A 274950-nucleotide genomic window follows, 5' to 3' on the forward strand; every position below is an offset into this window, starting at 1 on the left:
CACACACTCCCAAATAGGAGGAAATAATAAAGGGATTTAGGTAAAAGTGATATTTAAAGTGTGTAGCCGCCATTTTGGTACCCTATGAAGGCTTCAGTTCCCACAAGCAGCCACGGCAGGTTTCCTGTGAGATGGTACAAGATGAGGGACCAAGTGGGCATCAAGCATGTCCACTAGGTGTGGGCCCATCAGAGACCATTCCTGCCCCACAGAGGGCCAGAAAAGCCAGGGGCTGGGTCAGGGGGAGGGAGGAAGAAGTGCTAGGGTGAGTTTTCACCTTTTAGGAAGAATTTTAATATTTTAACAGAATGCAACAACTGCCGTGTAAAGTCAGCTGAAAGTCAGCCGTGATGTTAGTAAGGTTGGTGTTAAAATATTTCCCCTTTCATTCTGGATTCAGAGAAATTGTTTTCAAAATCAGAGATTGGGTTTTAGTTTTGCCCTTTTTGTTGTCTTGCAAATAATCAACTTGCTCTATTTCTAATCCTTGGATAAAATTAACCACCTACGCAACCAATCTATCAAATATGGGAATGTGATTTATAAGATATATTCATTTTAACATAATTTCAGCATAACAAAAGAATACATGGAGACAAACTCAAAGTTCAAATTCCTGCAAGTTCAATCTGAAAAAATGTTTGTATTACTATTGTTATCTAAGCTAGGTACTATCAGTAAGACCTTAATATTGCTTACTGTATATTATTTGGTATTAAAGCTTTCATTCTTTCACATTTGTAAATGGCATTATGATTGTGCTTTTTAAAAAAGAGTCAATATCTTAGATGTACATACTACAGTATTTCTGATGAGATATTTTATATCTGACAGTTAATTTCCAATAATCTAGTGTAGTGGAGTGTGGGGTTATAAATGAACATAACCATATGGCGATATGGCGATATGGCCATATGGCGATAAATGTTGAATCCAGGTAATCAGTACATAGTAGCAGTTCAGTCACTAAGTCGTGTCCAACTCTTGTGACCGCATGGACTATAGCCTGCCAGGCTCCTCTGTCCATGGGATTCTCCAGGCAAGAATACTGGAGTGGATTGCCATTTCCTTCTGCAGGGAATCTTCCCAACCCACGAACTGAACCCGGGTCTCCTGCACTGCAGGCCGATTCTTTTCCAACTGAGCTACGATGGAAGCCCAGTACATAGCTCTGAGGGAATCAGTACACAGGGGCTCATTATTCCATTCTTTCTACTTTGTCTATGTTTGGAAATTTCCAAAACAAAAAATTTAAGAAAAAAGTTCAATATTTATGCAATTTTTGGAGAGTGCTGCTGTTCAAAAAAAAGGACACAGGATACCAGACAGTAAATTATTTTCTGTATTTCACTTGCTTTAGGTTCTCTTCTTTTTTTTTCCTTGAAAGGGTTCTGTGAAATTGTACATTTCAAGATGAATATAAAAAGTAGTATGTATTTATCCATAATTTCCTTTTAGTAGTTTCTGGGCGTCGCCTATATACTTCCAACTATAGCAATGAGAGAAAATAATTCCCCCTAATTTGGTCTTAACGCTCAACTGCTGTCACATTAATTGCTACCTTTGTGTAGCTGCTGCCTAGCAATACTACTAGACAAGACAGATATTTTAGAATCTAAATTTGAATATTAACTTAGCAAATTTTTCATTTCTCATTAATTTACTTTTTAAGGTGAAAAAATGTTAATTCTGTTATTGGCTTAGTTCTTTATTATAATCTGGGCACATTTCATCTTAGAGGAATCTCCAGAACTTTTACCCAACAATGTTCGAAAGATGGTTCCACAATACTTTAACATTTCTAGCTATCAATTATTTTTTATATCCCTAAATAAGGCACTCTTGCCACCCTTACCACCAACACCCCTCACCACCATGTGAAGAGATAACTTGAAGATGGCTATCTGCACACCGGAAAGAGCATTCTTCCCAAACAACTAAGCTGGCCCTTTGCTTTTGGATTTCTCAGCCTTCAAAAGTGTGAGAAATAAATTTCTATGCTTAAACCTCCCAATCTATGATAATCTGTTACTTGCAGCCTTAACTAAGACATGGAGTTTGGTGTTTTATAAGCCTAGATAGCAATTTTGTAAAGTAATAAAAGTTAAGCAAATGATTAAATTTAAGGACAGAACAGTTAAATACAGAGAGTTGAAACTATATTATCTAGCTCAAACCTTGGAGAAATGGGAGTGTAAATTTTAAAATGGTTATTTCCTGCTCTTGGTTCTTCAGTACTAGACAGTGTTCTTTCCTACTCTTAGTTAATAACATGCATATCTAAAATTAAGCCTCTTGTGTTGCCTTGGATTCTGTTACTTTAAATAGGCACCCACCAGATTATAATTTTTACTTGTTTGAAGATTGTTGGAGTCTGATATTAATTTCTTTCCTGCCAAAAAGTCACAATGAGCAAGCTGGAAGTCAGAGACAATTATTCAGGATAGTACAATTAAATTGGCTTTTCTCCCAGCATCTTTCTTGTTACCTTTAATTATTGTCGGAGTCTGAAGTTCAAGGAAATAGTCATAGAAGAATTCTTTTACAACAAGAGGGGGAAAGGGAGAGAGATTGTGAGAGGAAGAGTCCATAGTTTTCCTTAAACAGAAGCGGTACTTTCCACAATGTATTCTAAAAACTGTTATGTAATTAAAATTGCTCCCTGGAAATGACCGAGAGAGTTCTAAGCTTCGAGGATAACAGTTGCTTAGAAGCAACTAAGGTTAATAAACATCCTACAATTTCTTTCTAAGATTTCAAGGCTAATTCAATGATGTGGTTATGTCTAAATTGCCAAGCTTAAAATAATTGCCTCATGAATAGTCTTATTGATTATGAGTGAAAAACACAGAGGATCTGTGTTCTATTTTTAGTTTAAACATATGCTCTTTGTCGAAGAAGCCGAGGGATGCATTTAGTCAACTTTCTGAAAGAGTAAACTGTGATGTGTGGATGTGAGGAGAGAGAAAACAGTTCCTAACCTCCATAAGCTCTCAGCTACACAAGTTGGAAGAAAAAGATTTATATATATGAATTAATTAATATTGCAAGAATAAATTATGTAGGACTAATTACAAATGCCTCTGAATTCAGAGTGGGAGAAAGTAGATGAGTGAGAGTTTTGTGATTTAGAGAAGGTATTCGAAATTGTATACGAAGTCTGAAACTGAGAACTCAGGTTTAAATTCCAGCATGTGGTAAGAGTCTAAAAATGGTGGATCCAAAATACACCCAAATCAACATTGGTAGTTTTATTTAGTTGGCTTTTCAATTTGGTGGTTTCAACCATGAAATTTGTAGTTGAAACTGAGGAAGATTACACATTTATAACATGAAATCGAGTTCATTACTGAATAGCCAAATTAAACAGTTTTGATTGAAAATTATGCATACATAAACATTGTACCCTGCTAGATTTCAACATTTATAGTTACTTGTATTCTTAAGACTATTTTGGATCTCCTTATGTGCAACACTGTAAATCTGTAGGACTCTTTGACATATCACTAGAACACTGCCTGGCATACAGTAGGCACACGGTAAGACTTCTTGAGGACTTCCCTGGTAGTCTAGGGATTGGGAATCTGCCTGCTAATGCAAGGGACATGGGTTTGCTCCCTGCTCCGGGAAGATTTCACATGCCTTGGGATAACTGAGCTCGTGTGCCACAGCTACTGAATCCACATGCCCTGGAGCCTGGGCTCTGAAACAAGAGAAGCTATCGCAGTGAGAAGCCTGTGCATTCAACTAGAGAAAACCCGCATGCAGCAATGCAGCAATGAAGACCCAGAGCAACCAAAAAGAAATAAAATTATTTTAAAAATTGTCAATTCATTCTCCATTATGCATGCATGTGTATATATGCATATATTCAATATTACTTTATCTATAGTCATTCGAATTACCCTTAAGGATAAGTCAGTAAAATAGCTACAAGTGTGAGTTATGTTTATGAGAATGACTATGATTCACAATGTTGATAATCTTCTCACAGAAAAATACACATACACACTTAAAAAGAAAGATTTTGAATTACAAAAAGCAATAGATGCCTGTTGTACAATTTTTAATGATAAATTTAATATTCAGAGATATGAAAAATAAAAAGTGGATGCTTTTCATATTTTTTAAGCACAAACATATGTATAGTTTATTTTTAACACAGAATCATACTACATATTTTCTTTCTTAATTTTCCATTCAACCATATAGTGAATTTTTTTTCCACCAATGCAACTTCTTTCTTTGCATTACACCACATAAATATACTATAATTTATATAACCATTTCCTCTTGGTAGAAATAAGATTGTCTCCATTTTTTTTATATCATAAACAATGTTTCAGGTAATATCATTGCACACAGTATCCTTTACTTGTGTGTTTTTGTAGGAGAGGTTCTGAGAAGCAGAACTGTTGAACCAAAAGGTAGGAGTGTTCTAAACTTTGATGGAAGATCTGTATTTTAATCACTACTCATATTCTCAATCTTGGCTTTGTGACAAGGAATCCATCCAACCAAAGAAACTATCAATTTCTTCCTCACGCTATGGACCCTGATTCTCAGTGGGGAGCCTGCCCTAGCTGCCTGAGATTCTAGTGGCTTACTGTTACCTCCTTGAAAAGAGATAAGCCTGGGCTGTTTTTTCCTCCAGAATATGGACTTACATATTCTTTCCTTTTAGGTTTAAAATATGTATTTTTTTTTTTAACTGGGAAGGATCTTACAGACCAATCCCCTTATTTGGGGGGCATACTTTTAGTTGCAAGTAAAAGAAAAATAATTCAAACTGGCTGAAACACCAAAAGGAATGTATTGGCTCACATTAACTGACAAATTTCAGATACTGAGCTGGCTTCTTGTGTGATTTGACCCAGAGTTCACGATACAATCTGCTTTTCAGAGTTTCTCTACTCTTTGCACTGACCTGTATGATGGCTTCATCCTTGGTCTGGCTTTCCCCCATAGGGCTACCAGCAATTCTGTATTCTTCCTTACTGACATCCAAGATGAGAAAATGGTGCTCCTTCCTCTGTCAAACAAAGGTTCCAAACCTCACACTAAATAGACCAGCTTAGACAATAGACAATTGTACATCTCCAAATCATTAACCCTTGAAAAGGTCATAGGTTCACAAAGCCTACCCCTAGAGTTAGTGGTAAGGCCAATCCCACCCAAACAACATCCAGGCTACACAATGAAGGGAGGGGAATGGCTTCTGATTAAACAAACACTCCTTAGGGAGGAACTTCCTTTCCTCTTGCCTCCTGTTTCCATAAGGAGGGACTTTTACTACTGTAACACTCATGGCCCCTCCTTTACCCGTTGCTTACTGTTCTCGTGGGTGATGGATAGCAAAGGCTGTTCATGGTCCTCATTTCTCTAATGGAAGAAGCTAATCTAATTAAATGTTGCAAGCACTGAAGATTCGGCTGTTTTCTTTCCTCCTGGAACTTACATGGGATGGCAATACTAGGTTAAATGTAGTTGCTCTGCAATCTCATATGTTCCCTTCTGTGTGCTGTGTCAGGGTATGGCCTGGAGGAAGATTTCTGAACACAAAATGCAATCTATCAACAATTGAGGAAATAAATGTATGATATTTCAAATATAGTTTGCTATTGATTCAAGAAACAATATGACAGATAAGGTACACTTTCAAGACAGATAAGGTACACTTAGTTTCTACAGGTTTGTGTCTTTATAATTATATAGAGATCTTGAGGGCTTTCTAGGTGGTGCTAGCAGTAAAGAATCTGCTTCCCAATGTGGGGAGATGTTAAGAGACTCGGGTTTGATCCTTGGGTTGGGAAGATCCCCTGGAGGACGGCATGGCAACCCATTCCAGTATTCTTGCCTAGAGAATCCCATGGACAGAGAAGCCTTGCAGCCTGCAGTCCCCAGGACTGTACACAGTTGGACACGACTGAAGTGACTTAGCATGCATGCACGCAGAGATCTTTAAAACATACAGAAATACAGGTTCTCTTCATATGTTTTGAATCAGGGGCTGAGTGGATGTATAGACAAGTCTTTATACTTTTTAGCCCGGGGTAGCCTGAAGGTTTGCCCAATTCTTCCTGTCAACATTCTCCAGGCCAAATTGCACTTAAATATGTGCTCTTTTGGCTGCAAGTGGCAGAAGCCCAACTTAAATTACCTTAGGCAAAAAAAAAGTCAAATTCACAATAACGATAGAGGATGTTTGCTCCATTTGTCTTCTCTGTCCTGGACGTCAGTCTCATTCTTCTCTCTCTCTGCAGACTATTTTTCTTCACACAACAGAAACATGCCCACTGGTATCTCCTGAGGATTTCCGCTTACAACACTGGCCATCTGCAGAGAGACCACCTCAACTCTCTGGGCCCAAAGTCCAAGACCAATGGGAATCGCTTATTGGCCCAGCTTGAGCCATAAGCCTTCTTCTAGACCAATCAATTCTTCTGAGAGGAGTGTGTGTGTGCGTGTGTGTGTGTGTGCGCACACACGTGTGCACATGTGTGTGATGTTGTATAATATCATTGTAGCTTCTGAGAGAGCAATTTGGTTGGAATGAAAGGAAGGAGGTTCTCAGAAGGAGGCAGTCCTGAGAAAACAATTACACATAAATCTACTAAAGTATTATTGGAAAAAAAGAGAAAGAACAGGACTAGATGATGAAAAGGAACTAATGTTGGGTATTTTATGTGAGGTAAAGGGAGAAAAGAAGGTCTAGATATTTCATTGAGAAAGTAAGGAAACGTTTATGCGAAACTTTAGATAGGACAGACATACTCAAAATGCTGACTAATCTTGTGCTTTATTTACTTTCAAATACTTCAGTAAAATGGAGGAGGAAATGGCAACCCTCTCCAGTTTTCTTGCCTGGAGAATCCCATGGACAGAGAAGCTTGGTGGGCTATTGTCCACAGGGTCACAAAGAGTTGGATACAACTGATCGACTAAGCACCCACGCACTTCAGTAAAGAAAAAACAATTAAATGGCAAAATGTTAATATTCAAACCAGGTGATGGGAGAATAGTCAAATTCATGGAATCACAAAGTACCCTGGTAGATGGTAGGGGAGGAGGTTGGGATAGGCGAGGGAGAATGGGTAGTTGGTGTTCAATGGGGACAGAGTTTCAATTTAGGAAGATGAAAAATTCAGGAGGATGATGGTACAACAATGTGAATGTATTTAGTGCCCCTGAACTATACTGTTAAATATGGTTAAAATAGTATATTTTATATAATGTGACTTTACCATAACAAAAAATTTTTAAAGACTAAGTGATGGGTATACTGCTGCTGCTGCTGCTGCTGCTGCTAAGTCACTCCAGTCGTGTCCGACAGGTGTCCATTATTCTAGTCTTTCTGTATGCTTGAAAAATGTTCATCACAAAAGAAAAAATAATCAACTTCTGAAGTGAACCTAAGATGAGAAGTCATAAGCAGCACAGAGGGGAAAGATTAGTCAACTCAGGTAGAGAGATTTCATAGACTTACAGACATCAGAGGGCTTTCCAGGTGGCTCAGTGGTAAAGAATTGGCCTGCCAATGCAAGAGACTCAGGAGACACAGGTTCAACCCCTGGGTCTGGAAGATCCCCTGGAGAAGGGAATGGCAACCCATTCCAGTTTTCTTGCTTGGACAGTTCCATGGACAGAGGAGCCTGGGGGACTACAGTCCATGGGGTTGCAAAGAGTCAGACATGACTGAGTGTGTGTGCACACATACACACAGACATCAGAGCTGGGAAGGCCTTAGATAGTCTACAATCCAGTCTTTGGTTTTGTTCCCAGTTCCACCACTGACAGTGTGTGTTTGGGTAAGTCACAAAAATCCAGTGGAACTTAAGACATTTCTATTTGTAAAATGAGGGAGCTAGCTTTGCTGATTTCAAATATTCTGTGTTAAACTCATTCAAAGCTAGCTAAGCCGAGCTCTCAGGTATCAGCAAAACCAAGAAAGTGAGTCACCCTTACTGCCTGGCATTCAAGGCTCTTCATGCTCTGGCTCCAACTGAATTTCTGTCCTCTATACACTTTTATACCCCAGTCATTTCTTCTGTGCCTGGATGTTCCCTCCCAGTTCTACCTCCTATTTCTTTTATGAGATCATCTCATATATGACCACGTTTGTGGTGTCATATTGGATTCCTTAATAAGATCTGACTTCTGTTCACTATATCACACATATTTATAGAACGTTTAATGTGGAATACACAATATTTTACATTTTACTATTTCTAATGGTATTTTAATTAGTTTTGAAAAATATTTTCCTCCTTGTTGTTGTTCCATTGCTCAGTTGTGTCTCTTTGCAACCCCATGGACTGCAGCATGCCAGGCTTCTCTGTCCTGCAACATCTCCTGGAGCTTGCTCAAAACTTATGTCCCTCGAGTCCGTGATGCCATCCAACCATCTCATCCTCTGTCATTCCCTTCTCCTCCTGCCTTCAACCTCTCTTAGCATCAAGGTCTTTTCTAATGAGTCAGCTCTTCGCATCAGGTGGCCAAATATTGGAGTTTCAACTTTAGCATCAGTCCTTCCAATGAATATCCAGGATTGATTTCCTTTAGGATTGACTGGTTTGATCTCCTTGCAGTCCAAGGGACTCTCAAGAATCTTCTCCAACACCACGTTCAAAAGCATCAATTCTTCAGCACTCAGCCCTCTTTATGGTCCAACTCTCAGATGCATACATGACTACTGGAAAAACCATAGCTTTGACTAGACGGACCTTTGGCAGCAAAGTAATGTCTCTGCTTTTCAATATGCTGTCTAGGTTGGTCATAGCTTTTCTTCCAAGGAGCAAGCATCTTTTAATTTCATGGCTGCAGTCACCATCTGCAGTGATTTTGGAGCCCAAGAAAATAAAGTCTGTCACTGTTTCCATTGTTTCCCTGTCTATTTGCCATGAAGTTTACCCATCTATTTTCTTTCCTGCTAGACTATAAACTCATGAGGAAAAGGGACTGTGTCTTATTTAGTTTCATATTCTCAGATCATTAGCATAATGACTTAGACAAAAGATTTTTTTATAATCTTAGACCCATCGTTTAAGGTGGAAACAGATTTATGTAAAACTGTGAGTTGGCTGTTTAGCTTCCAAACTCTTTTTTTTTTCTTTGGTTGCATTGGATCTTCGTTGCAGTATGAGGGCATTCTCTAGTTGTACCTTGCTTGGGACTTCTGGTTACAGTGGTTGGGCTTCTTGTGTTGTGGAACACAGGCTCCAGCTTGCATGGGCTCAATAATTGCAGAATACAGGCTAACTTACCCTGAGGCATGGGGTATCTTAGTTCCCAACCAGGGATCAAACCCGTGTCCCTTCATTGGAATGTGGATTCTCAACCTTTGGATCACCAGGGAAGTTCTACCACCAAACTCTTATTGGCATAAACTAATGCTTTTTCTGAAACTAATGATGAGGGAATATGATTATTGATTTTCCAAATAATTTTTAATAGTGGTAAGATTTTCCCAGAAACCTTTTTAATTAGCAGAAGAAAACATTGCTCAAAAAAATTCTGCCACAAAAGAGAATCTTTTGTTGGAATTGTGATTATTTGGCATGTTTTGTGCTATGGGATTGTTGCCTCCACTGTAGGTTTCCAGGTGGGCAGGATATGTACCAGGAACAGCAGCAGAATGGAAGGCAATGCTGTTAAGTATTTGAGCAATGATCTCTAAAGGACTCCCTGGTAAAACCTTTAATGGAGGGGATGACTTATGTGTGGAGAGGTTCAGCCATGCCAGGGTTTGCTGCCTGCAGGAGGCACAGGAATGAGGAATTAACTGATTACTGCTAACTTGGCATAACATATGGTGACTCTGACTACTAGTAAAACGTGGTCTAAGGAATGTGTAGGGCTCTGAGTAGTTTCTTTACCAATCCTGTCTCTCTTGGTTATGAATATGTGTAGATGACATGGTGGAAAGGAAGAATGGTACCAACAACAGTTATCTTAGCATGGGAATAGAGATATGATCTCTCCCCTTCTCAACACAGTTTAAATACCTTGTAAGATTTAAGTCATTTTACAAGCAACTTCTGCAGCTCAATTCCAGAAAAATAAATGACCCAATCAAAAAATGGGCCAATGAACTAAACAGACATTTCTCCAAAGAAGACATACAGATGGCTAACAAACACATGAAAAGATGCTCAACATCACTCATTATCAGAGAAATGCAAATCAAAACCACAATGAGGTATCATTTCATGCCAGTCAGAATGGCTGTGATCCAAAGTCTACAAGCAATAAATGCTGGCGAGGGTGTGGAAAAAACGGAACGCTTTTACACTGTTGGTGGGAAGGCAAAGTAGTACAGCCACTATGGAGAACAGTGTGGAGATTCCTTTAAAAACTGAAGATAGAACTGCCGTACAACCCAGCAATCCCACTGCTGGGCATACACACTGAGGAAACCAGAATTGAAAGAGACACGTGTACTCCAATGTTCATCGCAGCACTGTTTATAATAGCCAGGACACGGAAGCAACCTAGATGTCCATCAGCAGATGAATGGATAAGAAAGCTGTGATACATATACACAATGGAGTATTACTCAGCCATTAAAAAGAATACATTTGAATCAGTTCTAATGAGGTGGATGAAACTGGAGCCTATTATACAGAGAGAAGTAAGCCAGAAAGAAAAACACTAATACTAACGCTAGTATACTAATGTATACTAACGCATATATATGGAATTTAGAAAGATGGTAATGATAACCCTGTATGCGAGACAGCAAAAGAGACACAGATGTATAGAACAGTCTTTTGGACTCTGTGGGAGAGGGCGAGGGCAGGATGATATGGGAGAATGGCATTGAAACATGTATATTATCACATGTGAAATGAATCGCCAGTCCAGGTTTGATGCATGATACAGGGTGCTCGGGGCTGGTGTACTGGGATGACCCAGAGGGATGCGATGGGGAGGGAAGAGGGAGCGGGGTTCAGGATGGGGAACACATGTACCCTCATGGAGGATTCATGTCAATGTATGGCAAAACCAATACCATATTGTAAAGTAAAAAAATAATAATAATAAATTTAAATAAATAAATAAATATGTCCTTTAAAAAAAGATTTAAGTCATTTTATTCACTTAGCTAATTTATTTCTGTGTCATCATTTTAGAGGAAAACATATGTGCATTGATGTATAGTTAATTCTTTTTCTTTTTTTTGCTGAGATCTTCATCATGCAGGATCTTCTGTTGTCTTAGACTCTCTAGCTGTGGCACACAGGCTTAGGTGCTCCAAGGCATGCGGGATCTTACTTCCCTGACCAGGACTTGAACCCGCTTCCTCCGCATTGCACAGCGAACTCTTAAATACTGTACCACTAGGGAAGTCTCTCTTGGTTATTCTTTCAGCTTTGTTTTATTGCAGCTTAATGCAGAATATACCACAGTGTTGTTCTGAAGTGATAATTAGGAACATACCCAGGTATTTTCAAATTAGAGTTTTAACCTTGTAACGTGTGATAATTCTATTGAAAGCTTTAGGCAAGATTTTAGCCACAACTAAAAGATCCCACATAACACAGCTAAGATCCAGCACAGCCAAATAAAACATTTTTTTAAGTCAGTTACTTTTCAAATCAACAAAAGTACCATATTCCTTGGCTAGTTCAAACAGTGAATTAGTTTTCTATTGTCCTTTGTTAATCTAGAATCAAACAAACATTCTGTAAGGATCTACCAGCAAAGATAGGAGAAACACATGCACATCCTGTCATTCTCTCCCCTCATTAGTGAAATTGTTTTACATATTTCAGTTCTGTCTATATGAGAAAAAGCAATCATTTCATAATAGCAAATTAGCATATGTTCATAAATAAGTCACAGATAGAATTTCTGTATTTTCCTAGTAGCATCAACAACTTGTTACTACCGATATAACCACCCTTCTTTCATTCATTTAATAAACATGAATTGAGGGGCTAGGTGGACCAGGGTTCTGCTAGACACTAAAATAGAAACAGGCTGAACCTAGCAGGATCCTGACTCCTGCTCTGTGGAGCTTACAATCCAGTTGAGCAGACAGACATAGGAAAGGTCATTGTAAGTGTTTTGAAGGAAAAGTACAGGGTGCAGTAGGAGCTAAAGGTGCATTACCCAGGCTGTGGCTCATTCTGATTTTTTTATTCTTCTTACACTTCAAACCTGAGGAGAAAGTGAGGGTACAAGCTACAGTACCTGATGGTATGCGCGTATGTGCTCCATGGACTGCAGCACATCAGGCTCTTCCAATGAGATTTTCCAGGCAAGAATACTGGAGTGGGTTGCTATTTCCTTCTCTAAGGGATCTTCCCACCCCAGGGATGGAGCTTTTGTCTCTGGGGTCTCCTGCACTGGCAGGCAGGTTCTCTACCACTGAGCCACCTGAGTGAGTGAGTGTTCAGTCGCTCAGTCGACTCCAACTCTTTGCAACCTGATGAACTGTAGCCCGCCAGGCTCCTCTGTTCATGGGATTCTCCAGGCAAGACTACAGAGTGGGTTGCTGTGCCCCTCCCCAAGGGATCTTCCAGACTCAAGGATCAAACCCCTGTCCTTTAGTCTCCTACACTGGCTGGTGGGCTCTTTACCCCTAGCGGCACCTGGGAAGCCCACTGAAGTTCCATACATATCTTCCAGGGAGGACATTTTCCAGTCAAATAATTGAGGTTTGGTCTCTCAGTCCATCTCCCTGGAATATTTGCTAGAATGTCTACCGGAAATGTCACGATGCATACCCACACGCTCCCCCCACCCCACCCCGTACCTTATACCCAAATCCCTAAAAAAGAGTACCGAAGTGGTATGGAAGGAATGACCATGTGGAGATAGTATGGATTTAGTTTTTCACTTTTCAAGGGAGTAAGAGTAGATCTGTGATGTCGTTGTGAAGAGTGGAGAGTCAGAGGAAAGAGCAGGGTAAGAAAGCCTTAGCCTTGTGAAGAGAAGAGTTCAAGGTTTAATTTCTTTTGCCTTATCAGCCGCCGATTGTACCTGCTGGAAGAGCAGATATGTTCAAATGAGTTACAGAGCTGGGGAACTGCAGCGCCTTGACACTGGAAGCGTCATTACACTGACCTGGAAAATGTCAGGATAAATTACGGAATGGGTCGGCTAGGGGAAGTTGGTAATTGTGGTCATTTTAGAAGTCTTGGAAAAGGAAATGGCAACCCACTCCAGTGTTCTTGGTGGGCTGCCGTCTATGGGGTCGCACAGAGTCGGACACGACTGAAGTGACTTAGCAGTAGCAGTAGAAGTCTTAAAGCTTTGTGGATATTGAGTGGGTTTTTTGTTTTCTTTGTGCCATTGAGTAGGCACCAGTTCGGTGAGGAAGGATGGCTTGTGAGCAGGGTTGGGCGCTGGTGGAAGAATTCAAGGACTACGATCTTAAGATGGACATCCGCACTTGTCAGTTTAAAATATGTTGACGGTCCAGATCGTTGTGGGAAATGATTTCGGAGCAGCCGTTAACCTTTCCCCAAGCTGCATGTCTTTTTTAAAAATTCAGGATAGGAAGCATTTCCTCTGCGGCTTTGCCTCTTGTTGGCAGCCGGAGGCGCGTGTGTGGGGTCGCCCTTGTGCCGCAGCCCCGGCCGCCGGGCTGGCACGAATCCCGCCAGCATCCGGTGCTCCCTTCCGAGCCCGCTGGACGCGCGCGCACGTACCGCCGAAACGCGCGCTCCCGCCCCTCGCGAGCGCGCCCTCCCCTCCGCGCCCCCGCCCTCCCCGCGCTCCCACCGCCAGAGCGCCGCTCAGCTGACCGGCGGGCGCCAGACGGCGAGGCTCCCAGCTCGCGAGCGCAGCTGCGGCGACGCGGGCCTCTCACGGCGACACTCCCCCCGCTCGCCCCTCCCCCGCCGGGCACCGGGAGCGGGACCGACCGGGCACGAGCTCGAGGCCGCTTCCCCGGCGCCGAGCGAGGAGCGAGGCTGCGCTAACGAGCGGCGGCTGTGCGGCCATGGGCTCGCCCGGATCGCCCTAGGGCGGGCGCGCGGAGACCGAAGCCCGAGCGGCAGCCTCAGCAGCGAGTCCTCTCAGGCGACGGCGGCGACAGGAGCGGCGCGGCCGGGATGAGCGGGAGCGGCGCGGCGCCCGGCCCGGCCTCGGGTTCCTCCCCGGCCGCCTGCCGCTTCGCGCACTACTTCGTGCTGTGCGGGATCGACGCGGACAGCGGGCTGGAGCCGGACGAGCTGGCGGGTAAGGCCGGGCTGCGGCAGCGCGGGGTCCCCTCAGGGACGCGGGGGACGCTGCGGGGACGCGCGGGAGGCGGGGTGCCGGCTCCAGACAAAGTCAGCTCCCGGCGGCGCTCGCTCGCTGGCCGGCCAGGCTCTCGGGCAGCGGTTTAATGACATTGTTATTTATTCCGCGTGCAGGGTGCTCTGCTGAGCCCGCGGGCGCCCGCAAGCCGGCCCCCTCGCCCGCAGCTGCCGGCGGAGGCGGCCGGTGAGTCACCGGGCGCGTTAACTCCCGGCCTCGTTGTGCTCCCGCCCCCCACCCTCAGCCCGGACCTCGAAGTTTCAGCCTCTGCACGTGACGCGGCGCCCCGACCCTTCGGGGAGGGGGCGTCGGGGGCCGCGGGGCGGGAGTCCACCCAGGCGGCGGCGGCCCGCGGGGCGGGCGCGGGGCGGGAGGCTGATTGGACTTCATCCTTGAGTGTTCGCGGTCTGCGCCGCCTCCGGCCTCGGGTTCTGCGCTGACGGTGGAGTCACCTTTTGGAATCCTGTCGATTTGGCAGTATCGCGGGGGGTGGCGAAGATCTTTGAACCTCGGGACTTAGGACGATGCTTTGTTGATACCGCCTATAGGGTTCCGAGTTTAAGGAGTTAGACATTTCCGCTCAGTTGGGTGCACCGAGTGTTGTTGCCTGGGTTTTCCCGGAGGGGCATCGTGCGTCCTCTTGACTCATTATTTGATGGCGCAGTGCGGGGCTGAGCTGGGGAGCAGCCGCTGGAAAGGGGGCTGTTAAAGGCTGGTGGTGGAGGGGGCAGGGGTGTGTGCGCAGTGTCAGGAGGAGCCTGGGGAGAAACGACTGATTTCATTTTTCACGCCTGTTTCTTTCTGCTTGCCTTCTTGGGTTCTGAATCTCGATTTTTTTTTTTTTTTTTAACGTGTGAGACAAGTGACATCTACCGCTTGAACTTTATCTGTCAGTGTTAAACACTTAGGTCATAGCCTTTCAGAACAGCTTTTTTGGACATAGCATTCTTGATTGCACCAGTGTGTGTGTGTGTGTGTGTGTGTGTTTCTTTTCCTTTTTTGGCGGGGAGGGGGGTGACTGTGAAGAATGTATTAAATAATAAACAGTAGTAAACAGAACTATTCAGCCTTTAGAACAATACCCACCAGCTCACCTCTTGGCTAAATGAATATCTTAAGTCAGTTTCACAGCAAAACATTTTCAACAAAAGCTATGTCTAATTTTACTTAAAAATTTTATTTGAAAAGAGAGATGAGTACCAGGCTATGTAAAATTATATATTCCTGTCGTTTCTTCATGTAGGTATTAAGAATGACTTTGTTAAGGGTTACGGAGTTAGAAAAAAGAAATGTTTGGAGAGATTCCTCTTTCAGGATTGGTGAAGGGGTTATTTTAGATTTCTAGAATCCCTTTCCCCCTAAACATTTCCCTAAACATTTATGACACTGAGTCACTTGGAGACCTTCTGTCAGTGGTTACTGATGACTGGAAAAAGCCTGTATTTTTTTCTTCATCAAGTCTGTATGCCTAGCAAAGCTAAAACAGCACCTGTAAGTGTGACCTGAGTCTCTTTGGGCATAGTGCAGATGGCTTTAACAAAACAGTAAAAAAAAATTTTAATGCATTCATTCAGTAAGTAGTTTTGAAAGCCTTTAGGTGTAGATTGTGTTCTAGGCACTGGGCTCAGCTGTAATCAAAGCAGTCAAAAAAATCACTGCCATCATAGAGTTTACATTGTAGTGTAAAGAAATAATAAACATATGTAGTTTTGTCAGAGGTTATTAAGTGCTGTGAGGAAAAATACATCTGGGAGATGAGAGTAGAGCAGTGCCAACAGAATGATGGAATTTGTAGGGTTGTAATGATTTTAAATAAGATGGTAAGGGAAGGCCTCGCTGATAAGATAATGTTTGAAAAGAACCCTAAAGGAGGTGAAGAAGCTGGCCATGGGGATTGTCTCAGGGAACAGCATTGTAGGCAGAGGAAACAGCATGTGCAAAGACCTGAGGTGGAAGACTTACTAGTTTTGTGGTAACAGCAAGGAGGCCAATACTGAGTAAGAAGGAGAGTAGTAGCTGTCATCACTGAGAAGAAGTTAGGGCTTCATAGACTGTTAGACTTATAGATGGGAAACCATATCACTAGGCTTTGAGCAGTGTAATGAGATATGATCTACTTTCTAAAAAGATGGCTATGGCTGCCATGTTGACTGGACTATATCAAGGGCAAGATAGAGGCAGACCAGTTAGGAGGCTCTTTTTCACTCTTTGAGGCAAAAGTTGTTGGGGGTTGAATCAAGTTATGTGGTTAGAAGCTGAGTATATTTTTAAGGTAGAGCCAGCAGGACTTGGTGATGAATTGAGTATGGTATTCATAATAAAAGAAAATGATAAAAAAAAAAAGACTCCAAGATTTTCTCTCTAAACAATTACAAGCACCTGTTTACTGAAATTGGAAGTCTGATGGAGAAGCTGGCTGGAGAAGGTTAGTTTAGCTTTGGGCATACTAAGTTTGAGGTTCATATTAGATATTCAGGTAGAAATACCAAGTAGGCAAGACGTCTGTCAGGGCCCCTAACTTTATTTTTAGGTGTAAGTTGAAAGCCTTGAAGTTGAGTGTTGTCACCCAGGGAGTGGATGTAGATAGAAAAGAGAAGAGGCTTGAGGATTGAGTCCTGGGGACATTGCAACATTCTGAGGGAAGAAAGATGAGGTGGAAACGACCAAGGAGTTAAAGAAATGCGGCTTGTGTGACAAGAGGAAAACAAGAGAATGTAGTATCATGAACCCAACTACCAACTTCTTAACTTTTTCCACAGAGCTACATTTAGGGATCAGGAAACAAGGCTGGTGAGTTAAGCAAATTAGTCACAAGGTTGTTTCTGTTTTGCTGCATTAATTTCAGAGTTAATGATAGTTAGGTTTCTCTTTTACTTTTCTGGAACTAATCTATTTTTATCCTACTGTTTCATAGCAAGTTGTCACCCCACCTGTAGAAGATCTTAATTGACTTCTATTAAACATAAACCAGTTGCTTTATAGACTTTTTCTTAACATATACATATTCCTAAAACTTATACTTTGCAGGTGGTGGGTCATTATTATCAAATGAAGGACACGAACCATATGATGAAGTAACAGTTACATAGACTGAGATCTAATGAGAAATGAGATCTTGTAATAAAGTGATCTGGGCTTTACCTTGCTTTTTAGACACTCCTCCAGTAAAGCTTTGCTTTACCAACAATGGAAAAGACTTCTTTCATCTCATATAGGTCTTTTAACAACTGAAAGTAATTTAAATATATATAAATTTAAAATATGGAAGTCCTAGAGATTTTATGGAAGTGTCTCTCTCTATATGTATACTGATACAGCAGTGTTGGGCTTCCCAGGTGTTGCTAGTGGTAAGGAACCCACATGCCAATTGAGGAGACATAAGAGATGTGGGTTCAATCCCTGGGTCAGGAAGATCCTCTGGAGGAGGGCATGGCAACAGACTCTAGTATCCTTTCCCGGAGAATCCCATGGACAGAGGACCCTGGCGGGCTACAGTTCATAGGGTCGCAAAAAATCGGACACAACTAAGTGACTTAGCATGCATGCACGCACAGCAGTATTGCCTGTTGTTCTTCTCTGCCATGTCTTAGCTATTGTTTTTCTCCTACTCACGGTGTATTTTCAAGATCTATTTGATCCGTAAACAAAAATGTCCCTAAAATGTTAAAGCAGAAATATTTGAATTTCCTTTAATGTTAAAGATAAGATGTTTCAGACTGACTATTGCATAAAGAAGAAAGGTGTAAATAGAAGTCACTGGAATTAGTTGATGTGAAGGGAAGTAGGTATCATTTTGAAATTTTCCTTTATGTCTCTCATTTCCTCTAAGACCAAGCTGTAGGAATTTATGTGGCTTGATATACAGCAACAGATCTTTTAGGCAGTGGAAAAATGAAGGATATAATTAGACCTTTATTCAAGTAACGTAAATATGCAAGGCCCCAAATATTCTTTCCCCCAAGAGGGAAAGAAGCGTCTTTGCCGCTCTCTTTCATAGTACCTTGTACAGAGTGTTTAATAAGTGAATATAAAGTTTACAAATGAGTCTGCAGATTGTGTGGGACCAGAATATTCTTAAAGCTTTTCCATGGTAGCTTGGATTCAGGAATGCTGATAGATATGGAAGTCTGATGGGTGAGATCCTTGCCTTGTTTCGAGATCTTCCTTGGTGCCTCCAGCTGTTTATTTTTAGCCTTGGTATCTTGGCTGTGGTTTAGAGCTTAGAGGCAGTGCAGACCATGTTCTGAATTCAGATATAAAATTTTGTTAAAACTGACAGTATCATGCTGCAGTAGTACTGGAAGGGACCGTAGACATCATTTAGAGTGGAGAAACGAAGACTGAAGAGTTTCAGATCTCAGAGATCCCATTTGATCAGAGCAGGCACCAGACTAAAGCCTGGTGGTTCTGTTCTTTTTTTTTCACCCGTACCATTCAGCTTGTGGGATCTTACTTCCTCAACCAGGAACTAAAACCAGGGCTCCAGCAGTGAGAGCAGCAAGTCCTTAACCAGGGAATTCCAAGTTTGGTTGTTGTAATGCACAAAGCTGCGTAGTTATTTAAACTCAAAAAAAGATGAGCTTAACGTAAATTCTGCAAGCATTTCAGGATTACTCTCAATCCAGACTGAATGTCATAGTCAAGGCTGTGCTAAAGTCTTTTAAAAACCATGGCCAGGTGTACAGGGATGGATGGGATAGGAGCTTCCCTGATCTGACCACAATTGGTAGTGCCTCAATTGTTAACTTTACTGACATCCTTGGTCCACAGTTGATTATGTTTGGGAGTTTGCAAGGTCTGCCCTGGTAACTGGGGGGCTGGGGAAGGAATAATACAAGGATCAACTTCCGTTCGAATGGGGCCAAAGAAGATTGAAGGTCTAATTGCTGTGGTATAGTGATACTTGATTTTAAAAATCCACTTGGGATAAAATTCTTTGTAGTGAAATTGTCCCAACAGTGAGGGGAACTAAGTCCTAGGGCTCAGACATCTACTGCACTGGTTCATGCAGGGCATACCAGCATAGGGAGCTCAGAAGAGCAGAGAAGATGAGATGGTTAGGAAAGAGGGCAGGAGCGAGGAACGTAAGTGTCTTTGGAGGAGAAATAGTAACAGAAAGGGAAAGAAAGGGGATGAGAAGATAAAAAGGAGGCTGGAGGAGGGCAGGTACATAGTATCCAGTGCTGAGGAGTTGAGACAGACTGTCCTGACATTCCTGAGTATATTATTTGATTTGCATTTCCACTTCTGGTCACAGACACTCTGGGAGTAATAGAAGTAAATGTCTAGAATACAATGCATTGTTAGTCATAATTTTTGTTGAACTCCATATGGAAGAAAACATTTTCTTCTATAATTTGTTAGAGGGTAGAGGCAATTCCTACATAAGGTACTTCAGTCAACTGTACTTCAGTTTTAAAAAATAGGTACTTTAGGAAACAAGTGCGGTGTGTCCAAATCCTTAACAGTTTTGATTAGGCTTTGGATTAATTATTCAGTGTTAAATGCTTACAGTGTGCCAGGTTGAGGAGTATGTTTTGAAATATCATACTTTCAAAGTATGATCATACTTTGATCATACTTTGAAAGTATGATCATACTTTCAAAGATCATACTTTTTTTGAAAGATCTACAATAAAATAGCAATAATAAAATAACTTTCTGCGTGCCAAGCACTGGCTAAATGCTTCATAACTATTACCTCATTTCATCCTGACAACAACCTCAGGAAATTTCACTATTTTCTCTATTTTACAGATGAGGAAGCTGAGGCTAGAGAATTTAAGTACTTTGCCTAGGTTCATATAAGAAGTGAGAAGCCTGAATTAAAAGTCTGACATGATCCATCCATGCTTGTAACCTCTACATTCAATGCCTCCTTCATAATACATACTGTATCACACAGGTTATAAATTCTGCCAGTGCCCTACATGGATAACCTTATAATCAAGTATGATTGTTGTTTAACACCTCTGTAGAAAAAAGGTGTTAAGAGGGAGAAAACTAGTCTGTATTACCTTTAAGACCCGACCTGAAAAAAAAAAAAAAAAAGACCCGACCTGGCTTGTCTCCTTGCAGACAGCACTGCATGCATTCTTTTATTCATTTATCAAAACAAAAATAAAAAAAGAGTATATATTTGATACTACACCTGTTCTTATTAATGAATATAAGATATAATGGACGTATAAGGTATTTACTGCACAAATAAAAACACTACTTCCAAAAAATGTTAAGCCTTTTGTTCTTCTTATTGGGCTTTATACCTATCTTTTCTTGGCATAAATTACCTGTCCTTAGATAAGTTTATACTTTTTAAAAGGAATGTTGCTTGCTTGTGAAACCTTGGCTGGTGTGGCTGTCAGTACAATTGTTAAAGCTGTATGCACAGTCAGAAGCTCAGAATCCGGTCCTGGGTCTGTTATTTAGGACAGCTCTGGGTCTCAAGTGTTTTTATATGTGTTGAAGGGTTGAATGAGGTACTTGGTTTATGAATTTACCACTCCTCTCTTTATGGGTTGGAAATTGTTTTTGAATGAAAAACTAACTGTATCAGTTTTTTAAAAGTGTAATCCTAAATGACATAGAACATGAAGACTAAATATACCCCATATTTCACATGAGGATTGAGTAATTATAATCTCAGCCACAAGGAATGGAAAAAAATAAGTTAGTCTGTGCTGTGCAGTTTTTTAGTAAGCATTTTGAAATGTTAGCTCATGCGTACTCAGTTGTTATCTGCATGGACTCTTAGAAATCCAGAGATCTCTGTTTGAAATGACCATGTTAAGTAATCTCTAGAAGTCTGTACTCTAGCAGTGTGAATGATACTGCCAGTTCTCCACAAAATAGCCAGTGGGATCTTAGAATAATTTTTTCCTTTTAAAATTCTTCAGTAACTGTCTTTGTAAAGGCCCAAGCTCCAAATACCATCACATGAGGGATTAAATTTCGACATAGGAATTAGCGGGGTTCAGTTCAGTTCAGTTCAGTCGCTCAGTCATGTCCGACTCTTTGCGATCCCATGAATCGCAGCACACCAGGCCTCCCTGTCCATCACCAACTCCCGGAGTTCACTGCGACTCACGTCCATCAAGTCAGTGATGCTATCCAACCATCTCATCCTCTGTCGTCCTCTTCTCCTCCTGCCCCCAATCCCTCCCAGCATCAGAGTCTTTTCCAATGAGTCAACTCTTCGCAGGTGGCCAAAGTACTGGAGTTTCAGCTTTAGCATCATTCCTTCCAAAGAAATCCCAGGGCTGATCTCCTTCAGAATGGATTGGTTGGATCTCCTTGCATTCCAAGGAACTCTCAAGAGTCTTCTCCAACACCACAGCTCAAAAGCATCAATTCTTCAGCGCTCTGCCTTCTTCACAGTCCAACTCTCACATCCATACATGACCACTGGAAAAACCATAGCCTTGACTAGACAGACCTTAGTTGGCAAAGTAATGTCTCTGCTTTTGAATATGCTATCTAGGTTGGTCATAACTTTTCTTCCAAGGAGTAAGCGTCTTTTAATTTCATGGCTGCAATCACCATCTGCTGTGATTTTGGAGCCCCCCAAAATAAAGTCTGACACTGTTTCCACTGTTTCCCTATCTATTTCCCATGAAGTGATAGGACCGGATGCCATGATCTTCGTTTTCTGAATGTTGAGCTTTAGGCCAACTTTTTCACTCTCCACTTTCACTTTCATCAAGAGGCTTTTGAGTTCCTCTTCACTTTCTGCCATAAGGGTGGTGTCATCTGCATATCTGGGGTTATTGATATTTCTCCTGGCGATCTTGATTCCAGCTTGTGTTTCTGGAATTCCAGCCCAGTGTTTCTCATGATGTACTCTGCATAGAAGTTAAATAAGCAGGGTGACAATATACAGCCTTGACGTACTCCTTTTCCCATCTGGAACCAGTCTGTTGTTCCATGTCCAGTTCTAACTGTTGCTTCCTGACCTGCATACAGATTTCTCAAGAGGCAGGTCAGGTGGTCTGGTATTCCCATCTCTTTCAGGATTTTCCACAGTTTAATGTAATCCACACAGTCAAAGGCTTTGGCATAGTCAATAAAGCAGAAATAGATGTTTTTCTGGAATTCTCTTGCTTTTTCCACGATCCAGCGGATGTTGGCAATTTGATCTCTGGTTCTTCTGCCTTTTCTAAAACCAGCTTGAACATCAGGAAGTTCATGGTTCATGTATTGCTGAAGCCTAGCTTGGAGAATTTTGAGCATTACTTTACTAGCATGTGAGATGAGTGCAATTGTGCAGTAGTTTGAGCATTCTTTGGCATTGCCCTTCTTTGGAATTGGAATGAGAACTGACCTTTTCCAGTCCTATGGCCACTGCTGAGTTTTCCAAATTTGCTGGCATATTGAGTGCAGCACTTTCAGAGCATCATCTTTCAGAATTTGAAACAGCTCAACTGGAATTCCATTACCTCCACTAGCTTTGTTCGTAGTGATGCTTTCCAAGGCCCACTTGACTTCACATTCCTAGATGTCTGGCTCTAGATTAGTGATCACATCATCATGATTATCCGGGTCGTGAAGATCTCTTTTGTACAGTTCTTCTGTGTGGGACACAGATATTCAGTCTGTTCACCTGGTTGGCAGAGCCCTTCCTAATCTGCTCTCTGCCTGTCTTTCCAACCTTTTCTGATTGGAACAGTCTTCCCTGTTGAATTGGTTTTCTTAAAGGTTCTTAAACATGGCAAGCTTCTCATCTCATGACCTGTTTATCTTTTGTTCTCTCCCTAGAACCTCTTCCCCTAGACCACCATGGTCCGTTATAATTATTAATATAATGTAAGACATGTTTCTAGTTTTAAAATCTCAAGCCACATTTAGAAAAGTAAAAAGAAACAGGTGATATTAATTTTAGCAATATATTTTATTTATATATCTAGGAGTTTATTTCAACATATAATCAACATAAAAATTATTCGTGAGATATTTTGCATTCTTTTATTCTTACAAAATCTTCAAAATCCAGTGTGTATTTTATGCTTACAGCATATCTCAATTGGACTAGCCACATTTCAAGTGTTTGGTAGCCATGTTTCAAGTGTTCAGTAACCACGTGGGTCAGGTAGCCACCTTTGCACAGTGTAGCCCTGCATCTTTGCAAGATTGGCTTCTTCCTGTTCAGATTTTTGCACAAGTGTTGCCTTCTCAGAGTAGCCTTCCCAGACCATCCTATATAAAGTTGTGTCCTTCTTCTCTCTCCCTGCCCAACCCTTGAAGTCTCCCTGCTTTATTTCCACATTATTTATTTCCAGGTATATTGTACTTGACATGTCAATATTTCCCATTCAGTTGTCGGTTCCTGGAGGGCAGGACCATGTCTCTCTTGTTTAGTTTTGTATACCCAGTGACTAGATTGTTTCAATAAATGAATGAAATCCCTTGAGATGGGCTTTTCTGATAGCTTAGTTGGTAATGAATCCACCTGCAATGCAGGAGACCCTGGTTTGATTCCTGGGTCAGGAAGATCCCCTGCAGAAGGGATAGGCTACCCACTCCAGTGTTCTTGGGCTTCCCTTGTGGCTCAGCTGGTAAAGAATCCACCTGTAATACAGGAGACCTGGGTTCGGTCCCTGGGTTGAGAAGATCCCCTGGAGAAGGGAAAGGCTACCCACTCCAGTGTTGTGGCCTAGAGAATTCCTTGGACGGTTTAGTCCATGGGGTCCCAAAGAGTCAGACATGACTGAGCAACTTTTGCTTTCACTTACACCCAGTGGGTAGATTGTTTGAATAAATAAATGAAATCACTTGAGATGGATAAATATAGAACTTTTCTTTTTGTTACCAACAATAAAAGTTAGTATATTTGGTTTATTTGTGGGTTTTTTAACCTCTAAAGTGAACTAGCGTTTTTTGTTGTTGTGTTTTTTTTAAATAGGAAACTTGAAATTGATAAAAAAGCAGGAGAGTAGAAGAATGGTTAATTTTTTAAAAGGTCTATGTCAGTTTTGTGGAAGGCTATTAAAATTTCTTATGTTTATAATATTTTTAGTCTATTCCTTTCTCTTGAAATAAGCTATGATAGGTAAATAAAATTAATAAACTTTTTTTAAAACACCAATTTTAAGCAAGCATGCAGATACCAACAAATCTTTGATTTTTTCCTCTAAGCAGACAACGTCTTATTTATTTCTAAACTAGTGCCAAGTAATGAGCACATAAATGGTGAGTAGTGTTCCTGAAATTTCAGAAAGTGGCTGTATGAAAGGATACTGATAACTTCAGTTGTGTCTTTAGAGGGATACTTCAGGAAATTGCGTTCCATTTCCTTCTTTGTGGACATCCACATCGGTTTTGGGCCTGGTCAGCCAGGACAGTTCTCTTTTTCTATAAAGTTTAATCCTTTGTAATTTTCTCCCATTTATATTTTGTTTTTATTGTACCTTGTATAATGTTCTCTTCTGCCTGAGACTTGACTTTTTAAGATTTAATAACCTCTTAGACAAAGATTCCAGAAATTTTCAGTATGAGGCTAGTTTTCAAATAGCTACTTTTCTACACTACTTTTCAAACAGAATGCAACAATAGCTGTTTTATTGTGAGGAGATAAGAACTGAGAGTTCTAGGAATAAAAATGGAAATGTTTTATGTACTGCTGAGATAGCACATCATGAGGCTAGAAAAATATGAAACAGTTGCTTTCCCCTTCATTCCTGCACCAAGAATCCATGATTTTTACTAACTTTATTCTGAATAAAATATTGTAACTATTTTAATTAATGGATTTCTTAAGTTAGTGCCTTTTATTTTCCTTTCATAAATTTTTATACATCACTGGTGTAGAAAGTTAAGTTTGAAATAATGCTTTTTTAAAATAACTTTCAAAGGTACATGCTAGCAGTATTAAGTCAGAAGTATCTCCAGGAAATCCCCTTTATATAATGAAGCTGTGAAAATAGTTAATGTTTATTGGGCCATGAACTTTGATGATTTATAAATATTATCTTGAATCCCCACAATAACTTGAATGTATTACTGTCATCACTTCATAGGCGAGAAGGCTGAGGTTTGGTGAGTTGCTGCCCAGAGTCACAGAGACAATAAAGGCCAAAGCTGGAGTTGCATCCTGGTGGCCCTCTTCCGCTGTGCCCTGCTGCCCCTTGAAGTCCTCCAGACCAGCTGTCCTCAGCTGCTGGGTGGTGACATATTTCCAGGCCTAGTGGCTGTGGATTGGGTCACAATTAATTATTAATAATAGTTGAGGACTTTCTGGTGGTCCATTGATTAAGAATCTGCCTGCCAATGCAGGGAATACAGATTCGATCCCTAGTCCAGGAAGATTTCATGTGCCATGGATCAACTAAGCCCGTGAGCCGCCAACTACTGAGCACGTAGTCTAGAGCCAGAGCTTCACAACAAGAGAAGCCGCTGTAGGGAGATGCTCTCACACGCAACAGAGTCACCCCTGCTTGCTGCAACTAGAGAAAGCCTACGGACAGCAATGAAGACCCAGCGTAGCCAAAAATTAATTAATAAAAAGTAGGTGAAATGCTGAGGTTTTAAGTGGTATTTTTAAATAAGTGGAATTAATTCAATATCTGCCCTTTAATGATGTCATTCTCACTTCCATTCCTATGTGCTTTTATTAAGTGGTGGAAGAGAAAGTTGGCGTTACATGCACTATACCAGCAATTGTGAATAGCCCTACACAGGATGGGAAATCTATCTTGTTAATGCTACCACCAGGCTGGTTATTCATGAGCTGTGAATAGTTTCCACATATTTCTATTCTATTAGGAATACCGTTGCAAAAGTAGTCTGTTTGCTTCCCTTCCCCATAGATTTTTTTTTTTAATTATTCATAGTTCAAGGACACTTAAGGGAGTATGTTTTTGAATTCTTCATGCTGATCTAGGTTGTTTCTTGATACTTTTCTCAATTATGAAATGTGACAGTGTTTTGCCAAAGAGCTTTCTAAACTATAGGATAAAAATATGAGGTATAATTATAATTTTAGAGTTGTAGAAGTTTTTAAGTTCAACCCTGCTGTGGACTAGTAGGCTGAACCCTTAGATACAGCTTGTAGACCTCTAGGTTTTAAATATGAAACCCAGTTTAGAGATGTTTTAAGTTTTTTTTTTTTTTTTTCCTTTATCCCAGAGGCCTTGTGATGTAAATCCATCTGTCTTGCGTAATTTTCTGGTGCTCTGGCCGAAAGAATCCAGGTTTCTGCTATGAAGATCTTGTTTTCTTGTCCTCTTTGTCTCCCTCTTTTCTAGTACAAGATACTCCTACTGTCATTTATTTAACATAGGAAAGTATTCTATAGTTTGAAGAAATATCATGTAGAACTGGTGTCTAAATTAAGTTTCAGATAGTCATCATGGCACAAGTTTGCTCACAGGCTAGGTTTTTGTATTTTTTTCCCCCAGTCCCTTCTTCAGAGATCACCCTTATTTTCACTTTAGTTCTCATGAACCTGCTCTTTTGGTTCTTTTTTCTGTAATAATGGGGAGAAGATTTTTTTTTTGGCAAAATTTTTTATTGTCATTAAAATCTCATAGTGAAGAAATTCTAAGGTCTTACTGAATCCTCCAGTTACCTTTACCCTTAGCAGAACAAGGAGGAGTTTTTATTATTATTATTTTCTTTTTGGCTGCACTTTGTGGCTTGTGGGATCTTTATTCCCTGACCAGGGATGGAACTCCAGCCCAGCAGTGAGAGCACCAGGTCCTAACCACTGGACTGCCAGGGAATTCCCAGGAGGAATTCTTATTTCCCACAGCTATTCAGGTTTCATACTTTCTGTTTCTAGTATCCTTTCCATTTCCCTCCTTTTTCTTCCCTCATAGTCCTTTGGGAAAACAGGGACAGTCTGCTAGACCAACAATATTCTTTCTATATATTAAAATTTTATATATTTTTTCTCCCAGGACTAAAATAACAGAGATTGTTTCCCTATAGGCAGATGAAACATGATTGTTTCATAATCATCCCGTAATCTCATACAATTCCCAGACATGGAAGTCCTCCCTGTCATAAGACTCAACACCAGCATATCAACTGGAATTCCATGAGAATAAGGTATTGACTTTAATAAGAGTAGTTTGGGCAGTAGGAATTTAGGACTGTAGTTGAGTTTGATCCCTGGGTTGGGAAGATCCCCTGGAGAAGGAAATGGCAACCCACTCCAGGAGTCTTGCCTGGGAAACCCCGTGGACAGGGCAGCGGGTGATAGTCCGTGACGTTGCAAAAGAGTCGTGTCGACTGAGTGACTGAAAACAACAACACGTTTGAAGTTTCTGGGTGATGCACTTCTAGCACCACGTTTTGTTTTACTTTCTTGGTTAATTTTCTTCGCTTTAAGTTTAACCCTAACTTTTAAGGAAATTTAAATGGCTGGGGTAACAAGATAATAAATTGTTGAAAAATATTTCCCCATCTATGTCAAGTATGTTCTTTTTCTTAAGAAATAAACTTTTGTCCAGATTTTAAAATATTCTGGCTCAGCTCCACGGAAGTGAGCTTTGGTACTTGACTGTTCGCTTTGTGCCATTGTTCATTAGAACAATGACTGTGATTTCACAGTTTATTAAAACAAAAGCATTGGTACCACTGAGGTGATTTGATTATGCCAAAATTGGTTATTTTGTTTAGTTGTTCTCACTCCTGTCTGGCAGTGCTTATTTTTCCATTGGCAGCCCTGTTGTAATTCTATTTTAAATAAATACCTGAAAGCTGTGTGGGCTCGAATATGAAATCTTGCATATTCCTCACAGTGAAGGGTTGAGAGGCCTCATTTACTGTGAAGCACTAGTAAGCCGTCTTGTCCCTGGTGGAAGGAGCCACTGGGGAGAGAGGTAAAGTATGTGTGTATAGAGGGTGGAAGGTGATGGAAAACAAAAAGTTAAAATCGTACTTATTATTCCAAAATCTTCTTTTCCTGATCTTGCTGACCTGGTACTGTTACCCTGTCTTCTGTGTGGAACACAGTTTTGTGGTTAGAGTGTGATGAATGGTACAGAGATATCCAGACAGATGCCCTAGATCCTGGAGTCCCCACAGTGATTGTGTGAGAGAAGTCATTACAGAGTCTCCTGTACAAATGTCACACCTGCTGAAAGTCTGACAGAATCGTATTCACTCTTCCTGGAATGAAATCTCCTGTAACAGAAATAAAAATGTGGCCATAAGGTCAAGAAGTAGACATATTTTGTTGAACCATTAGGGAGTAGAAGCCTTGCTGTGAAATGTCTGTTGACATGTATGCATATTTAGTATTTATTTCTGTGCCCCTGTGAACCAACCTTGTTGAATAGATCAGGTGACAGCTTTTATCTGAAAGTCAGTCTTTGAGGGGCAGCTGAAGCGTGGGTGTGTGAGTGTGAGGGATTGGTGTGTTTTTCAATGTCGGGGAAAGAAGTAACTTCTTAAATTCCTTGCTCTTAGAAATAAGGAATACTTTCATAAAATTCAGATTTGCTCTGGGACTTACAGGAAATGGTTGTATTATTTTAGTGTGTGTGACTGAATAGTTTTTTAATGTCTTCTGGGATAATGAGATGTAGGCTCCTCTCAAGTGTGGGAACTGTTTTGCACCCTGTTCCCGTTTGCTGACCTCTGCCTTTTGACCCTGCTGCTTTGTGATGAGATTATGGGCCTTTGAGCTTTTCACCAGTCCACCCAGACTTATGTTTCGTTATACAGAAACATAAAAGCTTTAAAGCTTCCTTAAAAGGTGTTTTTAGAATTGAGGCGAACATTCAGATTTAATTGTGGGCATGAGCTTTTGTAAATATTTTTTCCTTGAAATGTTTGTTTTTTTCTGTCCGAAGTATTACATGTTTTCTAATAGGAACTTTAAAGTTTTGTGGATATGTATATGACTAAATATGGTTTTTTTTCCCCCTTAGGAGTAAAGTGTCACAAAGTAACAGTGTGTATTTAGGGAGAGACTTAAAATTCAAGTTTTCTAGCTTAAGGGAACCAAGGGAGACCCAACTGTTTGCTCTCCGTTGTTGTCTTTTTAGGCACGAGAAGTTAAAAATCTGTATTCAGAGAGTGTTATACAAGAGCAACAAATCAAATATTTCCAGAGAGAATCAATGCTTTTTCACCTGCTTATCTTACAGTAAATACTTTTTAGACACCTTGCCAGATGCCCAAAATAGAGAAGGAAGAAAATCAGGAACAGACAAAAAGAGATAAACTCATTTAGTTTTGCTACTTGTTTGTAGTTAATGTGATAGTTTTCCTTTTGTTTTTGGAAAGAGGGTAAATTTAGTATCAAAAATAAAGGTTTGTTAATTGTCTGTGTATTTTATTATTATTTTATATACTGTCTTCAAGATTATCCAGAAAACTGTGCATTTGCTCTGTTTCAAACATTGTTGTAAGGCTTTCTGAAGAATGTCTGTTTACACGCTGTCCGAAAGATTTATAATAATGAAGCTTTTGGATTTTTGTTTACATGGCACTTTCCTGCTACTGAATATCCTACCAGAAGTGAGGATAAGCAAAACAATTGACTTGAGATAATGAAAGAGAAAAGTGCTTTTAAAAAAAAAAATGTGGCTTTTAAATTATAAAAATAATGTATGTTCAATTTAAAAACTGAAGTAGGTAGAGGATTGTATTAAAGAGAGCAAGCATTTATTATCCCAGAGGGGTGGAATTTAAAATAAGAATAGTTCTGATTTCGGATCACTAGGTAGAAGCCACAGTGATCGTTTTACTAAGGTGTTGTGGTTAAATGAACTGAGAAACACAGTAGGATTTTCTTTTGTCCAAGTCATTGCCATTGATTTAGTAAAGACAGTTGTGATGACCTCTGTGAACTGTTAGTTGAAGGAGTGAATGAATAAACAATGTGGAGTTGTCTACCTCAGGTGTTTACTTTGAAGGATAAAAATTAAATGCTTAGTACTTACAACAGAATTTTTTAAAAACCAAAATCCTCTATAAGGTCAGTAATTACAATGAAATAGGAAAAGAAATAGTGGCTTTGAATCTTAAGAGTTTGACATTAATATATATGTTTTCATTATGGAAAAAGAGAAAAGCATTGGTGACAAAGTAGGAAGAGGAAGGAGAAACTGGTAAGCAAAAGAGGCAGCTCGGTGACAAATGAGATAAACTCTCGATCTCCATCTTACTGGGAATCCAGTTTGTTTATAGTCACACAGCGGAATGGAAATATGTTTAGATGGCATAAGAAACCTCTGGTGGAAAAGCTGCTTGTCTCCCCTCAGGTTGCTGAGCCAACACTTGCCCCTCACAGCTCCTGGCCTGCCTCCCACGTAGAGACTGTGTAAACGTTTCAGGAGCAGCGCTGACAGTGGCTGCAGAGGATGCAGAGAGGGCTTGCTGTTTCCTTTTTCATGTAGTAGAATAAGGAGAGCAGGGACAGTCTTTTGATTGTCTCGCAGTGTTTTGGCTGTTAGTTCTTTTAGATCCTTTCTGTTAATTACTTTCCTCCTAAAAGATACTTAGTCAAATGTTTAAAGTCATATGTTTAACTAACCAACTAGAGACCTTAACATACCAAAGAGGGGATGTTTGTCATCCTAACTGAAAAAAACTTTACAAGAACAGATGTGCTTCTCTCATTTTCTTTAAACCTGTGTGTTTCCTGCCATGAAGGTGAGTTTTGTCAGTAATGACTATGCATTCTAAAAATTGTATGAGTAAATGAGGTAAAACTCTTCCTCCAAAAGAAATTTTTTTCAGGGGAGAGAGAGACAGATAAGGAGGGCGGGAGGGGGAGAGGGAGAGAGGACTTTAGTTCTTACCTGGAGAGGTATTATTTACATTTTTGTTTTGGTTTAGTTATTTTAATTTTTTTAGGATGGGCTGAATTTAGGTAAATTTTAGTTGTTCTAAGATCTATGTCTAGCAGTGATTCTTGAAAATTTTTTCTGAGAATATTAACACATTCACAAAAGAAAGTAGAGAGGCAAACCATGGGGAAGAGAGGGTTTATTTATGCCCAGATCTCTGCCCCCACTTCTTTTTTCTATAACTGGATATGTACCTTACACACTTAGAGATAATATAGACTAGCTGCCTTTAAGCATTTCACGCGATGGAGATGAGTCTAGCTTTTAGAAGTTTTTTTCTGTCAGTTAGAATACTTGTGACTATAGGTCAAAGAGGACCTAAGGAATGAAGGGATTTGGCTGGTTCACACGGCAGTTTTCTTCGGGTGGAGGTGATCAGGTATAGTTCAAACAAAGCGCTTGCCCTAGTTCACTGCAGTTCTGTATGCCCCTTCTTTCCCCAGTGTTGACTTCCTCTTCAGTTTGGCTTCCTTCATGGTATTAAAATGGCTTTACATTTGCACTTTACGTCTTCCCTAGAGGAGATTTAACTTTTCCTCCTCCATTCCCCACTCATGTCTGAAATAAGAATCTGGGTCTTTGCTATGACTGGTCCACTTTAGGTCACACTGCCCAGAGGGCATCCTTGAACCATTAGTGTGGCCAAGGAAAATGGGGTTAAGCTTACTGTTTAGAGACCAGTTTGGGATGAAAGTACAGGACTTCTTCACAATGGAAGAGCGGAAGATTGGCTGCTGGAGTGCAGCCTCTTTGAATGCTAGACTTTGAAGGCAGAACGTGCTTCTGGGCTGAGTTCTAGGAATATCACTCTGGATGAGGGGTTAGAATAGAATTAAACTGGGGAGAAACTAGAAAAGGGGAACCAATTCGATTGTTTTACAAAACAAACTAGAGAGGAAGGGCCTGAATTAGGGTAGTGGCGATGGGAATAAAGAAGCAAGGATGGATGTAGGAAATAGAATAGATATAGGAAGAATTGAACTTGACTTATATACACTTAAAGAATTGAGCTTTAATGTATGTAAGGTTAAAGGGGAGGTGAGATGCACGTGACTAGACTTTGCACCCAGGCAACAGGGCTATAAGAGTGTCATTCATAGCAGGAACACAGGAGGAAATAAGTTTGAGAGGACGGAGGTGAGTTTAGTTTTGAATTTGTGGTAGTGATGGTGCTGGTATGATGTTATTTTTCTTTACATTGGGGTGGACCAAAACCACATTCTCCACATCTTATTATAATAGTAGTGATTAACTGTTAAAGGATGTGTGTGTGTGTGTGTGTGTGTGTGTGTGTGTGTGTGTGTGTGCGCGCGCGCGCGCGCGCAAGTATTGGAACTAGAACTTGAATTCAGGGCTTCAGACCCAGAATTCCACAGTCTTTATATTATGTCACACTTACACTGTTTATAGACATAGCTCATGCATTCTTTCTCCTCCTTTTCTCTCCCTCCTCCCTCCTTTCTTTTCTTCCTTGGAGCCAAGAATATATGTGTGTTCATTTAAATCTCTGTTTTTAAACATGAAGTATAAAAATACCATAGGGACTTCCCAGGTGCTCCAGTGGTTAAGACTCCGAGCTTTCATTGCAGGGGGTGGGGACTGGATCCTTGGTCAGGAAACTAAGATCCCACATGCTGTGCGGTGCAGCCAAAACAAAGTGAAACTATTATTAAGGACAATATGGAAACTGCCCAGGACACAAGTAGAGAGATGTATTTTTTGAGTTAGGATAATTCATTGGGCATTAATTAGTAAATAATTTACCTTTCTCCCCAGTGCTTCAGTTTGTAGTTAAATGCATAGTGTTTGTGGCAGGCTTTAGTAGAGCATTTAGAATGCATCTGTATTCTTCAGCTGTGAGGCAGTGAGCCATATGCTGCATAAACTCTCTGGAGTTTGTACAGCAAACAACTCCCTCACCAGTTTGTAAGTACTTGTACAGGGTTCTAGGCATTCCCACCTAGAACATTAAGGCCCTCTGTTACTGGTGTAGAACTCTGCCTACCAGTTGGCTGAAACTGCATATATAGTGCATACTGTAGACGCTGGTAAGATACAATTGCTCAATAAACATTAGCTGCTACCCTTGTTAACATATAGATTGGATTAAACCCCAGACACTGGTGAGGTTTAAGGTGTTTCTGGAACTCTCCTTTAGACATTAAAAGATAGTCCCTAGGGCTGTGTCCTTTTTTTTTTAAATGACAGCTAATTTTATCCGTTATTTTTGTTCTAAAATGTTTATTCATTGATTGATTTGGCTGCCTCGGGTTCCTGTCGCGTATGTAGGATCTTTCAGTGTGCTGTGCAGACTTTCTAGTTGCTGTGTGTGTGTTCAGTAGTAGTGGCGTGTGGGCTCCCTAGTTGTGGCACACAGGGCTTGGTTGCTCGATGGCCTGTGGGATCTTAGTCCCCTGATAAGGGATCAAACCCTTATCCTCTGCATTGCAAGGTGGATTCTTCACCACTGGACCGCCAGGGAAGTCCATATTCATTATTTTTGAAATAGATAATATACTCATTTGGTATCATTTTTAGAAGATACAAAAAGATTACGTTAAACAATGTGTCCCCTTTTCCCAGCTGTCTAGTTCCTTTCCTCAGATGCAACCTTAGTTATCACTTTCTTGTGTATCCTTCTAGAGACATACTATGTTCCATGGCATGTTTCTTATCAATTTCAGAGTGTACTCTTAACCTCTGAACTTTGATATATTTCTCTTACCCATGTTAATTGCTCTTTTACCCCACTTTAATTATTAACATTAATGATAAAGATATTGCCCAAGTTATATTTTTTATTGCTTATAGCAGGTCAGGTACTAACCCTAGCTTGCTGTTGGTAGTCATGTTCAGAGATTTTAAGTACTGTGCCTAAATTTGCATTGCTTCTGGTAGAAAAAGAACCAGAAAGGGTCTTCTGGGTCCAAATTCAGGCCCCTTTTCCTACAGAAGAACTTAACAGTTTTCATGACTAAAAGAGCCCACCCCTTTAATCTGATGGAAAGCAGGGCACTTACATTATACTTAAAGAGAATCATAATAAACTTATTAAACTTAAATCACATTTTAAATGAACACAGGACCAACCTTGGGCTGTTGTACACATGGAATTGCAGATTTTATTGGTTGACTGTCTGTTTTAGGGATAGATTATCTACACATACAGACATACATTTTGTGTGTGTGTGTGCTTTGCTTTATTACTTTTCAACTTATGGACTTTTTTTTTAATCCTGTGTCCAGCAAATCTGTTGATGCCATCTTTCCAATAGCAGCTGCTCACTTTCTGTCCCTTTGTCACATTTGGTAAGTGAAATATTTCAGACATTTTCATTATTACTGTAACATTTGTTATGGTAATCTGTGATAAGTGTCTTTGATATTACTATTGTAATTGCACTACTAACCAAGCCCATATAAGATAGAACTTAATCAGTATGTGTGTGTATTCTGACTGCTGTATAAATCCACTCTTCCCCTGTGTCTCTCCCTCTCCTCAGGCCTCCCTGTTTCCTGAGACACAGCAATATGGAAATTAGGCCAGTTAATAACCCTACAGTGGCCTCTAATGTTCAAGTGAGGCCACTTGAACATTAATGTTCAAGTGATGAGTTGTATGTCTCTTGCTTTAAATCAAACCTAGAAATGATTAAGCTTAGTGAGAAAGGCAAGAGCCGAGGCAAACAGAAAGCCAGGTCCTTGTGCCTAACAGTTAGCCAAGTTGTGAATGCAAAGGAAAACTTCCTGAAGGAAATCAAAGTTCTCCTCTAGTGAATGCATGAGAGCGAAACACCTTAATTGCTGATGTGTAGAAAGTTGTAGTGATCTGGATAGGAAAACAGGCTGCAACATTCCCTTAAGCCAAAGCCTAATTTGGAGCAAGGACTTAACTCTCTTAAATTCTCTGAAGGCTGAGAGAGGTGAGGAAGCTGCTGAAGAAAAGTTAGAAACTAGCAAAGGTTGGTTCATAAGGTTTAAGGAAAGAAGCCATCTCCCTAACATAAAAGTGCGAGGCGAGGAAGCAAGGGTAATGTAGAAACTGAAGCTATTTATCCAGAAGATATCGCTCAGATAATTAATGAAAGTGGTTACACTAAACAACAGATTTTCAGTGTAAATAAAGCAGCTTTCTATTTGAAGAAGATACCATGTAGGACTTTCATAGCTAGAGAGAAGTCAGTGCCTGGCTTCAAAGCTTCAAAGAATGGGCTGACTCTTTCGTTAGGGGCTGATGTAGCTGTTGACTTGAAGTTGAAGGCACTACTCATTTACCATTCTGAAAATCCTAGGACCCTTAAGAATTCTGCTAAATCTACTCTGCCTGTGCTCTGTAAATGGAACAACAAAGACAACATCTGTTTACAACATGGTTTACTGATTATCTTTAGTCCACTGTTGAGACCTGATGAGAAAAAAAGACTCCTTTCAAAATATTGCCCCTCACTTGACAATGCATCTGGTCACCCAAGAACTGTGATGAAGATGGACAATGAGATTCATGTTGTTTCCATATCTGCTAACACAACATTCATTCTACAACTTATGGATCGTACATTTCATAAGACTATAGCTGCCAAAAACAGTGTTTCTTCTGATGGAACTGGGTAAAGTCAATTAAAAACCTTCTGGAAGGGATTCACAATTCTAGATGCCATTAAGGCCTTTTTTGATTTATGGAAAGAAGTAAAAAATACCAACATTTATAGGAGTTTGAAAGAAGTAAATTCTAGCTCTCATGGATGATTTGATGTGGAAATAGCAAGAGAACTAGAATTAGAAGTGGAGCCTGAAGATATAATAGGGTTTCTGCAATTTCATGATAAAACTTGGACAGATGAGCAATTGTTTCTTATGAATAAACAAAGTGGTTTCTGGAAATGGAATCTACTCTTGGTGAAGATGCTGTGAAGATTGTTGAAATGACATATTACATAAACTGAGTTGATAAAGCAGCATTAGGGTTTGAGAGAATTAACTCCAATTTTAAAGTATTCTCACTGTGGGTTAAATGCTATCAAACAGCACTGCATACTACAGAGAAATCATTCATGAAAGGATGGGGCAAACTTTGCTGTTGTATTATTTTAAGGAGTTGCCGCAGAAAATCTATGGTGGTCCAGTAGTTAAGATTCTAAGCTTTCACCGCTGAAGGTGTGGGTTTGATCCCTGGTAGGGGAACTAAGATCCCACAAGTCACGCAGTGCAGCCAAAAACTGAAACAAATTGCCACAGCCACCCCAGCCTTTAACCATCCACCACCTGATCAGTCAGCAGCTATCAACCTTGGGACGAGAACCTCCACAGAGAAAAACATTGCAACTCACTGAAGACTCAGATGATGGATAGCACTTTCAGCAATAAAGAATTTTAAAATTATGGTATGTACATTTTTTTTTTTTTAGGCATAGTGCTGTTGCACACTTAGACTACAGGATAGTGTAGCTGTAACTTTTATATATGCTGGAGAACCAAAAAATTCATGTGACTCACTTTATTGCAATATTAGCTTCAGTGCTGATTGTCTGGAACCAAACCTACAGTATCTCTGAGGTATGCCTCTGACTGATCAAAGACACCCACATACATAAGACATATGTATGTAGGTCAAAAGGGCTCAAAACATAAATGTAAAAGGACTCAATAGATATAATCTTTTCTTTTTTTTTCCCTTCATATTAAGTATCTTCACGGCTTCCCCAGTAACTCAGCTGATAAAGAATCCGCCAGCGGTACAGGAAACCCCAGTTCAATTCCTGGTCAGGAAGATCCCCAGGAGAAGAGAACAGCTACCCACTCCAGTATTCTTGCCTGGAGAATTCCATGGACAGAGGAACCTAGCAGGCTACAGGCTTAGTCAAAAGGGCTATATGTCGGTCAAAAGGGATTAATGACATAAATGTAAAAGGACTCAATAGATAATCTTTCTTTTTTTCCTTTATTTTAAGCGTCTTCATATTTATTTATTTATTTATTGTTTATAGTGAAAGCTCAGTAGTTGCAGTAACATAGTTTTAGACAAGTATATTGTTTCAGATTCCATTTCAAATTACAGAGAAATGCCTGGAATCTCATTAACTGTGCTTTAACACATTTAACACAAATTTTCATGCTTAGGCTAACTGCAGTTGCATCCTTCCTTGCTGACACCAATCCCCTGAGTGGGCCTCAGAGTCTATGAGACTGGCTGGCCAAGTATGGCAAAAAAACAAAGGACTGGAAAATAAGATAATTCCTTCTTTTAATAGATACTTGAAAATAATTCAGAAGTAGAACTGCACATGCTGCATTAATGAAAATTTTACTTTAAAAAATCTTTATTAGGAATTTTGTGGCTGTCCAGTGGTTTCACTGCTGAGGGCCTGGGTTCAATCCCTGGTTGGGACCAAGATCCTAGGAGCCACACCTTGCAGCCAAAGCAAACAGACAATCTTTATTATCTAAAGAAGTACAATACACACGTTTGATTAACCTTTTTCTTTGGTAAGATGCATTTCTATAAATTATGTGACACTAGTCAAGGCTATGGTTTTTCCAGTAGTCATGTATGGATGTGAGAGTTGGACTGTGAAGAAGGCTGAGCGCCGAAGAATTGATGCTTTTGAACTGTGGTGTTGGAAAAGACTCTTGAGAGTCCCTTGGACTGCAAGGAGATCCAACCAGTCCATTCTGAAGGAGATCAACCCTGGGATTTCTTTGGAAGGAATGATGCTAAAGCTGAAACTCCAGTACTTTGGCCACCTCATGCAAAGAGTTGACTCATTGGAAAAGAGTCTGATGCTGGGAGGGATTGAGGGCAGGAGGAGAAGGTGACGACCGAGGATGAGACGGCTGGATGGCATCACTGACTCGATGGACGTGAGTGTGAGTGAACTCCGGGAGATGGTGATGAACAGGGAGGCCTGGAGTGCTGCGATTCATGGGGTCGCAAAGAGTCGGACACGACTGAGCAACTGAACTGAACTGAACTGACCTTGATTTCGTGGAGTGTTGGTATCCTGAGTGGAGGTTTTGGTGGATTTTGGTAGTTAAATAGGAAATTAGGCAGTGTAGAGTATATTTTGTTTTGTCTCCTTAGGAAAAAAAAAAAAAACACCAAAAACAAACAAAAAATAAATCCCTCATTAGTATAGAGAGTTTGAAACATACTTAAGAAAGAGGAGTTTAATGAACCCTCCTGTGCCTCCATGGACAGAGAGCTTGATGGGCTGTAGTCCATGGGGTCGCAAAGAGTTGGACATGACTGAGTGATTAAAAATGCACAAACATATGTGCCGATCAGCTTACTAGTATATTATTTTAGCTTCCCTCTCCTTCCTCCTACCTATCAGTATAGAATTACTTGAAATAAATGCCGTATATTGTCTTTTCAACCACAATGTTTTAGAATGTTACTCTAAAGATTAGTACTCTTTTTATGTACACTTTTAATAAAATGAATTTTGGTTTTGTGTTTAATCTTCAGATGCCAGTTGCAAACAGTTTATGTGATGGATAGGCAATATGAAATGTCTTGTTAACCAAATGCAGTAACTAAATCTAGAAGTAAATCTTTTAACATTTTGAAAGTTAAATTGACATAGATTCTAAAGATGTGACAAATTTTGGGGGGCCACACCATGTGGCGTGTGGGATCTTAGTGCCCAGACTAGGACGCAAACCTTTTCCCCCTGTGGTGAAAGTGTGGGGTCCTAACCACTGAACTGCCAGGGAATTCCCAAGATGTAACTGATTATTAAAAGCACCAGTGTTATTCTGGCTTAGAAATTTAGACCTTTTTTTGCTGGTCTTTTTCTCCTTCTCTTTTTAAAATTGAGATTTAGTTGATTTACAGTATCATGAATTTCAGGTAATTTTCAAGAAAATTAGAGACACCAAGGGAACATTTCATGCAAAGATGGGTACAGTAAAGGACAGAAATGGTATGGACCTAATGGACGCAGAAGAGATTAAGAAAAGGTTGCCAGAATACACAGAAAAACTATGCAAAAAAGATCTCCATGACCCAGATAATCACAATGCTGTGATCAGTCACCTAGAGTCAGACATCCTGCAGTGTGAAGTCAAGTGGGCCTTAGGAACTATGAACAAAGCTAAGGGAGGTGATGGAATTCCAGTTGAGCTATTTCAAGTCCTAAAAGGTGATGCTGTGAAAGTGCTGCACTCAACATGCCAGCACATTTGGAAAATTCATTAGTGGCCACAGGACTGGAAAAGGTCAGTTTTCATTAAAATCCCAAAGAAAGGCAGTGCCAGAGAATGTTCAAACTACCACACAATTGTACACATCTCACACACTAGCAAAGTAATGTTCAAAATTCTCCAAGCCAGGCTTCGACAGTACATGAACCGAGAACTTCCACATGTTCAAGCTGGTTTTAGAAAAAGCAGAGGAACCAGAGATCAAATTGCCAACATCCATTGGATCATCAAAAATGCAAGAAGAGTTCCAGAAAAACATCTACTTCTTCTTTATTGACTACACCAAAGCCTTTTACTCTGTAGATCACAACAAACTATGGAAAATTCTTCAAGAGATGGGAATACCAGACCGCCTTACCTGCCTCCTGAGATATCTGTATGCAGGTCAAGTAGCAACAGTTAGAATCAGACTTGGAACAACAGACTGGTTCCAAATCAGGAAAGGAGTATGTCAAGGCTATATATTGTCACCCTGCTTTTTTAACTTATATACAGAGTACATCATGCGCAATGCTGGGCTGGATGAAGCTCAAGCCGGAATCAAGATTGCCGGGAGAAATATCAATAACCTCAGATATGCAGATGACACCACCTTTATGGAAGAAAGAGAAGAGGAACTAAAGAGCCTCTTTATGAAAGTGAGAGAGAAGGCTGAAAAGCTGGCTTAAAACTCAGCATTCAAAAAACTAAGATCATGGCATCCACTGTCGTCATTTCATGGCAGGTAGATGGGGAAACAGTGGAAACAGTGACAGACTTTATTTTCTTGGGCTCCAAAATCACTGCAGATGGTGGCTGTAGCCATGAAATTAAAAGACGCTTGCTCCTTGGAAGAAAAGTTATGACCAACCTGGATAGCATTTTAAAAAACAGAGGTAATACTTTGTCAACATAGTCTGTCTAGTAAAAGCTGTGGTTTTTCCAGTAGTCATGTATGGATGTGAGAGTTGGAGCATAAAGAAAGCTGAGCACTGAAGAATTGATGCTTTAGAACTGTGGTGTTGGAGAAGACTCTTGAGATTCCCCTGGACTGCAAGGAGATCAAACCAGTCAATCCTAAAGGAAATCAGTCCTAAATATTCATTGAGATTGATGCTGAAGCTGAAATTCCGATACTTTGGCCACCTGATGCGAAGAACTGACTCATAGGAAAAGACCCTGATTCTGGGAAAGATTGAAGGCAGGAGAAGGGGGCAACAGAGGATGAGATGGTTGGATGGCATCACCGACTCGATGGACATGAGTTTGAGCAAGCTCCGGGAATTGGTGATGGACAGGGAAGCGGCGGTGTGCTACAGTCCACAGGGTCACAAAGAGCCAGACATGACTGAACGACTGAACTGACCTGAAAGAGTATGCTTCACTTATAGTTATTATGAAATATTGACTGTATTCTCTGTATTGTAAAATAAAAGGCTCTTTCTATTAACATCTTGTTATAAGTAAGCTATCAGTAGGGCTACTTGCTTGTATTGTTTAACTATCGCCATGGAACAAATTATCCTAAAATTTAGCACTGAACAGAAGTGTTTATTATCTTGCATACTTTCTGAGGGTCAGAAATCCAGGGGCAGCTTAACTGGATGGTTCTGGCTCAGAATCTGTCTATTACAAGATTGCAGTCAAGCTGCTGGCAGGGAGTGCAGTCACCCCAGGGCCCTGCCCAACTGTGGCTGAAGAGTCTGCTTCTAAACGCAGTTGTGTAACTGTTAGCAGCCTGTTTCTTACCACTTGGGCCTCTTTGTAGGCTGCCTGTTCGTCCTAATTACATGACTGCAGACTTCCCTCAGAGCAGGTTATGAGAGAGACAGACAGTCACAGATAGACAGATGGAGAGAGGGCTCATGATGGAATCTGTGGGGTTTTTTATACCTTATCTCAGAAGTGGCATACCATGGTTCCTGTCTTATGTGTAGGACCCACAGTCCTGCCCTAGTTCACTGTGAGAGGGTATCCTCAGGGCTATGAATGTCAGATGATGGGGATTGAGCTATCTTGCAGGTTGGCTACCACAATGATTTTGACAATATTAAAGCCTTTAAATTTCTGATTTAGGACTTGAAACTTTCAGCAGTAATTTTAAATAGAATGTATCAAAGCTGTGGTAGTAGTGTGCAGGATTTTGAGCAATCTGTATTTGAAAGAGATAATACTGATATGCTGTTTCAGAGAGGCAGAGCAAGCAGAATTTGAGTGCAGGCTCTGAAGCAGACTGCTTTGGGCAAGGTACTTAAATTTCCTTTACCTAATAATAATAGAACTCTAACTCCTCTTGGGATTTGCTGGTCAAATGCTTAGAATAGCGTGGCACATGAAAATGAAAGTGAAAGTCACTCATTTGTGTCCAACTCTTTGCGACTGCTTGGACTGTACAGTCCCTGGAGCTCTCCAGACCAGAATACTGGAATGGGTAGCCTTTCCCTTCTCCAGGGGATCTTCCCAACCCAGGGATCAAACCCAGGTCTCCCGCATTGCAGGTGGATTCTTTACCAAGTGAGCTATGCTGGGCACACAGTAGGCGCTTAAATCTTATTTGCAATTTTAATTTTTATTGTTAAAAGCTTGAGTGAACTTGGTTGTTTTTGTCTCTGGAACATATGTTAGAGTGTTGGAAGATGAGTCTGGAGAGGTAGGCAGGGACCTGTGTGCTCTGGGAAGGATGAAGCTTCACCTCTGCTAGCTAAGCAGAGCTGATTTGTATTTATGCCTGATAACGCTTGGCAGTTAGTGTTTATTTTAAACTACTTTGTTTAGAAAAGAGTGGTTAGGCTTTTGTAGCACTTCCTTTGTTTTGCCTCAGTAATAACACCTAGACTCATACTTTGGCCTCAGCAGTACAGAGGATACAGGTATTCTTTTCTTTAAAAAAAAAAAAAACCAAACCAAAAAACAGTCCCATTTGAAAGAGAAGCAGTGGTGGTATTCCTCTTTAAAAAAGGAAAATGAAAAAAGAAAGAACAAAAAGGGTGGTAGTAGAAGGGAACTGAAAAGTGCTTGATAAATTATGTAAGGAAGCATTTAGCTTTGGTCGGAAATTTAGTTGTTAGCCAGCTGCAAGCAAACCCATCTGGCACTTTTTCATTATTCTTCTGAAATATTCATGGGCTCCACCAGCCCTGCCTTGTTTCCATCAGTTCCTCAAACAGTCTCATGCTTGGGAGCCAGTCTGGAGTTGCAGTGAGTTGCCCTTTTTTGTTTCCTTGTTGCTGTGGATGTAATCAATAAAGAATAGACACTCAAGGAAAACTTTGTGTATACTCAAATTCTCTTCAAAAATAAACTGTGAGCCAAATTAAATAATGTAGGATTTGAACGAAGTAATCACTACAGTTCATTATGCTTAGAAGTATCTATGATACTTAAGGCATTTCTGAATTATGCCTCTCACTTGATCATCAGCAGTACCATTCATTTTCATTAAAGAAATTTTATTTTTTATTTAGAGAGCATAGGATTAGTAAACTTAAAAAAGTGAGTGAAGTCGCTCAGTCATGTCTGACTCTTTGCGACCCCATGGACTGTAGCCTATCAGGCTCCTCTGTCCATGGATTTGCCAGGCAAGAGTGCTAGAGTGGATTGCCATTTCCTTCTCCAGGGGATCTTCCCGACCCAGGAATCGAACCCAGGTCTCCCGCATTGCAGGCCGACACTTTACCATCTGAGCCACCAGCGAAGCCCCAACTTAAAAATGTTTGTACAAGGTATTTGCATGTTTCTTATTTCTCAGAGATCTCTTGAAGTCATTTAGAATGTAGATCATGGGAGCATAAGCAATCCTTTTATATTTTAAAATTAGCTTCTTTATTGAAGTATAGTTGGTTTATAATATTAATTTCAGGTATAATATTAGTGATTCAGTATTTTTACAGAGTATACTCCATTTAAATAATGGCTGTATTTCCTTGTGCTGTACACTGTATTCTGTTGCTTGTCTATTTTATACAAGTAGATGGTATCTCTTAGTCCCAGACTCCTAACTTGTCCCCCTCCTCTTTCCTCTCCCCATTGGTAACCACTAGTTAGTTCTCTGTGTCTGTAAGTCTTGTTTCTTTTTTGTTATATGTATTTGTTTGCTTTATTTTTAGATTCCAGGTATAAGAGATAAGAGCATTTGTCTTTCCCTGTCTAACTTGAACATTAGAGCGCATGTATCTTTTTGAACTACTGTTTTCATTTTTTGGATATATACTCAGGAGTAGAATTGCTTGATTATGTGGTAGTCCTATTTTTAATTTTTGAGAGATCTCCATACTGTTTTCCACAGTGTCTGTGCTAGTTTACATCCTTACCATCAGTGCACAAGTGTTCCTTTTTCTCTACATCCTTATTTCTTGTCTTTCTAATGATAGCCTTTCTGACAGGTGTGAGGTGATATTTCACTGTGGTTTTGATTTTCATTTCTGATGTTAAGCATCTTTTCATGTGCTTATTAGCCATCAATATGTTTTTGGAAAAAATGTCGATTTACAGTTTCTGCCCATTTTCAAAATTGGATTAGTTCAGGGTTGTTGTTTTTTTCTATATTGGGTTATATGAGCTGTTTATATATATTGGATATTAACCCCTTATCAGTCATATCATTTGCAGATATCTTCTCCCTTTCAGTAGGTTGTTTAATTCTTTTACCCAAGATCATTGATGTTGGAATTGTTTTTAATATTCAAAAAAAGGTTCTGAAACTGGTCTTATAAATTTCTCTCCAGGTTCATGAAAGTGCTCTTTCTACACATCTATTATAGTTATTCCTACTTCTCTCTCTCTCTCCCTCTTTTTTTGGGCTTGCTGTTACTGCTTTATCTCAAATTCCTTAATGTGGGCTTTAATAGAGGGATATCTGGAACTTTGGCGGGGATGTTGGTGTCTTAAAAGGGCTGTCTTATGAGAAGCTTAAAGAGCCCCCTTATTCCGTGCTGCTTTTTTTAAAAAATTTTTTTGGTTTTAATCTTATTTTTTCTTTTACCTTTTGACTCCTTTCAGCAATTTCTCTAACTTCCCCCCACCCTTGCCACCTCTGGCACCACCAGTTTGTTCTGTGAACTTGGGTTTATATATACGTGTGTGTGCGTGTGTATGTATACACATATGTATATAATATATATTATATATAATTTTTATATATACTATATGGGCTTCCGTGATAGCTCAGTTGGTAAAGAATCTGCCTGCAATGTGGAAGACCTGGGTTCAATCCCTGGGTTGGGAAGATCCCTGGAGAAGGCCAGTATTCTGGCCTGGAGAATGCCATGGACTGTGTAGTCCATGGGGTCACAAAGAGCCGGACACAACTGAGTGATTTTCACTGTGTAAGTTTTCTTGCCTGGGAAATCCCATGGACAAAGGAGCCTGGCAGGCTGTACAGTCTGTGGAATTGCAGAGAGTCAAACAGGACTGAGCACACACACATGTATATACACATATATGTATTTGAGTAGTTTTTAGATTCTGTGTGTAAAAGACATCATACAGTATTTGTCTTTCTCTGTCTGACTTTCTTCACTTACTATAGTGCCCTTGAGATCCATCCATGTTGTCACAATGGCAAGATTCTATTCTTTTTATGGCTGAATAATATTCCATTATATGTATATGTGTCTTTGTGTATATGTCTGTCTCACAGTTTCTTTATTCATTTATCCGATGGTGGACACTTGTTTTCAAATGTTGGCTCTTGCAAACAATGCTGCAATTAATATTGGGGTGCAAATATCTTTTCAAGTTAGTGTTTTCATTTTCTTCAGATAAATAACCAGAAGTGGAATTACTAGGTCATATTGTAGTTTTGTTTTTACTTTTTTGAGGAACCTCTATACTCTTTTCCGTAGTACCTGCACCAGTTTAACTTCCTTTCTTTTGGCTCTGCTGCATGGCTTAGAGGACCACCCAGGGAATTCCTGTCAGTTCAGTTCCGTCCCTCAGTAGTGTCCGACTCTTTGCAACACCCTGGGCTGCAGCACACCAGGCTTCCCTGTCCTTCACCAACTCCCGGAGCTCGCTCAAACTCATGTCCATCAAGTCAGTGATGCCATCCAACCATCTCTTCCTCTGTCGTCCCCTTCTCCTCCTGCCTTCGACCTTTACCAGTATCAGGGTCTTTTCCAATGAGTCAGTTCTTTGCATCAAGTGGCCAAAGTATTGGAGTTTCAGCTTTAGCATCAGTCCTTCCAATGAATATTCAGGACTGATTTCCTTTAGGATTAACTCATTTGATCTCCTTGCAGTCCAAGGGATTGTCAAGTCTTCTCCAACACCACAAATCTAAAGCATCAATTCTTTGGCGCTCAGCTTTCTTCATAGTCCAACTCTCACATCCATACATGACTATGTAGCCTTGACTAGATGGACCTATGTTGGCAAAGTAGTATCTCTGCTTTTTAAAATGCTGTCTAGGTTGGTCATAGCTTTTCTTCCAAGGATCAGGCGTCTTTTAATTTCATGGTTGCAGTCACCATCTGCAGTGATTTTGGAACCCAAGAAAATAAAGTCTGTCACTGTTTCCCCATTTATTTGCCATGAAGTGATGGGACCGGATGCCATGATCTTAGTTATTTGAATGTTGAGTTTTAAGCCAACTTTTTCACTCTCCTCTTTCACTTCCACCAAGAAGCTCTTCAGCTCCTCCTGACTTTCTGCCATAAGGGTGGTATCATCTGCGTATCTGAGGTTATTGATATTTCTCCCAACAGTCTTGATTCCAGTTTGTGCTTCATCCAGCCTGTCATTGCTCATGATATAAGTAAAATAAGCAGGGTAATAATATACAGCCTTGACATACTCCTTTCCCAATTTGGTACCAGTCTGTTGTTCGATGTCTAGTTCTAACTGTTGCTACTTGACCTGCGTACAGATATCTCAGGAGGCAGGTAAGGTGGTCTGGTATTCCCATCTCTTGAAGAAATTTTTCATAGTTTGTTGTGATCTACACAGTCAAAGGCTTTGATATAGTCAATAAAGCAGAAGTAGATGTTTTTCTGGAATTCTCTTGCTTTTTCTATGATCCAGCAGATGTTGGCAATTTGATCTCTGATTCCTCTGCCTTTTCTAAATCCAGCTTGAACATCTGGAAATTCTCGGTTCGCGTACTATTGAAGTCTGGCTTAGTGGAAGTTCTCAGTTCACATACTATTGAAGTCTGGCTTGGAGAATTTTGAGCATTACTTTGTCAGCATGTGAGATGAGTGCAATTGTGCGGTAGTTTGAGCATTCTTTGGCATTGCCTTTCTTTGGGATTTTAATGAAAACTGACCTTTTCCACTCCTGTGGCGACTGGTGAGTTTTCCATATTTGCTGGCATATTGAGTGCAACAGGTTCACAGCATCATCTTCCAGGATTTGAAATGGCTCAACTGGAATTCCATCACGTCCACTAGCTTTGTTCATAGAATTGCTTCCTAAGGCCCACTTGACTTCGCATTCCAGGATGTCTGACTCTAGGTGAGTGATCACACCATCGTGATTATCTGGGTTGTGAAGATCTCTTTTGTATAGTTCTTCTGTGTATTCTTGCCACCTCTTCTTAATATCTTCTGCTTCTGTTAGGTCCATACCATTTCTGTACTTTATTGAGCCCATCTTTGCATGAAATGTTCCCTTGGTATCTCTAATTTTCTTGGAGAGATCTCTAGTCTTTCCCATTCTATTGTTTTCCTCTATTTCTTTGCATTGATCACTGAGGAAGACTTTCTCTTCTCTCCTTGCTATTCTTTGGAACTCTACATTCAAAATGGTATATCTTTCCTTTTAACCTTTGCCTTTAGCAAAAGAGAACCTGAGGGTTCTCTTTTCTTTACATTCTTGCCAATGCTTGTTGTTGTTGTTCTTTTTGATGTTAGCCATTCTGACAGGTGTGAAGTAATATCTTATTTTGGTTTTGATTTGTATTTCCCTGATGATCAGTGATGTTGAGCATCTTCTCATGCACATGTTAGCTATCTGTATGTCTTTGGAAAAATGTCAGTTCAGATCTTCCCCCCATTTTTAAATTGGATTTTTTTTTTTTTTTGCTATTGTAAGAGTTCTTTGTATATTTTAGATATTTACCCGTTATCAGATACATGATTTGCAGATATTTTTTTTCCATTCAGTAACTTGGCTTTTCATTTTGTCGATGGTTTTCTTTCTTGTGCAGAAGCTTTTTGTATGATATAGTCCCACTAATTTATTTTTTGTTGCTATTGCTTTTGGTGTTAGATTTTAAAAAATCATTGCCAAGACCTATGTCAAGGAGCTTACTGGCTATGTTTTCTTTTGGGATTTTAGTGGTTTTAGATCTAATGCTCAGATCTTTAATCCACTTGATTAAATCCATGATTGGTGGATTTAATCCATGCATGGCATAAGATAGTGGTTGAATTTCACTTGTTTGCATGTGGCTGATCAGTTTTCCCAACATGGTTAGCTGAGGAGACTGTCCTTTCCCTATTGTATATTCTTGGGTCCTTTGTTGTAAATTAATTGACCATTTATATGTGAGTTTGTTTCTCCATGTTCTCTTCTATTCCATTGATCTGTGTGTCTGTTTTTATGCCAGTCACATGCTCTTTTAATTACTATAGCTTTGTAATATAGTTTGAAATCAGAGAGTATGATGCCTCCAGCTTTGTTGTTCTTTCTCAGGATTACTTTTGCTATTCAGATCTTTTATGTGTGTGGTTCCTTATAAATTTTGGGATTATTTGTTCTGTTTCCTTGGAAAATGTCATTTGAGTTTTGATAGAGATTGCAGTGAATTTGTAGATTGTGTTAGATGGTTATCATATTTTAACAGTCTTGATTCTTCCAATCCATGAGCATGGAATATCCTTCCATTTATTTGTGTCATTTTCAATTTTTTTAAAAAAACTTCAATACACAGATCTTTGATATACAGATGTTTTCAATATACAGATCCATTTATTTGTGTCATCATTTTTTTTATTACTGTCTTTGATATATACAGAAAATTTTGATATATAGGTCTTTTTCTTCCTTGGTTAAATTTATTCTAGGTATTTATTGTTTTTGATGCAATTGTAAAGGGGATTGAATTGCAAGTTTTTTGCATATTGATTTCATGTCCTACAACCTTACTGGATTTATTTATTAGTTCTAATAGAATTTTGATGGCTTCATCAGGGTGTTTTATACATACCTACTTCTTTTTCAAGAAGAAACCTTGCCACTATTTAGGGATATCGTCAGTGGTCATACATGACATTCTTCTATTAGCCCCCAGTTTTACATGGGAAGAAAACTCTTATATATATTTTAAAGGAGATTGGCAGTTTTTATGCATACCAACTGCTAAGATTTTACCTACCTGCACAATAGATTAAAATTTTAAAAACAGAGTGAGGTCTATCTTTTCATTTTTGTAGGTTAGCATTATGACAGTGGTGTTAATTAAAAAACGGGCTGTTTGTGTCACAAATTTGTGTGAGATGGATTTTAATGTGTGTATGATCTTCCTTTGGTTTCTCTTTTAGCTTTGGCTCCTTTGTCTGCTCTGGTCTTGCAAGATGAAGAAACATAATGACTTTTTTGGGGTCAGTGCTTCCCAGAAACCTGGCTGGCTTTATTGGTCAATAGGACCCATTTGCCACCTTTTAAACAAAGGATTTGAAGGCCTTGCAGGCTGCCCATCTGTCCTAGGAAGCTTTGTATAGCTAACGTCTAGAAAGAAGTTTTACTTAGAGGCAGAAGGAAGTCTTTTCTACATAAGTATTTAGAATTTATGAAAAAAGTTTATAGGTAAATACATAAAGTGACTTTCAGCTTTGTTCTATATTCTAAGTCACCTGATTTTGTTTTCATGTGTTATGAAGAGATAAGTTGAACAGAAGAAGTGAAGGTCTTGTCACTGAAGGAATTAAATTATTGCAGAGCAGCCTTTTTAGAGTAGAAAGGACTTAGTTGCTTTTATGTGTTATTTTTGTTCATTTTGTTACTCATGTGAAATCATTATATGCAAGCCATTTATTTATTTGTTTGTCCTTTAGGGAGTAATTCTGTACTGTAAGATGTGTGCATTCTTTACCTGTGTGTACTTAATTTGCCATTTTTATTTTCCAGGTAGACTTTTGGGCACTAATGAGGTGGAGCTGGCCACATGTATTAACATCATTTCTAAGCTCATTTTTCTGTCCTCCAGACTTGAATCTAGTTGAGGGAAACAGTTTACCATAGCAGTTGAGTATATGCATTCTGGAGTTTGAAGTGCCTGGGATTAAACCCTAACTCTGACACTTGCTAGTTTTGCTTCTTAAATTTTCTAAGCTCTCATCTCTAAAACGAAGAAGTTTAACTCATAAAGTTGTTACATTAATAAATGAGATAATATGCACTGTCTGGGATACATAGGAAACAGTAAATATAATCTATTATTTACTTTTGTAACCCCTCAGCATCTAGTACAGTGCCAGAATGCATAATCATTGTCAATATAATTGATAAGTGTACTTGAAAGATCAGTCCTGGGTGTTCATTGGAAGGACTGATGCTAAAGCTGAAACTCCAATACTTTGGCCACCTCATGCGAAGAGTTGACTCACTGGAAAAGACTCTGATGATGGGAGGGATTGTGGGCAGGAGGAGAAGGGGACGACAGAGGATGAGATGGCTGGATGGCATCACTGACTCGATGGACATGAGTCTGAGTGAACTCCGGGAGTTGGTGATGGACAGGGAGGCCTGGGATGCTTCGATTCATGGGGTTGCAAAGAGTCGGACACGACTGAGCGACTGAACTGAACTGATGTTTAAAAGAAAAGCAAATGCTTATGATTTGATATTTGTATCTTATTTTGACTGTAGTCACTACACTCAAGGTCATATCAGCTCCTATCACAGACCTAACAAATATTAGGTGCCCAAGATGTGTTTGAATAAATTGTTGATTTTTCACCTGTCCTTGAAATGGCAAGTTTTTGTTTGTCACTTTATGTTATGCTAAACAGATTAGAGCTTTTGGTGTCCTTTTTGAAGACTGAAACTATAAATTCAGAATGTTAGATGCTGTCTAAGATTCAGAATGGTGATGAGTTTTGGTTTTGTTTTTTGTTTCTAAAGCTGATCATCTCAGCTTTAGGTTTTCAGGTAAAACAAACTGTTTTAGATATATACCTCTAGCAGAAATTATTGTTTAATTTATTTCATTTATCTGGCATTGAGATTTATTTCCTTGCTGTTTCTCTTTTGCCATGTTTGGGTAAGGAAATGCTTTCTAAGCTTTAAGTTATATTTGATTTGCTTTTTTTTCCCCCATGAAACTCTTACATTAGTGTGTACCAGGTATATATATGTGACTCAGGGCATCTGAGTGTAGATCTTTGTTGGTAACAGAACTCCTCCTTTCTTTGTCCTTTGCACAGAGTTCTTCAAGTCTCTAAACATGACTGGAGTCTTGACAAAAGGTTTCAGATAATCTCTTATTCCATTTTCTCATGGGAATATACTCCTAGTTCTAGGACTGTCTTCCACAGTCTTTGCAAGGTGAAGTGAGTTCACTGAGGGTGAATTTCTTCCTCCCTTTCTCCTTTCTTTCCTTCCTTCCCACTATATTAAGCATACTGGCCAGGGTAGGCCTCACTGAGAAGTGATCTTTGAGCAGAGACCTTAAGGAAGTAAGGAAGTTAACCAAGTGGACTTTTGGGATAAGTGCCTTCCAGGTAAGAATTTTTATTCCATTTTACTTATGTTAAAGTTAGATTTATTGAGGTATATTTCCACAAGGTAAAATTAAACCATTTTAGCTCATAGTGTTGTGCATTTTAACAAGCTGATACAGTTGCATAAACACCGCTGTAATCAAGACACAGAACAGTTCCAACATTGCCCCCAACCCCTTAGCACTTGGCAATCACTGATCTGTTTTCTGTCACTATAGTTTTGACTCTTCTAGAATATCATGTAATGTATGGCTGCATGCATCAGTTTATTCCCTTTTATTGCAGAGTAGTATTCCATTGTGTGAATGCAACATAGGTTGTTTATCCATTCACCCATTTAAGAACATTTTGCTTATTTCTGGATTTTGGCAGTTACCAAAAAACTACTACGAACATTCTTGTACAACAAAACATAAGCTTTGTCAACCAAAATTTTGACAGGTAATTTCTGTATTTACAGAAAATAGAAAGAAAAGAAAATGGAGAAGGAAAAAAAAACAAACATTGAAGTCTGAGATGAACATTCCAAGGAGCGTCTCTTCACAGAGTGTTTCATAGTAGGAATCAAAAGAGTTTTTAAGGATGGATAGAAAATCTGATGATGTTTGAGGGCCTTTCCAAAGGAGGAGGATAATTCTTAACAAGACTGGAGATTGGGAGTAACAAAACTGGAAATTGGGAGTAAGAAAAATAAATTGGTTTCAAGATGAAAAGAAAGAGAGAACAAGAAAAGCACAGATTCTCGGTGTGATTCTGGTGGTGGTCTGTGACTCCAAGCAACCTTAACGAGCCTGGAGGAAAGAACAGGAAGAAGGATAACAGGAGAGGAGGGCAGAAGGGTCACTGTACAGCCCATGGAATTCTCCAGGCCAGAATACTGGAGTGGGTAACCTTTCCCTTCTCCAGGGAATCTTCCCAGCCCAGGCATCGAACCCAGGTCTCTCACATTGCAGGTGGATTCTTTACCAGCTGAGCCACAAGGGAAGCCCCAGAAGGGTCACATATGAGGTCAGATCCTGAAAGGCCTTGTATGATTGAAAGGGCTTTGGCTTTTAACTCTGAGAGATAAAGAGCCATGGCAGGGTTTGAACAGAGGGGAGACCTCTGACTTAGTTTTAAAAAGATCATTCTGGCAGCTGTTTCAAGACTGAACTGTAAGGGTATAAGAGTAGAAGCAAGAAGATCTGTTAGGAAGCCTGTAGTAATCTAGGTAAGAGATGGTGGTAGCTCAGAATACATGGTGAGATACAATTAATTTTGAGATATATTTGGAAGATTGAAGCAATAGGATTTCATTACCAAATTGTGGGATGTGATAGAAGGATAGGAATCAAGAACAACTTCAAAGGTTTGAACTTCAGCAACTTGAAAAATGGAATTGCTGTCAGCTTAAATGGGGGAAGACTGTGGGTTACAAAGGTTGGAGGAGTGGCAGTGCAGATCAGGACATGGACATGCTGAGTTTGAAATGCTTATTAGATATCTTGGTCAAGTATGTTAAGGGTATGAGTTTGAAGTTAGAAAAGACTGAGCTGAAATTAAAATATAATTATGCATGTATTTAAATCCTTGAGACTGGATAACACTACCTAGAGAGAATTATAGATAGAGAAGAGGATAAGAGCCAAAGATAGCTCATGGACACTCTAACATTAATACTGTATCAATAAGCACATATAAAACATTTTAGGGAAAAATTATGAATATTTTTTAAATAATAGGATAATAAAGGAGTGTGGCTGTACTCAGAGAACTGTAGGAGTTCTTTTTTCTTCCTACTCTTCCTTCATTTACAAAATTCTTAAAAAATTTTCCTTTGGTAGTAAGCTGAAGGTCAGAGTGAACCTACTCAGTTCAGTTCAGTTGCTCAGTCATGTCTGACTCTGTAGCCCCATGGACTGCAGTATGCCAGGCTTCCCTGTCCATCACCAACTCCTGGAGCTTGCTCAAACTCATGTGCATCGAGTCAGTGATGCCATCCAACCACTTCACCCTCTGTCTTCCCCTTCTCCTGCCTTCAATCTTTCCCAGCATCAGGGTCTTTTCCAGTGATTCAGTTCTTTGCGTCAGGTGGCCAAAGTATTGGAACTTCAGCTTCAGCATCAGTGCTTACAGTGAATATTCCGGCCTGATTTCCTTTAGGATTGACTGGTTTGATCTCCTTGCAGACCAAGGGATTCTCAAGAGTCTTCTCGAACACCACATTTCAAAAACATCAGTTCTTTGGCGCTCAGCTTTCTTTATGGTCCAACTCTCACATCCATACATGACTACTGAAAAAACCATAGCTTTTACTAGACGGACCTTTGTGGGCAAAGTAGTATCTCTGCTTTTGAATATGCTGTCTAGGTTTGTCATAGCTTTTCTTCCAAAGAGCAAGCTTCTTTTAATTTCATGGCTGCAGGCACCATCTACAGTGATTTTGGAGCCCAAGAAAATAAAGTCTGTCACTGTTTCCATTGTTTCCCCATCTATATGCCATAAAGTGATTGGACTGGATGCCATGATCTTAGTTTTTTGAATGTTGAGTTTTAAGCCAACTTTTTCACTGTCCTCTTTCACTTTCATCAAGAGGCTCTTTAGTTCCTCTTCTCTTTCTGCCATAAGGGTGGTGTCATCTGCATATCTAAGGTTGTTGGCAATCTTGATTTCAGCTTGTGCTTCCAGCCCAGCATTTCGCTTGATGTACTTTCCATATAAGTTAATTAAGCAGGGTGACAATATACAGCATTGACATACTCCTTTCCTAATTTTGAACCAGTCCTTTGTTCCATGTCCAGTTATCTAACATTTGCTTCTTGGCCTGCATGCAGATATCTCTGGAGGCAGGTAAGGTGGTCTGGTATTCTCATCTCGAAGAATTTTCCACAGTTTGTTGTGATCCACACAGTCAAAGGCTTTGGCATAGTCAATACAGCAGAAGTAGATGTTTTTCTGTAACTCCCTTGCTTTTTTGATGATCCAGTGGATGTTGGCAATTTGATCTCTGGTTCCTCTGCCTTTTCTAAATCCAGCTTGAACATCTGTAAGTTCTCGATTCATGTACTGTTGAAGCTTAGCTTGGAGGATTTTGAGCATTACCTTGATAGCATGTGAAATGAGTGCTAAAATACTTGTGTTTCAATAATTTTATGCACTTAAGCAGTATTCATAATGAATGATAGGAAGTAGCTGACCTAGCAGCTGGAAAATTCTTACTGATAATTTTAGTGAGTTGAGTGGAGCTGATTCTGAACTATAATGTGGCTTAGAAGACCATGTCCTTCTTTCTTCTCTCTTTTTCCATTCTGTGTCTAGTTCTTGAGCTTGTCTTTGAATTTGTTGAGTCAAGCTACTAAAATGATATAAAGTTTGCTTTTTGTTTTTCACCTGTTGTTAAAACTTCTGTTCTAAATGACATACTTAGCATTGAATGAAGGTATATTTGGTGATTGAACATGTGATATTTGGGAAGACTGTTTTTCCTCTCCTCACAGATAATGCTTCAACAATGCTGATTAAATTGGCAGTTAAGAGTCTTTAATCACTCCTAATGAGGAATGAAATTGTATTAGTTGCATTTGTTAATAAAAATCAGTAACAGACCATATTCATGAGGTTTCTAGTTTGAAGAATCACAGATTTTCGAATACTAAAACTTTCAATTGCTAAATGAATGTGTAGTCAATTCTTAGTCATGAGGCTGATTGGTTTTGGGGCTTTACTTCTATAATTAAGCCAGTCCTTTAGGAGGAGGGAAGCAGAGGGGCGGTGATTTAGAGTACTGTACAAAATCATTGGAAGTATTTTTCTTCTTTTATTCATGAAGTCATGAGTTCAAAGAAGTTTTAGTAAAATGCCCAGTTTTATTTCCAAAGTCAGAATAAACTTTGAAAATAAGTTTGTAATACTTGGGTACAAACTGAAAGTCCAGGGAAGGGAGTAATTTGGATCTTGCATCTAAAATTTAGAAGTTCTAAGGAAAACTTTCTGTCTGATTTTGGACATCTGTAAGTCTCCATAGATCAAAGTGCTGGGGTTCAGTTTTCTTCTTTTGCTATTCCTTCACTTTCACTGCAGTAATCTTTGTGAAATGGTATCATTGCAATTGTTTTTTGTTCCAAGCCCAAGAAAAAGAAAAAGAAGAGGGAGAGAGAAGCTCGCTTATGTGTGTCCAACTCTCTGTAACCCCATGGACTGTAGCCTGCCTGACTCCTCTGTCCATGGGATTTTCTCAGCAAAAATACTGGGGTGGGTTGCCATGTTCTCTTCCAGGGGACCTTCCCAACCCAGGGATTGAATCTGCATCTCCTGCACTGCAGGCAAATTCTTTGCCGCTGAGCCACTAGGGCAGACCCATTGATACATTGTATGTGAGGAAATTTAGAACTGTCCTTTATGAGGAATTACTGAAAATACATTTTCAGTAATTTTGCTATAAATATCACAGTAAAGCTTTGTGATATGTTTCCATATAACTTTAGAACAGGTTCAGTGTCTGAGGATAACCAAAGCTAGATTATCGTGATGGTGAGCTCCTGAGACTGGTCTCTGTGGTTGGTTTTGTTTTGGATGGGGTGGTGGGCTTAAAAGCAGCTTCCCTTGTGCTGCTTCTGTTGTGGTAAAAGTGGTGAGCATCTCTCTGGTGAAACAGGTTGCTCATTGTTCCCACTCTTTCAGTTGTTTTTCTCATTTCTCCTTTTCCCTACCCACCAAGAGACCTGAAATGTAGTAGAGAGGTGGGGAGGGCTTTGTGCTTTTATTATTTTTTTCCATTGTTAAGCTTCCTTATTCATTCTAAGCCTTGAATTTGCACTTCTACTTTTTGCCTTTAGAAATGAATATATTGGACTTTACTGGTGGTCCAGTGTTTAAGACTCTGTGTTTCCACTGCAGGGGGTCTGGGTTCAGTCTTGGTCTGGAAAGTTCTGCATGCCTTGTGGTGTGGCCAAAAAGAATAGTATTTTTAAACTGATTATAAATATATTACATATGATTTGTAGGAAATTCAAGCAGTACAGGGAAATATAAAGGAGATAAAAGTGAAAATCAGCCCAACAGTTAAGGAGATAACTACTGATACATTTTATTGGGCATCATATCTCTACTCTCTATACATGAAGATAAAACATATAATAAATTATTTATTTAATATTAATAGTAACTTTAATATATATGATTTAAATATGTCATTTAATATATTTCCATAATGTTTTTTTCATTATATAAAAAAAATGGGAGGGCTTCCCAGGTGGCACTAGTGGTAAAGAATATGCCTGTCAGTGCAGGAGATGCAAAAGATGCAAGTTCAATCCCTGGGTCAGAAAGATCGAGAAATAACAACCCACTCCAGTATTCTTGCCTGGGAAATTTCGTGGACAGAGGAACCTGATAGGCTACAGTCATGGGGTTGCACGAGTCAGACACAAGTGAGCAACTAACACTGTTTTTCTAACAGTAGAATACCATGTGTTTTATCTATCCACTGAGGTGGTTGGATGGCATCACTAGCTCAATGGAAGTGAGTTTGAGCAAACTCCAGGAGATGGTGAAGGACAGGGAAGCCTGGCGTGCTGCAGTCCATGGGGTCACAGAGTTGGACATGACTGAGTGACTGAAAAACAAAATATATTTTATGATGCACTTATTTATTTACATATTATCTTCCAATAGCTTCTTAAGTTGTTTTGAATTTTTTATTTATAAACAGTATTGTGGGGTGGAGTGGGGGAGAAACTCAAGAGGGAGGTGATACATGTATACTTATGGCTAATTCATGTTGTTGTACGGGAGAAGCCAGCACAATTGCTTACAGCTTTGTAAAGCAATTATCCTCCAGTTAAAAGAAAAACAGTATTGCATGAAACTGCCTAGTAGGAAAGTCTTTGCACAGTTTTAAATTATTTCTTTAGGTCATTTTCCAAAGGGGGAAGTTACTGGGTCCAGTGGTAAATATATTTTATTTTTTAATGTATTTTGCCAAACTGCCCTTTATAAAGGCTATACTTGTTTACCAGTATTATTTTTTACCTGTATTCTTGAAGGAATATTAATGGTTTTGACACTTTTTTAATCCTCCACTATTTATTTTCTTAAGAAAACACATTCCACCGAAGGTTTCAGAATCTCTTTATTCTGTAGAAGATGGATTTCTTAATAGTGTCCTGCAAAACCTCTGGAATTTCCAGGTGCTGTCAAGTTCTCTCTGAAAATTAAGAGCGGTCTCTTAAAGAAACTCATTTGGCCAAAAAAAATTTTTTAAAGAAATACGTAGATAACATTAATTAGTATTTGTCTTCTAGAATAATTTCAATAATCAGGTTTTGTGCACAACTGTCAAAATTATAATTCCTTTTCTTATAATGAAGAAGAAGTTGGTGCCTTTTTAGTGTAATGAGGAGACTTGGTTATCATTGCTGATGCGAGAGGATGATACATTTTAACTCATTTCTGAATTTTCTTACTGAAGCCACATTAGAAAATGAGTTTGGCTTTCAGTACTGTGCTTATTGATCCTACGATGAAAGGCTTAAGTTTTCAGTTGGACCCAATAATATATTCTCTGCATAAGGAAACTGTAGTACTGACCTTTCAAAAATACATAACTGTAAATTAGTTAAATTGGTTCCCTTGAGGGCACTCTTGCTGAAAAGGTCCATTCTTTTACACAAAGAAGGAGGAAGTTTGATTAATTTGCAGATTTTACTGTAGCATATTATATAGTATTTGGGGAAATGTCAGGCTTTCATGAATTTAAAAAACCTATAGTATGGGAAATTCACTTACTTGTTAATTGAATTAATTTCCAGAAGGATGTGAAAGCCTCAGAAGGTCTTGTGATGGGAATCAGGTTTGTTGAGAGGCAGTATGTCATGTAAGAAAAAAGAAACCTGATCTCAGAATCAGATATTCTGGGTATTACTCCTGTGGGGAGACTTACTTGGTCTCTCTCGGCCCCAGTTTTCTCAACTGAGCAGTGTTGGTTCAGTTTCTGGGACTTCAGTGAGCATTCCTGTCTTGGGGACAGAGTCAGTTCAGTAGTTCTGGGCTGGGTCTGAAGTTCTGCCTTTTGAACAAGCTCCTAGGTAATGCCACTGCTCCTGGCCCAAGTCTATTTCAGTAGCAAGGAATATATAATAAATATGTGTTTCTTCTAGCTCCAAAAGTCAAACTGAGGCTATAGTAGTGTGCATACTCAGTCGTGTCCAACTCTCTTGTGACCCCCGGACCATAGCCCTCCAGGCTCCTCAGACCATGGAATTTTCCAGGCAAGAATATTGGAGTGGGTTGCCATTTCCTATTCCTGGGGATTTTGCCAATCCAGGGGTGAAACACACATCTGTTTCATTGCCTGCATTGGTAGGTAGATTCTTTACCACCAGCACCACCTGGGAAGCTATAATAGAGATGGTTTAATATCTTAACATTTTAATATTTTTTTTGGCCATGCCACACAGCATGCAGAATTTTAGTTCCCTTACCAGGGATCAAACCCAAGCCCCCTGCAGTGAAAATGAAAGCAGGGATCTTAACCACAAGACCACCAGGAAGTCCCCAATGTAAGTGTTTTTAATATTGTTAGCTTTAAGTGAAAGAAGACATGTGTCTTTACAAATTTTAAGTTTGCTAATGAGAGACTTTCTTCTGATCATGTCCAAGATTTGTTTTCAAGCAGTCCAGTATTCACTCCCTCCCTTAAAAAGTTGCGAGGGTAGGGCATGGGGAATAGATAAAACCAGAATAACAGATGTTGGTAATTGTTGAAGCTGGATGACCGGTACATAGGGGTTAATTATACTTTTCCCTTACTCTCTGTCGTTATGTGAATGTATGAAAATTTATTTTTAAAAAAGAAAGAAAACACAAGCAATAATAAATTTGAATTTGCCAGGGTCGCAGGCTGATGATATAAATACGTACATATATGTATAGCTTTAGGCACCATTTCTCAGTACTAACTTGTCTAATATGAAACAACAGTGGCAGTGACCTGAGAGAAGCTCTTTGAAGGAAAAAAAGCACAGTAGCTAATGAAGCACATTTGCAGGAAAGAAAGGACTCAGAGCTGCCATTCTCCATGTGCAAGTCTTAGGCTGTTTGTTTCTTTTAAGCATTGCAAATATGCTGCTGCCAAATAAACTTCAGTGTGTTAAAATGATATTTTTGGAAATTGACTTTGCAAACTGTAAACTCAGAATAAATTTCGCTATAGTTGGATATATCAGTCAAATATTGTATTTTTTTAATAGAACAAAGATACTTAAATTAGTGTATAGGAAGTAGACATTCAACAAATGTTTCCCACAAATCCAGGGGCTTTTAGATATGGGGTTATAATGCTGCATTTAAAGCTAGAGTGATTTTTAAAAAACTTGATTCCCACTAAACATGTATTTTTCAGGGAGGAGTTGAAAACAAAATGAAGAAAGAACATGAGAGCTTTGCTTTGGTAGGATTTCAAGGAAATGATCAGAAAATAGTTATAAAATGGTACCCTATTTAGGAAATAACATTTTCATATGAGATAAAAAAACTATCTAGATTAGTTATTATATAGGTCATAATATAGTTTATACTTTGAAAATAAATACTTTAAAAACACAAATTTTGCTGTTAATAACAAAAACTAGAAAAAAAAATTTAGAAGTGTAAACCCCAGGTACAACCATTGTTAATATTTCTTTGTATGTCTGTTTTTAATGTGATTTTTTATTTTTAATATGATTTTATATAGTTTTTCTCCTTGATAAATCCTTTTATCCTGTTTTTTTTTTCCATTCAACATTGTAAAGTATGCACTTTTGTTATTATACAGTCTTTTGTAAATATAACCTGAGTAAAGTAATTCTCTGTCAGGTCAGGATAAACACCTTCATGGCTCTCAAATGGATAGTTTAGAAGGATCCACTTTGAATAGGTCTAGGTTATCTATTATGATGAGTGAAATGGAGATAGAAAGTAATTTTCTGTTGGAAAAATCAAGGCAGTTGCAAGGTCTATTCGATATTTTGAGTTTTGAACTGAAAAAAATTTTTATCTTCATCCGAGAAAGAATGTAATCCCGGGTTGAACGGAGTCCCACTGAACTTTTATGAAGTCCAGACAAGTGACAGCTCTGATGCCAGGATTCAGCACTTGGAAGGCTCTTCATAGGGAAGTCACACTTCTGAATCAAACCCCAAAGTGAACCTTTGGGGATAAATAGGATATGATACTGGTGATTCTTGTCAGTCCAGGGAGTTCAAGTCTCAGCAGAGGACAAAACAAAACAAAAAGTGTGTATATACAAACATGGATTAAGTGAACTGATATCAATAAAGTGCTTAGAATAATTCTTACCACATAGTAGGAATATAATGTTAGGTACTGTGTAAAGAACTGAAGAGAGTTTAAGGCAGCTTTATGTTTAATGTTAAAAGTAGTGTAAGTAAAAGTTCAATTTCTTTGAACACTGAATATGTTGAACCAAGTTGAAAGCAATGATTAAGCCCGTTTGCCTCTCCTTTTCTTTCATGTTTTACCCCTGTTACTGAGGACCTTTCTTGGTGTTACCTATTTCTCTATTTTAAGTCTTTTTTTAGATTCCTAGAGTAGAGTAGGAGGTGAATCCTATTATTAGAAGCAGGGGGAATTAGCTAATAACCTCACTGGTAGCTGAGAGCAGTAACTTAAATTTAAGGTCCTAGGCTTCTGTTCCTTTAAGGTTTAAAGTTTTCAGAAGTTAATGTACTTGCTCTGTTAAGGAAATTCTTTGGAGCATGTTTTCATTAGAACATTTTCCTGGCATCTAAACCTGACTTGAACTTGACAAATTTCCTTTATTATCAATGTAATTGCTTTTAAAGGTGTGAAAGTATATTCTTTTTCTAAAATTCAATAATTTTTTCAATCCTGACACATTCAGCTTGTGGTTTATTTTGATTTTCAGATCTCTAGTGATGTTAACTTTCAAACCTGAAAGTTTAAACTATGTTAAGATCATGGATCCCATTGAAAATATAATAAAATATGTGAACCTTCTTTCTGGAAAGATGTATGTACATTCAAAATGTTGTATATAGTGTAAGACTTTTCACAAATATCCTGAAACTTATCCATATATTGTTTTTAAAAACTGTTGCTCCTCCTAAGTTAAAAAAAAAAAGAAAATAAAGATTCCTTCTACCAGGATTTAAAAAAAAAAACAAAACTGTTGCTCTTCCTTAGATATATTACTAGTCTATTTCCATTTCATTAATGTCTTATTAAATTTTAAAATTGAACTACAAAAAATTGAACTACAATTTTAATTTGGATAACACAAAAGTTCTAGATTGTCTATTTGTAAGTAGTAATAAAATAGAGGAAGGCTAGTTGTGCTTAGTGGATTTGTTTTGGAGGGGGCAGAATTCAAAGCAGTGACTACTAAGGCAAATAAAGATATCCTTATTTTATATGATTTCCCTGGTAGTTCAGCTGGTAAAGAATCTGCCTGCAATGCGGGAGACCTGGGTTTGATCCGTGGGTTGGGAAGATCCCCTGGAGAAGGAAAAGGCTACCCACTCCAATTTTCTGGCCTGGAGAATTCCATGAACTGTATAGTCCATGGGGTCACAAAGAGTCAGACATGACTGAGTGACTTTCACTTGTTTTGTATACTTTATATATTTGTATATACTTTGGCTTACTTTTTAAAATGTAGTATTAGAGATTCTAAAAAAAAATTATTGACATAATTTTATGTAGGATATTTTTTTAAAGGTATTCTCTTGAATGATGGATATTTATTTCTGTAGCAATTAGAAGGCTATGTAGCAGTATGTATTGTAAAATTTGGGGATAAACCAGAAGATCTTCCAAGATATTAAGTAAGCTAGGCTTTTCTTCGTTGGATCCAGTTTCCTTAAAGAGATGCTAATAGCTCCATTTAATCTTAGGATGACTGAGGTTATCAAATTTTCTTTAGTTCTTTTCTGCCCTGATATATATGTACCACTTTGTGATTTTATAGGCATGCTGTAACTGTCTTCTCTCTTGGTGATTTAGTCCAATATCATGACTTTAATATGATCTAATATTAGCACTCTACTGATTAAATGTTAAATTTATATCTCTAACTCAAGAGTTTTCTCCTGAAATCCGAACTTGTATCTAATTGCCTTCCTAACATCTCCATTTTGAATTACCATCTCAAAATCAGTATTTCCAAAACTGAAATTCTGTTATTGTTCTCTAAAATTTGTCTTCCCCTTCTTAGCTGATGATATCAGTCTCAAAGCATTGGAGTCATTCCTGATTCCTCTCTTTCTCTCACACTTCACACTCTGTTTCGCCTATCAGTACTTATTGCCTCAACCTTCAAAATATACCCAGAATCCAACTGCCTCTCACTAACTCCGCTGCTACCACCCTGGTTAGAGTTACTACCATCTTTTGCCTAGATTACAGCTTCTGTAGCGTCTACAGCTTCTACTTTTTCGTTTGCCCTCTCTAATCTATACTTAAATTTTTTTTGCTGCAGATTCTTATTCTGAAAAATATCACATCTATAGAAGTGTTGAAAGAATAGTTTAATAAAAACCCATAAACCCTTCCTGCTAGATTCACCTATTGGTAACAATTTGCTATATTTGCATGTTATCTAGTGTGTGTTCTCTTTTTCTCTCTCTGTGTTTGTTTTTGCTGTACAATTTAAAAGCAAGTTACACGCTTCATTCTTTCAGCATTTAACCCCTAAGAACAGGGTATTACCCTGTAACTGCAGTCCTATTATCACACCTAAGAAAATTAATGTTAATTCAGTATCATCTGGTCTTCCCTAGTGGCTCAACTGGTAAAGAATCACCTGCACTGTGGGAGACCTGGGTTCGATCCCTGGGTTGGGAAGATAGATCCTCTGGAAAAGGGAACGGCTACCCACTCCAGTATTCTGGCCTGGAGAATTCCATGGACTATATTGTCCATGGGATCGCGAAGAGTTGGACACGACTGAATGACTTTCGCCTTCATTTTCAGTATCATCTAATGTCTAAGAAATGTCTTTCTATGCCTTTTCCTTCAGTAGTAGGCTGAATGATAGTCTTTTAAAACATCAGATCCTGGAACCTAAATGTTTCATTATTTAGAAAAAGCATTTTTGCAGTTGTGATTACATTTAGGATTTTGGGATAGAGATATTATCCTGGATTATCCCAGTGGACTCTAAATAAGAGGGAGGCAGAGAGCAACTTCACACACACAATAAGAGGGAGACAGAGAGCAACTTCACACACACACACACACACACACAATAAGAGGGAGACAAGAGAGCAACTTCACACACACACACACACACATATGAGGAAGTGATGTAAAGACAGAGGTAAATATTGCAGTAATACAGCCAACAAGCTAAGGTATGTGAGAGCCACCAGTAGTAAGGAACAGATTTGCCTGTGGAGGGATGACGGTCCTGTCAGGACCTTGCTTTCCGCCCAGTGATACTGACTTCTGCCTTTAGAACTGTGAGGTATTCAATTTCTGCTGTTTTATGCCACACAGTTTGTCGTAATTTGTTACAGCAGCCGTAGGAAACAAATACATGCCCCCTTGAGGATTTGAGTCAAGGTTGTTTGTTTTACTTCTTTGTTCTGGCTCCTTTAATCTAAAATAGTCCCCTCACCTTTTTTTGTTTGTTTGTTTGTTTTTCATGACGATGACTGTTTTAAAAAGTCTGGGCCTGTTGTTTTGTAGAATTTCCCATACCCTAGAATTACCTGATTGTTTTCTCATGGCCAGGTTCAGGCTAAACATTTTTTGACAACACTGTCACATAGGTCATGTGTAAAAACTATTCTTAGTACAACTGCCAGGGCCATCCTTGTTTTAAAACAGTGAGTTGGAGCATTGTACTCAGTGCGGTCTCCAGTGGCCCCCATCTTGTTCAGAGGAGAAGCCAAAGCCCTCCTGTGGTCTGGCTCCTGGGACCCTCTCCCCTCCCACCCCCGCCTCCCTCCCTGTTCTTCCTTCTCACTGACTGTTGTGCTGCTCTCTGAACAAGATGGGCTGCTCCAGTCTTGGAACCTTTGTTCGATCTGCTCCTTGGCCCGGAGAGCTCTTCCAGAGAATAGCCTTGCCCTGCCCGCCCCTCCCTCACCCTCGCCAACCTTGTTCTTATGTCATCTTCTCAGAGGGGCCTTTCCACACGACTATTTTGAAAATGCCAACTTTTCCTCCCCTTCTCTACTTCCGGTCTCCTGAAACTGCTTTACTGTTGTGTTTTGTCATAGCACTATTACCTTCTCACACATCATATAACTTACTTTTAAAATTTATTATTTATTGTTTACTTCTCCTACTTGGAAAGCAAGAGCCATAAGGCGGAAATCTTTATTTTTCGTTCACAGAGTCATCCCATGATCTTATGTTCGTAGCAAGTACACAGTAACATAAAAGAACTTTAGATGAATGTATCTAACTTTACCTTCTCCATAGGTATGGAGCCTGCTTTTTTAAAAAAGTAACCGAAACCCTTTATTTTGAAATAACTGTAGATTTGCAGAAGAGTTTCTAAGACAATACAGAGTTCCTATACGCTTCACCCATCTCTCCAGATGTTAACACTCCACATGACCATGGTACATTTATCAAAACTAAGAAATTAACATTGGTATAATACTGCTTACTAAACTACAGACTCTATTTGAATTTCACTAATTTTTCCGCCACCCTCCTCTTTCTGTTCCTCGGGCCAATCTAGGATACCACACATTGCATTTGGTTGTGTCTCTTTGGTGTGCTCTACTCTGTGGAGAGGCTGATTCAAAAAGATAAATCTTTCCTAAGAATATTACCTTGTGTAAATTATTGTAAAACACTGCAGCTTGTTCATTGTTTGAGCAAGTGGCTATGTCAAGAGAAAGAAAGATGGTAAAACCCAGGAGCACTAGACTGTGTAGCCACAGGCATTGTTAAACTTCAGATCACAGGATTTGACAGTACTTTCTGCTTTTGATGCAGAATATACCTGTCTGGTCCATTTTCTTCTGCCATCAGAACTTCCCACCCCATCCATATTATCACTATGAAGAGATGAATCCTAGATGAATCCAAACCATTTGTGAATTTTTAACAGGTAAATTTGACTCAATATGTTTAACTTGCTTCATATTATTTGCCTGTGTCTCTCTTTTAGGGTAATTAATTCTGTAGTGCACTAAAGTAGAGATGCGTTGAGTACCTACTCTGTAATGCGTTGTGTTAGGCCTTGGGAGAGTGGGTGCAGAAGATTCAAAGAAGAGTAACAAGGTTTTTACTGTTCAGAAGCTTTCATTCTAATATGAGTAATAAAGAACTAATGGAGTGTAATAACAACTGGTTTGACAGTGTAGAGGAAATTATTAATTTTTCCTAGGTAAGGTAGGAAATGGGGGAGGATCATATTTGAACTTGCCTTTAAAGTACACATCAGTTCAGTTCAGTCGCTCAGTCGTGTCCGACTCTTTGCAACCCCATGAATCGCAGCACGCCAGGCCTCCCTGTCTGTCACCATCTCCCGGAGTTCACTCAGACTCACGTCCATCGAGTCAGTGATGCCATCCGGCCATCTCATCCTCTGTCGTCCCCTTCTCCTCCTGCCCCCAATCCCTCCCAGCATCAGAGTCTTTTCCAGTGAGTCAACTCTTCACATGAGGTGGCCAGAGTACTGGTGTTTCAGCTTTAGCATCATTCCTTCCAAAGAAATCCCAGGGCTGATCTCCTTTAGGATGGACTGGTTGGATCTCCTTGCAGTCCAAGGGACTCTCAAGAGTCTTCTCCAACACCACAGTTCAGATGCATCAATTCTTCGGCACTCAGCTTTCTTCAAAGTACACATAGGGCTTTTTAAATTTTTTTATTTTTTAATGTCACATTTTTTAAAAAAATTTATCTTTTTGACACACAGCAGGGCAGTCAGGATCTTAGTTCCCTGACCAGGGATGAAACCTATTCCGCCTGCAATGTAAGCAGAGTCTTAACCACTGGACTGCCAGGGAAGTTCCTGCATAGAGCTTTTAACACAGTTTGAGATGTAATTCATATACCCTATGCACACCACACATACCATTTAAAGCAAACAATTCAGTGGCATTTAGTATATTCACAGGGTTATGAAACCATAAGCACAAATCAATTTTATAACATTTTCATTATGCTGAAGAGAAACCCCATAGCTGTGTTGGCTCCCTGTTCTCCCCTCCTCTCAACTCCTGGTGACTACAAAGCTATGATTTGCCTACTCTGGACAATCCATATAGGTGAAATCATACAGTATGTGTCTCACTTCTCTCACTTGGGCTTCCCTGGTAGCTCAGAGGGTAAAGTGTCTGTCTGCAATGCAGGAGACCTTGGTTCGATCCCCAGATTGGGAATATCCCCTGGAGAAGGAAATGGCCACCCTTTCCAGTACTCTTGCCTGGAAAATGCCATGGACAGAAGCATGACTATTAGGCTACAGTCAATGTAGCCTAATAGCTGTACATGACTGAGCAATGTCACTTCTCTCACTTAGCATAACATTTTCAAAGATCATCTGTTTTATGGTATAATTTAACATTTCTTTCCTTTGAATTGCCAAACATTATTCCATTGTATTAGAAATACTGTATTTTATTTTTCCATTCATTAGTGGATGGATGTTTGAGTGTTTCTACTTTTTGACTATTATGAATAATACTGCTGTGAATATTCATGTACAAGAATTTGGGGGGACATATATTTTCAGTAATTTGGGGTATTGAAACTGGGAGTGGAATTGCTGGGCTGAGGAACTGTCAGATTGTTTTCTAAGGTACCGTTTACATTCCTGCCAGCAGTGCACGAGGATTCCAGTTTCTCCACATCCTAGCCAACATGTGTTGCTTTTTATTTTAGCTGATCCATGCAGCTTGTAGGATTTTAGTGCCCTGACCAGGGATTGAACCCAGGCCTTGACAGTGAGAGTGCAGGGTCCTAGTATCTCCAGGAATTAATTCCCTTTTTGTTTTTGTTTTGTTTTAAATTTACTAATCCTAGTAAATGAGATCATAGAAAAAACAAGACAATTCCAGAAAAACATCTGCTTCATTGACTACACGAAAGCTTTTGACTGTGTAGATCACAACAAACTGGAAAATTCTTAAAGAGATGAGAATATCAGACCACCTTAAAAATAAGAATACCAGACCGCCTCCTGAGAAGCCTGTATACATGGTCAAGAAGCAATAGTTAGAACTGGACATGGAACATCAGACTGGTTCAAAATTGGGAAAGGAGTACATCAAGGCTGTATATTGTCATCCTGCTTATTTAACATATATGCGGAGTACATCATTTGAAATGGCAGCCTGAATGAAGCACAAGCTGGAATCAAGATTGCTGGGAGAAATATCAACAACCACAGATACGCAGATGATACCACTCTAATGGCAGAAAGTGAAGAAGAACTAAAGAGCCTCTTGATGAAGGTGAAAGAAGAGAGTGAAAAAACTGGCTTAAAACTTAACATTCAAAAACTAAGGTCATGGTTTCCAGTCCCATCACTTCATGTCAAATAGATGGCGAAGCAATGGAAATAGTGACAAAATTTATTTTCTTGGGCTCCAAAATCACTGTGATAGTAACTGCAGTGAAAGTGAAAGTTTCTCAGTCGTGTCCAACTCTTTGCAACCCCATGGACTATGCAGTCCGTGGAATTCTCTAGGCCTGAATACTGGAGTGCGTAGCCTTTCCCTTCTCCAGAGAAGATCTTCATGGTAACTGCAGCCATGAAAGTAAAAGATGCTTGCTCCTTGGAAGAAAAGCTATGATAAACCTAATGTGTGTGTCTTAGTCGCTCAGTTGTGTCCAGCTCTTTGTGACCTCTTGAATTGTAGCCCATCAGACTCCTCTGTCCAGGCAGTTCTCCAGGCAAGAATACTGGTGTGGGTTGCCATTCCCTTCTCCAGGGGGTCTTCCCCAGGAATCGAACCTGAGTCTCCTGCATTTAAGACATATTCTTTACCATCTGAGACAGCATATTAAGAAAGCAGAGACATCACTTTGTTGACAAAGGTGTGTATAGTCAAAGCGATGGTTTTTCCAGTAGTCATGTAGGGATGTGACAGTTGGACCATAAAGAAGGCTGAGAGCCAAAGAATTGATGCTTTCAAGCTGTGGTGCTGGAGAATGCTCTGGAGAGTCCCTTGGATGGCAAGTTCTAACCAGTCAATCCTAAAGGAAATCAACCCTGAATATTCCTTGGAAGGACTGATGCTGAAGCTGAAACTCCAATACTTTGGCCACTTGATGCAAAGAACTGACTGATTGGAAAAGACCCTGATACTGGCAGGGATTGAGAGCAAGAGGAGAAGGGGGTGACAGAGGATGAGATGGTCGGATGGTATCACCGACTCGGATGTGAGTTTGAACAAACTCCTTGAGATGGTGAAGGACGTGAAGACCTAAAGTTCATAGGGTTTCGAATGAAGAGTCAGACAGTACTTAGCAACTGAATAGTAACAGTGAATGTGAAGTGGTTTTGATTTGCATTTCCTTAATGACTAATGATGCTGAGCATCTTTTCATGTGCTTGTTGGTCATTTGTAGGTCTTCTTTTGAAGCATAGAATTTTAATAGATGAAGAAAGGAGAAAGGAAGGGAACACTTAAGCCTAAGATAACAGGGTCAAAGACCTGAGAAATGGTGCTGCTGCTGCTGCGAAGTCGCTTCAGTCGTGTCCGACTCTGCAACCCCATAGATGGCAGCCCACCAGGCTCCCCAGTCCCTGGGATTCTCCAGGCAGGTACACTGGAGTGGGTTGCCATTTCCTTCTCCAGTGCATGAAAGTGAAAAGTGAAAGTGAAGTCGCTCAGTCGTGTCCCACTCTTAACGACCTTAAGGACTGCAGCCTACCAGGCTCCTCTGTCCATGAGATTTTCCAAGCAGGAGTACTGGAGTGGGGTGCCATTGCCTTTTCCGGAGAAATGGTGAGAAGTCAGTAAAAGTAAATAGTAGGGTCTCCAGATGAAGGGAGTGAGAGAGAATACTGGAAATTTTAGATATGATTGAGTCTGTTTTCTTGGGCTTCTCAGATGGTAAAGAATCTGCCTGAACTGTGGGAGACAATCTGTTTGCCATGAAGTGATGGGACCGGATGCCATGATCTTAGTTTCTTGAATGTTGAGTTTTAAGCCAACTTTTTCACTCTCCACTTTCACTTTCATCAAGAGGCTTTTTAGTTCTTCTGCTTTCTGTGGTTAGGGTGATGTCATCTGCGTATCTGAGGTTATTGATATTTCTCCCAGCAATCTTGATTCCAGCTTGTGCTTCTTCCAGCTCAGTGTTTCTCATGATGTACTCTGCATATAAGTTAAATAAGCAGGGTGACAATATACAGCCTTGACGTACTCCTTTCCCAATTTTGAACCAGTGCTGTATTCCATGTCGAATTCTAATGATTGCTCCTTGGCCTGCATACAGATATCTCAGGAGGCAAGTAAGGTGGTCTGGTATTCCCACCTGTTGAGGAATTTCCCACAGTTTGTTGTGATCCACACAGTCAAAGGCTTTGGCATAGTCAATAAAGCAGAAGTAGATGTTTTTCTGGAACTCTCGCTTTTTCTGTGATCCAGCAGATATTGGCATTTAGATCCTCTGCCTTTTCTAAACCCAGCTTGAACATCTGAAAGTTCTCGGTTCAGGTACTATTGAAGCCTAGCTTGGAGAATTTTGAGCATTACTTTGCTAGCATGTGAGATGAGTGCAATTGTGTGGTAGTTTGAGCATTCTTTGGCATTGCCTTTCTTTGGGATTGGAATGAAAACTGACCTTTCCCAGTCATGCCATCACTGCTGAGTTTTCCAAATGTGCTGGCATATTGAGTGCAGCACTTTCACGCATTATCTTTTAGGATTTGAAATAGCTCAACTGGAATTCCATCATCTCTTCTAGCTTTGTTTGTAGTGATGCTTCCTAAGGCCCACTTGACTTCACACTCCAGGATGTCTGGCTCTAGGTGAGTGATCACAGCATCATGATTATCTGGGCCATTAAGAACTTTTTTGTATAGTTCTTCTGTGTATTCTTGCCACCTTTTCTTAATATCTTCTGTTTCTGTTAGGTCCATACTGTTTCTGTCCTTTTTCGTGCCCATCTTTGCATGAAATGTTCCCTTGGTATCTCTGATTTTCTTGAAGAGATCTCTAGCCTTTCGCATCGTATGGTTTTCTTCAATTTCTTTGCATTGATCACTTAGAAAGGCTTTCTTTTTTTAAAAATTTTTTATTTATTTATTTATTTTAATTGGAGGCTAATTACTTTATAATATTGTAGTGGTTTTTGCCATACATTGACATGAATTAGCCGTGGCTGTACATGTGTTCCCCATCCTGAACCCCCCTTCCACTACCCTCCTCATCTCATCCTTCAGGGTCATCCCAGTGCACCAGCCCTGAGCACCCTGTCTCATGCATCGAACCTGGACTGGCAATCTGTTTCACATATGATAATATACATGTTTCAATGCTGTTCTCTCAAATCATCCCACCCTCGCCTTCTCCCACAGAGTCCAAAAGACTACTTCACATCTATGTCTCTTGCTGTCTCGCATATAAGGTCATCGTTACCATCTTAGAAAGGCTTTCTTATCTCCCCTTGTATTCTTTGGAACTCTGCTTTCAGATGGATATACCTTTCCTTTTCTCCTTTGCGTTTTACTTCTCTTTTCTCAGCTATTTTTAAAGCCTCCTCAGATAACCATTTTGCCTTTTTGCATTTCTTTTTCTTATGGATGGTTTTGATCACAGATTCCCATATAGTATGTTACAAACTTCTATCCATAGCTCTTCATGCACTCTGTCTATCAGATCTAATCCCTTGATTCTATTTGTCATTTCCACTGTATAATTGTAAGGGATTTGATTTAGGTCATACCTGAATGGTCTAGTGGTTTTCCCTACTTTCTTCAATTTAAGTCTGAATTTGGCAATAAGGGGTTCGTGAGCTGAGCCACAGCCAACTCCCTGTCTGTTCTTGCTGACTATATAGAGCTTCTCCATCTTCAGCTGCAAAGAATATAATCAGTGTGATTCTGGTGATGTCCATGTGTAGAGTCTTCTCTTGTGTTGTTTCAAGAGGGTGTTTGCTATGACCAGCGTATTATCTTGGCAAAACCCTGTTAGCCTCTGCTGTGCTTCTTTTGTATTCCAAGGCCGAACTTGCCTGATACTCCAGATATATCTTGACTTTCTTGACTTACTACTTTTGCATTCCAGTCCCCTATGATGAAAAGGACATCTTTTTCTTGATGTTAGTTCTAGAAGGTCTTTTAGGTCTTCAGAGAACTGGTCAAGTAAACTTTGACACCAGTGGTTGGGGCATAGACTTGGATTATTGTGGTATTGAATGGTTTGCCCTGGAAACAAACAGAGATCATTCTGTCATTTTGAGATTGCACCCAAGAACTCCATTTCAGACTCTTATTGACTGTGAGGGTACTCCATCTCTTCTAAGGGATTCTTGCCCACAGGAGTAGATACAATGGTCATCTGAATTAAATTTGCCCATTCTAGTCCATTTTAGTTGCTGATTCATAAAATGATGTTCACTCTTGCCAACTCTTTTTGGACCACTTTCAATTTATCTTGCTGAGTGGACCTAACATTCCAGGTTCCTATGCAATATTGTTCTTTACAGCATGGGACTTTACTTCCATCACTAGTCACATCCACAGCTGCGTGCTGTTTTTGCTTTGGCTCAGCTTCTTCATTCTTTCTGGAGTTATTCTCCACTCTTCTCCAGTAGCATATTGGGCACCTACTGACCTGGGAAGTTCATCTTTCAGTGTCATATCTTTTTGCCTTTTCATACTGTTCATGGGGTTCTCAAGGCGAGAATGCTGAAGTGGTTTTCCATTCCCTTCTCCAGTGGACCACATTTTGTCAGAACTCTCCACCATGACCCCCCCATCTTGGACCCTACACGGTATCTCTCATAGTTTCATTGAGTGAGAAAGCTGTGATCCATGTGATCAGTTTAGTTTCCTGTTTTTGTGGTTTTCATTCTCTATGCCCTCTGATGGATAAGGATAAAAGGCTTATGGAAGCTTCCTGATGGGAGGGACTAGCTGTGGGGGAATCTGGATCTTGCCCCTGATGGGCGGGGCCGTGCACAGTAAATATTGAAACCAATTTTCTGTTAATGGGTGGGGCTGTGTTCCCTGTTTTCTGTTGATGGGTAGGGGTAGTGGTGGTAATTACTAGAGAAATGCAAATCAAAACCACAGTGAAGTATCATCTCACACCCATCAGAATAGCCATCATCAGAAAGTCTACAAATAATAAATGCTGGAGAGGGTGTGGAGAAAAGAGAACCCTCTTATACTGTTGGTGAGAATGCAAACTGGTATAACCACTATGGAGAACAGTATAGAGATTCATTGTGGTTTTAATTTGTATCTTGTGTGCGTTGTGTGTGTCTGCATGCTCAGTCTTGTCTGACTCTTTGCTACACCATGGACTGTAGCCCACCAGGCTCCTCTGTCCATGGGATTTTCCAGGCAAGAATACTGGAGTGGGTTGCCATTTCCTTCTCCTGGGAATCTTTTCAACCCAGGGATCGAACCCCTGTCTCCTGCTTGGCAGGCTAATTCTTTACCATTGAGCCAGCTGGGAAGCCCTAATGACTAATGATGCTGAGCTCCTTTTAATTTGCTTATTGGCTTTTTGTATATGTAAAATTTATTCTCTTTTCAGCTCTTTAGTCCATTTTTTTAAATGGGTTGTCTTTTTAAAATTATTATTATAAAAATTCTTTTAATATTCTGGTAAACAAGTCCTTTGTTAAATATAAGGACTTTGGTTTTAAAAATTAATAAAATATTCAGTTAGATGTTTCAAGATTCTTTGGGCATCAGAGTAAAAGTCAATTTATTATTGGCAGAAATTCCATTCCAGTTCTGAATCTAGGGTTCCAGAAAAAAATTGGTTGAGATATGTGGATTTTCTGGTTATCTATTGCTGTGTAACAAGCTATCCCATAGTGGCTTAAATCACCAGTGATTTGCTATTTCTCACAATTTTCTGGGTCAGTTAGGCAGGTTCTCTGTTTTACACAGTGCCTACAGGGGTTGCTTGTTTGGCTTGATGTCCCAGGGTGGCTTCTCTCACTTGATTTGGGTGGCTCTAATGGCTATAGACTAGGTCTGTTTCTGCTTCTCCATGTCATCTCCCATTATTATTTAGTAGGTTAGCCCAAGTCTCTGTATGTGGTAGCTTGATTCTAAGAGAGAACAAACAGGAGCTGTCAGGACTGTTAAGGGCTAGGTGTAGAACTGACATAGTGACACTTCTGTTGCATTTTGCTGGTTAAAGCAAACCACAGGGCCAGCCCAGATTCAAGGGGAGGAAAATACAGCCCTTGTTTTGATGGAAGAGGCAGCATGTACACATTTAGGAAAGGGGAGAATTTTTGGTGGTCATTTTTTGTGATATTTTATTACAGTGGAGGAGATGTTTATAATTCCCTAGTAAAAGATGATTTCATTAAAAATATAATCTGTAAGTTATCCCCGTATTTATTTCTAAGTATCTTTCTAATTTGTTTTTATTTCATGCATTTATTTATTCCTATTGCATATACTCTGCTACCAGTGTTTCTCAGACATGATTCAAAATTGGAGATGATTTTAAAAAACTCAGTAGCTTTCACTTAAAAAACAACAAGGAGGCTTACTGAGCTATTCCAGATGTTAATTAGGGTTCATTTCCTTTAATATGCTAGAGAGAAGTTATGACGCCACTTTACTGATGAACAAAATGAGCTTAATCACATCCTGGGTGCTAAATATTCTGACATTATAATCTTTTCTCTCAGGGCCCATCAGAGCAGTCTTAGGATTCAGGATAAGATGCTGGGTGACATTATAGGGCCAAGTGTGTCATGTACAAACGATGAAGGAAAGGGGGATGTCCTTGGGAGTCCTGCAGGGTTTGTCTCCTCATGTACTTGTTTTCACTTTCAAAAATTGGGATAAAATTCCCCTAACATAAAGGTAACCATTTACCATTTAAAAGTACATAATTTAGCTGCATTTAATATATTCACAGTATTGTATGTCTCCTCTCCTCTTACTTTATAAAGGAAGCCTTTATTTCAGGGAAATGAACAATAAAATTCAGGCCTCCCAGGTGATGCTAATCCGCCTACCAATGCAGATTTGGGTTTGATCCCTGGATTGGGAAGATCCCCTGGAGTAGAAAATGGCAACACACTCCAGTATTCTTGCCTGGGAAATCCCAAGGACAGAGGAGCCTGACAGGCTACAGCACATGGGGTCCCAAAGAGTCAGACACAATTGAGCACACTCTCATGAAAACTAGGGCAAAACAGACTGATAAGATGTCTAAACATTAACTCAAAAAGAACTCTTCTTTGGTGGAATGCTTTAAGAGATATGCTGGGACCACTGCCTTCCCACTGAAGTGCCAGTGTCTGGTCAGCAACAGCATGGCCTAAGCAATCTCCTCATCTCCTGCCGGCCTCCTAAATCCTCCGAAATTGCAAGATTAGTTCAACTTTATCTTACCTTCCTTATTCTAGGGACGGTAAGCAGTCTCAGGGAATTCACCACATTGGTCCTCTGTATCACAAGGCTTGGGAATTTCACAGATCTTTATTCCAGATCTGAGAGAAGTGGTTTTCTTGGGAGCAGGGATTGTGGGCATCGTTAGCCTCTCCTGATCCTTTTCTCTGCCGCAGAATGACTGACACACAGTTGTTCTGAGGGCCAAGGCCACCTGCAGTAAACTTAAAGTTTACTTGAAAAGGCCCTCCTACCTTTTCCCCTAAAAATGTAAAGATATTTAGATGTTTTTGTCATTGGTGCTTTACGGGGATCTGGTAAGACCTGAACAGATACAGTAAGTCATTCGAGATATAAAGATGTCTTAAAAATTTAGCTATACTTGCCCTTACACACTTAAAATAGTCTCAGGACTTAGCTACCACCTCCCTTGACCTAAAAAGGGGTGGAGAAATGGGGAGAACGAGGAGACATCTGTGAGGAAAAAGAGATACTTTGCCGAGAAGAATCAGTCATTCCAATATCCATCTTAATACTTAGAATAAGATGAACTAGAAGCAAGAAGATTAAAGAGAATATAACCTCCTTGCTGCTGCTGCTAAGTCACTTCAGTCATGCAGTCATGTCTGACTCTTTGTGACCCCATGGACTGTAGCCCTCCAGGCTCCTCTGTCCATGGGATCCTCCAGGGAGAAATACCAGAGTGGGTTGCCCTGCCCTCCTCCAGGGGATCTTCCCAATTTAGGAATTGAACCGTGCTTCTTAAGTCTCCTACATTGGCAAGTGGGTTTTTCTTACCACTAGTGCCACCTTGGATAGTAGTAATCCAATAATTTTTTTTTTTTCAATGAGATGTTGGAAAAGCGGTGCTGATGATTATGGGGCACACCAAGAATAATATTAGCAACCTTACTAATTAAAATGTAATACCAGTCATAACTTATTTGATATTTCCCTCATGTATGAAATGGAGATCTACCTTACTCCTAGAGAAAGTTGCATTTAGGACTGCAGAGTACAGCAAGTTTTAGTTCTCAATAAGGCCGTGGTATTCTGAGAAATTTCCAGAGGTATTTTAACCTTGATTTTAGCCTTCCGTGATCACATTATAGACAAAGCCTTGTAAAATTTGACTCCATTGCACACTGTGATAGGTGTGGAAAAAGGAGGTTGAGCGAAGTGCATCTAACATTCCCTGGCAGCATTTCCCTGAGATTGTATCACTGAACTAGGAGCAGATGTTTGCTAACTTGGCAGGGATTGAGGGGAGAATGTCTTCAACTGAGTGAAAATATTTGTAAAGGCAGAAAGAGGTAAGAATGTGACAGAAGCAATTCACTCTAGCTAATGTGGGAGGGAAGAAGATGAGTTGTTAGAACTGGAGAGGTAGTCAGGGACCAGATGTACAAGTTAAGGAATCTGGGGCTTCCCAGGTGGCGCTAGTGGTAAAGAACCCACCTGTAGGAGACACAAGAGACTAAGGTTCAATCCCTGGGTCCGGAAGATCCCTTGGAGGAGGACATGGCACCCCATTCCAGGATTCTTGTCTGGAGAATCCCATGGACAGAGGAGCCTGGCAGGCTACAGTCCATAGCATTGCAGAGTCCAACATGACTGAAGCAGCTTAGCACACACACAAGGCATTTGGGTTTTTATTCAGCATTAAAGGGCCACTGAAGGATTTCATGCCCAGGATTGTAACGATCAGACTAGAATAATAACAGCAGTATAGAGGCCAGATTAACAAGGAGGCCAGTTCGGAGTCTACTGGAATACTCTGGGCAAGAGATGACGAATACCTTAACTAAGGCACTCCTTCAGTTCAGTTCAGTCACTCAGTTGTGTCCGACTCTTTGCAACCCCATGAATTGCAGCACGCCAGGCCTCCCTGTCCAGCACTACTTAGGCTGAATTAAAAGAGAAGCTAACTTCAGGTATCTAATGCTGTGCTGCTGAGTATGGGGCACTTAGCCAAACATGGCTGTTGAGCACTTGAAACTTGACTATTGCAAAGTGAGATATGCTATAGATGCACTCACTCACCAGATTTCAGACTCTTGGTGTCTCAGCAGAATGTTCTTATGTATTGATGACAAGTTAAAGCAATATGTTGAATACATTGTGTTAAGTAAAATATATCAGTACAATCAATTTTTCTTGTTACTTTTTACTATTTCAAGAATGTGGCTACTAGAAAATTTTAAGCTACATATATGGCTCACATTCTATTTTTACCTTTTTCATTGCTGACTGAATTTATTTCAGTTTAGTTGCTTGCCTAATTTGTGCTAGCTGTTTGACTAGAAGGTGTTTCATTTTAATTTGTAATAGGTCTGAAAACTGCAGTAATGCAAAATGAGTTTCATATATTTGGGAAACAAGGTTGAAAAGCTCTGTGAGACCATATTTTTATTAATTTATTTATTTTATTAATATTAACCCCAGCACTTGAGTATCTGCAGGAACCTGGCTTTTGCAGATGAGGTCACAGTGTATTTTGAAATCCATTGTTAGATAATGTTTATTCACTCTTCTACAAATAAATAATTTTTACAACAAATGTTCTAAAGCTCATGCATGGATAAGACTAGACTAGAGAAAAAGTTTATCTGAAAAACATTTTTTGAGACTTCTTAGGTGTTGTCTAAACACTTTATAATTTTTCCTCCCATGTTCCAGTTGATAAGGCCAAGAAATGCCCTCACAGGTAACAAACTTTCATAGCTAACAGGGATGGCTATTATGTCAAAAACTCTGTCTACTCATAGGTACAGATGTGTTTTTTTGTTTTTTGTTTTTGAAATGATGAAACGTTCTAAAATTAGTTAGTGGTTATACAACTCTGTGAATATCCCCCAAACCTCTAAATTTTATACTTAAAAAGGATGAATGTTAGTGTGTATGAAACATATCTCAATAAAGCTGTTATTTAAAAAGCTCAATCTTTACATGCACATCTATTGCGGTTACTGATTTCCTAGTCATTTAATGAGAATTATGTGAGCAGACACACAAAAAGCAACCATATGTTCACAAATTACTGTGATCAGACAAAAACGGTCTATCCTGTTTTGGCTTCTCTACTAGCCTCACAGATCTGGTGGTATATAGGGAAGCCTAGTAGCCTCCTTTGGTGAGTACTTGTGAAGCTATTAAGCATTGTTTAGCTTAAGAGAGTGAAAGATTAAGTACACTTGGTTCTCATTCATGTTCTAGTACACAATGGATGTGAGTAGAAAAAATAATACTCTGATATTTGATCATTTGATGTTGAGGAATTTCTTAGTTTTTAGACAGAGTTCTAAGAGTTGGTTTATATGTACTCTGGATTTTGTTAGGCCGGTCTCCTGTTTCTTGTATCTTGGTTCATCCTGTAGAATACCATGCCATCTGACTCACTAGATACGCAGAGAACAGCCATGGAGTGTTTTCAACTCAGAAACTGGCAGAGGATGCCTTACTATTTCTTTTCCATTTGCTACCATATGAAGGAGGATTTTCTGGCTCATCACCACACACCTATCATCTCAGAAAGGAAGAAGCAGGGTGGATTTGGTGCATCTTTTTTTCTCTCTACAACCTCTTTCCGAGTCGTTTCCACAGAACTGCCATGGTACAGAAGAGAAGCTTGATGCCAGTTTTTCTGTCAAAAGCAGAACTCTTCAAATAGATCTTTACACAGCTGCTGCATTTGTTGTAATCCTTTTCCTTGCAGCCTTGTTACTGTGGCCTTGCTCTAGAGCTGCTTTCAGCAACCTCTCTGACACAGGTTTAATGCTGATTAGTTCGCAAATGATTCTAGGGCGGCGCTCCCTGCCAGGATAAAGAATGAACAAAATTGGTTTGCACACAGGCCAGCTGCAGTTGCTGCAACTTGAGCCTGTCAAATACGGACCACTTTCTTGTTTACCAAGATGAGGTTAACTTAGCACGGCATGAAGCAAAACAGATTTAAAAAAAATTAAAACTAGCTATGCTAGTTGAGTAGGATGCAGTGAGTGTGGAATTCAGGTGATTTTAAGTTAGTTTGAAAAGGTAAGGTAGTATACAGCACTAAAAGCTGATTAAAAGTCACTTTCAGGTCTAGCGCGGTATGAATTGCTCATTTATGAAGTTATTTTCTGAAATATTTGAATCAGGTTTTATGTGTTTATAGAGTGATCTCTGGCAGACAGACTTCCAGACTAGATGAGAAAGCAAGGTGAACTATGCAATAAGAGAACCCCAAACCCAAGAGGTCTCTGACTTCCAGAGCTTAAGTATTTGAGACTCCCTTCCTCTTTTGTGTGAAACCTGCACACAGATCATCTCTTGGGAACCCAAAACTTCCATCCCTTACATTCAGGGCAAGTTGAGGGGAAGAGGTGGAGTAATTAGCTGAGGATTGGAAGAAGTATAGGAGTGGACAAGGAAGAAAAGGCACATACAGAGAAGAGTGAGACAAAAGGTACAGTGTCTCATCTGACTCCCTAGCCGCTAAGCTTCACTCCCTCGTCCTTCATTATCTGTGGGTTTGAGAGCTCCAGATCTTCTCTTCACTCTGACCTTCCCAGGTTCTTGTCTTAGGTTGTTAGGTGTTTTACTCCTGCTAGTTTAGGGCTGGAGAGAGAGACACTTAACCGCCTGTAACATTGTTTCTAAGGGAAATGAATTCTCTTATAGACCAGTCCCTGAGTATAACCATTAATTAAATTAAGGCTATTAAACTGCAGGTTGTGTGGTAGAGAGAGATCTTTTTACCAACTGTGCACTTCTCACTAGCACCGTACTGTACATTTCACTATCCGTCACCTCCACTGAGATAATGTACCTAATGTCTCAAGACAAGGAAGCAACAGGAGTATTAAGACACAGCAGCATAATCAGCATGTTACCTACTCACAGGCCATTATCAGTTCAGGCTGGAGGGAACTCACAGAAAAAATAAGATCTGCCTGTATTGGAAATAAAGTGGGTTGGATTTAGAGAAAAGAGGAATCATTGTGGACTGTAGTAGGGTAGTTTATAATTTAGACTGTGTCCTGAAAGAGGAATGACTGAGTGAGGGCGGACTAGTGTTCTAAGTTCCAGACCTATAGGGGTCAGGGAGGGACATAAAGGGGACTTTTATCTCTAAGATTTTGTTTCTGTTTTTAAAACATTGTGAAGACGCTATAGCAACATGTTAACATTTGTTAAATTTAGGTGGAAGATACCCACACAAGTGTTGATTATTTTTCTTTTACTTTTCTCTGTGTTTGAAATGTTTTTTAATTACAAAAAGGAAAATAAATAGCCTTAGAGCTGGGCAGTACAAGAGAAAAATGGGCTTCCCAGATGACTCAGTGGTAAAGAATCTGCCTGCCGGTGCAGGATGCAGGTTCAGTCCCTGGGTCAGGAAAATGCCCTAGAGGAGGAAATGGCAGCCTACTACAGTATTCTTGTCTGGGAAATCCCATGGCCAGAGGAGCCTGGAGGGCTACAGTCGTGTGGTTGCAGAGTCGGATGTGACTTAGTGACTAAACAACAGCAACAAGAGACAAATGGAAGAACTTAAATAACATACAAGTCAGTAACCAACTCTTGAGTAGGGAGGTGGTAATGGTAGTCATTTTATCAAGGGTCTTGAAGAAACATACAAATAGTATATTTTTCTCCAAGCAAAGAACTGATAAATGATCAAAATCATCCATAATGAAAGATCAAATTAATGAAAAAGTAAATAACAAATCAAAGCATCTTCATGGCTTGGGCTTAACCACCTTTAGGTCTGGAGGTATGCTAACACAGAAATACGTTGTGTATCATTGGAGGAAGTGAACTGTTCAGTCGCTCAGTTGTGTCCGACTATTTGTGACCGTATTAACTACAGCATGCCAGTCTTCCCTGACCTTCACCATCTTCCAGCGCTTGTTCAAACTCATGTCCTTTGAATTGGTGATGCCATCCAACCATCTTGTCCTCTGTCGTCCCTTTCTCCAATAAATTATATATTTTAGTCACTGTAATCAAAAGGAGCAAGTTCAGGAGCAAAGGAAGAAAGCATAACCATTTGGTTTTCACATGAATGTTTATCGTGAAAAGTAACCATAAGCATAAGAATTATTTTTTTGAGAGGTTGGCTTTGATACATATATATAGGGATTCCCTGGTAGTCCATTGGTTAGGACTCTACTCTTTCATTGTAGAAGGCAAGGGTTCGATCCCTGGTTGGGGAACTAAGATCTGATATGATACAGCCCCACCTCAAAGACCATATATTTAAATCCTGTAAAAATATACTGTATTGCCTCTCTTTTTCTGATATAATTGTTTCTGTTTACCAGCTTGAACTATTGCCTTCCCAGGAATTTCTTCTATAAGCATTGAGGGGAAAACCATTACTGATAATCTTTCTGTATTCCTAATATGCTTGATTAATTTTATAGAAAGAGCTGGATATATTTGTTGGTTGGCAATATAGAATTGTGAGCAGTATATTAACTACCAGTTATGCTGTGTTCTGGGCTTCCCTGGTAGCTCAGATGGTAAAGCTTCTGCCTGCAGTGTGGGAGACCCAGGTTCAATCCCCAGGTCAGGAACATCCCCAGAGAAGGAAATGGCAACCCACTCCAATATTCTTGCCTGGAAAATTCCATGGACGGAGGAGCCTGGTAGGTTACACTCCATGGGGTCTCAAAGAGTTGGATGCGACTGAGTGACTTCACTTTCACTTTTCACTTTCATACTGTGTTCCTAGTGAATAAAACAGTTTAATCTTAGTGTGAAAACTATGTCCATGTAATGTAGTTTTCCAAATTGACACACTACTGATTATATGTAACTGAATGAAGTTTGAATTTAATGGATTTTTGTTCATTCATTCATGCAAAATGGAAAGGCCTTTAAAACCCATCCTAAAAGTACCTCCCTCCTATTAGGATGTCTTCTTTCAAAAAACCAGAAACAAGGAATGTTGGTGAGGATATGGAGAAACTGAATAATTGAGTTTATTAGAATGTAGACTGGTATACTTGCTGTGGAAAACAATGTGACAGTTCTTCAAAATATTAAAAATAGAATCACCATAGGATTTCACAGAGGGCATATACCTACCTGAACGGATCGAAAGCCAGAGTCTCAAAGAGATATTTGTGTCAGGTTCATAACAGCATTATTCACAATGGCTCTCACAAGGAGGCAGCCCAGGAGTCCATCAGTGGATGAAAGGGTAAACACATTGTGGTTTATGCTATACACGGGAATTATTCAGCTTTCAAAAGGAAGAAGATTCTTCAGTACACTGCAACATAAATAAACTTTGAGAACATTATGTTTAAGTGAAGTAAGCCAGGCATGAAAACACTCTGTGATTCCATTCATATGAGGTACTTAGGAGTAGCCCTCATAGTCAATGAAAGAATCTGAAATGCAGTAATTGTGTGCAGCCTCAAAAATGACAGGATGATCTTGGTTTGTTTCTAAGACAGACCATTCAACGTCATAATAATCCAAGCCTGTGCCCAAACCACTAATGCCAAAGAAGCTGAAGTTGAACATTTCTATGGAGACCTACAGTCTTCCCTGGTGGTTCAAATGGTAAAGAGTCTGCCTGCAATGCAGTAGAAGTGGGTTCGATTCCTGTATTGAGAAGATCCCCTGGAAAAGGAAATGGCAACCCACTCCGATATTCTTGCCTGGAAAAGCCCATGGACAGAGGAGCCTGGTGGGCTACAGTCTATGGGGTCACAGAGAGTCAGACATGACTGACAGACTTTCATTTCACCTCACTTCATTTCATGAAGACATACAAGACCTTCTGGAACTAACACCAAAAAAAAAAAAAAAATGTCCTTTTCGTCATAGGGGACTGGAATGCAAAAGCAGGAAGTCAAGAGATACCAAGAGTAACAGACAAGTTTGGCCTTAAGTACAAAATGAAGCAGGGCAAAGGCTAACAGAATTTTGTCAAGAGAACACATTGGTCATAACAAACACCCTCTTCCAACAACCCAAGAGATGACTATGGACATCACCAGATGGTCAATACCAAAATCAGATTGATTATATTCTTTGTAACTGAAGATGGAAAAGCCCTACACAGTCAGCCAAAACAAGACTGGGAGCTGACTGTGGCTCAGATCATGAACTCCTTATTGCAAAATTCAGGCCTAAATTGAAGAAAGTAGGGAAAACTACTAGGCCTTTCAGATATGACCTAAATAAAATCCATATGATTACACAGTGAAGGTAATGAATAGATTCAAGGGATTAGATCTGATAGAGTGCCTGAAGAACTATGGGTAGAGGTTCATAACATTGTACAAGAGGTGGTGACCAAAACCATCCTAGAAAAAAAGAAATGCAAGAAGGCAAAATGGTTGTCTGATGAGGAAGACTGAAGGCAGAAGAAGAGGGTGACAGAGGATGAGATGGTTGGATGGCATCACTGAAAGAGTGGTGAGTTTGAGCAAACTCTGGGAGATAGTTAAGGACAGGGAAGCCTGGCGTGCTACAGTCCATGGGGTCGCAAGTACTCAAAAGCTAATTAGTGACTGAACAGCAACAGCAATAGTAATCAAAACCATAGAGATAGTAGAATGATGATTGCCAGGGACTGAGGGATAGGAGCAAATGCGTAATTTTTTTTTTTTAAGGGGATAGGGTTTCAGTTTACTCAGTTCAGTTCAGTTCAGTCACTCAGTCATGTCCGACTCTTTGCGACCCCATGAATCGCAGCATGCCAGGCCTCCCTGTCCGTCACCATCTCCCAGAGTTCACTCAGACTCACGTCCATCGAGTCTGTGATGCCATCTCATCCTCAGTCGTCCCCTTCTCCTCCTGCCCCCAATCCCTCCCAGCATCAGACTCTTTTCCAATGAGTCGCTTTTCCAATCAGACTCGCTTCGCATGAGGTGGCCAAAGTACTGGAGTTTCAGCTTTAGCATCATTCCTTCCAAAGAAATCCCAGGGTTGATCTCCTTCAGAATAGACTGGTTGGATCTCCTTGCAGTCCAAGGGACTCTCAGGAGTCTTCTCCAACACCACACTTCAAAAGCAGCAATTCTTCGGCGTTCAGCCTTCTTCACAGTCCACCTCTCACATCCATGCATGACCACAGGAAAAACCATAGCCTTGACTAGACGGACCTTAGTCGGCAAGTAATATCTCTGCTTTTGAATATACTTTCTAGGTTGGTCATAACTTTTCTTCCAAGTAGTAAGCGTCTTTTAATTTCATGGCTGCAGTCACCATCTGCAGTGATTTTGGAGCCCAAAAAAATAAAGTCTGACACTGTTTCCACTGTTTCCCCATCTATTGCCCACGAAGTGATGGGACCAGATGCCATGATCTTCATTTTCTGAATGTTGAGCTTTAAGCCAACTTTTTCACTCTCCACTTTCACTTTCATCAAGAGGCTTTTTAATTCCTCTTCACTTTCTGCCATAAGGGTGGTGTCATCTGCATATCTGAGGTTATTGATATTTCTCCCAGGAATCTTGATTCCAGCTTGTGCTTCTTCCAGCTCAGCGTTTCTCATGATGTACTCTGCATGTAAGTTAAATAAGCAGGGTGACAATATACAGCCTTGACGTACTCCTTTTCCCAGTCTGTTGTTCCATGTCCAGTTCTAACTGTTGCTTCCTGACCTGCATACAGATATCTCAAGAGGCAGGTCAGATGGTCTGGTATTCCCAACTCTTTCAGAATTTTCCACAGTTTATTGTGATCCACACAGTCCAAGGCTTTGGCATAGTCAATAAAGCAGAAATAGATGTTTTTCTGGAACTCTCTTGCTTTTTTGATGATCCAGCGGATATTGGCAATTTGATCTCTGGTTCCTCTGCCTTTTCTAAAACCAGCTTGAACATCAGGAAGTTCACGGTTCACATATTGCTGAAGCCTGGCTTGGAGAATTTTGAGCATTACTTTACTAGCATGTGAGATGAGTGCAATTGTGCGGTAGTTTGAGCATTCTTTGGCATTGCCTTTCTTTGGGATTGGAATGAAAACTGACCTTTTCCAGTTCCGTGGCCACTGCTGAGTTTTCCAAATTTGCTGGCATATTGAGTGCAGCACTTTCACAGCATCATCTTTCAGGATTTGAAACAGCTTAACTGGAATTCTGTCACCTCCACTAGCTTTGTTCGTAGTGATGCTTTCTAAGGCCCACTTGACTTCACATTCCACGATGTCTGGCTCTAGATTAGTGATCACATCATCATGATTACCCGGGTCGTGAATATCTTTTTTGTACAGTTCTGTGTATTCTTGCCACCTCTTCTTAATATCTTCTGCTTCTGTTAGGTCCATACAATTTCTGTCCTTTATCAAGCCCATCTTTGCATGATATGTTCCCTTGGTATCTTTAATTTTCTTGAAGAGATCTCTAGTCTTTCCCATTCTATTGTTTTCCTCTGTTTCTTTGCATTGATTCCTGAAGAAGGCTTTCTTATCTCTTCTTGCTATTCTTTGGAACTCTGCATTCAGATGCTTATATCTTTCCTTTTCTCCTTTGCTTTTCGCTTCTCTTCTTGTCACAGCTATTTATAAGACCTCCCCAGACAGCCATTTTGCTTTTTTGCATTTCATTTCCATGGGGATGGTCTTGATCCCTGTCTCCTGTACAATGTCACGAACCTCATTCCATAGTTCATCAGGCACTCTATCTATCAGATCTAGGCCCTTAAATCTATTTCTCAGTTCCACTGTATAATCATAAGGGATTCAATTTAGGTCATACCTGAATGGTCTAGCAGTTTTCCCTACTTTCTTCAATTTGAGTCTGAATTTGGTAATAAGGAGTTCATGATCTGAGCCACAGTCAGCTCCTGGTCTTGTTTTTGTTGACTGTATAGAGCTTCTCCATCTTTGACTGCAAAGAATTGATCAGTCTGATTTCAGTGTTGACCATCTGGTGATGTCTTCCATTGTGTTACTGGAAGAGGGTGTTTGCTATGACCAGTGCATTTTCTTGGCAAAACTCTATTAGTCTTTGCCCTGCTTCATTCCGCATTCCAAGACCAATTTGCCTGTTACTCCAGATGTTTCTTGACTTCTTACTTTTGCATTCCAGTCCCCTATAATGAAAAGGACATCTTTTTTGGGTGTTAGTTCTAAAAGGTCTTGTAGGTCTTCATAAAACCATTCAACTTCAGCTTCTTCAGCATTACTGGTTGGGGCATAGACTTGGATAACTGTGATATTGAATGGTTGCCTTGGAGATGAACAGAGATCATTCTGTCGTTTTTGAGGTTGCATCCAAGTACTGCATTTCAGACTCTTTTTTTGACCATGATGCCTACTCCATTTCTTCTGAGGGATTCTTGCCCACAGTAGTAGATATAATGGTCATCTGAATTAAATTCACCCATTCCAGTCCATTTTAGTTCACTGATTCCTAGGATGTCGACGTTCACCCTTGCCATCTCTTGTTTGACCACTTCCAATTTGCCTTGATTCATGGACCTGACATTCCAGGTTCCTATGCAATATTGCTCTTTACAGCATCGTATCTTTCTTCTATCACCAGTCACATCCACAGCTGGGTATTGTTTTTGCTTTGGCTCCATCCCTTCATTCTTTCTGGAGTTATTTCTCCACTGATCTCCAGTAGCATATTGGGCACCTACTGACCTGGGGAGTTCCTCTGTCAGTATCGTATCATTTTGCCTTTTCATACTGTTCATGGGGTTCTCAAGGCAAGAATACTGAAGTGGTTTGCCATTCCCTTCTCCAGTGGACCACATTCTGTCAGACTTCTCCACCATGACCCGCCCATCTTGGGTTGCCCCGCAGGCATGGCTTGGTTTCATTAAGTTAGACAAGGCTGTGGTCCTAGTGGGATTAGATTGACTAGTTTTCTGTGAGTTTGGTTTCAGTGTGTCTGCCCCCTGATGCCCTCTTGCAACACCTACCATCTTACTTGGGTTTTTCTTACCTTGGGCATGGGGTATCTCTTCACGGCTGCTCCAGCAAAGCACAGCCGCTGCTCCTTACTTTGGATGAGGGGTATCTCCTTACCGCCGCCGTTCCTGACCTTCAATGTGGGATAGCTCCTCTAGGAATCATATAGATGGATTGGAGTGATGGTTGCACATTATAAATGTGTGTAATGCCACTGAATTGTATACTTAAGAATAGTTTAAATGATATTTTTTACATTATGTGTATTTTGCTATAATAAAAAAATTGAAGGAAAAAATTAATCCTAAAATGAATTTGACTTGTATTCTATCACAGAAATACAAACATTTATGGCAGTAAAATTTAACCACAATACAAGTATATCTGCAAAACTATATGTATCTGTAATGGTCATGGCAGGAGCACAAAATCCATAATGTGCTTCCCTGGTTATTTCTCACCGATTTCTGCATAATTAGTTCAGTTCAGTTGCTCAGTCATGTCTGACTCTTTGCGACCCCATGGACTGCAGCATGCCAGGCCTCCCTGTCCATCACCAACTCCCAGAGTTTACTCAAACTCATGTCCTTTGAGGCTGTGATGCCATCCAACCATCTCATCCTCGATCGTCCCCTTCTCCTCCCGCCTTCTATCCTTCCCAGCATCAGAGTCTTTTCAAATGAGTCAGTTCTTCGCATCAAGTGGCCAAAGTATTGGAGATTCAGCTTCAGCATCAGTCCTTTCAATGAGTATTCAGGAGTGATCTCCTTTAGGATGGACTGGCTGGATCTCCTTACAGTCCAAGGGACTCTCAAGAGTCTTCTCCAACACCACACTTCAAAAGCATCAATTCTTTGGCCCTTGGCTTTCTTTATAGTCCAACTCTCACATCCATACATGACTACTGGAAAAACCATAGCTTTGACTAGATGGATCTTTGTTGGCAAAGTAATGTCTCTGGTTTTTAATATGCTGTCTAGGTTGATCAGAACTTTTCTTCCAAGAAGTAAGCATCTTTTAATTTCATGGCTGCAGTCACCATCTGCAGTGATTTTGGAACCCAAGAAGATAAAGTCTCTCACTGTTTCCACTGCTTCCCCATCTATTTGCCATGAAGTGATGGGACCAGATGCCATGATCTTCGTTTTCGGAATGTTGAGCTTTAAGCCAACTTTTTCACTCTCCTCTTTCACTTTCATCAAGAGGCTGTTTAGTTCTTTGCTCTCTGCCATAAGAATGGTGTCATCTGCATATCTGAGGTTATTGACATTTTTCCCAGCAGTCTTGATTCCAGCTTATGCTTCATCCAGTCCAGCATTCCTCATGATGTACTCTGCATATAAGTTAAATAAGCAGGGTGACAGTGTACAACCTTGACGTCCTCCTTTCCTGATTTGGAACCAGTCTGTTGTTCCATGTTCAGTTCTAACTGTTGCTTCTTGACCTGCATACAGATTTCTCAGGAGGCAGGTCAGGTGGTCTGGTATTGCCATCTCTTGAAGAATTTTCCACAGTTTGTTTTGATCCACGCAGTGAAAGTCTTTGGCCTGGTCAATAAAGCAGAAATAGATGTTTTTCATGAACTCTTCCTGCTTTTTTGATGATCCAGCAGATGTTGGCAATTTGATCTCTGGTTCCTCTACTTTTTCTAAATTCAGCTTAAACATATGGAAGTTCACAGTTTAGGTACTGTTGAAGCCTGGCTTGGAGAATTTTGAGCATTATTTTGCTGGTGTGTGAGACGAGTGCAATCATGTGGTAGTTTGAACGTTCTTTGTCATTGCCTTTCTTTGGGATTTTAATGAAAACTGACCTTTTCCAGTCCTGTGGCCACTGCTGAGTTTTCCAAATTTGCTGGCATATTGAGTGCAACACTTTCACAGCATCATCTTTTAGGATTTGAAATAGCTCAACTGGAATTCCATTACCTCCACTAGCTTTGTTCGTGGTAATGCTTCCTAAGGCCCACTTGACTTCACATTCCAGGATGTCGACTCTAGGTGAGTGATCACACCATCGTGATTATCTGGGTCATGAAGATCTCTTTTGTATGGTCCTTCTTTGTATTCTTGCCACCTCTTCTTAATATCTTATGCTTCTATTAGATCCTTACCATTTCTGTTCTTTATTGTGCTCATCTTTGTATGAAACATTCCCTTGGTATCTCTGATTTTCTTGAAGCGATCTCCAGTCTTTCCCATTCTGTTGTTTTCCTCTATTTCTTTTTGTTGATCACTGAGAAAGGCATTCTTATCTCTCCTTAGTAATCTTTGAAACTCTGCATTCAAAATGATTTATCTTTCCTTTTCTCCTTTGCCTTTCACTTCTCTTCTTTTCATAGCTATTTGTAAGGCCTCTTGAGACAACCATTTTGCCTTTTGGCATTTTTTTTTTCCTGGGGATGGTCTTGATCACTGCCTCTTATACAATATCACGAACTTCGTCCATAGTTCTTCAGGCACTCTGTCTATCAGATCTGTACCTTTGTATCTATTTGTCACTTCTACTGTATAATTGTAAGGGATTTGATTTAGGTCATACCCAATGGTCTAGTGGTTTTCCCTACTTTCTTCAATTTAAGTCTTAATTTTGCAGTAAGGAGTTCATTATCTGAGCCACAGCTCCCAGTCTTGTTTTTGCTGACTGTATAGAGCTTCTCCATCTTTGGCTGCAAAACATATAATCAGTCTGATTTCATTATTGACCATCTGGTCATTTTGACAGACTGAAAACCACAGTTACAGAAAACTAACCAATCTGATCACATGGACCACAACCTTGTCTGGCTCAACGAAGCTATGAGCCATGCCAGGTAGGGCCACCCAAGATGGATGGGTCATGGTGGAAAGTTCTGACAAAACGTGATCCACTGGAGATGGGAATGGCAAACCACTTCAGTATTCTTGCCTTCAGAACCCCATGAACAGTATGAAAAAGCAAAAAGATAGGACACATGATAGATGAACTCCCCAGGTCGGTAGGTGCCCAATATACTACTGGAGAAGAGTGGAGAAATAACTCCAGAAAGAATCAAGAGGCTGAGCCAAAGCTAAAACTGTGCCCAGTTGTTGATTTGACTGGTGATGCAAGTTAAGTCTGATGCTGTAAAGAGCAATATTGCATAGGAACCTGGAAAGTTAGGTCCATGAATCAAGGTAAATTGGAAGTAGCCAAACAGGAGATGGCAAGAGTGAACATCAACATTTTAGGAACAGCGAACTAAAATGGACTGGAATCTGTGAATTTAACTCAGATGACCATTATATCTACCACTGTGGGCTGGAATCCCTTAGAAGAAATGGAGAAGCCATCGTAGTCAACAAGAGTCTGAAATGCAGTACTTGGATGCAAGGCTAACCATTCAGTATCACAGTAATCCAAGTCTATGCCCTGACCAGTAATGCTGAAGAAGCTAAAGTTGAAGACCTACAAGACCTTCTAGAACTAACACCCAAAAAAGATTTCTACATAATATTGTGAAAGAAACAAATACTTTTACAATAATAGTAGTGATAATTTTTAATACTACTACAAAACTGTTTTCCTAAAATTGGTACAAACATGATAAAAATCTTTACACAGTGTCAGTAGTGACTCCTGTTCTTTCTGCTAGCCTGTGTTCATACTTGTTTGCTTACTTAATGAGTGATCCTTGAGTTCACGTATCCTTGGCCCTGTGTAGGCCCTGGGGATTCAGTAACGAGCAACTTTTACTTTCACAGAGCTGCAGCCTTTTCCAGAAGAAATGACTATAAGCTTTGATCTGAAGTGTGGTCAAGAATTTACGGTGGGCTATGGAGTGGGGTCAATACTAAAAGCAGTGTTTGCAGCAGACAGGCAGCATGTGTAAAAGTCAGCTAATGTGAGAGTGCGTAGTAAATATGGTGAACAGCATGACTGGAGTACAGAATGCAAAGCATATGAAAAATTCTGCAGAAAGGGTTAAGACATAAGCAGTCAGGTTGTGAAAAATTTTGAAGTGATACTAGACAATTTGAGATTTAACATCAGGGTAATGAAGCAGTATTGAAGGAAAGTATTGGATTTGCATTTAGAAAGATTTCTTGGCTGCATTACAGAGTAGGGTTGGTAGGGAGTAAGCCTGGAGGCAGAACACATTTTTAATAATTCAGGTGAGAGATGGCATTGGATTGGATTAGAGCAGTGGCAGAGGGGATGGAGAGAGCTAGACAAAGTTAAGAAAATAGGAAGTAAAATCAATAGGATGAAGCAACTGATTAGATGTGGGCAATCAGAGGGAAAAAGGAGTCAAAGATGACTGCAGCTATCCATCTTGAGTCTCTGGTTAAAACGGTTGTACTAATTGGGATGGAGAAGTTACAGCTCAGGGCTTTGGAAGTGATTCCCTGTTTGATCTCTAAGAATTGTCCTGTTGTGAGGAACAGTTCTCACAAATCTAAGAATTTGTAATTCTTAACTCTTCTAAGGAAGTTCATTATATATCCTACAGATTAGATCATTTTTATTGCCATGTACACAAAAGTCATTCCTGAGATGTCCATATCCTTAATTACTCTTGGAATTCATTGTTAGAGCTCATTGGCTTTTTTTGTTAAAGAGAATATTGTTTTCTGTAGGCAGTGTATACTCCAGTGTTCTTGCCTGGAGAATCCCAGGAATGGGGGAGCCTGGTGGGCTGCTGTCTCTGGGGTCGCACAGAGCCGGACACGACTGAAGCGACTTAGCTGCAGCAGCAGACAGTGTATAATTTTGTCTAGTTGCGTATATAACTGTTATGTATAACCCTTTGTAGGCAACATAGCCATGTGCCAAATGACTCCAAAACTAAATGATAACAAAGCCACTGTTGACAAGGATGACAACGTAAATATATCTGAATAAGTTAATGTTGAAAGTAAACATTTGACAATTCTCATTCATTGCCAGTGGAAATGCAAAATGGTATAGCCATTTTAGACATCAATGTGACAGTTTCTTATAAAACTTAACATACTTTACCATGTTTCATTAGTCACACTCCCTGTTATCTATCCAAAGGAATTGAAGGCTTACATCTACACAGAAACCCTTACACATGAATGTTTCTAGCAGTTTTATTCTTAATTGCTCAAATTTGGAAGCATTCACGATATCCTTAAGTAGGTAAATGGATAAATAAGTTGTGGTATGTTCATACAATGGAATATTATTCAGTGCAAAATTGAAAGGCTACCAAGCCTTGCAAAGACATGGAGGAAACCTAAATGCATATTACTAAGTGAAAGAAGCCAGCCTCAGAAGATTTCAATTGTGTGACTTTTCTTGAAAAGACTAAACAATAAAGATGGTAAAAAGTTGGTTATCAGAGATTAAAGAGGAGATGGGAATGAATAGGCAGAGCACAGAGGACTTTTAGTGCAGTGGATTGTTCTGTACCATACTACAACAGTGGATACATGACATTACAAATTTATAAAGACCCCTAGAATGTACATAACCAAGAGTGAACTCTGTTGTAAACTATGGACTTTGGATGATATTGATGTGTGAATCATCTCTTATTCAGGGTTACCTTTTATTCAGACACATACACACACACACACACACACAATTTAGGCAAATGGTTGTCTGAGGAGGCCTTAAAAATATCTGAGAAAAGAAGAGAAGCAAAAGGCAAAGGAGAAAAGGAAAGATATACCCATCTGAATGCAGAGTTCCAAAGAATAGCAAGGACAGATAAAGCCTTCAGTGATCAGTGCAAAGAAATAGAGGAAAACAATAGAATGGGAAAGACTGGAGATCGCTTCATAAGGAATGCTGGACTGGATGAAGCACAGCTGGAATCAGGATTGCTGGGAGAAATATCAATCACCTCAGATATACAGATGACACCACCCTTATGGTAGAAAACAGAAAACTAAAGAACCTCTTGATGAAAGTGAAAGAGGAGAGTGAAGAAGTTGGCTTAAAACTCAACATTCAGAAAACTAAGATCGTGGTGTATGGTGCCATCACTTCATGGCAAATAGATGGGGAAACAGTGGAAATAGTGAGAGACTTTATCTTTTTGGGCTCCAAAATCAGTGCAGATGGTGACTGCAGCCATGAAATTGAAAGATGCTTGCTCCTTGGGAGAAAAGCTATGACCAACCTAGACAGCATATTAAAAAGCAGAGACAACTTTGCCAACAAAGGTCCATCTAGTCAAAGCTATGGTTTTTCCAGTAGTCATTTATGGATGTGAGAGTTGGACTATAAGGAAAGCTGAGCACAGTAAGAATTGACGCTTTTGCACTGTGGTGTTGGAGAAGACTCTTGAGAGTCCCTTGGACTGCAAGGAGATCCAACCAGTCCATCCTAAAGGAAATCAGTCCTGAATATTCATTGAAAGGACTGATGCTAAAGCTGAAACTCCAATACTTTGGCCACCTGCTTCAAAAAACAGTCTTCAGAAAAGACCCTGGGAGAGCTAGCTTTGAACGTCAAGAATGCTTTTTAGACATGCTTGCTATTGTGTTCTCTTTTCCTGGCAGTTGGAGGAGGATTTTGAAAATAACCTTTATAATATTTATAATTTTTATGATATAACTTTACTCATCATTGCATTGTCCTTTCTGGAAAATACAGAAAAACTTAAGTAGTGTACCCAAGGTCACATATGGCTTGTTCGTTGTATATATATTTATGTTCCAGAAACAGAAAGCTAAGATTCATTCCCTGCATTGTGGGAATGTTGAACTCTCTTCATTTCAGAAAATACTTTGTATGCTAGATGAATTCTATTTATAGTCATTCTATTTTTTCCACCTTTTTCAAGAGAATAGAGTCAGTCTCAGGTCTTGACTTGGATGATTCTTGGTATATCCAATATGATAGCTATTAGAAATGTATCTTATGCAGCTAAGGAACTGAATATTAAATTTTATTTAATTAAAATGTAGATATCCATGTGTTAATAGGGGCTACTTTATTGAACAGTGCAGCTCTAGATTACCAGTTAGAAGACAGGACCATGTTAAACTCTAGTAGGGGGAGGCAGTCAGCACAATTCAGACTGTGGGAAGCTTTGTCAGGTTCTTCAACAGAGAAACTCCAAGCGGGGAAAAAGATGTGGAGGGGAAATCCTAAGATTAAAAGAGACTTAAAGGGCATATCAGCAAATCACAATGTATGGACTTTATTTGAGTCCTGATCAGTTCAGTTCAGTTCAGTCGCTCAGTCGTGCCCGACTCTTTGCGACCCCATGAATCGCAGCACGCCAGGCCTCCCTGTCCATCACCAACTCCCGGAGTTCACTCAGACTCACGTCCATCGAGTCAGTGATGCCATCCAGCCATCTCATCCTCGGTCGTCCCCTTCTCCTCCTGCCCCCAATCCCTCCCAGCATCACAGTCTTTTCCAATGAGTCAACTCTTTGCATGAGGTGACCAAAGTACTGGAGTTTCAGGTTCAGCGTCATTCCCTCCAAAGAAATCCCAGGGCTGATCTCCTTCAGAATGGACTGGTTGGATCTCCTTGCAGTCCAAGGGACTCTCAAGAGTCTTCTCCAACACCACAGTTCAAAAGCATCAATTCTTCGGCGCTCAGCTTTCTTCATAGACCAACTCTCACATCCATACATGACCACTGGGAAAACCATAACCTTGACTAGACGGACCTTTGTTGGCAAAGTATCGTGTCTGCTTTACAATATGCTATCTAGGTTGGTCATAACTTTTCTTCCAAGGAGTAAGCGTCTTTTAATTTCATGGCTGCAGTCACCATCTGCAGTGATTCTGGAGCCCAAAAAATAAAGTCTGACCCTGTTTCCACTGTTTCCCATCTATTTCCCAAGAAGTGATGGGACCAGATGCCATGATCTTCGTTTTCTGAATGTTGAGCTTTAAGCCAACTTTTTCACTCTCTTTCACTTTCATCAAGAGGCTTTTTAGTTCCTCTTCACTTTCTGCCATAAGGGTGGTGTCATCTGCATATCTGAGGTGATTGATATCCACCTTGTGTTTCTTCCAGTCCAGCGTTTCTCATGGTGTACTCTGCATAGAAGTTAATTAAGCAGGGTGACAATATATAGCCTTGACGTATTCCTTTTCCTATTTGGAACCAGTCTGTTGTTCCATGTCCAGTTCTAACTGTTGCTTCCTGACCTGCATATAGGTTTCTCAAGAGGCAGGTCAGGTGGTCTGGTATTCCCATCTCTTTCAGAATTTTCCACAGTTTATTGTGATCCACACAGTCAAAGGCATTGGCACAGTCAATAACGCAGAAATAGACATTTTTCTGGAACTCTCTTGCTTTTTCGATGATCCAGCAGATGTTGGCAATTTGATCTCTGGTTCCTCTGCCTTTTGTAAAACTGTTAAAAATATTTATTACATTTATGAAATAATTGAATAACAGCTAGATTTTTGGTATTAGGGAATTATTGTATTTTTTTAAGCATCATGATATATTGTAGTTGTCTAACAAAAGGAGGAGAGTGAGTCATTATCTTTTAGAAAGATGTTGAAAGATTTACTTCCTGCCCTTTGAAGCTAGGTTTATATTTACTGCATTTTTCATCAATGACCTATTTTCTTTCAGCATTGATTAAAAAAAAACAACAACTTCTTACATGGAGAGTTTTGAACACATGCAGGTGGATAGATTACTACAGTGATTATCCATATTTAAGAATTATCAATTCATGACCAACATTGTTTCCTCTTCATATCCCCATATTATGTTTTATAAGCAAATCCTAGACGTTTTATGATTTTATTTATCAGGCGAAAGAAGTAAATTTGCTGTTGTTGGAAAGATATCAGTTGTAAACATTGCTAATTCCGTTAAAGTGGGATAAATTAGTCTGAAGTGCTCAACCACTAGATCAGCTCTAACTTAAAGGATAAATATGTTGAGCTTTTCTGACCTTCCTGACTTTAATCAGGAAGCTTGGATTCTGTAGACCTATCAAGTGCCCAAGCCTTTTCATGAATATGCATGTATCTTTTAGCTTAAAACTTCCGGAGACAGGAAGTTCAGGAGACACTGTGTTGGGAAAGCTCCTTGGTGTTCTCCTTGTGTGTATGTGTGCTAAGTCCTGTCAGCCATGTCCAACTCTTTGCAACCCCATGGACTGTAGCCCGCAAGGCTCCTCTATCCATGTTATTCTCCAGGCAAGACTACTGGAGTGGTTTGCTGTGAGCTTCCTCAGGGGATCTTCCCCACCCATGGATTGAACTGTCTCTTAGCCTGTTGCATTGGCAGACAGGTTCTTTACCATTAGTGCCACTTGCTGTAAATAGTGGGTCCTTTTCTCAATCTTGGCTTGACACCCACTGAGAGGCAAACCCAGTTTTCAGATAACAAGGCCTCTTTGGTTTTCCATTGCTTCAATACAATTACCAAACCTAAAATTTTTAAATAATATTATTTTTAAAATATGGAGTATGTTGGATCCGTATGTATGGATATATATATAGAGAGACAGCTATAGAGCAAAAATTATTTAAATAAATGGAGATACACATTGTTTCTGAAGGGGACAACTCATGAGTGTATTGATATAAAATCTCCCCACTTTAACCTGTAGATATAATGAAAGTCCAAAATAAAAAAGTATATCTAGGATCAAACCCAAGCAGGAACCAGAGGGCCTGAGTCGGTCAAATGGGAGCTAGGAGACCACACATCACGCCACAAAACACAGGTGCACCAGTGCCCCTGCCTCAATTCAGACGCCTGGCTGTGACGAGGAGGAAAAGCCTGACTCAGCCAGCACCACTCCCTGGGGATGGAAGGAAAGCCTGGTCTGCAGGCGTGGACTCTCACCTGCCATAGCATCCCACCAAGGGGCCCACTTCACCCAGACAGAGGCACAAAAAATATATATATATATCATTATTTTATATTCAAATTCCCACTTGCTTCAAAAATTTATAGTTTACATCTAAATGACCAAACATGACAATTCTGTAAATAAACCAAGTTACATGATCCATTTTATGTTAACAAAGTGGCAATGTAAAACAAATGTTGCATGAAGTTACTAATTATGAAAAGGATTGTGTAGACCTTTGTAACAGTTATGAATTAAGCCAAAAATAACGTAAGGTAGCATCGCATTTGTTAAGTTGATAAGTCTCATTGTAAAGATACTTGAAATGTAATGGGAAAGTTTTTTTAGAAATTTTTCTTTTAAATTTATTATTTAGTGCTGGGTCTTTGTTGCTCTGCGCAGGCTTTCTCTAGTTGCAACAAGTGGGAGATACTGTCTAGCTATGGCACATGGGCTTCTCATCACAGTGGCTTCTGTTGTTGTAGAGCATGGGCTCTAGGGCATGCAGTTTTCAGTACTTGTAGCCTCAGAGCATGTGGAGTCTTCCCAAAGCGGGGATTGAACCCATGTCCACTGCACTGGCAGGTGGATTCCTATCCACTGGATCACCAGGCAAGTCTGGGAAAGCTTTTTAGAAAATAAATAAGATATTAGAGTGGAAACTACTCGAAGGCCTCTATAAAACTCTTTGGTTTGGACAACTTGAATCATAGAGTTCATGAGAAGTTAAATAATGATTGTACAGTATAGACAAGGAAATGGGATAAGATGAATAAGTTTTAATAGTAATTTACCTTGAGTGTTGCTGAAAGAGCGTAGTGAAGAGATTGCTAGGAAATAGAAATTTTTTTTTCTTTAAAATGCCCTCCTATAGAAAATAATAGCAAATGAAGGAACTGACAGTCAACTAATCTCAAAAATATACAAGCAACTAAAGCAGCTCAATTCCAGAAAAGTAAATGACCCAATCAAAAAATGGGCCAAAGAACTAAATAGACATTTCTCCAAAGAAGACATACAGATGGCTAACAAACACATGAAAAGATGTTCACCATCACTCATTATCAGAGAAATGCAAATCAAGACCACAATGAGGTACCATTTCACACCAGTCAGAATGGCTGCGATCCAAAAGTCTACAAGCAATAAATGCTGGAGAGGTTGTGGAGAAAAGGGAACCCTCTTACACTGTTGGTGGGAATGCAAACTAGTACAGCCACTATGGAGAACAGTGTGGAGATTCCTTAAAACACTGGAAATAGAACTGCCTTATGACCCAGCAATCCCACTGCTGGGCATACACACCAAGAAAACCAGAATTGAAAGAGACACGTGTACCCCAATGTTCATTGCAGCACTGTTTATAATAGCCAGGACATGGAAGCAGCCTAGATGTCCATCAGCAGATGAATGGATAAGAAAGCTGTGGTACATATACACAATGGAGTACTACTCAGCCATCAAAAAGAATACATTTGAATCAGTTCTAATGAGGTGGATGAAACTGGAGCCTATTATACAGAGTGAAGTAAGCCAGAAAGAAAAACACCAATACAGTATACAAACACATATATATGGAATTTAGAAAGATAGTAATGATAACCCTGTATGCGAGACAGCAAAAAAGACGCAGATGTATAGAGCAGACTTTTTGACTCTGGGAGAGGGAGAGGGTGGGATGATTTGGGAGAATGGCATTGAAACATGTATAATATCATATAAGAAACGAATTGCCAGTCTAGGTTCGATGCAGGATACAGGATGCTTGGGGCTGGTGCACTGGGATAACCCAGAGGGATGGTATGGGGAGGGAGGTGAGAGGGGTTTCAGGAGTGGGAACTTATGTACACCCATGGCAGATTCATGTTGATGTATGGCAAAACCAATACAGTATTGTAAAGTAAAAACATAAAAAAATTAAAAAAAAAATAAAATGCCCTACTATATAATAATAAATACATTTTTTGTTATTTGAAAGATTTAAGACTATCTAAAATAAAAAATTCTGAGAAATACAAGAATTCCACAGAAATATGGATATACTCATTTCTTGTCTTGAATATGCTCAATTTTTGTCTCCATCTGGGATGGATGAGATTCATAAAATCTGTTCATATGTGGGCAGCATAGGGTATTACTTGCATTAAGAGTTTCACCTGTTTTGCAACTACATTTGTATAAAACTACTTGTAAATTTGTATAAAATCAGTTAATAAGTCTATAAAAATATTCTTGGCATCTTTTCTCTGAGGATCTCGACAGAGATGTTAAAAACTGTAAGTCCCATTGATCCTCTAGGTTAAGAATTGAGGAATATGTAGAGATAGGTTATTAGAGAAGAGGGGAATAGTGCAATCATAACATGAGGCAACTGCTGAAAGTATTATAAAGAACAAATCCTGCATTAGATATTGTTGTGAAGAAGTTTAAATTTTACCTATAAATTAACATTGCCAACCATCTCCTATTTCTGAATATTTAAGTGGTAGATAAAAACAAGTTAACTTCTAAAGGGCTTAGATGCAGTGGTACCCCAGTAGAAAAATGAGTGCCCAGTCTTGATTTCTAATATGATTCCCCAGATAATGGATTAAGAGAGATCCTTGAAGAAAGGGCTAACTCTTGAAGTGGAGCAAGAAACAAAGATGAGCTTAGAGCATCTCGTAGAGTTGAAAATTAAGGAAATGGCTAAAACCAAAATAAATAAAACACATAAATAGGAGTATGTCAAAAGGCCACAAGAGCCAAATGAAAGAGTTCCCATTGGCCATGTGAGCAACAAAATAGAAGTCCCGTTGGTTATGACCCCAAATATAAAATGTCCACAAGTTTTTACTGATATAAATAAACGAGCCAATAAGTTAATGAATAGAAGAGGAGAGACACATCTCCCTTGCAAAAGAATTCCAAATAATTTATGTAGATACTCTTCCTTGAAGGACATGGAGCACAACTCTCTTCTCCAGTGTGGGCTATTTACAGTGATTTCCTTCTGAAGATTATAGTTGGAAAGGAAGAAAATAGAGGACCTTTACAATGGAGAAATGTTGTTTCAGATAATCAAAGTGATCATCACCAGTGATGAGTCATGGTGATGTGTATTCCTAATATGATGTGGTGAAAATGGCACTTTACCTCCATGGTCTTCTTCCCCAAACCCATAACCTCAGTTTCATCATTAGAGAAACATCAGGCAAATCCCGTTTGAGAGACTTTCTGCAAAATACCTGACAACTGCTCTTCAAAACTGTCAGTTGATACCTAAAACAAGGAAAGAATGAGAAACTGTCGCAGCCAAGAAGAGCTTAGAGAGACATGATGCAATGTGGTATCCTGTATGGGATTCTGGAACAAAGAAAGGACCTTAGATAAAAAATCTGAAAACCTGAATAATCTGTGAAAGTGTTTAGTAACTCAGTCATGTCTGACTGTTTGCAGTCTCATGGACTGTAACCCACCGGGCTCCTCTGTCCATGGAATTTTCCAGGCAGGAATACTGGAGTGGGTAGCCATTCCCTTCTCCAGAGGGTCTTCCTGATCTAGGGATTTAACTGAGGCCTCCTGCATTACAGGTGGATTCTTTACTGTCTGTTTTCATTTTTCAGGGAATCCCTGAAAAATGAATCAGTTCAGTTCAGTTCGCTCAGTCTTGTCCAACTCTTTGCGACCCCGTGAATCGCAGCACTCCAGGCCTCCCTGTCCATCACCAACTCCCGGAGTTCACTCAGACTCAGTCCATTGAGTCAGTGATGCCATCCAGCCATCTCATCCTCTGTCGTCCCCTTCTCCCCTTGCCCCCAATCCCTCCCAGCATCAGAGTGTTTTCCAGTGAGTCAAGTATTCGCATGAGGTGGCCAAAGTACTGGAGTTTCAGCTTTAGCGTCATTCCCTCCAAAGAAATCCCAGGGCTGATCTCTTTCAGAATGGACTGGTTGGATCTCCTTGGGAGTCCAGGGGACTCCCAAGAGTCTTCTGCAACACCACAGTTCAAAAGCATTAATTCTTCAGCACTCAGCTTTCTTCACAGACCAACTCTCGCATCCATACATGACCACTGGAAAAACCATAGCCTTGACTAGATGGAAAAATGAATAGATTTAGTTAATAATAATGTGCCAGTATTGCTTCACTAATTATAACATAATGCTTACTGATAGGGGAAACTGGTTGGAGGGTATATTGGAACTCTGTACTTGTCTTCCCAGTTCTGTACATCTAAAACTATTCCAAAAACTAAAGTTTACTTTGAAAAAAAAAGTTAGCCATGAAGTACTGGGTTCAAAACAAAGAATAATAAAGTTCTGGTGGTGTGATACCACCATGGGCAAATGATATGATATGATATGATAATAATATCCTATGTCTTATGTTTGACATAAGGTAGGTATCAAATTTTAATGTATAAGCTGGTACAAATTAGAAAAGAAATAAAATGGACTAATTTTATTCCTTTACTCATATTACTTTTCAGTTTATATAGTCAAAGTTTGGAAGTGAATCATTTTCACAGCTATCAGTTATTTAAGTTTTGCAAATTCTGGAGTATATGATTCAGATCCAAGTACAATTTTCATTTTCATTTATCCATTTATGCAGCAAACATTAATGAACAAATGTACCAGGCACAGTATTAAGTAGCTGCTGAGGATGTAAGAATGAATGATATGTTGTATAGATTAAAGTCTAAAGAAGGAGATAGGATTGAACAGTTTTAACGCAGTATGTTAAGTGAATAGCAATATGCAGAGCAATTATGAGAACAGAGTTCCAAAACCTAAACAGTTCTATTTCTTAAAAAAAAATTATATTTACATATTATGTGTCAACCAAGAAGAAAAATGCAGTGTCCTGAACCTTAATATCAAGGAAAGTTTTTATTTTAACACATCAACTAATACATATTTAGTACAATGTTTGTACAATAGTGATTTACTCAAAAATTAAGCTCATGGAATTTAAAAGATGTTGGACCATAAAACTTATCTGTTCTAATTAAGGTTTATATTGAAAAAACTTTTTCTTTGCTTAAAGACCTTGTGAGACCTGGAGCAAAGGAACTGTTGGGCCACACTGTACCCAGACTTCTGACCCACAGAAACTGATAAGAAGTGTGGATATTGTTTTAAGTTGCCAAATTTGTCATAATTGATTAAGGGCGTAATAGAAAATCAAGATGGAAGAAGACATTCCAGACACAAGACCACAGTACTTAAAGGGAACTGCCAGTCATTGAACTTAAGTGCAGGTGTGTAGTGGGGAGATTCAGAACCTGGAGCTGAACATGTAGGCTAGGGCTAGATCACAATGGTCCTCAAGTGCCATCTCAGGAATCTGGGCTCTGGGTGACAGGGGTCTGAACTCAGGAGACTGTTGTCTTAGTTCACTTTGATTTTCCTGAGAGAGAAAATTAATTCACTTATCTCCACTTGAGTCTCTGCCCAGACATCATCATCTTAATGAGACCGCCTGACCTCCCTATTTAATACTGCAATTGGTGCTCTGTACTGCCCTTCTTACTCTATTCTTTTCTTTAACTTTCCGTTGCACTTTTTGTTCAACATACTGTATAATTTAAATTTATTATTTTTGTTTATCTCCTCCTAGAATATAAACTCTGTGAGGAAAGGGATTTTTTTTTTTTTTGCCTTTTTGTTCACTGTTTGTTTGAGTTATTTATTGTTGCATAACAGACCAGATAGAAAACTCTCTGCCTAAATGACAGTCATTTACTTTACTCACAGATCTGCAATTTGGGCAGCCCATGGTGATGCCACCTTGTCTGTGCTCCATGCTGCATCAGGTGAGTGGCCTGACAGGGCCAGAGGACACACTTGCAGGTGGCTCACTTCCAGGACTGGCAGGCTGTTGCTCACTGTTGGCTGGGCCCTCAGTTTCTCTCCTTCCCACAGCATGTGACTGTGCTGTAAGGGCATGTGTCCCAAGAGAATACGGTAGAAATGCCTGGCATTTTTTATGGCTTAGCCTTAGAAGCCATAACCTCATTTCTCTGGTATGCTTATGTTTGAGGCAGTCTTAAGGTCCTTCCAGCTTTAAGAGCAGGGAACGTGGACTCCACCTCCTGATGGAGTTTCAGAAGAGCATGTGGATAGGAGATATTGTTGTGGCCATCTTTGGAAAATACAGTCTGTGTGCTTTTGTATTGCCAAAGCTAGAACAGTGCCTTGGCTGGTAGAGCTCTATAAATGTTTGTTGAGTAAATGAGTAAGTGAGAGAAAGAGAGAGAGGAGGAGGAGGAGGAGGAATTACAAGGGAATTGTGTATAGTGTGTGCCAGGGAGACTAGAATTTTGGAAACTGTAAGTATTCTGAGCCTGGCTTGAGATTCAGAATTAACAAAGTGGCGGTGAAAATAGAAAGGAAAGGCTGATTGGGAGGGATAGTAAGGAAGCATAGATTATAAATTTTAATGACTGTTTGAATATGGAAGGAAAGGGGTGGGGTCCAGATGAGGGAAGGGGAGAAATCTAGAATCTAAATTAAGAATGACTCCTAGTCAGTCAGCTATCCAAGCTATGTGCCAGGTACTAGAATAAAAGTAGTGAATGTGATACCTTTTTGATAGAATTATTTTTAGTGTTAAATTCATCCCTCTTCAGAGATGAATAGTAGATAGTAATATTGGAAAACTACATGGATTTGGCACTGTTAACAGCAGAAAACCTTTAGGGGAGAAGAGTTTAGCTTTGAAAATGAAGTTCAGGCTGCCGGTACTGAGACAGATGAGTGGAAAGTCTTGATGAGAAGTAAGACTTGTGAATTGAAATGCAGGGCTAGAGATCATCTTGAGGGTTTTCTTCCTGTGTTTTTCTGGTGGAGAGAGGAAGGAAGAGACCGTTTTTCCTAAAGAGAAGAGGAAAATTCTACTCCTCTCTCCCATTTTTATCCTTCTTGGTGGATTTTGTTTCATGTTAATTTTGAAAACTTCAGAAAGTGATTGAAAGGACATTTTTCCCCACCAAAGTTGATTTTCTTCTTTTGTAATATACTAGATAGTAGCTTTAGGAATCACAATCCCTTGTAGAAATGGGAAAGTCTTAGTCATCATATAGGTCACATTCCCTCTGACCCCCAGCCCCACCCCACCCCTAGTGTATGTGGACCACTGGGTCTGTGCTCAACCTCAGTACCATTTTAAAACATGGAGTTTAGTTAGTTCATTTTAAAGCCTAAGTGTTCTAGCTCACACTCAGCATATTAGTGGAGGCCTGGAAGGCCTTTGGTGAGTGTGTACACCGATGCAGAGAGACTCAGAGGTGGTCACATCAGCGGAACATTCTAGCTACCAGCAGCTTCAGGTAACTGTTGGAATAATACTTCTTCTCTGATTCTTGTAGGAATATTCTCCTTCCTAGTGAATCCTGTTACTGATACTTATTTCGCCTGATTTTGCTGATTTTAGAACAATTTCACATACCATGGGGCAGTAGCGTTAGTAAAACAAATGTATCCTTCCCTGTCTTATAATTTATATATCTCCTTCAGAGAACATTGTTGATTTCTTATGCAGGAATTTTTTTATTTTTAAAAAGTGTAGGGGGAATAAAGTGGTATTCCTGTGACAGTTAATTGCTACTCCTGTGTAAACTAAATGTGTGTGTGTAGGTGAGTATAGTAATGAATGAAAATGGAGGGAAAGGTCTGCTTTAGCTCTGTGCAGATGGTGCTTCTTTGAGTCATGCAGTGGAAACGTTCAGTTTGAATGTCTCAGACCTCTAGCTCTGCAGTATTACTTGTCAGCTATAAATATTTTAACGTTGGGTGACTTTCTTTTGTTCTTAAAGGCAAAGGGTGGCTCTTGTAGCCTCTTTAGCAGAGAACAAGTTCTTTAGCAGTAGGGGAAGATTCATTTTATTTTGTATAATAAAAAGCAGCATGAATAGTAACATTAAAATGCTTTTTTTGGATAAATGATTCTTACAGCAGATAGATATCTAATAACACTATAATCTGTATTTTATGTATGAGGATATTTTTTGCTCAAAGAAATTGTGATTTGCCCTAGACTACTAGAACTAGAACCTTGTTTTCTTGGGTATAATTATTATTTGAAAATCACTTGTATATAAAAATAATAAAAATCATGTACTAAACACAAGTGAACACATAGGAGAAGGCAATGGCAACCCACTCCAGTACTCTTGCCTGGAAAATCCCCTGGACGGAGGAGCCTGGTGGGCTGCAGTCCATGGGGTCGCGAAGAGTCAGACACGACTGAGTGACTTCACTTTCCCTTTTCATTTTCATGCATTGGAGAAGGAAATGGCGACCCACTCCAGTGTTCTTGCCTGGAGAATCCCAGGGACAGGGGAGCCTGGTGGGCTGCCGTCTATGGGGTTGCACAGAATCGGACACGACTGAAGTGGCTTAGCAGCAGCAGCAGCAGTGAACACATGACACTTATTTGATTATTAACCTAATAATTACGGACCTTTTCCTCTTAGAGAGTTTCATGATATCAGTTGTACTATTTCAATGGCTTTTTAAAGTTTTTTTTTCTTGTTTCACAATTTTATTGCAAAAGGGATATTATGACAAGCATGGGTTAGGATCAGAACGGTTTGTTATTTCATCTTTAGCAGAGGACCATAGAACCTGGTTTCATTGTTAATATTTTTTACAGGTAAATAATATACTGTTATATTCTATGCTTGGTGGTAGGAGGCACAGTGCCTAATAAGAATTTACCTGGTCTTTGTCCCGAGTTCCTGGAGCAAAACTTCCAGAACCCTGAGGATTTCCTGGTAACAGGAGTGTTATCCTAATGAAGCAACTACTAATGGGCTCCTAGATAACTTCAGGTAGGGCTTGGTCACAGAACCAACCTAGCAGAGGGGAGGAGGTTAGAGATTGAGTGTCAGTAACATGGCTGTGATATAACAAGTCATGCCTATGTAATGGTGCCCTAATAAAAACTTTAGACACCAAAGCTTAGTGGGGCTTCCTGGTTGATGAACACATTGTTGGGAGTAGTAGTGTGACACACCCTGATTCCACAAGGAGAGGGCATGAAAGTTCTTCTCTGATCTCAACCTGTGTATATCTTCATTTGTCTAGTCCCTCTGATTTCTATGCCTTAAAATAAAACTGTAATCATAAGTGTAGTGCTTTCATGATTTCTGTGAGTTGTTGCTGTTCAGTCGCTAAGTTGTATCTGACCCTTTGTGACCCCGTGGATGGCAGCATGCCAGGCTCCTCTGTCCTTCACTGTCTTCTGGAGTTTGCTCAAATTCATGTCCATTGAGTCAGTGATACTGTCTTAACTCTCTGATCCTCTGCCACCCTCTTCTCCTTTTGCCTTTAATCTTTCCCAGCATCAGGCTTTTCCAATGAGTTGGCTCTTTGCATCAGGTGGCCAAAGTATTGGAGCTTCAGCTTCAGCATAAGTCCTTCCAATGAATATTCAGGGTGGATTTCCTTTAGGATTGACTGGTTTGATCTCCTTGCTGTCCAAGGGACTCTTTAAGAGTCTTCTCTAGTATCACACTTTGAAAGCATCAGTTCTTTGATGCTCAGCCTTCTTTATAGTCCAGCTCTCACATTTGTGCATGACTGCTGGATAAACCATAGCTTTGACTATACAGACCTTTGTTGGCAAAATGATGTCTCCACTTTTTAATATGCTGCCTAGGTTTGTCATAGCTTTCCTTCCAAAGAGCAAACATCTTTTAATTTTGTGGTTGGAGTTACCATCTGCAGTGATTTTGGTTATTAATTGCCAAATCTGAGGGATTTGTGGGAACTTCAAGATGTATATCCAGTCTGTGAGCAGTGCAGGTGGCCTGGGGAACTTCTGAAATCAGGGCAGTCTTATTGGGAACTGTGCCCTTGGAGAGTTAATACCTGCAGTAACTCCAGGATTAAATTAGGATACCTCTGGTTGAGTTTGACGCAAAATTGCTGTATTGTGTACTCTTTTGATTCCCAGTGAATAAACTTCAGTATTATGAGTCTGTTATTAGAAATTAACAACTTACTGGATTGCTGTTAATGTACTGTATTAAGCTCTTAGTCAAGATAAACTTTTAGGATTACCAGAATTCAGATTTCTTTATCAATGAACATTCTTCAGTAGGGCCTATGAATTTTCAGAGACTCCTCTACCTTGTTTTGCTTGATTTTCTTTGTGGCCAGCAGCCTGTACCTGCAAGATTGCAGATTGGATTTAGAGTTTATAGATTTAAAATGGCTAATAGGCCCATCGTGAATTAATACCTCTGGTCTTGATTAGTAGCTTAGTGATTGGTATATGAAAGATAAAGAGCATTCACAGAAAATGGGCTAATTCTATCCCGTATTTGAAGAACTATACTCATCATGTATTTGAACACAGCAGCTTTTCACTTTGATGCATTGGAGAAGGAAATGGCGACCCACTCCATTGTTCTTGCCTGGCGAATCCCAGGGACGGGGGAGCCTGGTGGGCTGCCGTCTACGGGGTTGCACAGAGTCAGATACGACTGAAGCGACTTAGCAGCAGCAGCAGCAGCAGGCAGTGTAGAACATTACCAAGGAAGCAAAGGTGGTATATAGTCAGGGATTGACATTAGAGTCAGAAGGTCAAGACTAATGCAAGTTAAAACTCAGGCTAATCCAGAAACATAAAAATAGCTAACTACTGTAATAACAACCATAGACTATCAGTGGCTCAAAACAATAGAAACTTACTTCTCATTCGTTGTTTAGTCTATTAGGCCAAGGTGGAGAGAGGCTCTATTTTGCAGAGACGTTCAACGACCCAGGTTTCTTCCCTGTGTGACCTTCCATCTTCACAGCCTCATTTCCATTTGCATTTAGCTGGTGAGTCGCAGAAGAAAGACAGATTGTGTGCCTCAGGCTGGAAGTGATACACATCACTTCTGCTCACATTTCATTGGCAAGAGCTAGTCTTTTGGCCCCCACCCAGGTGCAAGGATGTTGGGAAGGAGAGGAGAATAGGGATGTTGGTGAGCACCTGCTGTCTGTCATAAACTCAGGATCAGTGAAAGCTATTCCCTGGTGCTAAGATAATTGGCATGGCTTATCCAGTGAGAATGATTTGGGATTGTTTCAAGGAGTGCTAGAGGGAGAAAAGATGCAATCCCTTATGGATTCAGTGTCCTGTATAAATGTTATCAAACTCAGGTTTGGCTGCTCAATGCTTGAAAGCCAGTACAGGTGCTGGTAGGAATGGAAGTGTTGCTGCATTCAGGAGGCCAGCAACTTTGGGCACAAGCAAGCCAGCTCCAGGGATTTTACTCTACCAGGAAATTTTTTAAAGGGAGAATTACTCGGGAAGGGGTTCAGTGTCTTTGTTGTCTTCCACTGTGTGCGGACTTTCTTTGGATTGATTGGCGGTGAGGTAACAGGACAGTGTTCCAGGACTCTGGAGCTCAGCCTGAAGTTACCATTCTGCATCTAGGTGGGGGCTTTAGTTCCTGCTGCTGCTGCTGCAGTCATGTTCGACTCTGCGTGACCGCATAAACATCAGCCCACCAGGCTCCCCTGCCCTTGGAATTCCCCAGGCAAGAACACTGGAGTGGGTTGCATTTCCTTCTCCAGTGCATGCAGAGGAACTCAAAGGTGTTTCATTATGTATGTTCCGTGTGGAGGAACCACAGTGTAGGCACAGTGGAAATGTTGCTTGAATGTGTTAACATTCTCCTGTCTTTAAGAAAACAAAATCTGAAACCCTTCCCTGAACCCCACATTCTCCTCCAGTATTATCACTTATCATCTTTCCAACAGAACTCCTCAAGGGTTAATTATACTCTCTGCCTTGACTTCCTCTCTTTTGCAGTCTTTCTTGGAACCATACCAGGTAGGTTTTCACCCCCACACCCCGCAGAAATCTCTTTGTCCAGGTCACAGTGACATCCTTGTTGTTGACAACCTTCTTTAACTTGGCTTCCATGATGCTTCTGGTTTTCTCTTATTTTACTGACTGCTTTTTCTCTTTTACCTTTCTGCCAGTCAGTTCTTTTTCCTCTTCCCAGGCTCTTAATGTTGCTTGAGTCCCCTGGGGCTCTGACCTCAGCCTCTGTCTCCATCTGCAGTCATTTCCTAGGTGACCTTATCCAGCCCTGTGATGTTAAATACTGTCTTTTTTATGTAGACCCCTGAGTTTCTAAACTTTTCCCTTGAATTTAAATTCATATATCTAAATGCTTACTCAAAAATGTCTCTCTTGGATATCTAGTAGGCTTCTCAGACTTACCATATCCAAAACTGAATTCTTCATTCCAGCTCCCTGACCTCTATCCTCCCCCCAGCAAAAGCTCCGTCTTCCTTCTTTGAGTAAGTAGGTACACTGTTAATCCAGGTGCTTAGACCAAAATTCATGATATCACAATATCCTTCTTGACTACTTCTTTCTCTCACATCTCATTCATCAGCAAATCATCTATTTTATGCCTTCAGGATATATTTAAAATCTTATCACTTCTCACCACCCTAGCACTTACCATCTCTCTAGTCTGTACTGCCATCATCTCTTACCTGGACTGTTGCAGAAGGTCCTAACTGATCATTTTCCTTCTACTCTTGCCCACTATAATATGTTCTCTCAGCTGCCAGGATATTTTTAAAACAAAGTCACTTCTCTGTGGAAGACACTCCAGTTATTTCCCATGATGCATGCTAAGTTGCTTCAGTCGTGTCCAACTCTGTGACCCTGTGGCTATATAGCCTACCAAATTCTCTGTCTGTAGCATTCTTCAGGCAAGAATACTGGAGTGGGTTGCCATTTCCTTCTCCAGGGGCTTCCTGTGATACTTAATATAAAATCAGAAATCCTCACCATTGCTTACAATTCTCACCTGTTTTATCTGGCTCCTGGGTGCCTCTGACTTCATCTTCTACCACCTCACTAGATGCATCTATGTCCTGGTCTTACTGCAGCTCACCTGGGACAAGCTCACTTGTACCACCGGGACTGTCCACTTGCTATTTCCTTTGCCAGAAATACTCTTTCCTGAGATGACCTCGTACATAGAATTAAGAGCACAGACTCTGGAGTCAGACTGCTTAGGTTTGAATTTCCTTATTATCTGACCTGAGCAAGTTATTTAACCTTTTTGTGCCCCAGTTTCTACATCAGCAAAATGAGAATGATAATAGGATCCACTTCATATAGTAATTATGATGATAAAATGGGTTAATATATGTAGAGCACTTAGAATAACACCTGCCTGTAGTAAGCTCTGAGTGTTAGTTGTGTGATGGTCACTACTTCATAAGGTCTCTACTTATACATTGCCTGTTCAGAGGTGTTTAGTTGTAGGATCATCAGAATGAATATTGAATATGCAGCCTCCTGGGGGACCTGCTTTGAAGAGGACAGCTTACTGTGGTGTAGAGACAGCACATGTGTAGCAAATGTCTCTCTATGAATGTCACAGAAGTGCCCCCTTATTTTATTTATCACCCTGATGGTGCCCTCTCCTCCTCACCCACGCCTGCTTCTCTTTCCCTGTGAAAGTGAAAGTGAAGTCAGTTGTGTCTGACGTTTTGCGACCCCATGGGCTGTAGCCTACCAGGCTCCTCCATCCATGGGCTTTTCCGGGCAAGAGTACTGGAGTGGGTTGCCATTTCCTTCTCCAGGCGATCTTCCCGACCCAGGGATGGAACCCGGGTCTCCTGCATTGTAGGCAGACGCTTTACTGTCTGAGCCACCAGGGAAGTCCCACTGCTGCCCTGGTGTTCCCCTTCCCAGCTTCCGCTTACACCAGTTCAGATTGGCTCTTTGGAAACACATCTGGAGACCTTTGGGGACAGACATGAGAAGGAGGAGTTGCCACCACCACATCATCCCTCCTTCTTTGCCTCGGCATGGGCTTCATCACAGGTAGCATCCATAGTGTCTCCACTTACTTCTGTCACCTTTGTTATCATGCTGAGGAAGATTTACTGATGGTGAATATTGTGTCCACGTGTGTGTGTGTGTCTATGTTTTAACTTTCCTTTAGAGAGAAAAGGAATAAAATGAAAAAAAAAGACAGGGTGGAAGAGATTACCTGTTTCAGCTTCCCTTCTGTTTTCATTGTTCCCATCAACAAACTTTCTTTAAAACATCTAGACTTCAGTGACATCCTTCAGGGATAGGCGCATAGGGAAGTATTGGGAGCCTTGGCCTTGTTTTATGGAGAAATACCCTGCTCAGAAATAGGCTGTGGTGGAAATGGATAATGAGCGAGGGAATTCACTGGGGCCCTCGGAGTGAGAAGGTTCAGAGAGGAAATGAGTGAAGAAATATATAACAGGGACATTCAGCCTGAGAAATAGCTCTGAGATTCACAGATCTCTCTCTGCTTACAATGTCATGCACAGACTAGTAAAATCCTTACCAGTGGCTGGAGTGGGGGCAGTGTCCCTGCTCCCATTGCCAGTTGAAAGGAAACGTGGAGCTTCCAGAAGGTCAGATCTTGTGCTCCTAACCACAGGGGAAAGAGGTATTATTGATATTCTGACGTCATCTACAAAGTGAAAGGAGGCTCAGACACTTTATAATATGCCATATTTCAGAAACTGTGAGAGTTTAAGAAATGTTAGAGCTCAGTCCTTCTGGACCTGCCTGTATACATTTTTGTATGTTAAGTGAAATATTAGTCACATTTCTTTTGTAGTTATACATTATCTTTTTAAATATCTATGCTATAAAGTAGACTGAAATCCAAATTTGGTCTAATGGTGATTCTCATTATGCTTTGCATGAAGCAGATGCACTTATTTCACTGGAAGTTCTCTCAATTATTTAGACCATTGTTAATTGGATTTTGGTGATCTGGAGGTAGTGATAAAATAATTGAACCTCACATCTATTAACATTATTTTTGCTTATGTACCATTTTCTGTATAACTGGTCAGAATAAAATGATCTGAAATAACTTTCGTATTTTTTTATTTTTGGCCAATGAAACCAGAAACAATGGCTATATGAAATAATTGGGACTGTTTGTAAATATAATGGCAGTGATACTCTGAACACAGCCAAGAGTATCAGGGCAGATTTAGGCTTTAGATGAGAGCTGGGCAGAATTGTCAGACCATTGAATAGATTAGTTTCCCTGCTTTGTGTCTCATTTTTATAAGAAGGATATTCAGTATCAGTAGTAAAGTTCGTGCTCGCTTTACCAAACAGGGAGATTTTTGTGCTGCTTGGAGTAGTCCAGTACTATTCTACTCTGCTACTACCCTCTCTATTTTGTAGTTGTTATTCTTTTGACCCAGAAAGAGGAAACGCCATAGTATATATTTAGTCACAGAGCTCTACCGTAAATTTCCCCCTTCACCCCCAAGTGTGAATATTTTAATAGCCTGTGTCCTCATTATAGTAAAACTTTTCCCCAAGAGTTGATATTTCTTAGTTAAAGTACCTAAGAGGATAGTTGACTAATGGAATCTCTACTGAGCAAACTTCAGCTTGTGTTTGCTTAGTAATTTATAAAAGAGAGAATAATTAAAAGATCAGATGTAATATATGTTTTTGTCCTTACATTAAATCATTTTTTAAAATTTAAACTTTGCAGTTTTTTAAAGTTCTAAAGACTTGTTTAAAAATTTTTTTAAACAGACTTGATTTTTAGAAACAGTTTTAGATTTACAGAAAAATTGAGAAGATAATACAGAGTTCTCACACACACCCCTCCATCCATGCACATAGTTTTCCCTATCATTTATAACCTAGGGCGGTGCCATACATGTGTTGCAATTAATGAATCAATATTATTGTTAACTGAAATCTATACTTTATTCAAATTTCCTGGTGTTTACTTAATGTCCTTTTTCTGTTGGAGGAGCCCATCCAATATACCACATTACACCTTTCTTCTCTCCTTAGGCTCCTCTCAGCTATGATAGTTTCTGAGACCTTACTTGTTTTTGATGACCTTGACAGTTTTGACAAGTATTCATCCAGGTGTATTGTAGGTTGCTCCTCTTGGAATTTGTCTGACTTTTTTCTACTGGTTAGACAAGGGTTGTAGGATCATATGGACTATGTTTAGCCTTATAAAAACTGCCAAACTGTCTTTCCTAAGGGGTTATACCTTTTTGCATTACCTGCAGCAATTTATGAGAGTTCTGTCTCTCTGTATACTTGTCAGATTGTATAGTCAGTTTCTTGAACTTTAGCCAATCTGATAGGTTTACAGAAGTTGGGATGCAATTTCCATAGTTCGTCATTTAGTCTTACTATCATATTTTATTATATCTGGCTATAGAAACATTAGCTTTCTCCTGATACTTCTTTTTAAATTAGCATTAAGAAAAGAACATGCACCTTTTCCCATATGAATAATTGCTACAGATGTTTAAATGGCATTTCACTTATTACATTAAAATGCAATTACTTATTCTCTTTGCTTTCTTATCACTAATAGCCTATAAGCTACATACTATTGGTGTTGTGTTCTGTTGATGTTAATGTCTCATGTTTAATTGCTTTTGTTTAATTTTTTTAATTCTTATTTTCCATTCTTCAAAGTCATTATTGCTTTTTTGTTTGTATTTCTTTGTTCATAAAAGCTTTTTTGTTTCTATTACATTATGTAGTTTTATACCAATGGCTAGAAGCAGATCGTCATGGCAAGAGCCAAGATGCTGCAAATACGACTTCAGGTAAAAATAAAAAGTTGAGGTGTTGGAAGTTATTATTTTAACTCACCCCAAGTCCATCATAATTGTTTCATTATTCAGTTTTGCTTAGGCAAAAAAATGTGTTATTTTGTATTTCTGTTCTCTTATTTGCATCTTAATTTTTGTAAAGATCTCATTTGCTTCAAGCCTTGAAGAAATTAATTCATTAGTCTTTAAGCTCTCTTGGCAGATATGTTCTATTTTCTAAGGAGGAAAGGCTTAATTGTAGTTTAAGTTTAGTAGGAGGTTATTTGGCAATATTACTTGAAATTAAGTCTACTTGTAGTTGTTGTGGGGGATATTAATAATTGCACAAATTTATAATCCTTGTTTATTTCAGGATAATGTTTGAAAGGTGGATTTTAGGTTAATTAAAGCATCCTTATGTAATTTCCATTTCCTTGAAATCCAGATTCTTAGACTGGTTCATTTTTCCTGCTAAGTCCTAACAGTAAATTCTCAGTTAGAGGTTTATGGGTTCAAAATGCAAAGGTTAGGTTGTTCCCCTGTCTGACATCTCCAAAAGTCATCTCCACAGTTCTTTTCTTTGACTGATATTAGTAGGAATAGCTACACTTACTCACTTCTAAATCCTTAACAGTGTTATCAGAATTTCCAGTCAGCTTATCTCCAAATTTTCTTCAAAATAATATTTGCCAAGACAGCTGTATATATAGCAGTGATCTCCCCCCTTTTAGAGCAGGCTAATGAGAAGTGGTGGTGGTGGTGGTGGTGGTGGCGGTGCTGGTGATGGTTCTGTTTTTCTTTCGTTAGATTTCTATTTCTATTTCATGGGGTTTTGTTTTTGTGAAATTCTTTTCCTCTCAAGGTGGTTTTCTTTCTCTCTCTTCCGGTTGATTCATTGTTCCTCAAGGCTGTGGTATTCCTTAGTTAACAGGACAATTATATTGAAAATAGCAGTGTCATGACTTTTTCTGATTTATTTCCTGTCACATTAATAACTTGATATATGAATGAAGATAAAGTTCTATTTTAACCAAACTCAGGCAGGAATTCATTAAAAGGTAAGTGTTGCAAGGATTTATATCCTCATTGTATGCTGTTTCTTCTGCCCCTGCAGTATTTCATATATTATTTACATTTGTGAATGATAAAATAAGCATTTTTGGTATTTGAGCGCAGGTAAAGGAGAGGGTTTCTTGATGGCTGGGTATTATCTAAGGTGAGATTATCCTTTTGCTGTGTCACTGGCACAGTCAGCAGCATAAACCTTAGAACCAGGAGAGAATTCTAGTTTTGCTTTTTCTCTGACTTAAACTGAAGTGAAATATAACCCTTTTTTTTTTTGTTAATGAAGAAGTAAATAATCTAAAAATTCTTAGTGTTTGCATAAGAACCTAGTACCAGCTTAAAGATACCATTTACTTTTGTGAAATCAACCGTGAACCCTGACTCATTTCTTCGGACATAGTGACTCTTGAACGGTTTCGTATTTTCCACTGACTTTTCCCATGTTCACATACCCTAGAAGCATGGTGCAGAAATTGATAAACTTTCACTGGAGACACCTTTGACAGTTTCTCTTCTAGAAGTGAAAGCTCTTTACTCTGTCACTTAGAAGATGAAAATATGAGGTAGAAAGAGAGAGAGATGCAGAGGAGGAATGAATGAAGAGGAATCCAAAGGAAAAAGATTGTTAGCCAAGGGCCTAAATTAGAAGTAATAGGTTAATTGTTGCAACAGATCTGTTTAAATTATGTGCCTTTATTAAAAAACACTCCTGTGTGTTTTATATTGAATTCTCCAACAAAATTTCAGAGTGTGACTTTTCCCTCCATCTGAGATCTGTTAAGTTTCTCACTGAAAGGTGTTTTAGTATACATATTTTAGATTTTTACCAGAGATGGAAACTGAATCTAACTAGGTGTCCACATGTGACTCATGAATTGCTTTATGATATTTTTGCTTGTACAAATACTGGTAAGTAGCATTTATCTTTGAATATATCAGCTTGTGTTTTGTAATTAGAACTTAGAAAGTAGAAAAAAACACAAGAGACAGATGGTATTGCTCCCAAGGTCTTTCTAATTCCTTAATCTCAACTTTTTGACACTGATGATTTAAGATCCATCCATATTAAAATATTTTATGAAACTAAGGTATTTGGAGGTAGCAGGTCTCAGGGAAGTTAATTTGGTTAAGGACTTTTTTAAGGGAAAATAGTAAAAAAATCAATTATTAAACTGACATACTATCATATCTAATTCATTCAATGAAATACTGTTAGTGATGTATCACAGTTACTGTAAGAGATGTATAAAACAATAAAGGCTTCTTTTGAAAAAAGAAAAAAAACTGAGCTGACAGCTTTATTGAATTTTGTTATATGTAATGATCAAAGCGTATCCTTTTACCTTTTCAGGATTTTAACAGGTGATTAATTTGGCTTAGGATAGCTTCTTTTTAGAGGTTAGTGTTCTTTAATGTGTCCTGTTTACTAAACCAGACAACTCAGTAATGATATTTCTGATTCTATTAATTCTTGTAAAAGCATGGAGATGCAGTCACATTTATCAGAGGATTTTGTGAAAACTCAAGCAAACTTGCCTCCTTTGGGCACTGCACCATTATGTTTATCTCTGTAAAAAATTTCAGAATCTTAGTTACAGTTAGTTTATTTTGGGAGGTTTCTTTAGTGAGTTAAATGTTTCCAAATAGGATTTTTTTTTTTTTTTTTGTCATCATGTGTTGAAACGAGGACAGTACTTAGGTCACAGTAAGGATTATTTTAGCATATCTTGATTTTTAGTATCAGTTGTCTAGCCAGGATTTTAAAATTTGTATTGTGAAGTTTTAAATGCACGTCTCTTATTTAAAGTTCCTTTTTAGTTGTCCATGGAAAAATTTACAAGCCAGACTATTGGAGGTAGAAATTGAATCAGATTTCAACATTTTCACTCAGTGTATCTACAAAATAAAAACAAAATTATGGCATGCTTTTGAAAAAATTCTAGATATTAACTAATTATTAATTATCTGTTGTAGGTGAAAATTTTGACCAGAGTCCTTTGAGAAGAACATTCAAATCCAAAGTTCTGGCCCACTATCCTCAGAATATAGAATGGAACCCTTTCGATCAAGATGCAGTAAACATGGTATGTGGTTTTTTCTCCTCTTCAAGGCCTCTTTTTATTTTATTAATATGACAGTTGTGACTATATTTTGAATTTATACATTATTTCATTTAACCCTTTAAATAAAAAGTTTTTTAAAAAGTATTATCCTCACTTTGGAGAAGGCAATGGCACCCCACTCCAGTACTCTTGCCTGGAAAATCCCATGGATGGAGGAGCCTGGTGGGCTGCAGTCCATGGGGTCGCTAAGAGTCAGACACGACTGAGTGACTTCACTTTCACTTTTCACTTTCATGCATTGGAGAAGGAAATGGCAACCCACTCCAGTGTTCTTGCCTGGAGAATCCCAGGGATGGGGGAGCCTGGTGGGCTGCCGTCTATGGGGTCTCACAGAGTCGGACACGACTGAAGCGACTTAGCAGCAGCAGCAGCAGCATCCTCACTTTACAGATGTGGAAAATGAAGCTCAGAGAAGTTAAGTAACTTGCCTAAGATCCCCATAGCTAATTAGTACATACAACGGACCCTCAGCAGCCCCTTTTCTTTTCCTGCCATTAAGCTGTGTGGTGAATTTGCATTAATTAAGACATAGATGCTTTGATAACAGTGATAATAGTTTGTTTCCTGGAGAGGAGCCTGATGGAAGGTGCATGATTACAGTTTTCATATTTCAAGGAATGTTATATGATGGGTCTTTAATTTATCATGTTCACAAAGTAAGGTAGGAAAGGAACTTAACTCATTTAGACATTAGTAGGAATTTCCCATGGACAGAGGAGCCTGGTAGGCTGCAGTTGATGGGGTCGCACAGAGTCGGGCACGACTGAAGCGACTTAGCAGCAGCAGCAGCAGGAATTTGTTTATAAGGAATTTAAAATGATGTAATGAGTTACCAGTGGTGATTGTAAGTCCCATTAGAGGTTCTTAAAAATACAGTCAGTCATAATTGTCCCATTAGAGGTTCTTAAAAATAGTCGGTCATAATTTTCAGGTCAGTTAGGAACAGTTCTTAGAAGTCTGGAAAATATTTTGTACCTCCATGAACTCTGCAGTTATAAAGATCAGGGGCCCCAAAGTGAGCAAATCAGAGATCAGGCACCATAGGCACAAAAATGATTAAAGGTGGACTAAGACACATAGATGTGGTTCTTTCTGAGTATTTTAAAGATGGAACCAAAAGATCCCATTATGATGTGATACTGTAAGGGAAGAAAAATTTAGTAGATATCTGTTAGATCCCTTATATATGTTACTTTCACATACTTGATTACATGTACCCAGTGAGGATTATTTTTCATATTTTACAGAGATTAAATTAGTTGCCCAAAGTTGTACAGGGAGTCTCAGAGATTAAATCCAGATTATTTTTACTCTCTAGTTCACTTTTTTCCCACCTACATGCTACTTCCCCCAAAGAAAAACTGTATATTTTTAATGACTTGGTTTTCACCTGCTCTCAGTGATATGGTATTTCTATATCACAGTAAACCCATTCCAGTCTGATGTTACTCCAAGAAGGGAATATCATGGTACGTTTTCTAAGGACAGATGACTAAGGCACATGGTACTTCGACTTTGATTCTTTACAGAGCATGGTATAGTTATTCTCTAAACTGTTGCCCTATACTAGAGTAACAGGAAATGTCACTTTGCTAGAAGTTAATACTGTGGGGCCTAGCCTCATCTGTAGGCTGTAGATATTAAGCAGAATACAACTGTTAGTCATATTTATGAGACTTGGGGAAGTGCAGACAAGCTTCGTACTAAAGTAGTCAGCAAAAAGCAGTGACAAAAAATAAATTATCAGCTGCTTATGTCAGAAAATTAATGGAAAGATATTAATGATATAAAAGAGTACCTAAATGAAACATTTGGAAGAATGGGTAAGAATGTAAATAGATTATAACACTAATTTTCTTAAATTAGTAATATGTTTAAAAGTATTTATAAATTATTCTGTGAGAAGTCAAAACGGTGTCCAAAACTAGATTCTTATTTTCATATGAATCCACAGTCATTTGAACAAAATGCCACACTTGATGTGTTTTATTACTTTTAATCATTTGGATGTCTTAATAGTAAAGATATCTGTGTTAACCTTTGCCTCTGACTAGCGCTTATCTTTTGGAGAAGGAAATGGCAACCCACTCCTGTACTCTTGCCTGGAAAATCCCATGGTCAGAGGAGCCTGGTAGGTTACAGTCCATGGGGTCACAAAGAGTCGGACACAACTGAGCGACTTCACTTTCACTTTTTACTTTCATGTGTTAGAGAAGGAAATGGCAACCCACTCCAGTGTCCTTGCCTGGAGAATCCCAGGGACAGGGGGGCCTGGTGGGCTGCCGACTGTGGGGTTGCACAGTCAGATACAACTGAAGCAACTTAGCAGCAGCAGCAGTATTTATCTTTAAAGCAATTGTCTGCTTCCTTGACGGTCTTTAATATTTCCTTTACCTGTTGTCTCTGAGTTATTTTATGTAAACAGGAAACATTTCCCTCTGAAGAATAGACTTGTAGGCTTGTGTTTTGATGCTTAAACACAATACAGCATTTTGCTTTTGCTGCAGATCTAAAAGGATTTGCTAGTACTCCTTGAAAATCTCTGTAAAGCATTCCATTAAACTAGTCTGCATTTGGGTCATAGATTTACTGCCCTTAATTTCCTCTTTGATTTATTAGTAAGTGCATTTGTATGAAGCTGTAATTTATTCCCACCTAAAGTTAGAAAGCTTTGTTGTTAGCTTTAGCAAAACTCCACTCCAGTAAGTTACTGCCATCTATAATATCACTCATTCTGCTAACAAAGTGGAGCTTTGAAAAGGATCATTCAGTTCAGTTCAGTCGCTCAGTCGTGTCCGATTCTTTGCGACCCCATGAACCGCAGCATGCCAGGCCTCCATGTCCATCACTAATTCCCAGAGTCTGGACTTCCCTGGTGGCTCAGATGGTAAAGCCTCTGTCTACAATGCTGGAGGCCCGGGTTCGAGCCCTGGGTTGGGAAGATCCCCTGGAGAAGGAAATGGCAATCCACTCCAATACTATTGCCTAGAAAATCCCATGGACAGAGGAGCCTGGCAGACTGCAGTCTATGGGGTTGCAAAGAGTCGGACACGACTGAGTGACTTCACTTCACCCAAACGCATGTTCATTGAGTTGGTGATGCCATCCAGCCATCTAATTCCTCTGTCGTCCCCTTCTCCTCCTGCCCTCAATCTTTCCCCGCATCAGGGTCTTTTCAAATGGTCAGCTCTTCGCATCAGGTGGCCAAAGTATTGGAGTTTCAGCTTCAACATCAGTCCTTCCAGTGAACACCCAGGACTGATCTCCTTTAGGATGGACTGGTTGGATCTCCTTGCAGTCCAAGGGACTCTCAAGAGTCTTCTCTAACACTACAGTTCAAAAGCATCAATTCTTACTGCACTCAGCTTTCCTTATAGTCCCAACTCTCACATCCATACATGACCACTGGAAAAAACCGTAGCCTTGACTAGATGGACCTTTGTTGACAAAGTAATGTCTCTGCTTTTTAATGTGCTGTCTAAGTTGGTCATAACTTGCCTTCCAAGGAGTAAGTGTCTTTTAATTTCATGGCTATAGTCACCATCTGCAGTGATTTTGGAGCCCAAAAAATTAAGTCAGCCACCATTTTCACTGTTTCCCCATCTATTTGCCATGAAGTGATGGGACCAGATGCCATGATCTTCATTTTCTGAATGTTGAGCTTTAAGCCAACTTTTTCACTCTCCTCTTTCACTTTCATCAAGAGGCTCTTCAGTTCTTCTTCACTTTCTGCCATGGGGGTGGTGTCATCTGCATATCTGAGGTTATTGATATTTCTCCCGGCAATCTTGATTCCAGCTTGTGTTTCCTCCAACCCAGCATTTCTCATGATGTACTCTGCATAGAAGTTAAATAAGCAGGGTGACAGTATATAGCCTTGACGTACTCCTTTTCCTATTTGGAACCAGTCTGTTGTTCCATGTTCAGTTCTAACTGTTGCTTCCTGACCTGCATATAGGTTTCTCAGAAGACAGGTCAGGTGGTCTGGTATTCCCATCTCTTTCAGAATTTTCCACAGTTTATTGTGATCCACACAGTCCAAGGCTTTGGCATAGTCAATAAAGCAGAAATAGATGTTTTTCTGGAACTCTCTTGCTTTTTCCATGATCTAACGGATGTTGGCAATCTGATCTCTGATTCCTCTGCCTTTTCTAAAACCAGCTTGAACATCAGGAAGTTCATGGTTCATGTATTGCTGAAGCCTGGCTTGGAGAATTTTAAACATCACTTTACTAACGTGTGACATTAATTTCATACAAATTAAGTCCCCCAAAGCAATGAAACTTGTTAAACAAAAGACAAAATCCATGTATATGAGTGCAATGCATATGTAACAGCAAATAGGTATGTGACATTTGAAATTTTCTGAATTAATTGCTTTTATATCTCTTTTGGTTGTGGATTCACAGATTTTTGTGGGAAAAAAATAGAAGTATCATAAAACAGAGAGAACAAAACAATCATAAACCCACCACCGAGAAATAACAGAATTCAACATTTGACAAATTTGCTTCAGATCCATACCTTTCCTCTTAAATGAAATAAAGCAATGCAAATGGAGCTGAAGTTCCCCGCCCCCCCATTTCAGATCTCCTGTGAAATCTGTGTATTAGTGTCTGTGACTGACTGTCTATGTAATGTTCTAGTAGATAGAGCTTATACTTAAAATGTAGTGAACCTAGGAATGCTTAGGAAGAAAATGTGGTCAATACCTTTTTAAGCATGTTCTGTGAAATATAAAGACTCCATTTTGTGTTTACGTCCTAAATAAAACATCCTTGGCCCCTTATACCTTTTTGTAGCACCATTACAATTATAATTAATTAATTATATAGCTGGTTGACCTAATCCTTATCTCATGCTGTAAAGTAAGAACCATTAGGACAGGAACACACTGTTATTCATTGCGATAGGTGGCTCAGAGTTAAAAGAATTCGCTTGCTTAGCAGGAAATGCAGGTTTGATCCCTGGATTGGGAAGATCCCTTGGAGAAGGAAATGCAGTCCCCTCCCCTCTAGCATTCTTAGGAGAAGGCGATGGCACCCCACTCCAGTACTATTGCCTGGAAAATCCCGTAGACAGAGGATCTTGGTAGGCTGAGGTCCATGGGGTCGCAAAGAGTCGGACACGACTGAACGACTTCCCTTTCACTCTTCACTTTCATGCATTGGAGAAGGAAATGGCAATCCACTCCAGTGTTCTTGCCTGGCAAATCCCAGGGACGGGGGAGCCTGGTGGGCCGCCGTCTATGGGGTCACACAGAGTCGGACACTACTGAAGTGACTTAGCAGCAATAGCAGCAGCAGCCAGCATTCTTGCCTGGAAAATCCAACGGGCAGAGGAGCCTGGCGGTCTACATTCCATGAGGTTGCAGAGTCAGACACCACTTAGCGACTAAACCATCATATGCTTAGCTTTGCACATAGTTTAGGTTCAGACCATTAAATAAATGAAGGAGAATATGCTTGCTTATAGAACTTCGCTTCCCCATCTTTGATCAGGTATCACCTCCACTGCAAAACTATCTCTTAAGCAGGAATAGTTAGGTGCTCTGTCTTCTCTGTTCCTGAAACATGTTGAACACACTCTGTAGCAATAGGGATCACATTATTTTGTAACTGTTGGTTTATATGTCTCTCTCTGCTATTAGACTGTAAGCTCCCACGAGTAAAAAATTATCTTATTTGTCTTCTGAGTTATCAAGATTTAATGCAATATATGACATAAAGTAAATGTTTATTAAATGAAGAACGGAAAGAGAAGGAAAGAAGGAAGGAACAGAAAACTAACTGACTCATTAAGAGTTTTCTAAATAGCTTTTATTTGTAGCATAAGAGAAAAGGAATGGGATCAATAGAGCCATCGAAAATGGGGGAAAAATTGTTACAGTTCTAGCCACACTGACTAAAAGAGTCCGGAGAGATAATAAGGATATTTGGTCACTCAAACCAAGAAAGGTACACAGACAGCATTGTGAGCCTACTGTGGCTCGAGTAATCTAGCCAGTGACAATCTGGTTAGCAGTGACAGCTCTTAAGTTTTTTAGTTGCTGTGAGAGTGGGGTGGGGAGACGATATTGTTAGTAAACATCAGTATTAGAGGACAAAAAGTATTGATTGTCATGGTGAGCAAATCTTGATTTATAGCTTAGAATTATGAAAAATAAACAAGTCATGATTCTCACTTTTAAAAATGAAAAAACAATAGCATTTTCAAACTATGGTTCCCAGATTAGAAATATAATTCTTACTCTTTTTTTATTTGTAGGAGAGTTTAAAATTTCTTACATCTGTTATCTGTAGCATAGAAAGTCATTCTTCACTTTGGGCACAACTTTTGGCAAGCTTTTCCTGTAAATGTTTGAATGCATGCTAAAGAAAGCTACAGACCATTAAGGGAATATTTGGCAGCTCTTCAAAAACAGTTTGAACTTGAATTTAATGGTTTATGATGTTGGGAAAGCCTGTCAATTAAATTAAGTCTTTCTGTTGACTTTGGAGGTCACTATGTTTCTGTATTGCCTACTTGATGTATAAAGAGAACTATGGACTGAATGAAGAGATGAACTAAATCTGATCCTGTACCCTGAGCTGTTGTTTTTGATTGTTTTCTTGTTCGTTAATTTATTCATTCATTTAAAAGACACTTATATATGCCATGTACTGTGCTGTGCAGGTTTGAGCTTAGCCTTAGGCAAGACTGATTCAGATCATCCTTCCTATAACCTATATTGACTCTGGTAAATGTGTCAGATGAATTTTCATTCATAATCAGTAGAGGATCTCATTGACTTGTTATAATGAAAGCAACCTTAATCTAAAGGCCAAATTATGAAAATATCTTGCCATGGCCTTTTTTTCCAAGAGTAGGAATAAGCAAAATTTCCCCCCAACAAATGTGTTTTATCTAAATCTATATCTTATTCTGCCCAAATATACACAGTAATTTAATTTATGTCAACATACATACAATAATAATGATTAAAGCTACTATAGCTGTTTCCAATTCTCATGTTCAGTGATGTGAAATGTAAAGACATTTTCACTGAGATATTTATGCTGAGGGTCACAGTTTTTGCTTTTTACCTTTATCAGTCACCATTTATTATGGCCCAAATACTATATTGTTCCATGTGTGGTACTCTTGAATGGTTAAAGCTATTACCAGTCCATGAGTAGTTTTTCAGTCTAGAGATGAAACAAAATTAGAGAAACTACTCATGTGTGTCATACATATGCAGTGTACATATACTGTGGTGCAAGGCTTTAATTGCTTCATTCAGTAAAAGCTTTTTAGAGAAGTGACATTTTAATGGCATTTATGGGATGAAAACACTATTTTTTTATGGAAAGATAAATTAAGGCCTCTTTAAGGTAGTTATATGGAGACTTACAGGAAGTAAGGAAGTGTTTTGGGTAAGCTGCATAACAAACCGTCTCAGTGTTACTTAAATGACTTAATACATAGACTTGCTGGTTTTTTTCCCCTACACAAAGGGCTAGATAGTAAATAGCTGAGTGTTGTGGGCTGCGCAGTCTCTGTCACAGTGATTCAGCTCTTCTTGTAGTGCAGAAGCAGCTAGACGGTGCTTAAAGGGAGTGCGATTGTGTACCAATAAGATTTTATTTTCAAGGCATGTGGCAGATTGGATTTCACCTGAAAGCTGTAGTCTCTTCATTTAAAACAACAAAGCCATTATTCTGCTTACAGATCTGCAGTTTGGTTAGGGTTTGGCAGAGTAGCCCTCCTCTGTTCTAGCAGGTGTCAGTTAGGGTGGATTGAAGGCTGAGGACTAGGATTGTCTGAAGGCCCACAGCAGAGTAGGTGAGCTGAAGAGCAGTGGAGGGTGGAGAAAGAGCTGCTGGGGCCGAGTGATGTAGGGCCTCACAGGGGCCTTGTAGTGTGAAGATTTCACCTTCTAATATGAGAGACCATTGGAGGGTTTTGAATAGTGGCAAGATCGAACATATTTTTTTTAAGAATCACTTTGGCTGCTCTATGGGGAGCAGGTTATTGAGGACAAGGACAAAAGCAAGGAGATGGATTAACAGGCTATTATATTAAATAGTCATCCAGATGAGAAAAGAATATGGCTTAGATTAGAGTAGTAAGAGTAATGATGGAAGTAATTTGTTCCTGAATATATCTTTGAAGGTAGAACTGGTCTTTTTTGGTAGATTGGGTAATGGAGTGAGCGAGAAAGAAAGGAGTCAAGCGCAACTCTGAGGCTCTGAGCATTCCTGCTGCCTCCCTAGAACCTCTGGGGAAGCCACCGCCCTCGCATGCCTGAAGGTTGATGTGCTAAGCAGCACTCTGTTTCTGTCCCTGTCCTGCTGAAAACCCTCCAGAGGTTTCTCATCCCCCTCCTCAGGCTTCTGCTGTGACTCTCCAAGGCCCTTTGGGGTTCAGTATCTCCTGCAGTCACTCTCCCCTCCCCACACCTTTCATTCTGCTCCCCACCCACAGTGAACCTCACCTTCTGTCTTCTGGGCTTTTGCCCATGCCTTCTCTGTCTTCATTTCATCTCATTAACACCTGTACTTATCCTCAGGTCTCCACTTAGGCTTCCTTCATTTTTTTGCCTGGTCATTTGTTATTTTTAGTCGCTAAGTCATGTCCACCTTACCTACCTCCTGAGACCACCCTACCTACCTCCTGAGAAATTTGCGTGCAGGTCAAGAAGCAATAGTTAGAACTGGACATGGAACAACAGACTGGTTCCAAATAGGGAAAGGAATATGTCAAGGCTGTATATTGTCACCCTACTTATTTAACTCATATGCAGAGTACATCATGCAAAATGCTGGGCTGGATGGAGCACAAGCTGGAGTCAAGATTGCCGGGAGAAATATCAATAATCTCAGATATGCAGATGACACCACCCTTATGGCAGAAAGCAAAGAGGAACTAAAGAGCCTCTTGATGAAAGTGAAAGAGGAGAGTGAAAAAGCTGGCTTAAAACTCAACATTCAGAAAACTAAGATCTTGGCATCTGGTCCCATCACTTCATGGCAAATAGATGGGGAAACAATGGAAACAGTGAGAGACTTTATCTTTTTGGGCTCCAAAATCACTGTGGATGGTGACTGCAGCCATGAAATTAAAAGATACTTGTTCCTTGGAAGAAAAGCTATGACCAACCTAGACAGCATATTAAAAAGCAGAGACATTACCAACAAAGGTCCATCTAGTCAAAGCTATGGTTTTTCCAGTAGTCATGTATGGATGTAAGAGTTGGACTATAAAGAAAGCTGAGTGCCAAAGAATTGATGCTTTAGAACTGTGGTGTTGGAGAAGACTCTTAAGAGTCCCTTGGACTGCAAGGAGATCCAACCAGTCTATCCTAAAGGAAATCAGTCCTGAATGTTCATTGGAAGGACTGATGCTCAAGCTTTGGCCACCTGATGCGAAGAACTGACTCATTGCAAAAGACCCTGATGCTGGCAAGGATTGAAGGCGGGAGGAGAAGGGGATGACAGAGGATGAGATGATTGGATGGCATTACTGATTTGATGGACATGAGTTTGTGCAAGCTCCGGGAGTTGGTGATAGACAGAGAGGCCTGGTGTACTCTGTCCATGGGGAGTTAGACACGATAAGTGACTGAACTGAACTAAACTGAAGTCATGTCCGACTCTTCTACAACCCCATGGTAGCCCACCAATGCTCCTCTGTCCATGACATTTCCCAGGCAAGAATACTGGAGTGGGTTACCATTTCCTTCTCTAGGGGATCTTCCTAATCCAGGGATAAGACCTGTGTCTCCTGCTCTGACAGGCAGATTTTTTTATCACTGATCTGCCAGGGAAGTGCCTGTTAAACCACGGTAGCTGTCTCTTTTGGAGAAGGCAATGACACCCCACTCCAGTACTCTTGCCTGGAAAATCCATGGACGGAGGAGCCTAGTAGTCTGCAGTCCATGGGGTCGCTAAGAGTCAGACACGACTGAGCGACTTCACTTTCACTTTCACTTTCATGCATTGGAGAAGGAAATGGCAACCCACTCCAGTGTTTTGCCTGGAGAATCCCAGGGATGGGGGAGCCTGGTGGGCTGCCGTCTGTGGGGTCGCACAGAGTTGACCGTGACTGAAGCAACTTAGCAGCAGCAGCAACAGCAGCTCCCTCTTTTCTCAATTATGTCCTCCTATTGTGTTTTTCCTAGCAGCCTATGTTTACCCTATCACAGCACTTCCCATAGTTTATAGTTTATATATATATATTTAATAGTCTATTGTCCTTATTGCACTGGAAACTCAGGGGAGCAGAAACTGTATTTCTCACCATTGTATCACTATAATAGGGCCTAGCTCAGAAAGGTGGTTAATAAGTGTTTGTTCACAGTTTGAATGAAAGTCATAACTCTTAAGGGAATTAAATTTTTTGGTAATGTGGGGATTTGGGAGAACTTCTAAATTTTAGAAGATCGATTATTAAATCTGAAATAAAAGAAAAGTCATAATGTATGGTAAAATTATTTCTATGCAGAAAGCATATTGTAATATGAAAGTAGAAAGGAATAATAGAAAAATTAATAATGATCATGATTTTAGGATAGTTGAATTACAATTCTGTTTTCTTAGTATATTTCAAATTTTCTATAATTTTTCTTGTTTAAAGTGCTTTAGACTCAATTCTAATTTTTTATGCTTTATAAAGTATCTTAAATATAGCATCTTTAAGTCTTCAGGTAATTTTATTCTCAAATTTGACTCAATCCTGGGTGGTTCCCAAGACCTGGGGCATAATCTCTGCTGGAAATAATCTGAAGTGTCTTGGTTCTACCCTTTTGCTTCAGTAAAGAAAAATCAATTCGTTTTCAACATTTATTTTTTCTAAGGATAAAGTATCATATTGTTCAAAAGAGCAAACATTATACTTTTGTTTTTATTATCCTGTGTTTTAACTTTTTTCCATTTATCAAATGAACCTTCACCTGTTTCTGTATTCCTCTGAAACATTATCAACTTTACTCTAAAAATAGTCCTTAAATATTAAATATTTGTAAAGTGTCCTTGCGTATTTTGTCTTAAAGTCACTGATGCCACAGATGTCATAGATAAAGAAATAAAGGCTCAGAGAAGTTATGTGACTTAATGAAGGTCATAAGCTCAGAGAGAACTTCACAACCGTTTTCCTCTGGTTTGAATTTGTTCATATATTGCCTTCTGATGCTCTTCTTCTCCTTCTTCCACAGTTGTGCATGCCTAAAGGGCTGTCTTTCAGAACACAAACTGACAACAAAGACCCTCAGTTCCACTCATTTATAATTACCCGGGAAGATGGTTCTCGTACCTACGGTTTTGTTCTCACTTTTTATGAAGAAGTTACAAGTAAGCAAATCTGCACAGCAATGCAGACACTCTACCAGATGCACAATGCAGAGCATTACAGCAATGTGTACGCTTCATCCTCCTGCAGCATGGATTCACTGGCGAGCAGTATTGACGAAGGAGATACAACTTCCCTTTTGAAACTCCAGCGATACAACTCCTATGACATCAGCAGAGACACTCTGTATGTTTCAAAAAGTATATGTTTGATCACACCACTGCCTTTCATGCAAGCCTGCAAGAAATTCCTCATCCAACTTTACAAGGCAGTTACCTCACAGCAGCCACCACCTTTGCCTCTTGAGAGCTACATCCATAATATTCTCTATGAGGTGCCCCTTCCACCTCCAGGGAGATCACTGAAATTTTACGGTGTTTATGAACCTGTCATCTGCCAGAGGCCGGGGCTCAGTGAACTCCCTCTCTCCGATTACCCTCTCCGAGAGGTCTTTGAGCTCCTAGGCCTGGAGAACCTGGTGCAGGTGTTTACCTGTGTTCTTCTAGAGATGCAGATCCTTCTCTATTCACAAGGTAGGTCTGCCCTACAGTTTAGGTCTCCCAAAACCAACTGCTTATGCTCTTAGCTACTGGGGTATATTATTAGAGCCAAATAATTGATGGTCAGAAGTCTTTTCTGTCTTGTGTAAAAGGAGAGGGTTTTAGGTAGGACCAGATGCCAAGAGGTTACTTCTCTTTTAGGTGACAGTGGCTGTAGAGAAAAAAAAAGGGGGAGGGGATATAAAAGCATTAGCTTGGCTGATTTGCATATGTTTATTTTTTTAATGGAAGTAACCTTTTTTTCCTGATTATACATATTCTTTGTAAAAGAAGCATATTTCTCTTTATAATAAAAGTGAGAGAATCCTCTTTTATTATACCTCTTACTACCGTGCAGACTTTGCTCGCTCTCTCTTTTTTTTTTTTACGGATTAGTAAAGGTTCACATCAAAACTCAGCTGACACTGGAAAGGGACAGACAGAATTGTTAACTCTGAAGCTTTCTAAGGTGATTACCTTTGGATCTTTGCGTATGGGTGATTTCATGGAGTGAGAGAAGGGGTACAGGCATGTGAAACAGACACAGTTCTCCTAGATCTAAAAGTTCCACCAAAGTTATATGGAGTTTTTGTGTTTTGTTTTTAATCCCAAAGGAAGCTATCATTGTGATGCTTTTCATTCAAAATTCTCCCAAAACATACTTTAGAAACAAACAATTTGGGTTTTATTTTACCAATGCATTTGCGATGACTAATGTTGAGCCTAGACTAAAGCACTGGTTCCAGTCTGAACCTGAATTTGCAGAGGAGATAGAGATGCTGTGTTTTTTGGATAGTGAATTGACAGAAAATGTAAAATAGTACCTGGGCATTGATGAGTTTTTCGAAAAATGTGACGCAAATATTTAGTTTAGCATTTTGCTAACTTGTATTTAGGCTGGCAGAACTGTAGTGCAGTCTTCTGACTGTGGCTGTCAAACATTTTACCAGTTTCCTTTTTTTTCTTTTCAATTTTAAATTATAAATGAGGCTGAGCCAAGTAGGCTGTATTTGTACTTCCCCATCTTGTGTGTATGTTGACACTGTTTGTGTGTTGACAGCCCTTCACAAGGTTGCATTTTCTTCAGTTTATCCTCATCATGTTCTCTGATAATGTGTTGCAGTGTCTCAGTTTTTGTTGTCGGGAAGTTCTTCTCTAATGACTAATTTAAATTCTTTCCTGTCCTCGTGCCCTCACTTTCTTAGTGCTGGTCATTACCTGCAGATCACCCTTTGGTATCCAAAATATTTAATGTTAAGTAATTCTCTCTTCTTTTCAATGTCTTCCTTTTTTCCCTGAAAGGATTGGGATTAGAGAGTTGCTTGGAGGGGCAAGGGCTTGGAGCTTAATACTTTCAGGTTTATTAGCTTATTAGTAAAAAGAACTTTAGATCCTAGATTTTAAAGAGATCTAACCAATCATTTAATTCTATGTCCTGTTCTACCTAGGGAAGCACTTTGGTATTGGAAGAATATTGATTTTTGAAGTGAAAACAATCATGAGTTCAAATCTCTGTTCTGTAACTTGCTAACTGAACCTTGGACAAGATACATAATCTTTCTATGTGTCAGTCAGTTCTTTATGGAGATAACAGGTTTTTTCCTTCCTCTCTCACTGATTCATTCTGACAAAGTGAGAAATCTGTGCTGACTAAACAATAACCAGTGTTGTTGTAATTATTATCAGTTTTATCAGTCCTACATAATCCTTTATAAATTATGCACATCTTAAGTTGTGAAATTCTGACATGTTCAGTTCAGTTCATTTCAGTTGCTCAGTCATGTCCGACTCTTTGCAACCCCATGGACTGCAGCATGTCAGGCCTCCCTGTCCATCACCAACTCCCGGAGCTTTCTCAAACTCATGTCCATTGAGTCAGTGATACCATCCAGCTATCTCATCCTCTGTCGTCCCCTTCTCCTCCTGCCTTCAATCTTTCCCAGCATCAGGGTCTTTTCCAATGAGTCAGTTCTTCACAACAGGTGGCCAAAGTATTGGAGTTTCAGCTTGAGCATCAGTCCTTTGAATATTCAGGACTGATTTCCTTTAGGATGGACTAGTTGGATCTCCTTGCAGTCCAAGGGACTCTGAAGAGTCTTCTCCAACACCACAGTTCAAAAGCATCAATTCTACATATATATATATTTTTAAAGTGTCATACCTTATAATTTTCTAATCATTCACAGAAATCACTTTGTATTAGGAATTAAATGTTAAAATGCCTTGTACATTTTGATTTTTCCCCCAACACTTAATCCTCTCAACAATGAGTTATTACTGCCCATGCTTTTAATGAAGGGGGAAATTAATGCTCAGGGAAGCTTAGTAACCTACCCAAGATCACATAGCTGTTGGGTAATGTGGTAGAGCTGAGAATGGGCTTGGATCTGTCTTTCTCCAGAATTCTTACCCACATGTTAGCTATATTGGACATTGCACTTAACCTCTCCTTATCTATCTCATTATTTGTTTTTATTTTATTTTATTTTTTAAAATTTTTTTGGCCACACTGCCCAGCATATGGGCCCTTAGTTCCCTGACCAAGGTTTGAACCCATGCCTCCTACAGTGGAAACTTGGGAGTCTTAACTACGGACCACCAGAGAAGTCCCTGTGTCTGAGTATTTATTTTTAAATCATAAATTCACCTCTGAGGGTCTTTTGTAAAGGTTCCATATTAGATAATTGTAGATTATCTGTGTAAATGCAGATTTTAACAGTAGGAGACCCCAGTTCGATTCATGGGTTGGAAAGATCCACTGGGGAAGGAACAGGCTACCCTTTCCAGTATTCTTGGGCTTCCCTGGTGGCTCAGCTGTAAAGAATCTGCCTGCAATGTGGGAGACCTGGGTTTGATTGTTGGGTTGGGAAGATCCCCTGGATAAGGGAAAGGCTACCCACCCCAGTATTCTGGCCTGGAGAATTTTATGGACTGTATAGTTCATGGGGTTGCAAAGAGTCTGACATAACTGAGCAACGTTTACTTCACTTTAGTTCACTTCTCCCATTAGAGAAAGAAAGGAATGAACTAAGAGTTGTTGGGTTGATCTGTACTCTGGTGCCATTTTTCATTTCTCCTGACTGTATTTTAGGGTTTTTAATGATATCTGATCATTTCTTGTTCACTGATGTCATACAATTTTAAAACATTGCAAATGTTGAACAATTACTATGAAAACCCAAAGTGAATAAAAGTATAGATGGATTTCAGTGATGAAGATGTCTTTCTAGACTGATTTGAAATTCTTGTCCACAGCCCATATAAATCTATCCAGTCTGTTGTTTCGAAAGTGTGTTAATCACAGTCACTTTGCAGTGGTAACTGGCTAGACATTTTAAGAGGAGAAGGAATCCAAGAGGTAAAGACTCTTTTTTAGAACCCGGAATCAGAAAAGAGTACTTTTCTTTGAGGCCTACAAATACTTGGAGCAAGACAGTGGGAAGATTGGAGTCTGATCATCTTTTCAAAGAAACAGTGGAAGAATGAAAAGAATTTAAACAGCAGGGTCTAACTTTTGATACCAGTAATTAAAGTCTCAGGACATTTTTGAACCTTGCTTACGTCCTTTGATTCTTCACAATGGAAATAAGCAGTTACTCACAGCCCACGCTGCACTGGCTGCCTGTGAGCCTTCACAGTGCTCCTCTCCCTCTCCTCCCTTTGCAAACTGTGCATGAATTAACGTTTTCAGAAAGTAGAAGCTGCTTGAAATTTTCTTGAAGAAGTTGGGAGCCTTCTAAACACAGATTGCTAGTTATGCTCAACTAAACTTTATACCTTATTTATTATGGAGCTGATAAATATAAAGCAGACTTGATATTTTGATGGCAAAAAATGGATTCCCCTGCCCAGTATCCAAAAAGCATTAGAATTTTAACAGCTTAGGCCAATATCTTTATACTATTAGTTTTACCTTGTAGTAAATGAAAACTTAATATTAAGAAATTTTTCTTAATAAATTTTTATTACATATTCAAGAAAATTGGTCAGTTATATGACTAGTATGTATCTCCTTCCAGTTTGTGTTCTTAATTTTCTTTTAGGGATCTTTTGATGAATTAAGATACTCTTAATTATAAGTGATTAAGGTGTTCTTAACCATAAATTCCAATTTATTGATCTTCCTGGTGAATTAACTTTGTATTCTATTTAAGAAATCCTTCTCTATTCTGAGTTCATAAAAATGGTCTACATTTTTTCTAAATGTTTTAAAGTTACGTTTAGCATGTAAGGCCTTAGTCTGTAAGAAATCGATTTTTGTTTATGTTGTGAATAAGAGATCAAACTTAATATTTTAGAAATATCTGTAACTAGATATTCTGTGCTAGTTATTAGATAAACCATTCTTCTTCACTCTGATCTGCAGTGCCACTTCTGTCTTGTATAAGTTTCTGTATATGAAGTTCCTGTATGTATTTCTGGACAGTCAGTTTATTCTGCCAGTTTTTCGATCCCTGTACTAAATCACACTGTTGTAATTACTACGGCTTTACAGTAAGTCTCAGAATCTTGTAGGATAGTTCTCTTCACCACCTCTTTTTTATTGAAGTTTCATTGAATCTAGTTTTGAGACAAGTAACATATTTAGAGAATTATCCTCCCCTTCATGAAAATGGTATGTCTCTCCATTTATAAGGGCTTTCTCTAGTGTCTCTAGGTAAAGATTTATAACAACAAAGTAAATGACAAGGTACAAATAATGATGGTTTTATTTCTTAATTTTCTATCTTTGTCACCTTTTTTTTCTGTCTTATAGTCCTAACTAGGCTTTTCAGTACTGTGCAGAATGGAATTGATAGTAGCAGACATCCCTGTCTTTTTCCTGATGTTAAAAAGAATCCTTTTAATGCTTCACTCTTAACATTTGGTATGGTGTTTCTGGTAAATATCTTGTACCAGACTAAAGACTTTTCATTTATCCCTAGAATGTTCAAAGTTTTTAAAAACCATGAATGCATGTTGTGTATTATTGAATATTCTTTCTGCATCAAGTAAGGTGATCTTGTTTTTCTCACTTTAATCATTTAGTAAGATGAAAAATGTACATTCCGCCCTTGTATTCCTGTGACAAACCTGCCTTGGTCATGGTTTTCACTTATGGCTTGCTGATATTTTGATTAGAAGTTTTGCATCTATGTATTTGATTGATTTGGCTTATTTTTATTTCTTGTACTATCTTACCTGGTTTTTGGTATTAAGATTATTCTAGCTCCAGAACGCTTGCCTGGAAAATCCCATAGACAGAGGAGCCTGGTAGGCGTGGTTCATGGTGTTGTGAAGAGTTGGACACGAGTGAGCGACTTCCCTTTCACTTTTCACTTTCATGCATTGGAGGAGGAAATGGTAACCCACTCCAGTGTTCTTGCCTGGAAAATCCCAGGGATGGGGGAGCCTGGTGGGCTGCCGTCTATGGAGTCACACAGAGTTGGACACGACTGAAGTGACTTAGCAGCAGCAGCAGCTTCATAGAATGAGTTGAAAAGTATTCCATTTTGCTCTGGAAGATAAAATGGAGAAGAATTCATTTAAGATTGTCATTGTTTGATCCATGACTATTTGAGGGAACCTGTCAGTCTATTTGGTCTTGTTGGAAAGATGTTAAGTACCAGAGCAGTATCTTTAATGGTTTATTTAGGTTTTTCTATATCAGTAACCTCAGATATGCAGATGACACCACCCTCTTGGCAGAAAGCAAAGAACTAAAGAGCTTCTTGATGAAAATGAAAGAAGAGAGTGAAAAAGCTGGCTTAAAACTCAACATTCAGAAAACTAAGATCTTGGCATCTGGTCCCATCACTTCATGGCAAATAGATGGGGAAACAGTGGAAACAATGAGAGACTTTATTTTCTTGGGCTCCAAAATTACTGCGGATGGTGACTGTAGCCATGAAATTAAAAGACGCTTGCTCCTTGGAAGAAAAGGTATGACCAACCTAGACAGCATATTAAAAAGCAGAGACATTACCAACAAAGATCCATCTAGTCAAAGCTATGGTTTTTCCAGTAGTCGTGTAGGATGTGAGAGTTGGACTATAAAGAAAGCTGAGCACCAAAGAATTGACGCTTTAGAACTGTGGTGTTGGAGAAGACTCTTGAGAGTCCCTTGGACAGCCAGGAAATCCAACCAGTCAATCCTAAAGGAAATCAGTATTCCCTTTGAATATTTCCTTTGAATTCAGGGAATCAGTATTCCCTGACTATTCACTGGAAGGACTGATACTGAAGCTGAAACTCCAATACTTTGGCCACCTGATGCAAAGAACTGACTCAGATGGTTGGATGGCATCACTGACTCAGTGGACATGAGTTTGAGTAAACTCTGGGAGTTGGTAATGGACAGGGAGGCCTGGCGTGCTGCAGTTCATGAAGTTGCAAAGAGTTGGACACGACTGACTGAACTGAATTGAAGTGATTTCTCCTCTCCCATCTCCCTCCCACTCCTCCTCTGTCATCATTATCATCATCATCGTCACTATCATCAACTGCGGACAAAAGTCAAATATTTTTGTTATACCACAGACCATTCCCTGGCCTTTGACTGTGATCCCTTATAGCACAAGGATCCTAACAGTTAAGACAATGTTGGCATATTACTGGTCCCATTGTTATTACTGTTTAGTTCAGTCTGTCATCCTGTTGTATGAAAATGTCTCCCAGGGCATTGCCCTGGGAAGCACAGAGGTATCTGTATAGTAGTTGAGTGTGATCACACGCTTGCAAAGGCATATAAGTCAGCCCTTTATGCTTTTGTCTGTCTTGCCCTTTTAGACAGCAGATGTTTCACCTGCCTGTTCTAACTCTCAGTTAAGCCATTATTGTGAGGGTGATAAACAGCATCGTATGTCCGTTTGATGTGGTATCTCTTTACCCACTGTTGGACTCTGTGTGCTGTGAAGCATGTTGTGTCCCATGCTCTGAAAATGTGTAACTTGTCAGCCCACATTGGTAGAGTATCTTCTGTTCCACTCCTCTACTAGTATTTTAAGCATTTGCATCTAGTTCAGACTGCAAAGCCCAGTCTGAAGCATCTATTCCTGGTAGGACCCATTTACAGCCCTCCTACCAGGGCTGCTGGCATTAATCCAGTGTAATCTACTTGCTGGCTATGTGTAGCAGGGCCTTCCCCTCTGGGGAATCTTCCCCACAGCCATCTGCAGCCTCTGTCTCTCTTGTTAGCAGACAAAATAGTTGTTGTTGGCAATTTTTGCCTCGGAGGTTATAAGAAGATTATGTATAGATTCGGCCCATCTCTGCATTGCTGAAGTCTCTAGGTGGGCATTTCAAGGGAGTGTGCCAAAAGGTCCACTTCGGGGTCACAGTTACCTCCCAAACCTGAAAGCGGGTTTTTCTGATGAGCGTTAGCATGTCCTATTTAATGTGGTCCATGGATTCCCAGAGGGATTTCCATATGGCTGCAGCTTACACAGACATCCTTTTAGTAGTCCAGTTTCCCACTGTGCATGAGTCAGTAAAAGCCTAAGCATATGTACTTTTGGGTTTCCCAGGTGGCTCAGCAGTAAAGAATCTGCCTGCAATGCAGGAGGCACAGGAGCTTCAGGTTTGATCCTTGGGTCAGGAGATCCCCTGGAGGAGGGCATAGCAACCCACTCCAGTATTCTTGCCTGGAGAATCCATGGACAGAGAAGCCTGGTGGGCTATAGTCCATGGGGCCACAGAGAGTTGAACACAACTGAAGCGACTTAGCACACACACACGCATGGACTTTTACCATTGTTTAGTTCGTCCATCACTGCTAAGAAAACAGCATGCAAGTCAGTCCACTGAGCCCATTTGTGTTTACCTGCTTCAATCAAAGTAATGGCCATTCACCTTGAATCTGTCACCCATAACCAAGAAGCTCTGTGTTGGTCAGTTGAGAAATACTTATGCTGTCCAAGTGACAATATAATCTGGTACCTCCTCACTCAGTTCCAGAGTCAGTTCTCTGGGAAAAAAAGCTCTTGGTTGTATCTCCTTGTATTTTCCTCCTAACAAGATTCTATATAAACTCTTATGGGCATTGTCTTACTCATTAGAGTGTTTTTCTGATCACCCAAGACACCGTGATTATATAGGGTTTCAGTATCATCTTGTCTTTCAGTTTATAGGGGCAATTTAGACTAACGTGCAGTAGCAGGCTAGTGATTGCCTCTCAAGTGGAAGTTCTCCAGTCCAGAATCCCAGTTGTTTTTTGTCACTGGGAGTCAATCACAGGCTTTTGCCCTAAGTGCCAGTCTGTGTTCTCTGTAGAGCTGCTGTACAGAGTTTGTCTCCAGACTCCAGCTTCTTGTCTGCAACACTGTACGGGCTTAGGCAGTCTTGTTCTCATTTAGCATGATGTCCAATTAATATTGTTTGGAGGGCAGTTGACATGCCATCTGTTTTATGTTGGGGGAAGACATAGTATGTTTAGTGTAGTATCTATCTTTAGTATAGTATCTATAGATAGTATCTGTCCTGTTTAGACATAGTATCTATTCCTATAAACCATTGAAGTAAGCCTGTGGACAACTCTACACACGGGCTTCACCAGATGGTCAGTACTGAAATCAGATTGATTATATTCTTTGTAGCTGAAGATGGAGATGCTCTACACAGTGAACAAAAACAAGATCTGGAGCTGACTGTGGCTCACATCACCAGCTCCTTATTGCAAACTTCAGGCTCAAATTGAAGAAAGTAGTGAAAACCAGTAGGCCATTCAGTGAATGTGAAAGTGTGAGTTGTTCAGTCATGTCCAACTCTTTGTGACCTCATGGGCAGAAGACCCCATGGACTGTAGCCTGCCAGGCTCTCCTGTTCATGGGATTCTCCAAGCAAGAATACTGGAGTGGGTTGCCGTTCGCTTTTTTAGGGAATCTTCCAATCTGGGAATCAAACCTAGATTTGCTGCATTGCAGGCAGATTCTTCACCATCTGAGATAGCAGGGAAACCCCCAAAACATATGGGATAAAAAAAAAAAGAATACTGGAGTGGGTTGCCATTCCATTCTCCAGGGGGTCTTCCCAACCCAGGGATCAAACCTGGATCTCCTGCATTGTAGGCAGATTGTTTACTGTCTGATCCACCAGGAAAGCCTAGGCCGTTCAGATATGACCTAAGTCAAATCCCTTATCATTATACAGTGGAGTTTGAGTAGATTCAAGGAATTAGACCTGGTAAACAGAGTGCCTGAAGAACTGTGGACAGAGCTTCATAACATTGTGTAAGAGGTAGTGATCGAAACCATCCCCAAGAAAAAGAAATGCAAAAAGTCAAAGTGGTTGTTGAGGAGGCCTTACAAATAGCTGAGAAAAGAAGAGAAACAGAAGGCAAATAGAAAGGGAAATACATACCCAACTGAATGCAGAATTCCAGAGACTAGCAAAGAAAGATAAGAGAGCCTTCTTAAGTGAACAATGCAGAGAAATAAAGGAAAACAATACAATGGGAAAAAATAGAGATATTTTCAAGAAAATTAGAGATACCAAGGGAACATTTCATGGAAAGATGGGCACAAAAAAAAGGGTAGAAATGGCAAGGACCTAACAGAAGAAGAAGATATTAAGAAGAGGTAGCAAGAATACACAGAAGAACTGTACAAAAAATGTCTTAATGACCCAGATAACCACAGTGGTGCAGTCACTCACATAGAGCCAGACATCCTGGAGTGTGAAGTCAAGTGGGCCTTGGAAAGTATCACTATGAGCAAAGCTAGTGAAGGGGATGGAATTCCAGTTGAGCTGTTTCAAATCCTAAAGGATGATGCCTTTAAAGTGTTGCACTCAATATGCCAGCAAATTTGGAAAACTCAGCAGTGGCCACAGCACTGGAAAAGGTCAGTTTTCATTCCAATACCAAAGAAAAGCAATGCCAAAGAATGTTCAAATTACTGTATAGCTGCACTCATTTCATATACTACCAAGATTATGCTCAAAATCCTTCAAGCTTTGTTTCAGCAGTCCATGAATGGAAAACTTCCAGATGTACAAGCTGGATTTAGAAAAGGCAGAGGAACCAGAGATCAAATTGCTGACAACTGCTGGATCATAGAAAAGGCAAGAGAATTCATGAAAAACATCTACTTCTGCTTCATTAACTATGCTAAAGCCTTTCACTGTGTGGATCACAATAAACTATGGAAAATTCTTCTAGAGATGGAAATACCACCTTACTGCCTCCTGAGAAATGTGTATGCTGATTAAGAAGCAGTAGTTAGAACCAGACATGGAACAACAGACTGGTTCAAAATTGGGAAAGGAGTACATCGAGGCCACCCTGCTTATTTAATTTCTATGCAGAGTACATCATGCTAAATTCTGGGCTAGATGACTCACAAGCTGGAATCAAGATTGATGGGAAAAATATCAACAACCTTAGATACGCAGATGATACCACTCTAATGGCAGAAAGTGAAGAGGAACTAACGAGCCTCTTGATGAAGGTGAAAAAGGAGAGTGAAAAAGCTGGCTTCAAACTCAGCATTCAGAAAGCAAAGATCATAGTATCTAGTCCCATCACTTTATGACAAATAAGATGGATGAAAAGTGGAAACAGTGACAGACTTTATTTCCTTGGGCTCCAAAATCACTGTGGGTGGTGACTGCAGCCGTGAAATTCAAAGACTCTTGCTCCTTGGAAGAAAAGCTATGACCAACCTAGACAGCATATAAAATGGAGAAACATCACTTTGCCAACAAAGGTCCATATAGTTTTTCCAGTAGTCATGTATAGATGAGAGAGGTGGACCATAAAGAAAGCTGAGCACAGAAGAATTGATGCTTTTGGATTCTGCTGCTGGAGAAGACTCTTGAGAGTCCCTTGGACTGCAAGCAGATCAAACCAGTTAATCTTAAGGAAATCAACCCTGAAAATTCCTTGGAAGGACCAGTGCTAAAGCTGAAGCTCCAATACTTTGGCCACCTGATATGAAGAGCTGACTCACTGGAAAAGGCCCTGGTTCTGGAAAAGATTGACGGCAAGCGGAGAAGATGGCAGCAGAGAATGAGATGGTTGAATGGCATCACTGACTCAATGGACATGAGTTTGAACTAACTCTGGGAGACAGTGAAGGACAGGGAAGCCTGGCGTGTTGCATTCCATGGGGTGTCAGAGAGTTGAACGCAGCTTACAGACAACAACAACAACAAAGCCTGTTGAAAGATTCCAGTTTTCACCCAGACTTTAACCTTAATCCAGTCAACCTTAACTTTTTTCATATTCTCTCAATCTAATTGTAGCCTGTGTTAAGACTTCACCAGAGGGTTTTGGTATCATAGCGCATGCGGTCCCATCCAAGTAAAGGAGTCCCAGAAACTTCTCTTCCCTGATCATTTTAGCCAGCAGGGGGTTTGAGCCAAGAGACTTTGGTCCTTCTTGTCAGTCTTCATCTCAGATAATCTGCCTGTTACCCTGTACGGTTTCTCATTATAATCTTTGCTTTCCCTGTGTCTTAAATTTGTCCAGACTGGGGTAGATAGACTCAACTAGTTTAACGCCATTTTATACAGGGGTACTAGCAGGGTCCCTGGAGAAGGCAATGGCTCCCCACTCCAGTACTCTTGCCTAGAAAATCCCATGGACGGAGGAGCCTGGTGGGCTGCAGTCCTTGGGGTCGCTAGGAGTCGGACACAACTGAGCGGCTTCACTTTGACTTTTCACTTTCCTGCACTGGAGAAGGAAATGGCAACCCACTCCAGTATTCTTGCCTGGAGAATCCCAGGGACGGGGGAGCCTGATGGGCTGCCGTCTGTGGGGTCGCACAGAGTCGGACACGACTGAAGCGACTTAGCAGCAGCAGGAGGATCCCTTTGATCCAGCCAGTCTCAAATAGTACTGTGTTAAATTCTTTGTTTCAGGGACTTCTCTGGTGGTCCAGTGGTTAGGGATCTACTTTGCAATGCAGGGGACATGATTTTGATCCCTGATGGAAGAGCTCAGATCCCACATGGGTTTAGTAAGCCTGAGTGCTGCAACAAAGACCTAAGGCAGCCAAATAAATAAATAAAAATATACACTTTTTTAAAAGACCTTTGTTTCAACCCCATCAATGCCCATTTTATTCATCCCATTTCTTAATAACCATCCACAGATTTCCATCCTTCGGGGATGAGTCCTGTGACGCCTTTCTTTCTTTTTCCTCTTTTCCACTCCTCTGCTGCTGCTGCTAAGTCGCTTCAGTCAGGTCCGACTCTGTGCGACCCCATAGACAGCAGCCCACCAGGCTCCCCTGCCCCTGGGATTCTCCAGGCAAGAACACTGGAGTGGATTGCCATTTCCTTCTCCAGTGCAAGATAGTGAAAAGTGAAAGCTTAGCCGCTCATGGGGTGAATTCATCTGGGTTATTCTACTTCACATTTTTAGAGGGAATCAGGCAGTCCCTGTTCTTTGTGCAAACATAGTAGCTTTTATCCAGTTCACTAGGCTGGCTGTTCTCTCAGGAATAACCCACTGTGATGTCTGTGTCATGGATAGCCATCTGTGATTGTCCCATAGTTAGCTGTGGTCCTGCATCAACCCTTCCACTCTACAGCATTTAAAAATGAATATACTGCTCCTAAATTTCTTTCTTAGTCTAGTAAAGCTTCTTCAGGAAGCTGGTGGTGCCAGTCTACAAAGGAAATGATAGTTCCTTCACAGTAAGCCCCTGTTCTCAGTAGTTTCTTGGTTTTGCCCTTCCCAACCCCCACAGTGAACCTTGGTGACCTTTGTCCCCAGATAATTGTTCCCTTTGAGGGAAGCTTTGAAGCTAGATTGCCCAGCAACAAAATCTGACCTTGCAGTCTCTTTTAATTTTGTTTAAGCTGTTATAGCTCAATCAATCAAGGAATTGCACGTGTCACTTTTTTTCTTACTGGTTTCTTTATGCATCCATTGAAACAACTCCCCAGGAGTTAGATCCATCAATAAATTCCATTAATAACTTTTACCTTCAGTGATTTATCTCAGCACAACTTTTGCTCTGTACCGTGATTAACCATGTGGCCTCCCGTGGGTCAACAGTTCCTCATACCCTGCCCTGCTCCTCATTGTTTCTCCAGTTCCTCATACCCTGCCCTGCTCCTCATCCTTTCTCTCCCCAGATCACGTTTCTACAAACCTAAGTCATTCTGTTAGCTCCCACATTTTCTGACACTGAATGAGAGTTTTTTTTCTTTCCTGACATCTGTCAGACATGATACTGGCAATTCAGTTCACTTTGACACTAGCCACATGAATTTAACATCAGGTTTAAAGTTTTGATCCTGCAGAACTGCCCTCATTTCAGACACCAGCCACAAATAGGGTGATCAGGTTACCCACATTTCTGTCCAGCCAACTGTGAATTCAGGATTCACTAGAGCAGCTCATAAAACTCAGGGAAGCACTTTACTTACTGTCACCATTTATCACAAAGACTACAACTCCGAAACAGCCAAATGGAGATGTATAGGAGAACGTATGCGAGGAGGAACGCATAGCTTCCATGCCTGGAGGGTGGGCCTCCCCCCACCCCCACCTCAGTGTGTTCACCAACCTAGAAGCTCCTCTATTCCTTCTTGAATCAATTTTTGTTCATTTCTTATTTATCTAGGAAAAATTCTCTTGCCGTTCAGCTTATTGACATAAAGTCTTAATTATATTTCCTTATCATCTTAATCTCTGCTGTCTGTAGTTTTGTTCCCCCTTTTCATCCCTCATGCTGTTTATTTGTGCCTGCTCTCTTTTTTCTCTTGATTATTTTCCCGTAAAGTGTGTCAGTTTTACTACTCTTTATAAAGAACTTTTACCTTTGTCTGTATTTTCTGTTGTATCTTTATTTTCTACTTTATTAATTTATGGTTTTGTTTTTTATTTGCATTGGGCTCACCCCACCCCCAAATATTAGCATCTAGAGTGTTTGAGTGCTGTGATTGTTGTACCCTACAAGTCTTCAGTTCAGTCACTCAATCATGTCTGACTCCTTGCAACCCCATGGACTGCAGCACCCCAGGCCTCCCTGTCCATCACCAGCTCCCAAAGTTTACTCAAACTCATGTCCATTGAGTCAGTGATGCCATCCAACCATCTCATCCTCTTGTCATCCCCTTCTCCTCCCACCTTCAATCTTTCCCAGCATCAGGGTCTTTTCAAATGAGTCAGTTCTTCACATCAGGTGGTCAAAGTATTGGAGTTTCAGCTTCAGCATCAGTCCTTCCATTGAATATTCAGGACTGATTTCCTTTAGGATGGACTGATTGGATCTTCTTTGCAGTCCAAGGGACTCTCAAGAGTCTTCTCCAGCACCACAGTTCAAAAACATCAATTCTTCAGTGCTCAGCTTTCTTTATAGTCCAACTCTCACATCCATACATGACTACTGGAAAAACCATAACTTTGACTAGACAGACCTTTGTTGACAAAGTAATATCTCTGCTTTATAATATGCTGTCTAACTTGGTCATAGCTTTTCTTCCAAGGAGCAAGCATCTTTTAATATCATGGCTGCAGTCACCATCTGCAGTTATTTTGGAGCCCAAAGAAATAAAGTCTGTCACTGTTTCCATGTTTCCCCATCTATTTGCCATGAAGTCTTAGTATCTGGTATTTTCATTATTCAATATTCTAATGATTTTAAATTTTTCATTTATTTTAACCATTTGCCTTTCTCCTTTTTTTTCTTTTTTGCCTTCTTTTGAAATAATTGAAAGATTTTTCTCATTTGTTTTTTTAATTTAATTATTATAGATGTGATACGCTCTGTTTCCCTTTATTAATGGTAAGCTTTGAGGTTTTAACATGAACACTCAGTATTATGTTAATAAGAATCTTTAAAATACAGATACTTTAAAAATGCTTTGACTTCAGTCACCCCCATCATGGCTTACTTATTATAGTTGTTCAAAATTTTAATAATCCCTCAAGTTAGATATATTTATTTACTTGATTTTGCTTGAACTTACTCATAATTGCCATTTGTTGAAAATTCACATTCCATCTTATATCTTAAATATTTCTTCTGGGATTAGTCTCCTTATTCCTGAAGTTTATCCTTACAAGTTCCTTAAGTGAGGTGGCGTTCTCTATTAGATTTTGTTCATCTAACAGTGTTTTAAATTTGTCCTTGTTTTTGAAAGATGGTTTCATTAGATATTAAATTCTGTACTGAAAGGTTTGTTTTCCTCTCCCTGTTAGCACATTATATTCCAGTATCTTCTTGAAACCATTCCATTCTCATTTAAATGAGAAGTCATTTATTATAGTCACTCTCATTGTCATTCCTTGGCCAGAAATCTTTTTTCATTCTGGCTCTATATATGATTTTCTGTTTGTCCTTGGTGTCCCATATTTTTACTGTGATTTATCTAGATGAGGATTTCTTTATTTGTGCTAGTGTGATTCATTGTGTTTCCTGAAATCTAGGATTAATATTTCTCACCAGTTTTGGAAAATTCTCAGTTTTCTTTCTGAATTTTACTTCCATCTGTCTTTTTTCTTTTTTTATCCTCTTGAAAATTTAATTAAATGTGTTACTCTGTCTTGCTCAGTCTTCCATATCTTTCGACCTCTTTTTCTGTCTGTCTGTCTCTTTGCTGTATTCTGATTGATTTATCTCTCACCTTATTCTCCTTTTGCCCATGTTTAATCAATCCTTAGTTAACCCTTCCTTTGACATTTTAATTTCAGTGATCCTATAAATAGTCTTACTCCTAATTTTTCTCTTAATTTCCTTAAATACATTAAACATACACATCTTACATTCTTTTTCACATAAATTCAGTATTTCATGAATTGAGGATTGAGGATTTATTCCTCCAGGGAGGGTTTGTATTTTCTTTCACCAAGTACCTGAATTCACTGGCAGCACAGATTAGTTTACTTTAAGTTATAGTTTTCACTGTGAGTCTTTCTTTGGGCCTTACAAATAGCATGAGAGCCCTAAACACCTTTGAAAACTAGCCAGTAGATAGGAATTTTCAGGAAGGCTTTTTTCCACCTTCCTCCCTGGGCCAGGGCCAGGGCCAGAGCAGACAACTTTCGTTGGCAACACAGACTTTTTGTTGTAGTCATTTTGGTTTTATTTTTTCCTTTCTTGGTCTCCTTTCCCTGAGTTTTTTGCCCTTTTTAGATCTGACTTTTTTGCAAGAGGATCTACCATTTTAATTCTAGCCCTTCTTGAACTTTGTCCCTCAGCATGCACAAAAATAATACTGAAGCTTTGGCCACCTTAGTTCAGTAAACACCTCAAAGACAGCCAGACATTTCATCTTTACCACACTGAAATCTCACTCCCATTTTGTTCCCGGCCTCCAATGACTTCCTTTATATTTTTTTGCAAATTCATATGGTCACGTACTGGGTGTTAAATAGTTACTTTATTTAACATTTTTAGGTTAGTTTTGGAGCCCTAGTCTATAACATTGTCATAAATACAAATGTTTAAAACAGATCATTGAACTAAAAATGAACAGATTGTGACAGTTATTATAGAATATAACAAATGTTAGGTATAATATAACTGTTAGTAATATAAAAAGGGAAATAATGCAGATCTTTTTTCTCTTTTACCAGCAATTACCAATTATGTTTAACCTACATTAAATAATTTAAGTACCCAGTATGTGTGTAAATATTTTGTTTTTGTTGTAACCATTGTTGAAGCAATAAGAGATACTACTTTGCACAGATCCTCATGAGTGTTAGAAAATTATATTTTTATGAATATAGATATTTATAGGAAGTTATATTTAAAATTATGAATTAAACAAGACCTTTAATATAGAAAACAATTTTCAATGAATATATATTTCATTACCTATTTTGCAAGCCTATTTGTCTTTGAAACCTATATATACTTTCTTAAAAACTCATCTCATATCAAATAAAAAATCATTTTCAAGTCAGATTCAAATTATTTATTCTTATAGATCCAGTTTGGAGGGGATTCCACTTCCCACAGATTATTTCCATATAGATTAGATTCAGTAAGTTTTTTAAATTGTAGTAAAAAAAAAGATGTATGAATTTACCATCGTAACTACTGCTTAGTGAAAAATTCAGTATATTCACATTGCACTAAGTATATTCAGATTGTTTTGCAACCAATCTCCAGAGGTTTTTCATCTTGCAAAACTGAAGCTCTATACCCATTCAGCAGTAACTCCCTGTTTCCTAGTCCTCTTAGTCCCTTCCTGACAACCACCATTCTTCATTTGTTACTATGAACTGACTACATTAAGTACCTCATCTAAGTGGAATTATACAATATTTGTCTTTCTATGACTCGCTTATTTCACTTAGCCTGTCGTTAACGTTCATCCACATTGTAGCATATGCCAGGATTTCCTTCCTTCTTAAGGCTGAATAACATTCCATTGTATAAAATTTTTTAAAAAGAAAAGCAAAAAAGCATTCCATTATATGTATATACCACATTTTGTTTATCCACTTACCCATTTTGTTTCCACCTTGGCTGCTGTGAATAATGGTACTATAAACATAGACATTTGACTATATCTTCTTCAGCACTCTGCCTTCAGTTCTTTGGGTTCATTTCAATTCAGTCACTCAGTCGTGTCTGACTCTGACTCTTTGCGACCCCATGAATCGCAGCACGCCAGGCCTCCCTGTCCATCACCAACTCCCAGAGTTCACCCAAACTCAAGTGCATCGAGTCGGTGATGCCATCTAGTCATCTCATCCTCTGTCCTCCCCTTCTCCTCCTGCCCCCAATCCCTCCCAGCATCAGGGTCTTTTCCAGTCAACTCTTCGCATGAGATGGCCAAAGTATTGGAGTTTCAGCCTCAGCACCAGTCCTTCCAATGAACACCCAGGAATGATCTCCTTTAGGGTGGACTGGTTGGATCTCCTTGTAGTCCAAGGGACTCTCAAGAGTCTTCTCCAACACCACAGCTCAAAAGTATCAATTCTTTGGCACTCAGCTTTCTTCACAGTTCAATTCTCACATCCATACATGACCACTGGAAAAACCATAGCCTTGACTAGATGGACCTTTGTTGGCAAAGTAATATCTCTGCTTTTGAATATGCTATCTAGGTTGGTCATAACTTTCCTTCCAAGGAGTAAGCGTCTTTTAATTTCATGGCTCCAATCACTATCTGCAGTGATTTTGGAGACCAAAAAAATAAAGTCTGACACTGTTTCCACTGTTTCCCCATCTATTTCCCAGAAGTGATGGGACCAGATGCCATGATCTTCGTTTTCTGAATGTTGGGCTTTAAGCTAACTTTTCCACTCTCCTCTTTTACTTTCATCAAGAGGCTTTTTAGTTCCTCTTCACTTTCTGCCTTAAGGGTGGTGTCATCTGCATATCTGAGGTTATTGATATTTCTTCTGGCAGTCTTGATTCCAGCTTGTGTTTCTTCCAGTCCAGCGTTTCTCATGATGTACTCTGCATATAAGTTAATTAAGCAAGGTGACAATACACAGCCTTGATGTACTCCTTTTCCTATTTGGAACCAATCTGTTGTTCCATTTCCAGTTCTAACTGGTTCTTTGGGAATATGTACCCAAAGTACCCAAATTCCCAAAGGGGAATTTTAGCAAGTTTTTAGTACCTACCTGCTTCCTACTGCTGCCAAACACATTTTGGTTTTCCATGGTAATAATACAGATAGGCTCTTAATAGCTTTAGTATATTTTATTATATAAGTGGCCATAAATCTAACCCTTTTGTAGTTACTTAGAATATTGCAAATAGTTTACTGTATAAATAACATTTTATACACTTTAAGCATCCATGTACATATATTTTTGTTTATTTATATGATAAATTAACTAGAATTTCTGGGTCAGATGATCTGTTTTATTTTTAAGCTTTTGAAAAATATTGCTGAGTACAAAGGTCTAGCAATTTATGCTGCCTTTATAAGACAATATATGAGAATACTCTTTCCTCCACATTTTTGCTGGGATTTTCTTTTTTAATCTTTGTCAATCTGATAAGCAAAATATAGCTCACTCTTCAGCCATCATTGAGGCTAATTTTTTAAATGCTCATTTGAATTTGTAATCTGCCTTTTAAGATACCTTTGTGAACTAGTCAGGTCCAAGCCCTCAAAGCCAGTCTGGCTCAATCAGTAGCCAGTCACTGCCCTGGGTTAGTACATGTGTAATCTTCCAGCTTTCATCAGGATGTTCACCAAAGGTATGCTGGACACGACTGTCTTCACAACTCCATTGTCAGTGCTTCGTAATATGTAAACCCCAGTAAGTGCGGCCTTTCCATGGGCTGTTGCACCATCAGCCAGCACTAGACCTGTCCTGTGTCACTCAGCCATCTCCTGAGGCTGTAGCCTGGGTCCTGTGCTCCCAATCTCAGTTCCAGCCTCAGGCTGCTTGACTGTCCCCATAGGGCTGACCTTATTCTTCACAGTGATGCTGGTAGACAGGGGCCAAGTCCCAGGGATGAGATAGCAGAGGCCAGGCCATCTCAGGGTCTGTGCTTTTGCCACTGCTAGGCAAATTTTTGACAGTGTGTTTTGTTGTAAAACATGGAATCAAGATTGCCAGGAGAAATATCAGTAACCTCAGATATGCAGATGACACCACCTTTATGGCAGAAAGTGAAGAGGAACTAAAAAGCCTCTTGATGACAGTGAAAGTGGAGAGTGAAAAAGTTGACTTAAAGCTCAACATTCAGAAAACGAAGATCATGGCATCCAGTCCCATCACTTCATGGGAAATAGATTCGGAAACAGTGGAAACAGTGTCAGACTTTATTTTGGGGGGCTCCAAAATCACTGCAGTTGGTGATTGGAGCCATGAAATTAAAAGACTTACTCCTTGGAAGAAAAGTTATGACCAACCTAGATAGCATATTCAAAAGCAGAGACATTACTTTGCCGACTAAGGTCCGTCTAGTCAAGGCTATGGTTTTTCCTGTGGTCTTGCATGGATGTGAGAGTTGGACTTTGAAGAAAGCTGACCACAGAAGAATTTATGCTTTTGAGCTGTGGTGTTGGAGAAGACTCTTGGGAGTCCCTTGGACTGCAAGGAGATCCAACCTGTCCATTCTGAAGGAGATCAGCCCTGGGATTTCTTTGGAAGGAATGATGCTAAAGCTGAAACTCTAGTACTTTGGCCACCTCATGCTAAGAGTTGACTCATTGGAAAAGAGTCTGATGCTGGGAGGGATTGGGGGCAGGAGGAGAAGGGGATGACAGAGGATGAGATGGCTGGATGGCATCACTGACTCAATGGATGTGAGTCTGAGTGAACTCCGGGAGTTGGTGATGGACCGGGAGGCCTGGCGTGCTGCGATTCACGGGGTCGCAAAGAGTCAGACACAACTGAGCGACTGAGCTAAACTGAACTGATGGTCAGCATAATGTCCGGTAGTTTTATTTCATTTTACGTGCCTTAGATGTTCACACAATAATTTATCAGTGTACATTTGTTGATCATTCACTATGTAGTAGGCCATGTACCAAGTGCTGGAAACTCTGAGATTAAAAATATAGTCATTGGTGCTCTAACAATGTTTAGCCGGGAAGAGAGGAGAGACACATAAATAGATAATTATAATAGAATTTTGATAGTTTTACTGGGAGGAATAATTACTGTGATGAAAATAGAGGTGGGATACTGTGGAAGCATGTGAAAGGGACTGTAGTGCCAATAAAAAGTATTTAGGGAATGCTTTACAAAGGAACCACTGCCTAAAGAAAAAGTGGAACTTAGCCAGGTACTGCAAGGGAAAGAGACATCCTGGGCAGAGGGAAAGGATTATAGAGGCGCAGGGACCTGTCATGTTCAGAACTGAATTGCTAACATATGATTTGGCTACATATGTGGTGGTAAGAAATGAGGCAAGAAAGGACCAAATTATGAAGCTGAGACATATCTTAAATATGGAAACTTACTACACATTCATCATGTTGAGTATCAAAGAAAAAATAATTTTCCTAAGTTATTTAATTTTTTAAAAAAATGTTTAGAGAAAACTAACTTTTATTTCTTGATTCAGTTAAAAAGAATTGCCTTGTTTCTGCTAAGTAACTGCATTATTAAAAAGCATGTGGCATTTATACTATCCTTAAGAAAGCAGAACTAGAAAGAAGAATAGACATGAAACACACGTAACAAGTGGGTAGAATTGTGGCGAAGGAAAAATAAACTACGTATATCAGTCTTTCATGTCTGCTAGAAAGGTGGGAAATATATAATTTGTTTTCACTTCCCCATGTGAAAGTTTCCCATAATTAAAGCAAGAAAATAGCCTAATATGGCCAGTTGCCATTCCTTAAAGAAGTTATTTTTCCTTTGAGATTAAACATTTTCCCATTAACAGTAAATTAAAGTAGCCAAGCTGCTAGGGATTTGATTTGAGTGCTTAAAACCCTCTGCCTTTCAGCATTGGTCCAATCAGGAAACAGGTTAAACCACACAGTAATTTAAATAGAGGAATGTGATATGAAGAATTATTAAGCTATAATAGGAAAGTAACCATAAAGACATGAAGAACACTCTAAAGGGTATCCTCGGAAGGACCAACTTGGAAGGAGGCCTACTTCCCAAGGCTAAGGTTCATGCTTCATTGAAGAAGGTGTGGTTACAGCTTATTGGATGGTGGAGGCCAATGGGTTGCCTGGAACTGATCCTCAGTCAGACAAGCAGAAAACAAACCTCCCAGGTCCAAGTGAGCAGTCGCTGTGAGCTATGAGTATGCCCTATCCTTATTAGGAGGGCCTAATCACTGAGACTGCCCACTCTAGGTGTGTGGCCAGGAAAGTGGACCGTCAGACGTCCTCACAGATCCACACCACTGATCAGCCATGCAGTAGGAACAAAAGCACACAAAACACTGCACCTTATCCACTGTCCTCCAAAGCCACTGAGAGAAGCCCTTCCTCCGCAGTGTCTCTCTAGTTATCTCTAGTGGCAAAGCTTCACGGTGTGCTCACTGTAAAAGAGGACATGCTAACTGGCCAGTCCATTTTCATAGACCACCTGCGGAGTGAATTTGGAGCTCAGTAAATAGATCAGTAGATAACTGGCACACAATCTGACTGCTTAAAACCCCAAACATTTCACCTGTGTCTGGCTTATACTTGAGAAAAAAATTAAAAAAACCCTGAAACCCAGGAACTGATGTAGCTCTCAGAGCTCAGCCTCCCTGTTACCACAGAGTGATGGGATGCTCACAGCTGAACCATGCAGTTCTGTTGAGCATAAGCAGCCCCATGGGACCATCTGCTACAAGCAAGGTCACTGTGCAACCCACGAAATACGAAGCACCCTCTTCCTTCAAGCTGCCTGGTATATATTTTTTAGAAGTGCTCCTCTAAGCAGGTTTTCACCTAACACTTAATAATGAATCAGATAAGGAAATTTTTAAATACTTATAGGCTGTGGGTAGATGATAATTTGTGACCAAAATCCTGTTATAGACTATTAAAAGTAGTCATTTACAGATTATAAAACAACACAAGAAAAATTTTAATGGAAAACATCTTGCTTGTGTGTGGTTGGGTGTTCTTTGAGTTTGATATGAACCAAGTAACATCGGCTCATTTCCCTTAACTTTTTAAAAAAAGTCTCCCCCAAAGCCTACTCCCTCAGATTTTACTGTATTTGTGCACAGTGAATTCTGTGAGAGAATTATTACAATTCTACAATATCCATTCTGAAGACCAAACATTTTTTGGTAACACGTTTATTAGTAAAATTAGATCTGAACCAGCATGACCCTATTTAGATTCTTTGGGTATACTCGGACACTCATATAGTTTGGTGCAGAAACATTAACTGATTATAGGGTGCTGCCCTAGGTAGTTCACGTATGTGTTGTATGTACAATATTACCTTTGTAAATTAAGTTATGACATGTCTGCCTCCAAAGGTTTAAATAGGGATTATAGACATATATCTGTACCACTGGTGGCTCCTGCCAATTGCTGGAAATGTGGGTTCTATCCCTGGGTTGTGAAGATCCCCTGGAGAAGGAAATGGCAACCCACTCCAGTATTCTTGCCTGGGAAATCCCATGGATAGATCAGCCTGATGGGCTACAGTCCATGGGGTTGCAGAAGTATCCAACAAGACTTAGCACCTAAACAACAAACAGTAGACATATGTATGTATAGCATCCATGGCAGAGTGGTTTTAGAGGGCACTTCATTTGTAACTATGTGAGTTAATGAATATTAGCTGAACTTATTGTGGTAATATATTTTCCTGTTTATGCATATATCAAATTATAATGTTATATACCTAATACTAATATAATATTTATGTTAATTATATTTCAGTAAAACTGTGAGGATGAAAGAGGCACTTTAATATTGTGGACAGTTTTTAGTTTTGATAAATTAGCTCATGTAAATAAAACAATAAGAAAAGCAACCTTTAATTTTCCAGTAACTTTCCATTTTGTCTCTGAATTTCAGTTGGAGGTTAACATAGGAAGTGTGACTGTAAATATCTTGTATCCTTGAAATGAAGGCTAAAATAAATATAATCAGGACAACTATAGGTTATAGCCATGATCATTTATACAAGAAAAAAAGAGTCTCTGAATTGAGGATTACATAGATAATACATGTATATGAAAAGGGATCAATAGCTGTATTCTTACACATTTTCAATGGGGGAAATGCCAAGAACAATTTTATTAGTTCTTGTTTGCTTTGCATTTTAAAGTAATGTCAGTTCACATACCAGTGTTTTCATAAACAAAAAGTTTGATGATGTTTCCCACCTACTCATACCCCCCTGAAAATCATTCAAGTGAAACCTTTCAGCTCTTTAAATTATGATGGGATAGAACTGACTTCTGTTCTGTGTGGTTATGAAGAAGCATTTTAGCTCAAGAATGTAGCACAAGAATTTTAGCACTTTAGGATTTTAGCACAAGAATTTTTCTGGAAATTGATGTTTTTAAGCTTAATGCAGTGATTATGTTTTGACATGGAATCTTCCCCTCCGTTTCTGTTATTGTTGTTCTATGCAGATTATCAACGCCTGATGACTGTGGCTGAAGGCATCACCACACTTCTGTTCCCATTTCAGTGGCAGCATGTTTATGTGCCCATCCTCCCTGCTTCTCTGCTACATTTTCTTGATGCTCCTGTCCCTTATCTGATGGGCCTTCAGTCGAAAGAAGGAACTGACCGTTCTAAGCTAGAACTTCCTCAAGAGGTAAAACTTTAAATGAATGATGCAGCATTTGTTCTTTGTTAATTTAGGTCAGGGCCACTTTTGTTAGATAACATTGTCTTTGTCCAAACTGCATCTCTGGCTATTCTGAATCTTCCAAGTAGGTCTAGGGCAGACACTTGGCATTCAGATCCTGACTTCTAATGGTTATTATGTGACATAGTCAATAATGAAACATGGTTCAAAACAGAACACTGGCAGATTTTCACAGCTGAAAATTTGTGAAGATGGAGTGATAGTAGTATTATCTAGTTGCTTTATTATTCTAATAGTATTTTATTTTTTTACTCATGTTTTAAATTTTGTTTTTAAGTGGTACAGCGCAGTTTTAAAATCCTTCAAAATTATTGTATTAATTGAAGTGAATTTGATTTTTAACCTCTGTCAAATGAAAAGTAAAATCTTTCTGCAAACTAAGGATCATGGAAATATTAAATACTTAGTCTTTGTTTTCAGACATAAGACCAGTTATCAACTTTTTCTGAATGTCAGCTTAGGTAGCTGCGTGAGATAAAAATTCTAACCCTTAGCTTTTAGGCCACCTTAAGATTACTGTACTTTCTGTGTGTTATATTTCCCAGTGTTGTTTCAAAAGAAAATAAACAGGAATTATTGAAAGCATTTTGAATCTAATTTTTAGCTGTTTTAGTAGTACTCAATTGAAATGTAAAGACTTTGAATTGAAATATTGATGAGAGAGCCATGGCCTATTAAAAAACATAAAATGGTTAATTACATTATATTATTAGCAATTTAATTAGCACCTTTCTCAGTAAAATTTTTCATGCTGTGCTTCACTTTATTTGCTATTATTTCCCATAGAGATTCTCATTTTAATACGTGAATTTAAAATAACACACTAAGCCACAGATGTTATACCCAGAAATGATTCCTGTAATCATCCATTTCTTGCTTTATTCTAATGAGTGTTTTCTTACCAAAATGAACATTTTTGTTCAGGGGAAAGTAGCCAATTCAGGTCATGTAGAATACACATGCAAACTCTCTTGTTCCTTTTGAGCTTGTGCATGCTCTCTGCTTCTTTCTCGGATACCTCTTTTTTCTTATAACTGAACTCTCATTTTCTCTTTTATTAAATTAATGTAAGTGTTTTGTTGGTCCAAAGAAGTAAGCCCTTTAAATTTTCAAGGAAAAAGAAATAGACTAGCCAAAAACAGTTTGACTTAAAGATTTAAACTGTGATGTGTTTTAGTTTCTTGTTGAGTATCTGGTCTATTTACATGTTAATTAAATTATATTTGTTTAGACACAAATATTACGTTTCCATTTTTGCATGAGTAATAATTGTTGAGAAATTTTTATTTATTTACTTTTAGAGAATTTTAATGCCAGCTTGAAGTATTTGTTATTAGGAAATCTTTCTGTTCTATGTGTCTGTGTGTATCCTCTGTGTGTATGTGTCTATATGTATCCTCTGACTCTAAAACTGAACATACTTAAATACTCTGAAAGCTCTTATAGTAATACCTGTGATTTTCTAAATCATTTACTAAATCAGTACTTTAATAAGTATACATACTTATCTATTCATAGAGTAGAATAATACGAAATAACCTGAATCAGCTGTGAAAATAGTAGTGCTTCTGTATAGAAAGTATACATGTGTGCATTACTGACTTAGAAGAAAAGGCTAATGGCATATCACTTTGCTCTGCTGTTTTACAATGAGATGAAATAATCCACACACATAATTTGGAAGAGGAAATGGTTATAAAAATAATCATTTTTAAAAGTGGCTAGTAATATTCCCCTTTCCCTAAAAACTGCAAAATAAAATAATAGCTAAAAATAGTGAGAGGGTCTCTTAGAATAGTTGTGAAAATAAGTTTACGAAATGATTATTTTATTTTATTTTTTTTATTTTTATTTTTTTCAAAATGATTATTTTAAGAAGATATGACTTTAGTTGTTAGCTAACTAATGTAACTACATAGGCTTATAATTACGCACTCACTAGCCCCATGATTCCAAAATGATAGGCACAGGTAACTGTTTCTTACATTGTTTTTGGTGGGGTATGGGAAAGTGATGGTGCAAGGATGTAACACTGAGAATTAGTTGTATAGACTGGTACCTCACGTTCTAACATCTTTACAATGAATGGTAGACAAAAAGCAAGAGAAAAGCTGAAATAGCATTGCTTTTGCTATTTTCTATTTTGTTAATATCTTGCTTTTGCTACTTTCTTATTGTCATATCTTGCCCTAAAATTCTATGAAACTGTTAAATTTTCTTCTCTGACATACACTTATGCCAGCTTCAGCCATTGAGAAAGCCGAACTCTTACCAAACATGGAGAGAGCTGCCCTGGCCTCACGTTTTTGGATACTTTATTCTGTCGCCTTCATTTTTAAGGTTCCATAAAATGACCATCTCCTTGAGCCTTATTCATTCATTCAGCAAACAGTTGTCTCATACGCTACTAGTGTGTGATATCCTGGGAGACATCTAGAGGAAAAAAGTCACCTTTAAGAGGTGTTCTGTTTTCCAGAATAAGACATTTACAAATATCAATAGCAGAGGCTAAAAAAAATAAGAGGAATGAAAGATCGAAGAATGTATACAAAGGAAATCAGAATGCCTTTAGGATTGGAACAGGCTTCCTGGGAAAAGAGATCATTAAGCTTCAATCCTTTGTCTCCTTACTTTTGAGGGAATGTGTGTTGTTTTTAATTGGTAGTAATTACAAATCATGCAGGCTTCTGGCAGGTTGATTAGCAAAGTTATAGAAGTATTTAGTCCTAAAACAACATTGGATTGAGATGTTGAGTATATTTTTCATTCTTGAGTTTAAAATTTTTTTCTTAGATTTAATGGTATTAAAAATGAGAAACTGACTTACAAGAATACCCTATTGTATGCAGTTCTTTTCTGTTGTAGAAAAAGGGCTCTTTGGTTTGTCTTCAATAAATTTTTATAACACAAGTTTACACTCCCTATCTCTTCCTTGCAATAAAACCCCAATTTGGACCCTTGCAAGCCTGCATAGGAGAGTGAGAGAGAATCGCAGGAATATGGAGAGAAGCCAATAACTGCAGTGCAGGAACACCCACCTTGCCGTACATTTTGGCTCAGTAGTGATTATGTGTGGAGAAGGAAATGGCAACCCACTCCAGTGTTCTTGCCTGGAGAATCCCAGGGACGGGGGAGCCTGGTCGGCTGCCGTCTATGGGGTTGCACAGAGTCAGACACGACTGAAGCAACTTAGCAGCAGCAGCAGCAGTGATTACGTGAGCATGACAAACTTTAAAATTTCCCCAAACGTATCATTTTTCTCTTTTAATGGGGGAAGGAGAGGGATAGAAAAGGATAACAGGAAGGCATTAATGATGGAGACAGTACAAAATCTAAGTGGTGAGAGGTTGCAGGTTAACATTTAGATTAGCAAGTTAGTGAATTTTTTTCTTCCATTTTTAAAGATATTGAATCATCCATTTGAATTATGGTGACCTAGTTTCTCCCTTTAAGCCTTACAATACATCCTACTTTCTAGAGACTGTAGAAACATATATAAAGATGTGGATTTAAATAAAGCTGTAAGTAGCACTACTGTCTTCGGTAAGATATGACTTCAGCTCTTACTTTATTTTGAGAAAATTGTTAACATTGGAAATGAAGCATAATGGAAAAGAAAAGAATCCCTTAAGCCACCAGGCTGTTTGAAGATGCATATTTGGAACAGGTGTCAGGAAATCATGTCCGTTCTTGGGCCTCAGGTTCTTCATCTACAGAATTAAAAGGTTGGATTCAAAGGTTGTCTTAGGCTTAAATAGTCACTGTTGATTCTCTGGTTTTGGATAGCAGAAAATCTTGAGCTTTTATTGATCTTAATGTGGAACTCTGCTATACTCTTGCTTATCAATATCTAACAAGAAGAACAGAGATCAAAAGAGAATAACAGAGACCCAGGTGTTTGCTCTCCTTTTTTCATCTTGTTGGTGGTGGTTTAGTAGCTAAGTTGTGTCCGACTCTTGTGACCCCATGGACTATAGCCTGCCAGGCTTCTCTGTCCATGGAATTCTCCAGGCAAGAATACTGGAGTGGATTGCCATTTCCTTCTCCAGAGGATCTTCCCAACTCAGGGATTGAACCTGGGTCTCCTGCATTGCAGGCAGATTCTTTACAGACTTAGCTACGAAGGATGTTAGCATTCAAGATCAGAGGACAGTGTGAATTCTGTCTTTGTTGACCTTGGGGGCATTGTTGGGGGCCAGGTAGAGGGAAGTATGAGCTGAGACTTCCTGTTCTGTTTACTGACTTCACCTTATGCATACTAATACAGTCAGGATCAGTTTTATGTGATGGGCTACCTTGCCCTCCTCCTCCGCCCCAGTTTAGGAGCCCAGTTTTCCTTTACTCTGACAACCTTGTTCTGACTAAGAGGGTGTGAACAATAAAGGTAAAATGCTGTTTTTGCATATATTGTCATCAGGTACCTGAGGGATAATCCAAATTTTATGCAAGTACTTAGCCCCTTGAATTTTCTTTATCTACTTGAAAAATATTTAAAAGTCTTTTAATTCAAAATCTTGAGTGTAAGCAAACTCAAAAAAAAAAAAAGCCATTTTCTCTTATTTCAACCTCTTCTTTTGCTTGACTCAAAAATACTCAAGTCAAGTCTGAATTACTCAAGGGTCACTTACCTTTTCTCGAGGCACTAACCCCACCCCTCTCTGTCTCCTGCTGTTTGTCCTGGCTTCTGAAATGGTCTTGCCATATATGAGGTTGAAGCTAATTTTGGATAAAGTGAAAATTTGTGGATTTTCTGTGAACTGTAATGCTCTTTGCCAATTTCTTTCCATTTTGGAATATTATAGCTGCTAAGTTTTAGCAATTATTAATTCTAAATTATAAATGGTGTTAGAGCAGTGGGATGGCATAGAAAGTTCAAGCTCAGTGAGCATTTTACCCTGTGCCTCCTATTTGTAAGGTGCTATGAATCTCTGCACTTTTACCTGTTTAAGGAATACTTACTGGATGCCATATATTGCAGTCACATCCTCATCAGTTATAATAGACTGATGAGACCTGGAGGAAATGATTTATATATATGTTAAAGATATATATTCTTACATAGGGGAAAATGCTGACAACAGAGATTTATTTTTAAAGAACAAAAAATTCTTAACTCTGAGAAGGTTAACATAAAAGGCTGTGGAAACCTGTAGTTTTGTTAATAATAGCTGGCAAGAATATTTTAGAACGTAATATTCCTTTACTTTAAAACCTTTGTATTTCTTTTTTCTCTTTCAGGCTAACTTGTGTTTTGTAGATATTGACAACCATTTTATTGAGTTGCCTGAAGAATTTCCACAGTTCCCCAATAAAGTGGATTTTATCCAGGAACTCTCTGAAGTTCTTCTTCAGTTTGGGATCCCTCCTGAGGGCAGTCTACATTGCAGTGAGAGTGCCACCAAGCTCAAGAATCTGGTTCTGAAAGACTTGGTCAATGACAAGAAGAATGGCAACGTCTCTGCAAATAGCATCAGCATGTATGAGTTACTGAAGGGCAATGAAACCATAGCTCGTCTCCAGGCTCTGGCCAAGCGGACTGGTGTGACTGTGGAAAAAATGGACCTCTCTGCCTCTCTGAGTGAAAAAGAAAAAGACTTAAAACTGCAGTGTGAAGAGGCAGAACTAAGGGACTACCAGCTCAATGTTCAACTCCGAGAGATCTTTGCCAACCGCTTTACACAGATGTTTGCAGATTATGAAGCGTTTGTGATTCAGACTGCCCAGGACCTGGAATCATGGCTGACCAACCGGGAACAGATGCAAAACTTTGATAAAGTAAAAAGACCAGAGTTTCCCTTTTTATGGTTCTTAATAGTCTATATGTTATTGATTTTGCTAACTTTTTAAAAATAGATATTCCCCCCACCCATCCCCTTAAGAACTTTTCTTAACCACTATTTTATAATAGATAAAACAATTTCACAGGAAAGTAAATGAACTAGCTCATTAAGCTGCTCACTGAATCATGTATTAAATTGGCTTTAACCTCATTTTTGAATTTTCTATACTTTGAAGATACTTGAAATAGAAACTCTTAAATTTCATTCATTTTTCAAATCTGTTAACACTACCTCACCTTGTAAGAGTTTTATTTACTCATATTTTAGGATCAAATCTAGTTAAATGAAGCCTATTCCTTTCTAATAAAGCCTTAGATTTTTGTCTTCATCCCACGGTGAAGTCACAACTTGCCCATATAAAGGTAACAAACAGTTTACTTTCAGAAGGTAAATTTTTATCTCAGCATCAAAAGAGAAAAAAATGAGGTTTTATGAGAAAAATGAGGTTTTATAACTGTTAGACTGTGTTCCGAAGTATCAGAAAAGGAAGACAGAAAGTGATACTAGCTTTTAATTGTCCTGCTGAAGTTGAGGCTTCTTTCTAAGGTCTACTATGTTCTTCTGCCAGTTTTTCTGGACACATTCACCAGATTCCTTTCCCCACCACCACCACCGCCACCACCACCCCTGCCCAAGACGAGAGCACTTAGGGGTGTACATTAACTCTTTCAGGTCACTAGGATGTAGTTCAGTCCCTTGCCTTTATGGTTGCCAAGGCATGATGTGGCAATTAGAATAAATTATGGCCTTTTGCTAAATGGTATCTTTGTGTCATGGAAGACCTCTCAAAGAAGCTAATATGTTCCAAGAGGCTAATCTACAATCTTGGAGCATCTGCCAAATAAGTGTTAACAAAAAATTTCTGTAAAGGTGGGTAGTATAAAAGATTTTTTTCTGATTTCATCAGGTATTTTTCAGATAGTTACATAAACCACATTTAACAGTTAAGTTCTGATGCACTTTATGTTAGAGAAAACTTCTTTAATAAATTAAGAGGCCTTCACCTATCCAAATGTATTCCTGCTGTTAGGTTCCTTTCTCATTAAGCTTAACCATTTCTGCACATTTTTTCCTAGCCAGCTTGAAACTAATCTTTGTATACTCATGATTTATCCTTGGAGCAATTTAAATTATTATCTAAATCAAGCCCTGGTACATTCTTCCTCTTAATCTTTATGTAGCTTTAAACTATAAATGGAATTCTTTTTATATAACCCCTAGAGAAATGAAAGTTTCATGTTGGATTCCAGAAGGCTTGTAATCATCTCATTTTTCACTAGGAAAATTTACAGAACTATCTCATACTAGTCCTGTAAGCCAAGTCTTTGCTGACTTAAAGTGATACAGCCCACAAGCATCTGAATATCAAAAAGCCAGACATTTGGTCCATTTAGGAAAAAAGGCTGTTTGCTCTATGAAAAGTAGAGTTGATATTTATCTCTAAAATACCTTTTTAAGAGGTGAGCTGACTTCTGGAGACTGCTGTGAACCATTCTTGAGCCATTTGGATTTGTGTGACTACATCTAAGCTATGAAGGCACTTAAATTGAAAAAGTGGATTTCTGTAAGGAAGTTTTTCAAAGACATCCTAAATATCAGAATTTGTTTCCTAAATAAATATGCTGGGAGAAAGCTATAAGTATTAAGGAGAGCAACAATAGGTCAGAACATCTACTTCCACCTTTCACCTTCTGGCTTTTGCCACATTGCACTCAGTCAAAAGAATTGAAAAGCAGAGGCATCCCAGTAGGTGAAATAGTAGTCCAGTTCCAAATTTTAGCTAGTGCCAAGTTGTGACTAGAATTCCTCTACATGCATAGACCTGAAGAGCCAAAGGAAAGAAATGAACCCTTTGAATTAGAAGCTGATCACAATTTCCTGAGCCATTCCATGCAAGCAGACAAGCTGGTAACAGGGACATGTGGCTGGCTGTACATGTTTTCAACAGGCTTGGCTTGCTTTGGATGGTTTTCCAGGCGGTGATTTTTTTAGTGGTTAAGGCCCAGACTATTCTGTTAGCACAGGTCTGGATGGAGTTTGATCTTGAATTAGTACTCATCCATCAGTTTCTCACTTTGGGCACCTAGGAAAACTTCTACTTGAAGAACAGATGATTTTACTTATAAACACAAATTCCATATTGTTGGGGTTTTTTTTGAAGAGTATTGCTTATGCATATATTAATGCTATTATTGTATCCATTAATCACCTGGCTGCCTTATGACTTGGAGGTATTTGGCATAGTCTAGGAATAGAGAGTGGAAAAAATTACAGCTCACTGGGGAAAAGGTGTCAAATTTAATGGCAAGTGAAGAGAATAATTGATGTTCGTGTAGCGACTGATCCACCATGTTTCATTAACAGTGCTCTTTTTTCTGCATGATGGTCATGAGGACCAGAATGTAAATCAGTTTTGAAAGGTAGGAGCAGCACTAATGACTTAAGTGACCTGAATTCTATGAATTTAGAAGATGGTGGGGGGGAGTGAAGTTTTAAGGATTTTTGAATTTCATACATTAGTTTTGCGTGTTATAAGATTGAAAAGGAATGACCTTAGCGACAGATAATTTTGGGGTTTATCATGTAGTATTAAGATGATCTCTTTGCACTAATAATTGCCTGATTGTCTCACTACAGGCTTCCTTCCTGTCTGACCAGCCAGAGCCATACCTGCCATTTCTTTCACGCTTCATTGAAACACAGATGTTTGCCACCTTTATTGATAACAAAATTATGTCTCAATGGGAAGAGAAAGACCCTTTGCTTCGAGTCTTTGACTCTCGGATTGAGAAGATAAGACTGTATAATGTAAGGGCACCCACCTTGAGGACATCTATTTATCAGAAATGCAGCACTTTAAAAGAAGCAGGTACATTTGTCATGCCTTTAAAAACGAGCTTAAAATCCACGATCATTTCTTTTTACACATTGTTGACCTTATAAACCACAAAATTAATTTTCAGTTTTAGACTTTCTGGTTAATCCTTGTGCTATATCAAGAGATGCTTTCTGTAGTTTTGTTTCATTCTGTTTTGTGAGCTAATGTCTGTCCTGTTCCCACTTGACATTCCTCTTCCCTCAGAAGACGAAAAACGGTAACAAGCTGAGTGGATTAGAACTAGTAGGTTCCTGTAATTTCTGTCTTATTCTCTTTATTACCTTAATGAAAAAAATATTAATTTTTGTTTTGCTGCTTATTTTGCTTTTTTTTTGCTTTTTACCTTTTCTTCTCTTCATCTAAGGAAAATAAGTATTAATTTAACATAGTAAATTTGAGTTGCTACCTAATTTACATAATTAAAACTATTTATTTTAGTGGTACCATTAATTAAAATAGCTTCATCTATTGAAATTAAACCTCTAGATTCTCGTATTCAAATGAGAGCTTCCCAACCCTGATGTTAGTTTTTCTCTCAGAGAATTAATAGTCTTGGCCGATCTTGTCTGGCAGTGTAATACTATGGTCAGTTAAATAAATAATCATATTAACAGTGTTTACTGAGTACATACTATTTCATGTACAGTTTTGCATTTGATCATCATAATGAGGAGGTATAGACACATTTTATTGCCTGTTTTATTGCTGCCTTCATCTTACAGTTGAGAAAACTGAGAGGTGAAGTCACTTGCTTGTGATTGCATAGCTAGTTGTTGATGAAGCCCTGATTTGAACCAGAGTTTGACTGATTCTAGCACCTGGAGTCTTAACACATTAAGCTGTTCTTTCAATAAATAAACAATAAATAAACATGTAAAATGTACCAGTCCACATAGTTTTATACTTTTGTACCCGATTCCTAACTCTTTCTTAGTTTATTTCTCTGCCAATAAACTGACTTTTATCACGTGAGTGCCCCTGCCCCTTCCTTTTATTTCTTCCCCTTCAAGTGTAAAAGCTGTTTGAGAGCAACCTTTTTTTTTTTTTTGAGCAAAAAGCAGCAAATATAGATTTTCTTTGCTCTGCCTCTGTTGCTTGCCTTTCTCGCTTCATTTGAGGTAGAGTAGAGTTACAAGAGTGTGGTGATGCTGTAACTAGCATGTTTTAAGGAAAGAAGTATATAAATGATGTCTCTTGTGTAGCCTTCAGAGGTTTCTGATAACTTGAGGAAACATCATTCTGTTATATCCCACTTAGGAGGGTAGATCCTTGGAGCCCTTTAGGAAGTGACAGTTGCCTCTCTGTTTCTGAAAGTTGGGGGAGCAGAGTGATCAAAATTGTCTATGCCTGTTCAGAGAGTAGTGTGGCTTTCAGTGCTTTAGTAGCCATGTAAATAGTATAATGCCTTCTTGAGCAAATTTTATTCTTCCCTTCCTGACAGAATTTTTTAAATGAAGCTAAGTACTGATTGCTTTATTTGTATGCTTCTAGAAAGTTTTTTTCAATTAAAATAGATTCTTGGCCTCTCAGAGTTTGGTACTCATACTGTCATCACAAAAATTATATAATACTCTTAAAAATGTACCATTATAGATTTACCATATTTGAAAGAGATTAAACTAAGTTTAGGAATAGTCTCCCAGGAACTTAATTTATCAAAGACTTTCTTTAAAGGGAGGCAGTTGACTGTGACTATATCCATCTCTCATGAATGGTGCAGTTATTTCTTTTATCAGGTAAAAGGTAATAGACTTTTATCTTTTAAAAGACTTACCTCACCCTCACCCCCATCCCAGCCCCAACAGAAGCTGTAGAGATTGGGATTTTGTTGTTGACATTGAATTTTATTGTGTATCTTTTGTTTTTTTTGGTCCTTTGTTGTTTTGCTTTTGTTTCTATTTTGCCTCAACTAAAAAGAATTTTGATTTGCAGGTGAATGCTTTAGGCAGAGGCTATCTGCTGCTGATATTGTGGCACCAGAACCTCATGATTTCTTTGCAGAAAGACAACAAATTGCTAGTAACGCAGAGTTTTCTTATTCCTTACCGATCACAGAAAATGAGTTTTGGCACAAACCCTTGAAAGTCTAACAACAGGCCTATGACCTCTTGAAGCAGGCATTTAATAATTTCTGAATGTTCAGTATTCACTGATGGTATAATCACTGAAATATAACATTGCATTGTGCTCCCTGTGGCAATCTTATAAACCCAGATAATTAGTTGTGAATCACGATTTTTGTTTCTACAGAGCTTCCTAACTAAAGGAAAATAACTCAATATCAGATGGGTTTTTCTATCACTTTAAATCCAACAGAAAAACTGATGCTACTTTTCTTTTTTTCCTTTTGTGAGGGTAGAAGCACTTTTTGGCAGAGGTGAAATTTTGTAGTAGTTCATGGAACATAAAATTGGCAGGGACTTCAGAGAATTCCACACCATGAATCTAAGCATTATTTGCCTAAATCTAATTATGTTTTATAAAATTAGGAAGCATTAAGAATATATATATACTGTTGTGGAAAGTCAGAGGGCATCATTGAAAATTAAATATCACTACATTAAAGCATGACACCCTTTTCCCCAGTCCAGAACATATGGACTGTATTTTGAGAGAAGTTACAAGTTACACATTAAAATGAAATTTTAAAAAGTTTTGGATAAATTCATATGAGTTATAAAGAAAAATTAGGAAAGCTTAAAGTAGATGTTTCATACTTTGAAGTTTAGTGTAATAATGCCTTCTGTACACATCTCTTAATTCTGCAAACGCAAACACTGGCTGGGAAGCATTGATTTCACATACGATGATCTTAAGTAGATTCTTTTGACTAGAGTGAAATGTATCATTCACAGACCTCTTCCCACCCCAAAAGATTTTCTTTAGAATATATATGGAGAAGAACCAGCAATACTCAATCTGCTGGTATTGAATAGGGCAGAGTAAACTGATTCTGTGAAATGTTTATAAGAAAATACCTTTTTACTTCTCTCAGACCCCAAGATTGGCAGTGCCCACGGTGTGTTCTATTCATCACACACACAGTTACTGTTTGTCCTCCCCAGCAGTAATCTCTAGGCAAGGGATGGGAAACCTAACCTTGGTTATGAGTATTAATGTTTTCTCTTATAAATTCAATTGATAAAGACATTTAAGATCAGATTTTTTTTAACCAGAGAAATAGTTCACAGTTTCTTTCCTGAGCCTTTGAAACATCTCTCAACTTTCACTGGTTTATTGAGTAATTTCTATTTTTTAACTCTGGCCTATGTTATTCTTCAAATGACAGTTTTTTATTCTCTGGACATTTTCTAAATGCCTGCTTATTTTATTTTTCTCTGCATTACCCATTTTGATCTAATGAACACTTTTAAATAACTCCTAATGAGAATGAGACTGTTGCTAAAAGTGAAGGTAATAGACTTTACACAGTTCCTTGTTTTTTACAAGTGGAAAAGCATGAATATTTAATGGATCTTTGCACAAAGAAATAAAGTAACATAGGGCTATAGTGCTTGCTTTTACCTTCTCTAATTTGTCTTTCAGCTCAAGGAAGATATTTTATTTGCCATCATTTTCTTTAATGTTGTACTTAGAACCATATTTTCATTAAGAATATGAATTTCCCACTCACAGGAAACTGTTTCAGTACTAAATTATAGCTTGTTTTTTAACCCCACTGCCGTGCTTTTGCCACATGCAGAAAATAGTATGAAAATTCATTATCTAGTATTTACTTAAAACTAACCTTTTTATACTTACATTATACTGATTTCTGAAGAGCTTTTGTAAAAATCTATTTCAGACTATCACAAAGATTGAGTTTCTTGTCACTGCATGAGTAGAGGAAACATTATCTTTTAAGGTTTAGCCAATGAAATGTTTCTAACATGTTATAAATTTAATTTATAGCCCAGTCAATTGAACAGCGACTGATGAAAATGGATCACACCGCTATCCACCCACATCTACTTGATATGAAAATTGGTCAAGGCAAATATGAGCAAGGATTTTTTCCAAAGTTACAGTCTGATGTCTTGGCAACAGGACCAACTAATAACAAGTAAGCATGTTCTTCATTTGAGTCGTTGGTTGAAAGAGTGAATGAAGGGCACAGTGCTCTGCACCTCTTATGGGGACTGCTTAACTATTAAAGATTTTATCAGTCGTTACTTTTTTGAAAACCAAATTAATCTGCTTGAAATATGAATTGACAACGAGTATTTGACTTTTAATTTCATCATGTAAGAAAATGCAAAAGTAGAGATTTTTTTCTTGTTGAAGTAATGTGCGCTTAGGAATAGTTTTAAATGACTGTTTAAATATAATGCTAATACTGTCTAATGGAATTAGAAAAGTTATGCCTTCACCATCCGTATTAGTTTCCTAGGACTGCTGTAACAAAGTACTGCAAACTTGGTGGCTTAAAATGACAAATTTATTCTTTCATAGGTCTGGAAGCTGTAAGTCCAACATCAAAATGTTGGCAGTGCTATGCTCCTTCCAAAGCCTGTAGGAGAGGATCCTTTCTTCTGTTTTCCAACTTCTGGTGGCCCCAGGCAATATTTGGCTTATAGTAACATAACTCAGTCTCTGCCTCTACTTCACATGGCTACTATCGCTTATCTATGTTCAAGTATTTCTCTTCTTATGAGGACACCAGTCATGTTGGATCAGGGCCCATCCTAATGGGCTCATCTTAACATCTGCAAAGACCTATTTCCAAATAAGATCAAATTCACAGGTGTTGGGATTAAGATTTCAGCATTTATTTTAGGGAGACACAATTCGACGCATGCCACCATTTAGTACTTTTAAATATCAGCTGCAGAAATTACAAAACAACCAAAAATAAAGATAAACCCTATCATTCTTTATGGTAGATGATCCCATTCAGAAAATATTTGAATATGGTTAGAATTGAAAACACTTACTTGGGTTTAAAGGAATTCTTGATTTTAGATGAATGCCTGTATGTATACTCAGTCCTGTCCGACTCTTTGCAACCGCACAGACTATAGCCCATTTTCATACAGTTCATGGGGTTCTCAAGGCAAGAATACTGAAGTGGTTTGCCATTCCCTTCTCCAGTGGACTGCATTTTCTCAGAGCTCTCCACCATGAGCCATCCATCTTAGGTGGCCCTATACAGCATGGCTCATAGTTTCATTGAGTTAGACAAGGCTGTGGTCTGTGTGATCAGATTAGTTAGTTTTCTGGGATTGTGATTTTCACCCTGTCTGCCCTCTGATGTAGAAGAATAAGAAGCTTATGGAAGCTTCCTGATGGGAGAGATTGACTGAGAGGGAAACTGGGTCTTGTTCTGATGGGCGGGGCCATGCTCAGTTCAGTTCAGTCACTCAGTAGTGTCCAACTCTTTGCGACCCCATGAATTGCAGCACGCCAGGCCTCCCTGTCCATCACCAACTTCTGGAGTTCATTCAAACTCATACCCATCAAGTCAGTGATGCCATCCAGCCATCTCATCCTCTGCCATCCCCTTCTTCTCCTGCCCCCAATTCCTCCTAGCATCAGGTTCTTTTCCAGTGAGTCAGCTCTTCTCATGAGGTGGCCAAAGTATTGGAGTTTCAGCTTTAGCATCATTCCTTCCAATGAACACCCAGGACTGATCTCCTATAGGATGGATGGGTTGGACCTCCTTGCAGTCCAGGGACTCTCAAGAGTCTTCTCCAACACCACAGTTCAGAAGCATCAGTTCTTCAGCACTCAGCTTTCTTCACAGTCCAACTCTCACATCCATACATGACCACTGGAAAAAACATAGCCTTGACTAGACGGACCTTTGTTGGCAAAGTAATGTCTCTGCTATCTAGGTTGGTCATAACTTTCCTTCCAAGGAGTAAGTGTCTTTTAATTTCATGGCTGCAGTCACCAACTGCAGTGATTTTGGAGCCCAAGAAAATAAAGTTAACCACTGTTTCCCCATCTATTTCCCATGAAGTGATGGGACCAGATGCCATGATCTTAGTTTCCTGAATGTTGAGCTTTAAGCCAACTTTTTCACTCTCCTCTTTCACTTTCATCAAGAGGCTTTTTAGTTCCTCTTCACTTTCTGCCATAAAGGTGGTGTCATCTGCATATCTGAGGTTATTGATATTTCTCCCGGCAGTCTTGATTCCAGCTTGTGCTTCTTCCAGCTCAGCATTTCTCATGATGTACTCTGCATGTAAGTTAAATAAGCAGGGTGACAATATACAGCCTTGACGTACTCCTTTTCCTATTTGGAACCAGTCTGTTGTTCTATGTCCAGTTCTAACTGTTGCTTCCTGACCTGCATATAGGTTTCTCAGAAGACAGGTCAGGTGGTCTGGTATTCCCATCTCTTTCAGAATTTTCCACAGTTTATTGTGATCGACACAGTCCAAGGCTTTGGCCTAGTCAATAAAGCAGAAATAGATGTTTTTCTGGAACTCTCTTGCTTTTTTGATGATCCAGTGGATGTTGGCAATTTGATCTCTGGTTCCTCTGCCTTTTCTAAAACCAGCTTGAACATCAGGAAGTTCACAGTTCATGTATTGCTGAAGCCTGGCTTGGAGAATTTTGAGCATTACTTTACTAGCATGTGAGATGAGTGCAATTGTGCGGTAGTTTGAGCATTCTTTGGCATTGCCTTTCTTTGGGATTGGAATGAAAACTGACCTTTTCCAGTCCTGTGGCCACTGCTGAGTTTTCCAAATTTTCTGGCATATTGAGTGCAGCACTTTCACAGCATCATCTTTCAGGATTTGAAATAGCTCAACTGGAATTCTGTCACCTCCACTAGCTTTGTTCATAGTGATACTTTCTAAGGCCCACTTGATTTCACATTCCAGGATGTCTGGATCTAGGTGAGTGATCACACCATCGTGATTATCTGGGTCGTGAAGCTTTTTTTCTACAATTCTGTGTATTCTTGCCACCTCTTCTTAATATCTTCTGCTTCTGTTAGGTCCATACAATTTCTGTCCTTTATCAAGCCCATCTTTGCATGAAATGTTCCCTTGGTATCTCTAATTTTCTTGGAGAGATCTCTAATCTCTCCCATTCTGTTGTTTTCCTCTATTTCTTTGCATTGATCGCTGAGGAAGGCTTTCTTATCTCTTCTTGCTATTCTTTGGAACTCTGCATTCAAATGGGTATATCTTTCCTTTTCTTCTTTGCTTTTCACTTCTCTTCTTTTCACAGCTATTTGTAAGGCCTCCCCAGACAGCCATTTTGCTTTTTTGCATTTCTTTTCCCTGGGGATGGTCCTGATTTCTGTCTCCTGTACAATGTCACGAACCTCAGTCCATAGTTCTTCAGGCACTCTTGTCTATCAGATATAGTCCCTTTAATCTATTTCTCACTTCCACTGTATAATCATAAGGGATTCGATTTAGGTCATACCTGAATGGTCTAGTGGTTTTCCCTACTTTCTTCAAATTAAGTCTGAATTTGGTAATAAGGAGTTCCTGATCTGAGCCACAGTCAGCTCCCAGTCTTGTTTTTGCTGACTGTATAGAGCTTCTCCATCTTTGGCTGCAAAGAACATAATCAGTCTGATTTCAGTGTTGACCATCTGGTGATATCCATGTGTAGAGTCTTCTCTTGTGTTGTTGGAAGAGGGTGTTTGCCATGACCAGTGCCTTCTCTTGGCAAAACTGTATAAGCCTTTGTCCTGCTTCATTCTATACTCCAAGGCCAAATTTCCCTTTACTCCAGGTGTTTCTTGACTTCCTACTTGTGCATTCCAGTCCCCTATAATGAAAAAAACATCTTTTTGGGGTGTTAGTTCTAAAAGGTCTTGTAGGTCTTCATAGAATCGTTCAACTTCTCCTTCTTCAGCGTTACAGATTGGGGCATAGGCTTGAATTACGGTGATATTGGATGCTTTGCCGTGGAAACGAACAGAGATCATTCTGTTGTTTTTGAGATTGCATCCAAGTACTGCATTTCAGACTCTTTTGTTGACCATGATGGCTACTCCATTTCTTCTGACGGATTCCTGCCCACAGTAGTAGATATAATGGTCATCTGAGTTAAATTCACCCATTCCGGTCCATTTTAGTTTGCTGATTCCTAGAATGTCGACGTTCACTCTTACCATCTCCTGTTTGACCACTTCCAATTTGCCTTGATTCATGGACCTAACATTCCAGGTTCCTATGCAATATTGCTCTTTACAGCATCAGACCTTGCTTCTGTCACCAGTCACATCCACAACTGGGTATTGTTTTTGCTTTGGCTTCATCCCTTCATTCTTTCTGGAGTTATTTCTCCACTGATCTCCAGTAGTATATTGGGCACCTACTGACCTGGGGAGTTCCTCTTTCAGTATCCTGTCATTTTGCCTTTTCATACTGTTCATGGGGTTCTCATGGCAGGAATAATGAGGTGGTTTGCTATTCCCTTCTCCAGTGGACCACGTTCTGTCAGACCTCTCCACCATGACCTGTCCGTCTTGGGTGGCCCCACACAGCATGGCTTAATTTCATTGAATTAGACAAGGCCGTGGTACATGTGATCAGATTGGCTAGTTTTCTGTGATTATGGTTTTAGTGGGTCTACCCTCTTGTGCCCTCTTGCAACACCTGCCATCTTACTTGGGTTTCTCTTACCTTGGACAAAGGGTATCTCCTCACAGCTGCCCCTCCTGACCTTGAACGTGGAGTAGCTCTTCCTGGCCCTCCTGCGCCCGTGTAGCCGCTGCTCCTGGGACGTGGTGTTGCTCCTTTCAATCTTTAATCCAATTTTCTGTTGATGGGTGGAGCTGTGTTCCCTCCCTGCTATTTACCTGGGGCCAAACTGTGGTGGAGGTAATGAAGATAATGGTGGCCTCCGTCAAAAGATCCCATGCATGTACTGCTACACTCAATACCCCCAACCCTGCAGCAGGCCACCACTGACCCACGCCTCTGCCGGAGACTCCTGGACACTCCCAGGCAAGTCTGAGTCAGTCTCTTGTGGGGTCACTGCTCCTTTCTCCTGGGTCCTGACGTGCACAAGGTCTGTTTGTGCCATCCAAGAGTCTGTTTCCCAGTCTTGTGTAAGTTCTGGCAGCTCTGTTAGGGTTAGGCGACTTCCTCCAAGAGGCCTTATGCCATACCCAAGTATGCTGCACCCAGAGGCCCTGCCCCTGCGGCAGTCCGCTGCAGACCCATACCTCCACAGGAACACTCAAACAGTTCTGTCTCAGTCTCTGTGGGGTCTCTAGGTCCTGGTGTGCATACAGTTTGTTTGAGCCCTCTGAGCATCTCTAGCGGGAATAGGGTTTGATTCTAAACGCAAATTCGCCCCTCCTGCCATCTTGCTAGGGCTTCACCTTTGCCCTTGGACGTGGGGTATCTCCTCTCAGCCACTCTAGCGCCGCGCAACCACCACTCCAGCACCTACTGTCTTGGCTGGGGCCTCTCTGACCTTGGACGTGGGGTACCTCCTCACAGCCATTCCAGCGCCATACCAAAGCAAAAACAGCAGCCAGTTGTGGATGTGATTTGTGATAGAAGGAAAGTCAGATGCTCTAAGAGCAGTATTGCCTAGGAACCTGGAATGTTAGGTCCACGAATCAAGGCAAATTGGAAGTGGTCAAACAGGAGATGGCAAGAGTAAACATTGACATTTTAGGAAACAGCAAACTAAAATGGACTGGAATGGGTGAATTTAACTCAGATAACCATTATATCTACTACTATGGACAATAATCCCTTATAAGAAATGGAATAGCCATCATAGTCAACAAAAGAGTCTGAAATGCAGTACTTGGATGTAATCTCAAAAACGACAGAATGATCTCTGTTTGTTTCCCAGGCAAACCATTCAGTGTCATAGTAATCCAAGTCTTTCCCCCAACCAGTGATGCTGAAGAAGCTGAAGTTAAACGGTTCTGTGAAGACCTACAAGACCTTTTAGAACTAACACCCAAAAAAGATGTCCTTTTCATTATAGGGGACTGGAACGCACAAGTAGGAAGTCAAGAAACACCTGGAGTAGCAGGCAGATTTGACCTTGGAGTACAGAATGAAGTAGGGCAAAGGCTAATAGAGTTTTGCCAAGCCTTTGACTGTGTGGATCAAAACAAACTCTGGAAAATTCTGAAAGAGATGGGAATACCAGACCACCTGACCTGCCTCTTGAGAGATCTGTATGCAGGTCAGGAAGCAACAGTTAGAACTGCACGTGGAAGAGCAGACTGGTTCCAAATAGGAAAAGGAGTACATCAAGGCTGTATATTGTCACCCTGCTTATTTAACTTATATACAGAATACATCATGAGAAACACTGGGCTGGATGAAGCACAAACTGGAATTAAGATTGCCGAAGATTGCCAGGAGAAATATCAATAACCTCAGATATGCAGATGACACCAGCCATATGGCAGGAAGTGAAGAACTAAAGAGCCTCTTTGATGAAAGTGAAAGAGGAGAGTGAAAAGGTTGGCTTAAAACTCAACATACAGAAAGCTAAGATCATGGCATCTTGGCCCATCACTTCATGGCAAAAAGATGGGGAAACAATGGAAAGAGTAAGAGACTTTATTTTGGGGGGCTCCAAAATCACTGTAGTTGGTGACTGCAGCCATGAAATTAAAAGATGCTTGTTCCTTGGAAATAAAGTTATGGCCAACCTAGACAGCATATTGAAAAGCAGACACATTACTTTGCCATCAAAGGTCCATCTAGTCAATGCTATGGTTTTTCTAGTAGTCATGTATGGACATGAGAGTTGGACTATAAAGAAAGCTGAGCTTCAAAGAATTGATGCTTTGAACTGTGGTATTGAAGAAGACTCTTGAGAGTCCCTTGAACTGCAAGGAGATCCAACCAGTCTATCCTAAAGGAAATCAGTCTTGAATATTCATTGGAAGGACTGATGCTGAAACTCCAATTATTTGGCCATCTGATGGGAAGAACTGACTCATTTGAAAAGACTCCGATGCTGGGAAAGATTAAAGGCAGGAAGAAAGAGACGGGGACGACAAAGGATGAGATGTTTGGATGACGTCACTGACTCAGTGGACATGAGTTTGAGTAAAACTTTGGGAGTTGGTGATGGACAGGGAGGCCTGGTGTGCTGCAGTTCATGGGGTCTCAAAGAGTCAGACACGATTGAGTGATCAAACTGAACTGAACTAAACTGTAGCCCACCAGGCTCCTCTGTCCATTGGATTTCCTAGGCAAGAATGCTGGTGGGTTGCCATTTCCTTTTCCAAAGGATCTTCCTGGACCAGGGAGCAAATCTGAGTCTTCTGCTTTGGCAGGAGATGAATACAGGTGTGTAATAAAGGAATATTTTATAAGAAGAGAACTCAAAGACTGGCAATGGAGAATATGTTAAGTTGGAAAGAAGGTTTTGAATTGGAAATTGGCAGTTTTGACATTTAGTTCATTCCTGGCCACTTAGAATGCTTGAACAGTTGGAATCATTTGCCTCTTTTATGATCTGAAAACACACTAACATTCTATAACATCTGTGATTTTCTTAAAGATGCTCAAAGAAAAAGGAAAAGCCAAGCAGTGGCAAAGAAATGGTAAAAGACTGGGATGGAGGTTGGGTGCACAAAATGGAGTGGCATTGAGCCACCAGAATTGTCAGAAGGCAGGTGGAGAATCAGTTGAGTTTGGGCAAACTCCGGGAGTTGGTGATGGACAGGGAGGCCTGTGCTGCAGTTCATGGGGTCGCAAAGAATCGGACACACTGAGCAAATGAACTGAACTGAACTGAGGAGAGTAAAACATGTGGAATTACGCCTTTTAACCTTAGTGACCTAAACTAAATATTGATAATATTATGCAGGTTCTTGAAAAATGGCTAAAAAAATGTGATGTTTCTATCTTCCAGATGAGCTGCTGAGCTATTTGTTGGAGAAGTTTTGGTACTTACCTTTTTATTTCCCACGATGCTTGTCATGATTTTATTGTCAGGAAAAAAACAAAACAAAACAAAACTTGTTAAATTACCATATGTGACAGTAATGCTTGGTTTAATTTACTGAATACTATCTAAGCTAAGTATTGTGCTGTTGGAGTTTCTTGGGGTGCATATATGTGATAATATTTGTAGATCCTTGTACTGTCCTATTTTTAATAACCTGAAGGGAATAAAATCCTTACCGTTTTCCTGCCTAAAAGTGTTCCATTAAATATGTTTCTGAAATGTGTCAAACTATTGATTCATTTAGGTTTACATGTGAGGAAACTATGGTGATAGCAAACACATGAAAGGACGAAAGAGGGTGTGTATGAATTAAGAAAGGCTTCTCTGGTGAAAGAGAAAGTCGCTCAGTCATGTCCAAGTCTTTGCGACCCCATGGACTATTCAGTCCATGCAATTCTCCAGGCCAGAATACTGGAGTGCGTAGCCTTTCTCCTCTCCAGGGGATTTTCCCAACCCATAGATCGAACCCAAGTCTCCCACATTGTAGGCAGATTCTTTACCAGCTGAGCCACAGGGAAACCCAAGAATTCTGGAGTGGGTAGCCTATCCCTTCTCCAACGGATCTTCCCAACCCAGGAATCAAACCAGAGTCTCCTGCATTGTAGGTGGATTCTTTACCAACTGGGCTACCAGGGAAGCCCCATCAGTAAAGAATCCACCTGCTGATATAGGAGACAAAAGTTCCATCCCTGGGTCAGGAATATCCCTGGGAGTAGGAAATGGCAACCCTCTCCAGTATCCTTGCCTAGGAAATCCCATGGACAGAGGAGCCTGGCAGGCTAAGTCCATGGGATTGCAGAGTCAGACACAGGAACTTCACCAGTGATCCAGTAGTTAAGACTCTGTCTTCCAATGCAAAGAATCAGACACAACTTAGCGACTAAGTAACAACAACAATGAATTAAGGAAAACAGTCACAATACTGTATATATCGCCATTTCCTTTGCTTTCAGAGTATAGTACAGGCATACCTCAGAGATCTCCGATTTTGGTTCCAGATCACCACAGTAAAGTGAATATCACAATAAAGCAAGAAGTTTTTGGTTTGCCAGTGCATATGTTTACACTATGCTGTTATCTATTAAGTGTGCAAAAGCATATCTAAAAAAACAATACAGTTACCTTAATTTCAGATACTTTATTGCTAAAAAAATGCTAAGGACCCTCTGACAGCACAGGTTGCTACTAACTTTCAATTTGTATAAAATGCAGTATCTTTGAAGTGCAATGAAATGTATGCTTGTATTTATTATTATAAATATCCACCTCCTTTCAGATCTCAGTCAAAAAAATTGTTAATTTTCATCATTGCTTTACTTAATTATCCTTCTTGTAGCCCCCTTTTTTTCCCCTGCTTTCAAAAGCAGTGCCTTTCCTGCCAGTGGAGCCTTCATGCCAAGAGAGTGTTAGTTGTGGAGATACTGCTGATAATAGCTAGTATTATTAAGCTGGTGTGCACTAGCTTCTTTGCTGACTTCATTAAGTATATTAGTCCTTTGATCCTTATTATAGGCATATCCCTACATATAAACCTATATTGTTTTACGCATTTTATGATGGAGGCTCAGAGATGATCAAGAGCTTGCTTCAGGATCACACAGCTAGGAAGTGGTGAAACTAGGATTCAAACTTAGGTCTACTAATTCAGAGCCCAAGCACTTAACCATTGTACTATATATACCTGGCTCTGTCACTCTAATACAAAGGTGAGGTATGCCTTTTGTTGCTATTGAGCTCGATGTTTTACTTTGGTAGCCTCCTAAGAAATTTTGAATAACCTAAAATACTGAATATAAGAGAGTTCAGCAACAGCCTGTCATACCAATCTGATGAGGTCTTTCAGAATGAAAGAACTCTCAGATGCCTCGTCCCTGCCTCACTCTGGGCTCTGTGAAGAGGGGTGGACCCAAAAGAAGATAGGATAATACCCTGGGAAGCAGGGTACATTCTCAGGTGCCATCTTGCCTCGTGAAGAGTTGCATGAAGCAAAGACTGAGATCAAAGAGCCTAAGCCTGAAACAGTGTCATCATTACCTGTTGGTAAGTGTACAAGCTTGGATTAGTAGCAGAGTTAGGATTAGAACCTGGGTTTCCTTATTTCTGGCACCATGTTCATGATGTCTAATTCATAAGGACTGTGGAAAGGTGTAGAAAATCTTCAGTACCAGCATTCTTTTACATATTTGGAAAAAGAATACTATGCAGTAAAGTGAACTGTGGATTTTTAAAAAGCTTTATTTGATTGAACTCTCTTATTTAAGTAGGTTGCTTCAACTCTAATGAAGACCGTGAAAGAGGATGATTCACTAGAAAGGTGGAAAAGTTATATGTTCAGGAAATCTTCCTTTCCTATAGAAATGCAAGTGTTTATACTAAAGTCTTGGGGAGGAAGGTTGCAGAGAGAATTAATATGCTGCTTATGAGATGGAAGTAAATAGCTAATGACTAATTTTTACTCACTTACTTACCTTAGTTAATTTGTAGAGTTTCAGCCTCCAGTGAAGAGCTATCCTTGCTTTTATAAACAGTGAGCTTGAAATGCACTAAGAGATGTTGATCATTATGGGGATTCAGACTTTGCAGATGATTGTACTAGATACAGTGTTTTATTTTTCACAAGTGGATGACTAAGTCATCAGTTCATTCATTTTCTTTCATGTTTATAAATTATCCTAATTTTTTGAATCAGTGTGACATGGGCAGACGCTTAATTTAAATGGTTTTTATTTCCTTTTGATAGCATTAAAGTGCTCATTCATTCATTTGAAAAATATTTATGGAACCCATACTATATATGACACTGTCCTGTTCATTGGGAGTTTAACAATGAACAAAATAACAAAAATCCCTTCTTTCAGCATGAGAAAGCAAACAAGGAACTTATTAATATATAAAATAAATAATCTGTCAGAAAGTGGTAAAGTTTGTGAAGAAAAATAAAGTAGGGAAAGGAAGCAAGGAGTGCTTAGGAGGAAAGATTTCAGGTTTAAAATCTTCCTGCCATATTTTATTGCATTTAATCTTATATATAATCTCAAATTTTCCCATTTCCACACAGAGCATCAATAATTACATTTTTAGCTGAGCTGTAGTCTGAAAACATTACGTTTTCACCTAGATTGTAGTCTGACTGAAAGAGAATAGATCTCAGAATTAGTTACAGGGTAAAGGGATTTATAACCATGACTATGCAAATGATTGATCAACTGTTAGAATCTCGTATACTACTTACAAAACAAAAACAAATAAGCAGTCTTTAGCATTTCAGCAAATGTACTCTTCTTTGGTAAAATTATACTTAATAAGTGAGGTTTAATAATATAAAGAATAAATGATTTAACAAGATGAGGAATGTGTAGACTTCATAGTAATTTTTTAAGCAGATGCCCATTTCCCTGTTTTGAAAATAAAATTAAACTGGGCATTTTGTCTCAAAGAATGAAATGCTGGTTATATCCTGAAAGTTAATATTTATCCTTATCTTTTGTGCTTTTCCAGTTTGCCTACCAGGAGAAATGTTCAGCCATGTGTATTTTGCTCCTTCCTTTATTCATTGTATAAGTTCATTAGCTGGTGTTTATAATCCACCTCATATTTTCACTATTTGTTTAGTAACCCTAATTTTTTAATCTGAGCAAATTTTACTATCATACATGACAGGGTTTGGTTTTGGGTTTGTTTTTTTTTTACCCCCTCTGGCTATAGGGCTGTTTCCAAGGCCTCCAGGTCTTTATAGATTATGTTACTTATATTTTACTCTTCCTCTTTATTTACTACATAGATTCATCAGCTAGTATTTATATTTTGCTTCCGAGTTCTTAAAAAAAAAACTTCATGACACTTGTTGAAGAGAGTTCCTTTATTTAAGGTATAGAGACCACTGCAGTGGAGTCTTGCAGTGGAGAGGGAGATTAGAGGCTTCTCTGAATATTGCATGGACATGGAATTTATCACCAAGGAGCAGAGTGGAGATCAGTGAGTAGGAAATTACCAAGAGGGAACATCAGGGGTAAAGGGGGATTCTGAGTGAGCTGACCTAATAGGATTCTTGCTGAAGGCAGACCTGAGTGATTAGACATCACCTGGGGGATGGTGGAGAATTCAGAACTTGATCGGATGTCCAGAATGATCATATAATGAGAGGGAAAATGGTTTCTGCTAAGCTGACTTAATAAGTTTCTTAACTAAAACTGAATTTTACAAAGAAATCCATAGATAAGCTTAGGAGAAGTTCCAGGGGTCTGACTAAATTTTGATGAAGGAGAGAATCTTTTTCAGTGTCTCGATGTGCTTTTTTCCTGAATCTTCCTTTTCATTATCCTTTTTTACAGTCTTATACAGTCTTACATTGATCTTTTGCTTTAGGGACATTTCCACGGATTCTTCAAAGATTTGTCACTAGCTCTTTGCATTTTTTTCTCAATATAAACCTATTCTTAAAAAAAAAAAAAAACTATTTTAAGAGGGGCTACTTTACTTTGCTACCATTTTTATCATAATTATTCAGTGTTCCTCTAAATAGCAGACTGAAATTAGATGATTCATCAGTTTGAAACCAAAGGCATGCATAAATTATTTAAAGAGCAACAAAAGAAGCAGCACTCTGATTTTAAGCTTTTTTGTAAATTGGATGCTATATTAATAATACAGTTTAAATCATCGATTGTCAGTCATGCAGTGTGACTTGCTGGATGGCAAAAGTATAAATTCACTTCTTGTGTATAGCTCTGTGCTCCCAGGGATATATCAAGAGTAAATAGTTCTAGAATAGTGCAATGAATGCAGTCATGGGCATGATAAATTAAGAGCTGATAAATCTTTTAAAATAATTTGATATATGAAGAAAACATAGAACACTATTTGACATAAATTGTAACAGAATTTTTTTGGATCTGTCTCCTAAAGAAAATAAAACCAAAAATAAATAAATGAGACCTAATTAGACTTAAAATTTTTGCATAGCAAAGGGAGCCATCAAGAAAACCAGAAGACAGCCTACTGAATGGGAGAAAATATTTGCAAATGATATGACTGATAAGGGATTAATATCCAGCATAAATAAATGGCTCATCCAACTCAACATCAAAAAAAAAAAAAAACAGTTAAAAATGAGCAGAAAGTCGGGATAGAAATTTTTGCAAAGAAGACATACACAAATGGCCAACAGGCACAGGAAAAGATGCTCAACATCGTTAATCATCAGAGAAGTCTAAGTTAAAACCACAGTGAAATAACACCTCATGCATATGTCACTCGGTCATGTCCAACTCTCGTGACCCTATGGACTGCAGCCCACCAGGCCCCTCTGTCCATGGGGATTCTCCAGGCAAGAATACTGGAGTGGGTTGCCATGCCTCCCTCCAGGGATTCCTCCCAACCCAGGTCTCCTGAACTGCAGGTGGATTCTTTACCGTCTGAGCCAGCAGGGAAGCCCAAGAAAACTGGAGTAGGTAGCCTATCCCTTCTCCAAGGTATCTTCCTGATGCAGGAATCAAACCAGGGTCTCCTGCCGGGGTCTCCTGCATTGCAGGTAGTCTTCATGAGCTGAGCTGCCAGGGAAGCCCCAAATATCCCCTCACACTTATCAAAATGGCTGTCATCAAAAAGACCACAAATAACAAATGTTGGTGAGTAAATGGAGAAAATAGAACCCTTGTACACTGTTGATGGGGATGTAAATCAGGGAGGTCACTATGGAAAACAGTATGGGTGTTTCTCTAAAAACTAAAAGCTATTGTATAGTTCTATTGACATATTTTATTGTAGTTCTATTTCTGGGTATTTATCTGAAAAAAAAAGGCTAATTCGAAAAGATACATACACCCCAATGTTCATAGAAGCATTATTTATAATTGCCAAGATATGGAAGCACCCTCAGTGTCCTTCAATAGATGAATGGATAGAGAAGATGCAATATTTGTACATATACACAATGGAGTAATACTCAGCCATAAAAAAAGAATGAAATTTTGCCATCTGCAACAACACGGATGGGCTTGAAATCAGTACAAGAAATAAGTCAGAGAAAGACAAATACTGTATGATATCACTTATATGTAGAATCTAAAAAGTAAGACAAATTAGTGAACATAAAACAGAAACAGATTCACAGATACAGAGAACAAACTAGTGATTATTAGTGGGGAGAGGGAAGAAGAAGAAGAGATAAGAAAGGGGTAGGAGATTAAGAAGTACAAACTATATGAAATAAATATACTACAAGGATATAGAAGAATGTAGGGAAAACCACTCGGCCATTCAGGTATGACCTAAGTCAAATCCTGTATAATTATACAGTGGAAATGACAAATAGATTGAAGGGATAGATCTGATAGTGCCTGAAGACCTATGGATAGAAATTTGTAACATTGTATAGGAGGCAGTGATCAAAACTACCCCCAAGGAAAAAAAAAATGCAAAAAGGCATAGTGGTTGTCTGAGGAGGTTTTACGAATAGCTGAGAAAAGAAGAGAAGCAAAAGGCAAATGAGAAAAGGAAAGATATACCCATCTGAATGCAAAGTTCCAGAGAATAGCAAGGAGAGGTAGGAAAGCCTTTGTAAGTGAACAATGCAAAGAAATAGAGGGAAACAATAGTGGGAAAGACTAGAGATCTCTTTAAGAAAATTAGAGATACCAAGAGAACATTTCATGCAAAGATAGGCACAATAAAGGACAGAAATGGTATGGACCTAACAGATGGAGAAGATATTAAGAAGAGATGTCAAGAATACACAGAACTGTACAAAAAAGATCTTGACCCAGATAACCACGATGGTGTGATCAGTGATACAGAGTCAGACATCCTGGAATGTGAAGTCAAGTGGGCCTTAGGAAGTATCACTATGAACAAAGCTAGTGAAGATAATGGAATTTCAGCTGAACTATTTCAAATCCTAAAAGATGATCCTGTGAAAGTGCTACACTCAATATGCCTGCAAATTGGAAAACAGCAGTGGCCACAGGACTGGAAAAGGTCAGATTTCATTTCAGTCCCAAAGAGGGGCAATGCCAAAGAACATTCAAATTACTGCACAATTGTACTCAAAATTGTACCGCACAGTTTTACATGCTAGCAAAATAATGCTAAAAGTCCTTCAAGATAGACTTCAATAGTATCTGAACTTCCAGATGTACAAGCTGAGTTTACAAAAGGCAGAGGAACCAGAGATCATATTGCCAACATCCATTGGATCATAGAAAAAGCTAGAGAATTTCAGAAAAATATTTGCTTCATTGTCTATACTAAAGCCTTTGACTGTGTAGATCAGAACAAAGTGTGGGAAATTCTTCAAGAAATGAGAATACCAGACTACCTTCAATGGACTGGTCCAAATTGGGAAAGGAGTACATCAAGGCTATATATTGTCACTCTGCTTATTTAACTTCTATGCAGAGTACATCATGTGAAATGCCGGACTGGATGAAGCACAAGCTGGAATCAAGACTTCCAGGAGAAATACCAATAACCTCATACATGCAGATGACACCACTCTTATGGCAGAAAGCAAAGAGGAACTGAAGAGCCTCTTAATGAAGGTGAAAGAGAGTTTAAAAGCTGGCTTAAAACTCAGCATTCAAAAAAACAAAAAGATCATGGCATCCGGGTCCATCACTTCATGGCAAATAGATGGGGAAACAATGGAAACAGTGACAGATTTTATTTTCTTGGACTCCAGAATCACTGCAGATAGTAACTGCAGCCATGAAATTAAAGGACACTTGCTCCTTGGAAGAAAAGCAGTGACAAACCTAAACAGTATTTTAAAAAGCAGAGACATTACTTTGCCTACAAAGGTCTGTATAGTCAATGCTATGGTTTTTCCAATAGTCATGTATGGATGTAAGAGTTGGACAGTATAAAAGGTTGAGTACTGAAGAATTGATGCCTTCAAATTGTGGAAAAAACCCTTGAACAGCAGGGAGATCAAACCAGTCAATCCTAAAGGAAATCAACCCTAAAGGAAATCAACACTGAATATTCATTGGAAGGACTGATGCCAAAGCTGAAGGTCCAGTACTCTGGCTACCTCATGCAAAGAGCTGACTCATTGAAGAAGACCCTGATGCTGGGAAAGATTGAAGGTAGGAGGAGAAGGGGACAACAGAGGATAAGATGGTTAGATGGCATCACCGACTCAATGACATGAGTTTGAGCAAACTCCAGAAGATAGAGAAGGACAGGGAAGTCTGGCGGGCTACAGTCCATGGAGTTGCAAAGAGTCTAACACTACTGAGCAACTGAACAACAAAAACAACAAGGATATATTTATTGTACAGCACAAGAAATGCAGCCATTACTTTATAATAACTGTAAATGAGATATAACTTTAAAAAACTGTGAATACTTTGTTGTATACTGAAACTTACATTGTATATCAGCTGTACTTCAATTAAAAATTAATTGAAAATAAAAGGAAAACCACCTATAATGCCATCACCATGAAATGTTAACTTTTGGTATTATGTCTTTCCATTGCATGGATCCTGATATGTGTGCATGTCCATACTTATTTTGTTAATTAGAAAATTTCTTACACAGCATTGTATCCAGCTTTTTCATTCATTACTGTATCATGACCACTGTCCCATATTATTGATATTCCTGAAAGTGAAAGTCTTAGTCACTCAGTCGTGTCCAACTCTTTGCAACCCCATGGACAGTAGTCCACCAGGCTCCTCTGTCAGTGGCATTTTCTGGGCAAGAATACTGGAGTGGGTAGCCATTCCCTTCTCCAGGGGATCTTCCCTACCCAGGAATCAAACCCAGGTCTCCTGCATTGGAGGCAGATTCTTCACCATCTGAGCCACCCTGGAAGCCCCATTGATATTCCTGGTAACTTAATTTTTTAAATGACTGTGTGGTCTTTCATTATATCACCCCCTACTGTTGAACATTTAGGTTGCATTGAACCATGAAATTAAAAGACACTTGCTCCTTGGAAGAAAAGCTTTGACCAAGCTAGACAGTATATTAAAAAGCAGAGACTTTGCCGACAAAGACCCAGTCTAGTCAATGCTGTCGTTTTTTCAGTAGTCATGTATAGATGTGAGAGTTGGACTATAAAGAAAGCTGAGCACCAAAGAATTGATGCTTTTGAACTGTGGTGTTAGAGAAGACTCTTGAGAGTGTTTTGGATTGCAAGGAGGTCCAACCAGTCAATCCTAAAGGAAATCAGGCCTGAATATTCATTGGAAGGGCTGATACTGAAGCTGAAACTCCAATACTTTGGCCACCTGATGCAAACAAAGAACTGACTCATTGGAAAAGACCCTGAACCTGGGAAAGATTGAAGGCGGGAGGAGAAGGGGACAACAGAGGATGAGATAGTTGGATAGCATCACTGACTCGATGGACATGAGTTTGAGCAAGCTCCAGGAGTTGATGGACAGGGAATCCTGGTGTGCTGCAGTTCATGGGGTCACAAAGTGTCGTACACAACTGAGCAACTGAACTGAACTGAGCATGTTTACTTGATTCTGAGTAACTGTTGATTGTAAGATCTGCTATTAATTCAAAAGCTTTTTGGAAAAATTATACTTTAAACTTGTATATGACACAGAAGATTCATCCTAGTTTCAGAAACATGTAAAAACCAAAATGTGAGTCTTGTGTATGTAGTCACTCAGTCATGTCCAACTCTTTGCTGCCTTTTGGACCATAGCCTGCCAGGCTCCTTTGTCCATGGGATTCTCCAGGCAAGAATATTGGAGTCGGTTGCCATTCCTTTCTGCAGGGTATCTTCCCAACCCAGAATTAAACCCTCATCTCCTGTGTTTCCTGCATTACAGGCAGATTCTTTATCCATTGAGCCACTGGGGAAGCCCCAAGTGTAAGTGGCTAACTCATTCAAAATGTGAATCTTAGAATAAAGGAAACTTAGAATTCATTATTGCATGTATGCTGTGATGAACATCTGTAACCCTAAATATTAGACTGTGTCTCTGATTACATTTATTTAGGGTGTATTTTTAGAAGGAGTAGGTGATGTAGTTGACTCTGCAGATAAATGGCTTACAGACATGACATCAACCCTTCAAGCATTTATAGCAGAGACGATTGTATAGAAAATAGACAAGTTATCAAAAAAACACTGTGATAAATACTATAATTGGAAAGTATGAGAGGGATAGCTAATTTAAATTTGGAGGAATTATAGAACACTTTCTATGTAGCACCTAAAGCTGTCTGAGAGATGAATAGAAGTTGGAAGAAAACTTCATCTTCCAAGACTCAAATGTGGAGAGATCTTACCCCACTGGGATCACTGAGGTATTTGAAGACAGCTGGAGGTTTAAGGTAGAGAGAAGGATCAGCAGAAAGTGTAAGTAAGCTAAAAATTGAATTACAGCCATTGGATTGGCAGTTAGGGCTATAAATGGCTTCATCAAGATCATTTTCAGGGAAAGAAGCTGATTTGAGATGAACAAAAGATCCAGAGATAATTAAGCAGAGGCCTTACATGTAAACTTTTCTTAAGAATGTTTACATGAAAGAGCAAAGAAACAGGTTGAAATGTAGTGTCAGAGAGACCAGCATACTTGTAAGCTGAAGGGCAATACTCATTTGAGAGAAAAAAAAAAAAATTGGAGATATGGCACACGAGATTTCTAATGGAGAAGATTCGAATAGGCAAGAGAGGACTGGTCAAGGATCCTGGTGGAAGAAAGTTTCGAGCTGTGGCCAATATATATTACATTTTGGGATTAGAAGAAAGATGAGTGGGGGTTGGGTCTGTATGTGTGTATCAGTGAAGTAGAGAGCAGCAGGAGGGAGGCAAGGCTGGGTCATCAAGTTGAGTAGAGGCACTTGAGGATAAAGGGAAAGGTTTGGTAACAGTCTTGAAGAGAAATGGGGGAACTTGAAAAAGGGCAGCAGGTTCAGTGATTCTTGGTAGTCGTGAGGGAAATCAAGAACTAATCTATTAATACATGGATATGATAAAGGAAAGTGCTACAGTGGTCTCAATCCAGGCTTGGGGCTCTGTTGGGCAGGTAGGTGGAAAGGAGAAAATCGTTACAGACACTGTACATTTGTTAACCTCAGTTTGAAAGAAGCATTGATTGTGGTGAGGGTTGCACATCTCTATGAATATGCTAAAAACCACTGAATTGGATACTTTAAATGGATGAATTATATGGTATCTCCTAGAGAAGGAAATGGCAATACTTCTGTATTCTTGCTTTCAAAAATCTCCATTGTCAGGGGAGCCTGGCAGGCTGTAGTCCAAGGGGTTGCAAAGAGCTGGCCATGACTGAGCAACTGAGCGAGTATCTGGTATCTAAATTACATCTCAATAAAGCTGGTATATACTTGTTTAAAGAGAATCTATTGAAAAATAAGTATTGCTGGTCTTTAGTTTTCAACTGTATATCCTTTCTATTTTAAAGACAGGTGAGATCACATTTTATTTTTTCATTTGATTGTTTTAACCTACCCCCTTCTATTCTTTCAGTCGCTGGGTGAGTCGGAGTGCCACTGCACAGCGCAGGAAAGACCGCCTTCGCCAGCATTCCGAGCACGTTGGGCTGGACAACGATTTGCGGGAGGTATGTGTGTTGCCTTCCTGGGATGCTTTGATGCAGAACTGTAAGCTAGGCTTACTTAGTCCAGCAGGTATCATTGTGTAGCTTCTCTTGCATTCTTCTAAAAAAAATAATTGTTCAATTTATGTTTTAAAATAGTAATTTCTCTTATGCTGACTGACATAGCTGAAACACCTTTTTTTTTTCCATTTTGTAATTTTAATACATCTAAAATAAGGCTGTAAAACAAGTCTCCCTGTGGACCACATCAAGTAAAGGCTGAGCTTAGGATAAAGTTTTGGTCAGTATATCTCCTGCAGGGGGAAAAAGGTATAAGAAGCATAGACTTCCTAAGTTTCAAACATAATTTAAACTTAGTAAATATATATTTGCCTGTGATTTGTCCTTGGCTTGTTGACACCATTTTTAGGAGTGTTTTAAAATTACTTTAAATTAATATCCTTATGCTTTATTTCTACTATTTGAAAATAAAACAGTAATTATACATTTGAATAATGATAAGTAATTTTTAATTTTTTGTGATCAAAAAAATGCAGTCAATTATCTGTTAACTCTTTTCTAAACTCAAATGAGTTTAAAAAAACAGAAAACATCATTGTGAATATATATATTGCTTTTTGTTGATTTGTTCATACATACATGGTTTTAAACATCTTCTTAAGAACTGAAGCATAGCCTGTCTACTGCTTTTCTTTGTGCTACTGTATTTCTCTCCCTTCCCTTCTGCTGTGACTTTATCATATGCATGCTTGTTTTGCTTGTCTCTTTCTCCCATCCTTTTCTCTTTTGCTTTTCTGTCATTTGCACTTCTCCATCCTCATAGCCTTCCGGGGAACTTGTGTTCTGTCAGAACTCCATGGCATTCTGGGAGTGGGATCAGGGTCCACCTCCTCCTGCACGACTTCCTAAAAAATCCTTCTCTGAGTGCTGCCTGGTATGTTCTTTGCCTGAAAGTCCTTTGCAGATGTTCCTGAATCTTGTCTGTGGTGTTCCTTGAATCATCCACGTGTGTGAGTGCACATAGCTCTAGATGCCTCACATCACCTTGTGACGTGAAATCTTAGCTCTCCACTTCCTTTTGTGACTTGTACCTCTTTGTGATGGTGTGTGTGCTAACAAGAGTATTCTCTACATTTGGCAGAGAAAACTGATTATTTGAATCCCAAATCAGTGGTATTTTTGAGGGAAAAGAAGGGGACTAGATTCAGCACATTGTTTTTCTTCCAAAAAGGGGAAATATTTAAGTATTCAAATTTTCTTTTACTTAAGCATTTTGCAAAAGTGCATAAGTGATTCATTTTCAAACAACTTTTCTTTTGCTGAGTTTATCTGTTCCTGGTCTGTATTTTATATGGTCAGAAAATCAGATCACCAATATAGAATCTTAGTGCTAAAAGAAACAGTTGAGGTATCTTTGTCCAGCTAGACATGATTTAACCGAATCCAAGTGTTAGTCGATCAGTCATGTCTGACTCTTTGTGGCTCCATGTACTGTAGCCTGCCAGGCTCCTCTGTTCGTGGAACTTTTCAGGCAAGAATACTGGATTGGGTAGCCATTCCTTTCTCCAGGGGATCTTCCTGACTCAGGGTTCGAATCTGGGTCTCCTGCATTGCAGGCAGTCTTTACTGTCTGAGCCAGCAGGGAGAAAGTCCAACAGGCTTTGTCTAAAGTCAAATGGACACACAGAGGCAGGGCTGGGCCCACATGCCAGGCCTCCTGACTCCAAGCCAATACTCTTGCCAGGAACCCTGCACAACTAGGTTGCACTGAACATTACTCACCTGAGGGCCAGAGTTACTTAGGACTTTTGGTTGTATTTTATCCCATTATGACATAGTAAGATAAATTTACTTAACTTTACATTGGTCTGCTCTTCACATGCTCCACGTTGGTTAGAGGGACAGGGTATTTATTAGATGAAATCCTGTGCTGAAGAGCAATTATTTCAGTGTTTATTGAATAATAGGATATGTTTTTATAGATAGTTCCTACTATTTTGGGCTTCCCTGATAGCTCAGTTGGTAAGGAATCTGCCTATAATGCAAGAGACCCCAGTTTGATTCCTGGGTCGGGAAGATCCGCTGGAGAAGGGATAGGCTACCCACTCCAGTATTCTGGCCTGGAGAATTCCATGGACTCTTAAGTCATGTAAGAGTCAAGGGTCACAAAGAGTTGGACACGACTGAGCAACTTTCACTTTATTCACTCACTTTTCTACTATTTTTGGTTTAGAAATGAAGAAGAGCATAGTAGAAGTCTCAGAAGAAACCTGGGGTGACTTCCCTCTGTAGGAAAATGGACTTTATTATGAAACCACTCCCTATGAAAGATTTCTTCCTTCTCAGTTTTTTATCTTAAAATACACCTTTTCCTCCAGTTACCCCAAAGAAAGCACATCTGTATTGTCACTTGTTTATTGTAAGGGCACTGCTTTGTTTTTTCAGTATGCAGAAGCAGCCTCACTTCTTGCTATGAGAAGGGGTCTTTAGCCACCCTTGTATTCATTCTGCACATGTCCATGGAATGTGACTTGTTTTGTGGCTTCAACAAAGTGCTCAGAAGGAGAGTTTGCATGTGGCTCCGTGGAATTCACTCTTGGCTAATACTTTATCTGCCTCGTATGTGCTGGCTGATCAATGAATATGGCCACTCAAAGGACAGTCCCATTCTAGCTTGCTGTCATTTATATTATAAAATAGAACCTAAACTTTAAACAGTGGTTAATTTTTAATCCAATTATTGACTTTTAAAAATCTGGTCATGTATTTCAGAGAAAAGGAGAATGCCTGAGGCTTCTTCCTATCCTCTTGCTTTGTCATGTACCTCACTTCTTTCATTGTAGCTAGTGTATTTCTTCCTAAGCCACGTGTGATACTTCACTGTTCTTGAGAATTGGGTCTTGTAGTGGTTCTCTCTGTATTTGCACAGTCCTAAAGATGGAGGAATTGAGGCCTGGGGAGAAACAGAACCCTTTTAACATTAGCAGTTAACATTTGTTTTTACCAACCATTTATCTCTAAGTTGTAATGTTCCAAATAACATTAGTACAACCTGAAATGATAGGAAATGGAGGTAATTATAGTTTCATATATGATCCCTGTCTTATATCTCAGGTTTATTTTTCTGAAATTCTTCATTTCCTGCTTTTATGTATACTAACCTTCAGGATATTTCACACAACTCTGTTACACTTAATTTCCCTGGTGGAGATTGTTGCCTCTCATTGTCAATTTTCCCTCTTCCTTTTACCCTCTAAAAAGGATTTGAAGCAGGAAGAAATATACACAACTAACCGTGTGCAGAGTCCATTTAATTTTTAAGTCCATCCTTAAAATAAGTACACTAGAAAAGAGATTATTTTGTAAATGCTGCCTTTTGTCAGGAGGGTTGGGAAGTAGAAGGTAAATGGCTTTGTTGAATCCCTAATTGGTGAGATTTTTAACAATTGTACTAAATTTAGCAGGTTATTTTTCTTCCAAAGGGGAAATGTGTTAAATGTACAAAAACTCTCTTTTATTTAAAGAATGCAAAAGATTTTACACATATTTTTCTTATACTATCAAATCTTCCCTTAAGATAGTAAAGATAGATTTCACATATGTGTCTGTGGGAGGATGTGCTGACTTGCAGTCTCTCTCACTCCAATAAACTGCTGGTTTTACTATATAATTAGAGCAATTATTCTCTAAATACAGACCTAAGACACTTAGACTTCTTGGAGATTCTGCCCTGCAGTCCTGACACCAACATAAGGTATCCGGATGAGCTTTCGCAGGTGCCACAGAAAGAAGAAAGTTAACAGCTGTCCTGAACTAATTACATGTAGTGCTTCTCTTACTGGAAATTCACTAACCAAAGTTCAAGAGCAGTGGTCTGAGTTTCTGTGGTCCTCTCTGAGCCGTTGATGTCTCCTAAAATGATATGATATTTCTGATTTATTTTGACCATGGAACAAGGCAAAGTACGGATGTCGCAAAGTATCTTGGAAATAAGAGGTCACCTCCTACATTGGGAGTACATGATACTTTTCAGAGCGGTCGCCTAGCCTTTGTTATGAGGCAGGTGGGCTTGTTTTATGCCCATTTTATGAATAAGCACGTATGCCTGAGGTCATAAAATTCATTGCAGCCATTTTCCAGAGCTGGCTTAATTTACTGTTGTGACTTGATTAGAACAAAGGACAGCACTCCCCAAGAGGCTGGAAGCGCCTCGGGGCTCTTGATCTGTGGGGAAATGGGTGGAGGAAACCAGTAATTTGAGAATCACTGGGTTCCTGGAAAACCATAGGTTTGATATTCATTCAGACACCCCAATTTTTCCATCCCAGCCATGATCCCAACTAATCACTCACTGAGTATTCCCAGTAAAAGACTGAATGAGTCTTTATTTGCTGTGGCTTCTGTCACTCATTTTCACGGGACTAACAGTAGAGGGAGTGTGACTACCCTCTGCCTCTCAGTGTACTAAACCTTGAACTGCTGTTGCACATATATAGATGTACGGCCTTTGTTTGCATTTTGTTCCTGCACTTATTTTTAAGGTTAAGTAGGTTAGAAAAATATCTGATGTTTATGCATTAAAAATACTCTTTAATTTTTAGAAATACATGCAAGAGGCACGAAGTTTAGGAAAAAACCTGAGGCAACCCAAATTGTCAGACCTCTCTCCTGCGGTGATTGCACAAACCAACTGGAAATTTGTAGAAGGCTTATTAAAAGAATGTAGAATGAAGGTACGTATTACTCACTGGTGCAGGACAGTGCGCATTCATGTTCACTCCGTGTGCGAAGCTAAAGTGAACTGAGCCAACCCCCACTTGAGTCTTTAGCTTCATTAGAAAGACACTTAATAAATACTGTGCCATAAACCTCGTGAGCTCTTTACTAAAGTCATGAACCTCTGCGGGTTCTGTCTGTCACCACAGAATCAATGACATGGGAGCCCTGCACAGTTTTTCTCACCTTTCAGCTGTTGCTGTCTTCCTCTCCAACATGGACAGATATTAAGCCAATCAGAAGTTCTCTGTCAGGGATGTTGTCAACTTATGTGAAAGGCAGCACATGTTTTTTATGTGTTTGTATGTAACTCTGTGTGAACCTGTGTAGAACCACATCTGTGCCATATGTGTGTGCATATACCCATAAGGAAGAAGATCTTAGCTGTGTTATAGATTTGTGTGCTCTGTACATGAGTCTCCTCTCAGATATCTGTGTTTATCAGAGGTAGCACTACAAGTTGACAAAACTCAGAACATCATTTTAGCCAATAATTTCACTCATTTATTTGACAGTCATTTCTTGAGTACCTTCTCTGTGTTGAGTAAATGCACTGTGTCCGCATCAGCTTGCAACGCTGAATCACACAGACATGGTCCTTGCCTAAAGTAACTAGATTCTCACTCACTTATATTTTATGAGGACAGTTAAGTCTACTGTAAGTTACCGTACTTGAAACTGATTTCCATTTCCTTTCCATTTTCTGGTACATACTCATTCCAGAGAAGAGATGAAAGGGAAAATGAAGAAGGAAAAAAAGAGGTCTGCTTCACTTACAAATTAGAGAATTCTGAAAAAATTTAGAAGTGCCTGTTTGTATTGTGGATTTTGCCTAAGTGCAATCAAAACTTAAGTGTGAATATCTTCAGTGTGCTAAGATGGAGCATGAGTGGTGGTGGCAGGATGGAGTTTCAGATTCTATGATATATAGTAGATCTGGTGTAATTGCCCAATGTTATTCAAGTTAGTAATCTGAAAATTATTGTACATAAGCATTTTCATGAGGATACTTTAAAATAGCATCAGAATCTCTCTTTAGTTGCTCTCTATTTCTCTGAAAGTTATACATGATATTATTCATTGTTGACCACAGAGATTAAGACACTTTCCTCAAGGTGATTCAAAATCTGCAGTTAGAAATATAGTGAAGGGATCCCAGGTCTCCTCATTCAGGAATTGACTTGATGGCTTTTGGCCTCATTGCTGGAATAACACTTGAGACCACATGTGATATTTTCAGACGAAACGCATGTTGGTGGAGAAGATGGGACATGAAGCAGTGGAACTGGGCCATGGGGAAGCAAACATAACTGGCTTGGAGGAGAACACCCTGATTGCCAGCCTCTGTGACCTGTTGGAAAGGATATGGAGCCATGGCTTGCAAGTCAAGCAGGTAACAGATTCAAGAGGCCCTGCTGACAGGACCAGTTAGAAGTCCTGTTAAGAAAAGTAACAAAAAGGAAAAAAACCATGAAAATGAAAGGATAAGTCCCTTTGTCACAGGATAATGAGAAATATACCACAGACATTTTAATTCCAGAAAAAAAAAATACAACCCGTGATTAGCAAGTAGTTTGGGGCTCCTTTCCTAGTACAGGAAAAGATAACACAAAACACATTCACTGCAGGGACTATATTCACTGAAGATTCCATTAAGTATCTACTTTCATCACTGTTTAAGAAAAAAATCGAAATATTAGTTCTTTGCCATTTTAAGTTGTCTGGTAATTCAGGGTGGAAAAATTAGATGCTTACTTTGCTTTTGTCCCTCTTATCTCCTTTCCCCCCCCTGCTGTGTGCATCTTTCTTTCTTCCTCATCTTTTCTGTTTCTCCTCCTGCCCCACTTTTCTTCCCTCATTGCTCCTGCATACATTCAAACATGTTTTGCAGACACAAATACATTCTGGGTTGCTAGAGCCTTTAATTCCACGGTTACTAATGTGGCCAGTGTAGACAGCCCTAGTTACATACAGTGAAGTAATAGCCCAGCTGAAGTTGGGAATTTCCATGCCTGCACTTCTGGCCTTTGCTTTGCTGACCTTCCCCAGGCTGCTGTCAGCCTTGTCAGTGAGGCAAAGGATGGCCCTCACCACACGTGGAGCGGGATGCTCAGGATGTCACATAGCTAGGAATAGATGAACTTCAGTTTCCCAGCTTCATAATTGGCATTTCAATGTGAATGGTTTTGATGAGAAGTTATTTTTTAATGAATTCTTTGTTATAAAATGAAAAATTATATATACCTTGTACTTTCAGGGGAAGTCAGCTTTGTGGTCACATTTAATTCAGTTTCAGGACAGAGAAGAGAAACAAGAGCACCTTGCAGAGTCGCCAGGTGAGAATTCATTGGCTTGATTGTTTCTACAGCACTGGCAGCAGTGGACCATGTGAAAAAATCAGTCCCTATGGCTTTGTCTTCACCTCTCTCTCTCTCAGACTGCCACTCACCCCATCTTGCCACTACTGGGTGGAGTAGGAGGAGGAATATTACTAACTCTGAGACCTGGGGAAAGTCCCTTGACCTTTTGATCTTCAGCTTCCTCATCCACAGATTGAGAAAATAATATTAGCCATGCCAAGGCTATAATGTTGATCAAATCAGATAACATTTGAAAACCTCTAATAAGGTGTTCAGTTCAGTTGCTCAGTCGTGTCCGACTCTTTGCGACCCCATGAATTGCAGCATGCCAGACCTCCCTGTCCATCACCAACCTCCAGAGTTAATAAAGTGTAAAGAATCGTATAAGTAGTATCCCTACTCTAACCAGTATTAGGGTATGGTGTATACGGATTTTTTCTTGAATAAAAGTTTTATCACATTGTTACTAATCTTTCAGGGGAGAAAACGTGTGTGTGTGTGTGTGTGTGTGTGTGTGTGTATATTTCAAAAATCTTCAGAAATCATATTCTTCAATTTATGAGACATCTTATGTTACACTGTCATGATTCATTAGCTCTTTAATTATATAGGATTCGTAGATGCTCTACCTGTTGTATATTTTTCATAAAAAGGAGCTTGTTTTTCTTTAAGCAAAATAACCATCTATTTCATAAAAAGAAGTAATAGTAGAGAGTTAGTAGATAGTAGAGAGTTAGAGATAAAATATTTTATATTGAATCAGCTATTTGGGAACATTTTCTAAAATTATGAATTAGACATTGAAAAAATATTTTTAAAGGCTTATTTAAAAAAAAAAAATTCATAAGCCAACCACTAACTTTAGAAATACAGCACTGCAGAGACTTTGCTGTGGTCCAGTGGCTGGGACTCCATGCCCGTAATGCAAGGGCCTGGGTTCAGTCCCTGCTCAGGGAACTATATCCCACATGCCACAACTACAGATCCCACGTGCAGCAACAAGGATTGACGATCTCATGTGCCACACCAAAGGCCCAGCACAGCCAAAAAAATACATATTTTTTGAAAAAGAAGGAAAAGAAAGCATTGCAAGTATGATTGAAGCACACTATTTCCATTCCCCTCACTGCCTCTAGAGGGCAATACTACTCTAAAAGTGGTATTTATTATTGGAAACCTGCTTTTTCAATGTATCCAATGAGACAGCTAGGAATAGGAACTGGATACTACATTGCCCTGCTGCTGCTGCTGCTGCTAAGTCGCTTCAGTCGTGTCCGACTCTGTGCGACCCCATAGATGGCAGCCCACCAGGCTCCCCCGTCCCTGGGATTCTCCAGGCAAGAACGCGGGAGTGGGTTGCCATTTCCTTCTCCAGTGCATGAAAGTGAAAAGTAAAAGTGAAGTTGCTCAGTTGTGTCCGGCTCTTAGCGACACCATGGACTGTAGCCCACCAGGCTCCTCCATCCATGGGATTTTCCAGGCAAGAGTACTGGAGTGGGGTGCCATTGCCCTGGACCTCCTCTAAATAGAATGTCAAAGTTCTAATGTCCCATAATGTAACTGTATTTATAATGATTGAGATCAAGCTTAAAAGCATTCTCTAGTGTCCATTTGTCCCTTTTCCTATTGAAAAAGTAAAAATGCATTAGTGTATCTGAAATTATCTCTAATATTTACCCAAGTTCATGGAAAATTTAGCAATTCAGACATAAGACCATATTTAAGGTAGTTTGCCCTAATTAGAATAAATTCTTAGGAAGAAATAACCATTTGTAGTATGAAATGTTGCAAAAACCAAGCTTTGTTAGGCAGGGAGGCATTTGACTTCTACTAAACAGGCGTGTGAGAATGTCCATCTGTTAGAGTGAGCAGCTACCAGGCAACACCAGGAAGTTCATGGCTTTGAATAACCAAATCATGGGTGGTTGAGCAAGAGACCAGAGACTAAGCCATTTGCAGGGCGCTTCAGGCAGTCAGTAATGACACTAGTAAAACTCAAGTCAGGGCTCAGAAATACAGAATCTGTCAAAGCCTCATGCGGTCATTGTGCTGCACTGCCAAGTGTCAGTGAAGGGCCGGTGATCTAAGAATAAACATAAGCTAAATATTATACTGATCCTAAGTAGGATTAATGTAAGCTGTGTAGCTTTTGAAATCAAATTTACTGTCTGTTTGGAGGGGTGGATTTGATAAATATTGCTCTAACACTTGTGATGATTCAGCCCATGAAGTTAGGACTTAAAAATATGACAGTGTAGGACTTAAAAATACGACAGTGTGAAATGTATATAAAAACATCAGTTTAAAAATAAAAGTCATTATTGAGAAACAGTATGTTCTAATTATACAAAAATTAGCAGTTCCCTGACTTTAATGATTTTAAATCTGGTGTTTTGTGTTTTTCTAAAAAAATAGTTTGTTTGCCAACTACTTAGCTTCCTAACTAATGGCAGTAAACAGTATGCGTCTTCATATTATGCAAAGATCCTCCAGGTCCTTGGAGATTCACAGTGGATTTGAACACAGCTCTTACTAGCATTGAGCCAAGAAGCAGCCCTAAACAAGGATCAGACATTTTAAGGATTGTAGAAGAATGGAAAAAGTCTGTGTTAGCAAGAGAACCATAGCAGGGTAGACTGCCTTAAATTTTTTTGATAGATTTTATTTTTCGAGCAGTTTTAGGTTCATGGCAATATTGAACAGATGGTTCAGAGATTTCCCCTAAACCCTCCGCCCCAACACGTGCATAACCTCCCTCATTATCCTGCTTCTCCACCAGAGTAGTACCTTTCTTACAGTTGTTGAACCTTCGTCGACACATCAGCACCCTAAGCCCATAGTTTATTTACATTAGGATTCACTCTTGATGTGTCATACGTACTATGGGTTTAGACAGCTAACGTGTTAATGACATGGATCCACCATTATAGTGTAATATAGAGTAACTTCACTGTCCTAATAATCGTGTGTTCCACCTATTCATCCATCCCTCTCCTCTAACCCCTGGCAACCACTGATCTTTTTAATTAATTGTCTCCATAGTCTTGCCTTACCTAGAGTGTCATATAGTTGACATCATGTGGTATGAGGCCTTTACAGATTGGCTTCTTTCACTTAGTAATGTGCACTTAAGTTCCCTCCATATCTTTTAAAACTGTCTTAATTTTGACTTCATCAAATTTTGACCAAGTCACTGTACCTAGTAGTTAGAAATCCTGTTTTAGAGGATCTCAGAATGCAGTTGATTCTAGAAAGAGGACCATTCTTGATATATCACCCCAAAGTTTCTACCTTTAAAATGTGGACCAGCTTAGACATGGGTGTTGTCTCCAAACCTTGCATCCTCAGATAAGTTTCAACTAAACTTTAAATGCACTTTTAAAACAGTTGGCAAGGAGGGAGGTAGAATGCAGAAGGGAATATAAATGACTGTTTCTATTTAAATGGTTTTTATGGTTTAAATGGTTTATTCTAGATCTAGCCAAGAATTTGGAGTCACTCTTTAAAGGTCTTACATCAAAAGTTTCTTTAATTACTTACCTGCCCATGGGTATATTATGACTCTATAAAACAATACATGCAATCTCTATGCTCTGTGTACTTGCTGTCTATGCAGTAGCATTCTTGCAGGCAGAATACAAAGGACATTTCTGTGGGTGAGTATTAAACCAGTATTTGTATTGAAGGAGAAAGTAACCTTTTGCATTTGAGTATAGTGAGTTAAGAAATACTAAGAAGAAGTTCCCTGTTGAACTAGGATTGAATTAGGATTCCAGAGTTTCACTGATGTGACCCAGGTTCAATCCCTGGTGGGAACTGAGATCCTGCAAGCTGTGCGGTGTAGCCAGAAAAAAAAAAAAGAAATACTAATAGAAATATACATTTGAATAGTTTATAAATTTTTATTCTGTCTCGAAGAGACTTCATGGAAACTTTCTTAGATTTTAGATCTCTAGATTAAAACTATGGCCTCATTCCTTAATTCCTAATCTGCATTTTTGTTCACAGGCTTCTAAACTTTCCTCCAAAGTTTAGTAATAAAATACTGCATTAATTAATTTCCCGCAGTTGCCATTATATAGGACCACAAACGGGATGGCTTGAACAACAGACATTCATTGTAGAAGTACTGGGGGTTAGGACATCAGCATCTTTTTGTTGACAGCTAATGCACTGTTATCATCAATCTATCCCATTAGCAGATTTTTCATAAATCTCTATCTCCAGCCCTAGTTCCTAGACACCCATAGCCCAGTGGGACCTCAAACTCAACTCATCCTGAAACAAACTCATTATCTTAGCACCTCTCCCTCCTGTCCCAATCATACTTTCTTCCTTCTTCTCAGTTCCACTTAATGACATCATAACCCTCTTCTCAGTCAGGCAAGCCAGAAAGTCATCCTTAATGTAACAGTCCACTGGACATGACATCAGAATACTCTACCCCTTTTAATTAATGGAATTTGGGGGGCAGATATCTTAACCTCTTTGAGCCTCATTTTTTTTTATTTGCAAAATCAAGATTAAATAAAGGAAAGTTATGATTATGGAATACTATATAGTAAAACAGTTTATATTCATACTTAATATTGTTTTGACTCTTGAGTCTTGCTTACCCTTAATCTAGTTATTTAATTCCACTGCGTATTTCTCCTCTTTGTTTTCACTGGCTGCCACTGTCTTAGTTCATCTACAAGCTGGCCTCTGGAACAACTTCTAGCTCATCTGCCTTGTAGCATTTGTACCATTACACTGGGCTTCCCTGGCTCAGATGGTAAAGAATCTGCCTGCAGTGCAGGAGACCCAGGTTTGATTCCTCAGTTGGGAAGATCCCCTGCAGAAGGAAATGGCTACCCACTCTAGTATTCTTGCCTGGAGAATCTCATGGGCAGAGAGGAGCCTGGCGGGCTCCAGTCCATGGGGTCTCAAAGAGTCAGAGGTGACTGAGGGACTAAGTGCACACACACCCCGTCATGCTGTCACTCTGCTTAAGTGACTAAAAAGCAGTAGGGAGCTTCCCTGGAGGTTCAGTAATTGAGACTCTGCACTTCTACTGCAGGGGGGCGGGTTCAGTCCTTGGTCAGGAAGTAAGATCCCACATGCCGTAGCATGTGGCCAAAAAAAAAGCACTGAGAAGCATATCATTTCTTTTCAAAATCTCTTTCCCCTCCCTAGGATTTCTAGATGTTTCTAACTCGTTATTTAAGCTTGTGCCATCTGGCCCTAAATGATCTTATCTTCCTCAATGAGTATTTGCTCAGCATTTTGAGGGGACCTCCAGAGGAGCCTGGTAGGCTGCAGTCCGTGGGGTCACTAAGAGTCGGACACGACTGAGCGACTTCCCTTTCACTTTTAACTTTTCATGCATTGGAGAAGGAAATGGCAACCCACTCCAGTATTCTTGCCTGGAGAATCCTAGGGACAGAGGAGCCTAGTGGGCTGCTGTCTATGGGGTCGCAAAGAGTCGGACACAACTGAAGCATCTTAGCAGCAGTAGCAGCTGGATATTCTAAGAATAGGATATGACCAAGCCTCAAGAGGCATGTAATTTAATAATAAGAGTAACAGAAGTGTTAAATTGTGATTGGTTTGTGATAGAGGTTCAGTATTAAAAGTCCCACAGGAGAAAGGGAATAACTTACCTAACAGTGTGCCTAGGGGAGAAAGCATATTCAGGAAAGATTTCACACAGAGGCAAAATTAAAGCTAAATTTCTTTTTTTTTTTCTTTTGAGAGTTTACTTTGTGCCAGGCACCGTTATAAGTGTTTTACATCTGTTTGAATAAGGTAGGTATTGTGACTGTCCCCAATTTGCACGTGATGAAATAGACCATAGAGGGGTTAAATGACCTACCCAAGGTCAGTGAGCTATTAATTCCTCTGTAGGGTTTGAGAAGACCATCTTCTTAACCATTATGCTGTACTGCTCTCAATCTGAGGTGATAAACAGGCCATAAACAAGGAGAAAAATACAGAAACACTGTAAAAGCAAAAGCCTTTAACAAATTGCATGAAGACATGAAAAAGTATATTGTGTGTTTAAGGAATATGGTACTGAGGAACATTTTTGCAAAGCAGGAACAGAGATGCAGACATAGAAAATGGACTCGTGGACACAGTGGGGGAAGGGGAAAGTGGTACTGACATATCTACACTGCCATGTGTAAAGCAGATAGCTAGCTAGTGGGAAGTTGCTGTATAGCACTAGGAGCTCAGCCTGGTGCTCTGTGATGACCTAGAGGGGTGGGATGGTGGGAATGGGAGGCAGGCTGAAGAGGGAGAGGATATATGTGTACTTATGGCTGATTCACATCCTTGTACAGCAGAAACCAACACAACATTGTAAAGCAATTACCTTCTAATTAAAAAAAAATATATATATATATATTTTTAAAGGAATACTGATCAGTGAAGGGTAGCTTGGAAAGAGGATTCCAAAATAGGATTCCTAGAACATGCTTAGACCTGTGAATGTTCTTTTTGTGGATGCTGCTGCTTTTTTAAATGTCAAGCTCCTCGGTTATTTAGTACCTCACTTGTTCTCTGCCCCCCTGAGGCATGATTCCTTCTATAGTCCTGTCTTCCTCTGGTCAAGTTGCCAGATTATGGTAACTCAGCCCCTTTCTCCTGCCTCATAGTCTTTTTCTTTTTCTCTTCTCAACCCATTTCTTATCACATGTGTGGCCATCTTACATGCTGTCTAATCATCTAGGGTGTAGAGGCATTCTCTGAGGCATTTCACTTTCTCTCCAATAAGAGGGATGTTCTTTCATTAATTAACACACTTAAGTGGTAATAGTCTCAAACAGGAAGACAAACAGCATATTGCCTGCAAATCTCTGAAATAGTGTCTTTCGTGTCTGTTACCTGTTGGGTATTGAGATCAACCAGTGTTTTCAATGACCCATCGAAAACTCCCTCCACAGACTGCCAAGACAGATGCCCTATTTATTACCTATTTGATACGGCAGGCCCTCAAAAGAACTGCCTTTAGGTTGGTCGGCTACATTCTTTTTGTCCTGGCAACTCCATCAATGTTCACTTATGTTATACCTGCCAAGTATCAGTTGAGCTTCTTGCATCAAGTGCCAAAATCTTGCAGATCCTTATCCACCAAAATGTTCCCTGTCTTCCTTCAGTGCCAGCTTCATATAAACTTACGTGTTCCGATATTGTACCCTAGCCCCCGAAAGTAGAATGTGTCTAAAAACTGAAAAAATGTAAGTTTAATGTACAGTGAAAACCCTCATCCTTAATTCTCATTTTATGATGTATTTGCCAAGTGTTATGTTGCAATTTAGTTTTCTTTTACAGATAAGGAAATAGAAATAAAGGGCACTGAACTCCACAGAACCTCACTTACAGTGAGATTGAGCACTCCAACAATATTTTTGTTACTGTTTAGTCCCTAAGTCATATCTGACTCTTTGCAACCCCATGGACTGCAGCCCACCAGCCTCCTCTGTCCATGGGATTCCCCAGGCAAGAATGCTGGAGTGGGCTGCCATTTCCTTTTCCAGGGGATCTTCCTGACCCAGGGAAGATTCTGAGTCTCCCACATTGGCACCACTGAGCTACCAGGGAAGCCCAACTACAATATATTAGCCGCTAATTGATTGTTTAGCCATTGTTATATAAAAGAATAATCTTTCCTTCTCACATAAATGTTAGCTCTTCAGGCTTCATAAGAGAATGACTCATAGACATTATACTTCTGACTGTCCATTTAGGTTACTCACTTTGTATGATAAACATATTGTTACTTGGATTCTGAACTTGAAGTAGAAACTTATCAGACTAAAGAATCCAAACTCTTAAGTTTTTCTTTTTAAACATTTTTTTGAAAGGAAAATTGTATGATTGTAGCTAACGAAACCAGAGATGATTCACGTACTTAGGTTAATTTACAGACACTGCTTTCCTGTAGTTATTCAGAACTATTAGAATGATAACTTTAGAAAATGACTGGCCCTCTGGCCAAAATGTACACACATTGTCTTATTTGCTGTGTGGGTTCTTATGATTCATTTAAAATTTTCAGATAAAGCCCCATATTAACTAGGAAGAAAATAGCTAGTTTACTGTAATCATAAAGTAGGAATATTTGGGTAAACAAATTTGAGCTTTTCTATTATCTTTAACATTTGTTCATATCAAAATAGCTTCAAAGTACTTATTTGTGGAATGTGAACCATGTAGATTTTGTTTTAAGTCTTTACTGTTGTTTTTCTAATACTTTGCTGATATTTTTCTACATAGTTGCCCTTGGACCAGAAAGAAGAAAATCTGACTCAGGAGTTATGTTGCCAACTCTCAGGGTCTCTCTTATCCAAGACATGAGGTATTTGTTATATGTGCTAGCATATGGTAATAACTTTTGATATATTCATGGTTTTCATATAAATTGCTCAAATAACTGTGACTATGGTATTTTTTGCCTATGTATTCTGAAGAAAACATTTTTTATAATCTCATTTATTTTAATTTTGTACTGTTATGATTTTCCTGACATTAAATCCAAAGGCAAAATGCAATTGAGAAGAGTTTTTTAAATATCCCTAAATTATTTTACAATTTCTTTTGTTCTATTTTTTTCTTTTTTGTATCCTTAAATTCTTATTATCCCCAGATATAAACCAAAAAATCTGCAAATAATAGCAAGTTACTCAGCAGAAAAATCTCTGTCACGTAGATTTCCTTTGAAGCAAATGCAAATCTGAAAATTATCACATGCAATTACTAGTTTTAAAAGGTATCAACATACCTAAAATAGATTTAGTGAATGAGGAAGACAGAGGTTTTTTCTTTTGAATATTTTGGGTCCTTTTTAGTTAACTTTTAAAATATATGGGTTTAATGTTACAACATTTAATTATTGATGTTTATTTGATTTGTCAAAGGCTTACAACTGAAAAGCATAACTTTTATGAGTAGCATCATAATCCTGTAGTGGCACATCCTGACTTCACACAAGCTGTGTGATCCCAGGCACTTTTTGTAACTTCTCTTTATCTCAGTTTTTCTTTCTCTTGATGCTATTCAGTTGCCAAGTTGTGTCCAACTCTTTGTGACCCCATGGATTGCAGCACACCAGGCTTCCCCCTGTCCCTCACCATCTCCCAGAGTTTGCCCATATTCTTTCTCTCAGATAAAGATAAAAACAGTTGTCTAGCTCATGAGACTTAAACAAGTTAGTCCATTATAAAAGTTTCAAGAAGTTCTTGGCTTATCCTAAGAGTTCAGTAAATGTTGGATTTTGTTTTCTGAATCCATTTCCATATTTATATCTTAAGTGCTCTTATTGCTTGATAGATGAAATGTAGTTGTCCTCATGTGGCTTATGATTCCTTTTGAGGTCAGCAAGAGATGAATAGTTCTAAGTATGAGGGGAATGCACTCCCCCTCTCTTAATGGAAACATAAAACCACATGTGTTATGCCTTGATTTCACAGTAGCCATCAGTTTAAGGTGATGATTGTTGAGAGCTTTGCAGCAGTGACCTCAAGGACCAAACTTCTAAAACCTAATTAGGAGATGATCACATTACATAAGGCTACCCTACTCCTTCCAGTTTCCTGCATATTTACTTTTATCTCCTTTATGTTTTCGGTTTTGTTTGAGGAGGGGTGTCCAGCCTTGATAAACTCCCTTCATTTGATAAAAGGCGGTCTAGCATTCTGATTGAGAGCTCAGACTGTGGAAGCAGCCCACAAGGGTTGCTGTTTTAACTCTGCCACATACTAGACTCTGTGGCCAAAGGCAATTGCTCATATTCCCAGTTTCCTCACCTATTAAATAATAGTGTTTCTCTTAAAAATTTTGGTATAAATATTCAATGAGTTAATAAATGTAAAGCACTCAAAATTGTCCTGGAAATAAATGTATGTTTGTGCACTCATGCATACATATACATCTATATTTATTTCTGTTTCTATATTTATTTGTATGTGTGTATGTGTATTTTTATGACCATAAATTCATAATGATATCCCTGATTCCAGTTCTGTACCACAGGGATCATTCTAGCCTTCTCCCTTATTTGTAACTTTTTTCTCAAACTATGAGAAACCTGGGTCTCATTATCTGCAATATATTCACTTATTTGTGCAACCTGTAAGGTAGTTTTGAAATTGCTGCCTCACACCCCTGTAAGAAACAGAGGTAGTAACTAAGCACAGTGTTTGCACAGCTCAGTTTTGTCATTAACCTTTCAGTATCCAGTCAAAATACTGTTTTCCAAAACTTAGGTTTCTTCTTTTTTTCTCCACTCCCTTCAGTGTGGTCTTATTATTCATTTGTAACAGTGTTAGGTTTATTTGTTACCTTGTATTCCATATGGGGTTTCCTTCACATCCTAGTGATTTTTGTTTGGGGTTTTGCTTAAATGTATAGACAGTGAAATTCATTCTTGGTGTGTAGTCGTATATGTTTTCATAAAAACACAATTGTGATGCAGAACAGTTCCATCACCCCCTTGTGCTACTGCTTTTGCATCAGCCCCTCTCCTAGCTTCCTACTCTGGGCAGTCACTGATACATTTCCAGGCTCTTTCCACTGAGAGAGCCTAGAAGTAGTAATACCCCAGCAATAGTGAGCACAGCTAGTGCCCACAGATTGGGTTCTGGATACCGTTTTCCAGTGAAAGGAACCATGGCTATCTAGAGAAGTGATTGATTCCAGGAACTGAGGAAGGGAAAATATAGAATGAACCAAGTGCATCTTTGGTAAGGCCAAAAAGTAAGGAAGTGCTCAGAAAGTATGCTGTTAAGTCACTTCAGTCATGTCTGACTCTGTGCGACCCCATAGACAGAAGCCCACCAGGCTCCCCCATTCCTGGGATTTTCTAGGCAAGAACACTGGAGCGGGTTGCCATTTCCTTCTCCAATGCATGAAAGTGAAAAGTGAAAGTGAAGTCACTCAGTCGCGTCCCACTCTTAGCGGCCCCATGGACTGCAGCCTACCAGGCTCCTCCGTCCATGGGATTTTCCAGGCAAGAGTACTGGAGCGGATTGCCATTGCCTTCTCCATCAGAAAGTATGGGATCACATAATAAAGATATAGAGGAGCCAGCCTGAAACAGCTCCAAATAGCCAAAGCTGAAACAATTTGAGCAAAAAAAGTAATTTACAGTAGTAATAAAATGAATATCCAAGAGCCTTTTCCTATATAAATAGTTAAATAAGTGAATACAGTGGAACAGCTTTTTTACAGAAACACTCCAGTTAATAAATGTAGAAGAATGAATTAGAAAACTCAGTGCATCTAAGCTGAAACAAGAATATTTGCATAGTCTCAAAAGTATTTTCCCCAAGAATTTATTAATTACAGAGGAAAAAGTATTAAGTTTACAGTGGATTTCCCAGGCAAGAATACTGGAGTGGTTTGCCATTTTCTTCTCCAGGGGATCTTCCAGACCCAAGAATCAAACCCTAGTCTCCTTCATTAGCAGGCAGATTCCTCACCACTGAGCCACCAGGGAAGCCCCTTATTCATAATATATTTACTTACATCTCAGTGGATGTGCTTATTTCTGTTTCTAAGTTCTTAGGCAAGATCTTCATTGTAATCCCTAGTTGCAATCTAGATAGTTCATGTGGACCTTTTTCCTTAAAGAGAAATACCTAAGTAATATGCTAAACTTTGACAGATAAACAACAAAAAAAAAACTTGTTTTCTAAAGATTAGATTACATAGATATCAGAGTTCACACGTTATTGGCCTCTTACCCTACCAGTACCTCCTGTCTCCCAAATTTCTGTCTTGAGGCAAAGACATGGGCAGTTTAGAGACTTTTGAGTCTCTGTAGTTGTCAAGAGTCTTGGTACCAGATTGCTCAGCAGCTGGCATGAGTCCAGGACAGATGTGTCTGCAGGCTATCCCCTTTATCTTAGTATCTCTGACAATTCCCCAGGACTTTCATAGATACTAGGTATCACTGTACTGTCAATAATAGAATGATTTCTTTTCTTCCAAAGAGAAAGGCTTGGGACAATAAATAATTATACAGATTATCTACATATAAAAGAGGAGTATTACTATGCCATTATCATTATTACTAATTTCTTTCCAGAGTAGCTATACATATATCATCTAGACATTCAAACCAACTTTTATTGTTAATGACAAAATGTAATTAATAATGAGGGGTATAGTAGAATATTACATGATTGAGGAGATTGTTAGTACTGTTATCTAAGTATAGATACTTTGAATATGTCAACAAATGAGCAGGATGTCTTAAGTATATCTTAGAAGTATTTGGTTTTCCTATAAAGATGGGAATAAATTACTTGACAGTAAACTGGATGGTCACTTTTATCTTATTATAAATAATATTTGCATATGTGCTTGTGAGCATCAGCTTTATTCTCCACTAAGGTTAAAATAAGCATGATTAATTTTGTTACCCTAGGAAAGAATATTTGAGGAATTTTTATGACTACAGAGTGTGGGCTTAAACTAAAATTGGCTAATTCCTTAATTTCTCTAATAAATATTACTGGCTTTCACTGGTGATAACAGTGAAATAAAGACCAGTTTTGGATTCGGGAAATGTGGATTCAAACTTAGTTGCTTCTACTCTCAAGAATCATTCAGTTTTAGGCAACGGAAGCCTGTTCAAACTAGCTTCAGGAAAAAGGAAGATTTATGGGAGGATTTGGTGGCTCAGAGGTTAAAGCGTCTGCCTCCAATGCGGGAGACCCGGATTCGATCCCTGGGTCGGGAAGATCCCCTGGAGAAGGAAATGGCAACCCACTCCAGTATTCTTGCCTGGAGAATCCCATGGACGGAGAAGCCTGGTAGGCTACAGTCCACAGGGTTGCAAAGAGTCGGACACGACTGAGCGACTTCACTTCACTTTATGGGAGATATGCAAGGGATTTCCCAGAATCCAAGCCCAAGAACTGTTGCTGGATTGGAAACAGCTTTGTCCATCTCACTGGAAGTGAATTGTCCCTGCTTTTACCTCCACTTGTGTGTGCTTCTCCTCTCCTCTGCCGCTTTCCCTCCTTTTCTGCTTTACTGTGAACATGCTCTCCCAAGCCCTGGCCTTGACACCTGTCTTATTTTAAGCATTCAGCAAAGACTGACTTGGTTTTTCCAGTTTGTGCGAGAAAATCTGATTGACTCAGCTTAGATCAGGTAGATGCTGCTTATCCATTCAGTTCTAGCTGACGGATAAGGAGCACCAGTCATGGTGGTACCTGGAGTTGTTTCTTCTGGGTCTGAAGAGGGAGAACTTCTCCAAGAATGTGAGTACCATGAAGAAATGCTTGGTAGAAAATGAGTGGCATCTATAGAATAATATGTATTACCTCTGAGGTCTTGGGTGGGTCACTTAGTCTCGACGAATCTCAGTTTCCTCATCTTTGAAGTGAAATAATGATGATCTCCCTCTCACTAGATATTGTGACAATCAGGTAAGACAGAATACATGAAAATAAGAAAGCTTTGTACCAGGGTTGGAAACACATAAAGTAAATAAGGTATTTAAACCACACACTATATATACTTTACTGTGAATTAACAGGATCTATTTTAGAAGTAATAACTTCTAGAATATTATGATGAATGTCATTGTAGTTACCTATAATAAAAATTATTCCAATTAAAAACAGATTCAAATGGTATAACTATACAGAAAAAATTTTAAAAGATTTAAAGTTTAATAGCATAAATTGTTTTAAAGCATAAAATTAGATATAGACTTTTACAAAGCAACAGTTTTCTGAGCTTCTAATATACATTAGGCCTTATAGGGAACAAACAGGGATGCAAGGCTAGTAAGTATTGGACTCGTCATTCTCAGGAAGCTTTTGTCAAAATGAGAAATATGTATACCAGGAGAAAATGATAAAATAGCAGACAGTGCATGATAAATGCAAATTAGACTATAGAACTTCATAAATTAGATCATTGAAGGCTGTCAAGGTCAAGGAAAGCTTTCTAGAAGAAGCTGGGATTTCAAACATGAATAGAATCAAATAAGGAAGCTCAAAAAAAGTAAGTACTTCAGGTAGTAAAACAGAGTCTATGAGTTAACTGCTTGGAGTAGAATTTTTTAATAGGAAAATATGTTGAGGCCAAGGCTTCATGGGCCTTGAATGCAAGCTTGAGCAATTCAGGTGATATCCTGTGAGCTTTTGAAGATTCTGCAACAAAGCAAATAATTACATTAGGAAGCAGTCTTTTAGGCAAAGAAATTTCCCTAGTGCCAGTAAACAAAGGGTTTGAGAAGAGTCTGATGGCCTCATATCTTGATGCCCATGCCTCCTGCCAAAAAAAATAGTGCAAACATTTTTATGAGGGGAATGCTAATAGCCACGTAAAGAAAATACGTTTTACTTTATGTATTCCAGTCCTGCCCATTTTCCTTAACCATACATTGTTTTTCAAATTATTATATCCCATTTTGACATTCTTGAGCTATTATGTCTGCAGTTTAAGACCATCATAAAACTAATTTCAGTAGATTTTACTATGTTAGAGCAGTAAGAATACTTAGGGAAAGATTATACAACATAAGTACTTACCAAACTTCATGTAGATTCATTTTGGGTGGATACACTTTGACAGTGTGGTATTCCTGGATCCTGTGAACTCTTATCTGGCACTGAGCTCATAGAGGGACCTTATAAGTACTGTGGAACTTTAAGTAGTAAATACCTGAGCATTTCCTAGTGTTGCTTTTAGTCAGCTGTTTCATCTGGGCAATGTCAGGGTTGAGGAACAACCAATGCTGTTTCCTAGGCTCATATTGGCTGTGCCCACGTGGGTTGTCCAGTGCCCACCCCTGCTGCCACCACCATAATCAGGGTGTAAATGGAGCTTGCCTGACCCCAGTTTTCCTCATTTGTGACCACGTGTCTTAGCCCTTTAAAGATAAATTAAGTCTGTCATAATTTCTGAAAAAAATTCTTAGAGATGAGATGAAGTTGGTTAACATGAAAATGTCAACAGAATTTTCTTTTATCTCCTCATTCTGACATGTTTTTCAGCCACTTCTATAAGCCTCTCGTGTGATGTGATAATGCTTTATTTTACATTTTGTTTATCAAAAGTGTTTGATCAGATGCCAGGGAGTCTGCCCCATTCAGGAAGCTGCAGCTGTGAGCCTCCCTTGCTCTGCCCCTGCTGGGGGAATAGCCACCATGAGACTGCCTAATAGGGCTGGTTTGACCTGAGCAGGTGACCTTAGCAAGGGGTAGGGGGTACACTGAAGAAGGCTGGCCCACAGCTGGGATCGAGGGGCATGACCATGCTGTAGAAATGGAACCCTTTGCCCAGGACACATGAGAAAACCAAACCTCAGGAGGAAGTGGTGGGGGGAGGGACATGTGCAAACACATGAGGACTCACAAGGCATCCCCGACATGGAAGGGCAGTACTGGGGACCACAGGTGACTCATAGCCAGGCACCCAGCACAGAGAGCATCATGGCAGAGCAGGTGCCTCTGAGCCTGACTCAGGCGTGTGGGATACTGCGGGAAGAGCTGTACCAAAGCGATTATTTCCATCAATCAGGGACAATATATCTTAATATGTACCTATCCTCTTCAAGAGGAAGATCTATCCCACCATCTGGTGGCTGTTCCAGGATGGCTTCTGCCAAAAGATACATTCATTGTGGGCTACACCCACTCCCACTTCACAGTAGCCAACGTCTGCAAGCAGAGTGAGCCCACTCCAGAGAAGAAGCCCAAGCTGGAGGAGTTCTTTGCCCAAACTCCTACATGGCCAGCCAGTATGATGACGTGGCTTCCTAGGAGTACCTCAACAGTGGCATGAACGCTCTCTACCAGGGTTCGCAGGCCAATGCCTCTTCTACCTGGCCTTGCCCCCCAGCGGCTACAGGACCGTCACCAAGAAGATCCATGACACCTGTGTGAGCCAGACAGAACCGTATCATCATGGAGAAGATCTTTAGGAGGGACCTGCATATTTCCAACCAGCTGTCTGACTACACAGCCTCCCTGTTTTGTGAAAACCAGATCTACTGCATCGACCACTACCTGGGCAAGGAGGTGGTCCAGAACCTCATGGTGCTGAGGTTTTGTCAACAGGATCTTCAGGCCCCATCTGGAACCATGACAACATTGCCTGCACGGAGCCTTCAAGGAGCCATTTGGCACTGAGGGCCGGTGGAGCTACTTCAGTGAATTTAGGATCATCTGGGAGGTGATGCCAAATCCCCTCCTCCAGATCCTGTATCTGGTGGCCATGGAGAAGCCCGCCTACACCAACTCAGATGACATCCATGATGATAGGTCAAGGTGTTGAAATGTATATCAAAGGTGCAGGTGAGCAATGTGGTCCTGAGCCAGTATATGGAGAACTCCACTGAAGAAGGTGAGGCTACCAGAGGGTACCCAGAGGACCCCAGTGTGCCCCGTGGATCCACCACTGACACCTTTGCGGCTTTTATGTTCTCTGTGGGAAATGAGAGGTGGGACGGGCTGCCCTTCATACTGTGCTGCGGCAGAGCCCTGAATTAGCACAAAACCAAGGTGTGTCTGCAGTTCCTAAACATGGCTGGTGATGTCTTCTAGCAGCAGTGCAAACGCAATGAACTGGTAATCCGTGTGCAGCCCACGGAGGCCATGTATGCCAAGGTGATGACCAAGAAGCCTGGCATGTTCTTCAGCCCTGAGGAGTCAGAGCTGGACCTGACTTACAGTAACAGATACAAGAACATGAAGCTCCCTGATGCATATGAGCACACCTCATCCTGGACATCTTCAGTGGAAGCCAGATGCACTTTGTGCACAGTGGCGAGCTCCAGCAGGCCGGGCGCATCTTTACCCCACTGCTGTACCAGATCGATCGCGAGAATCCCCAGCCCATCCCCTACATTTATGGTAGCCCAGGCCCCGCAGAGACTGATGAGCTGATGAAGAGAGTGGGCTTCCAGTACAAAGGGACCGACAAGTGGGTGAACGCCACACGCTCTGAGCCCTGAGCACCTGGTCCCCACCCCAACCCACCTTGGCCTGTCTCTCTGTCCTTCCCACTGTCTGACCCCATTTCAGGAGGACCTTGGGACCATAACCATCAGCATCACAATACTGGCTCCAGGCTCTGGCCGCGCTGTGCCATGGCTGCCTTGGGCCCAGTTACATTCTTCAACCACGAGCGCTGGAGAATCACACTGTGACCATCCCCAGCAACCAGTGAGCCAGCTTCTGTCCACAAAACTGAGCCCCAGTGGAAGAAAGAAGAGTGGCTCTTCATCTGTCCTGGCTCTTTCCAGATGACTGGAGTTAGAGGACCATAGGGAGGGGCAGTGGTAGGTCTCAGTGGGCCATGGCTGTCAGCAGGCTCCTCAGAACTCAGGAGGAGGGCCCAGTGCTTCTGCACCAGCCTCAGTGCCATTTGATATTCCTGGTCACCCCTGGAAGGAACTTCCAGGCTGCCCAGCACCCGCCCCCCATGTCTTGGCTTCCTCAAATGTCCCCCTTGAATGTCCTCCCCACTGGAAACCAAGCAGCAGATAGGATGCCCCACCTCAGTCCCCTGTCATTAAACGAGCAAATAGGAATAAAAAAACAGTGTTTGATCATATGTCAGTGCCCTGGATTGAGAGGCTAAATCTTTACATCCAGGGATTGAGAGAGAAGGAGGGAAGGAGAGAAGTAAGAATGTGTGTATTATAACATGGATGGACCTAGAGTACATTATGCTACGTGAAGAGAAATCCTGCATGATGTCGCTTATATGTGGAATCTAAAAAAGAAAATGAATGAATAAACATAATCAGTCATAGATACAGAAAACAAGTGGCTGCTAAGAGGAAAGGGATCTGGGGAGAGGAGAGAAATAAATGAGGAAGATTGAGGTACTAACTTTCAGTTAACAAAATAAATTAGTCACAGGTATGAAATGTAGTGTGGGGAATATAGACAATAACTATGTAATACTGTTGTATGGTGACAGATGACAGCTAGACTTGTAGTGATCTTTTTGAAATGTATAGAAATCAAATCACTGTTGTGTAGCAGAAACTAACATAGTGTTGTGGGTCAGTTATACTGCAAAAACAAACAAGTTCATAGAAAAAGAGATCAGGTTTGTGATCACCAGAGGCCAATGTGGGGTGGAGGGAGATCGTCTGAAGGCAGTCAAAAAGTGTAAACTCTGAGTTTTAAGTACTTAGTAGGGATGTAATGTGTTGGAGAAGACTCTTGGGAGTCCCTTGGACTGCAAGGAGATCCAGCCAGTCCATTCTGAAGGAGATCAGCCCTGGGATTTCTTTGGAAGGAGTGATGCTAAAGCTGAAACTCCAGTACTTTGGCCACCTCATGCGAAGAGTTGACTCATTGGAAAAGACTCATTGGGAGGGATTGGGGGCAGGAGGAGAAGGGGACAACATAGGATGAGATTGCTGGATGGCATCACGGCCTCGATGGACGTGAGTCTGAGTGCACTCTGGGAGTTGGTGATGGACAGGGAGGTCTGGCGTTCTGCGATTCATGGGGTCGCAAAGAGTCGGACACGACTGAGCGACTGAACTGAACTGAGGGATGTAATGTGTCGTGCAGCATGACAAGACAACACTGCTATACAATGTAAATGAAAGTTGTTAAGAGTAAATCGTAAAAATTCTAATCACAAGGAAAAAAACTGTCTTTAATGTATCTATAAGAAATGGTAGATGTTCACTAAACCTGTTGTGATCATTATTTCATAATCTATATAAGTCAAATCATTATGTTGTGTACCTTATATGTTGTGTGTCAGTTATATCTCAATAAAACTGGGCAGGGGGAGAGATGTGTTTTACAAGGAGGCTATTCCTTATTCTGAATGCTGGAATCATCAAAGAGTCTGCAATATTTATTACAGCTGAGATAAGTCATTCTATACTTAAGAAAAAAAAAATCAAAGGAAAGGATGGTGGGTCACAATCACAAAGACTTTTCAGTGACTCATTGTACTGTTTCTGTAATTACCCTGTCCCTTAGGTTTGTCCTTCCTGCTCAATCCTTCTTTCCCCCTAGGAGGGGAATCATTTAGGAAGATTAATTCAGTCCTGCTGGGCATAGCATCAACTTCAACACAGAATACCAATTTATACATATATGTAACATTCATTTGGAGGTTGATCACACAATTTGTGGGCACACAGTATCCTAAGTCTTTCAAATTTTTAAGAATTTTGAATTTATTAGTATAATACAGCTTTTCTTCTAATGCCATAGAAAATGGAATTTCATATTTTCCAGATGTTGTCAGGGCAATTTGAAAAATGATTCAGTGAATTAAAGTTGTAGCAGAGACTTAACTAAACTGTAGAACAATTATTTTGAGTAAGAGCGTGAATATTCAGCCTGTTTTACTACTTTTTAATAACCAATTGCCAGTTTATATGTATCTGCAAGCATGAAACAAGAACAAAATAAAACCTGAAAGAGTAAATGAGTGCTAAATGCTTTATCTTAGGATATTGTCTGTATGGTCATGTGGTAATGGTAATTCTGATGTGGGACTAATTTCATGATTCACATGGGACACTTAAAGTTTAATCAGCATAAATGGTGCATGGCCTATTGTTTCCTCTAAGTAGAAAATAACTTTTCTGTGCGAAGTGCTATAATTCTTCAGTTCTTTCCCAGTTCAACATTAGCCTTAGGATTTACATCTTTGCTGTTTTACTATTCTTTAGGCATATTCAAAACATGAGTGAGATCAAGACTGATGTCGGACGAGCTCGAGCATGGATAAGATTGTCTCTAGAAAAGAAGCTCTTGTCCCAGCATCTCAAGCAGTTGCTCTCTAACCAGCTGCTCACAAAGTAAGAGGTGGCCTCGAGGCATTTCTGTTTCTATGACCTGTGTGCTTACAAAATAAATTGCATAGACTGACAGGCTGCCTTCTTCAGCATGAGTTGTTCACTCCTGTGCACATGCAGTCTTCCTTTCTAACAGGCACATGTTTCAGATGTCATGACTTCCTGTTTGATTGTATATGGGAGGGTACAGATTTCATAGCCAGAGGCAGATGGTGCTACCTTTTTCAGAAAAAAAAGCTAAGTAGTCCCACAGGTTGATGGTAACATCCAAAAAGTGAAAATGGCTCAGTTGTGTCCTATTCTTTGCGACCCCGTGGGCTGTATAGTCCATGGAATTCTCCAGGCCAGAATACTGGAATGGGTAACCTTTCCTTTCTCCAGGAGATCTTCCCAACGCAAGGATTGAACCCAGGTTTCCCACATTGCAGGCAGATTCTTTACCAGCTGAGTCACAAGGGAAGCTTTATCAGCTGAGCCACAAGGGAAATATCCAAAAGATGGGTTGAATTTATGTAAACCTTGTATCCTATTGTGAACATCACAACAAAACCAGAAGTAGCAAAAAAAAAAGGTCCATAGTAAACAGCTTCTCTGAGTCTTACCAATACTTACATTTAGTAGTGTAGAGCCAGTAAACCAGTCAAGTGCATATTAGTTAATTATTAACTGTTTTGATTGATTCCCTTTACTCCATCAGAAACCTGGATGAAATGCATCATCCAGATAATACGTATAGTAGAATTAATTTGAAAATTAAGGGCTTTGGGGTTCTCTAGAGCAAAGGCATGCAAAGGATTCAGCAGAGACCTCAAACACGAGAGTGTTGGAATTGTACCATAACCCAATTCTTTTTGTGATTTTTAAATTTGTATGTATCACTGTCCAGTTCATTATCCTTTGGAGCATTTTAAGATGAGTCTTAATATCCAAAGAATGGATTAGATAAAGAGTATATGATGTGAAGTACAGCCTGTGAACCTGACCTTCTCCTCTTAAAACTGACTACACTCCCCACCCCTTATCCCTGCTGATAAGTCTTCTGCTCTTTGTGGCCAAAGTACAAAGGAGAAAATGATAATTGTTTAAAAATCTTACTACATAAAGGTAACTACTAAGTATCTTACATGTTTTCTACTGTACTTTCTTCTATGCATGTTCTCTTAGTTAAGATTATACTGTATTTGCAATTTAGTTCATCCTTTTTTCAGGTTAATATTATACCATAACATTTTATATGTCATAAAGTCTCTGAAATCTGAATGCCTGAGTTCAAATACTGCCTTTACTATTCACTATTTGAATGGCCTTAGGCAAGATCCTTAACTTCATTTTATCACTTTTCCTCATCTGTAAAAGGAGAATGCTAATAGACTTAACTCTCATGTGATCATGAGGATTAGATGTATTAATAACTATGAAATACTTGAGAAATGCTTAAATGTAAGTGCTTAATAAAAAGTTACTGTTTTAGGGAGCAGTAGTTTTTTTCTTACTCAGTTAAAATTAAATCCTTATTTGAAATGAAACATCTGAAACACAGAGTGGTTTAAATTTTCCAGATGATTATATTACAACTAGTCAATATTTTTAAAAATTTATCTTTAGTGAATGTAATGTCCTTCAGCCATAGGATGAGAAAAAAAAAATCCACCATAGGCTATTAATAGCAGATGTGGGGAGTAGTAGTTTTGTTATTGTTAAAACTCTTCTTAAACTTTATTTTTTAACAAATTTTTTAAAATGTGTTTTTAGCTGCACTGAGCCTTCATTCTGCATGCTAGCTTTCTCTAGTTGCCATGAGCAGGGGGCTACTCTAGTTGTGGTGGCTGGGCTTCTCACTGCTGTTGCTTCTCTCGTTGCAGCTTGCAGGCTCTAGAGCTCAGGCTCAGTACTTGTGGTGCCTGGGCTTAGTTGCGCCGTGACACGTGAAATCTTCTCAGACCCAGGGATTGAAGCTGTGTTCCCTGCATTGGCAGGTGGATTCTTATCCATTGTATCACTAGGAAAGTCCTAAATTTTATTTTAAATTATGATATATTGGGTTAGCCAAAAACTTTGTTTGGTTTTTCTGTACCATCCTCTGGAAAAACCTGAATGAACTTTTTTGGCCAACTCAGTATTTTTATTTTTTACAAATAATATTCAAGTGGACATTTGTGAGTAAATCTTTGCCATTTCATATTATATCCTTAGGACTGAGTCCTTAAAATAAAATTAATAAGTCAAAGAATAATTATTTTTTAATTACTTAAATATTACCAACAAATTGCTTTTCTGAAATTTTCAGAAGATTACACTTTCTTGTTATTCACTGCCACCCCCCACATACACCCCCATCAGCACTGATCATAATTTTAAATCTTTATTACTTTGATAGACAAAATGAAATCACAGGAGGTTGTTTCTTTAATTACTAAGTAGGTTAAAATATTAACATATATACATTCATTTTTATGAATTGTCTGTTCTTTCTAGATTGAAGTTTCTACTCATAGTTTGTCTAAGAGGAAGTATTTTTTAGCGGAAGACATAAGGAAAAATACACTGTACTATTACTTTGTGTTTGTCTTATCCTTTCCTAGGAAGCTTTATAAACGTTATGCTTTTCTCCGTTGTGAAGAAGAAAGAGAGCAGTTTCTTTACCATCTTCTTTCCCTCAATGCTGTGGACTATTTCTGCTTCACCAGTGTCTTCACCACTATCAGTAAGTCTGGAGAAGTGAATGTTAAGTGAAGTGCTGCTCAGATGACTAATGGAATAAGAGTTTATATTTTTGAAAGTGAGACATACCACAGTTCAGTGAGACAGACACTGTAACATCCACCCCTCCCCCCACCTTCCCTGCCCTACCCCATCTCCATTTAGCAATAAAGGTTATGCCCCAGCAGCCCCACCTCCTGAAGACAGCCCTGGCTATTTGGGGAATGTCTCACCAAAGAAAAAACTACCTTCCCTGAGGCTGTCCGTCCTACTAAAGCCAGCCAGGATCCCTGCCTGATCCCTGGGCTGCCCCAGAACTCACTGTAGTATCAGCTGAGGACTCACAGCATCAGAGCTCAGTTTCTGCCTCAGCCCACCCTTTCTTCCTCACATGTTGAACCCAGAAGCAGCATTCTTCATGCTAATTTCTGACTCAGAGTCTGCTTACCAAAAAACCCATCCTGCAGTAGGAAATGGGGTGGATGTGAAGAGGAATGTTTTATTAAACAAACATTGTAGTGTCTTATCTGAAACACATAAATTCAAAGAATCAGTATATGATAATAATAAACATGTAACTGAACAGCCATGAAATTAAAAGATGCTTGCTCCTTGGAAGAAAAGCTATGACCAACCTAGACAGCATATTAAAAAGCAGAGATATTACTTTGCCAACAAAGATCTGTCTAGTCAAAGCTATGGTTTTTCCAGTAGTCATGTGTGGATGTGAAAGTTGGACTATAAAGAAAACTGAGTGCCGAAGAACTGATGCTTTAGAACCGTGGTGAAGACTCTTGAGAGTTCCTGGGACTGCAAGGGGATCAAACCAGTCAACCCTAAAGGAAATCAGTCCTGAATATTCATTGGAAGGACTGATGCTAAAGCTGAAACTCAATACTTTGGCCACCTGTTGTGAAGAACTGACTCACTGAAAAAGTCCCTGGAGCTGGGAAAGATTGAAGGCAAGAGGAGAAGGGGACGACAGAGGATGAAATGGTTGGATGGCATCACCAACCCGTTGGACATGAGTTTGAGCAAGCTCCAGGAGTTGGTGATGGCCAGGGAAGCCTGGTGTGCTGCAGTCCATGGGGTTGCAAAGAGTTGGACACAACTGAGTGACTGAACTGAACATCATTAAACTTTGATGATTCAGAAAGACTTAAGAATCTTGCTGAATGTTGCAGATCTCAATGACCCAGATAACCATGATGGTGTGGTCACTTACCTAGAGCCCAATATCCTGGAGTGTAAAGTGGGCCTTAGGAAATGTGACTACAAACAAAGGTAGTGGAGGTGACGGAATTCCAGCTGAGCTATTTCAGATCCTAAAGGATGATGCTTTGAAAGTGCTGCATGCAATATGCCAGCAAATTCGAAAAATTCTGTAGCAGCCACAGGACTGGAAAAGGTCCATTTTCATTCCAACCCCAAAGAATAGCAGTGCCAAAGAATGTTCAAACTACCATACGATTGCACTCATTTTGAATACTAGTAAGACTATGCTCAAAATCCTTCAAGCTAGACAGACTTCAGCAGTACGTGAACTGCGAATTTCTAGATGTACAAGCTGGGTTTAGAAAAGGCAGAGGAACCAGAGATCAAATTACCAATATCCGCTGGATCATAGAGAAAGCAAGGGAATTAAAAAAAAAAAAATCTGCTTCATTGACTATACTAAAGCCTTTGTGTGGATCACAGCAAACTGTGGAAAATTCTTCAAGAGATGGGAATACCATACCACCTTACTTGTCTCCTGAGAAACTTGTATGTGGCTTAAGAAGCAATTAGAAACTTACATGGAACAACTGACTGGTTTAAAATTGGGAAAGAAGTAAGACAAGGTTGTAAATTGTCACCCTGTTTATTTAACTTCTATAACTTCTTGTATAGAAGTTAATGCCTGACTGGATGAATTATAAGTTGGAATCAAGATTGCCAGGAGAAATATCAACAAACTCAGATACGCAGATGATACCACTCTAATGGCAGAAAGTAAAGTTAATCTAAAGAGCCCCTTGGTGAAGGTGAAAGAGGAGAGTGAAGAAGCTGGCGTAAAACTCAGCATTCAAAAAACTAAAATTATGGAATCTAATCCCATCACTTCATGGCAAATAGAAGGGGGAAAAGTGGAAGCAGTGACAGATTTTATTTTCTTGAGTTCCAAACTCACCTCACTGAGGACAGTGAATACAGCCATGAAATTAAAGTGCTTGCTCCATGGAAGGAGAGCTGGGACAAACCTAGACAGCGTATTCAAAAACAGAGACATCACTTTGCTGACAAAGGTTCGTATACTCAAAGCTATGGTTTTTCCAGTAGTCATGTATAGATGTGAGAGTTGGACCATAAAGAAGGCTGAGCATCAAGGAACTGGTGCTTTCAAACTGTGATGTTAAGAAGACTCTTGAGAGTTCCTTGGGCTGCAAGGAGATCATACCAGTCGATATAAAGGAAATCAGCCTTGAATATTCACTGCAAGGACTAATGCTGAAGTTGAAGCTCCAATACTTTGGCCACTTGATGGAGAGTCAACTCATTGAAAAAGACCCTGATGCTGGGAAAGATTGTAATCAAGAGCAAAATGAGGATATGGTGGTTAAATAGCTTCACTGATTCGGAATGCTAATGGACATGAATTTGAGCAAACTCTGGGAGATAGTGAAGGACAGGGAAACCTGACATGCTACAGTCCATGGGGATCAAAAAAAGTCAGACACAGCTTAGCCACTGAGCAACAATAAGAGGGAGGAAATACTGATTAAAGATGTGTTTTTGATAATTATAGCATTTATTCTGTTGCATTGGTCCCCTTTCCTACTTTGGAGAATTTTTACTTGTATCAGTTAGGAGTTATTTTCAGTTGCAAATATCAGAAAACAATGGTTTAAACAAATGGGTACTTTTGTTTCTCTTACACAGTGAGAAGTCTTGAGGTAGGCAGTCTGCAGTGCTATCCCAGACCCAAGCTCTGTGACAGTTGTCAGTGTGTGCTAATCACCTCATGGTCAGATGGCTATTCTCAGTTTACCCTCCAGCGTGAAGAAGGAAGCAGTGCCAAGGAAGAGGGGTCAGAATCTGTGCCAGAAGAACATAGTTTTCTAAGAAATTTCAATAAATACGACCAGTATTTCACTGGGCAGAGTTGTGTAGGTTTTGGTCTTCTAAGTCTCTGGTAGAGGCAAACAAAGAAAATGGAGTTAGAATGGTTATTAGGCTAACCTGTAATATCTGTCAAGATACTGTTAGTTAATTAGAAGTTAAGGTGTTACATACAATTTTGAAAGAGAAGAAATTGCAGAGGGAGTTAGGACTCCTAAGCTCCTCCCCATATCTGCAGATTTCTCTTTATCCGTATAACTCTTACAACTAGGGAATTGAAATACTTCATGAAATAAATATTCTGAGTTTAATAATACTACTCTTTTTCTGCTTTATGAAATCATTGTTGTGTATCTGTGAGCCCTTTGCAGCCAACAGAACTGCCGACCCTAAACAAGCCTTTTTCTACATCTTTTCTAATCCTGTCAGTGAAAGAAATGAGTAGCCTCTGGCACCTAAAATAACGTCTTGCACTAACCTCTTCTGCTTTCAGTTTCAAAAATCGTTTGATTCTCATGATTACTAAACCGTGAAAATATGGCCTTTTTCTCTGACATTTTCCTTTCCTTCAGCCAAAATAAAAGGACAGAAAGGGGGGTTATTCAGCCAACAGAAAGAAAGTCCTCTATGTAAAATTAGAGAAATGAGCCATTTATCCCATTCATTTTGCTCATCTAAGAGCACACTGAAACATGAACCCCTACTGTGAGGCAGTATCTGAGCCCCTTGTCCAGTGACTGGTTTTAATCCTACGTGTAGTTCTTTCAAAGAGGACTTTTTAATAGTTCTCTTGTGACTGGATGAAGAGAATACCAACCAAAATATTGATTCTACCCTGCCTTTTTTTTAAAAAAAAGTATGGCTCTGAGGGATAAAAATATGCTAATGTGTTTGAGCCATCCTCATTTTTTAAAGGAAAGGGAGGTATGTGGAATGCCTAACTGTGGGCTCCACATTTGAGCAAACGATGGTGTTTGGCCAGTGACATCTAGTGGCTTGCCTTTGAAGAGCCTTCAAAGGGAACGATTTTACAGATTTCCTTTCCACATCCTGAGTCTCTCCCTGAGGCACCTCTTGCCCTAGAGCCCCCTTTCCAAGTTGTAGCTAATAGACTTCATATTACAACTGGAATGGAGGTGCTGTTGTTTATTACTGGCTTTGCATATAGGACTGTAACACTGGGATGAGAAAGTTCTGAAGTGCAGTGTTGTGAAGCATTGCCCAAGAAAATCAGCAACAAACAGATACTATGCAAGTAGTCACCAACCACCTTCTTTATATGAAACCATGCCAGTAACCATGCTCATTTGTACTCCATCTTGGAACAAAATGAATAAAAACATCACAGCAATGAAAATACTACACAGTCACTGTTTATGTCCTCAGGTATTCTGGTGCTAATGCCTGACATTGTTTATAAAATGTGGTGCTGATGATAAGCATGCCATGTTATGGGTGTGAGAGTTGGACCATGAGAAGGCTGAGTGCTGAAGAATTGGTGCTTTCTAATTGTGGTGCTGGGAAGGACTCTTGAGAGTCCCTTGGGCTGCATGGAGATCAAATCAGTCAATCCTGAAGGGAATCAACCCTGAATATTTCTTGAAAGGACTGTTGCTGCAGCTGAAGCTCCAATACTTTGGCCACCTGATGCGAATAGCCAACTCATTGAAAACAACCCTGGTACTGAGAAAGATTGAGGGCAAAAGGATAAGAGGGCGACAGAGGTTGAGATGGTTAGATAGTTATCACCCACTCGATGTATAAGAATTTGAGCAAACTCCAGGTAATAGTGAAGGACAGAGGAGCCTGGTGTGCTGCAGTCCATGGGGTTGCAAAGAGTCGGACAGAATTTAGCAACTGAACAACAATGCCGTGTATACATAATGATGTATAAGTATGGAAACTAGTACAAGTATTGGGACTTGTGGCTTATAAACCACACCTCATCTTTCTAGACTAGAGGAGGTTATGATCTCATCCTGTTGCTTAAGTATATCTTGATAGATCATTAAAAAGCAAATTATCTGTGAAAGCCAACAGAATTCTGAATATGTATTTGTTTTCTTCAAGAGAACTTCACTGTAATTTTGTATTAATTTCAGCATTTTTCTTTCAGTGATTCCATATAGGTCAGTGATCATTCCCATCAAAAAGCTGAGCAACGCAATCATCACGTCGAACCCTTGGATCTGTGTATCAGGAGAACTAGGAGACACGGGAGTAATGCAAATTCCCAAAAACCTCCTTGAAATGACTTTTGAAGTAGGTTCAGCTAATTGCTTTCTTAGCACAAAGTGTCATACATAGTTCTACACAACAATGCCAGTTTCAGTTTTTCATTTTTCCCTGAGTCAGATAATACAAAGGGTAATTAAGCATGCAGGATCATTTAGGGGAATATACACCCAAAGTTGTCTTGAACACATGGATTTGTTTTGCATTTTTATTGTTGTTTTAATTGTTAAGCTGTGTATTTCTACTTGTAGTGGTGCACTCTGGGGCTTTGCCAGGTCCTTTTCCATAATTCCCAACCCGTGTTGTAGAACCTGGCACGTAGAGAACATTCAGGTGAATGCTTTCCCCACAGTGGTTCTCTTCCAAACTGTAAATTCACCCTGCCTGAACCTGGACAAAGGGAGTGGGAGCTGCTGTTCATGCTTTGGCCTTTAGACCACATGGTGATATTTATAAAGTGATCTTGTGAAAATACCTCACTATGATAGTCAGTTTTCCAGTCTTACCTGCTGAAGTGGCCCCATACTTTTGAGCCCACATGCTGGTTGATGCTGGCATGCAGAAAGGAGACAAACACCTGTTCTTCCAGAAGGGAAGTGGTACTAACTGGACATTCTGTTCCTGGGGTCTAAGAATGGCAGTTTCCACACAGAATCATGACACTGCCCAAGAGCTTATTTTGACACCATCTAACCAGTGGGCTCACACTTATCTGTATATAAAAGATGAAAATCCTTGGCTTTTCTTTGATTACCAAGCATAAACTGCATTATAAGTCCCATAATTGCTGTTTCTAGACTCTCACATTTGCCTGCTTCTTTCTATCTCTGCTGCCACAACTAATTCAAGATGCCCTCCTCCATCACCTAGATCGTTGTGATTCAAAGATGTCAAGTGCTTTGAGAACTCATAGCTTTGAGGTTCCCAGCTATACATAGTCAGCTGGGGCCTGTGATCTTTGATCAGAATTTCTAAGTCAGAATTTTGTTGACATTTATTTTTACCATTTCTGTTATCATCACTTTCTTTTGTACTTACGCACAAAGGGTCAGGAAGGATGCCGATAACTATGCTTTTTTTTTTTTTTTAACAGTAGCTTCAGAGACTTCTAGATGATGTTTGAGGTCAGTTCTGCCTTAGTATTTATTAAAGCAGAAAAAGTTGGTGATTTTTTATGTCTATAATTATTTTTCTGACCTCCCTATAACTAAATCTAAATAGCATCCTTTCCCATTTTTTGGAATTCTTCTCATCCTTCAAAGGAAAAAGATCTACTGACTCAATGATGTTTCTGGATTCTTCAGTTGGAAATCATTGTTCTTTCCCAAGTGTTCTTCAAGCACCTGTTTACATAGCTACTCTCAGACATTGTGTAGTCCCTCTCATTTAATAATGTTCCTATGTCTCCTGTCTCATTAGAAGGGATCTATTTGGATATTTTTCTCTAGTGCACAACAGAACACATTATGCAGAGTCCTCTGCACTTGTAAATTGTTTGGAACCACGGCTAAAGCTGAGAGGTGGCAGGAAAAGATCAGGAACTGAGTACCCTATGGTCCTGTCCCTACAGTGCCAGAACCTGGGGAAGCTGACAACTGTCCAGATTGGTCACGATAACTCAGGACTGTTAGCCAAATGGCTAGTGGATTGTGTCATGGTCAGAAATGAAATCACAGGACATACATATAGGTAAGTAAATGTCCTTGGGAGTTCAAATTTCTTTTAATACCTTTTAGACAAGAAAAAGTTTGAGAATTATTTTCATTCTAAAGCTTTCCCACTACCTTTTGAATTTTACTTTTAGTTTTTTGCGTTGTCTTGTTTATGTAACAACAAAGTTCTGTTATTTTGTTCCAAATACAAAATTGCCCCCAAAATACTTCTCAAAAAGACTGATTGTGTTTACTGCTAACGCTTAGTCCACAAATATTGAAAAAGATTGGAACTCTGATAAGAAAAGGAAAAAAAGAAGCTTAAAATAATGTCAGTAAGACAAAAGACTCTTTTGGACATTCCTGATTGCAGCCAGCACTCCTCTTTGAGAACATTCTCCTCTTTTTCCCTGGAACTTTATTCCCACATTAACATCTAGTTTGAGGATACTCTTGTTGAAACTACAGAATTTTGATATAGATGAGGTATGAGAAAATATTTAAAAGTTACTTTAATTTGAAAATAATTTTTGGCTATACAGAGAGAATTTCTTTATTTTTTAGAGATTCACTGAAGTAATTAGTAAAATGTCCTGATGTGTGTAATTTACTTTAAAATACTTTTAACAAAAAACAAAAATGAAGTATATGGGAGAATGTTATAACTAAGTCATAAGAACATGGGTGTCTATTTTTTTGTCTTCTAAGTGTTTGCAATTTTTCATAATGAAAAAAATCAGCCACAGGCTGATCACCCACTAAAATGATGGGTTTCACCCTTGGCACCATTTTAAAATTCTGATTCAAGCTAGTAAAATATTGGAGATTCTGAAGTTTATTTCTGGCCTGCTAGGTTCCCATGCGGGCGGTGGCTGGGGAAAGGCATTGATGATGGAAGTCTGGAGAGAATTCTCATTGGAGAATTGATGACATCAGCAGCAGAGGAGGATCTAGTAAAGCAGTGTCGGACTCCACCCCAGCAGAAATCACCCACTGTGGCCAGGAGGCTGAGCATCACATCACTGACAGGAAAAACTACCAGTAATTAGTTGTTTGTTTATTTTCCAATGTGTCGGCATCATGTGGCCATTTCATAAAAAACTGTTATGTTAAATGAATTATGGTAAGGAGATTAAAAAGAAAGCTGAGGAAAACTAATTTGTGAGAAAGACTTTAGAGTGGAGAGAGAAAAAGGGGGAAATAAGGCAGGATAATTACAAATAATTAAAAGCCTGAAGAATTTAGATGTTAAAATCCAATAAAAAACCACCTGCTCTGTTTTAGTTATGCTCTGAAAGTATGAATAAATAATATTTTGCCTGAAACTTCAAGGAAGAATAAGGACAGTTATAGTACTCTCATATCTAGTTATCCAAAGCCCCTTTTTCTAAGAGGAATTCTAAAACTTCCACTCCCCACCCCACCCCCAAACTTCCTGCAGAAGTGACAAAATATATGAAAAAGTGACTTCTACAGATAGGGTACTGTGTTCACATGCCATTTTTAATAGCACAATAAACTTCTAGTTTATACTAATGTGGTCTTTAGTCTCCCAAGGCTATCAAATTTTAATCCCTGGGATATGTAAATGTTACTTTATTTGCATGCAAATATGAGTAAGTTAAGGATCTTGAGATAGGGAAATTATCTGGGTTATCCAGGTGGACCCTAAATGCAATTACATGTATTGTTATAAGAGGCAAAAGGAAATTAGACACACAGAGGAGAAGACAGTAAATAGATGGAGGCAGAGACTGGAGTGATGTGGACGCAAGCCAAGGAATGCCGCCTGGGCTGGAAGAGGCAAGGAGCAGCTTCTTCCATTGAGCCTCCTGAGGAAGCACAGCCCTGTCCACAACTTGATTTCTACCCATTGATACTGATTTCTGACTACTTCTTCTGGAATTGTGAGAGAAGAAATTTCTCCTTTTTTTAAGTTACTAAATTTGTGGTCATCTATTACAGGAGCCACAGAAAACTAAAGAGACAGTGAAGAAGTGGTTTTATTCCAATTCATGGACAATAACCGTGAGTTATTGGAGGTACCTTATTAATAAGAGGTACCTAAGAGGTCCTTAGTTAACAAAGCAATTTCCTTAGATATTATTATTCTATATCCATTTGTTAGCATATAGTGATATATTAACTATTAGAATGATATGATCTTTAAAAATCTCCCTTATTCTTTAATAAATGATTCCCTTTATCCATAATTCTTTTCTGCCTCCAGAAGTAAACTTATTACCACACATACACTAGAATAGCTAAAAAGAGCATAGACAACAGTGAATACGCATATATTACAATGGGAATGCAAAAGGAAAAACCATTTGGCAATTTCTTATAAAGATATATACATGTACTAACCATACACTTCACCCAGAACTCTCAATCTAGATGTATATATCCTAGAGAAATGAATGCATATATCTATAGCAAGACTCGTACTCAAATTTTGCAAGCAGCTTTATTCATAATAGCCAGAATGGAAACACCCGCAATATCCACCAGCTGGTAAGTGGATAAGCAGATAGTGATATATCTAGTCAGTGGGATAGTATTCAGCAATACTGTTCATATAGCTAACATCATACATAGATGAATCAAAAGTATTGTGCCAGGTGAGAAAAAGCAGACATTATACAATTCTGTTTATTAAATTCTAGAAAAGGCAATATAATAATGATGGAAAGCAGATCAGCAGTTGACAGGGGTTACAAAGTTGGGTTACAAGCTGGGGAAGGGAATTGACTGAAAAGGGGAACAGCGGAACTTTTGCGGTTGATGGAAATTTTCTGTATTTTGATTATAGTGGTAGTTAATGTCTATACATCTGTCAAAACTCATCAAACTACATACTTAAAACTGGTGACTATAGTTACAGATTTTGAGTGGTAAGGCTGGGATCTGAGTCTTGGGGGTCCTTTAGATTCTTTCCCATCGTGCCAGTATGCTTCACTTGACCAAACTGGCAAGGCAGCTTTCATGGATCCCTGACAAGGCAGCCTGCCCTGGTGAAGTGCGTCCTGCACGGGCAGGCACAGCTGATGCCCTGCAGCGCTCGGTTTATTCTCCTTGCCTGAAATTTCCACCATTATTCATTATTTTTTTAGAACCCAATGCAGGACAAATCCAAGAAGGAATTGGAGAAGCTGTGAACAACATTGTGAAACATTTTCACAAACCTGAAAAAGAGGTATGATGGGCTATAAAACTTCCTATGGTAGGATTTTAAAGCGGCCTTTATACGTGACACATAAGGCAATAAAAAGGTGCATTAATTTTCATTTGTAAGCTTTCTAATAGCTGCAAAAACATGTTTCATAGCTACCCTCAGCACTTGTTCCTCTGCTGTTTTTCTTAAACATCAATGCAGGAGCTTATTCTCTGGCACTGTGTGTTGCTCTCCACAGAGAGGAAGCCTCACTGTGTTGCTGTGTGGAGAGAGTGGCTTAGTTGCAGCACTTGAGCAAGTTTTCCACCATGGCTTCAAATCAGCTCGCATCTTTCACAAGAATGTCTTCATCTGGGACTTCATAGGTAAATTAAAGCTGGTGTACATTGTTGTGAGGTCATTGAAATGTGTCTTAGAAAACTCAAAAACCCAAGAATTTGAGCAAATAAGGGTTAGTGATAAGGGTATATGTTTTTCAAAGTAAATATCAAATAAGCAGTGTCTGTGCTTTTCATTCAGTCAGCAAATATATCTGTGTGTGTGTGTGTGTGTGTGTTCACAATATTCTAAACTATTTTAGATGCTCAAGATATACACTTCAAGTTAAAAGTAAACAAGACACAGAAATTCCTATGGTTGACAAACTTACAATCTTGTGGGGCCAGGAGGGCAAACAATATACAAAATCATAACAGATATGTAATTTATATGATATGTTGGAAGGTCATCATTGATGCAGACAAAAATGGAGCAAGGCAAAAGGAAACGGAGTGGGAGTACTCTTTTAATTAGGAAGGTTGTAGACCTTGTTGATAAGGTACTGTTGAGCAAAGACTTTAAGGACGTGAGGAAGTGAGGCTTGTGAATACCAGGAGGAGAGTACCCCAGGCTGAGACAAGTGCCCTGGCAGAGCAGGTTGAGGCTGTGCTTGGCTTTCTGTAGAGCAGCAAGGAGGTGAGTGTGACTGGAACAGAGGGAGAGAGGGTGGGTATTTGGAGAGAAGATTTTTATTGCTAGAGCCGGGTTGTGGAGGGCCTTCTGTCTTTGGAAGCAGTTGGTCTTTATCCTGAATGGAATGGGAAGTCATTGGAAGACTTGGAGCTAAGGTGTGCTTAGTTACTCAGTTGTGTTCAACTCCTTTGCGACCCCATGGACTGTTGCCCGCCAGGCTTCTCTGTCCATGGGGATTGGATTCTCCGGGCAAGAATACTCGAGTTGGTTGCCATGCCCTTCTCTAGGGGATCTTCCCAACCCAGGGATCAAACCCAGGTCTCTAGCATTACAGGCGGACTCTTTACCGTCTGAGCTACCAGGGAGCTGAGGAATATATAATTTATGTTTTAAAAAGATTACTCTAGTTCTGTGCTATCCAGTATGGTAACCACTAGTCACACTGGCTATTTAAATTGACTTAATATAAATCAAATTTTAAATTGACTCCGTTAGTCACACTGGCCCTACAAGGGGCTATAGAATTGGACCTTGCAGATATAGAATGTTTCCATCTTCAGGAAAGTTTGATTAGATTGTGGTTCTCTAGCTCCCTAAACTTTGTATTCTTTATTTTGCTTTGCACCTCTTCTACAGTTCACAGTCTCTTTAACAGGGTGATTGTTTCATGTTTTGTAAATAAGACCTGGATGAAATAGTTGGTTTTATCCAGATTTGAACTTTTAGACAAAGAAAGGAAAGTGGACAGAGCTAGGCCCCTAGAGTGGGGTATTTTTTTCCTTTTGGAATGCACTGAATCTTACTAGTCCTGCTTCTGATAAATGTATTAATAACTCTTCCTCAGATTTACTGAAACAATTCTGTTTCAAGATTTTGCTGCAAAGTGTTAGCCAGCCATTCTATAACTAGATCAAAGGGCATCATCTCAATGGCTACCATGTCTTTGCTGCTTACTCCTAGAAGGATCCAGTCTTAACAGACAAGGCCATGTTTATTTTTTCTTTGCTATCAATTGCCATTTTTGAAGGTATTCTAAAGAGAGTAAGCTTTCCAACCATCTAGAGTGTAGTCTAGATTAGATAATAAATTCCTGGGAGCATATTGTTTTACCAGGAAACATGGGCCTTTAGGATTTATTGTGAAACCAATGTTAAAATGGTTTGGGTTTTAGGATTGGCTATAATGCAAAGCATTGTTAGTATTTCCAGAATAAACTGTTTCATCTTTTTGTAGATGAAGTATTAATGTGCATTGTGATATGATTCTGATTTCCTTCCCCAGAAAGAGCAGTTGCTTATTTTGAAACCACTGACCAGATTCTAGATAATGAAGATGATGTCCTCATTCAGAAATCATCCTGCAAAACCTTCTGCCACTATGTAAATGCTATTAATACTGCACCCCGGAATATTGGGAAGGATGGCAAATTCCAGATCTTAGTTTGCCTTGGAACACGGTATTAAGCTAGTTCTTGACTTTCCCTGTCTTTGTCATGTGTTGAACAAGAATTTAGAAAGGTTTATACCAGACCATGCCCCTTCCAAAGCTCTCCAGTTGGTTTCTTCCATTCCAGGTTTTATGAGACTCCTGTTTGTTGGGTGTTTGCTGTGTGTTGGGCACTATGCTTAGTACTTTACATGTATTATCTCATTTAACCCTCCTGTCACTTCACCACCACCCCTGCATGAAGGAGCAAGCAATATCCCCACTGTATAGGTGGGAAAATGAAAGCAGAAGAGGCACAGATAAGTTAACAGACTTTCCCAAGGTCACACAGCTAGAAAGAGGCAGAGCCAAGATTTATACCCAGTGTCACCCCAGAGCCCCAAGCTCTGAACCGTGACACAGTACTGCACCATAGACAGGTGGAGGTAACAGACACACCAGCACATTCACACATACATATTTTCTGTACAGAGCTTGTATGGTATGTATGCAGTACCATACTGCTTTAAATTTGATGACATTGTAGAATTCTTACTATGGAAAATCTCTTTAAGACAGTTTCCTACCCTTTTATTTTTGTAAAATGATACATAGGAGCTATACAATCCATTAATTTTAAAACAGCTCTCAGAATTGTAAGAAATAAACCACACAGACCCTTAGAAGATTTTTTATCTTTGCAATGTTTGTTCTTCTATGCCCCAACACCTCTTGTAGGATAGCCTAGCTGCCTTGTCATGAAGGTGTACTGACAGCCGCTCAGCAAGGGTCTCTAAGCAACTTAGTGGCAGATACTAATGTCAGTTTAATCAGGAAACGTTAAAGATTGAGATCCTGTCCTCCTGAAACAGCTGGTTTATTGAGCTAAATTGTATATTTTTTTCTTAATAAAAGCTGTCCAACTTTAGCTGTGCTTTTTAAGTTCCTTTTGAGCATGATCCTTATCTCCTTTTCTCTCTTTACTGTTGTGATTTATTAGATCAATGCAACACTTCTTTTTTATAAGATCTAATGTTTTTCTGCTTGATTTTATTCCTTACCTTTTTATGTTGTGTAATTTTTTTTTTTTTAAGTGCTAGTCCCTACAATTTAATGGAGTCTTTCTTCCCAAAAGGTCTACTGTGGCATGACTTGTCACAGATGTCTGGATAACATCTCTGTTAAACAAAGAAAATGACATTCTGCTTCTTTTTAAAAGAGGTAGAATCAGAATAGAGAATATCTTTACCACATCTAAGTCTTTATGGCCAACTTGTACAGACTCACTCTTAGAATCTGATAGGTTTCCTTTCCCCCTTAGCGTATCTTTTTAGCCAGTAATTATCCATCTACTTGATTTCGATTTTCTCTCTGGTGACCTCAGAGCTTGGCTAGATTTTGCCTCATTCAGCCTCGCACCTTCCTGTCCAAAGCTCCAGTGTGTGTGTAGTTCTGCAGCAGGGCAGCAGTGCTCAGGACTTGTTTCTGTTTGGGTCTGCAGAGATCGCCTGCTCCCACAGTGGATTCCTCTGTTAGCCGAGTGTCCTGCCATCACCCGAATGTATGAGGAGAACGCCCTCCTGCGAGATCACATGACTGTCAACTCCCTCATCCGCATTCTGCAGACCATCCAGGACTTCACCATAGTCTTAGAAGGCTCACTCATCAAAGGAGTGGATGTGTAACCCAATTAGCTAGAAACTCAGTCCAGAACCCTGTTCCTGAACCTTCCCCGACAATGGGGACGGATTTGGACTTGTCTGACAAGGCAGTGAGTCACTGCAGGGGCGGCACGGTGTGTCCCCCAAGGTGAACAGTCCTCACACTGCAGACAAGGCAAAATGCTGTATTGTAGTTCATTTGAACCTGAAATTTAGTATAAAATAGAGTATTTTCATGTGTTAGATGTGTGTAAATATTCTCTCTTCTTCAAGAAATTCTATTACTCTAATAAGATACTTTTCTTAGATTGAATACTCCTGTAACTTAAAATCAGTAGCTTAAAAGTATTGGGAGTTGGGTAGTGGGGAGAGTGGTGCTAGTCAGGAAGAAGCCAGTAAACATGTAAATATAGTACAACCCATTGGGGCTTTTTATTTTCCTCCAGGTACCACAAAGGAATCCAAAAAGCATTGTTATGTACTAGCCAGCCATCCCGGTGTCTTACCCTTTATATTGTGAATGTAAACACTTTACCTACTGTAGGGGAGTAGCCCTCATTTACATCTTTTAAGTTTCAGATGGTTTCATAATTTGAATTGAGCCACTCTTCCAGTCTTTTGGAAAATTTTTTTCATCAGCACAAGATAAAGATATAATTCAAATATTTTAAATACTGGACCCCAGGAGCTTGGCTGAACTGAAAAGAGAACACACAAAGCCCTGAGAAGTGTGTGAAATTGTGGGATTATATTAACTTCTTTACACGTTAGAAAGATTAGCCTAGACTAACTTCATCCTTGACATTTTTATTCTTGTTATTTGAGGTACTTTGGGGAGATGTGAATTTCAGAGTGTTGGCCTCATAGTCTTAAAAACTGCAAACAGCAGTTTGATTCTATACTTTTAATTTGGCCATCTCAACCCTGCAGTGGTCCCTTACCTCTCAAGAATAACCACAAACACTGTCTTTGTTTGGTTCCAATCACCCGCCTCCCCTCTTCCAGTGCCCATCCCCCCTCAGGAAATGGAAAGAATGTCTAAGAAGGAGGAGGACTCTGTGTGGCTTGGAATGTTTTTGTGAAAGTATTTGTTGACCATGATAATGCAAATACCAGAAGAAAAGAGAAAGAATGAACCCTTTCTGGGTGTTTCAGGGCCAGCTGTCTGTTCCTTTGTAAGCAGTGGTGAAAATGTAATACTGCTGGCCCAGGAAGGTAAAAGCCAGTACTGCGCAGACTGGCAAAATGGAAGCAAAACAAGAGGCAACAATCTGGAAGACCAAACGTTGTGAGTAACTTTCCAATTTGGTGTTTTTTAAGGAAGTTAAATACAGTGTTAGCACGTTACCTTAAGTCTTCATGTTACGGTTGGTCTTGTAAGTAATTTAGACATTTGCACGTTGTTAGCAGTGAAATTGCCTTAGCAGAGCTCCAGGTTTTATTCCCAGTTGTGACTGAGAAGCAAAGTCATGGCCTCTCAAGACCCTTGTGTCATCTGAGGGTCCTGGGCTTTAGCCAATAGTATTGCTTCCCTTTTTCTCTTGAGGAAGAAACTAATGAAATAAGTGTCGCACTCCCATTATCAAACAGTGTATTCAGCCAAGGCACACTCCCTTTTAATACATGACTGAGTCCTTGAGGAGGTAAGAGAGAACTGAAGGCAGCATTTAGAAACCCACGGAAAGGGTTTAAGATGGTTCTGGGTGACCTGGGTAGACCAGAAATTTGTTTGCCTGCAGCTAACGTTTGTCCACAGTGGTGTGGCTACCCCTGGGACATGGAGAGTCTATTATGGGATATATCCAGAACCTGTTTCACACAGGTGCTTACTGTTTCAATGATGAGAAACCATAGAATGATCCAATCTAGGGTGGCGGTCTCGTTACCTTTTCCAAAGGCCTAGCTGCTGACACATTCTGGGCAAACAGAGAGGTGACTTAGGTTAGCATGCTAGAACTGACTAATCTCATCTAGCCTTCTCATTTTACAGATGGGAAGACTTAAGGATCAGAGAGATTAAATACTTACCTGCACACCTGGTCAGTGGCAACACAGGGTGTAGAATTCATGATTTTTTAATTATACCAGGCTACATGAGACTGCCCTTCAAGGCATTCATATTAATAATAAGTTTTTCTACCCTTGGATCTTAATTCATCCACCTTTACAAGTAGCAGATAATGATTAATATTCATTTATAGTAATAATTTATAGGGATTAATATTCATTTTAACAAATTGTCCTTAAGTAATAGAAAATTACACCTGTTACAAAAAGTAGGAGCAGAAATTCCCTGGCAGTCTAGTGGTTAGGTTTCCACACTTTAACTGCTGAGGACCTAGGTTTGATCCCTGGTCAGGGAACTAAAATCTCACAAGCCATATGGCACAGCCAAAAACAAAACTAGGAGCAAAGTTGGATTTCAGACCTATGAGTAAAACCATTACTTTAGACAGTAATACCCACCCCCAAGAGTTTGACCTTAAGTTTCATCCCATTTTCTATTATCTGACTACAGTAGTGAAATGACGAATTTCAGAAGAAATCACACCAGAATGAACACATCCTCTAGAATGCTGTGCCCTTTATAGAATTATCACCTTGGGAGTCCATACATAGTCCAGTAATACAGCCTGTGCTCCAGACCCATGGGGACCTCCTTATGAACTGCCGGAATGCCCTATGGCCCATTCTTTTGAATATTTCTAGTGATGGGTAACCCTGGCTTTTCAGAAGTTTAATATTTGGAAGCAACAGAAAGTTCTTAGAACCCAAGTTGCTGAATGAAAAGGATACTTAAGCAGAGTTTGGGGTCGTGTAAGAAATAGAGTTCTAAAGAAGTAAGACAGTTTTTACATGGCTTATAACTGTCATTGAGTATCAAAGTATTTTGTGCAGGAAAGCAGCAAAATTCTTAGAATAAATGTACATAAGTGTTCATAGCCTTCCGAACTGACTTTGGAAAGTCACTCAGAGGTGTACTTTTTGATGTTAATAAATTAGTATATTGCTATATCATCATACTTCAAAGTTAAAGTATACAAAATCAAAATGGACTTTTTCTTCAAAATAAATTATAAGTTGTGTCTGGAGTCATGATTAGTATTTTCACAAAATAGCTTAAGAAATTATTTTAAAATTAAATTGCCAAAAATGTTACCTCCTGAAATACTTATCTTCCAAGTGTTTTTCAAACGTTCTGAAACTCCTAATAATAACCTTTTTGATATAGTGGCATTACACCAGTGTTGGTATTATGTGTGAGACCCTGAAGCTGTGTTCTGTTTGGGGGCTCATCTGCACCTTAAAATGACCGAGGCTTAGTGTGGAGCAGTATAAGGTAGGGTTGTCAGTGGAGAAAATGGGGCTACTGAGAACAGAAGGAAGGCTTCCCGACCTTCCCTTCCTCTTTCCCACTGTGGGAAGAAACTGAAAGCTTGCAAAATTTATGATTTCCCTCTAAATTTTATTTTAAATATTTCATACATTTTGTACCTTTTGTAACCCTGTGGTATTTACTTTAACATGGCTTTTTAAGAAATCATTTTAATGAACTTCTGTCACACTGTATGAATATACAGGGGAAATACTGAATTGCTCATATTTCCTTTTTTGGCAATAAAGCACTGTTATATGTAAATGGAAGTAAAAGAGGGATGGAGACTATACATTACAGTTTGTGTATAGTAAATGCTGACCCCTCTGAGATACTTTGAAATATGAGGCAACAGACAAGGACCTCGGATTGCCCAGGGAAGTATTTATTTGACAGCATTGGGAGTGTAGCTGTTAATTATAAAATAGCTTCTTTCTGGTAAGAATTATGATTTTTCAGTAGATTTTCATTTTGAGAACTGTTGAGTATTTTCTCTGTGAGGTTTATAGAAACTAGTCTATCTTTTTCACCATTTGGAAGGACAATCTGAACTGTAGCTATTTATATTTCAGTATTAATACACCTTCATTGATTGAGAATGGAGTCTTGTGATCTTCTCTACTTTTATAAAGTGAATTCTATTTCCACATCATCCATGTCATTTGAAGTCAGTGTTTCTATATAAGTATTTGTTATATTACCTTTTAGTGTAAAAGGAGAAACATAACAAACTACTAGGTCTCTTATTCCTATTAAAATCCATTTATAAAACTCTTGAATCAAACTGATTCCCGAGCTTTTTGAAGAGGGTATCAATGGAGTGTGATCAGAATAATCCAAGGAGAACCTCATCCTTTCAGATCTTAGCAGACCTGATTGTCCTCTCACGGACAAAATAAAGATTGGATCCAGAAAGGTATCACACTGAGCAATTAATATCAGAGTGAAAAAAAATCATCAAAAACATTCTCCTCATTGGAATGAATCCAGGGTATCGTTGGGTTATGTGGGAGGGAATTATGCTTGACACATTTACCTAAATGTATTTGTGTGTGGCCCAGTCTTTATTCCAAACACCAAGACAGATCTTGTTAACAGTAGAGAGGTATGGTGAGAGTTCCTGTTGTCAATCAAATGAGGGTGTTAAACATATAGAAAGAATTCTCTGTGTTACACTTGAACCATGTATAAATGTATCCTGTGTATCTTTTTTTTAAATAAGCATTTCTGCATTTAAATTATATATTTTTTCTTTGTATTGTTAACAAAATGCATCAGAACTGGATTTTTTTTCTCATCTGAACATAATTAAAATTTAAAAAGTATTGTGATATCAAGCACTTTAACATATGTATCAGAGAAACTGATGTGGGTTTTTCAGGTTTTGGAGTACATTTAAATATGACTTTTCATGCTTTGTTCTTTACAAATAAAACTGTGGGGTTGATACTTTGTTTTGCTTCATTATTGTAGAACCTTAATACTGAGTAGTGCACAGGGCCAGTGACTCCAGAAAATAGAGCAATAAAACCATCATGAGAGAAAGCTACATGAAACCATTATGTAGTAGAAATATAAGCTTCCCAGATGGCACAGTGGTAAAGAATCCATCTGCCAGTGCAAGAGGCACAAGTGTAGATGCGGGTTCAATCCCTGGGTCGGGAAGATCTCCTGAAGTAGGAAATGGCAACCTGCTCTAGGATTCTTGCCTGAAGAATTCCACAGAGAACGTACACACACACACACACACACACACACACACACACACACACACACGAAATATAATCTGCTGGGTAATTGGTTATTCCAGAAGCAGTAAAAAGAAAAGAAAAAAATGTGAACCCTATCTCACACCATACAAAAAAATCAATTCTGCGCTTAATAATCTAAACATAAACAGCAAAAACAATTTTTGAAAGAAAATGTAGAATGTATTTATGAATTTGGGATAAATAAGACATTCAAAAATAACCAGCACTGTAGTCTTTACTAAAAATGAAAGGCAGAGATGCATTGGTTATTCACCACATGTTAAGCATTACTTTAGGTTATGACCATGCAGCAGTTTAAACACACACATCAAATTCCTGCTTTTATGGAATTTATATTCTAATGGAGCAAATTACCTAATAAACATGACAATACATATAGTTGATGTTTAGTTGCTGAGTCATATCCAACACTTTTGTGACCCCATGGTCTGTAGCCCACCAGGCTCCTCTGTCCATGGAATTTCCCAGGCAAGAATACTGGAGTGGGTTCCCATTTCTTTCTCCAGGGGATCTTCCTGACCCGGGGACCAAACCCACATCTCCTGCGTTGGCAGGCAGATTCTTTACCAACTGAGCCACCTGGGAAGCCCAATACATATAGTAATTAGATAATAGTAATAACAAGCAAAGAAGGATGGGAAGTATGGTTGGGGCTGCTTAAAGATGGACTGTAACTGTAAATTGGGTTAGCCAGGGAAAGCCTCACTGAAAATGGAGTTGTCTTCAGCTGAGATTGGAAAAAGCATAAGAGAAACAAGTTTGCAGGAGGAACATCAAGAGCTTACTTTTGGCTGTAAGTTTGGCATGCCTGTTAGACATCTAAGTAAAGATGTTGGATAGTTGCACTATGGATTTGGAGTTCAGGAGAAAATAATGGTGTATTTGTCAGGATCCAAATCAAGAGACAGAAACTACATAGCAATCTGAAGAGAGGTAGTTTAATGTTTAGAACAGTTAGAATTATCCAGAGAAACAGAGCTAAGGGTGTATACAGATGTCTCTGTGTGTGTGTGTGTATGTATATGTATAGAGAGATTTATTTTAAGGAATCAACTGACACAGTTGTGGAGCCATGGTAAATCCAAAATCTGCAGATTAGGCTGGTGGACTGGAGACCCAAGGGAAGAATTGTAGTTAAAGTTCAAAGATCGCTGACTGGGAAGAATTTCTTCTTGCTCAAACGAGGTCAGTCTATGCTGAATTAAGGCCTTCAACAGATTGGATACATTATGGAGGATAATCTGCTTTACTCAAACTCCACCAATGTAAATGTTTGTCTCATCTGAAGAACACCGTCACAGAAACTCCAGAATAATGTCTGATTAAATTTCTGGGCAACATGGCCCAGCTAAGTTGATGCATAAAATTAACCATCACAGACTACTATAATAAACAAATAATGAAGGATTTGCTACTAAGCAATAAAAAGAACTCTAAAGAATACAAAAATAGCACATATAGGGAGCAGCTACTAACTCTAGGGCTGAGGTAAGGTAAGCCTCAAAGAGCCCCCTCCCACTTAGGCTGAGCTCAGACTTTGATATTAGAGAGGCCACACCCATGGCCCACTGGATGGCAGAGTTTATTGAGATGCTGCACCAGTGCCACTTGTTTGGAATCTGCTGTCAGGTGCCAGGGAAGCATCCTTGGAGAGTTGGCATAGCCCAGAACTTGCTGGGAAGCCACGGTAGAAGGAGGTTCCAGGGAGGCCCTGCATGGAGAGGTGTGATACCAGTAAAGCTCACTACGGAGCCCCCCAAGCCTCCCTACCACAAGAGGTTAGCCTCTGAGACCACAAGGGCTTCCCGTGTGGCTCAGCTGGTAAAGAATCCGCCTGCAGTGCAGGAGACCTGGGTTCGATCCCTGGGTTGGGAAGATCCCCTGGAGAAGGGAAAGGCTTCCAACTCCAGTATTCTGGCCTGGAGAATTCTGTGGACCATACAGTCCATGGGGTTGCAGAGTCAGACACGACTGAACGATTTTCACTTTCACTTTCCACAAGAGCCAAGAGCTGCACACTGGAGGAGCTCACAGAGGAGAGCACAGCAGAACCTGGAAGAGAAGCTCCCTCCTCCAGTGCCTCTCCAGTGCATTCTATTAAAGAAGATTAATACTGTGCCACATGTCAAAGGAGAAATGTTTACAAAAAGGTCTAGCTCCATTGTTGCAGAGCAACATTTTTATTGCTATGGGGCAATAAATTGATAACTGCTCCAAACAGTTTAGTTCCTTATATTCAGTTAAGGAGTAAACGGAGGAGAGTAGGAAAACGCAGGAGAAGATAAGATAGTGAGCAAATGTCTCCAAACTTTATGACGTAATGATTTAGAGCGGACACTGTCTGCCATGTTCATTTGAACTTAGTCCAGATGTATACAGTTTTCATCAGTGCTCTTTAAAATATTGACTAACTGCAGTTATTATAATAAGGTCAGGAGGCTTTTGCAGTGTAAGGGAAAGAAGACCTCAGTGGTCGCAATGGTGAAAAGCATTGGGTATGGGTATATTTTGAAGCTAAAGTCAGAAAGTTTCCTGATGGATTGAATATCGGGGATGAGGAAGAGTCAAAAAATGACTCCAAGGGAAACCAGGAGAGCCACTAGAATCATCACCTTCCTCAAGAATGTCAGGCTGGTGGCATCTTTCACCACCAGAGGCCTCACTCTAATTCTGCCCACACTCAGCTCATGCACTAAGTACACCAACATGATCAACTAGGCCACAACCTACACCTATTTACCCAGTGATCTTTCAAGACGATGGGAACATGCCCAACATGCCTAGCCACCCCCAGACCTTCAGAGCCTTGAAATGGCTGAAGAACTGTGAGCTCCTCTGTTGACAGGGACAGGGCCCCTCCCCGGTGGCCCCCAATAAAAACATGAAAACCAAAACCAAAAATGACTTCAAGGATTTTGACCTAAACAAATAGGAAAGGAGAGGCTAGAATTTCTACTGAGATGAGTAAGGATGTGGGGAGAACAGGATTTAAAGACAGATCAGGAGTTCATGTTAAATTTCAGATATTGACTAGACATCGGAGTGAAAATGGTGAACAGGAAACTGAATGTCTGAGTCTGGATCTTCTGAGCTATTGGACTTATGCATTTTGGAGTTGCTGGCATGTATGGACAGAATTTAATATTATAAAATTGGATGAGGACACAAAAGGAGTAAGTTATTAAATAATCTCTCAAAACTTTAATTTTCCAGTATTGTGACATGATTTACTGCTTGACATTTACATTACTCTCAGTGTTTCACTATTCTGAACAATACTATAATGAACAAACATCCTTGCTTTGTGAGAAATTACCATTTTTGTAGGTCAAAGACAAATGTCAACTCCATATGATTCAACCTAATATTTTTGATGATTCCTATGGTTCTTTATCCTGATATGTGCTTTACTTTGATTAAAATAGATAGTGTAACCTAGATGGAGCAATTACTCTCTGAGCAGAGTAATCTAAAAATAAATCACTCTAGTCAGAGCCAACATGTGGGCCAGATAGATGTTCCTTACACTCAACATAACCTGGAGGTCTTTTACCTACCCATGCTACCTACCTACTACTCATACCACCTATCTACTTGTGTTAAGTGCCTCAAAACTCTTCCTTGATTTCCCACTTACATCCTGTTCAAAACCAGCAGAACTTCAAAATGCCTGGACACAAAAACAACGGACTCAATAAGAAATAGACAAAGTCTCAGTTACAGTAAGATAAAGCTCTCCTTTCTCGATAATTGATAAAGAAATGGGAAATGAGTAGAAACACAGAGGACTTGCACAACAGTACCAACCAACCTGCCCTAATTGATATTATTAGAATGTCCAACACCACCAGAATACAAATTCTTTTCAAGTACACAAAGAACACTTACCAAGATTGCCCATTTTCAGGTCAATAAAACATGTCAAATTTAAAAAGATTTAAGTAATGCAAAGTATGTTCTTTGGCCACAAGGGTCAAAAAATAAAACTGAAAGCAGTATTTTGAACTGAATGAAAATAAAGCATATCAAAATTTGTGGGATACATCGAAAGCAGCTCTTAAAAAGAAATTAATTGCATTGAACACCTCTGTGAGGGAAAAAAAAAGATCTCAAATCAATGACATATACTTCAACCTTTAAAAACCTAAAAACAATAATAGTAATAAAAATAAATATCAGAGCAGAAATCAATTAAACAGAAAACAGATAAAGAAAATCAGTGAAAACAGAAGGTGGTTCTTTGAGAAACCAATAAAATTGATAAACCTTTAGCCAGACTGATTACAGAAAAAAAAAAAAAAAAGACACAAATTGCCATATAAGAATGAGAGGTGATGCAAATACAGACATTACATACATTAAAAGGATAAAAGAGATTATGAATATCTTTTTGGCAAGAAATTCTATATCTTAGATGGTAGATAAATTTCTTAAAGACAGTAACTACCAAAGATCACTTGAGAAACAGATAAAATGAGTAGCCTATATGTATTAAAGAAATTGAATTTGTTATTCAACTTTTTTTATCTTTGTCATCTGAGTTTGTTTCCAAGGCAAAACATTCAACCTCACAGTAATCCAAGTCGATGCCCCAACCACTAATGCCAAAAAAGCTGAAGTTGAACAATTCTATGAAGACCTATAAGACCTCCTAGAACTAACACCAAAAAAAAGATGTCCTTTTCATTATAGGCGACTGGAATGCAAAAGTAAGAAGATAAAAGAAACCTGGAATAAGAGGCAAGTTTGGCCTTGGAGTACAAAATGAAGGCAAAGGCTAACAGAGTTTTGCCAAGAGAACACACTAGTCTTAGCAAATACCCTCTTCCAACAGCACAAGAGACGACTGTATGCCTGGACATCACCAGATGGTCAATACCGAATCAGATTTACTATATGCTTTGCAACCAAAGATGGAGAAGCTCTATCCAGTCGACAAAAGAAGACCAGTAGCTGACAGTGGCTCAGATCATGAGCTCCTTATTGCAAAACTCAGACTTACATTGAAAGTAGGGAAAACCACTAGGCCATTCAAGTATGACCTAAATCAAATCCCTTATGATTATACAGTAGAGGTGACAGATTTAAGGGACTAGATCTGTTAGACAGAGTGCCTGAAGAAATAGGGACAAAGGTTCGTAACATTGTACAGAGGGTGGTGACCAAAACCATCCCCAAGAAAAAGAAATGCAAGAAGGCAAGGTGGTTGTCTGAGGAGGCCTTATAAATAGTTGAGAAAAGAAGAGAAATGAAAGGAGAAAGGGAAAGATATGCCCAAATGAATGCAGATTTCCAAAGAATAGCACGGAGAGATAAGAAAGCCTTCCTCAGTGATCACGGCAAAGGGATAGAGGAAAACAATGAGATGATGCTGTGAAAGCGCTGCACTCAGTATGCCAGCAAAATTGGAAAACTCAGCAGCGGCCACAGGACTGGAAAAGTCATTTTCATTCCAATCCCAAAGAAGGGCAATGCCAAAGAATGTTCAAATTACTATATAATTGCATTCTTTTCACATGCCAGCAAGATTATGCTCAAAATCCTTCAAGCTAGGCTTCAGCAATATGTGAATCGAGAACTTCCAGATGTACACGTTAGATTTAGAAAAGGGAGAACCAGAGATCAAATTGCCAACATATGCCAGATCATCGAAAAAGCAAGGGAATTAAAAAAAAAAAAAATCCACTTCTGCTTCACTGACTATGCTAAAGTCTTTGACTGTGTGGATCACAACAAACTGTGGAAGATTCTTAATGAGATGGGAATACCACAACACATTACCTGCCTCCTGAGAAATGTGCATGCAGACAAGAAGCAACAGTTAGAACTGGACATGAAACAATGGACTGGTTCAAAACTGGGAAGGAAGTACATCAAGGCTGTATATTGTCACCCTGCTTACTTAACTGCTATGCAGAGTATATCATGCAAAATGCTAGGCTGGATGAAGTACAGGCTGGAATCAAGATTGTTGGGAGAAATATCAACAACCTCAGATATGTAGGTGATACCATTTTAATGGCAGAAAGTGAAGAGGATCTAAAGAGCCTCTTGAAGGTGAAATGGGAGAGTGAAAAAGCTGGCTTAAAACTCAATATTCAAAAAATTAAGATCATGCCATCCGGTCCTATCACTTAAAGGCAAACAGATGGGGAAAATGTGGAAAGAGTGTCGGATTTCATTTCCTTGGGCTCTAAAATCACTGCAGACGGTGACTGCAGCCTTGAAATTAAAAGACGCTTGCTTCTTGGAAGAACAGCTATGACAAACCTAGACAGTGTATTAAAAAGGAGACATCATTTTACTGACAAAGGTACATATAGTCAAAGCTAAGTTTGGTAGCTTTTCTGGTAGTTGTATATGGATGTGAGAGTTGGACTATGAAGAAGGTTAAGTGCCGAAGAATTGATGCTTTCAACAGACACGTGTACCCCAGTGTTCATCGCAGCACTGTTTACAATAGCCAGGACATGGACGCAATCTAGATGTCCATTGGCAGATGAATGGATAAGAAAGCTGTGGTACATATACACAATGGAATATTACTTGGCTATTAAAAAGAGTGCATTTTAATAAGTTCTGATGAGGTGGATGAAACTGGAGCCTATTATACAGAGTGAAGTAAGCCAGAAAGAAAAACACCAATACAGTATATTAACACACACATATATATATATATGGAATTTAGAAAAATAATAACAAGGACCCTCTGTGAGACAGCAAAGGAGACACAGATGTAAAGAACAGACTTTTGGACTCTGTGGGAGAAAGCAAGGGTGGGATGATTTAAGAGAATATAATAACATGTATATTATCATATGTGAAATAGATCACCAGTCCAGGTTCGATGCATGGGACAGGGTGCTCAGGGCTGCTGCACTGGGATGACCCTGAGGGATGTGATGGGGAGGGAGGTGGGAGGGGGGTTCAGGATGGGGAACACATGTACACCTATGGCTGATTCATATTAATGTATGGCAAAAACCACTACAATATTGTAAAGTAATTAGCCTCCAATTAAGATAAATACTTAAGAAAAAAAAAAAGAATTGATGCTTTCAAACTGTAGTCCTGGAGAAGACTCTTGAGAGTCCCTTGGACAATGAGATCAAACCAGTCCTAAAAGAAATCAACCCTGAATATTCACTGGAAGGACTGATGCTGAAGCTAAAACTCCAGTACTTTGGCCACGTGATGCAAAGAGTTGACTCATTAGAAAAAGCCTTGATTCTGGGAAAGATCGTGAGCAAGAGAAGAGGGTGACACAGGATGAGATGGTTGGATGGCATCACTAACATGAGTTTGAGCAAGTTCCAGGAGATAGTGAAGGACAGGGAAGCCTGGTGTGCTGCAGTTCATGGGGTCACAAATAGTCAGATACAACTTAGCACGTGAACAACAACAAATTAACCTTCTCCCAAAGAAAAACTCCATGTCCAGATAACTTTACTAGTGAATTCTATCCAAAATTTAAGAAATAAATAATGAAAATGCCACACAAAGTCTTCCAGAAAATGGATACAGAAGTATGTGTTAGTTTGTTAGGGCTGCCATAACAAAGACTAGTTGGCTTAAGCAACAGAAATTTATTTTGTCAATATTCTGAAGGCTAGAATTCTGAGAGCATGGTGTCAGCAGGACTGGTTTCTTCCGCGGCCTTTCTCTTTGACTTACAGATGGCTGTCCTCTCTCTCCTCATATGGTCTTCTCTCAATAGGTGTCTGGGTCCTAATTTCCTCTTCCTCTAAGGTCACCAGTCATATTGGATTAGGGCCAACCCTAATGACTTCATTTCAACCTACCTCTTTAAAGACCTTATCTCCAAATACTGTCAGAATCTGAGGTACTGGGGGTTAGGATTTCAACACATGAATTCTGGGAGGATACAATTCAGCCCATGACAAGGTAATACTTCCCAACACATCCCATGAGTCAGCACTGCCCTGATACCAATACCAAACAAATTACAAGAAAAGAAAAATACAGACCAAGAACTCTTATGAAGGTAGATGTTTAAATTCTTAACAAAATATTAATTCAAATTCTATGATACAAATATGTCATGACTAATTGGGGTCTATTAGGGAAAGCAAGGTTGGGTTAACATTCAATCAAGCAATATAATTCACCATACTTACAGACTAAAAAAATAAAAGCAAGTTATAGGCTCATCCCAATAGAGGCAAAAAAATTGACAAATTCTACTGTTAATTCAAGGTTTAGGAAAAAAAACTCAGCAGACTTCCTCACATCAGACATACTGGGTTCATAGGTTAGAAAATGCTGAAAGTCATCTGCAAAAATCTACAGCTAACATCATCCTTTATGTAAATACTGAGTGCTTCCCCCATAAGATCAAGAACAGGCAAAGACATCCACTCTTAACACTTCTATTCAACATTGTACTGTAGTTTCTAATCAGTGCAATAAAATAAAAAGAAAAGGCATAAAGATTGGAAAGAAAGAAGTAAAACTGTCTTTATTCACAGATGATTAATGATTGTCCATTTATCAACAGACAATCCTATGGGATTTACTAAAAACTTACTGATGCTAGTGAGTGAGATTAGCAAGGTCAGAAGATATATAGTCAAGGTACAAAAATCAATTGCATTTCTATATGCAACAGCATTACAAATCTGAGATACTTGGGGATAAATTTTACAAAAAATGGGCAAGACTCACTTACTGAAAACTACTGAGGAAAGCTTAAGTCCTAAATACATGTAAAACCATAGTGTGATCCTAGATCAGAAGATTCAGTATACATTAAGATGTCAATTCTCCCTAAATTGATCTATAGAATCAACACAACCTATTCAAACTCCCAGCAATCGTTTTCACAGAATTAAACTGATCCTAAAATGTATGGAATTTGAAAGCCCTAGAAGAGCCTAAATAATATGGAAATTGATTAAAAAAAAAAAACTTGAAGACTTACACTACCTGATTTCAATACAGTGAATCCCCTACATATGAACGAGTTCCATATTAAAAGCACATTCATAAGTCCAATTTGTTTGTAAGTTCAACAAAGTTAGCCTAGGTGCCCAGCTAACACAATTGGCTATATAGTATTATACTGTAATAGGTTTATAATACTTTTAACATAAATAATACATAAAAACAAAAATAAAACATTAATCTTACAGTACAGTACTTTGAAAAGTGCAGTAGTACAGTACAATAGCTGGCATACAGAGGCTGGCATTAAGTGAATAAGCAAGAAGAGTTAGTGACTATAGGAGGGAGAGAAGGTGGGAGATGGTAAAGCTGAAGGATCATCAGCAACAGGAGAGAAAGGGCAATTTCACTCATGCCTAATGCTGACAGAACGCTCTTTCTTTGAAAGTCTATAACTTGAAGGTTCATATGTAGGGGCTTGTGTGTGTGTGCCCTGTCACTCAGTCATGTCCAACTCTTTGCGGCCCAGTGGACTGTAAGCTGCCAGGCTCCTCTGCCCACGGAATTTTCCAGGCAAGAATACTGGAGTGGGGTGCCATTTCCTACTCTGGGGGATCTTCCAGATCCAGGGATTCATCTCCTGCATTGGTGGGTGGATTCTTTACCACTAGCACCACCTGGGAACCCCTTTAGTGCTTATACTTAAAGCTACAGTGATTAATACAGTGTGGGGGAAATTAAGGTAAAGCTAGACAAATTCAGGTCAACTGAACAAAAAGTCTGGTAACACACTCACACATACATGCTCAATTGCTCAACAAAGTTATAAGGGTTGTTAAATGTCGAAAGGGTAGTCTTTTCAGTGAATGGTCCTGGAACAATTGAATAACTACATGCAAAAGAAATGGTAGTTTGATCCACACCTCACAGCATATATTTTAAATCAACTCAAAATGGATCACAGATATAAATGTAAATTTTAAAATTAAAAAATTGATAGAATATAGAGTAAATGACCTTAGGTTAGGCAAAGATTTCTGATATGACAAATAAATACAGTCCTTAAAACTGATAAATTTGACTAAACAAAAATTAAGAATGTCTGTATGCTTTTTGTTCAAGTTTCAGACATGTATTAATCAGTGTAAACCCTCAACACAATACACAATCATGATTTCATACATTTAAAGGGGAAATATTTCCTGGTTAAATAGAAAATTTTACAAATGGCTTCTGGGAGACCTTCATTCTAAGCAGCTTTATAGTCAAACATTTCATTTAGAAGTCTGGACCTTCTTTCTTCAGCTTACTGTAATCCACATTCACCGAATAGAACTTACATTGATCACTAGGATTCAGTTTCTTCTGGCTTATTCTTTCTGTTCCAACTGATTGAACAATGCCAGATACAAGGCATACAGTGCTGCTACAGTACCTGCAGCTCCAATAAATACAAGGAAAGAAACCCTGTATGTTTCTTGGGCTAACCAAGGAGCATATTTGTGGCAAAGGCCTTTGATCTGAAAGGAGATGAGAACAAATCTGCCAGGCCCCAGACTAAGTAGTCTCTGCCCAAATGTATACTTTTTGGAAGATGCTTTTAGAAGAATGCAAAAATAACCCACAGGTTAGGAGAACATTAGCAAATCACATATATGATAAAGGACTTGTAGCCAACATACATAAGAACTCTCAAAATGCAATAGAGTCCAACAACAACAAAAAGTGACAATTGATTTGAAAGAATACTTCACCAAAGAAGATATTTTTTGTTTGTGTTAATTGTTCAGTCGTGTCCAACTCTTTGCAACCCCATGGACTATAGCCCACCAGGCTCCTCTGTCCATAGAATTCTCCAGGCAAGAATACTGGAGTGGGTTGCCACTCCCTTCTCCAGGGGATCTTCCCGACCCAGGGATTGAACCCCAGTCTCCAGAATTGCAGACAGATTCTTTACCATCTGACCCACCAGGAAGCCCTCCTGACATATTGATGGCAAAAAGCACACAAAAAGATGCTCAGCATCATTAATTATCTCAGAAATGCAAATTAAAATAAGATACCATTGCACACCTCTGAGGATGGCTAAAATCAAAAGGACTGGCCAGACCAAATAATGGAAAAGGATGTATAATAACTGGAATTTTCATAGACTGCTGACAGCAATGTAAAGTAGTACAACTAGATTGGAAAACAGTTTGACAGTTTCTTAAAAACTTTGACATATACCAATAGTATGATCCAGCCATTCTATTAAGAAGTAATTAATTACTGAAAGGAAATAAAATCATATGTCTACAAAAACACTTGCACATGAATGTTAATCAGTTTCATTTGTAATAGCACCAAACTGGAATCAACCATATAATCAACAAATGAGTAGATAAATAATTTGTGGTATATCCATACAATGAAATACTACTCAGAAATAAAAAGCAGTAAACTATTAATACATGCAACAACACAGATGCAAACAATTTAAAAAAAAGAGCCATGCAAATAACCTGTAGGACAAAAGACAATCAGTTGCTGCTTGGAGAGGGGCCTGGAGGGAGGGATTGACAGAAGCCCAAGGAGACTTTGGAGGTAACAGATATATTCATAATCTTAATTGCAGTGATAAGTTTCATGAATACATACTCATGTCAAAACTGCATACTTTAAGTATATGAAACTTGTTGAATGTCAATGACACCTCAAGGTTTTTTTAAAAAATATAACTGAAAAGTTGAGAATATACATATAATTAAAATGTGATTTTAAACAAAGGAAAAACCCAATAACTTGATTTATCAATCATTCCCTTCTACCTCATTCTATAAGCTTCTTAGTTTCATCACTTGTTTATCCACAAGCACTGAAGGCATTGATGCCAAAGGCTAGAAGAGGTCAGGTAAATCTAGACAAACCCAACAAGCACTAGCATAAAGAATTGCAGGCATACAATTGCAGTCACAGTTATACATTCTTTCAAAAAAGACAACCTGCATTTTTGCTTCTAAGTTTCTACTTGGCATGTTGTCAGTTCAGTTCAGTTGCTCAGTCGTGTCTGACTCTTTGCAAACCCATGAACCACAGCATGCCAGGCCTCCCTGTCCGTCACCAACTCCTGGAGTCCACCCAAACCCATGTCCATTGAGTCAGTGATGCCATCCAATCATCTCATCCTCTGTCGTCTGCTTCTCCTCGTGCCCTCAATCTTTCCCAGCATCAGGGTCTTTTCAAATGAGTCAGCTCTTCACATCATGTGCCCAAACTTTTGGAGTTTTAGCTTCAACATCAGTTCTTCCAATCAATATCCAGGACTGATCTCCTTTAGGATGGACTGGTTGGATCTCCTTGCAATCCAAGGGACTCTCAAGAGTCTTCTCCAACACCACAGTTCAAAAGCATCAATTCTTCGGCGCTCAGTTTTCTTTATAGTCCAACTCTCACATCCATACATGACTACTGGAAAAACCATAGCCTTGACTAGACAGACCTTTGTTGACAAAGTAATGTCTCTGGCATGTGTCAGTCAGTTCAGTCGCTCAGTCGTGTCCGACTCTTTGCATGTTGTAGGGACTCTTTAATCTTCTTTCCTTAAAACCCTTGCAGGACTGTGTCCATTAATCCCAAATTATTGTATCATGATCCTATCCAAACTTAACCAAGCCCCTTTCCCCATGGAAAGTTCTGCCTTAGACCAATCTCCAAAACTTCAGTAAATATCCAGTCTCAACCCTTTGCCCTCTGACAGGTTACTAAGACTCTGCCAAGGTAAAGCTCTTCCTTACTGTGCAAGCAATAAACAGAAAGTTTTGATGATAATTCAGGAAGCCAGTGTTCAACATTATTGATTGTGTATTTCCTCTTCTGAGTTATTTTAGTAACCTTTTCCCATTCATTTTTAATGTGCGGCTTTGACTTATAGTTTAAAAACATTTTGGAGCTATTCTTTGCTCTATATGATGTCAAAATTTTCTCACTTTCCTTTTAGGTTTGGGGATTTTCTGTTGCACAGAAAATTTAAGCTTTCAATTGTTTGAAATTATTAACCATTCCTTTAAAAAAAATAATAAAGTGGTACAGCTTCTGGTGCCATACTGCCTCAGTTCAAATCTCTGCTGCTTACTAGCTGAAGACCCTTGTTTATCACTTAACTCTCTGGGAAACTGGTTTCCTCATCTGTCTCCCCACAGAAATGCAAGCTCCACAAAGGAAGCATTTTTGACTGTTTTGTTAATTGCTGTAGCTCTGGGAACAGTGCCTGACACACAGCGCTCAATAAATATTTATTAAATGAATGAATCTACAAAGCCAGAACAATAATCTTATTTACCTCATAAGGTTGTTATAAGAATGAACTAATCCTTGTAAATTTTGGTCTAGAACAATGCCTGGCACACAGTAAGAGTGCAAGAAATGTCAGCTCCCCCATCCCCAATACCAGAATCCTGCCTCTGCGAAGTCTTACCTGAATACCCCTCTCCTCCATCCTCCCTTCTCCCTTGTCCACTCCCGCAGGATTTGCATCACTGTTCCCCTTTAGCAGCACCCACATGTCACTTGGAGTTCTTAACCTTTGGGCAGCTGTAAGCCCCTCTGAGAATCCAAAGAGAGCTATAAATACTCCCCCTAGGAAAAAAACACCTATGCACAAGCTACTTTTCAGTACAACTTCAAGGAGCTCATAGAATCTAGATTCCTGAATTATGTAGACCTTAATGTCAAAACTCCATACTGCTTAGTAGCAACAAACCGTAACACGTCACAGGAAATTTCTCAGAGCAGATCTTAAGGGTCAGAGCACAAACTGAGCGAGAGCAGAGCTCCTCTGGGTTGCAAATTTCTTTCTCCTTTGGAAGAGATGAGGATTATTCCTTCCTGACTGTCCTTTCAGAGCTGACCCTTCACCCTAACCGGACAGGGAAAGGCTGTGGGGGACGAGGGGCCGGGAGGAAGGGGGTTCTTAGTGAAAGCAGGGGGCTTCAGCAGATTCCAAGATGAGCCGTAAACTTCCTAAACTTCGGCCACCCAGTCTCCCGGTTGGTAGTCAACAAATTCTCACCAACGTAATGACCCGAGTTCCAGTCTTCTCAAGCAGGAAAGAGGGGTAAAACGAAGACTGTCTTACTGCCCTCTCGGGAAAAGAGGCAGACTGGGCAGTATGCAAGTGAAGAGCCCTGGATCCTACGACTACCCGCGTAACTTCTATCAATCTTGTAAACTTCCTAAGCCTCCGTTTTGCCCTAAGAATGGGAATTAGCAGAATGAACCTCTTCCTTTGGTTGTGAGGTAATTAAACCACCGACACACTGTTTTGCACCTGGAAGCACCCAATAATTATGAGCTGTTCTTTATTAATATTAAATAGCAACTGGAAGGAAGGACGTTGCCTGCTTACCAACCTCGTGGGCCTGGAGTCGGCTCAGAGGCGAGAGCGGCGCGAGCGCTGGCCTGGGCGGGGCCTGCGCAACCTCCCGGCCTCCCCCGACACAGGCCCGCCTACTTCTAGACTTTCGCCCCCCTTCCACGGAGGCGGCCCCTTACCTCGTCGGTGTTCTGGAACTCCCTAGACAGAAATGCGCAGATCCCCAAGGGGTTCCCTGCCTCCCCTCCTTTTAGCCACGGGCTGAGACTTCCTCATCTACGGATTGTTCTGTCATAGAGTCAAAAATTACTGGACTCCGAGAAAGATGAAGGCCAGCCTTTTATTTTGATTAGAAACAATCCCGGAGGGGAGAATGGATACATGTATATGTCAGGCTGAATTCCTTCGCTGTTCACCTGAAACTATCACAACACTGTTTGTTAACCAGGTTATACCCCAATACAAAATACAAGGTTAAAAAGAAAGAAACAGTCCCAGAGGTGACGTGATTTGCCCAAAGTCGGCAACTTCCTGAAATTAGAAACCAATCGGAAGACTTCCATGTGGGTGTTCTTTCCGCTGTTATCAGGTTACCTCAGAGCCTTAGGATCTGCTTTTGAAAAGGAATGAAGAGGTCGGTTAGGGAGAGCCACTGAAGGAAAAAATATTCGGATTTGGTAACTGCTTATGGCAGGGGTTGAAAGAGTCGGGGGTGATACAGTGTGTAATCGGCTTCCCCCAAGAAAACACAGTGTAAATAATTTTAGAATTGTTTTAGCTCATGAATTTTAGTCGAGTGCATCTTCGGGCGGGGAGGGGGCGGGGAACCTAACCTGTTTTATTTACCCAGCCAAGTGCCTAATGCAGAGTACCTAGTAAACGTTTGCCATCTGAATGACCGCGTGGCTGGGCGCGCCCCATCCACCATCGAGGTGCTGGAAGGTTTGTGGAGCCAAGCCCCACCTGGGAGGCACGTACGTCTGTCTTTTCCAATTTTTCTCAGTTATGGCTTTGCCCTGAATATTCTTTGTTCATAAATCCTTGGCTGCATCTCTTGATTATTTCCTTAGGATATTTTCCTCGATGTGGGATTACTGTGAAGGGTATGCACACATTTAAGGCTCTAGATTCAGAACCCCTCCAGCCGTGCAAGAATGAGTCAGCTTCCCAGCAAGCTGGTGTGCGGTAGACGACCAGTGAAATTAGGCACCTTCTGCCCCGAGAGGGGAAACCTAAGGGCAACCATTGTTTGGAGCAATTTGACCTGAAGATGTAAACATCTGAGCCTTCCTAGAGAGGCTCCCCCTGGGCCAGGGAGGGGAGCTGTGATTTATGCCTTTCCCTCTGCTACTTTCATTTCCTGATGAGTTAATATTTTAAAACTAATGAAAAACCAATATATGTGTCTTTAAGGACAGCAAGAGAAGGTAGAAGTGGGAAAACTATTTTAAGTTAAAGTCCTGGAGAAAGGGGAGGGGTGAGTGGTGAACTGTGAAACATGTTTCCAGAAGATGGGAGGTAAGTCCTTGGGGTCTGTTGCCAGTCTGGAGGGGCCCAAGGTGGGGTCTAGAGACTTTGTATGTGAAAGGCTGCTCTTTGGTTGTGGAACTTATGAGGACAGTGGTCCCCGAAGGACCTGGAAGGGGCTTTTAAAGCACTTTGGAGGCTCACAGTTAAATCTCCAGGGACAAAGGAAAACGATAAGGAAGTGGAGGGAGCCATGCAGCCCAGGCTGCTCTCAGAGTGCTGAGAAGGGAGCTTGTGGTTTTCCCAGAGAAGAGGCAACCACCAGCCGGGGAGCTTTTCTTGGTTTATTAAAGTGAGGACTTCCCACCCTGCTAGAGCCAGGAACCAGCCCCAGCTCTTTAGAGGTCCATCAGGTTCTTTTACAAACCATACGGAGGAGGAGAACTATTTTACAAATGTTTACAGGCAGTTTTATTTACTAAACTAGCTCTCATTTACTGGCAACTAAATTTATAGTCTTAATTGCCATCATTAGCATTTTTCTTGATAATAAACATACAAGATGTGTTTTATAGTTGATGGGGTTTTTTTTTTTAAATTAGCTTTGTGGGGGAGTTTATTTTCTTGATTGCTTTAAATTTCCTATTAAAGTCTTAAATTTAACAATCAGCTTCTCACAGTTCAGCAATCTACGAATTTTTCTGTCACTTTAATTCTTCTGAAAGAGCTTAGGCCAAACATGAACCAGCAGTTCTTAGAGGTTTAAATGAGTGATTTCAAAATCTTGTCACACTTCAAAATCACTTCGCTACTTTTAGAAAAAATATTACAGTTGCCCCTGCCTCCTTTTTGAGAGACTAATTTTATAGGGTTGGGACATCCCCTGGAACTGGTTTTTGTTTTTTTTTTAAGCCTCCTTGGTGATCTTTTAGGGAACTGATGCCTAAATGTTTATCTATTCTGTTTGTCTTTTAAAATGGGATTTTGAAATGGCAGCTTTAACTTCTAAAATATTAAATCAATTTGCATTTCTGGAGAACATTCCTTTTCACCTCTCTCCCCACTTGGCCCAGGCTTCCGCTCTCCAGGCTCTGCAGTCCTTGCTTGACACTTACTGCCCTGCGTTCTCTCTGGTTCCTATGACTCCTGGTTTTCCTTCCTGGCAGCATATTTGGGACTTTCTGTTGTTCACTGGCCTCTCTTCTTGTACTGTCTTTTGAAGCACTGTTGTTGCTTAAGGTATCCTGGAAACTCTAGTGGGCATATTATCCACTCCCACGATCGATCATTGATCAGCATTTGGGTGCTCACTGTTCTCTAATCTGCATCTCGCACTCTTTCTGTGGGAAGCCCTCCAGATGCCCACGTCAGCTGCCTAGAGAGCACCTACTCTCACAAAGCACCTCACACTCCCTGTTTTTCAAATATTCAGCTCCTCACCATGTTTGTCCCATGGTTTCATATCTCAGAGAAAGACTCTCCCAAGTTTTTCAAGGAGAAACCTGGGGATACCAGAGACTCTGCTGAACTTGCATCCTACCAGGTGGCGACAGTCAGTCTCTCAGCCTCACAAATTCCAGCTCCTTCGAATCTCTAGACTCCATTTTGTCCCTTCAGTCACTCCTTAGATCAAAATTCCCCAATGGCCTGCCTCATTCTCCCCACAGTGTAATCAATTTTAGTCTCCAGCTTTAAGTTTTCCATCCTCCCAGGATAAAGTTCACCTTCACAAACCTGGGTTAAAAGGTTATACACCCTCTGGGCCCTGCTGGTCTCTCTACCACACCTCTCCTCCCATGGAAGGCACTTTCCCCACAGCCACACTGAGTTACAGCTGCAGCACCCCCTGCCGGCCACTCCCCACCCCCCCCCCCCCCCTCCTCTTCTGGTCAATTTCTCTTCACTGTTCAGGTCCCAGCCTAGACACTGACAGAGAGCCTTTGAGATGGCCTCCTGCTATTCACACCTTTGAGTGTGAGCTGGACTTCCTGATGTGATTCTGGAGAAGAGAAGATGGCCAAAGTGACAGGCTGCTCCTTTCAGGCACCCTCCTCCACCTTACCTGCTCTGTAGGAAGCTAGCTGCCCTGTTGAAATGCCCTGTGACGCAGGGGAGGGCTCCAGCCAGCTGGACTGGAACTGACTCCTGTCAGTAACTGCAAGAGTGAGCTCAGAACTGGATTCTCCACCAGTTGAGCCTTCAGTTGAGAGGACGGCCTTGGCCAATGGCAGTAGTGCCCCGCCTCCCCATAAAAGGCCTTCAGCCTGGGGGCACCTGGCTAAGCCACACCTGGATTCCTGACCCCAAGAAACTGAGATAATAAATGAAAGGCCTTAAGCCTGGGGGCACCTGGCTAAGCCACACCTGGATTCCTGACCCCAAGAAACTGAGATAATAAACGTTTGTTGGTGAAGCAACTCTGCTTTTGTTAATTTATTACAGAGAAATAGATAACCAGTACCACCTCTGGACCCCTGCCCTTCCTTCACACCAACTTCAGGGTCCTTCTGAGTTCCAGTTTCCACCTCTCATGATCAGAACTTAGCCTTAGTAATAGAATTAGGATTTGTCCTGATCTCTGCCTCCAAACTGCAGACTATGGGGAAAAGTAGGATAGGAGGGAAGAAGGTCCCATTTCCTTCCAGAGACCCTGAATCCCACCCTGCTCCTACCACACCTTGGCACACCACAGCATCACAAAGAGCGCGTGCCCCAAGGAAGAGGCTCAGGCAGCAGAGGCACGCCTGCAGTCCCCACCTCCCGGCCAGTACTCACTGGGCCCACAGGCCTTTGTGGGCACACTGCCCTCTCTGAGGAGGAGGGTAGAGAATGGAGTCTCTCTTTGCTCTTTCGCACACAGCCTCAGGCCATGCTTTTGCCAGGGATCTGAGTAGGGGGAGCTAAATGGCAGGTGGGGAAGGAGGGCCGCCCAGTTCCTCCAGCCAACTTAACTGTCACACTGTTCCAGGTGTGGCGGGGAGGCCCTGCCAAAAGCGAAACAAAACAAAAACCCCACTAGCCCAGGGTGCTTCCTGCTGCTTTCACTTTCCTGTGACTCAAGGCACAGGTCACTCGCTATCTCAGACCTATCCCTGAGCTCTGAATACAGTTCCTGGTTCCCAGCACCCGCCTCAGGGCAGGTATCAGCACTTCCGGCCCTATGCCTGCTGTACCAGGAAGGTGGCATCTCCCGAGGCCCCGCCCCCCACCCCTGCTGCCAGCCAGCCGACATCTCTATTGTGCCCAAGCTGGATGAATCAATGTTTGAGAGACATGCCTGGGTATGAACACTTCTGTATTTCAAAAGAAAAGATTCTAAATAACACTGCACGCACGCATGGTGTGGGCTTCTTCCCTGCCCCACTCCCAGCAGTTTTCCTCTGGGCCCTTCCTCCTGCAGTGGCTTTCTGCTAGCTGCTGTCTGTGGTTAAAAAGGTTCTGCTCTAGAATGTGGTAGTGTGGTCATAGGAAGCACACAAGTTTGAGGGCGCAGGTCTGCTTTCAAAGCTGGATTCTGTCCTTTAGGATATCTGACCCTGATTGTGTTACTAGCCAGCTAGGCCTCATACTCTGGATGAGGTCAGCTAAAAAGCTGTTTGCCCCAGTACTGTGATTAGATGAAATAAACCATAAATATGACTATGCAAGGCATCTGTAGTAGTAAGTGTTTAATAATTGCTTCTTGTGTGTTTTAAAAGGACTTTAACCATCCTTGTAATTTTTCCTTGGAAATTAAGCTAAAGAAGATTGTTGATGTCTAGTTGACAAAGTGTCACTTTAGGTTTTTTGTTTGTTTTTTTGGCAGGAGGTGGAGTAGGAAAAGATTGAAGGGTTAGGGGACCACTGTTTTACTGGTTTCTAATCTGACTCTCCCATCTGCTGTTCTGGGCGATACAGTAGAAACAGCTGCTCAAATGCACAAGGAATGGATGTGCCTGAACCTGCCTCTGACTCCCAGGTGGTAAGGTGTTTTTCGTGTTTGTATTCAGGCCCCTGTGCCTCTGCTTTGGCCCTGTCACAGATGAAAGGGAATTGCTCGTCACTAAGAGCATGCAAACACACTCAGCCATTAGAGGCAGGTATACAGACTCAATTTCCAGATCAATAAACAGCTTGACTTCAAAAATTAAGTGCATTCGACTTTCTCTTCACTGCCCAGAGTATACACGGGGTCGAGTAACAAGTCAGTAGCCTTTTCAAATCCGTCCAGTTTCAGTCTAGAGCTTACCAGTGCCTGCGTGACGAGAAGTGCCAGACGCACTGCGGTGAGACTTTAGATATTGACATCGACTATAGAAGCATCTACACCCACAGAAAACTCATCGTAATTGTTCATCTTTTTCTCAACAATGTGAAAAGTTACCATAGTGTGGTAAACCGAGGTTTAATCAAAACCAGATCAAAATTTGAGTCCTGAAGTCAACACACTTACTTCCTTGATACCATAAGGAGGAAGGGGAAGTATAACAAGATATTTTAACAGTGGAGAGGGAATCTGACATTTTTGTATAAAGTCCACACTTCAAATAATACTCTAAAGGGGCGTCTACTCTCACCTAGTCCCTAGCAACTGTGTCTGAACTTGCTCTTCACCACAGCCACTTAGAGTCGTTTGCCGTTTAAAATGATAAATACCAGTCATCACGTATAATCATTGGTAAGACACTTAAAGAAAGCAAAATAAAGATGTCAGGGAAGGAGGCTGACAGGATTTGACTGGTTGCTCAGACAGGACTGCCTGACTTTATTTAAGTCATAATGCCCAGATCCTCAGCTTTGAAGATCCCCAAACTCCCTATTTTGCTGTATTGGAGGTAAATCACTAGGGCTCACAGTGGGAGCTAACAGTAACTAAACTCCTAAGAAACTTACGTGCAAAACCAGCTGCCAATTTATAGGTTCATAGTAAGAAACTGTAATACCAAGAGAACCAAATGGTCAGCCCAGTCTCCCTTATGGGAATAGACATAAGCAGTGGGCAGCCACGTGTTAGTCTAGGATAATAGAAGACAGAGACCAGGAGCTCACAATCAGGATCTGAGAGGTCAAGAAGCCCTTCACTATCGTGATAAATGAAAGCCCGTGTTATAAAACAGGATGTCCAGTGTAGCCCCCACTTTGATTATTTGTTTATTTTTCTTTTTTGGGTGTGCTGTGTGGCTTGTGGGATCATAGTTCCCCAATCAGAAATCGAACCCAGGCCTTCGAGAGTGAAAGCATGGCATACTTACCACCGGACCACCAGGGAATTCCCCCACCTTTGTTTAAAAATACAAACAAACCTGGAAAAAAATACATCATGATGTCTTAATAGCAGTTATAATCTCTCTGTAATGGCATTATGAGCAATTTTAATTTTTCTTATCTCCACTTTAAATTTTTTCCACAAAGTAATTATGAGTTCCTTTTGAAGAGAGAAAATAAAGGATAAGTGAAAAGTTCAACTTTAAAGTCTTTGTTAAGTAAATCATGAAAATCTACATGGAAAGCTATGCTGTCATTAAATATCATGTTGTAGAAGAGTTTTTAATGCTTGAGGAAGTGTTAATAGCAGTTAATATTTGTGAGGCACTTACCATGTGTTAGGTACATGTGCTTTATGTGTCTGAGCTCACTTAATTCTGTACCAAGCTTGCAAGGTAGGTGAGAAAGCTGAGGCCGAGAAACGTGAAGAATCTTGCCGGTGTCACCCAGCTGATCCCAAGGTCAATCTTCTCTTCCATAAAATGAGTTCCCTTCCTGACATTAACTCATCAGATTGATATTTGAATTCAAGAAGATAACAAATATAAAAGAATCCAGCGTCCATAACGGGCATCAGGAAACTTCAGCCACCGTCCAAATCCAGCCCTGTCACCTGGTTTTGTATTTTGTATGAGCCATGAGCTAAGAATTGTTTTCAGTTTTAAGTAGTTGGGAAAAGTCAAATCAGAAAGAGAATAGTATTTCATGACATGTGAAAATTACATGAAGTTCAAATTTAAGTGTCCAAAAGTAAACTTTTACGGGAACACTATCAAGCTTATTCTTATTTGTCTGTGGATGCTTTTCTGCTCTGCTGGGATGAGTAGTTGAGACAGAGCCTGAACCGCAAAGCTTAAAATATTTACTATCTGACCCTTTACAGAGAAAGTTTGCCAAAAGCCCCAGGTGAGGTCTAGCACGGATTATAATAGTTACATGAAGCCTAGTATTAATCAGTTAAAGCAGTGGTCTCTGACTTTGGCCGCACTTCAGAAGCTCCTTGCATGCTCCACAGGTCGCCCTACCCTGCTCCCCTGCACAATTACTGCTTATCCTGTAGCAAGGTTGTTGGGAAGTTTGTATTTTCATGTGCAAACTGTGTCTGATATGTTTGTGTTTACATATATATCCTATTTAATTCTGACAATAGTCCAATGACACCAGTTTTACAGATGAGGAAACAGGCTCACAAAATGAAGGTAGTTTGCTGAAAAAGTATATAGTTTAGCCAATGGCAGTAATACCAGTTTTCTGGAGCTGGTTTAGTGAGTATTCCTACTACACATGCTGCCTCTCTGCACCTCTCTTGCTGTTTCACATGCTTTGTTTATTCTCTACAACTGTTGATCACTTCCTATTTGGGGTTGGCACCCCAATCCCACATAAAAATCGAACATGAGTCCACTAAGAGTAGTAGCTAATCCTCTGGCCAACCACAGCTTACTAATGGGCAAAAACTAACCTCCTTTGAGCCCCAGGTAACATTTAAATCTCAGTGTATTTGAACCCAGTTCTTCCGAAACTGACCTTGCTGTCTTATTGAGGGGCACTGTTGGTGGATATTCTCAGTGGAGGCAAGCACAATGGCAGGTTGACGGGGATTTCTGTCTGGATAGGTGTGACTCCACTAAAAACCACACTATGCAGACTTTCACCATTCCACAGGGCACTTGTGTAATCTTGCATGCGCTCATTTTTACAAAGTGAAAATGGCTTTTCCTTTGTACTTTTGCATTTGAGTACCTCATGCTTGCTGGTAATGCCAACTCATAGCAAATGAAAGATCCATAAATAATGTTAAATCCAGTGGCAGAGTGTTTATTAATGCGAAGTGTATTAGTAAACTTTGATTCTATTATTTTTTCTTCTTCATGTAGAAGATGTACTTATTTTTTCATTATTTTCATGGTTCTTTATAGACTGTTACTTTGATTCAGTCTTTTTCCTTCTGGCATATTTAGTTTCTCCCTCACTGAGCCCCTACCCTTGTGGCCACTCAGGAGGGCAAGGCAGGCCAAGGGGAAGAGAGTGTTGGGTTCTTTGCCAGCCCTAGCTTGGAAGCAATGTTGTCTAGTGACTCTGCTTGCTGAAAGCGTGCGCAATACCTCTGGGGCCCAGAATCAGTAGAAAGTGTCGTGCAAAGTTGCTGCTTTCCTGGAAGAGCAAGTCTTAAATAGTTAATGATTGTAAAGAAACTCATTAAGAGAGGCATATTTTACCTCCTTTTCTGTCATCGTTGTAACAGAGGATTCAATCAACTTTAATTTATTCAGCCAGGTGCCTGCGGAAGCTGCCTCGTTTGTTTGGCTTTGTTTTCATGAAATCCCTTGTCAACTGTGTTCCAAGCATCAGTGAGCTAATCCTGCCCCTCTGTCAGATTCACAGTAGACAAAGGCCACTAGCACAGAGTCTCCACAATGAGAACGGCAGAGGATCTATTAATGTGTCAGTTGCCTGTGAATTACAGCCAAGATATTTGCCTAACATATGGCATAAGGTTATCATGTTGTAAAGCATCTCATTGGAAGTCAAGTATCCATGCCCGCTTATAGACGCTCATAACTACTTAGTTGTATAAAAAATTATGCCCAAGGACAAATATCCTTGGGAATTTGATGCAACCACCAAATTACAGTAGAGTTAATCTATTGGGAGCATTTTACTTTTTATAGGATAAAAATAGAGATGAAATCAGAGCAGCTTTTAGGGATAAGTGGAAAAACTGTCACATTTAATTCTAATCCTCAATTAGGACTGAGAGGCAGGGTCCATGGGTAGAAAGAGTGTTATGAGCAGATTCCATTTTATCCATAAAGACATTCAAATGGAAAGGAATAAGGTAATGTCACGGAGACAGATATCACCTGGTTTTCTGATTGCCCCTCCATATAGGCCCAAGAAGTTCGGCTTCCACTTTTGCTGATTACGAATCTTTAATCAGTAGCCCCAAGTTAAAAGAACTCAGATGCTAACTCACTAACAAAGCTCAAAAACAGGAATGTATAAAAGAGAATGCTAAATTATTCATTTCCAATGAGAAATAGAATGGCCAACTTAACAGTTACTGAGTCAACCTGACCAAAAATCTCTCTTCTGGCCAGTAAGAGAGGTTGCCTTTTCCTCTTATTAATTTTCCATCCACTGACCATCTCCCACCCTGATTTCTTGCTATAAATTTCCACTTTTCCTTGATGTGTTCAAAATCGAGCCCAAGCTCTCTTCCATACTTGCAAAAACCCCCTACTGTGATGGTACCTGAATAAAATCTCCCTCATCATTTTTTAATGAGGTTGAGAATAATTCTTATAAGGACACAAGTTATATGAGGTAATGACTCACAGTGTGACACCATCTTAACTACAGCTGAACTTTTAAATAACACGGGTTCAAACTGCATGGGTCCACAGTACTACATGATCTACAGTCGACTGAGTCCACAGATGTGGAACCAAGGATATGGAGGGCAAACTGTAAAGTTACACGCAGATTTTCAACTGAGTCATTGTCCCTACCCCTCCACCCCCATCCCAACTCCTTTGTTCAAAGATGAACTGTAACACAACAGCAATGACCTTAATTCCAAATAAGGTCACAGCTGAGGTCCTGGGGTTTAGGACTTCAGCGTGTCTTTTGGGACACAATTCAGCCCATAACAGGCAACTTCTCCAGAATGCATGGTGGGCATTCTGATGTTGCCTCCCACACTCTTATTCTTTCTTCCGGTAGTGCACCATCCTCCTTCAGTCCCCTCATTCCAAACCTGAGATTCCACACCTCTGGCCACACAGGACTCAAGCAAGGCTTGTGGCTGGTCAGCTAACACCCTTCCCTCAGATTTCTCTAAGTAGAGTTGGCGTGGGAGAAGCCCTCCCCCACTGGTATGTGGTACTTGGGCATGAAACCTTTAGACCTGCTGTGCTATGTCCCCAAATAAGTGGAAAGAACTTGTTTACAGGATGAGCCAATGAAGCCACCAGAGGGAAGAAGCTGAGATGAGGGGCAGAGAGCCAGAGCTTGGAGTTTCCCCAGGCTCAGCCTCAGCTCTTCCAGGGTCATGAGAACTAATCAGGCCTTCTTTGTGTTCAAACAAGTTTGAGTTGGGACCTATGATTTGGAAGGAAAAGAGTCCCAGGAGAAGACAAAAGATAAAGAGCATTAAGTGGATCCTTGAGGGCTGTGTCATTGGGGAAAACCCTGGAGAGAGCCTCTTGGGAAAGATAACATCCCCCAGAGAAGCAGAGGGGCTGGAACCCTTCTCTTCAGAAGAGAAGGGAACCCTGAGACATACTTGGGGACACTTCGTGGGCTGAGGCAGGTGGCTTGCTACAGGAGAGCCACTGAATCAGAAAACTTGGTGTTAAAACTCAGGTAGACTCAGTTATGACCCTGTGGGACCTGAAAATACTTGAATTAGAACTGAGAATCCAAGTTATCAAAAGGCTGGTTGATAAGCCTAGAATCCTAGCAAGGGATATTGACATGAGTTGAATGACTTAACTGTTTACTGGCACCAGGCTCTGATATCTGTTTCCATAACAGAACGTACCTGTCAGAAGAATATTAATCTATTCATTATTCAACAAATATTTATTAAGAGCCTTTGATGTCCCAAGCAGTGCTGTAAGAATGACTATATACTGATATGCAAAAGATGTGAACTCCCCTCCCATGGAGTTTTTAGTCTATGGAGGTAAAAAGATATTTAACAAATAAATATACTACTAAATGTACAAATTGTAGTAAATGTGATGGAAAAGTTATGGGAATTGAGAATTTTAGATCAGAAGGTCAAGAAAGTCCTCTCTGGGACTACTAAGACTTGAATAGAAGTTAGCCAGGTATGGGGAAGGGTGGTAAGGCAGGAGAAAACAGAAGAATCCACGTGCAGGAAACAGGTCCAGAAGGAGCTCGACAAGAAATGAGAGAGACGCATGGCTGAAGAATAACTAGGGTGGGCATAGCGTGGCCTAAGAAGAGCCTAGAGAGATGGGCAAAGGCCTGATATAAAGATCCTAGAGTCTCTCCCATGTAATTAATGTTCCAAGGCACCTCTTAAGAAAGAGAAGTGATTGGAGGACATAGAGCAAAGAGAGACCAATTAGGAGGTTGTTTGCAGTAGTTCAGATGAAAGAAGATGATGGGTGACAGCAGAGATGTCTGCATTTGAGACACTTATTAAAGGCAGAACTTACGGCTCTGGGCCTGGTGTACCTATCATAGGTGACATGAGGGAGGCATTGAGAATGACTTTCAAGTTACTGGCTTGAACTTTTGATGGTTGGTAGTGCCTAACTGAAGTGAGAAATAATAAAGAAGGATGTTGCAAAGAGATAGGCAAGCAGAATCAAAGAGTGATTGCAGGTTTAACATGTTCAGTCGAAGATTCTTGAAGGACTTTCAGGTGGAGATAGGAAATACTAGTTGGATAGTCAGTCTTGTGATATAGGGAAGATCTGGACTGCTGGTAGAAATCTGTGAATTACTGGAAAAAAGCACTTGGGATAGGATAGTTGAGACTGCCTAAGAACAGAGTATAGAGCAAGAGGAGAACCTAAGGACTGAAGGAACTCTTTGCAATGAGTTGTTGGGTATAAGCCACTGTGTTAACAAAGCGAACTGAAAAGGCACAACCAGACAGGTGGCAGAAGAACCAACAGCAGTTAGTGTCACAGATTCCACAAGGAGAGTGTTACGCGGAGACATTCCTCATGAAGTCCAGTAGGATGAGGAGGGAAAGGTATTTATTGAATTTCGTGGCCTCATCAAGAGCCTCCTCAATGGAGCAGTGGGAGGGTAAGCTAGACTGGAAAGGGTAGAAAGGTCAATGGGAGGTGGGCAATGGCGTTAGGAAGAAGTGTAGACAGTGCTTTCAGGGAATTCCCTGACAGTCCAGTGGTTAGGACTCTTGTGTTTCTACTGCCAGGAGGCCTGGGTTCAATCTCTCATCAGGGAGATCCCACAAACTGCACGGCATAGCCAAACAACAGTAACAACAAAACCCTCTGGGGCTTCCCTGGTGGCTCAGATGGTAGGATGGTAAAGAATCTGCCCGAAATGACGGAGACCCAGGTTTGATCCCTGGGTCAGGAAGATCCCCTGGAGAAGGGAATGGCTAACGACTGACACTTTCACTTCACTTTCACCATGGGAGGCAGAGAAATGGTACTGTGACCAAAGAGAGAATACAGGGTCAACAGGGGCAGGATTTAAATATGAAAGATAATAGAGCATGTGTGTTAGTCGCTTAGTCATGTCCAACCCTATGGGACCCCATGGACTGTAGCCCACCAGGCTCCTCTGTCCATGGGATTTTCCAGGCAAGAATACTGGAGTGAGTTGCCATTTCCTCCTCCATAATAAAGCATATTTGAATGCAAATGAGAATTATTCCCACTGAGCAGGAGATAAAGCACAGGGGAGGTACGAGGCAGGATCCAGGAAGTAGCCTGAGAGAAGGCACTCTCCTCTGGGCAGGGTAACACCTGACTCCAGCTGTGTGCTGCTTTTGTTGATGACCTTTTCCTCTTTATCCTACTCCTGGTTGACAGAAGAATGCTTCATTTTCGTGAATCATTTAACTGTGAGTCAGAGTCTACGTCTGTCTTTGTGTTGTATTTTGGTTTTATAGTTTTGTTCTTTGGGAAGAATTTCCATTTTCCTTAGATACTGTACTAATGAGAAATATTCTGTCCCAAAGTAGCCTGGGTGGTGTGATTGGAATACCTAGTAAAATTTATCCTTGCCCCAAAGTATCATTTGGTAAGAACTAATAATAATTAACTCAAGTACTGGAGTTACCTTTAATGAGCATCTTAATTTCACAGATATTACCTCCTTTCATCTTTTTTTTTTTCCCCCAGCCATGCATCACAGCTTGTGGGATCTTAGTTTCCCAACCAGGGGATGGAGTTCTGGCCCTTGGCAGTGAAAGTGCAGAGCCCTAACCACTGGACCACCAGTGGTCCCTGCTTTCATCTTTTATTTTTTTACACTTAAAAAAAATTTTTTATTGGCATATAGTTGATTTACAATGTTGTGTTAGTTTCAGGTGGACACCAAAGTAAATCAGTTATACAGATACATATATTCATGCTTTTTTTAAGATTCTTTTCCCATATAAGTCATTACAGAGTATTGAGTAGAGTTCCCTGTGCTCTAATAAGATAGCAGGTCTTTATCACTTACCTATTTTATAAGAAACTCTGATGTAGTTTTTATTATTATTATCTCCACTAGGAAAATAAGAAACTGAGACCAGGAGAAGTTAAGTAATTCATAACTTTTTAGAGCCGATAAATGGCAGATCCTTGGTAGTTTAAACCCAAAATTCCAAGAAAAGCTCTAACTGTATCTTTATAGACGTAGTTTCATTGTCCTTGAGATAGATGTAGATGATGAAACAATCACAGATATTCTGACAACAGCCCTCAATTGTTAGCCTCTAAGAACAGGGACAGGGAGCGGGGGTAGAAACAAAAAGCCCACGTTTGAAGTTCAGCTCTGAAAGCCCCTTGAGAGTGCCCTGAACCCCATCACGTGGGAATCTTTCACAGATAATCATCATTCCACAGAATTCAGCTCATGTCCTCACAAGCAAAATTGAGATTGAGAAATGATCTGGTTCCTGTGGACAATCAGCCTGGAACCAGGCATGAATTAGCTGCAATTAACCAGGAGGAGGCTTATATTGTTACCTTTCTTGTAGCAGCACACAATGTGGAGGGCAGAATAGAGGTTTCTCACAGCTTAATTTTCTGAGAATAGTGTTTGCAGTTGGGATGAGACAATGGAAATGAAATCCTCTTGAAAACAGTGCATTCACATTGCTGTGTGATGGTGGTGGGGGAAAGTAACTGGCAGCTCATGGCATTACCCTAGAGGTCAGGGTCTGTGAGCCAATGACCCTTCCTCCTCCCAGGGAGTTCGGAGTCTACGGAGCCTCCCTGAATCCCCCAACTGTGATGCTCCATTTACTGATGGGCCCTTAGCTCTTCCAGCACATGGGAAGCCCACGAACACTGCAGTGGGAAGCCTATCCCTTCTCCAGCAGATCTTCCCCCAGGAATTGAACCACGGTCTCCCGCATTGCCGGCAGATTCTTTACCAACCGAGCTACGAGGGAATCCCCTCCATCACAAGAGATTCAAAATGGAAGATGGACAGTGTCCTTTAAAAGCTTTGAGGACAGTTCAGAAGCCTAAATCAACTCTTTGTTTATGCAAAGAAAAGAAAGATTTTGGAAAATGTCCACCATGTAGTTAAGCTGTAGGACTCCTCCACACACACTTATTGATAGGCAAACTGAGAAAAGCCATCCCTTTTTCAGAAAATGATCCTATATAAACTAAGAAGGTAAAATGATAGGTGCAATATTTGGATTCAAAAGGACCAGGGGTGGGATGGGATGGGAGGTGGGAGGGAGGTTCAAGACAGAGGAGACATACATATACCTATGGCTGTTTCATGTATGGCAGAAACCAGCACAGATTGTAAAGCAATTATCCTCCAGTTAAAAATAAATTTAAAAAAACGGACTGGGGTACAGTCTCATTTCTATCACTTATAAGATGTGAGGTCTTACTTTATTTCTCTCAAACTCACTTTGCTCAGTGATACAAGGAATATGATAACAATAATAATGCTTAGTTCACAGCAACAGTGTAAAGTGAAGAGATAAAGTGACAGACCAGATAAAGTAGGCAAAGTGCTTGGTGTTTTGTGTGACAGCCATTGGTCTATAGCTGACAGGCTACAGTCTATGGGGTCACAGAGTCGGACATGATTGAGTGACTTTCACACTGTAGCTGAAATGTAAGAAAGTGGGTTTGTAGACATCTTGAGGAAAGTATAAGGAATCAAGTGAGGTTTTGAGAACAGCTGCTACAGAGTGAAGAAGTGCTGGTCTGGAGAAGTGGGTGGTGGGTGTGTCAGAGGCTTGGTGCTCTGAGGGCTGTAGAAAGCGGTCTGCTGGCTTAGTCAGATTTGGACTGGAGGCTATGAAGCTTGTGTCATTCCTAACACATTAAATCAAGTCCTTCATATTGGCTTCTAAGTTCAAGGTTTTATAGCTCACCTTGGAGGGTAAAAAGCATTTTGCTGCTAGCTTCACTGTTGCTTGTGTGCTTGTTTTCCAACACAGGTGCTTTCATTTCTGAGAACCAGTTTGTCAAGACTAAAGACTAATGCCTATGCTGTAGGCTTGTCTTGAGAAAAGAAAGCCATTAATGTCAGTTAACATATTAATTGCAGAAAGCGCTTCTTTAGGTTTCTGTTGGCAACAAGTTACCAGTCTAACAGAGTAAGTGAAGTGCATCCAGACTCAATTTAAAACCTGGCCAGGCAGGGCTTTTAATCTCCATGCTTCAGGTTTTCGTTACTACCGTTGCCAAAACGCCAGGCTTATAATTTACAAGTATTACCCGTGTGTCACTTAGAAAGAAACCCAAACCTAAAAATAGAAATGAAACTCAGGAAAACACCAACCCAGATAAATGAATCTCATATTAAGTACAGAAAGCTTGTAAACTGTGCTCAAGGTTATACTAATTGTTAAATTTCAATTGATTAAAGCAAGTGCATTAACAAGTCAGTATGTCACTGCCCACGGGAAAGTGACAATTCAAGAGAATTACCTCAGAAAATTTTCTCACAATCATTTGCTCTTTTTTCTTCCTGTCCAATTATTCAGTTCTTAGGTAACAGACTGCTCTTTCTGTAACAGCCATGATAATACTTCCATTGTGATTACTTTTTATTTATAATATTCATTTGGCTGTACCAGACCTTAGTTGCAGCCTGTAGGATCTTTAGTTGCAACATATGGGATCTAGTTCACCAGGGATTGAACCCCAGGCCCCCTGCATTGGGAGTGTGGAGTCTTAGCTACCAGACCACCAGGGAAGTCTGCATCATGATTGCTTTTACCTAAAGCATTACTCCTATAGGGCCACAGTCACTGACCTTCCCTGTGCAGAACTCTGTTACACTGCCACACACTCTGTCCTTAACCCCGATCCTTGTGAGAAATGTGTGTGCCATTGTTCAGGGTAGGAGAAGAGGTGGAAGTTAAGGGTAGAAAGAGAGTACTTGTTCTTAAGGGTAGGCCAGAAGTGAGGATAGTTGCAAACCATTGCATCCAAGCCTAAAACCTTGGACCTCCTTTGTCTTTAGCCCCCAACCTCCACATTCTAGCCAATCACCAAATCCTTCTAATGTTTTCTCAATTTTTTTTTTTTTTAACATTATCCATCCTTTCTTTCCCTTGTGTGATGGTTTGTTTTATATGTCAACTTGGCTGGGCTATACCACCCAATTATTTAATCATATGCTAACCTAAGTTTGGGTTACACTGAAGGTATTTTATAGATGTGTTAACATCTTCGATCAATTAACTTTAAGTAAGGGAGATTATCTTGTTAATGTGGGTGGGCCTCATACAATCAACTGAAATTGTAGGGGAAGGAAAACTTTTTATCTGCCCTCTTAGGTTAAGTGAATGGGAGCTGCAAATTGAACTGATCAAGACCAATCAACAGGAAGAGAAAATGGAGTTTATTTATGCAATGTGCATATAGCGGGAGAACTCTGTGAGAACTCACAGGAGTGGTTAGAATTTGGGATTTACATACCATCTTAATATTAGGTGAAGGGAAGATGGAGGAAGGCATTTATGGAAAAGCAAGATAATGGATTTTCAAGAGAACAAACAGGAGATGAGAAAGGTTGTGATGATGTTTGGCTATACAGGTATGAGTAGTCTTTCCTGCTCCTTCAGGACCATAAGGAAACCTCCTTTGTAGAAGGGGTAGCTCTTCTTCATAGTCTCCCTTCTGGGACTAGATCTACCTTGAAGAAGAATTTATGGTAGCCTAATTTCCCAGAAGTTGCTGTTTTCAGTCAGATAAGATGAGCTCTGAGAATGATTTTTCTCCATCTGTTGAATTTCAAATATCTTCAGCTTAAGATAATCTTTATACCAATGTTTGGTTCTGAGTGGACAAAAACTGAGGTTTCCCAGAGAGGAAGTGATTTTGTCTCCTCAACTTCTGCCTAAATTCTAAGTCTTCAGCCTGCGGGCCTGCCCTAAGCATTTCAGACTTATCAGCCTCCACAAATGATTCAGCCAATTCCTTAAAATCAGTCTCTTTGTATATGCATACATACATCGGTTCTGTTTCCCTGGAGAACTCTGAGAGGTACATAGTGCCACTACCACTAATGAAGGATCTTATCATCTAATATTCATATTAATGGAAACTTATGTAGTCTTCCTATTCGAAGTATTTCTCTGCTCTAAAGTCTTATACAGCAACTTTTCTTCCTTCGGTTGCTCTCCTAAGCCTGCAGAGCACAGCACAGCTCATTAAGGAGGCAATCTAGGTCCTCAGCAGTTGATGGACCCCACCAATTCAGCCTCCTTTTCCAGCACACTTTCTCTTGTCGCCTAGTTCCTGAGTACGCTGTGGGCCCTGTCAGCTTGTTACTATCTACATTTTTTATCACCCATTTCCCCATTCCCTTGTCTTTGTTTATAGATGTCCTACCATCCCTCCAATGTCTAGCTTTTCTGACAAGCCTTCTTTTACCACTTATATTAGTTTCTCGCTCAGTCGTGTCCGACTCTTTGCGAACCCATAGACAGTAGCCTACCAGGCTCCTCCGTCCATGGGATTTTCCAGGCAAGAGTACTGGAGTGGATTGCCATTTCCTTCTCTATTTCTATTTCTACTGTAACAAATTATTACAAATTTCGTAGCTTAAAACAACAACACAAAGTTGTTCTGTTACAGTTCTGGAAGTCAGGGGTCAAAAATCAGTTTCATTAGGCCAAGGTCAAGATGTCAGGAAATTTGGTTTCTTCTGAAGGTGGGAATATATTAACTTGCTTTTTTCAGTTTCTAGCAGTCACCTATATTCTTTGGCTTGTGGACCCTTCATCCATCTTTAAAGCACATCACTTTAGTCCCTGCACCTGCCATTGTCAAATGGCTTTCTCTCTCATAGAGAAATCTCCCTCTGCCAACTTCTAAGGTTACTTGTGATGAAAGCACTCTCTCCCACTCCAGTCAGCAATGGTTCCCTCACAATTCTTCTCAGTCCACTCAAGCACTTGACTTTTTCTCTTAAGCTGGCTAACTTGCTTCCATTTCATTAACAAAACCAAGGTCATCAAGCACCAGATATCTAAACTTCTCCCACTCCTAGAAATGCGGCTCCATTTCCCACCATGGCCACATCCTTCCCATGGATCTCAAAAGATGAGACATCCTTCTGTTGCTCCAGGCCAACTCATCTACCTCTGCCCTTGGGTTTTCTGTGTCTTGTTTTTCCCAGGACCTTGCTTTATCAGTCATGCTCGCTATCTTCAACATCTTCCTCCTAACTCATTCTTTTCATGCTTTCAACAAATGCAAATGCATTTTATGCATTTTATGCATTTTATGCAATAAAATGCAATGCTGGGACTCATAGCCTACAAGCATGATCAAGTTACTCACACTAAAACACAACAAAATGTATAAACAAAAAACTGTCTTTGAGCTTTTATTCCTTTCTAGCTTCTACTTTCTCCTTCCCTTCCTCAAATTAGATCTGTTCATCTGTTCCTCTAAACCTGTTGATTTCCCACTTTTCTCAATCTCAGTTCATGTGACTATTATCTAAATTAAAAAAAAAGCAACCCACTTATTCCAGACTCTATGCTCTCCTTCATATACATCCAATAAATAACCAAGTACTTCTTATTTTTCCTCCTTGAAATCTCCCAATCTGTCCTCTTTGGATAGTTCATTTATATCCAATTATGGCCCTTAATGATATTTCGCCTAAACTACAGCACTATAATCTTAAGTAATCAGCCTGCCTGCGGCCTTATTTCCTTTAATCTGTCCTCCATGCTGCACTTAGATATTTAAAAACATGAATCTAATTATGTCATCCCCCTGCTTAAATGCTTTTAATGGCTCCCACTGCTTACAGCCTAAGTTCGAGCTCTTCATTAGCATGGCTCACAGGCCCTTCACGACCTGACCAAACTTATCCCCCATAAATCCTAATCATGCACTTGACACTGTAATAATTCTGCATGTTCCTTCAACATGGCGTGCTTTTTGCCACTTAAGAGCTTTTGTTTATGCAGTTACTGTAACTTTGAAAGGCCTGCCCATGTTTGCTCATCTGTCAGTCTCACATTCATCCTTCCAGATCTGCTCAAGCAGCATTTTCTCCAAATCTTTGAACAACAAGCTGTGCTAAACATTCCAGCCTTGTGTTTCCCTAGTACCTTGTTCATACTTTATCATGTTATGTTGAAATTATCTGTTACCTATCCAGGATCTTTACAAGCTCCTTAAGGACACAGACCATGTGAACTCATAAAGTAATATGGTGAGTATATTTCATTTAATACAGAACTTATATTACTTTGTGTATTTGGGTAATTACTTTTTATATAACTGTTATGTCTCCCTTGTGAGGCTGGAAGCCCATTAAGGGTAGGAATTATATTTTATAATATTGTGTATCTTTATCAAATAGCTAATGTTCTAAAGATATTCATTAATGATTATTATTGTGAAGATTATGAAAAACACCTCAAGGATATACTCTACTATTTGTTCAGTTGCCAAGTTGTGTCCAGCTCTTTGTGATCCCATGGACTGTGGCATGCCAGGCTTCCCTGTCCTTCACTATCTCCTGGAGTTTGCTCAATTTCAAGTCCGCTGAGTTGGTGATACAATCTAACCATATCATCCTCTGTCACCCGCTTTCCTTTTGCCTTCCATCTTTCCTAGCATGAGGGTCTTTTCCAATGAGTCCGCTCTTCGCATTAGGTGGCCAAAGTATTAGAGCTTTAGTTACAGCATCAGTCCTTCCAATGAATATTCAGGGTCGATTTCCTTTAGGATTGACTGGTTTGATCTCATTACTGTCACAGAGTCTCAAGAGTCTTCTCCAGCACCACAGTTCAAAAGCATCGTTCTTTGGCATCCAGTTTTCTTATGATCCAACTCTCACATCCATACATGACTACTGGGAACACCTTAGCTTTGACTACCTGGACCTTTGTTGGCAAAGTGATGCCTTTGCTTTTAAATACTCTGTCTAGGTTGGTCATAGCTTTCCTTCCAAGGAGCAAGCATCTTTTCATTCCATGGCTGCAGTCACCACTCACAGTGTTTTGGAGCCCAAATCTGTCATTGTTTCCACTTTCCCCCCTTCTGTTTAAAATGAAATAATGGGACCAAACACCATGATCTTAGGTTTGTTTTATGTTGAATTTTAAGCCAGTTTTTTCACTTCTCTTTCACCCTCATCAAGAAGTTCTTTAGTTCCTCTTCACTTTCTGCCATTAGAGTGGTATCATCTGACTGTCTGAGGCTGTTGATATTTTGCCTGGCAATCTTAACTCTATCATGTAAAGAAAGTAACCCATTTCAGGGAAAATCTAATTACAGCAGATTCTAACAAGACCTCTAAACTCTTATACTGATTGTTAATATAAAAGATTGACTGAGAAAAGTGAAGCATCAGTTATATGTATTATACATACACACAAAAACTTTTTTGTTATTGTAAAAGTATCCAACTGACAGGCAGAGATATCAACAAAATTGGGCTGCTTTAATAGATAACTCCTTAGGTAAGGAACACCATATTTTATGCAGCATTTGCAGTCAGTCCTGTTCAACCGCATTCTTGCTGTGGTCCCCTTAAGTCCCCTTCTCCTCCTAGAAAAATTCATCCATTTTCAAAGCACTGCCAGCATGTTCTAGTCTTATTTTGCTTTCTTACAAGTTTAAGGGAATTTGGGAGAGTCAAGGCAAGCTTTTTTTCTTCCGTAGAAATATTATTTCCACTTGGTCCACTGCTTGTGAGTGGCTCCATGGTGGTTAGAAAGCTATCTAGTACACATAAAAAGATACTAAACATTGATAATTATTAGAGAAATGAAAATTAAAACTACAATGGGTCAGAATAGCCACCATTAAAAATCCTACAAAATGGGGGCTTCCTTTGTAGTTCAAAGGTAAAGAATCTGCCTGCTAATGAAGAAGACATGGATTCCATCCTGATTCAGGACAATTTTGAGAAAAAAAAATTTGTACAAATAGCAAATGCTAGAAGGGTATGGAGAAAAGGGAACCTTCCTACACTATTGGTGGGAATGTAAATTAGTGCAGACACTATGGAAAATGGTATGGAAGTTGCTCAAAAATAGTAAAAATAGAGTTGCCGTAAGATTCAGCAATCCCACTCCTGGGCATATAGCCAGACAAAACCATAATTTGAAAGATAATGCACCCCAATATTCATAGCAGCACTATTTATAATAGTCAAGACATGGAAACAACCTAAATGTCCATCAACAGGTGACTGGTGTAAAGAAGATGTGGAATATGTACAGCAGAATATTATTCAGCCGTAAAAAGAATAAAATAATGCCATTTGCAGCAACATGGATGGACTTAGAGATTATCATACTAAGTGAAGTGAGCCAGAAAGAGAAAGATAGATACCATATGATGTCACTTACATATGGAATCTAAAATCTGACACAGGTGAGCTTACCCATAAAACAGAAACAGACTCATAGACATAGAAAACAGACTTACCATTGCCCATGGGGAGGGAAGGTGGCAGAGGAGTGGACTGGAAATTTGGGATCAGCAGATGCAAACTATTACATGCAGAATGATGAACAACAAGGACCTGCTGCATAGCACACGGAACTATATTCAATATCCTGTGACAAACATAATGGAAAAGAATATGAAAAAGAATGTATATATATATATATATGTATAACTGAATCACTTTTCCAAACAGCAGAAATTAACACAACATTGTAAATCAATTATCCTTCAATAAAATAAATTTTAAAAAAAGCTGTTTAGTGGCTGCAGGGAGTCTTCAGGCCAATGCCCTAAAAGCAGGGGGATGCCAGGGCTCCTTAAATGACACTGGGCTCCATTCTAGAGGCTCCTTGGCATGCTTGAGGGTGAGTTCTTTTGAAGAGATACCCGCTTAGTGCAGTCTGGGGGCCTCCAGCCTGTTGAATTTAGTTAGATAGTGGCCGACTTCTTGATGAGTTTCACCTTTTCATCTAGAAAGTGGCTCTCCAGGAAGTCACAGAGATGGGGGTTTATAAGGGTAGAACCCAGGGCATGCAAATCCAAAAAGCTTGGTTCATGAGATGGTTGTAAACCTAGCATCCTAGGTATACCCCATTCATCTTGAGAACACTTCTCCTTGTCTTAGAAGAGAGGTCAGCTATTGCATTGGTTTTGCATTTTCAAGAGATACATTTCTCCTTGGCCCATTCACGAAAAAAGCAGCTCATACCCTCTAGAGCCACATCACTGCCTTCGAAATAGAAGCCCAGAGAAAGGTAGGATGGCAATGGCCTGCACCTTGGCAGAATAATTCTTATGAATCTGGAAGTTTATGGTTGATCAGCAGTAAGGAGCTGAGCTCCATACCGTTGGCTGGTCCTGGAGGTTGAGGATGGCTGAATGGTTGGTTCTGAAGACTGTGACTGGAAAAAAGGTTGGAGGATGACAGGAGGCTGGAAGAAAGGGTGTCCCTGGGTCTGTTCTGACCAAATACTGTTGAAACAAGAGACACAACTGTGGACCAGGAGAGGAATGAAGGCAAACTCATTCTCCCAAGATAGCAAAACATTTTTATGCATGTGTGATTTGGATAACATAAGGGTGCCTTTCAAAGGAAAACGAAGAGCAAAGCCATCATAAAAGGGCAGTATGTAGCCTGAGTGAAAGTGTTAGTCGTTCAGTCACGTCTGACTGTGACCCCATAGACTGTAGCCCTCCAAGCCCGTCAGGCTCCTCTGTCCATGGGATTTTCCAAGCAAGAATACTGGAGTGGGCTGCCATTTCCTTCTCCAATGTAGTCTGAGGGAGTGACCTAATAAGCCTGTTTTCCTTATTCTTTATGGCTGTTAACATCTAAGATGTGTTTGAGCACACCTTTGTGCCCCAATTGTTTCACCTCTCAACTTCATTGTCCACTCCCTCCCTAGAGCATATACTATTTTATCTTCACGGTGTTCATATCACCAAATTACTTGGACTTTTCTTTCTAGAGATGTATCTCTAATTTTACATTTGAATTTACAAAATCATTAATGATTATGAATAACAATGAATATTACTAGGCAACTGCTTTTCACAAAGCACTAGGGAAATTCAAAGATGAATGAGGTGTGGATAAGCCTAGCAGTCCTCAACCCTTGGTATGCATCAGAATGGCTTATGTAGTTGGTGTTTTTTTTTTTTTTTAATATGCAAGTATCAACTGCAGAAATTCTAATTCCGTTGGTCTGTGATCTAAACATCTTTTAAAAATTAACACATCTATTAATATCAAAGCCAGACAAAGACACTACAAGAAGAGACTACAGATCAACATCCCTTATGAATGTTGATACAAAAATTCTTTTTTTTTTAAATTTTTTTTATTTTTTTAAATTTTAAAATCTTTAATTCTTACATGCGTTCCCAAATACAAAAATTCTTAATAAAATACTAGCAAAACAAATATATCAGTATATTAAAAGTATTATACACCATGACCAAGTGAGACTCATTTCTGGAGTAAAAGGATGGTTCAACATACCAAAAAAAAACCCAAAACCTCACTTATATGATTATCTCAATTGAGGCAGAAAAAGCATTTGGTAAATTGAACACTCTAGTATGATAAAAACCTTCAACAACCAAGGAATATAAATAAATTCCCTCAATATAATAAAATCCATGTTGTGAAAATCACAGAGTGAAAATCATACTCAGTGATGAAAAATTGAAAGTATTCTTTCTGAGATGAGGAACAAGGCAAAGATGCTCACTTTTGCCACTTCCATTCAACATAGCACTAGAAGTTCTACCCAGAGCAATTAGGCAAGAAAAATGAATACAAAATATCCAAATTGGAAAGGAAGAAATAAAATTATCTCTGCTTGCTGATGCAAAGAACTTAAAGATTTCCCTCAATCTTCTTATCCCTGGTTGCACCTGAAAATTAAAGGGGCAAAGACAGAGTAACAGGAGAAAACCATAAAAACTTAGTTGTTTTATGCGGTATGAGAACTTTCATAAAAAAACAGAGACCCAAAGAAACAGTTAAACCTAAATATTTTTATGCCAAGTTTGATAAAGTATGCTGCTGCTGCTGCTAAGTCACTTCAGTCGTGTCCAACTCTGTGCGACCCCATAGACGGCAGCCCACCAGGCTCTCCCGTCCCTGGGATTCTCCAGGCAAGAACACTGGAGTGGGTTGCCATTTCCTTCTCCAATGCATGAAAGTGAAAAGTGATAGTGAAGTCACTTAGTCGTGTCCAGACTCTGTGACCCCATGGACTGCAGCCCACCAGGCTCCTCCATCTATGGGATTTCCAGGCAAGAGTACTGGAGTGGGATGTCATCGCCTTCTCCGTGATAAAGTATAGAGAGTTATTAAGAAAAATCATCATTCAAAGAGTATGAAGTATAGTAAACTGAATGAAACTTAGCAAGGCCAGTTTGATTAGATTTTCCTTAGTGAAACTCATTCAGTCATGTCCAACTTTGTGACCTCATGGACTATACAGTCCATGGAATTCTCCAGGCCAGAATACCTGAGCCGGTAGCCGTTACCCCAACCTAGGAAGAGAACTGAAGTCTACCTCATTGCAAGTGGATTCTTTACCAGTTGAGCCACCAGGGAAGCCCTTTATGACCCTTTATTTGAAGATAAGCATGCTCATTTCCTCTTGGTAAACAGAGGGCAGCTTCTCACATGATATGAAACTTGCTCATGAAACAAGGTGACTTGCTTCAGGGGAGAAAGTTTGTGGGGGAAGGTGAAAATGACTTTCCTGTTCATACCATTTTCTCAAACTCCTTTAGCCAAAAATATCCAACATACCAAGGTGCCATATTATGAGGTGAAAGTGTTAGTCACTCAGTCATGCCCAACTCTTTGCGACCCCATGGACTGCAGCCCATCAGGCTCCTTTGCCTATGGAATTTTCCAGGCAAGGATTCTGGAGTGGTTTGCCATTTCCCTCTCCAGGGGATCTTCCCTACCCAGGGATCAAACCCGGGTCTCTTGCACTGCAAACAGATTCTTTACCGACTGAGCTACCAGGGAAGTCATTTATTATGGGGTAGTATGTCTTAAATCTCATCATAGATTTATATCTTATATGTAGAAAACCCTAAAAAGTCCACAAAAAGAACTGTTAATACTAATGAATTCAGCAAAGTTCAGTTCAGTCGCCCGGTAGTGTCCAACTCTTTGCAACCCCAGGGACCGCAGCACACCAGACCTCCCTGTCCATCACCAACTCCTGGAGTTTACCCAAACTCATGTTCATTGAGTTGGTGATGGCATCCAACCATCTCATCCTCTGTCATCTGCTTCTCCTCCTGCCCTTAATCTTTCCCAGCATCAGGATCTTTTCAAATGAGTCAGCTCTTCACATCAGGTGGCCAAAGTATTGGAGTTTCAGCCTCAACATCAGTCCTTCCAATGAACACTCAGAACTGATCTCCTTTAGGATGGACTGGCTGGATCTCCTTGCAGTCCAAGGGACTCTCAAGAGTCTTCTCCAACACCACAGTTCAAAAGGATCAATTCTTCGGCGCTCAGATTTCTTTATAGTCCAACTCTCACATCCATACATGACTACTGGAAAAACCACAGCCTTGACTAGACGGACCTTTGTTGGCAAAGTAATGTCTCTGCTTTAGAATATGCTGTCTAGGTTGGTCACAATGTTCCTTCCAAGGAGTAAGTGTCTTTTAATTTCATGGCTACAATCACCATCTGCTGTGATTTTGGAGCCTAAGAAAATAAAGTCAACCACTGTGTCCACTGTTTCCCCATCTACTTGCCATTAAGTGATGGGACCCAGATGCCATGATCTTAGTTTTCTGAATGTTGAGCTTTAAGCCAACTTTTCCACTCTCCTCTTTCACTTTCATCAAGAGGCTTTTTAGTTCCTCTTCACTTTCTGCCATAAGGGTGGTGTCATCTGCTTATCTGAGGTTATCAGCAAAGTAGCAGGATACAAAATTAACCTGCAAAAATCCATTGTATTTCTATACACAAACAATAAACAACCTGAAAAGAAACTTATGAAAATAAATTCCATTTACAATAGCATCAGAAAGAATAAAATTCTTAGAAATTAACCAGTGACAGAAAACCTGTACAGTGAAAACTGCAAGACATTGTTGAAACAAATTAAAGAAGATATAAATAAATGGAAATGCACTCCTTGGAAGGAAAGTTATGACCAACCTAGACAGCATATTAAAAAGAAGAGACATCACTTTGTCAGCAAAGGTCCATCTAGTCAAGGATATGGTTTTTCCAGCAGTCATGTATGCATGTAAGAGTTGGACTGTGAAGAAAGCTGAGCACTGAAGAATTAATGCTTTTGAACTGTGGTGTTGGAGAAGACTCTTGAGAGTCCCTTGAACTGCAAGGAGATCCAGCCAGTCCATCCTAAAGGAGATAAGTCCTGGGTATTCATTGGAAGGACTGATGTTGAAGCTAAAACTCCAATACTTTGGCCACCTGATGCGAAGAGCTGACTCATTTGAAAAGACCCTGATGCTGGGAAAGATTGAGGGCAGGAGGAGAAGCAGATGACAGAGGATGAGATGGTTGGATGGCATCACTGACTCAATGGACATGGGTTTGGGTGGACTCTGAGAGTTGGTGATAGACAGGGAGGCCTGGCATGCTGCACTTCATGGGGTTGCAAAGAGTTGGACACGACTGAGCGACTAAACTGAATGAACCCATGTTTATAGACTGGAAGACTTAATATTGTTAAGAGATGTCAATTCTACTCAAAGTGATCTACAAATTCAATGCAATCCCTATAACAATCCCAATGAGTTTTTTTTCAGAAGTAGAAAAATCTATACACAAATTTATGTGAAAACATAAAGGACTCTAAAT

General features: G+C 39.7%; 1 protein-coding gene, 1 long non-coding RNA gene and 1 pseudogene across 3 annotated transcripts; all 3 read left to right on the top strand.

The window, feature by feature from the left end:
• Positions 13711 to 232683, top strand: DENND5B (DENN domain containing 5B). Of its 2 annotated transcripts, XM_018048342.1 has the most exons (22): positions 13711 to 14190; positions 112599 to 112664; positions 115689 to 115798; positions 127032 to 127698; positions 151617 to 151804; positions 157097 to 157633; positions 160336 to 160567; positions 164489 to 164639; positions 183945 to 184038; positions 188637 to 188768; positions 190052 to 190204; positions 191069 to 191147; positions 199431 to 199512; positions 210835 to 210963; positions 213543 to 213664; positions 218876 to 219021; positions 220565 to 220683; positions 221500 to 221687; positions 223760 to 223842; positions 224060 to 224186; positions 226054 to 226228; positions 227699 to 232683. In XM_018048342.1, exons 1-22 carry the CDS (start codon positions 14064 to 14066, stop codon positions 227880 to 227882), a joined length of 3891 nt encoding a protein of 1296 aa, XP_017903831.1. In that variant the 5' UTR covers positions 13711 to 14063; the 3' UTR covers positions 227883 to 232683. The 2 variants fall into 2 exon arrangements, with proteins under 2 accessions (XP_017903831.1, XP_017903832.1); XM_018048343.1 differs by lacking the exon at positions 112599 to 112664.
• LOC102177220 lies at positions 206371 to 208283 on the top strand (annotated as a pseudogene).
• On the top strand, positions 247903 to 252856 carry LOC108636027. Its single transcript, XR_001918097.1, has 2 exons — positions 247903 to 248237; positions 252536 to 252856. It is a non-coding gene; the product is annotated as an uncharacterized LOC108636027 (long non-coding RNA).

This window comes from Capra hircus, chromosome 5, assembly GCF_001704415.2.
Source record: "Capra hircus breed San Clemente chromosome 5, ASM170441v1, whole genome shotgun sequence".
NCBI classification, from domain to species: domain Eukaryota; kingdom Metazoa; phylum Chordata; class Mammalia; order Artiodactyla; family Bovidae; genus Capra; species Capra hircus.

Bases quoted from the DNA above. Each gene is read 5' to 3' on its own strand.
- DENND5B (XM_018048342.1), top strand. From the start codon at position 14,064: ATGAGCGGGAGCGGCGCGGCGCCCGGCCCGGCCTCGGGTTCCTCCCCG. The intron at 115,799-127,031 runs GTATGTGGTTTT...CTTCTTCCACAG, and splicing joins ATCAAGATGCAGTAAACATG to TTGTGCATGCCTAAAGGGCT. The intron at 223,843-224,059 runs GTATGATGGGCT...TGCTCTCCACAG, and splicing joins TTCACAAACCTGAAAAAGAG to AGAGGAAGCCTCACTGTGTT.